The sequence below is a fragment of the Homo sapiens genome, chromosome X (assembly GCF_000001405.40).
Source record: "Homo sapiens chromosome X, GRCh38.p14 Primary Assembly".
Lineage (NCBI taxonomy): Eukaryota > Metazoa > Chordata > Mammalia > Primates > Hominidae > Homo > Homo sapiens.
In genome coordinates this window covers 131,657,094-131,945,451 of record NC_000023.11, presented here as the reverse complement: position 1 = coordinate 131,945,451, position 288,358 = coordinate 131,657,094, and the positions used below count along the sequence as shown (strand labels likewise).

The window sequence follows — 288,358 nt, the reverse complement described above, 5'->3', positions numbered from 1 at the left end:
AAAAACCTAACTTTGATTTCTTTGTATACAGAGAAGAGTGGAAAGGATTAATTTCTGAATGAGTTTCAGCACAGTGTTGAAATGATGATGCAAGAATGTTAGAAGTCCGTGGGACTGCCTTAGGGCTAGCAATATATGTGCATTGCTGACCTAGAAGTTACTTGGTTAAAAGTAAGAACTCCTTCAGTTTTAGAAAAACCAACACAAACAGGCTTATGGGAAAGGGGGAATTTATTGACTTACAAAATGGAGAGGTTAAGAGGTCGTCTAATTACAGCCACAGCTGGATTCAGGGTAAAGCAATGTGATAAGAACTTGATTCTTTGCAATCTCTCAGCTTTACCATGAACTTTGTTGATTTCATTCTCAGGCTCTCACCTCAAGGTCTAAAGATAACTTCCCCAGCTTCTGACTTTAAATCCTTTTTGTTTCAGTCCAATGGGGAAGAACAAGAGTTTCTTTCCTACGATACTAATCAGTTGAACCCGTATCATTCTTAAGCCATTTACTGTAACCAAGAGAATGCAAGTCCAGGTCACAAGTGTTATCCCTGAATAAGAGGTGAAATTCTGAAACTGGAAGCACATAGACGGAAAGTGGGTACTGTCGTGGTTTTGCAGAAAGAAATTGGGGTATGATTACCAGAATAAGGTAACAATATGCTGGCGTCAACTAGCAAAAATATCTCCAATATAGATGGTGAATGAAATGCCAGTTTTCTTTATTCAGGCCTCTGAGAAGGGCAACCATTTTTGGGTAGCTTGAAATTTAAATGATGCAAAGCAGTTTTACCTGACAGTTAATCATATGACACAAGAGCCCATTCAAACTGGGTTTGTTAGACACTTGTGAGGTAAAAATCACTTACATTAAGTAAGTAATTAGTATCAAGGCCACCACATGTGCTTCTCTGAGATTTGAGACTGGTAGCTCAAAGAGTACAGATCAATATTGGGAAGAAGAGAAACAGTAAAATAATTAGAGAATTTACAATCAAATTTTCAGGGTTACATTGAATAGGCATGCCAAACTCTCACAACTGTTGCCAATTTTATGGACTATAAAGTAGGTAGTGATCTTTAGTTTCCCCTCTCCCCAGGAAAGTAGATAATGCCAGGATACTGGCTAAGTGTTTCTTAGAACTGAAAGTCATGAGACATATCTTGAATTATTTACATGTATAGCCCAGGTTTTCCAGGCCACACTAGCCTAGCGATAAGAATCGGATTGTGCAAAAGCTACAAAAACAGCATTTCTATCACTTTTCTTCTATTCACTCTGGAGAAACCCAGTATCATTTAAATTTATGGAGTACCAGTTATTTCAGGGAGTTTCTAAGAATCTCATTTATGCCCAGAGAATGAGCCATCTTGGTTGTCATGTATGCATGTAATTTCCCATCTTTTCTGCTTTGCTTCATGTGGTAATGTTGCAAACAGTTGGCAGTGCTAAACATTGAAAACTATGCCATCAGTGCCCCCTGAAGACACCAATGCTGTTATTTTGTTGACATATACACTAAGACTCTAGGATATAAGGCTAAGACGACTGAAGTTTACTCAAAATGTACCAATGTCCAGTATTGAACACAATGAAAGGGTTGCCAGTGCCTTTGTCATTGCCAGTACTTCTTTTGCTGGTATTTTAGAGCTACTTACACTGAGAATGCCTGGTCTCATAGAGTCAAGCATTACGTATAGCTGAATATTAGCCTTAAAGCACTGGGGCTGTGATGGAAGACATCCTGAGTGACAGATGCTCCACTACGATTAGAATCTCTCTCTTCTACTTTTCACAATTTTTTCTCCTTTTCTTCAACACTGAGGCGTTTTCTTTGGATCAATAATTTAGGCCTTGACTCTCTGTTCCCATATGGCAATGTCAGATTTTTAATGCTGGAAATAGTAGACAAGCTTATATCAGATCAACCCTCCCAAGGAAGGCAACCAGAAAAATTTAAATTATATACACACACATATATACATTAAGCCAAGACTTAAGGGAAGCTCAGAGAGGTGAGCTTTACTTTCAGCACCTCCTTTTTCTTCAGTGCATTTGCTGACTCTCAATTAGAAGCTGGAAAGCCTGAGAACCAGAGCAGAGATATTTTGAGAGCCTCATAGGGCTAGGGAAACAAAAATTGGAGTTTGGTGTCTGTCAGAGTATAGCAGGACCCACCTGGACTTTCAGTTGTGGCCTTTAGAGGACTACACCCCAGGAGTAAGAGTAAACCAGATAGAGTAGCCCAGATAAAGACTGAAACCTATCCTTGAATCAACTCAAACTTTACCCCTAGCCTAAGTATCAGCAAAGAGACTGAGAAGCTGAGCAAAATGTTTTGCCCACTTACATGGCCGGGGAGATGTAAACTGAAGTTTAGGAAGGGCCTTGCAACCACTTCAGGCTTTCACTTGGTGCCCTGGAAGAACTACATTTTTAAGAGAAAGTGTGAGTAAGAGATAAATTATTCTTCAGAAAAGGTAGAAACACAGTCTGAAATAAACGGAATCACTAATTGAATTAAGGTAATTCAGCCTTAACGTCACCTTACCTGCCATTAGTAAAAGCAAATCTTTTTTACAGGAAAATTACATGGTCCAGACACTCAAATTATCTCTAGTTTTTGATGCATTATGTCAAGCATTCAATAAAATATACTAATCATACCATAAGACAAGACAAAGTGATCAAAACCAGGCAACTGGACACTTTAAACAGATCAAAAGGAGATATAGATACTGGACCTAAAATAACTGTGATTAAAGTATGTAAGAAATTACACAATAAAACAGAAGATATCACATTCTAACTAGAATGTATAAAATGAAACAAATAGAAAATTGAAACTGAAAAATGCAATAACTAAAATAAAGAAGAAAAAAAGAGCCAGAAGAAAGGAGCCAGACTGAAGCAGAAAGTGAAGAAACGATTGAAAATGCAGGAAAAAAAAGAGGATATGATTTTTTAAACGTACAGTATTATGTATAACTGATGTTCCAGAAAAAGGAGAGTGGGGAAGAGTCAATATTTAAATAAATAATGGCCTAAAATTGTACAAGATTGATTAATACAATCATCTTAAAGACTAAAGAAGCAATAAAAGCTCTCAATCAGGATAAATACAAAGGAAACATATGGTCATACCATGATAAATGCTGAAAACGAAAGACTAAGAGAGAATCATAGAAACATCTGGGATGGGGAGGGAGACATTATCTTTTAAGAAGCAACAGTATCACTAACAGCTGCCTTGTCAATAGAACCATGGAAGCCAGAAATTAGTGGACTGATATTCTCAACAGACTGAAAGAACGTTAACTGCCAACCAAGATTTCAAGAGCCAAGGAAATTATTTTGCTGGTAGGAAGGAAAAATAAAGTCATTTTATGACAAACAAAAACTGGCAGAGTTCAATGTTTGAAGGCCCATGCTAAAAAAAAATGCTAAAGAAAATTATTCAGGTAGAAGGAAAATTATAGCTGATTGAAGCAAAGGAATGCAGGAAAGAATAAAGAGCAATGGAAAGGGTATATATGTAGGTACTCCTACATAAATATTGACTTGTTAAAAGTAAATATAATTACTTGTGGAGTTTAAACCATATATATAATAAAAATATTTGATCTTCCTTTTTAAAAGGAGTAAGGCAGAACCATGAGAGAAAGGAGGGGCATAAATGGAATTAAAATGTTCTAAGGTCCTTATATTGTCCAGGAACTGGTAAAAGTACTTTATAAAACCAATTTATATAAAACTTTAATATGTCATGAATGCATCTTGCAATCTCCCAGGCAGCAGTTCTTAGTTACTTTTGGTTTCAGAAAAACTTCACATTTGAAAAAAATTGAGGATATCAAAGAGCTTTTTTTCAGATTATATATATGTATATATATACATATATATATATTTATATTATTAGACATTAAAACAAAGAAATGTTCAAAAGATTTATTAAGTCATTTAAAAATAATTGTGAACTCATGTCAACAGAAATAAAATTTCTACAAAAACTAACTGTATTTTCTAAAATTAAAAAAATGTTTTGAAGAGTGGCATTGTGTTACAGTGTTACAAGTCTCTTTAATATTGGGCTTAACAGAAGACAGCTGGATTCTCATATTTGCTTTTGCATTCAGTCTCTTGCTATATATTGACCTTGTAGAAGAATATGAAAAAGATCTGACTTCATGTAGAGATGTAGTTTTAACAAGGGAATGTTCTAATAGGCTTATCTGATAACTGTTGCTAGTTTCCTTAGATATGACACCAAAATGCAAAAGGTGATTTTTTTTAACATTTATTTTAAGTTCAGGGGTACATGTGCAGGTTTTTTATACAGGTAAAATTGTGTCATGGCGGTTTGTTGTAAAGATTATTTTGTCCCCCAGGTATAAAGCCTAGTACCCAGTAATTATTTTTCCTGATCCTTTTTCTCCTCCCACCCTCCACCCTGAAGTAGGACCCAGTGTGTTTTGTTCCTCTCTATGTGTCCATGTGTTCTCATCATTTAGCTCCCACTTATAAGTGAGAACATGTGGTATTTGATTTCCTGTTCCTGTTAGTTTGCTAAGGACAATGGCGTCCAGCTCCATCCATGTCACTGCAAAGGACGTGATCTTGTTCTTTTTTATGGTTGCATAGTATTCCATGGTGTATATGCACCACATTTTCTTTATCCAGTCTATCATTGATGGGCATTTATGTTGATTCCATATCTTTGCTATTATCAGTATTGCTGCAGTGAACATATGCGTGCATGTGACTTTATAACAGAACAATTTATATTCCTTTGGGTATATACCCAGTAATGGGATTGCTGGGTCGAATGGTATTTCTGCTTTTAGGTCATTGAGGAATTGCCATGCTGTCTTCCACAATGGTTGAACTAGTTTACACTCCCATCAACAGTGTATAAGCATTCGTTTTTCTTCACAACCTCACCAGCATCTGCTTTTCTTTTGAGTTTTTCATTAGAGCCATTCTGACTGGTGTGAGATGATATCTCATTGTGGTGTTGATTTGCATTTCTCTAATGATCAGTGATGTTGAGCTTTTTTCATATGACTGTTGGTTGCCTGTATATTGTAAAGTTTCTTTGCAACATGGAATCTGAAACCATATCTATAAACTTTCCACACTGTGTTACATTAAAATCCATTAATCTATCTTGCCCTTTAAATATGTTTTTTTAACCCATGTATGATTTTGTAACATCACACACTGGTCTTATGAAAAATATTGGTTCCTCACCCAGGCTGGAGTGCAGTGGTGTGATCTCGGCTCACTGCAAACTCCACCTTTGGGGTTGGGGTGATTCTCCTGCCTCAGCCTTCTGAGTGGCTGGGATTGCAGGCATGCGCCACCACGCTGATTTTTGTATTTTTAGGTGAGAGGGGGGTTCACCGTGTTCTTCAGGTTGGTCTCTCTCAAACTCCTGACCTCAGGTGATCCACCCGCCTTGGCCTCCCAGAGTATTGGGATTGCAGGTGTGAGCCACCATGCCCGGCTGTCATGTAAAACTAATACATTTGTTATGCTTTTAGGCTGGGCATGGTGGCTCATGCTGTGGTCCCAGCATTTTGGGAGGCTGAGGCAGAAGGATCACTTGAGACCAGGAGTTCAAGACCAGCCCGGGCAACACAGCGAGACCCTCGTCTCTACCAAAAATACAAAAACTTAGCCAGACGTGGTAGTGCATGCCTGTAATCCCAGCTACCCAGGAGGCTGAGGTGGGAGGATTGACTGAGCTTGGGAGGTTGAGGCTGCAGTGAGCTGTGATCCCACCAATGCCCTCTAGCCTGGGAGACAGAGTGAGACCTTGCCTCAAATAATTAAGTAAATTTGTTAATGCTTAAAAAAAAAGAAAAGGAAAGAAAAATATTGGTTCCTGGGGTTATGCAGATCTTCCAAATGATGACACATTTTAGGATACAATATCAAAAAAAGCAAATTAGCTGATATTTCCAGTAATCTCATCACAAATCTTTAAGTATTAGGAAGCTCTAATGCTCACTGTGGTGAATACAAGTTTTACAGAAATCCAATATTTGCTTGAAAGCTTGAATTTTATCATTGGCAATGAATGCTGTCAGATGTTTCCTTTGAAGTGATAGGCTCACTTTGTTCATTTTTGAGAAATATCTGCATAATACTCAAGTCTGAATAAACCATAGTTTGTCTCTCATTCTTTCAATTAAAAATGGCATTCTATGGAAAACAAGACTATTCAGTTTGCAACTCAAACAAATGTACGATACTTTTCCTCCATTCAATTATCATACTTAGAAATACATCAGAAGTGCTTGATGTGGACTTCTCAGTTTTGGTAAGATACTATTAAGATGTGTATTCGAAAACTAATATTTGGTAAAAATTAACTGCTTCATCGAGTACACCATTGCTTTTGTAGCATCCGTGCAAATGTCAACACAGTTAAAAATACAACTTACTTTTTACTGTTATTAGGAAAATAGTTTTGACTTTGTGAGTCCCCTTATCTATGGCCATACTACCCTGAACGTGCCTGAACTTGGAAGTTAAGCAGGGTCGGGCCTGGTTAGTACTTGGATGGGAGACCTTGTGGGACCCCTTATAGAGTCTCAGGAACCGGCAGAGATCTGTATACTATACTTTGAGTACCACTACTCTCCAAAAACTATTGAAAGAATAATAAATGAATGTATAACTAATCCAGGCGCGGTGATTCATGCCTGCAAACCCAGCATTTTGAGAGGTTGAGGCAGGCAGATCACTTGAGGCCAGGAGTTTGAGACCAGCCTGGGCAACATGGCAAAACCCTGTCTCTACTAAAAATACAAAAATTAGCTGGACATGGTGCGCATGCCTTTAGTAATCCCAGCTACTTGGGAGGCTGCAGCAGAAGAATCGCTCGAACCCGGGAGGTGGAAGTTGTGGTGAGCTGAGATCATGCCACAGCACTCCAGCCTGAGCGACAGAGTGAGACTCTGTCTCAAAAAAAAACAATGTATAACTAATAATCTGATACAGGGATAAAGAGGAATTTAAAATAATAAGGCAAGAAAGGAGAGAAAAAGTGTATGTGCATAGGTAGAACACAGAGTAAAAGGATAGATTTAAGCCCTTAAGATAAGTTCATTCCTTGGTTTTCAATGCAAGTAGATCCTGACATGTACTCCTAATGATTCTATGTTCCCAGACAGACTAGTCTGAGCAGAATTTATCTTTAATCTTAGATTCCTGCTTCAAATAAGAATGCATGGCAGAAACTAAGACCATTGCTTAAAATTATTTGAACAACAGGTTTAGAAAGGAATGTTATGAGGAAATAACAACCCTTATTTTGCTAAATGGAGAAGGCAACTCAAAACAATTTACTTGAGAATGGATATTCAACCCTGTAGATGGAGATTAAAGATGCACACAGAATAAGTCCAAGACAGGAAAATCTTTTGGGTACATAGCCTCTCAAGTTTCAGGAGAAACTTGAGATTGGCATATTCATTTGCTTTATATTCTAAAGCAAATTCAAGGACAAACAGGGGGAGGAAAGGTAGCATCCTCTTAATTCCCTTTCCCCAAAGACCAACTGTCTAGTTCACTGGCCTAGGCACTGCTAGAATTCATCAACAGTATCTCTACCATCCATCTCCATTGCACAGGTATGTCTATCTCATTGACTGGTTATCCATCAAATCTGAATCTAATCTATCTCATTGACAGACTATGTCTCTCAAAATATGCCTTCATTAGTTTACTGAGAGGTGTTTGTCAATTTATTTTGAGTTGAATCACAGATCCATCATAGAATTATAACATAGTAGAGTTGGAAGTGACCTTTGCAGTCTTTTCTTCTAACCTCCTACCTAACAGATAAATCTCCTCTGTAGTCTCCAAGCCTAAGGGTCATTCAGTGAGTCCTTAGATATGTCTGGGAGCTCACTAACATGTAAAACAGGCTGTTTTGATTATAGTCTGCTCCATTTCTTTGTAAGTTCTCCTTATATTGAGCCAGGACTCCTTAGAATTTTCATCTTACTCTAAGTTCCCCTTCTAATTTTCTACATCTTAACAGAATAAGCTTACTTTTTTTGCAGATGGACAGCTACTTTGGGATTAATGTAATAATTCTCTATTTTTCACCCTGTATTCAAATTTTCATTAGAAAAATGGTTACAGATGCCTCTGATAGGTGACCTTGAAGTCTCTGGTTGGGGGTGAGGAATAGAGAAACACATGCATATTTTAAACATTATGGTAGTGGACATAGTTTAATGGGGACCTAACACCCTTTATCTCCATTTCTACTTTGTAACACATCCCTGATTTTATTCAGATGTCCGTCATCCACTCCCCAGTCACACTAACCCAGGTGACCCAGAGGAAAGTGGTCTTCTCTTCAGCACTAGGAGTGAATCTTGATTACCTAAGCCAGTCAAGGTAATTCAAACTTCTTTGACAGTGACCAGTTCAGACAGAAAAATTAAGCTAATGAATGCATGCCATACACCTAGCAACTATTACTGATACAGTGGAATGTGACTTTGAACTAATTGGACTGAAGGGAAGTACTTTTTGTTTTATGGCTGAGAGAAACATTTTTCTCTCTCTGTCACTGAAAATGAACAGGAAGGATATTTCCTCAGTGGCTTTAGGAAGTCATCTTCAATGAAGGAAGCCAGTCTGGGACCTGTGTACACACACAGAGAAGGACTGAGCTGAGAGAAGTGGAGAAAAATAGAACTGGGAACTTGATTGTACCATGCTCAGAATCCAAACTATTTGGGGGCTTCTAGACATGTGAAATTAAAATTATTATTTAACTCAGTTTATGTTGGCTTTTCTGTTTCTTGCAAGCCAAGATATACTAATACAACCGTCTACTCCCTTAAGGTGAAGCTTCTGACACTTACGGAGAATTTCAGGGCTCATTTTATTTGGTTGGTGCAAGTGGACTAGAAATTGAGATAAACGGATAAACAAAGGTTTACAGAGGCAGAGAATCAATTATAAACACGGACTTTGGTTATAACTCTAGATAATTTTCATTGGCCCAATGTTAGGGAAGGAAACTAGCATTAGTTGAATGCCTATTATGTGCCAGGCACTTTCCAATATTTGAAGACACTTAATCCTCACAGTAACCCTGTGAAGGAGGTGTAAGTTTGTCTGTAGAAAGTGAGGCTTACTGAGGTTAAATGCATAGCCCAAGGTCACACAGCTCATAAGTGGTAGAGTTAAAATCCAATCTTAATCAAGTTAGCTACACATCCAGTGCTGTTTCTGTTACATCCTTGACAGACAATTCTTTCCAGATAATTAGAGTCTCTACACCAGAGAAAGCTATCCAAAGCTTTAGACCAATCCTCTTCTATAATGGTGGTATTATGTAGTGGTTAAAAGCATGGACTCACACCAACATTGGCTTAAATTTTGGTACCAATTATTCAGGTCCATTTCTTATAAAGTTCTTCTTTGCACTGAGGCAAGCTGGCACCATTCAATATCTTTTTGACCTTCAATGAGTTACCCTCTCTGAGTTTCAATTTTTCTCCTTTGCAAAGTAAAGATAATATCTTCATTGTTGTTGTGAAGATTAATGAGATAACGTCTTTAAAGTTCCTGGAATATAAGTGCAGCAGTGAATCAACAGTCAGATGGTATGAGTTGTCTGCCATGGAGGGGAGGAGTATTTTATCATTGATTTTTTTTTTAGAATGTTAAAGTCATTGTAATAATAGTCAATGTTATTTGTTTCAAATCCTCTATAGGCACTTTATCACATTATTGCCAGCACTCGGGGCAGACAAATGTTAAAATGTTGCATTTGGCAGGTATCTCTGTGAGTACCTACTATCTATTTATATTCTTCAAAAATAAGAAGAATTTTACAGTGGGGACAGGAAATTTAAACAAACTTGGTATTTACAACTCAGCTTAAAAGGCATTCATTCCATTGGGCATAGCCTCTGGATTAGATTATTAGTTGAATTTTTCAAAATAAAAATTATATAGCTGATATAGTAGAAAGAAAGCACTGTATATCAGAAAGGACGTTATTTTCCCTCCCAACCATGAGATCCTAGAGATGAGATTTGTTCAACATTTCGTAATGCTTACAGAGGTGAGCAGGGTGAGCTTAATCTCAGTGAATCTTCCTGACAATCTGTGAAGTAATGGTGGAAGGTAAGGTTATATGATCAATTTTTCTGAGGAACAAACAGATTTGTAATTTGACTTTTCTATTCTCTCACTCTTCAAGGTATGTGAGGGCTACTAGCTTGCTTGGAACTCAGACGTGTTTAAATTATATCCTGATTGGACTCAGTATGTATGTGATCCAGATTGGCTGAGCCAACTAGGCCTATAAATCAAGAGTGGATACTCAGAAGCTGGTTTGAATAATTTCCCACTCCCAGTTCTTAGCTATATGTCCAGCCACCTCCACTAGAGAGTAAGGTCCCTGAGAGCCAGGGACTACAATATTCATCCCTGTATTCCAATTATTTAGCAAGATTTTCTTGAGTGTTCATGGAAATATTCATCTTTAAGTGGAGAGGGTACTGGATAGGAGAGCAGAAATCTTCAGGTCATTCTTCAGTCCCACATTCTTTCCAGTCTCTCAGATACTGGAGTTTCTCTCAACATCAGTAAGTGTCTGTTGCAGCCTGAAAATATATATACACATCCATATATGTGTATATGCACATATGTGTGTGTGTGTGACTGTGTGTATGGAAGCGGAATATTCAACTTCCATATCTAGTACTGTGAAGACAAGAGTTCATAAAGGAATTAGATAGAGACCAGAGGGAAGAAGACTGATAAAGTATTGGGCGCGCAGTCATGAAAGGTTGGATCTAGAGATAGAAGGTCTCATGGTTAATGCTTAGGCCTTTCTCCTGTAACTCATCGGGCCTTTTCTCACACCACACCATTGGCTTCATAAAAAAACAGGCTTCTGATGCCCACACAGTTTTCCACTCTATAGTGAACTACCTGCTCGAAACTGCCTCGGCCTCTGCTTGCCAATTTATTCCTGATCTTCCCAGTTTCTGACTTTGAGATCTATGTTCCCCAATAAAGTGTCATCAACTCCTACATTCAGCACTACTTCCTCAACTCTTAAGTACAAGAGAAGAAGCTATGGATCATGAAGGCCATCTTTGAAATGTAAAGATTAGACCTCATGTGATTATGAAATGAAAGTTATTGGAGGCCTCTGGAAACCTAGAAATACCATGGGATCTGTTCTTCTGAAGTTTGATTTCAAAATCACATATACAACATCATATCATGCATGAACAGTGATAGTTTTACTTCTTCCTTTCCAGTCTGAATTAATTTCCCCCCACCCTTTTCCTTGCCTAATTGTCATGGCTAGAATCTCCAATATAATGTTGAATAGAAGTGGAAAAGCCAGACATTTCTTGTCCTGTTCCTGATCTTACAGGGAAAGTTTTCAGTCTTTCATTCTTTAAGTATGATGTTCGATGGGTTTTTTGTAGATGCAGTTTCCACATTGAGAAAGTACCCTAGTTTGTTGAGATGATTCTTTAAATCATGCAAGTATGCTGAATTTGGTCAAAGCTTTTCTGGGACCACTGAGGTGATCATGATTTTTTTTCTTCACTGTTTAGTTAATATAGTATTTTACATGGATTGATTTTTGTGTATATAACCAATCTTGTATTCCTGGGTTAAATCCCACATGATCATTATCTATAATCCATTTATATGTTACTTTACTCAGTTTGCTAGAATTTTGTTAAGTATTCTGCATCTGCACTAATAAAGATATTATTCTGTAGTTTTCGTCAGATGTCTTCGTCTAGTTTTGGTATCAAGGTAATGCTGGCCTCACAGAATGAATTGAAAAGTGTTTCATCTTCTTCTATTTATTGGAAGAGTTTGTAAAGTATTGGTGTCAACTCTTTTTTAATGTTTGGCATAATTGTCTAATGAGGGCATCTGGGTATGGAATTTTTAGTAAAAAAGTTTTTTTTTAAATATGAATTCAATCTCTTTAGTTGTTATTGTTCTATTCAGCTTTTCTGCTTCTTGAGTCACTTTCAGTAATTTGCGTCTTCTAAGAACTTGTCTATCGCATCTAAATTATGTAACTTGTTGGTAGGCAGTTGTTCACGGTATTCCCTATAATTATCTTTAATTTCCTAGGTCATTAGTAATGTCCCCTCATTTATTCCTGATATTAGTGATTTGAGTCCTATATCTTTTTCTTTCTTGGTCATTGCAGCTAACGTTTTGTCAAATTTGTTGATTTTTTTTTCAAAAACTTTTGGTTTCATTGACCTTTATCTATTTTTTTCTGTCCTCTATTCTATTTATGTCTGCTCTACTCTTCATTCTTTTTGTATTATTTAGATTTACTTTGCTCTTTCCTAGTTTCTTAGAAAAGAGGAAGTTTACTCTTTTCACATGGCTTTCTAATTATGCCTGAAAGACCCACTCCTTTGTTGCAGAGAGATTCTAGCCAAAGCAGGGGCCATTATACACCTGAACATAAGAGAAGGAACACAAGTTTGTTGTCCTCTGCTTGAGGAAGGAATTAATCCTGAAGTCTGGGCAACAGAAGGACAATATGGACGAGCGAAGAATGCCCATCCCATTCAAGTTAAACTACAGGATTCTGCCTCCTTTCCCTACCAAAGGCAGTACTCCCTTAGACCCGAGGCCGATCAAGGACTCCAAAAGATTGTTAAGGACCTAAAAGCCCAAGGCCTAGTAAAACCATGCAATAGCCCCTGCAGTACTCCAATTTTAGGAGTACAGAAACCCAACGGACAGTGGAGGTTAGTGCAAGATCTCAGGATTATCGATGAGGTTGTTGTCCCTGTATACCCAGCTGTGCCTAACGCTTATACTCTGCTTTCCCAAATACCAGAGGAAGCAGAGTGATTTACACTTCTGGACCTTAAGGATGCCTTTTTCTTCATCCCTGTACATCCTGACTCTCAATTATTGTTTGCCTTTGAAGATCCTTCGAACCCAACGTCTCAACTCACCTAGACTGTTTTACCCCAAGGGTTCAGGGATAGCCCCCATCTATTTGGCCAGTCATTAGCCCAAGACTGAGCCAGTTCTCATACTTGGACTGTCTTGTCCTTCAATATGTGGATGATTTACTTTTAGCTGCCCGTTCAAAAACCTTGTGCCATCAAGCCACCCAAGCACTCTTAAACTTCCTCATCACCTGTGACTACAAGGTTTCCAAACCAAAGGCTCAGCTCTGCTCACAGAAGGTTAAATACTTAGGGCTAAAATTATCCAAAGGCACCAGGGTCCTCAGTGAGGAACGTATTCAGCCTATACCAGCTTATCCTCATCCCAAAACCCCAAAGCAATTAAGAGGGTTCCTTGGCATAACAGGCTTCTGCCGAATATGGATTCCCAGGTACAGCGAAATAGCCAGGCCATTATACACACTAATTAAGAAAACTCAGAAAGCTGATACCCATTTAGTAGAATGGACACCTGAAGCAGAAGTGGCTTTCCAGGCTCTAAAGGAGGCCCTAACCCAAGCCCCAGTGTTAAGCTTGCCAATGGGACAAGACGTTCCTTTATATGTCACAGAAAAAACAGGAATAGCTCTAGGAGTCCTAGGAGTCCTGACACAGGTCCGAGGGCCAGCTTGCAACCCATGGCATACCTCAGTAAGGAAATGGATGTAGTGGCAAAGGGTTGGCCTCACTGTTTACGGGTAGTGGCAGCAGTAGCAGTCTTAGTCTCTGAAGCAGTTAAAATGATACAGGGAAGAGATCTTACTGTGTGGAAATCTCATGATGTGAACAGCGTACTCACTGCTAAAGGAGACTTGTGGCTGTCAGACAATCATTTGCTTAAATATCAGCCTCTTTTACTTGAAGGGCCACTGCTGTGACTGTGCACTTGTGCAACTCTTAATCCAGCCACATTTCTTCCAGACAATGAAGAAAAGATAGAACATAACTGTCAAGTGATTGCTCCAACCTACACCACTTGAGGAGACCTTCTAAAGGTTCCCTTGACTGATCCCGACCACAGCTTGTATACTGATGGAAGTTCCTTTGTAGAAAAAAGACTTTGAAAGGCGGGGTTTGCAGTGGTCCGTGATAATGGAATACTTGAAAGTAATCCCCTCACTCCAGGAACTAGCTCTCAGCTGGCAGAACCAATAGCTCTCACTCGGACACTAGAATTAGGAGAAGGAAAAAGGGTAAATATAAATACAGACTCTTAAGTATGCTTACCTAGTCCTCCATGCCCATGCAGCAATATGGAGAGAAAGGGAATTCCTAACTTCCAAGGGAACACCTATCAAACATCAGGAAGCCATTAGGAGATTATTGTTGGCTGTATAGAAACCTAAAGAGGTGGCAGTCTTACCCTGCCTGGGTCATCAGAAAAGAAAGGAAAGGGAAATAGAAGGGAACTGCCAAGCGGATATTGAAGCCAAAAGAGCCGCAAGGTGGGACCCTCCATTACAAATGCTTATAGAAGGACTCCTAGTATGGGGTAATCCCCTCCAGGAGACCAAGCCCCAGTACTCAGCAGAAGAAATAGAATGGGGAACCTCACGAAGACATAGTTTCCTCCCCTCAGGATGGCTAGCCACTGAAGAAGGAAAAATAATTTTGCCTGCAGCTAACCAATGGAAATTACTTAAAACCCTTCACCAGACCTTTCACTTGGGCATTGATAGCACCCATCAGATGGCCAAATCATTATTTACTGGACGAGGCCTTTTCAAAACTATCAAGCAGATAGTCAGGGCCTGTGAAGTGTGCCAAATAAATAATCCCCTGCCTTATCACCAAGCTCCTCCAGGAGAGCAAAGAACAGGCCATTACTCAGGAGAAGACTGGCAACTAGATTTTACCCACATGCCCAAATCTCAGGGATTTCAGTATCTACTAGTCTGGGTAGATATTTTCACTGGTTGGGCAGAGGCCTTCCCTTGTAGGACAGAAAAGGACCAAGATGTAATAAAGGCACTAATTCATGAAATAATTCCCAGATTCGGACTTCCCCGAGGCTTACAGAGTGACAATGGCCCCGTTTTCAAGGCTACAGTAACCCAGGGAGTATCCCAGGCATTAGGCATACAATATCACTTACACTGCGCCTGGAGGCCACAATCCTCAGGAAAAGTCAAGAAAATGAATGAAGCACTCAAACGACATTTAAAAAAGCTAACCCAAGAAACCCACCTTGCATGGCCTGCTCTGTTGCCTACAGCCTTACTAAGAATCCAAAACTCTCCCCAAAAAGCAGGACTTAGCCCATACAAAATGCTGTATGGATGGCCCTTCCTAACCAAGGACCTTGTGCTTGACCGAGAGATGGCCAGCTTAGTTGCAGACATCACCTCCTTGGCCAAATATCAACAAGTTCTTAAAACATTACAGGGAACCTGTTCCCGAGAAGAGGGAAAGTAATTATTGCACCCTGGTGACATGGTATTAGTCAAGTCCCTTCCTTCTAAGTCCCCATCCTTAGATACATCCTGGGAAGGACCCTACCCAGTCATTTTATCTACCCCAACTGCGGTTAAAGTGGCTGGAGTGGAGTCTTGAATACATCACACTCGAGTCAAACTCTGTATACTGCCAAAGGAACCCGAAAATCCAGGAGACAACGCTAGCTATTCCTGTGAACCTCTAGAGGATCTGCACCTGCTCTTCAAGCGACAACCGTGAGGAAAGTAACTAGAATCGTAGATCCTCATGGCCCTCCTTGTCATATTTTTTTCTTTACTGTTCTCTTACCCCCTTTCACTCTCACTGAACCCCCTCCATGCCACTGTACTACCAGTAGCTCCCATTACCAAGAGCTTCTATGGAGAATGCGGCTTCCTGGAAATATTGATGACCCATCGTATAGGAGTTTTTCTAAAGGAAACCCCATTTTCACCACCCACACCTATATGACCCTGCACTTCAGGCCATACATTTCAATCCCTGTATCTTTAACCTCCTTGTTAAGCTTGTCTCTTGCAGAATCGAAGCTGTAAAACTACAAATGCTTCTTAAAATAGAGCCCCAGATGCAGTCCATGGCTAAGATCTACCACGGACCCCTGGACCGGCCTGCTAGCCCATGCTCTGATGTTGATGACATTGAAGGCACGGCTTCCGAGGAAATCTCAACTGCACGACCCCTACTACACCCCAATTTAGCGGGAAGCAATTAGAGCAGTCATTGGCCAACCTCCCCAACAGCACTTACTCTAAGCGATGTAACTCAGGAATGGAAAGCCAAACATCGTATGTTCTTACTGATATGTGGGAGCTAAGCTATGAGGACACAAAGGCATAAGAATGATACAATGGACTTTGGCAACTTGGGGGAAAGAGTGGGAGGGGGCGAGGGATAAAAGACTACAAATATGGTGCAGTGTATACTGCTTGGGTAATAGGTGCACCAAAATCTCACAAATCACCACTAAACAACTTATTCATGTAACCAAATACCACCTGTATCCCAATAACTTACAGAAAAATAAAGTAACTAAAAGAGAATAGGCCATGTGCATTGGCTCATGCCTGTAATCCCAGAACTTTGTGAGGCTGAGATGGGTGGTTCATTTGAGGTCAGGAGTTTGAGACCAACCTGGTCAACATGGTGAAACCCTGTCTCTACTAAAAATACAAAAATTAGCCAGGCATGGTGGCACATGCCTGTAATTCCAGCTACTCAGGATGCTGAGGCAGGAGAATCGCTTGAACCCAGGAGTTGGAGGTTGCAGTGAGCCAAGATCATGTCATTACCCTCCAGCCTGGCAAGAGAACGAGAATCTGTCTCAAAAATTTTTTTAAAAAAGAATAAATAAAAGAATATAATTGGATTGTTTGTAATACGAAGGATAAATGCTTGAGGTGATGGATACCCCATTTACCCTTATGTGATTTTTACACACTGCATGTCTGTATCAAAATATTCCATATACCCCATAAATATACATGTAATATGTACCCACAGAAATTAAAACTTAAAAAACGACATAAGAGTTCAAAACCTATGGAATGCATCTAATGAAGTGGTTGGAGAATAATGTATAGCTTTAAATGTCTATATTACAAAAGAAGAAAAGTCTCAAATTAATAACCTAAACTTTCTCTTTTTTTGTTGAAAAGGGTGTCCTTTCCTTACTTTATGTTTTAGTTTGCTTTGTCAAAGATCAGTTGGCTGTAAGTATTCAGCTTTATTTCTGGGTTCTCTATTCTGTTCCATCGGTCTATGTGCCTATTTTTATACCAGTACCACGCTGTTTTGGTGACTATGGCCTTATAGTATAGTTTGAAATCAGGTAGTGTGATGCATCCAGATTTGTTCTTTTTGCTTAGTGTTGCTTTGGCTATGCGTGTTTTTCTTTTTCTTTTTTGGTTCCATATGAATTTTAGAATCATTTTTTCTAATTCTGTGAAGAATGGTGGTGGTATTCTGATGGGGATTGCATTGAATTTGTTGACTGCTTTAGTCAGGATGATCATTTTCACAATATTGATTCTACCCATACATGAACATGGGATGTGTTTCCATTTGTTTGTGTCATCTATGATTTCTTTCAGCAGTGTTTCATAGTTTTCCTTGTAGAGGACTTTCAACTCCTTTGTTAGGTATATTCCTAAGTATTTTATTGTTTTGCAGCTATTGTAAAAGGGGTTGAGTTCTTGATTCGACTCTCTGCTTGGTGGCTGTTGGTGTATAGAAGAGCTACTGATCTGTGTAGATTAATCTTGTATCCATAAACTTTGCTGAATTATTTTATCAGTTCTAGGAGCTTTCTAGAGGAGTCCTTAGGGTTTTCAAGGTAAACGATCATATCATCAGCAAATAGTGACAGTTTGACTTCCTCTTTACCGATTTGGATGCCCTTTATTTCTTTCTCTTGTCTGATTGCTCTGGCTAGGACTTCCAGTACTATGGTGAAGAGGAGTGGTGAGAGCGGGCATCCTTGTCTTGTTCCAGTTCTCAGAAGGAATGCTTTCAACTTTTCCCCATTCAGTATTATGTTGGCTGTGGGTTTGTTATAGATGGCTTTTATTACATTGAGGTATGTCCTTTTTATGCCAATTATGCTGAGAGTTTTAATCATAAAGGGATACTGGATTTTTTCAAATGTTTTCTCTGCATCTGTTGAGATGATCATGTGATTCTTCTTTTTTATTCTGTTTATGTGGTGTATCACATTTATTGACTTGCGTATGTTAAACCATACCTGCATCCCTGGTATGAAACCCACTTGATCATGGTGGATTATCTTTTTGATATGTTTTTGAATTCTGTTAGCTAGTATTTTGTTAAGGATTTTAGCATCTATGTTCATCAAGGATATCAGTCTATAGTTTTCTGTTTTGGTTATGCCCTTTCCTGGTTTTGGTATTAGGGTGATGCTGGCTTCATAGAATGAATTAGGGAGGGTTCCTTCTTTCTCTGTCTTGTATAATAGTGTCAAAAGGATAGGTACCAATTCTTCTTTGAATGTCTGGTAAAATTCTGCTGTGAATCCATCTGGTCCTGGATTTTTTTTGTTGGTAATTTTTTAATTACCATTTCAATCTCACTCCTTGTTATTGGTCTGTTCAGGATATCTAATTCTTCCTGATTTAAGCTAGGAGGATTTTATTTTTTCAGGAATTTATACATCTCTTCTAGGTTTCCTATTTTATGTGCATAAAGGTGTTCATAGTAGCCTTGAATGATCTTTTGTATTTCAGTGGTGTCAGTTGTAATATCTCCTGTTTTGTTTCTTAGTGACATTATTTGGATTTTCTCTCTTCTTTTCTTGTTTAATCTTGCTAATGGTCTTTCCTTTTTATTTATCTTTTCAAAGAACCAGCTTTTTGTTTCATTTATCTTTTGTATTTTTTTGGTTTTGAATTTCATTTAGTTCTGCTCTGATCTTGGTTATTTCCTTTCTTCTGCTGGGTTTGGGTTTTGTTTGTTCTTGTTTGTCTGGTTCCTTGAGGTGTAACCTTAGATTGTCTGTTTATGCTCTTTCACACTTTTTGATATGGGCGTTTATGGCTATGAACTTTCCTCTTAGCACTGCCTTTGCTGTATCCTAGAGGTTATCATAGGCTGTGTCACTATTGTCATTCAGTTCGGAGAATTGTTTAATTTCCATCTTGATTTTGTTTTTGACCCAGTGCTCTTTCAGGAGCAGGTTATTTAATTTCCATGTATTTGCATGGTTTTGAAGGTTCTTTTTGGAGTTGATTTCCAGTTTTATTCTACCATGGTCTGAGAGAGTGCTTGATATAATTTCAATTTTCTTAAATTTATAGAGACTCATTTTATGGCCTATCATATTGTCTATCTTGGAGAAAGTTCCATGTGCTCTTGAGTAGAATGTGTATTCTGCGGTTGTTGGATGAAATGTTATGTATATATCTGTTAAGTCCATTTGTTCCAAGGTATAGTTTAAACCCATTGTTTCTTTGGTGACTTTCTTTCTTGATGACTTGTCTAGTGCTGTCAGTGGAGTATTGAAATCCCCTACTATTATTGTGTTACTGTCTATCTCATTTCTTAGGTCTGTTAGTAATTGTTTTATAAATTTTGGAGCTCCATTTGTTAGGTGCATATATGTTTAAGATTGTGATATTTTCCTGTTGAACAAGGCCTTTTACCATTATGTATTGTCCCTCTTTGTCCCTCTTTTACCATTATATACTGTCCCTCTTTTCACCGCTGTTGCTTTTTGTTTTGTCTGATATATGAATAGCTACCCCTGCTCGCTTTTGGTGTGCATTTGCATGAAATGCCTTTTTTCCACTCCTTTATTTTAAGTTTATGTGAGTCCTTATGTGTTAGGTGAGTCTCCTGAAGGCAGCAGATAGTTGTTTGGTGAGTTCTTATCCATTCTGCTGTTCTGAATCTTTTAAGTGGGACATTTACAGCATTTACATTCAATGTTATTATTGAAATATGAGGTATAGTTGCTTTCATCATGCTCTTTGTTGCCTGTGTAGTTTGAGGTTTTTGTTTTGTTTTGTTTTGTTTTGCTTTTTAACTTGTATTTTTGTTTTATAGATCCTCTGTGATTTATGCTTTAATGAGGTTCTGTTTTGGTGTGTTTCCAAGATTTGTTTCAAGAGTTAGAGCTCCTTTTAGCAGTTCTTGTAGTGGTGGTTTGGTAATGGCGAATTCTCTCAGCTTTGTTTGTCTGAAGACGACTGTATCTTTCCTTCATATATGATGCTTTGTTTCATTGGATACAAAATTCTTGGCAGTTAATTGTTTTGTTTGAGGAGGCTGAAGATAAATCCCCAATCCCTTCTAGCTTGTAGGGCTTCTGCTGAGAAATCTGCTGTCAATCTGATAGGTTTTCCTGTATAGATTACCTGGTGCTTCTGTCTCACAGCTCTTAAGATTCTTTCCTTCTTCTTAACTTTGGATAACCTGATGACAATGTGCATAGGCGAACATCTTTTTGCGAGGAATTTTCCAGGCGTTCTTTGTGCTTCTTGTATTTGGCTGTCTAGGTCTCTTGCAAGGCTGGGGCAGTTTTCCTCAATTATTCCCCCAAATATGTTTTCCAGGCTTTTAGAATTCTCTTCTCCCTTAGGTACACTGATTTTTCTTAGGTTTGGTCGTTTAACATAATTCCAGAATTTTTGGAGGGTTTATTCATATTTTCTTACTCTTTTTTCTTTGTCTTTGTTGGATTGGGTTAATTTGAAGACCTTGTCCTTGAGCTCTGAATTTCTTTCTTATACTTGCTCAATTCTGTTGCTGAGACTTTCTAAAGTCTTTTGCATTTCTGAAAGTGTGTCCAAAGTTTCCTGAATTTTTTGTTGTTTGTTCTTTAAGCTATCTATGTCCATGAATATTTCTCCCTTCACTTCTTGTATCATTTTTTGGACTACCTTTCTCTGGTCCCTCCCTGATTAGCTTAATAACTAACCTTCTGAATTCTTTTTCAGGTAAATCAGGGATTTCTTCTTGGTTTGGATCATTGCTGGTGAAGTAGTATAATTTTGAGGGGGTGTTGAAGAGCCTCCTTTTTTCATATTACCAGGGTTGATTTATTTGTTCCTTCTCATTTGGGTAGGCTCAATCAGAGGAAATGTCTAGGGCTGAAGGCTGTAGTTCAGATTCTTTTGTCCCACGTGGTGTTCCCTTCATATAGTACTCTCCCCCTTTTCCAATGGATGTGGCTTCCTGTGAGCAGACTGCTGTGATTGTTGTGTCTCTTCTGGGGTCTAGCCGCTCAGCGAGTCTACCTGGCTCTGGGCTGGTACTGGGGGTTGTCTGCACAGAGTCCTGTGATGTGAACCATCTATGGGTCTCTCAGCCAGCAATACCAGCGCCTGTTTCAGTGGCGATATCGGAGGGTGCAATGGACTCTGTGAAGGTCCTTAGCTTTGGTGGTTTAATGTTCTTTGTGCTGATTGGCCTCTTGCCAGGAGGTGGAGCTTTCCAGAAAGCATCAGCTGTAGTAGTGTGGAGAGGAATTGGTGGTGGGCAGGGTCCTAGAACTCCCTTGTCTTCCACTACCAGGGTGGATAGGAAAGGACCACCAGGTGGGGGTGGGGCTAGGAGTGTCTGAGCTCAGATGCTCCTTGGGTGGGTCTTGCTGAGGCTGCTGTGGAGGATAGGGGTGAGATTCCCAGATCACTGGAGTTTTGTACATAGGAAGATTATGGTTGCATCTGCTGAGTCATGCAGGGTGTCAGGGAGGTGGGGGAAAGCTGGCAGTCAGAGGCCTCACCCAACTCACAAGTAAACTGAAGGGCCGGTCTCACTCCCACCGTGCCCCCTTCCCCAACAACTCTGAGTCTGTTCCCAGATGGAGGGCAAAATGGGCTTGAAAACTTGCCCAAGGCAATCCACCTCTCAGCTGCAAGAGAAAAGGGATTTAGTTCTTCCCCTACCTGTGATATTTGTGCCCTCCCCTGAGTTCTGGCCAGGAGGCTTCTTTCCCTGTTCAAATTGTTACAAAGTTCAGCTAAAGAATTCCTTCTCCCTGTTTATCCCCTACTCCTCTGACCACCCTCCCAATGGATGCCTGTGGTGCCAAGCAGGAATGGGCTGCTTGGGGACCCAGTGAGCCCCCAGGGCCTTTCTGCTGCTTCCTTTACCCCTGCATTTCACTCAGCTCTCTAACTTGACTCAGCTCCAGGTAAAGTCAGAAACTTCTCCCACAAACAGACCTTCAGCTTCCCCGGTGGGGGATGTGTTTGGGAGAGGATGGTCTCCCTTTCCCACTTCCACAGTTGGGGCACTCACAGTGTTTGGGGTGTCTCCTGGGTCCTGCAGGAGCAGTCCGCTTCCTTCAGAGCGTCTGTGGGTCATCTCGGGATTGCTGGTTTGTTATTGCAGTTAATCTGTGGCTAAAATTCACAGTGCAAGCCTCCACATGGTGCTCTGTCCAGAGCTGCAATCTAGTCCTGCCTCCAGTCTGCCATGATCTCCTGAATCTAGTTATTTTTAAACGTACAATTAAATTATTATTGACTGTAGTCACCCTGTTGTGCTATCAAATAATCGATCTTACTTAATCTAACTATTTTTTGTACCCATTAAACATTCCTACTTGGGCTGTTCTGCCCCCCACCCAACCCTTCGCAGTCTCTAGGGACCATCGTTCTACCCTTTCCATGAGTCCAATTGTTTTCATTTTTAGCTCCCAGAAATAAATGAGAACATGCAAAGTTTGTCATTCTGTGCCTGGCTTATTTCACTTAACATAAAGACCTTCAGTTCCATCCATATTGTTGCAAATGACAGGATCTCATTATTTTGTGGTGGAATAGTACTCTATTGTGTATATGCGCCACATTTTCTTTAACCATTCATCTGTTGTTGGCCACTTAGGTGGCTTCCAAATCTTGGTTATTGTGAACAGTGCTGCAGCAAACATGGGAGGGCAGATATCTTTTTGATATACTGATTTACTTCATTTTGGGCATATGCCCAGCAGTGGGATGGCTAGATCATATGGTAGCTCTATATTGAGTTTTTTGAAGAACCTCCAAACTTTTCTCCAAAGTGGTTGTACTAATTTACATTCCAACCAACAGTGTACTAGGTAGGGTTTCCTTTTCTCCGCATCCTTGCCAGCATTTGTTATTACCTGTGTTTTGGATAAAAGCTTTTTTTTACTGGGGTGAGATGATATCTCATTGTAGTTTTGATTTCCATTTCTCTGATGATCAATGATGTTGAGCACATTTTCATATACCTGTTTGCCATTTGTATGCCTTTTGAGAATTGTCTATTCAGATCTTTTTGTCCATTTTAAAATTGGATTACAGATTATTTTCTTATAGAGTTGCTTGAGCTCCCTATATATCCTAGCTATCAATCCCTTTTCAGATGGTGTATTAGTCCGTTTTCATACTGCTATAAAGAACTGCCTGAGACTGGGTAATTTATAAAGAAAGAGGTTTAATTGAATCATAGTTCAGCATGGCTGGGGAGCCCTCAGGGAACTTAGAATCACGGTGGAAGGTGAAGGGAAAGTAAGGCACCTTCTTCACAAGGTGGCAGGAAGGAGAAGTGCTGAGTGAAGTCGGAAGAGCCCCTTAGAAAACCATCAGATCTCGTGGGAACTCACTCACTATCATGAGAACAGCATGGGGAAACTACCCCCATGATCCAGTTACCTCCACCTGGTCTCTCCCTTGACACTTGGGGATTATGTGGATTATGGGAATTACAATTCAATATGAGATTTGGGTGGGGACACAAAGCCTAACCATGTCAAATGGCTAGTCTGCAAATATTTTCTCCCATTCTGTGGGTTGTCTCTTTAGTTTGTTGATTGTTTCCTTTGCTGTGCAAATGCTTTTTAGCTTGATATGATCCCATTTGTTCATTTTTGCTTTGGTTGCCTGTGTTTATGGGGTATTACTCAAGAAATCTTTGCCCAGTTCAATGTCCTGGAAAGTTTCACCAATGTTTTCTTGTAAAAGTTTCACCAATGTTTTCTTGTAAAAGTTTCATAGTTTGAGGACTTAGATTGAAGTCTTTAATCCATTTTAATTTGATTTTTGTATATGGCAAGAGATGGAGTCTAGTTTCCTTCTTCTGCATATGTATATCCAGTTTTCCCAGCACCATTTACTGAAGAGACTGTCCTTTCCCCCAGTGTATGTTTTTGGCATATTTGTAAAAAAATGAGTTCACTGTAGATGTACAAATTTCTTTCTGGGCTCTGTTCCATTGTTCTGTATGTCTGTTGTTTCTATGCATATCTTATTGTACTGTCTGTCTTGAAAAGTTGTGGTAGTTATTTTTTTATTGGTTTATCTTTTCATCTTTCTAGTTAAGATATCAGTAGTTTACACACCACAATTACGGTGTTGTAATATTCTGTGTTTTTTCCGTGTACTTAATATTACCAGTGAGTTTCACACCTTCAGATGTTTTCTTATTGCATAATAACATCCTTTACTTTCAAATTGGAGAACTCCTTTCTGCATTTCTTGTAGGACAGGTCTGATGAAATCTCTCAGATTTTGTTTCTCTGGGAAAGTGTTTATTTCTCCTTAATGTTTGAAGGGTGTTATCACTGCACAAACTCATCTAGGGTAAAAGTTTCTTTCCTTCAGCACTTTAAATATGCCACTCTCTCCTGGCCTGTAAGGTTTCTACTGGAAAGTCTGCTGCCAAAGGTATCCGAGCTCTATTGTATGTTGTTTGTTTCTTTTCTCTTGCTGCTTTTAGGATCCTTTCTTTATCGTTGACCTTTGGGAGTTTGATTATTAGCTGCCTTGAGGTAGTCTTCTTTGGGTTAATCTGCCTGGTGTTCTATAAATTTATTGTACTTGGATATTGATATCTTTCTCTAAGTTTGGGAAGTTCTCTGTTGTTATCCCTTTGAATACACTTTCTACCCCTGATGCTCTCTCTACCTCTTCTTTAATGCAAATAACACTTAGATTTGCCCTTTTGAGGCTATTTTCTAGGTCTTGTCGGTATGCCTCAATGTTTTTATTCTTTTTTTCCTCTCACCGTGTATTTTCAAATAACCTGTCTTCAAGCTCACTAATTCTTTTTTCTGCTTGATCAATTCTGCTGTTAAGAGACTGTGATGCATTCTTCAGTATTTCAATTGCATTATTCATCTCCAGAATTTCTGCTTGATTATTTTTAATTACTTCAATTCCTTTGTTAAATTTGTCTGATAGAATTCTGAATTCCTTCTCTGTGATATCTTGAATTTCTTTGAGTTTTCTCAAAACAGCTATTTTCAATTCTCTGTCTGAAATGTCACATATCTCTATCTCTCTGGGATTGGCCCCTGGTGCTTCATTTAGTTAATTTGTGAGACCATATTTCCCTGCATGGTCTTGATGATCGTGGATGTTTGTCGGTGTTGTGGCATTGAAGAGTTAGGTATGTATTGTGGTCTTTGCCATCTGGGCTTGTTTGTACCTATCCTTCTTGGAAAGGATTTCCAGGTATTCAAAAGGACCTGGGTGTTGTGATCTAAGCCATGCCTGCCTTAGGGGGCACCCTAAGCCTAGTAACACTGTAGTTCTTGCAGACTTGTAGATACCACCTTGGTGGTCTTGGATTAGATCTGGAAGAATGCTCTGGATTGCCAGGCAGAGACTCTTTCTCTTCCCTTACTTTCTCCCAAACAAACAGAGTCTCTCTTTCTCTCTCTCTCTCTCTCTCTCTCTCTCTGTTCTGATCCTCCTGGAGCTGGGGTAGAGTGACACAAGCACTTCTGTGGCCACCACCACTCGTATTACACTGTGTCAGACCTGAAGCCAGCACAGCACTGGGTCTTGCTCAAGGCCTGCTGTGACCACTACCTGGCTACCGCCTATGTTTGTTCAAGGCCCTAGGTCTCTATAATCAGCAGGTGGTCAAGCCAGCCCATCTTGTGTCTTTTCCTTCAGGGTAGTGAGATCTCCCAGGCCCTGGGCAGGTCCAAAGATGCTGGAGTTGGAAATGTTAGAAATCTGCCTAGTGCTCTACTCTACTGCAGCTAAACTGGCACCAAAACCACAAGACAAAGTCCTTCCCACTCTTTCCTCCCTGTTCTGGAGAAGAAGGAGGAGTCTCTCCCCATGTCCATCACAACCACAGTCCCACGGTGGGTACTGCCAGGGTACCACTGATGTTCACTTAATGCCCAATGGCTCTTCAGTCATCTTGTGGTGAATGCTGCCAGGCCTGGGACTCATATTTCAGAGCAGCGAGCTCTCCTCTGACCAGGGTAGGTCCAGAAAAGCTGTCTAAGAGCCAAGGATTGGAATCAGGGACCACAAGAGCCTGCTTGGTGCTCTTCCCCCAACTGCAGCTGAGTTGATACCTAAACTACAAGAAAAAGTCCCCTTTATTCATCCCTCTCCTTTTCTCAAGCAGAAGGAGTCTCTCCCCATAGTCACCACAGCTGGGAATGTGCTGGGTCATAACTGAAGCCAGCATGTCTCAGTATCACCCAAGGCCCACGATGTGTACTACCTGGTTACCACTGCTGATTATTCAGGGCCCAGGGGCTCTTTAGTAGGTGATGAATCATGCCAGGACTGAGTTTTTCTCTTCAAGGCAGCAGGTTCCCTTCTGGCCCCGGGTGTGTCTAGAAATATTGTCTGGGAGCTATGTCCTGTAATGGGGCCTTCAGGACTCTGCCCAGTGCCCTATCCTACTATGGCTGAGCTAGTATCTAAGTTGAAAAACAAAATCCTCTTTACTCCTTCCTCTCCTCTTCTCAAGTGGAAGGAATGGGTCTCTTTTAGAGCTGTGATCTGTGCTGCCTGGGGTTAGGGGAGGGGTGATGCCAGCACTCCCTTAGCCACCCCAGCTGACATCTCCCTAGATCACATGCCCCCCACGTCCACTGGCTCTAAGCCCAGCACAGCAGTAGGACCTGCCTAGGTGTTGCATTCCTTGTGGCCTAGACAGCCTTTGAAGTTTATTTAGGACCTCCAAGCACTTTAGCCTATAGTGATGAGGCTTGCTAAAACTCACATTCTTACCATTTGGATGAGTGATTTCCTTCTGGCTAGGGCTGGTCTAAATGCTCCCTCAGTAGGCATGGACTGTTTTGCCCAGTGCTGGCAGCACTGACTTCCAATGCAAAGTCCCACAGTTGCTGCACTCTCCCTTCCCAAGTGCACAGATTCTCTTTCTACACCACAGAGCCACTTCTGGGGAGTGGGGGAGGGGTGGTGTTGACAAATCAAAACTGTCTTTCTTACCTTCTTCAGTGCTTCTTTCAGCAATATGAAGTTAAAAACAGGTACTGTGGTTGCTCACCTGATTTTTGGTTCTTATGAAGGTGCTCTTTTGTGTAGATAGTTGTCAAGTTTGGTGTTCCTATGGGGAGGATGATCAGTGGAGGCTTCTATTGTGCCATCTTGCTACAACTCCCTCTTGCTGTGTCTTCATTTTCATTCATCTGAAAGCATTTTCTAAATTCCTATGATTTCTTCTTTGACCCATTGGTTGTTTAGTAGTGTGCTGTTGAATCTCCACATACTCGTGAATTTTCCAAACCTAGTTGTCTTATTTATTTCTAATTTCATTCTATTTTGGTTGGAGAATATACATTGTATAATTTCAATGTACAATGTATTGTCACAGAGTGACACTCCTTCTGTGTATGGTGGACACTGGAGGGCGGTGGCAGCTGCTGGTCTTCTCGGCTTATCCTTCCCTGCAGAAAAAACTGGTGCTATGAGCAAGCTAGGGAAGAGGTGATTGGGGCCAGTATTATCAGTCTCCTACACCTGGAGTAGTGTTTATATCATATGAGTGGAGCTGGGTGGGAGAAGAGAGATGCAGTCCTTTCTGTTACACCTTTCTGGAATATAGCTTTTTCAACACAGTGCTGAGGGGAATGAGAAACACCAGCAGCCTGCTCCTCCTGGGTGAAACTGTATCCTGGGTGAGACTGGAAACTGGAAGAGAAAGAGCCCTGTCTTCTTGATTACACATGTCCAGGGTAGACCTTCCATAACACGGAGCTGGGAGAAAGGGGAAAAGGTACTGGAGTGAGTTGTGGCTCAAATGCCATAGACTCTCACTGTTCCTACTGTTGTTTAGTAGATTCTTTTGAATTCTTTTGAATGACATTTCTTTCCCTTTTCTACATGTCCTTAGAAAAATTTTCGGAGACTTTGAATGATTGCTTTTTTAAAAAAATTTATTTTATTTTATTTTATTTTATTTTTTGAGACGGAGTCTTGCTCTGTCGCCCAGGCTGGAATGCAGTGGCGCGATCTCCGCTCACTGCAAGCTCCGCCTCCTGGGTTCACGCCATTTTCCTGCCTCAGCCTCCGAGTAGCTGGGACTACAGGCACCTGCCAGCATGCCCGGCTAATTTTTTGTATTTTTAGTACAGAAGGGGTTTCACCATGTTAGCCAGGATGGTCTCGATCTCCTGACCTCGTGATCCGCCCGCCTCGACCTCCCAAAGTGCTGGGATTACAGGCGTGAGCCACCATGCCCTGTCGAATGATTGCTTTTAAAGTAATTTTCATCAGATAAACTGTTGTTTGGCTGGGGCGAGGGTATGCTGGACCCCTTATTACATCATCCCTGTAGTCCTGCTTCCCCAGTAGTATTTTTATACGGAGAAACTTCTCCAGAAAGCCATCTTCTATCTGTCACCTTTCCTGATTTAACCATGATCAAATGTATTCAAGAGGTGTCAAAAGACCCAAGATCCCTAGTAATAGCCCGGAAGTTCAGTGATGAGGTAGTATAGATGGACAGTAACCTTAAAAACTGCCTGTGTTCAGCGAATGGTAGTTTTTGCATATTCCATTCTGTTTTTGTTCTTGACAAATTTCACCATAGCACTCCTATGAGAGATGGGGACCTGATAATTTCTAATGACAATTGGTGTCTACATGATCATGAAAGACTTGGAAGGTGAATATCATTCTTTCACAAGAATGAACGCCTTGGGTACCTGGCCTACCTTAAAGTTGCATCTACGTTTACATTTACATTTTAGCATTTACCACCTAGTGTTGCCTCACATGGCCCCTGAGTCTAGAATTCCAAAAAAAAAAAAAAATGTTGTGTTGGATTTGGAAGTGGTTTGGACATGATGGAAAGAAAATTCTCCTGTATGATGAATAGAGCAAATTGATATGATGCCCGATGTCTGTTTTCCTGTCAAGTTTAGTGTGCCTTCAGGGCTCAAAACCTTTTGCTAGTTTATTGAACCCAGCTCATGGAGTGCTTCTCTTTCCCGCTAAACAAAAATGGACATTTCACCTCTGATGAAAATATCATAGTCTCTACACAATATCTGTCTTAAAATTATACTTATTCCTATTAATCTTCATGGATAAACTTTATGGAGCAAGGATCTTTGAAACTTTAAATATTTAAGGCCTTTATAATATTGCTTCTGTGGGTTAACAAAAAAACCCGTACTAAAAAAGATAAAATAATGATTGAATAAACTCCAGTGAAATTTCTTACCTATGTTATCTCCAGCCAAAGATGTCTTATGATTCTGGACAAAGTGACCCAGAGGGTCTACAGTGGGAAACTCTCATGTAAATCAGAAATGTTCATCACTCTCTGAGATTCATTATACAGTATTATAAACAGAACACTTCCTCACCATTCCCCAGGCCATGGAAGACAGAGCATCTATCAACTCTTCTACCTTTCAAAGATAGTGTTGAGGACAGAAATTCTGCCCCTCTCTCCATCCGTTACTTGCTTTTGCCCAATGAAAGAAGAGTAATTAACATGATTGGAGGTTGCCTGACATCCATAAGCCATACTCAGCAAATGGGTGGAGTAACAGTGATTCCAAATAAAATTAGCATTTTTCTTTCTCCTTTTCACTGCCTTACTCATATACTGGTAAATGTGTGAGCAGTTGTCTGCTCCTATGTGTAAGCACTTATGTGTAGTAAGCATACTTGGGGCGGGGCCTGTAGCATGCCCTCCATATAGAGACTTGGTCAGTCTCTCTCTCTCTCTCACACACACAAACACACACACACACACACACACACGTACACACATATACACTTTTGTTCCTTTTATTCTTGCTCTTGCTGGTGACTGTGTGTGTAAGGAAGACCTGTGACCCTTGGAGATGGCTTTGTAAGCCAGTGTATACTCAATAGACACAACTTTCTGCACAGGCATGCCCTAAAATCTCATTTTAGTAAGGAAATAGGAAGATGCTATTTTAGACTCAATATACAGCCACATTTCTCTAATCCAGCTTTAGCAAGAGAAACATATGTTTTGGGATCACTGAGCCCTTGTCTTGTTCACTAATTAAGCTGATACTCTGATCCTCATTTAGCTATTAGTTCACCATATCTATTTTTTGCATGAGACGGAAACCAGAATGGAGGAGTGAATCATACTTCCTCCCTCCAATTTACAAAAGCTTCAACAATTCATTCCATAATTCTCTGTGTTGACAGTCCCAGTAAAAAACTTACTAAAAAGAATGAAAGAATATATGGGCCCTTAAAATAGCAAGTCAAGTTCCTTAATGTCTTTACATCTGTTCAGATTCCCAACCTTGATCTGTGGTTTTGAATCCAATCCCAAAAAGAAATCTGACCTCGTGATAGTGGCTCTTGTTGTCCCAAGATGGCTCTGACTCCAGCTACCTTCACGCCAGAGCTTTGATTCAATCAAATCTTATATGTCTGGTAAACAAACGTGTGAAAGAGATAATCTCATCTGGAAAGTACTAAATAATGATAAAGATGATTCTATACAGCTTTACTCCCAACAGGGAACACCTATACCCATGGGCTTATGGCATAAAAGCAGCACTGTGACTCTTTCAATATACAGACTAAGGTCATCAAGACTTTTAGCAGCCCCATATTTTATTTTTACTTAAATTTTTATTTTTAATTGACAAATAATAATTGTGTGTATTTAGGGGGTACAATTTGATGTTTTGATAAATATGTACACGTTGTAAATGATTATATCAAGTTAATTAACATATCCATCATTTCACATACTTATAATTTTTCGTGGTGAGAATATTTAAAATCTACCCTTTTGATGTGAAGGACCTCTTCAAGGAGAACTACAAACCACTGCTCAACGAAATCAAAGAGGACACAAACAAATGGAAGAACATTCCATGCTCATGGATAGGAAGAATCAATATCGTGAAAATGGCCATACTGCCCAAGGTAATTTATAGATTCAATGCCATCCCCATCAAGCTACCAATGACTTTCTTCACAGAATTGGGAAAAAAAACTACTTTAAAGTTCATATGGAACCAAAAAAGAGCCCGCATTGCCAAGACAATCCTAAGCAAAAAGAACAAAGCTGGAAGCATCACGCTACCTGACTTCAAACTATATTACAAGGCTACAGTAACCAAAACAGCATGGTACTGGTACCAAAACAGAGATATAGACCAATGGAACAGAACAGAACCCTCAGAAATAATACCACACATCTACAACCATCTGATCTTTGACAAACCTGACAAAAACAAGCAATGGGGAAAGGATTCCCTATTTAATAAATGGTGCTGGGAAAACTGGCTAGTCATATGTAGAAAGCTGAAACTGGATCCCTTCCTTACACCTTATACAAAAATTAATTCAAGATGGATTAGAGACTTAAATGTTAGACCTAAGACCATAAAAACCCTAGAAGAAAACCTAGGCAATACCATTCAGGACATAGGCATGGGCAAGGACTTCATGCCTAAAACACCAAAAGCAATGGCAACAAAAGACAAAATAGACAAATGGGATCTAATTAAACTAAAGAGCTTCTGCACAGCAAAAGAAACCACCATCAGAGTGAACAGGCAACCTACAGAATGGGAGAACATTTTTACAATCTACCCATCTGGCAAAGGGCTAATATCCAGAATCTACGAAGAACTTAAACACATTTACAAGAAAAAATCAAACAACCCCATTAAAAAGTGGGAAAAGGATATGAACAGACACTTCTCAAAAGAAGACATTTATTCTGCCAAAAGACACATGAAAAAAATGCTCATGATCACTGGCCATCAGAGAAATGCAAATCAAAACCACAATGAGACACCATCTCACACCAGTTAGAATGGCAATCATTAAAAAGTCAGGAAACAACAGGTGCTGGAAAGGATGTGGAGAAATAGGAACGCTTTTACAGTGTTGATGGGACTGTAAACTAGTTCAACCATTGTGGAAGACAGAGTGGCGATTCCTCAAGGATCTAGAACTAGAAATACCATTTGACCCAGCCATCCCATTATTGGGTATATACCCAAAGGATTATAAATCATGCTGCTATAAAGGCACATGCACACATATGTTTATGGTGGCACTATTCACAATAGTAAAGACTTGGAACCAACCCAAATGTCCATCAATGATAGAGTGGATTAAGAAAATGTGGCACATATACACCATGGAACACTATGCAGCCATAAAAAAGGATGAGTTCATGTCCTTTGCAGGGACATGGATGAAGCTGGAAACCATCATTCCAAGCAAACTATCACAAGGACAGAAAATCAAACACAGCATGTTCTCACTCATAGGTGGGAAGTGAACAATGAGAACACTTGGACACAGGGTGGGGAACATCACACACCCGGGCCTGTCGTGGGGTGGGGGCAGAGGTGTGGGATAGCTTTAGGAGATATACCTAATGTAAATGACGAGTTAACGGGTGCAGCACACCAACATGGCACATGTATACATATGTAACAAACCTGTGCGTTGTGCACATGTACCCTAGAACTTAAAGTGTAATTTAAAAATCTACCCTTTTTGCAATTTTTAAATCTACAATACATTATTATTCACTATGGTTACCATGCTGTGCAATAGATCTTGAAAACGTATTTCTCTCTAACTGAAGCTTTGTACTTTTTGATCAACATCTCCCTGTCCCCAAACCCCACCCCACCCCAGCCTCTGGTAACCCCCATTCTACTTTCTACTTCTATTAAGTTTGGCTTTTTGAGATTCTATGTATAACTGATATCATGCAGTATTTGTCTTTCTATGTCTGGCTTATTTCACTTAACAAATGTCCTGCAAGTTCATTCATATTGTCACAAGTGACAGAATTTCCTATTTTAATCCTGAATAATATTCCCATGTGTATATGTACCACATTTTCTTTATCCATTCATCTGTTGATGGACATTTAGGTTGATTCCATATCTTGCCTATTGTGAATAATGCTACAATAAACACAGGAATGCAGATATATCTTCAACAAACTGATTTCATATCCTTTGGATATATACTCTGCAAAGTTCTCATGGCTTTTCATTGGTTCAGATCTAGTCACATGCCAATCCATAAGATCATCACTATAGCCAGGGAGTGCTGACTTGCTTGGACCAAATAAGGTCTATTCCTAGAGCTGAGGGTGGAGGCCAATTCCAACCAAACCAAATGAGTTGAGAATAGGGCAAAAGTGGGTCATCAAGCAAAAGATGAAGTGATATTGCTGGAATACTTGAGAATGAATATTCAAGAGATATATCAGTGTCATCTATAGCTTCTCTCTTAATCATGACTAGAACTCTCCCTTAGGCTAAACTATCATTTGCAGCCCTGGATAAATACAATATTTCAATCCATAACTTTATGGTGTCTTAAAGAAGCTGAGCCCTAAGATTTACCTAGGCTTTCTTCCAGAAGCACTGCCTATGTTCTACATAGTCAGTATGTCCTGCTTAGTGCCCAAAATATCAGACAAATATAAAGAGGATAACTGGTAGAAAAACTTTTCTGCTGTCCTGTCTTCAATAGGATATCTAAAACACCCTCTAGCTTGGTTAACAGTAAGGATTGACTGGATGTTCAGTGCTAGTCTTCTCTCCAGCAATGTGTCATCTGGTTTTCTGGCTACAGATGTGTTTCTGGAACAAGAGTTAAAGCAGGAAATTTTCCTTCTGAGTTAGAATGGGATTCTAAAAGCCAAAAGATGAGCCAACTCAAAATCCTTTTTGAGAGAACAGAGACTCAAAAATCAAATTCCATAATTATAGTCATGAGGTAAGATGGTTCCTCCAGACTTTTAATACTACCTTAAGTGGTGTGATTAATTTCTGCCTTCATCTACAACAACCATAGTTTCCATGATAAACATGCATTTGGGCCAGATATTTTGCTCAGGGATTCTCATACACCGAAAGATGGCTCACTGTGTTGTGTTAGAAGAATCCGTCCCTATTTAGTAAAGGCAAATTAGATTAGGGTGATCCAGGGTGATTGAAGAGTTTGTTGAAGAGCATCTGGAGATACTGAAATGCCTCAATTACTGCGGAGTCCAAAAGATAGCTACATCTCCTTACTTGATTAGGTGGGTGAGTGGTCAAATAAATTAGTGCAATAAAATAACAATTACTATTTATTGACTAATGACTATGATAGGCACTATGCTAAATATTTTACATACATCACCCCATTTAATTTGTATAGCAAGCCTATGAGGTAGTTATGATTACTATCTGCTACCTTAGTAAGAGACTAAAATAGGACAAAATTAAGTAAGAATGACCCTGAGGCAGAGCAAGGGAGTGTAGAATGATTTCCCAGAATGTAGGAATAAAACAGGACTTGAGTAAGCATTATGTGTCTAAAAAGTTGTGAGTTTCAGATAACACCATAGTTTTCTATTGATCATGGGAGCAACAAAATAATTATCAGGCACTGGAGAGGAAAAAAGAAGCAACAGTGACAGTTGCCAGACCTAGAGGGTTTTTCAGACAGGCAGGCAGCCAATTCAGCAAAACTTGAATGACAAATGGCAAAGGACCAGATGCAATAGTTAACATGTCAGTGATGCCAGATAATACAGAGACAGATAATACTGAAGACAAGATTCCCATTGTACCCCTGACCTTTATGCCCTTGTACCTTGTACACTCCTCCGAACTTAGATATAACCTTTTAGAAAAGGCAAAGAGCACTAAAAATTAGTTCAGATTATTTTCCCTACATGGAATATCTTGAATGAAGGTTGCATTGTGCTTCAGAGCATGCATAGGAGGAATACACATGAAATCCCACACCCCATTTATATTATAGTTCTTTGTATAGTTGGCCTAGAAAGTGGTGAGAAACAAAGATATTGTACCATAAACACTTCAGTTCATTGTCTCTGATTATTCAGATGGAATGTAAATGAATGGGACATGAGTGAGCTAAAGAAAGGGTAAATATAAGAAGTTGGGGGCTGAATGTAAAGAAATGAGAAGCTGGAAGTGGAAGTAATAGGTTTTGCAACCTTCTTAACTTGGAATTGGCCTGGGGTTGGTACTTGAGTTTTCCAGAGGATCAAGTGAAGTGGATGTGACAGAAGAAGCAGATTGGGTCTCTCACTCAGTGGTTTACCTTGGTGAGAAGCACTTGGAATGATCCTTGCTCCAATTCAAGGTCCTCCTATAAATGATGTAGTTCCTCCAGATATAGACTAATGCCTAATGTCAAAAGTGTGCTGGCTGGTGCAGAAAACACAGGGGTGAAACTTGTAATTGCCCTAAAAGAGAGCCTGCTTGTGGACAAGTGCAGAGAAATTTCTTTGCTCTTCAAATACTATATTTATTTCACATCCTTTCCTGGGGCATTGGTTTGAGAATGTTGATGTCACTGATATGTAGATTGGAATTTGGAGTGCCTTAAAAGCGTATCCTTCAAGCCAAGATAATTTTATGTGATTCAACTGAGTGCCAGCCCTGATCCAGAGAGAAATAGCCTAAATATCAAAGGAATTACAAGACCTAAGGAAATGACAGAATATAAGTCTGAAAAAAGAATTTATTGTTATGGGAAAATTCACCTATGCATCAGAACATTTTTAAACTTTTGTTTTGAATTAAGTAAAAACTTAGGAAAAGTTTCAAAAATGGTACAAAGAGTCTTCAGATTCCCCAAATGTTAATGCTTCTATATTTGCTTTGTCAATCTCCTTCCCCCAACTCCCTTCCTCCCTCTCTCTTCCTCTTCCTCACCCTATTATCTTCCTCAGCACATAATACATATTAACTATTTGAGAATAAGTTGGAGATGTCATGCCCTTTAATCCTAAATAATTCAATGTATGTTTCCTAAAATCAAGGACATTCTCTTACAATGACAATACAGTTATCAAATTGAAGAAATTGGCATTAACGCAATATTTTTACTCATCTATCAAACTTATTCAAAGTCCACCAATTGTCCTAATAATGTACTTTATAAGGACATGAAATTGCAGCTCACAAGTGGCATGCAGTTGCCACATTCCTTTAGTATACTTTATGTGTGAATTTGAATTTAATGATCTGGCAAGGCTACCTAGAGATGATCTTAATATTTATTTGAGGGGCTCCTTGAATCCCAATCATGTTGATGCGTTATAGTAACCAAGGTCGAGCCATCTGAACTTTCTTGGCATAGTATCTACTAAGAAAGTAACCTCAGAGGGTTAAAATAGATTTATAATGTAAGACTTGAAAACCCACCAATTGAGTCTGCACCACAGAAGAACCAGAAGTGACTCCTTTTACAAGGCATGCACTAGTGATGGAAACAATAGTATCTTTGAGCTCACTGATGGCTGTTATCTGTAGGCTATGGTTGACACTGTGAGATTCTGCCATGGAAATTGGCTCTCTAATACTGTTACGGGATTTCTGGGATGTCGATTTTTCTGGCTGGAAACCTCTGTGGCCGCACCTTTGCCCTAGTTCTTGCCTTGCATCCAGGAAGAATGAGGTTCTCAGACAAATGAAGGGTGAAGAAGTAGAAGAGTTTTATTTAGTGTTAGAACAGTTGCAGTGAGCCGACACGGTGCCACTGCACTCCAGCCTGAGCAACAGAGTAAGACTCCGTCTCAAAAAACAAACAAACAAACAAACAAACAACAACGACAACAAAAAAAACAGCTCAGAGGAGTGAGTAGCTCCTCTCTGTAAGCAAGTCATCCCTTTGACTGTTCAGCTATCAGCAAAGAGGAGGCCCTGGAGAGAGTAACTCCTCTCTGCAGACAAGCCATTCGGACCTCTCTGCCCGTCTCTGAAGCTCTCAGCAGAGAGCGTAGCTTCTGTCTGCCAGCAGGTCATCTCTGCAGCATTCAGCGGAAGGGTACTTCCCCCTCTGTAGCTGGTCGTCCTGTCCCATTGCATCTCTGCCCTCTTCGTCCTCTGGCCGTCCTCTCTCCTACTCTGGCTGATACCAGGGCTTTTATGGGCCTCACAGGGGAGGAAATGCATGCCCAATGGTCCATGGGCGGCCATGGCAGGCTGGAAGAGGCACCACGAGCTGCATCCCGCTGCCATTCATGTCCCCCCCGGGCTCCGCCCCAACCCTCGCTCGGAGATCGGAGCAGGCGCAGGGAGTGGAGAGAGGCCAGGCAGCATGAGAAGACATCCCCTAGCCTGCAGGGACGGGGTGGGGAGGTCCTTCCTGGGGCACCCGAGGTTACAGGCTGCAGAGACACCCAGCTCCTGCACCTGGTTGGGAGTCACAGCCTCGCCTGGGATGGCAGATCCCGCCTGCTCCCAGCCCTCTCCAAATAGCACAGGGAGGCTCGGATCCACAGCCGCAATTTAGGTGGCTGTAGCCCGGCCCAGCAGGATGGGGTTCCTTTGTGCTCCGTGGAGCAGGAGGCCTGGGTCTGCAGCTGCGGTTTGGGCAGCTGCAGCAACAAACGGGGAGTTCCCGTCCCAACTCACAAGGGGCGGGGCTCCCACCGGCTCCACGGAGTGTGCAGCATTAGCCGCACCTCCCTGCTGCAGCCGGAATGATGACCGCAGCTACTGCCATCAATACCAACATGGGCGAAGAGATTCCGGAATTACAGAGGCCACAAGGTAACTCTCAGCCACCAACCCTTATTAACATGGCAGGTAGCAAGGACTGACTGTTGACTGCTATGCCATGATTCATAGAAACAGCAACTGAAATAGACGATGGTGTTTCTAGATGGGGATTCAACTAGGCTGTTTCTCTATTTTGTTATAATAAAGAAATAGAAAGCTGGTGATTAGAAGGTTGGTGTCAGACGCCATAAATGGAAAATTGCACTTCTCACGCAGTTTCCAGATCTATGTCATTCACAGACCCATTGATTCAAGATCATGCTGATTCACCTCAAGTATAAAAAGTGAATATTTCTTTAGTGTTTCTTTTTTCAGCCTTTGTCCAGGATACTTTTAGACTGGGGAAAAGAAATTATTCAGACTCTAATACTGTTATATATACGGTTTGAGGTGGCATTGATCACAGAGGTCCTAAAACACCATCATGTTCATCTGATTAATATGGAGGCTTTAAGGTTCAGGTAAGAAATGGAGTTTTGGCTGAAGCCCATCTTATATTGGGTCAAATGGGTCCACACACCCACATTGTGGCTTTTTCTCTGGTCTCTGAGTGTATAATTTGGAGATGCATTCTTAGACGCCAAGAATGAAAGACTTCTCCTATTGTTTCAATGACCTGTGGATGAAAACCATTATAATACAAAAAAAAAAAAACAAGTGAAACCACTCCAACCTTCTGGCAAACATTCAAATCACAAAAAAATTATATTTCTAGAGTCACCGCAAAAATTAGTGTCACCATCAAAGATTTAAAAGATATATTCTGTTTTCTCAATTTTCTCATCTGAACTCTGTAAAACCAGATGGTTCATGACAGATGACAGTGATTACTGTAAACTTAACCAACTGGAAGTTCTGATTGCAGTTGCTGTGCTAGATATAGTGAGGATTGAAAGCAATTCACAATTACTTTGTTAATATGGCAGCTTGCAAACACTCACTTGTGTCAGTGCTGTTAAGTCATGCTCTTTGATGTAATATAGTCCATAGGAACCCTAAACATCTCAACATTTCTGAGAAGTTGTTTTTCTCACATCATATTAACTGAGTCTGCTGAGCTGGATGTAGCAATGCCCCTAAATTCCACAATAAGATACTTGTATGCCAAAAGGTGGAAGATAAGCTCCATAAACATTCATCGCCCTGCCATATTGATGAAGTTAAAGGAGGGTCTGGAACCTGCTGGTATATTTTCCCAAGTAAAAGACAGATTGTTGCACCTACTGCCACCAAGAGACAGGGACAGCATTTAATTTGGCCCCAATAGAAGTATAACAGTACAAAAGTTCAGGGCTCTAGAGGGAGGCCATGCCATTTATAGCAAAAACATGTTCTCTGTTTGAAAATCGTCATCTGATATGCTACTGGGCCCTAGTTGAGACTGGGCACAAGATACCAAGATAATTTGCAAGCTAGATTCTCATTGTGATCTGTTTATTATTGGATCCACCACATCGTAACTTTAAGTAGACATAGCAGCTATCTATTTAATCCCCTGTACAATGAAGTAATCAATTTAGAATTGGCTCAAGCAGGTCTAGAAGGCATGAATCAACTATACGAATAGTGGCCCAGATGCCCATGTAACCTGACTTTGTTGCATTTTTGCCTCTTCTTCAACTTACACCAAGCAATGCTAAACATGAAATTCAGGATAAAGAATTCAGAGCTACCAAAGAGAAGTAGAGTTTCAAAGTTTATTCCTTGCATAAAAGCATCGCACCTAAGGGGAGACCATTTATATCTTAAACATCTTATATGTTTGATGTTTTTCTTATGTTTATTATAAAATTGTTGACTCCAAAGACAGGTAATTTGAATCTTTATTTCAGCAATTGTCCACACATTGTGGTAAACACTTGTTTTTAACAAAATCAATATCTGCAGAAACATTGCTTGACATTCTGTTGGAAGCAAAGTGCCTTCTTCCAAATATGATGGATACATATTATTCCATTGAAAGCAACAATTGAGAGTCAAGTTTGATAATTGAAAGACTTTGTTGATTCTAATAACATCTAAAATAACTGCTTTTATCTAATGATCAGTGATGTTGAGCCTTTTTTGTTGTTGTTCATATGATTGTTGGGCACATGTATGTCTTCTTTTGAAAGTATCTGTTCATGTCCTTTGCCCACTTTTTAACGGGGTTGTTTGTTTTTTTCTTGTAAATTTGTTTAAGTTCCTTATAGATGCTGGATATTAGACCTTTGTCAGATGCACAGATTGCAAAAATTTTCTCCCATTCTATAGGCTGTCTGTTTACTCTGTTGATAGTTTCTATTGCTGTGCAGAAGTTCTTTAGTCTAATTAGATTCCATTAGTCAATTTTTGCTTTTGTTGCAATTGCTTTTGTCATCTTCATCATGAAATCTTTGCCCATGCCTGTGTCCTGAATGGTATTGCCTAAGTTGTCTTTCCAGGGTTTTTAGTTTTGGGTTTTATGAGATATCATCTAACAGCTGTCAGAATAGCTATTATTAAAAAGTCACAAAACAACAGATGCTGGCGAGGTGGCAGAGAAAAAGAAACAGTTATATCCTGCTGGTGGGAGTGTAGATTAGTTCAGCCTTTGTGGAAGACAGCGTGGCAATTCCTCAGAGACCTAAAGACAAAAGTACCATTTGACCCAGCAATCCCGTTACAAGGTATATACCCAAAGGAATACAAATCATTCTATTATAAAGACAGATGCATGTGTGTATTCATTGCAGCACCATTCACAATAGCAAAGATATGGAATCAACTTAAATACCCATCAAAGATAGACTGGATAAAGAAAATACACCATGGAATACTGTGCAACCATAAACAAGAATGAGATAAATTTGTATAATTTATACCGAATGAGTATGATGTTTATATTTTTGATAGATAAATAAATAATATGCTAACTAAAATATTTACCAGGTGACTGGGCATCTTTTTCTAATTTGCATAAAATCTCTGCTGTTTGGGCTAGTGGTAACACTGAGTGATGACCTTTGACGAGGCAGATGGAGGATGGGATACAAAAGAAGAATGCAGGTAGATGGAAATTACTGTTAATATTCTAGTTCTTGTTTGGGTGGTAGGTTTATTTGTGTTCAGTTATAATTAGATAGCTAGCTAGATAGATAGAAAAAATACATACATGGAGTAATGATGATGAAGTACCATGAAATAAAAGTTATAATTAATTAATTTCTATTTGCTGGAGGTCCATCAAAAATGTGTTTGTAGGGGGCTAGATTAAAAGAAAATGTGATTCATGTCTAGGAAGAGAAATGATCTGGTGCACTGGGACTTGCTGTATAAATCCTAAAAGATTAGACTGCTTCTTCCCTCCTTTCGCCCCAGTAGGGATGGATCCAAATGCAGAACAGTTTACAAGAAGCCTACCGTGAAGCCTGGGTAGAATATTTATGGAATATGGGTAGCTCATGGGCCTATGCCTGTTAAGCAGGGGGAGGGATGTTAAAGGAGCATCAAACTGGCACTTTGGGAGGCCGAGGCGGGCGGATCACGAGGTCAGGAGATCAAGACCATCCTGGTTAACACAGTGAAACACCGTCTCTACTAAAATAACAAAAAAAATTAGCCGGGCTTGGTGGCGGGTGCTTGTAGTCCCAGCTACTCCGGAGGCTGAGGCAGGAGAATGGCGTGAACCCAGGAGGTGGAGCTTGCAGTGAGCTGAGATCGCGCCACTGCACTCCAGCCTGGAAGACAGAGCGAGACTCCATCTCAAAAAATAAAAATAAAAAATAAAAAATAAAAAAATAAAAGGAGCATCAAACTGGAGAGGTGAATTGTGAAAGGAGCCAAAGAGAGTAAGGATTGATGGATTGGTATGAAGACGAATAGACATAGAAGCGAGCTAATCTATTTCAGAGATGACAATATATGGCATATATCTGCTATGTCCATGGCACACATCACTAATCAATTATTGCATTCTATCCCACTGAGCTTGACCATGGCCTCCGAATTCTTTTCAACATAACACTACAGGCAGTTATTAGTGATTGATCAGAGTTAATCAACGAAATGTAACCTATTTGCCATGTTTAGTCTATACAAACCATAAGACTACCACTCAGAAGAAATGATTAATTAATAAGCAGAACATTAGCCAAAATTTAGGATATAGGAAAGTAAAGGAAGTTACACAGGGCATCAATCTGGAGTAGTGTAGCAGAAGAGGGGCCAGGGAGCAAGGATTGATTTCAAGTTGGCTAAAAAAAGAACTGGGAGAAATAGAAGTTTAGATATTAATTTGGACAAATTTAACTTAGCTCCCAAGACTTTGAATCACATTTAAGACCCTAGTACCCATGGTGAGTTCGTGTGTGTGTGTGTGTGTGTGTGTGTATGTGTGTGTTGTAAGAAGTTTTGAAATACAGAGACAATGTGCAGGAATGAGAAGGGACCTGAAGATGGAAGGACTCTTTTCAGTGTGATTACATTGTAAACTCCTAAATAAGCCAAGTAATCATCACTTGAGGAATATCTTTTTGTATGTGTGTGAAGATTATATAAAATTTGTGGCCACACTGAGGGGAAAGTATGACCCTAGCATTAATATATTTTTCTTCCTCCATCAAGAAAAGAAAACCATCAACATCTGTAACTACTCTTTGGAGTTTTATTGTTCATCAACGATTGGCCTTATAAGGACACCACATAACAAGTACAGTTACAGGAATTCTCTGGAACAGAGAATTACAGATTAGTCTATAGAAGGAGATAACATCAGTCAGGTGGGATTGGGGGTGATGGAGGGGACATTTTAGGGTAAAAGTGGCCAACGGTGCAGAGCCTAAGGAGGAGAAAAAATATATATATATATTACATATACATATAAAAATAGACACAAATATGTATATATATTTTAGATACATATATATTATGGAATATATATGTATCCTATATATGTAAGCTGAAATTCTGTAGCAGTGTTGTTCAATATAACTTCATGAGGTTATAGAAAGGTTCTAAATCTATATTCTCCAATGTCCTATATGATACTCACTAACGTGTGACTGTTGAGTACTTCAATTGTAGCCAGTGTGATTGAGAAGCTGGTTTTTATTTTGCTTAATGCTAATTTAAATTTACATAGCCACCTGTGGCTAATGGCTACCACACTGGACAACACAGAACTGTAGAGTGTCATATGTAGTATCCCGAGTCATTCTCACTTTGTTCTCCCTTATCCCCTTTTCTTAAAAGGATGCTGATGGGATCTCCAGGATCACTAAGATTCTGGTAAATGCATTATAAAATCACTTATGTACATAAATACATAGTACAGTGTAATTATTTTGATGATTTACTTTTTTTATCCCATGTTTTCAAAATGGTAGCAACCCTCCTAACCATCACCACCCTCAAGCATTCATAAATTCATGTTTTATTTAACCATTCTGATATTTCATGTAACAAAACTCCCAAAGAATGGTAAAACGTTTGCATGGCCAAAACATTCCAATAACTGTAGACTGCTTACCTTCTCAAACCTAGCTCACCATGACCTGTCTTTGTCAACATAGACAGATGTCTCCAACAGGGAAGTGTTGGTAATCTTTTTGTAAGATGATCTCTAGAGACTTTGGCCCATATATGCACATCTTGAAAAAGCAGTTTCCAGCTGTAACCAACCACGTTGCATACGAATGAGAATTGGTGGTTCTAAAGATTAGAGGAACCAGGTCCAGGAGGTTTAGCACTGGTGATCATGAAATCAGAAGACAGCAGCCTGGAAAACTTCCAGATAATTTGGAAGTCCAGCCAGTGCCAGATGTGGTAGACTCTATGTTTGGGAATCCCACAGCTGCTTTTATTCTGTTCAGCATGCTTTCCCTTCCTTTTGGTAGACCACCAGCTGTCTTATGTGCCTCAACTCAAGTTACAACAGCAAAGTTCACTTTAGCTCCGGGAAACTGATCCCCCTTAGCAACTCCATAGCAAATTCCTGAGGAGATGACCTCAACTGCAAACTGTCTCAGTTAAAGTAGACTTATTGGGCCTACTTAGAACAAAACTGTAAAAGGCTTCCATTGCATCTGTAAATGGTGTAACTTGAGGAGGGACTTTTCATAGTTGATTTCTGGGACTCTGGTTCACAGGGTGTAATTGGATGCACAGCCACCTACCCAGGGTTATTTGGAGGACAGTCCCTGCAGGCAGCTAAGTGGCAGGTGTGATCTCAGTGACAGCTGCCTCTAAAATATGCAATGTCCACAAGTCTATATGCATGCTATTTAGAAATTAGCTCAATACTCCTCTTTGTTCTCCATAAAAATCTTATAATTTTCCCATGTTACCCTGGACATCTTATTCCATGTTAATAATTGGAAATCATTCAAGCAATTCCCCAGAGATGTTCTTAGTTCTTCAATTATTGTTACTGACTAATCTTACACATAGAAATACTGTATATAACCATTCTATACATATTGAAGTTTGAAGGGCCTTGACTGCTAAGGTTTTGCTTATGGGAGAGTTGCTTTAGTGATGAAATTTGAGGGGCTTTTGCTACTAGGACATGAGGCATAAGTGAGATTAGTGGGATGGGAGAGGGGTTTTATCTTTAGATATATAGGAAATAGCCATACCCCACACCCTGTGCATTAAATGTGGTTTGTGCTCAGTCCAGCAGCACCAGTGTTAAAATTGGAACACTATAGAGACTAGCATGTTCCCTGTATCTGAAGTACAATGTGATTTCGGGAGCAAGTGCTGCCATGGTCTGGGTTCAGGTTAACAAAACATATAATATATTCTCTCTATATAAGAATGTGGCATATCCTCATATGACATGTAGAGAGATATGAGATGCATTTGTGCATAAAACATAACAACAGTTGAACAAGTGATCTGACAAGCGATCTCCATGCAGTTTTGTTTCACTGGCTATACAAATACTGTCTGGTTTGAGATACAGCCTTTGACTTTGGTGTGAACCTAAAGAGAGCTCATGTAATAGTGGGATTAGAATCAGAGGCGATCCCCTATACCAGATGACTTCAGTGTTCGCAGGTGAGGCAAATGGAAATGGGATGTGATTCCTGCGTTTGACGACATAGGACATAGCATATACATAATAAAACCATGAAGCAACAACCTTTAGTTAACATTAGACAGGTACAAGTAAGGGGCTTGGGGCATTCAGAAGGCAACAGTTGCCCATTTAGTTTAATATGGAAGCTTTTATGCATTGGTGGAGTGACCTGAAACACTATGACTTATATGCAATATTTGAAGAGTCACCTGTCTAAGGTGACATTTGGGGGCCTGCCTGGTATGACTGCAGTGAAAAATACAGGGGCAGATGGCATCACTATGAAGCTAGTCCTGCTGAGGGCAGCAGAATCTGGCAAAAGCTATTGCATGGGCATAGAAAAACAGCTACCATTTATTGAGCACCAACTAAGTGCCTCCCAGGCTGACATTTTATTTAATCTGCTTTTAATTTGCGTTTAATTTAATTTGCTTGCTCTTCATCTTTGCAGATCAGAACACTCCCAGCAACCCAACCAGCTACCTTCTCTGACTCTCTATACCCAGGTTGCTGATAGCTACTTGAAAAAAATTTCAAAAACTTGTTGGCTAGCATTCAACTTCAGCTGAACCTTCTTTACACTTACTGGCAATTGCTCTCTATCTCCTTTGGCTAGTGGTTCTCAAGATGTGATCCCCTGAACCAACTGCCTTAGCATCACCTGGTAACTTGCTAGAAATGTACATTTCAGGGCCCCACCGAGACCTGTTGAATCAAAAACTCTGGAGGTAGGACTCAGTATTCTGTGTGTGTGTGTGTTTTTTTTTACATTATTAAATACTTTGGTGTGTATTTCCTAAAAACAAGGACATTCTCTTATGTAACCAATACAGTTATGAAGACCAGGACATGAACACCATTTCAATACTGTTATCAAACCCACAGATTTTATGCAGATTTCACCAATTGTCCCAATAATGTCATTTATAGCAGAAGAAAATCCTGGGTCAGGCTTTGCATTATGTCGTTGTGCCTCTTCGGTCTCCTTTGCCTGGAACAGTTCGTCTGTCATTCTTAGAGTTTTGTGACTTCAACACTTTTGAAGAGTACAGACCAGTTATTTTGTAGAATGTCTCTCAATGCATCCTGTCCTTTCTATTCTGTGTTTTAATGAGCGCCTCATACAATTATGATGTAAGCTCAAGTTTGGAGATCACTGCAGGTCTAGCCTTGTCAACACCTTTCCTCCATTTTCTCAAAACGTATTTCAAACTTTTGTCAGTCTTTTCAAACCCCCTACATTGCATACTCCTTCATTTTCACAAAAAATCTAGACCTTAGAGCAGAGGTTTCTAGTCTTTCTATTGCCATTACCAAAAAACTTTTGTGCCATACTATATCCTTTCTACCCACTTTTTTCAATTGAAGAAGGCACCTTTCAGCTACTCAATGAAAAGCCATCTCTCTCAATCGATAGATAGATGATAGATAGATAGATAGATAGATAGATAGATAGATAGATAGATAAATAGATAGATAGATAGATATTCTGGGTTGCAACTCCTCTGTTCAGTGACTTTCTCCATCAATCAACTATATTCTGAATAAGCTTTGAATCTATTGATTTTTGGTCCCTACCCCATAAATTTCTCCATTCTCTCCTATCTTTAAAAGTCCCCCATATCACCCTCTAACAGATCCTGTAACTTCTTCTGTTTTATATCCAAGAGAACTACATTAGCTATTTGTTCTTCTTCGCCAGTATTTGATTCACACCTCACAGAAATCTATTTTACCCCATACATCTTTGAAACCATCTTTCCAAATCACCAATGACAAGAATGCCAGGGAGAGAGTTACAAATTTTAAATAAGTCATCAGGAAAGGCCTTACTGAAAAGGCAAAATCTTTCCTCCTATGTCTCTAACCACCTTTATTCATACTGCTTTCTGAAGTAGGTCTTCCGCCTGTCCCATAAATGTTGATGTTTACCAAGATTCTGTGGTTCCATCCTCTTCTCTTTCCTTCCAAATTTATATGAGCAGCTTAGGCCTCTCTCCAGAACTCCAGGCAAACATGTTGGCTAAATCAGAACACATTTGAGTAAGTATTCCATGCCTCATTATGGCATCACTCTCCTTATCTTTATCACCTGGGAATTATTCTTCATGCTTCCCCCTGTATACCCAAAACCCAAAAAGAGGAGATTTTGCAAAGTAGAGCTGAGAAAGGCATGAAAATCTACAAAGGGGAATCAAGATAAGGATTGAAAAGTTTTGATCAAGAGAGACAGCATCGACTCAAGAAAACACTGGATTAGTGTAGGAGAAAGAAGGATAGGACAGAAGAGGAAGAGACCTAGTTACAGGTACCCTATAAACGTGCTGTGTTAGAAGACTTTGGGAACTAGTTGGCCAAGACGGCAATGAGAAGGATTAGATAAGTTACATAATGTATATGGGGTCTCATGGGGAAGAAGGAGAAAAACAATCACAATCTTGGCCATGATTTTCAGGGAGAACACATATGCTAAGCTCAAAAATGTGTGTAAGGATTGGGAGTAAAAATGGCCAGATGGGTTGTTAAAGTACACCATGGAAGACAAAGCAATGAAACAGGAGATGGGAAAGAATAATAATTTATTCTTTTTCCAGTTTATCCTTTTTATGAGAAATTGATGTGACGGAAATCCAATACTTACAGAAATGATGTTGAAAAAACATTTATTATGATACATAAAACGCTTTAAAAGAAGAAATTATGAGTATAAGGAATAATAATTTATGCAATAATACTTCTAAAATGATAAAGTATTTTCCATATGAAAGAGAATTTTTATCATGAGATGGAATCACCTTAACATGGAATTTGAGGGTCTGTTGCACATTAGTTCAAAGAAGGTGTTTGCCTGTAAAATGAGATCTGAGGAGGAATTCTTAGATGATAGTTGCATAAACCCTATCTTGTGTATTAATTCCATTCATCTTGTGTGACAAGTACCAACAAAGCGTAGGTCACAAAAAAATTGCTGTTGTTACCCTAAAAAAGAACCTCTCCCAAGGAGCTGCTATGGTGGTTCTAGTTAGTACTACTCTCTTTGTATACTTATTTTTGAACACACTTGTGTTTTTAGAGCTTAAAGTGGTTCCCAAAATGCTTATATTCTATAATTAATCAAGATAAATGCTAAAGAAATCCTTGTTCAACTCTAGCCATGACTTTGTAGAGTTTGTACAAATGTATTAGACTCTACCGTACATTTGTACAACTGCTTAAATATGAGCCTTCTTCTCTTTTTATTTAGGACCTATAAAGGCAAAGGAAGGCTGATAAAGTTGTGTAGCCTACTGGATCCTGAAGAAAGGTGCTTATATTAGGTTATATTACGTCAATGATTCTGGTCCATTTCTGGTCAATAGTCAAACTTATAATTAAATAGTCTATTAATCTCATAAATAACGTAACTGGGTGATTGACTGAAGCTTTGACAGAAAGAAGTAGTGGCTTATTTTTGCATTTATGCTGTATCTCCTCATAAATAATTTTTGCCAGTTTTTAAGCAAATTGGCTAGACACTTTGTACTTTTTTGATAAATTTAAAATCAAACAGTTATGATGCCATGTGAATGGCCATAAATTTATTTTGCTTTTTAACGGGCTGTTCCATCTGTCATTTTAGATACAACCTAATATGCTAAATTAGACTATATGATGCTAAAACAACCAGGCAATTCGATGAAAACCAAACTAGTAAAAGTGGCATGAAGTAAAGCCAACATCTAGTGGATTTACTGAAATCTCACTCGTTGCTCGACTGTTCTGTCATTGTTCTTCAATTGACAGATACTTAACAGGTTTAGGTCCTCCACCTCCATATAGGCCCAAACAAAATCTGATTAATCAAAATGGTTCCACAAAGTCAAAGCTTACCAGAAATTATGAAGTAATACTAGTCGAGTTTCAGGATGCATGTTCCCTGGAGCCCTTAGAAAAAAGTATGACAAACCCAATAACTGTTGCATGATTGAGGTAGATAAAATAATAGGTGAACCATTGAGGACTCTTTCAGCTTTAGAATTTTCTTTTTCAAACATAACATCAAATCTTTATAAGTGGTAGATAAATAAAACACGATATATACATACAATGAAATGTTATTCAGCCATAGAAAAGAATGAAGTATTAATATATGCCATAGAGTAGCAATGGATGAACTTTGAAAACATGCTAAGAGGCCAGCCATGAAAGATGCATATTGTATGATTTCGTTTATATGAATTGTCCTTATAAGAGGCAAATCTATAGGGACAGTAATTAGATTAGTGGTATCTGAGGGCTAGTGGGGGATATGGTGATATGCAGGTAATAGCTAAAGTGCACAGGGCTTCTTTTTGAGGTGATGAAAATCTAAAATTTACTGTGGTAATAGTTGCACAACTGTGAAAATACAAAAAGCCATTAAATTGTACAATTTTAAAGGGTGAATTGTATGGTATGTGAATTATTTCCTAGTAAAGCTGTTACTTTAAAATCTCTCTAACTTGTATATTCATAACAAAATGTATTGTTTAACTGTATTCCAGGACACTAGAGGCTATATAGCCAAATGGAGAAAAAAACACATAAGAGATTTAGAGTTATTTGTGTCTGAGTTTTTGTTGTCATTGTTGTTTTGGGTTTTGTTTTGTTTTGTTTTGTTTTTTGAGACAGGATCTCCCTCTGCTGTCCAGGCTGGAGTGCAGTGACGTGATCACAGCTCACTACAGCCTTGACTTCCCAGGCTCAAGTGAGCCTTTCATCTCCCAAGTAGCTAGGACTACAGGCCATGCCATCATGCCTGGCTAATGTTAATGTTTTTTTTGTAGAGAGGAGGGTCTCACCATGTTGCCCGGGCTGGTCTCAAACTCCTGGGCTCAAACGATCCTCCCACCTTGACCTGCTAAAGTACTGAGAATATAGATGTGAGCTGCTGCACTTGACTGAGTCTGGGTTCTTTTATCTGCTCACCTTCTAATAAGCTGCACAATCATAGAAAGCCAATTTTCTCAGATGTGAAACAGGAATATCACCTTAGCCTCTTGCAGGACTGCTCCAAGATGAGATAATTTCAACAGAGAGCCTAGCACAGTGCTTGGCACATTTATAGCCACCCAAGAAATGTTTGCTCCCTTCCCGTTTTCACACTCCATGGATAATTTCTCTTTTGCCCAGATTTCATCTTTGTGAACATAGGTCAAAATGTCATTTCATCCCATCCTTCCTTGAAAGGTAACCACATTACCATCAAACCAGGCAACCTGGAGTTTTAAGTCTGAATAACAACTAAAGAAAACTTGACTGTGTAAGTCATTAAAATTTGTCTGTATGTAAAAGAGAAAGACCCAAAAAGGGGGTGAAAAATTAGGGCTGAAGCACAGCAACAGAGAAGTGCACCTCATTCAAAACAGAAGTATTTTGCAGTTGGTGACACCCCCACAAATGACTAATCCCAAAGAAGAAATTTGATTCCTTCAACTGCAAGGAAAAGAAGTTTAACACAGGCAGCTGTGGTGATAAATCTTCCTATCAGTTGTGGTTGTAAGTCTGGAAAATCTTGAGTTAACTGTGCTGGTGAATCATGCACATTTATTTCTACTTGTTTAAATATGTTTTTCCTTTATTTACACAGAGATGGCTTATAATAAAGCTACCGTTAAACACTGGTGTCAGAAAACCACCAAAGGGAATTCATTTTCTAACATCCATGATGATAATATAGATGCCCAATTCATGACATGCAGTTTTCCTTTCTCTGTACAAATATTAAAATAATATTTCTGCTTGCAGTGGTAAAGATATTGTTGCCTTGATCCCAGCCACAGAAAAATAAATTAAGGAAAGGACTATTTGATTATATGTAGAAATTTTAAATATATTTGCCTTTGCCAAAAATGTATAGTTTACTGACCGACCCAAAATATTTAACCAGATTAAAAAGAATCCACAATTCAAATGCAACTATGGAAAATCTTGTGGTGATTTAAATATTTATAACCCCAGTCTCAAAGTACTGTTTCCACTTTAGGAACATAAAGGAACATGTCCCTGATTTGCAATTGAGTTGCCTAAAAAAATAGGGATTTGTGTTAGGGCGGGGGCGGGAGGCAGAGAGAAGAATACAATTCTAATGGAAAAGTAGACAGTTTTTATATTTGGCTAATGAAAAGTAATGTTCATTTTCATGTCAATGTATTTGATAAGGATTTCCAAGAATTGTTACTTCAGCAATGACTCTGGGGAAACAAGATCTGATCTAAGAGAATTTTTTTTCCATGTGGGCAATTTTTCTTTTCTTCAACTTTTATTTCAAGTTCCAGGGTTCATGTGCAGGGTGTGAAGGTTTGTTACATAGGTAAACGTGTGCCATGGTGGTTTGCTGCACAGATCATCCCATCATCTAGGTATTAAGCCCAACATCCATTAGCTATATTTCCTTATGCTCTCCCACCCCATGTCCCACCCCCGACAGGCCCGAGAGTGTGTTCATCCCCACCCCCACCGTTTCCATGTGTTCTCCTTGTTCAGTTCCCACTTATAAATGAGAACATGTGGTGTTTGGTTTTCTGTTCCTGCATTAGTTTGCTTAGGATAATGGCTCCCAACCCCATCCATGTTCCTGTAAAGGACATGATCTCATTCCTTTTTATGGCTGCATAGTATTCCATGGTGTATATGTACCACATTTTCTTTATCCAGTCTGTCATTGATGGCCATTTGGATTGATTCCATGTCTTTGCTATTGTGGATAGTGCTGCAATGAACATATGCATGCATGTGTCTTTATAATAGAATGATTTATATTCCTTTGGGTGTATACCCAGTAATGAGATTGCTGGGTCAGATGGTATTTCTGCTTCTAGGTCTTTGAGGAATCACCACACTGTCTTCCACAATGTTTGAACTAATTTACATTCTGAACAGCAGTGTACAGATATTTCTATTTCTCCGCAACCTCACCAGCATCTGTTGTTTCTTGACTTTTTAATAATTGCCATTCTGACTAGTGTGAGATCATATCTCATTATGGTTTTGATCTGCATTTTTCTAATGATCAGTGATGATGAGCTTTTTTTCTTTCATGTTTGTTGGCCTCATGAATGTCTTCTTTTGAGAAGCATCTATCTGTTCATGTCCTCTCCATGTGGGCAATTTTTCATTTATTCTCTCCTCTGGGAGATAGTTAAGTGTTTAAAGTAGTGATATGAGGACCTGAATTAATAATTTTATTTTTTCCAGCTTCATTGAGCTATAATTGACCAATAAAAATTGTACACAAGGTGTGCAATGCCATGTTTTTATATACATAGACATTGTGAAATGATTATTATGGTCAAACTAATTAATATGCCCATCACTTCCCATAGTTACCTTTTATTTGTTGTGAGAATATTTAAGATATACCCTGAACATATTTCAAGCATGCAGCACAGTATTATTAATTATAACCACCATGTTGTACATTAGATCTACAGAACTTATTTATCTCACAAAACTTAAACTTTATAAATTTTGACCAACATCTCCCCATTTCCCATATCTTCTGTCCTTTAGCAACCTTCATTCTACTCTCTGCTTCTATGAGTTTCACTATTTTAGATTCCACATGTAACTGAGATCATACAATATTTGTCCTTTTTTGCCTGGATTATTTCGCTTAGCATAATGTCCACCAGGTTCATCCATCTTGTCTCAAATAACAGAACTTTCTCCTTTATTGAAGCTGAAGGCTATTTCATTGTACATGTATACCATGTTTTCTTTATCAATCCATCCATTGATAGACACTTAAGTTGATTCCATATCTTGGCTATTGTGAATAGTATTGCAATAAACATGGGAGTGCAGTTATCTCTTTGACATACTGATTTCATTTCCTTTGGACATATACCCAGAAGTGGGATTGCTGGATAATATTGTAATTTTACTTTTAGGTTTTTGAGAAACCTCCATACTGTTTTCCATAATGGCTGTACCAATTTACGTTCCTGCCAACAGTGTACAAAGTTTCTCTTTTCTCCACATAACTGTCAATGCTTGCTATCTTGATTTTTTGCCATTCTAACAGGTGAGAGATAATATCTTATTATGGTCTTGATTTGCATTTCCCTGATGATTAGTGATGCTAAGAATTTATATGTCTTCTTTTGAGAAATGTCTGTTCAAGTCCTTTGCCCATTTTAAAAATTGGGTTGTTGGTTTTCTTGCTCTTGAGTTATTTGAATTCCTTATATATTTTGGATGTTAGCCTCTCATCAAATCTACGATTTGCAAATATTTTCTCCCACTTCTTGGGTTGTCTGTTCTCTCCATTGATTGTTTTCTTTGCTGTGTAGAAGCTCTTTAGTTTGATGTAACCCCATTTGTCTGTTTTCGCTTTTGTTGTCTGTGCTTTTGGGGTTCTATCCAAAAGATCATTGCCCAGACCAATGTCATTGAGCTTTCCACCTTTGTTTTCTTCTAGTAGATTTACAGTGTCAGGTCTAACCTATAAGTATTTAATCCATTTCGAGTTGACTTTTGCATTTGGTATTATATAAGGGTCTAATTTCGTCCCCTGCATGTGGATATCCAGTTTCCCAGCACCATTTATCGAAGAGACTATCCTTTCCATATTGTGTATTCCTAAATCCATTTTGGTCCCAGTTTTCTACAAAGCCTTGGCATTGATGTTGCTGCTATTATGCCCTGCATTGAGACAGGCCTGACAAGAGTTACAAGAGTCCGAATATTCTCAAAGAACACAGAAGAGAAAGTAATTTATGATCCTTGTAGCCTTGCATTTGGTGTCTGCTCATTTGAAGTAGGCACCTCATCCAGTTATACAGACTGATGTTGACAGGGAAAGCCCATCCAGAGATTCTCGGTGGGCTGATTGATAGGGTCCTCAGGTGGTCTGATGTTGTGCCTGGGTCCACAGGGGCTGGTGTGGAGCTTGGGGCCACTGGGGTGGGCCTAGAATTTGGGTCCAATCACTGGGGTTCATAGATTCAGGCCTGCAGCCTGAGTCCATGGGGGCTGGTCTGGCACCAGAGTTCACTGGGGTGGGTCTGGTGCTGGGATCTGCAGTAAAATCTGGTGCACACTTCACTCTGCTTCGCTAACACACAGAGTATCTTGCACTGCATATTGCTGTGTGGGCTTGGAAGAAAGGCAATGCAAGTAAAATGAAACTATCTTTTCTAGCCTATTCAATACATCTTTTGTTATTTTTGTGCTCCACTGAGGTGCAGCAATCTCTCACCTGGATTCCTTAGCTCTTGTGATGGTATTTTCGTGCGTGGATGGTTATTTGAATTGATGTTTCTGTGAGTGGATAAGCATTGGAAATTTCTGTTCCGCCTTCTTGTTGACATCACCTCTCTTGGTGTCTCCTGAATTAAGGATTTTAAAAGATCTAGAGGCCCACCATAATATGCTGGCCTAAACTTGCTCAACTTGTAAAGCTTCTGAATCCCTAGAATGTAGTATTATATTAATCAATCAGATTTTCCCCAAAGTATGATTGTGTTAGCTCAACTGTTAGAATATTTATCTTTTTTTAATGAGGGATTTTAGACCCTGTGTAATGAAAACTAATTTGGACTCTATATGTTTTATACATTTTGAATTTCATGCAACTTGAATTTACAGACCTAATTAATTTTCATTCTCTTTTTAAGAGACTCAAGTTTAGCTTCCATAATATATATAGGGTTTTAAGTCCCTTGTGTTAAAAAAAACTATCTATCTATACATATATATGTGTATTTATAGTGTGTGTGTGTGTGTGTGTGTGTGTGTGTGTATTCCAATCTTTCTGCCTTGCACAGAGAAGATGTGTAAATTTTCTGAGGAAAGATCACATAGAGCCTGGCTATGGCAATGAGTTAGGATGGTAAAGAGTAAGACCAGCCCAGAAGTTCTTACAGTAGTTCAATAAAGAGACAGTGGTGGTTTGGCATATGGTGATAGTAATAGAGATAGTGAGAAAATTAAGCTAGAGCCATAGGATGTTTTGACAGATGGATGTGAGCAGAGGAGGAAGAGGAAAGATGGAAGGGAGTTTTGGCTACAGCAACAGAGTGTTTAGGAGGGACCATGTTTTAGTACTAGTAATTTGGGACTGAGGCTTGCTTCGTTCATTCATTCATTCATTCATTCATTCAAATAAAAGATTTATTGAGTACCCCACTATGTGCCATGTGCTGTGCTAGGTGCAAGGTATGCACTGATTAACAATATAGACATAATTATTGCTCTCATGAAGATTGTGGTCCAATGAAAAAGACTGAGCCTGAGTCTGACAAGTTGATATTTACAAAAGAGTACAGTGAGTAGTATGGTAGTGGCAAGCACAGCATGCTGTTGGGAATTAGAGGAGGGACAGCTAACCCAGATTTGGGATGTGTTGAGTAATTAAAAGCTCCCAACAAGAGTGACATCTAGCCTGAAACCTACAAGATGAATGGGAGTCAAACAAGTTAAGAAGGGGAGGGGGAAATGATCCAGGTAGAAAGAAGAACTTGATAAATAGTCCTGGACAGGGGAAAACCATGTTGAACTCCTGGAACTGAAAAAACACATTCAGAGTGACTGAGTGAGAGAGAGGAAATGGCAAATGATGAAGCTAGACAAGTAGGCAGAGGTCAGAAAATGCAGGACATTACAGGGCAGGCTACTGTATTAGTCTTTCCCTTAGGAGCAAAAGGGAAAAAACAGTGAACTTAAAAAAAAATAGTATTTTAAAATTTAATTTCTATTTTGATATAAATGTAGGCTCACATGCAGTTATAAGAGATAATACAGAGAGACCTTCTATGCCTTTTACCCAGTTTCCCCAAAGGTAAAATCTTACAAAACTTTAATACGTTACCACAATCAAGATATTGACCTTGATAAAGTAAAGACAAAGAACCTTTCATCACCACATGGATCCCGCATTTTGCCCTTTTATAGCCGCCTCCACATCCCTCTTTCTCCCCAGCTCCTCAAACCCTAGCCACCACTAATATATTCTCCATTTCTACAATTTTGTCTTTTTGGTTTTTTATATAAATGAAATCGAACGGTATGTAACCTTTTGGAACTGCTTTATGTTGGATATTTAGCTTAGAAATATTTTCTCCCATTTTATAGTTTCTTTTTTCATCCTCTTAACAGACTCTTTCAAAAACCAAAATTTTAAATTTTGATGTAGTTCTATTTATCAATTTTTCCTGTCATAGCTCTTGCTTTTCAAGTCAAGTCTAGAAAGTCTGTATTTATCTCTTGATCTTGGTGATTTTCTATTTTTTAATAATAAGGGTTTTAGTTTTATATTTTATGTTTATGTCCATTATCCATCTTCAGTTAGTTTTTTAATAAGGTGAGGGAATTATGTTAAAGTTCATTTTGTTGCACATGGATGTCCCCAAATTATCCAGAATCCTTTTGTGAAAAGGCTATCTTTCCTATATTGAATTCCTTTTGCATCTTTATCAAAAATCAACTGGGTATATACATGTGGTTCTATTTCTGGATTGCCTGTTCTATTTTGTTGATCTCTGTGTCTTAACCTTGGCTAAGACCACACAGTCATGGTTACTGTAGGTATATAAGTTTTGAAATTAGTAGACTGGTTCCTCTACCTTTTCTCTTCTTTTAAAATATTGTTTAAGCGATTGTAATTCCTTTCCCTTTCCATGTAGATTTTATAATAATCTTGTGTATATCTACAAAAAAATCTTGCTGGGATTTTGATAGGAATTGTGTTAAATAAGTTTGGAAAAAACTGACATCTTTTCTATGTTAACTTTTCCAATCCATGAACATATATGCATCTCCATTTATTTACATCTTATTTTATTTCTTTTGTTGACATTATGTACATTCCTTTCTGTATTTTGTTAAGTTTATGCCTATGTATTTCACTTTTTGAATGATTACAAATAGTATTAAATTTTAATCTTAAATGTCCACATTTTGATGCTGAAATCACTTATTTGTTCTAGAAATTTGTTCATTTGTTGTTGTTTTATTGTCATTTTATAGTTTCCTTGTAATTTTCTATTTAGATAATCATATCTTCAAATAAAAATAGTTTTATTTATTCCTTTCTGATCTACATGTCTTTTATTTTCTTTTCTAGCTGTATTGCACTGGCAGGAATTTCCAGAACTATGTTGAATAAGGATGGTGAGAATAGGCATCCTTGCCTTTTTCCCAGTTTTAAGGTGAGAGGATTCAGTCTTTCACCGTTAAGTATAATGTTAATAGTTCATTTTTCATAGATTTTTTTACTGAGTTGAGGAAATCCCTTTCAAATTCTATTTTTGTGAGTTTTAAAAATCATAAATTAGTGTTGAATTTCATCAAATATCTTTTCTGCATCGACTGATGAGGTCATATCATTTTTTTCTTTCATTTGTTAATATGATGGATAGACATAACATTGATAGAATTTTAAATATTGAACCAGCCTTGTATTCTTGAAATAAACTGTACTTGGTCATGGTGTATAATTCTTTTATATTCTACTGAATTCTCTTTGTTAATATTTTGCTAATGATGTTTGCATCTATTGGTGTGTAGGGTTTCTTACTCTCTTTATGTGATTTATGGTATTAGAGTAATATTAGATTCATAAAATGAATATAAAAGTGTTCCCTACTCTTCTATTTTCTGTAAGAGAATGTGGAAATTTGATGTAAATATTTCTTTAAACTTTGGCAGAGTTCTCCAGTGAAACCATCTGGGAGTGCAGATTTCTTGATTGGGAACTTAATTTTAAAATTATAAAATCAATTATTTTAATAATTATAGGTCTATTCAAATGAGTGATTTCATATTGGATGAATTAGAATAGCTTGCGAGGTTATTTTGAAGAATTGGTCCATTTCATCTAACTTGTTAAATATATTAGTATGGAGTTGTTCATAAGTTATCCCTTATTTTGATGTCTGAGGATTTTTAGTGATAAGTGACTGTTTACTTCCTGCAGTTGGTAATCTGTATCTTTTCTCTTATTTGTTTGTCATCTTTGGTAGAAGATGGTTCTTTACAAAGAACCAGTTCTTTGTCTCATTGATTTGTTGATTTTTTTCTGTTATTTTCTTTCTTTCTTTCTTTCTTTTTTTTTTTTTTTTTTTTACAGGGTATCACTCTGTCACCCAGGCTGGAGTGCAGTGGCACGATCATAGCTCACTGCAGCACAACCTCCTCAACTTGAGGGATTCTCCCTCCTCAGCGTTCTAAGTAGCTGGAACAACAAGCACATGCCATCATGCCTGGCTATTTTTTTTTTAATTTTGTGGACATGGAGTTTCACTATGCCGCCCAGGCTGGTCTTGAAATCCTTATGCGATCCTCCTGCCCCGGCTTCCCAAAGTACTCGAATTACAGGCTCAAGTCACTGCACCCAGCTTTCTACTGTTTTCTGATTCCAACTTTACTAATCTGTGTTTTTATCTTTTTTGTTTTCTTCCTGGTGCTTACACTGAGTTTGTTGCTCCTCTTTTTCTAGATTCTGGAAATATGAGCCTATAGAATTGATTTCAGACTTTTCCTCCTTTCTTATATCTGTGCTTCATTTCATAAATTTCACTCTCAGCACTGCTTTAGCTGCTTCCTACAAATTTTGATATGTTGCATTTTCATTTGCATTGGCGCAATTATATTTTTATTTCCTTTAAGATTTCCTCTTTAACTCGTGGATTATTTAAACTGTGTTCAAAATAAATAAGTAAAATACCTAGGAATACAGCTAACCAGGGGGGTGAAAGATCTCTACAAGAATTACAAAACACTGCTGAACAAAATCATAGATGACACAAATAGAAATACATCCCATGCTCATGCATATGAAGAACCGATATTGTTAAAATGACAATACTGCCCAAAGCAATTTACAGATTCAATGCTATTCCTGTCAAACTACCAGTGACATTCTTCACAGAATTAGAAAAACTGTTCTAAAATTCATACGAAACCAAAAAATAGCCTGATATAGTTTGACTCTGTGTCCACACCCAAATCTCATCTCAAATTTTAATCCCCACGTGTCGAGAGAGGGAACTAGTAGGAGGTCATTAGATTATGGGGGCAGTGTCCCCCATGCTGTTCTTGTGAGAGTGAGTGAGTTCTTACAAGATCTGATGGTTTAAAAATGTGGCACTTCTGCTTCACTTGCTCTCTCTCTGTCCTGCTGCCATGTGAAGAAGGTCCTTGCTTTCCCTTTCATCTTCTGCCATGATTGTAAGATTCCTGAGGCCTCCTCAGGCATGTGGAACTGTGAGTTAAATAAACCTCTTTTCTTTACAAAATACCCAGTCTCAGATATTCTTTATAGTAGTGTGAAAATACAGAGCCCAAATAGCCAAAGCAATCCTAAGCAAAAGAAAACAAAGCTGCAGGTATCACATTACCCAACTTCAAACTATACTACAAGGCTACAGTAACCAAAACAGCATGGTACTGGTACAAAAACAGACACATGGACCAATGGAACAGAATAGACAGCCCAGAAATAAAGCTGCTCACCTACAACTATCTGATTTTTTAATGAAGTTGACAAAAACAAGCAATGGGGAAAGGATTCCCTCTTTAGTAAATGTTGCTGGGATAACTGGCTAGCCATATGCAGAAGATTGAAACTGGACCCCTTCCTTTTATCATACACAAAAATCAACTCAAGATGGATTGAAGGCTTAAGCATAAAACCTAAAGCTATAAAAAACCCTTGAAGGAAACCTAGAAGATACCATTATGGACATAGGCCCTGACAAAGATTTCATGACAAAGATGCCCAAGGCAATTATAACAAAAACGAAAATTGACAAATGGGAACTAATTAAACTAAAGAGCATCTGCAAAGCAAAAAAAACTAACAAAGTCAACAGACAACCTACAGAATGGGAGAAAATATTTGCAAACTATGCACCTAACAAACAGCTAATCTCCAGAATCTATAAGGAACTTAAACAAATTTACAACCAAAAAGCAAACAACCCTATAACAAAGTGGACAAAGGACATAAGCAGTTTTCAAAAGAAGATATATACATGGCCAGTAAGCATATGAAAGTACACTCAGCATCACTAATCATTAGAGAAATACAACTCAAAACCACAATGACATACCATCTTATACCAGTTAGTATGGCCATTATTAAAAAGTAAAAAGAAAAAATAACAGATGCTGGCAAAGTTGCAGAGAAAGGAATACTTATACACTGCTGGTGGGAATGTAAATTACTTCAGCCACTGTGGAAAGCAGTTTGGAGATTACTCAAAGAACTTAGAGCAGAGCTAATATTTTACCCAGCAATCCATTGGGTATATACCCAAAGGAATATGAATTGTTCTACCATAAAGTCATATGTTTGCATATGTTCATCACAGCACTATTCACAATAGCAAAGACATGGAATCATCCTAAATACCCAGCGATGGTAGAATGGATAAAGAAAATACACATGTACACCATGGAATACTATGCAGCCATAAAAAAGAATGAGATCATGTCTTTTGCAGCAACATGGATAGCACTGGAGGCCATTATGCTAAGCAAACTAATGCAGAACAGAAAACCAAATACTGCATGTTCTCATTTATAAGTGGGAGCTAAACATTGAGTATACATGGACACAAAAAAAGAGTACAATAGACACCAGGGCCTCCTTGGGGGTGGAGCATGGGAGGAGGGTGAGTATCAAAAAAACTACCTATCAGATACTATGCTTATTACCTAGGTGATGAAATAATCTGTACATTAAACCCCTGCAAGACTCAATTTACCTATATAACAAACCTGCACATGTACCCCTAAAACTAAACTAAAAGATTGAAAAATAACAAAAGGAAAAAATAAAGTGTGTTGTTTAGTTTTCAAGTGTTTGGTGATTTTCCTATTGTTTTTCTGTTGTTGATTTCTATTTTGATTTTATTTTGGTTGGAGAACCACTTGTATGATTTCAATTTTTTAAGAATTTGTTGAAACTTATATTATGGGTTTGGGTATGGTGTATCTTGGTATATGTTCAGTGGGCACTTGTAAGAAATGTGTATTCTGTTTTTGTTTGGTGAAGTGGTTTTATAAATTTTGATTAGATCCTCTTGGTTGACGGGGTTGTTGAGTTCTTTTATATTCTTGGTGATTTTTGTGTGTGCGCATAGTTGTTCTATCAATTGCTGAGAGAAGGATATTGAAGTCTCCAACAATCATTGTGGAATTCTCTGTTGGTCTCGAGTATATCAGTTTTTGTTTCACATACTTTACAATTCTCTTTGGTGCATTTAGAATTGCTATATCTTCTTGGTGAACTTGCCCTTTTTATAACATTCTTCTCTATCTCTGGTAATTTTCTTTGCTCTAATATCTAATATGAATATACCCACTCTACCATATTTTGTTTAACATTTTCCTGATATGTATTTTCCTTCAATTTGCCTATATCCTTTTACCTTCAATTTGTCTATATCCTTGTTTAAAGTAAGTGTCTTTTAGACAATGTATAGTTTAGGTCATATTTTTGTATCCACTTCACCAATCTCTGTCTTTAATTGGTGTGTTTAGATCACTTACATTCGATGCAAATATTGATCTATTGGAACTTAAGTTTGGTATTTTAAAAAGTATTATTGTCATTATCTTTGTTTGTACCCTCTGTTTTTTGTGTTCCTGTTTTCCTTTTCTGCTTTCCTGAGTGTACTTAGTTTTTTTAATATCATTTTGATTTACCTCTAGCAATTTTGAATATTATCTCTTTCCATAGCTTTTAAAGAGGTTCTAGGCATTACATTACATATATATAACTTGTCACAGTCTATTGCTGTTATTTAAGAATTTGAGTGAAGTGTAGAAATCTTACCTCTCTTTACATTTGTTTACCCTTCTACTTTTATAAATTAATTGTCTTAAATAGTTCCCCAACATACATTTGTAACCAGTCAATGTCATAATTTCTGCTTCAACCGTTAGACTTAACTTAGAGGACTCAAGAGGAGAAAAGCCTATTGTGTTTATCCATATATTTTGCTTACCATGTTCTTTCTTCCTAGTGTTCCCAGATTCCTTTTTTTTTTTTATTGTTTCCTTTTAGTTTAGAGAACTTCCTTTAGCCATTGTTTTAGGATAGCTCTGCTGGTGACAAGTTTTCTTAGATTTCCTTCACCCAAGAATATGTTGATTTTCCTCTTAATTCATTAAGGATATTTTCACTGGATATAGGATTCTCATTTGGCATTATTATCTTTCAGCAATCAAAAAATATACTACTTCCTTTTGGCCTTTATGGTTTCTGATGAGAAATCTGCTGCTATTGAAATTATTGTTTCCCTGTAATATGTTGTTTTTCTTTAGCTCCTTTCAAGAATTTTTGCCGTTAGTTTTCAGAAGTTTGAATATGATGTGTCTTTTTTTTTTTTTTTTTTTTTTTTTTTTTTTGAGACGGAGTCTCGCTCTGTCGCCCAGGCTGGAGTGCAGTGGCGGGATCTCGGCTCACTGCAAGCTCCGCCTCCCGGGTTCACGCCATTCTCCTGCCTCAGCCTCCCAAGTAGCTGGGACTACAGGCGCCCGCCACTACGCCCGGCTAATTTTTTTTGTATTTTTAGTGGAGACGGGGTTTCACCGTTTTAGCCGGGATGGTCTCGATCTCCTGACCTCGTGATCCGCCCGCCTCGGCCTCCCAAAGTGCTGGGATTACAGGCGTGAGCCACCGCGCCCGGCCTATGATGTGTCTTTGTATGGCTTTCTTTGTGTTTATCCTGTTTGAGGTTTGCCCAGCTTCTTAAATCTGTAGATTCATGGCTGCCAAATTTAGGAAATTTTTAGCTATTATTGTTTTGAGTACTTTTTTGTCCCCGCCCTCCTTCTCTACTTCCAGAACTCTGATTATAAGAATGTTAGATTGGCCAGGTGCAGCAGCTCACACCAGTAATCTCAGCACTTTGGGAAACCAAGGCAGGTGGCCTACTTGAGCCCAGGAGCTCAAGGCCAGCCTGGGCAACATAGTGAATCTGTCTCTATAAAAAATACAAAAATTAGCCTGGTGTGGTGGCACACACCTGTAGTTCCAGCCACTTAGGAGGCCGAGGTTGGAGGATATCTTGAGCCCAGGAGGAATAGGTTGCAGTGAGCCAAGATTGTGCCACTGCACTCCAGCCTGGGCGACAGAGTGATACCCTATCTCAAAAGAAGAAGTATAAGGAGAAGGAGAAGGAGAAAAGAAGGAGAAGAATGTTAGATCTTTTGTTATAATTCCAGAGATCCCTCAGTCTATTCATTTTTTAGTCTATTTTTCCTTATATTATTATTTTTAATTGATACATAATAATTGTACATATTTATGGGGTACGCATGATATTTTCATACATGTATACAATGTACAATGATAAAATCAGGGTAACTGGTGTCAGGAACATTCAAAATTTGCTCTTCTAGCTATTTGAAAATATCCAATAAATTGTTAATTATAATTACCCTGCAGTGTTATAGAATGCTAGAACTTATTCCTCCCATCTAGCTGTGATTTTGTATCCATTAACCCACCTTACCTCTGGCTATCCTCCCCACACCTTCCCAGTCTCTAGTAACCACTATTCTACTCTCTCTGTCTATGAGACCAACTTTTTAAGCCTCCACATATGTATGAATGTGTGGTATTCATCTTTCTGTGCCTGATTTATTTGGTATTTTTATTGCTGTTCAGATTAGATAATTTCTATTGTCCTATCTTCAAACTCACTGATCCTTTTGCCCTCTCCATTCTTCTGTTGAGCTCATCCTTTCAGTGTTTTTGTTGTTGTTGTTGTTGTTGTTATATTTTCCAGTTCTAGAATTTCGATTTAGTTCTTCTCTACATTTTATGTTTCTTTGCTGAAATTCTATTTTTTCACTGGTTTCCAGCATATTTGTGATTGCTCATTGAAGCATCTTATGATAGTTGCTTTAAAATCATTGTCATATATATCTAACATCTTTTTTATCTCTGTATTGGCAGCTATTGATTATCTCTTTTCATTCTGTTTGAGACCTTTCTAGCTCCTGGTATGCAGAGTGATTTTTTTATTTAAACTTATGCAGTTTGACTATTATGATGAGACTGTGGATCTTTTCTAAATCTTGTGTTTAACTGGTTTTTTATTTTTTTACACTGCTCTGGAGGCAGACGGGAGGGAGTACATCATCTTTACTGACAGGTGGAGGTAGAAGTCTAGTTTCCCCATTTAACCTTCTACAATACCCAAGGGGGCCTTTTCACTACTGCTGGGCAGAGGTGGAATTTCTATCTGTCCTCTAGGCTTCCACTGAAAAGTCCCTGAATGGGAGGAGTAGGGTGTTTCATTACTGCTCCTCACATGACCTCCACTGACACTTTGTGGAGAGGAAAGGAAGTTCGCATTGTTATCACTGAGTGATGGGGAGAGACCCGACTCTTGGCTGGGCGAAGTGGCTCACGCCTGTAATCCCAACACTTTGGGAGGCTGAGGTGAGCAGATTGCTTGAGCCCAGGAGTTTGAGAGACCAGCCTGGGCAACATGGCAAAACCCCATCTCTACAAAAAATACAAAAATTAACCTGGTGTGGTGGTGTGCATCTGTAGTCCCAGCTACTCGGGAGGCTGAGGTGGGAGGATGACTTGAGCCCTAGAGGTGGAGGTTGCAGTGAGCCGTGATTCCACCACTGCACTCCAGCAGCCTGGGTAGCAGAGCGAGACCCTGTCTCAATTTAAAAAAAAAATCCTGTCTCTCTCTCTCTCTCCACTAAGCCTCCTCTGACACCATTCCAGCAGTGGTGGGGATGTGTGGATTTGGGGCACCTCATGACAGCATGGTGTGGGTGGAAGTCTTAGATCCCCATGTGGCTTCTGCTGGCATGATTTGGGATTGGAGCCATGGTTTTAAATGTGGTGTTTGGCTGCAGTAAAGCAGTTATTTTCTAAAAGCTTTCTCTCTTGCTAACCCGTCCCTTTCCTGGGTTTTTGATTAGAGAGAACAGGCTTTTGTTACGGCTTTTTTTTTTTCTGTCTGCATCCCATTAGTGTTTCCTAGTTACCAGCTTCTCCATAATCAGACTTGTATATATGAAGCAAAAAGAAAACTCAGAGAAGTCACCACCTTGTCATTCTTTGCATGTCAAGGTCCCTAGCTGATCTGCCTTCTTCTCTTCGCCTTTGAGCATCTTTGTACGTTTATTTTATACATATTGCCCAGGGCTTTTCATTGTACTTAGTAGGGGGAATAGAGAAAAATGCAACTATTACATCTTTAAGATATTGAAAGCTTTTACACAAAGAGATGGCCTGAATGGAGAGGTAAATCTGACTACAGCATGATGGATAGATGAAAGCACAGATGACTAAAGTTAGAGAGACCAGTTAAGAAGGCATTGTGGTAAGTCAGGTGAGAAGTAATGGTAACCTGAAGTAGAATAGTAGCAAAGAAAATGAGGAGAAAAGTGCATACTCATTCATTTGTTCAATTATGGATTGATTCATTAATACAGCAATATTTATCAGCAACCTACTACATGCCACATGGTGATGAAACAGTAGAGAAAAATATACTCTTCCTACCTTCCTGGAGGTTTTTTTTGTCTAGAATGTAGTTTTTTGTAAAATTTTAGGACATACAGTTTACAATAATTATTGATAAGTTGGATGTGGGTGGTCATGATTGAGAGTGAGAAATTGGAAGCGATATCAAAGATTTTGCCATTGTCAACTGTGTGGGTTGCAGTGCCATTCACTGAAATAAGAAACATAAGGGGAAGAGCAAATATTAAAGGAGTAATGGTTACATTTTGTACATGTAGATTTTGAGGTGCCTACAGACATCAAATGATCATTGAAACTACTGGAAATGGATACTTTCTCAAAGAGAGAGAATACAATGTGAAGAGGAGAGGGCCCAGTAGCAAGTCTTGAGTAACTCCAATGTTTAATGACTATATTGAGGAGGAAAGCATCTGAAGGAGAACATGAATGAGTGTTCAGAGAAGTAGGACGAAAAGATAAACCTAATACCTTAAATTCTCAAATCAAAGCAGAGAATGGAGAATCAGAGTCTCTGGCAGTCTTAACTAGAATCCCTTCATTAACCTACCTATATTAAGGGCAGACATGGCTGAGAAGCAGGACAAAGGCCTGATTGTAAGAATTCAAAAGTTGTAGCACTGTCACAACCTCACCAAGTTATGCTAGGTTAAGGGCAATAGTAGGAAAAGTGTGGGACCATAAGCTGTGGGATGAGGACATTTGGGCAGATCCAGAAGCAGTAGCAATCCACCCCAACCCATTAATGTGAGGGTGCCATTCTTCCTTTGCATGAAGTCTTTTCAATGTCTTCACCTGAGGAAGTTGCCTCACAAAAAATATTTATTCTTCTCAGAATCTATTGTCAGTATCCTTTATTGAATGTAGGATTTAAAATTAGGTCCCAATATACCACAGAAGAAATGCAAGATGTGATCAGGGAGGAGATAATGTATGTGTTAAAAGAGTTGCAAGGTTTGCTAATTTATGTCAGCAGGAATTTGAAGGGCAGATATGGAAATGTATACAAAGAGTATTAGACCAACAAGGAAAAACATGAAATTGTATTTGGTTGAATTTATTGATATGGGTGTATTTATCTGAAATTCTGGATTTAATTTGTTAACTTGAGCACTTGGGAGTATTGCTAACTGTCTTTTGACTTGGTTATTTAAAATCAATTGTAGCATACAGTCAACTGGGTTAAGGTATCAGACTTTCTTAGTATAGTTTTAAGAAAGGAACACAAAGATTTAAGAAGAAAGATGGGAAAGTCACAGATCTGTTTCACGTAACTTGCTCAGTCACGCCTTAACTACAGCCTTTGGGAGAGACCAGAAGACAGTGTCTTCACGAAGGCATTACAAAATCCGTGCTAAGAAAGATCTATGGTGGTTTCCCTCCATATCCCAAGGTTATTGTGGTAGTTATCAACATGGAATTGGGAGCCCAGCTTTGAACAATAATAATTATATCCCAGAGAAGTGTGGCCAGGTGGTGTGCTTAACCATCATTGACAAGATGGCCAAATTACCACAATAAGGCACATATAGAATGTTTTCTGGCCTGCAGTGATCGGTGTGGTAGCTAATTAATCACAAGATTCAGAGAAATGAATGAGATAGGTAGCCTACTAAGGTGCAATTAATCTGTGCAAGAGGAAACATTTTAGTAGAAACCTGACTCAAGTTGCCATAGTAAGAAATCATAATGGTCTCTTATTTGGTTCCCAGCCTATTCCTTTTTACAGGCCTAGAGATCCTTGATTGTAGGGGAGGCAATGCCTCTTTTTGGAAGAATCTTACAATGCAACCACAAGTCTATACAGGTATATGCCGGAGACAGGGCGTGTACAGTTCCAGAACACTATAAAACAGTTAATATATCAATGTGGCAAGTCACACATACTTTTTGGCTTCCCAGTGCATATAAAAGTTATGTTTAAAGTATACTTTAGTCTATTAAGTGTGTAATAACATTATGTCTTTAAAAATCAATGTACATACCTTAATTTAAAAATACTCTATTGCTAAAAATGCTAATGATCATCTGAGCCTTCAGCAAGTCGTCATCTTCATGTTGGCAGAGGGTCTTGCCTCAATGTGGATGGCTGCTAACTGATCAGGGTAGGGTGGCTGTGGCAATTTCTCAAAATAAGACAACAATGAAGTTTGCCACATCGATTGACCCTTCCTTTCATGAAAGATTTCTCTATAGCATGTGATGCTGTTTAATAGCATGTTACACACAGTAGAACTTCCTTCAAGACTGGAGTCAATCCTCTCAAACCCTGCTGCTGTTTTGGCACAAGAGGCCCAGCTCCCAGCCTGTCTCAGCTTTTGACCTGCTTTCCTCACTAAGCTTAATCATTTCTAGCTTTTGATTTAAAGTGAAAGATGTGCAACTCTTCCTTTTACTTGAACATTTAGAAGCCATTGCAGGGTTATTAATTGGACTAATTCCAATATTGTTTTATCTCAGGGAATAAGGGGGCCAGAGGAGAGAAAGAGAGATGGGGGAATGGCCGGTTGGTGGAGCCGTCAGAATAAGCACAATATTTACTGATTAACTTCAGTGTCTTATATGGGCATGCCTGGCACCCCAAAACAATTATAATAGTAACAAGAAAGATCTCTGATGACAGATTACCATAAAAGATATAACAATCATGAAACAGTTTGAAATATTGTGAGAATGACCAAAATGTGACACAGAGACACAAAGTGAGCACATTCTGTAGGAAAAATGACACCAGTAAACTTAACCAATGCAGGGTTGCCACAAATCTTCTATTTGTAGCAAACATAGTATCTGCAAAGTGCAGTAAAGCAAAGCGCCACTAAACAAGATGTGCCTGTACAGTGAATCTTCCTTTAAATCTCACCCGGAAAGAAATGCAACCCTTTACCAGGGCTACTATGCACTGTGAAAAGAGAAATTTCCAGCTCTTCCAAGAATCATCAGGTACCGTTTATTAACTTGGAGATCCCAAATACCATCATGGCCTACTGATCAGAATGGTAGTTTCTGAAATTCAGGGGATAGACCGAGCACTGGCCCAAGTTTATTTAACGTTGGATCCATTGGTCCCACAGATGCACTCTGTAATGATTTTCCCAGTCCTTTGATATATAGCAGGAATAAGTATACTTAGAAACTGTCAGAATCACCATGGAATGAGGGCTCTTGCAGTAGAAAGGGCCGAGTGAAGATCCTATTAACTTGTTTCTCCCCTCAATATCCTCACCCAAATAATAAATCCAAATCAATACCTTATCTTTGGGGGGAGCTACAGAGATCAGTGCCACTACCAAGGCCTCAAAAAATGCATGGATGTTGATTCTTATAACAACTTCATTTAATTTACCTGTTTGTCAAGTGCAAAAGTCATGTGGGTATTATAAAAGACTGTGGATTATTATAAACAAAAGGGTGATGCAATTCACCACTGCAGTTTCAGACATGGTATCTTCAGATTGTAGCAAACTGAAACAGCTCTGCCACTTTGTTTTGCAGCCACTGACCAAGCAAATGCATCCTTTTAAATTCCCATCAGAAAAAATCATCAGAAACAGTATATCTTTACCTGTTAATGTCAACAGCACACCTTCTCAGTCTTACATTGACCAAAATCTATTTTCCTGCTCTGTCATAATACAATCAGTCCAAGGGAGTCTTGATTATCTCAACATTCTAGAAAATATTACACTGGTCTATTACACTGACGTAATTATGCTAATTGAACTGATACGGAAGTAATAATTACCTTAGATACCCTTACTAAGGCACAGATGTCAAAATGTGGGAGATAAACTCCGCGAAAGTTCAGCTGTCTGGGACCCTGGTGATTTTTTTTATATACTTTACGTTCTAGGGTACATGTGCACAACGTGCAGGTTTGTTACATATGTATACATGTACCATGTTGGTGTGCTGCACCCATTAACTCATCATGTACATTAGGTATATCTCCTAATGCTATCCCTCTCCCCTCCCCCCACCCCACAACAGGCCCTGGTGTGTGATGTTCCCCTTCCTGTGTCCAAGTGTTCTCATTGGTCAATTCCCACCTATGAGTGAGAACATGCGGTGTTTGGTTTTTTGTCCTTGCAATAGTTTGCTGAGAATGATGGTTTCCAGCTTTATCCATGTCCCTACAAAGGACATCAACTCATCCTTTTTTATGGCTGCATAGTATTCCATGGTGTATATGTGCCACATTTTCTTAATCCAGTCTATCATTGATGGACATTTGGGTTGGTTCCAAATCTTTGCTATTGTGAATAGTGCCACCATAAACATACATGTGCATGTGCCTTTATATCAGCATGATTTATAATCCTTTGGGTATATACCCAATAATGGGATGGCTGGGTCAAATAGTATTTCTAGTTCTAGATCCTTGAGGAATCACCACACTGTCTTCCACAGTGGTTGAACTAGTTTACAGTCCCACCAACAGTGTAAAAGTGTTCCTATTTCTCCACATCCTCCCCAGCACCTGTTGTTTCCTGACTTTTTAATGATCGCCATTCTAACTGGTGTGAGATGGTATCTCATTGTGGTTTTGATTTGAATTTCTCTGATGGCCAGTGATGATGAGCATTTTTTCATGTGTCTGTTGACTACATAAATGTCTTCTTTTGAGAAGTGTCTGTTCATATCTTTGCCCACTTTTTGATGGGGTTGTTTGTTTTTTTCTTGTAAGTTTGTTTGAGTTCTTTGTAGATTCTGGATATTAGCCCTTTGTCAGATGAGTAGATTGCAAAAATTTTCTCCCATTCTGTAGGTTGCCTGTTCACTCTGATGGTTTTTTTTTTTTAATTTATAAAGAAAAAAGTTTCATTGGCTCACTGTGCTGCAGGCTCTACAGGAAGCATGCGTGGGGAATCCTCAGTAAACTTAAAATCATGGCGGAAGGCAAAGGGGAAGCAGGCACTTTCTACATGGCTGCAGCAGGAGGGAGAGATAGAACAGGGAGGTGCTACACACTGTTAAACAACTTGGCGATGTTTTTAAGAGTATGGTGATCTGGGCATGTAGGGTTATACCCTATAAAGTGAGAGGCAAAAATTTGCTGTCACATTACATACTCATGATATATCCATCATAAAGAAAGAGTCACAAGATAAAATAGTCCTCTTTGGATTTTGGAAGAGGCAAAATATATCACACTTAATTGTGATACTCTAATCCATTTACCAGATAACCTAGTAGGATACCTTTTCTTTTTTTCTTTCTTTTTTTTTTTTTTTTTGAGATGGAGTCTCGCTCTGTTGCCCAGGCTGGAGTGCAGTGCAGTGGCGCTATCTCGGCTTACTGCAAGCTCCACCTCCCGGGTTCATGCCATTCTCCTGCCTCAGCCTCTGGAGTAGCTGGGAATACAGGCACCCGCTGCCACGCCCGGCTAATTTTTTGTATTTTTAGTAGAGACCGGGTTTCACCATGTTAGCCAGGATGGTCTTAATCTCCTGACCTCGTGATCCACCCACCTCAGCCTCCCAAAGTGCTAGGATTACAGGCGTGAGCCATCACGCCTGGCCTAGGATACCAATTTTAAGTAGGATTTAGAGTAGGGGGAAGAAAGCTTTGCAGCAAATCCAAGCTGCAGTGCAAGCTTCCCTGCCACTTGGGCCTATGACTCAATAGACCCAATGATGTTAGAGGTAGCTGTGGCAAACACAGAAGTTTATGGAGTCCTAGTAGTTGAATCACAATAGAGGCTTCTGTAGTTTGGAGTTGGGCTATACCTTCTTCTGTCTGCAAAGTAATCTCCATTTGAAAAGCAGCTTCCGATTTGTTACTGGGCCTGGTAGAAACAAATACCTGACTATGGGGCAACAAATGACTACATGACTCCAGCTCACCATTCTGTGTTGGGTATTATAGAGTCCACTGAACTAAGAAATTGAATGTGCACAGGACCATTTCACTATAAAATATAAATGCAGTACATAAAACAGGTGAGAGTAGTTCCAGAAGGTGTAAGGAAACCATACAAGCAGGTGGCTAGACCCCTCTAGTATTTACCCGTGCTGCTTGGCTGCCTCTTTCTCTACCAAAACCTGTGGCATCATGAGGAGTACCCTATAAGCAGGTACAATAACAAGAAATTCATGGGCCTAAGCGTTAGGCACTTAGCAGAGCCACTCCAGAACCAGGCCCATGAATTTGTGTATACAGGCACCAGCAATGCACTATAGCCCCATGCAGTGTCAGGCCTAAAAAGCAAGAGTTATTCACAATAGCAAAGACATGGAATCAACCTATATGCCCATCAATGGTGGATTGGATAAAGAAAATGTGGTACATATATAGTATGAAATACTACATAGCAGTGGCCAGGGGCGGTGGCTCACGCCTGTAATCCCAGCACTTTGGGAGGCCGAGGCAGGCGGATCACAAGGTCAGGAGTTCAAGACCAGCCTGACCAACATGGTGAAAACCCGTCTCTACTACAAATACAAAAATTAGCTGGGCATGGTGGCATGCACCTGTAATCCCAGCTACTCAGGAGACTGAGACAGGAGAATCGCTTGAACCCAGGAGGCAGAGGTTGCAGTGACCCAAGATTGCGCCACTGCACTCCAGCCTGGGCAACAGAGTGAGGCTCCATCTCAAAAAAAAAAAAAAAAGAAAGAAAGAAAGAAATACTACATAGCCATAAAAAAACAGAATCACGTCCTTTGCAACAACATGGATATAGCTGAAGGACATTATCCTAAGTGAATTAACACAAGAACAGAAAACCATATACCACATGTTCTCACTTATAAGTGGAAGCTAAACATTGAATACACGTATACACAAAGATGATAACAATACACCCTGGGGACCACTAGATGGGGCGAGGGGAGGAGACCATGGTCTGAAAAACCACCTATTGACACTATGGTCACTGTCTGGGTGATGGGATCATTTGTACACCAAACCTCAGCAACACGCAATATACCCATGTGACAAACCTGCACATATACCTTTTAATCTATAATAAATATTGAAATTATTTTTTAAAAATATAAAACAGTAGTAAATAGAAATCCTCCCAGTGAGTAGAAGTGTGGGTAGTATATTTGCTTCTCCACATTGTTTGGAAGGACAAATGGCCAGAGACATGAATCTATACTGCTTCATGAGAAATGGCTAACAAATTAGATGGCTGGAAAAGGATTTGAAAAAAATAACATTAAAAATTTTGGGAAAAAAGAGGTTTCTAGGAAAGGTAAATGAATGAACTTCTCTGAATGGGGACAGGATGTGATGATCCTAGTGCCCCATCTAATTGCCAACCAGAGGGCATGCACTGCAATATCAATAATCAGGTAGACAAGATGACATGATCTGTGACTATCAGTCAGCTTCTTTACCTGTGCCATCCTGAAGCTTGCCCAATGACCCATTGTATAAAGCAGCAATGACAGTAGTGAAGAAGGCCATATTTTTGGTCAAAACCAAAGACTTCCTCTTATCAAGGTTCATCTTGCTACGAACACTGTTGAGCTCCTAATATTATATGAGCAGGGACAAATATTGCTCCCTAGTTTGGCACCATTCCCTTTGGAGACTAGCCAGTCATCTGGAGAAGGTTGACTCTATCATATAGAGGGAGTGATATGTCCTCACAAAAATAGATACATATTCTGGATATGTATCTTCATTGACCTTCATTGACCTTCAATTGACCACAAATCTTTGGCTTTCACCACCAGTTGTGAACTTAAAAATGCCATATTTGTTGCCATGGCATTTCACACAATGTTACCTCTGATCAAAGAACTCATTTTATAGTGAGAGTAGTGTGGCAATGGACATACACCACCAGAATTCACTGATCTTACGATTTGCTCCATTACCCAAATGATAGAGTAGAGAAATGACTTTTTGAAGGCCTAGTTGCAGTTTATGGTGAAATAACCTGCAAGGTTAGGGTGCTATCTTACAAGATGCAGTATATGCCTTAAGTCAGGGTCTAATAAATGTTGCCATTTCTTCCATCTTTAGACTACAGGCATCTAGGATGGAAGTAAGAGTGGCCATCTCACTATTACACCTAATAATTGGTTTATAATTTTTTGCTTCTTGTGCCAGCAACCTTGGTCTCAGTGGTTGGAGATCCTAGCAAAGGAATTATGCTTCAATGAGAGATCAAGATCATTATTATGTTCAACTGGAAACTGATACTACCCTCTGAGGATTTTGATCACCTCATGCTGCTAAACCAACAGGCAAAGAAGGGGAGGTTACACTGCTGGTCAAGGTGATTGGTCTCAATTACTAAGAAAGAAATTAGGTTGCTACTATAGATTAGGGTCAAGAGTACTATGTCTGGAACCCTAGGGATTTAATAACATGGAACCCTAGAGATTTAATAAGATGCCTCTTAGTACTCCCATATCCAAATATATGTTTGCTGAGAAACTGTGACAACTCTGTAAAAATGGGACCACTGAGGTCTTAGATTGAGTGAGAATTAAATTTTGGATCACTCCAACACACAAAAGCAGAAATCAATGAGCCAAGATTTTGGCAGAGTGTAAGAGGAACATCAGATAGGTAGTGAAGGAAGAAAGCTATAATTAGGCCTTGTGACCAGCAACAAAAGATGGGATTGTATCAATTATGCTTTATGCTAATTGTTTCTTACTTTTTTTTTTTTTTTTGACACGGAGTCTCGCTCTTGTTGCCCATGCTGGAGTGCAATGGTGCAATATCAGCTAACTGCAACCTCCACCTCCCAAGTTCAAGTGATTCTCCTGCCTCAGCCTCCCGAGTAGATGGGATTACAGGCATGCGCCACCAGGCCCAGCTAATTTTGTATTTGTAGTAGAGATGGGGTTTCTCCATGTTGGTCAGGCTAGTCTCGAACTCCTGACCTAAGGTGATCCACCCGCCTCGGCCTACCAAAGTGCCGGGATTACAAGCATGAGCCACCGCGCCCAGCCTGTTTCTTTCTTTTAAGGAATAGCTTTGTTGTGCTGTAATTGCACATATTTAAAAGTGTCCAGTTTGATAAGTTGACATATATGCAGACCCATGCAATTATCTCCACAATCAAAACAAAGAATATATCCATCACTTCTCCAAAGTTTCCACGAGCCTCTTAATATTCTCTTTCCCATTCTTCCCCTTCCCCTCCTAACCCCAGAAAATCAAATATCTGCTTTCCGTTAATATACATTAGCTTGAATTTCCTAAAATTTTACATAAAGGAAATGGGACAGTGAGTATGTTTTTTTTCCTGGCTTCTTTCACATAATATAACTACCTTGAAATTTATTCACATTGTAGCATGTATTGATTGTTTACTCCTTTTCATTCCTGAGTAGCATTCCACTGTATAAATGGAACAGTTTATACATGTGCATGTGGATAGACATTTGAACTGTTTACAAATTTGGGCTATTATAAATAAAGCTGCTACAAACATTCATATACAAGTCATTGTACAAACATGTGTTTTTGCTTTTCATAGGTAAATATCTAAGTGTGGAATGGCTAGATCTTATGGCAAGTGTATGATTAAATTTTAAGACTGTCAGTTTTCCAACGTTGTAATATTTTACATTTCCACAAACAGTGTATAAGGGTTCCAGTTCACCACGTTCTTGCCAATATTTGATATGGTCAATCTTTTCATTTTCTCCATTCAAATAGGTGTGTAGTGGAACACACACTGTATTTATAGTTTGCGTTTCCTTGATGAATAACGTGGTTGAACATATTTTTAGGTGCTTAATGCCATTCATTTGTCTTTGTGGGTGAAATGCCTCTTCAAATATTTTCTTACTTTTAAAAATTGGGTAATTTTAATCCAATTTATGTATTCTGGGTATAAATATATCAGGAATGTAAGCCTTTATATATTCTGGAATAAATCTTTATCAGATTACTCTTTTTTCTGTCTGTGGCTTATGTTTTCTTTATCTTAACTGTGTCTTTCAAAGAGAGAAGTTTATAATGTTGGTGAAATCCAATTAATTAGTTTGTTATAAGGATTATGCTTTTGGTGTTGTATCTAAGAAAGTTTTCCCTAATTCAAGGTCACAGAGGTTTTCTCCTGTATTTATATATAGAAGATTAATAGTTTTAGGTGATACATTTAGGTCTATAACATATTTTCTGTTAATTATTTGTATATGGTGCAAGATATGGATTGATGCTCTTTTGTTGCATATGAATATCTAATTGTTCTACCACTATTTCTTGAAAAGGCTATCATTAATCCACTGAATTGCATCTGTGCCCTTGTCCAAAATAGGTTGTCAATATAAGTATGTGGATCTACTTCTGGATTTGCTTCTCTTTCATGGATTGATTTGCTTTTTATACCATTAATACACATCTTGTTTACTGGAGATATAAAATAAATATTAAAATCAGGGAGTGTTAGTCTCAAACATTTTTCTTTTTCAAAGTTCTGTTGGCTATTTTAGGTACTTTGAATTTCCATTGAACTTTACAATCAGTTAGTCATCTCTTACCAAAAAGTCTGCTGAAATTTTGTTTGGGGTGGCATCTAATTTATAGATCAAATTTGAAAAAATTGTTTGAAAATGAATGAAGGAAGGAAAAATGAAATATTTTATTTGGCTTAATCTTTTAAAATTTTTTTCAAACTTTTAATGGAAAAACACACATAAAATTTATGATCTTAATTGTACACTTAACTTCAAGTGTACAATTCACTAGTGTTAGGTACACTCATATTGTTGTGCAACCAATCTACAAAACTTTTTTCATCTTGCAAAACTGAAACTCTATACCCATTAAACAATAGTTCCCTGTTCCTCCCTCCCCCCAGCCCCTGCCAATCATCATTATACTTCTTTCTTCATGAATTTGAATACTCTGGGTAGCTCTATAAGAGAAATTATACAGTATTTGTCTTTTTGTGACTAGCTTATTTCATTTAACATAATGTCCTCAAGGATTATCCATGTTGTAGCATGTGTCAGAATTTCCTTCCTTTTAAAGGCTGAATGATATTCCATTTTATGTGCACACCACATTTTGTTTATCCATTCATCTGTCAATAGGGACTTGAGTTGTTCCTACCTTTTGGCTGTTTTAAATAATGCTGCTATCTACCTTGGTGTACAGATATCTCTTCAAGACCCTGCTTTCAATTATTTTGGGCAAACACCAGTGGTAGAACTGCTGGATATATATGGCTATTACATTTTCAGTTTTTTGAGGAACTGCCATATCATTTTCCCATAGTAGCTGCATGATTTTTCCTTCCTACCAAAAGTGCACAAGGGTTTCAATTTCTTCACATTCTATTCAACACTTGTTGAATAGAAACTTAATGAGCATGTGTTGTTATTTTATTCATTCTTAACTGATCTAACAGATAATAGCTTATTCAAAATAATAAGAACAACAATATGGTAGATTATAGCTTATAGATATGTGAAATGTATGAGAGCAATGTTATGAAGAGTGGGAGAGAATAATTGGGAATACTCTGTTAAAGGTATCTGCCTTATCTGTGAATGGTATAGTGTTATTTGAAACTGGACTTAGATTAGTCATAAATGTTTGTTTCAAGTTCTATGGTATTCATTAAAAAATTAAAAATAGATAAAAGTGAAATACTAATATAGGAGAGAAAATGAAAACATTTAAAATGCTCAATTAAAACCAGAGTAGATCATTTAGAAAAAAACAGAGTAAACAAAGCAAAAAGAGTGGAATATAAAATAAGAAACAAAGAACAAGGGCAATAAATAGAAAACAGTTACAAAAATGATAAATATTTATCCCACAATATCAATATGCACCTTTAATATGAATGGTCTAAATTCACCAATTAAAAGATACAGACTATCAGAATGGATTAAACATGCAACCCAACTATATGTTATCTACAAAATCTCACTTTAAATATAAAGACACAGATTAAAAGTAATGAGATGAAGAAAGATACACTATGCTAACAATAATCAAAAGAAAGCTAGAGTAGCTATATTAATTTTGCTTGAAGCAGACTACAGAACCAGAAAAAGTATCAGGTATAAAAAAGAGTATTACCTAGTGATAAAGCAATCAATTTTCCAAGAAGACATAATGTTGCTCAATACGCATGCACCTAACAATAGAGCATGAAAATCATGTGTGGCAAAACCAATAGACCTGTAAGAAAAAAATGGACAAATTCACTATTATAGTGAAGACTTTAATGCCCCTCTATCAGTAACTGACAGATGCAGCAGGCAAAAATATCCATAGGGATATACTAGAACTGAGCCGCACCATCAATCAACTCAATCTATTTGACATTTATAGAATATTTCATCCAACAACAGGAGGATACACGTTCTTCTCAAGTTCACATGGTACATTCCCCAAGATAGAAAACACAACTTATCAAATTTAAAAGAATAGAAATTGTACAAAGTATGATGTCATAACACAATGGAATTTAACCAGAAATCAATAACAGAAAAATGGCTAGAAAATTCCAAAATATTTAGAGATTAAACAACACACTTCTAAATAGTACATGAGTCAAAGAACACTCAAAAGAAATTTTAGAAATATTTTGAACTAACTAGAAATGAAAATACAACTTATCAAAATGTGTGGAATGGAGTAAAGGCAGTATTTAGATGAAAATTTACAGTGTTGATGAATATACCAGAAAAGTGAGATCTAAAATCAATAATCTAACTTTTCATCCTAGGACACTCAAAAAAGAATAACAAATTAAACTCAAGTAAGCAAAATAAAAGAAACTATAAAAATTAAAGTAGAAATCAATTAAATTGAAAACAATAAATTAATAGAGAAATTCAACAAACCAAAAACTGGTTTTTTGAACAGATCAACAGGATTGATAAACCTCAACCCTGGCTAACCAAGAAAATCAGAAAGAAGAGGTGTATTACTAATATCGTAAATAAAAGAGGTGCCATCACAACTTATACTATGGACATTAAAAGGATAATAAAGGAATATTATAAACATCCCTGTGCCTACAAATTTGATAATTTAGATGAAATGGGCCAATTCCTTGAAAGACTCAGAGATCTATGAAAACTCACGCCAGGATAAATACATAATCTGAATAGCCTTATGTCTATTAAATAGATTAAATAAACAATTAGTAACCACCTCAAATAGAAAGCATCATTCCCAGATTAATTCTATCAAACATTTAAAGAAGAAATGATACAAATTTTCTATAATCTCTTGCAGAAAATAGAAGCAAAGATAATACTTCTTAACTCACTCTATAAGGACAGAATTACCCTAATACTAAGCCAAAGACATCGCAAGAAAGAGAAACTACAGACAAATATCTTCCATGAGTATAGACACCAAAATCCTCAACAAAATATTGAGTTATATATAGAGTTATATATCACAAATGAATGAAAAAATTATATATCACAACCATGTGGAATTTATTCCAAGTAAGGAAGGTTGGTTCGTCAATTAATATAATTGCTCACTTCAAAAGGTAAAGAAGAAAAAAATCATATGATCATATCAGTAGATTGAAAAAAAGCATTTGATAAAATACAGCATTTATTGATGATAAAAATTCTCAGAAAACAAGGAAAAGAAGGGAAGTTTCCCAACTTGATAAACAATATCTACAAAAAAACCCTTACGGATAACATCACAATTGATGGTGAGAAACTAGATGTTTTCTTTCTGGGATTAGGAACAAGACATGTATGTCCCATCTCATCCCTGCTACTCGACTTTGTGCTGAGACAAGAAAATAAAATGAAAGATACAGAGATCTGGAAAAAAGAAATAAAACTGTCTTGTTCCACAGGTGATATGTTTGCCTATTTAGGACCCCCTCCAAAAAAATCCCCAAATCTCTTAAACTAATAAGCAATTATAGCAAGTTTAGAGGATAATAAATTAATTTACAAGAGTCAATTGTTTTTCTACATACCAGCAATAAACATTTGGAGTCTGAAATTAGGAACACAGCACCATTTACTATAGCACCAAAAAAAAGACAGAAATGCTTAAGTAAATTTTATAAAATATGTATAAGAAACATACATTTGAACAAAACTGTAAAACTTAAGTAAATAAATAAATATTTCATGTTCGTGGATAGGAAGACAATATTATTAAGATGTCAATTCTTACAACTTGATCTATAGGTTTAATACAATCCTAACCAAAATACAAGCATATTATTTTGTGGATGTTAATAAACTGATTCTAACTTTGTATATGAAGGCAAAAGACCCAGAATAGCCCACATAATACTGAAGAAGAACAAAGGAAGGACTGATATATGACATCAAGATTTATTATAAAACTATAGTGATAAAGACAGTGTGGTATTGGCAAAAGAATGGACAAAGAAATCAATGGAATAAAACAGAGCACAGAAGTGAATTTACACAAATATGGTCAACTTATCTTTGACAAAAGAGCAAAGGTAACTCAGTGGAGAAAGGATAGTCTTTTCAATGAATGGTGCTCAAGCTACTGGATATCCACATGCAAAAAAAATGAATCTAGATACAGACATGATACCTTTTATAAAAATTAACTCAAAATGGATCATAGACCTAAATTTTTAAACTGCAATTTCAAGAAGGTAACATAGGATAAAATTTAGGTGGCCTTTGGTTTGGAGATGACTTTTTAGATACAACAGCAAAAACACGATCTATGAAAGATAAATTTGATAAATCACACTTCGTTAAAATGAAAATGTCTGCTCTGCAAAAGATGCAGTTTAGAGGATGAAATGACAATCCACAGACCACGAGAATTCTTTCAAAAGACATATCTCATAAAAGACTTGTATCCAAAATATACAGACAATGCTTAAAACAGCATTCTTTTAGAGTCCTTTGTGCCCTCTAAATCTCTCTTTGGAACTGAGACGTGGAAACATCCTGTTGATCTTAGTCTCCAGTCTCAATGTCCTCAGAGAAGTCTGCATTTAAGCCTTCCAGTTTTTGTAGTCCTTGAACATGGTGTGAAACTTCTGCCAATCTAATTTTGAGGTGTTAATAATTAGCAGAAATAACACTCATCATGTAAAAAATTCAGGTTTCCTTTAGTGAAACCAACTCATACCCAGACACGTTGACAGCCATTTGCGAAAACAATCAAATCTCCTTTTGCACCAGAGGTTGTGAGCATCCCTGGACAGCTGAAGCTGCTATTGGCAATGGGCACTTGGGAAGAGCAGATAACTGACAGAAGACATTAGGGAGTAGGGCAAGAGATATTTCCACAAGCTGATGAGTCTAAATGGCTACTCCATCTGAAAGAAAGAGGAAACCTGGTAAACATATTCCTTATTCATGTACAACCATGTTTTCCCACTTTAAAATGTGTGCCTGCTCTTAAATTTTACAGAATTTTTATTTCACCCAAATTTTTGGATGAATTGACAAATGAAATTATAAATCTCTGTCTTTCTTAAATCAGAATTCAAAGTATAATTTAATTTTAAATTCCTGAGGCCAGATCTCTTGAGGTGGTTTTCTCAAAACACCTGGACTTTAATTTTCTCATTTGTAAAGCAAAATGATCTCATTACACAATTACTATTTCTAATAAACGTTTTGTCAAAAGAGAAAATGTGGGAACTACAACAAACTATAGGCAATTGGACAAAACCACCCAGATTCATACTGTTTAGCCATGACCACTATCATCATATGGCCTCTTTCCCCATTCTTATGTCTAAATATTTTCATAGCCATTATGTCACACTATAGAAAATATATGATCTGCTTTCCCACTCAACCATTCCCACATGGCATTATACAATCATTAAGAACTCTTTTAGCTCTATGATTTTCAGGTACATTTGATTTCTTATTTTTTTTGTTTCTTAGTGTTATGGATAAAGAAAAACAATAGTGAATGATATTTGATTGTTAATCTATAAAGTTTTCATGGAAACTAAATGTAACAACTGTACAAAAAATTATTATAGACTGAAAAGAAATTAATACAATCCTTTATTAACATTTATTGTTCCTTTATTGGATTATACTCAAAAGAAAAGTCCAGCATGGTGAATTGAAGGGCTGATTTTGCCATTTCTCTTTCTCCTAGGAGAAGCATATGGTCTGTAAGTCCAGAAGTCAGCTTTCATGACAAATTATTGGAGATAAACAAATATAAAGATTTAAAAATCTAAAAGATCCTCAGAGTGAATTGTTTAGAATATACCTTTTTAGCACCCGGTAAATTAATAAAACAATATTGGTGCCATGTGGAAAGGAATGAAGATGGCTGCCTTTGAAGATGAATTATGGCAGGCTTTATGTGCTAATGAAACAGTATTAAGAACTCAATAAAACAATGTTGCAAGTTTGGACATTGGCCAAATTTTGAAAGAGCACCTACCACATATAAGGCATTGGCCTTAGGCAAGTGGCATCTCAGGAAGCCCAAGACACTGTTGTTGCCTGCAGAAACATACAGTAGTAGGATAGGAGTGGTGAGGATGACACAGATTCAAGTGTCTATAAAATGAGGTGCAAACGGCCAAGATTTATAGCAGATGGGTATCTGAGGTGGGACAGAAATTTCTTCTGTTGACCAGGAGCAATGTTGCAACAGGTCATGCCATGCAAGAAAGGAGTCCTTTCTCTAAGGAGTGTCAAATATCAACACAGAAAACACAGTAGGCTTTTTCATTCTGCTTAGTAAAGACCTGGAGTGAAATTCAAATGTAACTCAAAAGGGGCACCTCCTTTACCAAATGGCGAGAGGAATATTCTCAAAGGCTGTTTTGTAAAATAATAATATAATAACAGTAAAAACACACACACACAGAGGAAGGAAGTGGAATCACACTTACTAGGGGACACAGTATCAATGGTTGCAATATTGCAAAGGAAAATCATTTCAAAGCCTCCAGATGTAGAAGCTGTGGTGCATAAGGGAACAGCGGTTGTCCCCAAGGCACAAGCTAGCAGAGCAGACTTTCACGCTCTTTCATCAACAATCCACTGCCTCTCCTAAGAGCTCTGGAACTCAATAGACCAGGGTTTCAATGGCAGCTCCACGAAAGAAGTGTCCGTGCAGCCTTAGTAGGCAACTTCCTCCTTTTTAAACCCCATTTCCCTGTTGGGTAAGTTGGCCTTATAACATGTGACCCCAGGGATGTTAGCCTCAGAGGAAACAGTCCACGCAAAGTGCCCAGAGAGGGCCAGGAACAACTGATTCCCAAACCTTAACTCCTTTCCCCTCCTCCCAGGCACGTGAGGCCACTGGAGACAAGCAAGCTGAACAGAGCATCCTCAGTGGTTGGCAAGGGCCAGCTGACGGGAGGGGCCAGATCCTCAGATCATCTCATCCCTCAGGAGGCGAGTTCAGAGCTTGACCCTGCACCAACATGGTCTTGCTCTGAAGAGACTCTCCTCTGCTCCCTCCTAACATCCCCCAAGGAAATGCAGCCTTCAAAACCCAGGCTTTCCAATTTACTTAGTAAAATGAATGAAAGAACCTTTTGGGGAATAAAGTGATTTCTTTTTAGCTGCATTCGTTTACTTTTCCATAAACTCCCAAGATGGCTTACATGTTAGCTGTTAATCACACCATCTGTTCAAACAGTACTTCAGTAAATGATTCGATTCATACTTTTCTTCTAAAAGAATCTTTTTAAGGACAGTGTTTATGTCTCTGTTATCCTTCATTTGGCAACATTGCATGAGATGAGCTATTTTAACTTTGCTGTCATTGTAAACACATATTGAATTTTCCATTTCTGAACTGTGGAGAAAACAGGACCACTTCTCTGCATTTATTCCACTTCACTCTAGGCTTAGGCTGGGGGTGGGAGTGTAACTGGACAGAGATCGTATTTTCATATGGAAAAAAAGACAGAAACAAGAAGTTCCAGACAATATTTCCTTTGACATCTTGAATTTAGTGACAGTGAGTAGATTCTAGCTACATAAGTATTCAGACCAAGCAATGGTGAACAGTGTCCTTAGTGATTGAGAAGGGTCAGTTATGGTGAGAGGCCTGGCTGCTCAAATGCATCTTATCACTTAGGAGACAAAGTCACTGGTTTAGAGGGACTTCTGGGAAGAAGAGCCTGGGTCCCCTAGCAAGTACAGGCACAAAGCTTGGGTCATACCAGGCCTGGAGAGGAGACAAAATTGCTGTTGGGGCTTTTAGGGAAGAGGGATAGTAGAGTAGAGGTGGCCTTTTTATTGTTCCAGGCTGCTCTGTGAACCTCTGATGACCCTGTATTTATGTGAATGTCTGGGGAAATTCAGACATCAGCATGAGTATACTCTAGTGCTGGCCCAGAGGGATGCCACTCTCCCCTGCTTCCCAAGACCTTTAGCCACACGAAAAGTGCTGCATTGTACAGTCATGTACAAAGTGTAAGCGATGTGCAAAGGAGGCACATGAAAGTGTGTGTGTGTGTGTCTACCGATGAAGGAGGGGCTGACTCTCCAGGCCTTCTTAGGGCCATTCCAAGATATAAACCCAGCCTATGTGCATGCCCTAACTCTTACTGATCCATCTACATAAACTTATTACTGTTCCCATAGACACCTCATTCCTTTCCAATTCTGTGCACAGGATTGACGCAGTGCCTGTAAGATGCACGTGGTTCTCAACTAGTGAACTCCTCTCTAATCCTGGAAACCCAGCGAGAATGTCTCTTTCAGTATGATCTTTCTTCACCACACTTTATCTCTGGGCCTGGAAAGTCAATGTCTCCTTCATCACTCTGTGGATACTGACCTAGCAAATGCTTTGCCTCCCATCCCTATCAAGGTAATAAGGAGTCTGCCTTTTAAAGAACTGGAGAAACTGCTTCGCTTTCTTTCTTTCTTACATCAGTACTATGTCAATTATCTTGCTCTTTCACAAGATAGTCAGAGGAGTCATAATCATCCTGATGTCACACAAATCATTGCATAATCCACTTACAATGATGATATCATGCTTAATGGAGCTGACGAACAGAAAGTAGAAGCCACTCTAGATACCTTAGTAAGATACTTGCGTGCCAGAGCATGAGAGATAAACCTCATCAAATTCTGTGGCCTGACTCATTAGAGAAGTTATTAGGAGTCCAGTAGTCTGGAAATCAAATTGCTACACATTGGCATCACTCACAACTAAGAAAAGAGTACAATATTTGGTAGGCTTCTTTGGATATTGGAGAGAGCAGACACCACATTCAATTGTGCCTGCTCCAACTCATTTACCAGGTCATATATAATATTGCCATTTTTGAGTAAAGCCATGTTATGAATGTTTCCTCTTTGTTTTGTTAATGAATATATTAGTGTGTATATACATATAGTAAGCAAATATCTTTCTTTTTTCCTCTCTTATTCCCTAATCATGTAACACAAGATGTATTGACTTTACATTGGTATTTAAGTACTGTGAATTTTACATCATAATATTTGAGTTATGGGCTATCAGGAGAAGACTAATCATCACTCAGAGCTTTACCTCCTCTACTGAGGAAGGGATTAGTGTGTTTGCTGCTTTATGTAGGATAGTTGTATCATGTTAGGGGGAATTAAATCCCCATTGTTTCCATTATTTGGATATTAAGTACGGTTGAGGGAGATGTGTATGGGTACCAAGTTGATAAAGGGTGGACTTATTATGTTTAATTTTATGCGTCAACTTGTTGGGGCTAAGGGATGCTCAGATAGCTGGTAAAACATTATTTTGGGGTGTGCCTCTGAGGGTGTTTACAGAAGAGATTAACATTTGAATCAGTAGATTGAATAAGGAAGATTCACCCTCACCAATGTAGGCAGGCATCATCAAATCTGTTTAGGGCCAGAATAGAATGAAAAAGAGGAAGAATGGTGAATTCTCTCTTGCATCTTAAACTGGGACATCCATCTTCTCCTACTGTTAGACATTAGAGCTCATGGTTCTTGGGCCTTCAGACTCTGGAATTTATATCAATGTTCCCCCCACAACCTACCCCACAGGTTCTCAGACCTTTGACCTTGGACTGAGTTACACTTTTGGCTCTCCTGGTTCATAGGCCTTCAAATTCAAACTGACTTACTCCACTGCTTTTCCTGAGTCTCTAACTTGCCAATGATACATTGTGGAACTTCTCGACCTCCATAATCATGTGACCCAATTCCCATAGTAAATCTCCTCTTATATATCTACATATCTTATTCGTTCTGTTTCTCTGGAGAACCCTAACTAATATGGGCTAGAAGGAAGAAAAGGTTCTGCAGCAGTTACAGGCTGTGATAAAAACTGCCCTACTGTTTGACTCTTATGCTTCAACAGATCCAAGGATATTAGAAGTGTCAAAGTGTCTATGGCACACAGAAATGTTCTATGTAGTCTCTGGCAAGATTCAATTGGAGAACTACCGCACAGACTCCAAGGGTTTTTGAGTGAGGCATGCCCTCTTTTGCTAACAACTATTAGAAAAGCAACTCCTGGCTGGGTGAGGTGGCTCATGCCTGCAATCCCAACACTTTGGAAGGCCAAGGTGGGAGGATCCCTTGAGCCCAGAAGTTTGAGACCAGCCTGGGCAACATAGGGAGACCCTGTCTCTACAGTAAGTAAATAAAATTAGCTTGGCATGGTGGAACATGCCTGTGGTCCCAGCTTCTGTGGAGGCTAAAGTGGGAGGATCGCTTAAGCCTGGAGTTTGAGGCTGCTGTGAGTCGTGATCATGCCACTGCACTTCGGCCTGAGCAAAAAAGGAAGACCTTTTGTCAAAAAAAAAAAAGAAAGAAAGAAAGAAAAGAAAAGAAACTCCTACCGTGCCCCAGTAGAGACTGAATATCAGATTATGGAACACCAAATAACTAGTTAACCTGAATTTCTTATCATGAAGTGAGTGTTGTTAATCCACCAAATCATAACATTGGATACATGTGGCAGTATTGGATTGTAAAATGAAAATGATATAGAGGAACAAAGCTGAATAAATATGAAAGACATTAGTAAACTGCCTAAGAAGATGGCTCAGACTTCCACTGTACATGCTTCACTGCTTTTTCCTCAGCCCTCAGGGAAAGTTTCCTGTGACTAGTTAACACGGGAAGAAATAAATGGAACTGGTTTACATGTAGATCATCATGGTATGCTGGAGCTACCAGATGTGGATGGATGGTGCACTGCAGCCTCGCATAAGGTTATCTTAGAAAGGCAGTAATAAAATAGTATGACTGGTCAGAATTCAAGTGTCCACTTGATGAAGAAATGGCCTAGAATATGGATCTATTCATGGACATTAGCATGGCTTGATCAACTGGTTAGAAACTTGAAGAGAGCAATATTAGAAGACTGGTGACTAGGAAGTATGGAGAAAAGGTGTGTAAATGGACCCCTCTCAGTGGGCAGTGAATATAATTATGTTCCGCGTAAATGGTAAATGTCCACCAGAATATATCCACTTTAAAGAAGGCTCTCAATACTTAGGTAGACAAGATGTGATAGATTGCAAAATGGCCACAAATTTTTCCCATTCCTAAATGTATGTCCCTTAGCAACATGACTTTCCCACTCTCCTCATCAAGTGGCAGAGTCTGTTACTCCATTCCTTGGACTAGGGTTTGACCATGTGACTTGCTTTGGCTACCAGTGCTTTAACAAATATGATGTATTCAAAATTCTTATGCATTGGCACTTTCTCTTGTTGAGTTTGCAATTCTGAAGCCATTTTTATGTGAATGATTCTTAAATAGTCTACTAAAGAGGTCATGTAGAGGAGAACTGAGGTCCTTCAAAAGGCATCCTAGATCACTAGATATGTGAGTGAGGCCTTCCCAAACCATCCAGAACTCAGAGATCAGCTGAGGTACTCCTAACCAGAAAAATCAGCCAGCCAGTCCACAAAATTGTTAAAAATTAATAAATATTTATTGTTTTAAGCCAGAAAAAAGAAACTGTTTTGGACAACTCTATGCAAATAAAGTTGAAAATGTGGATAATTTTTAGAACAATTCAACTTGCCCTGCTGACTCCAGTAGAGACAGAAAGTCTAGTAGGCAAAATGAAAAACAAAAAAAACCCTCCGGGTTGCTTGAACCCAGGAGGCGGAGGTTGCAGTCAGTCGAGATTGCACCACTGCACTCCAGCACGGGCGACAGAGCAAGACTCCATCTCAAAAAAAAAAAAAAGTTTTGATAAAGATTTCCCTCCAATAAATGGCACCAAACTAAAAAGATTTCATAGAATTCTGCGAAACCTTCAAAAATAATATTATTCCAATGCTACTTAATCTGAGAGCTTAGAAAAAGAAACAACATTTTCAGATTAATTTATACACTTTCTATTCTAAAATCATGGCACCAGAAATGTTGCAAGAAGAGTACAAAAAATTTATTTTCTGGGGTCATGCATTGCTTTTAGTAGTCATATCTCTTTATCCACTGAGTTCCTCAGACTGTGTCTTTCATGACTTTCACTGTTTTTTTGTTTTGTTTTGTTTTGTTTTGTTTTGTTTTGTTTTGTTTGAGATGGAGTCTCACTCTGTAGCCCAGGCTGGAGTGCCGTGCCATGATCTAGGCTCATTGCAACCTCCCCCTCCTGGGTTCAAGCAATTCTCAAGCCTCAGCCTCCCTACGTAGCTGGGATTACAGGCATGTGCCACCACACCCAGCTAATTTTTGTAATTTTGGTAGAGATGGGGTTTCGCCACGTTGGCCAGGCTGGTCTCAAACTCCTGACCTCAAGTGATCCACCCGCCTCGTCCTCCCAAAGTGCTGGGATTACAGGTGTGACCCACCAAGCCTGACCGTCTTTCACCTTTTTAAAGAATAGAGGTCAGTTATTTTTCAGAATGGCCTCTCAATTTGAGTTCCCATGATACTGTCTCATAATTAGACTCAGGTTTTCATACTGACACCACAGAAGTTATTTTGCCCTTATTGCATGATATCAGGAGGTACATGACACTCTTGTGTTCCACTGTTAATGACGTGAACATTGAACATTCGGTTATATATTGGTGCATGCCCAGTTTCTCAACTGTAAGGTTATTACTGTATTTTCTCCTTGGTATTATTTCTCCTTTGTGTGATAGCTATTTTATGAGGAGAAATTTTGGCACTGTATAAATATCTTGTCTCTCATGAAATTTTCACCTAAGAGTTCTAATAATACTTTCATTTTGTTAAGCATGATGAATTTTTTAAAATTATATTCTTTTTAGAGACAGGGTCTCACTCTGTTGTCCAGGCAGGAGTGCAGAGGTGAAAACTTTTTTCGTTTGTTTGTTTGTTTGTTTGTTTTTTGAGACAGAGTCTTGTTCTGTCTCCCAGGCTGGAGTGTAGTGGCACGATCTCGGCTCACTGCAACCTCCACCTCCTGGGTTCAAGCAATTGTGCCTCAGCCTCCCGAGTAGCTGGGATTACAAACGCCCGCCACCACACCCAGCTCATTTTTTTGTATTTTTAGTAGAGGTGGTGTTTCACCATGTTGGTCAGGCTGGTATCGAACTCCTGACCTCAGGTGATCCGCCTGCCTCAGCCTCCCGAAGTGCTAGGACTATAGGCATGAGCCACTGTGCCTGGCTGTAGAAACTTTTTAAACCTAATTTCAGACCTACTAAAGAGTTGAAAGCACAGTACAAAAAATTTCCTCACTCCCTTCAACAAGTTTACCAAAAAGTTATTTTATTATATTTGCTTATCATTCTCTGTGTGTATTTATATATGTATTCATCTGCATATAGGTATAATAGTTTTCTGACCCACTGAAAGTAAGTTGCAAACACGGTAGTTTGTATTTCCTAAAAACATGATTATTCTCTTTCATAACCAAAGCACAATTACAAAAACCAAGAAATTAACATTAACATAGTACTATTAGCTTGTCTACAGACTTTATTCAAATCTTAATAGTTATCTCAATAATGTCTTCTATAGAAAAAGAAAATTCTGGCTCATGAGTCATATTCAATTGCCATGTCTCTTTAGTTTCTTTTAACCTGAAAAAAAATCATTCATTTTTCTTTATCTTTCGTGACCTTCACATTTATGAGGAGTGCATAACAGTTATTTTGCAGAATGTCCCTCAATTGGGGTTTGTCAGACATTTCCTCATGATTATTTTCAGGTTATGTGTTTTTGACGAGAATATCACAGAAATGACAAGTTCTTCACAATGCATTATATCAAGAGACAAAAAAAATGTCAATTTGTCCCTTTACCAGTGCTGTTAGCATTTGATGTGATCCTTTTGTTAAGATGGTGTCTGCCAGGTTTCCTCACTGTGAAGTTAAAGTTTTCCCCTTTGTAAATAATAAATATCTTGTGGTAGATACTTTGAGACTATGTAATTAATTGGTTACTCATCAAATGTTTATCCCCAGTTTTAGCATCTATTGTTAATTATTGCCTGAATCAATTATTGCCATGATGGCTGGAAATGGTGATTTTTTTATGTTCATTATTCTTTCTACATTCTTAGTTCATAGACCACTATAAGGAAGACTTTTTTCTCCTTTAAAATTTCTTCTTTATTTCAGTATAGTGCTTTCTTTTTTTCTATGAGTTATAATGTTACTGTCATAATTTATACTGATGTTCTAATTGTCCCTCGTTTGGTCATTGGTACACACTATAATCTGGTTTCTCTGTCCTTTTGACATGTATATACCATTCATTGGCCACTTTCTTATTTTCTGAACAACATGGTGTTCACAGTTCATCATGTACTTGTCTAGTCTCAGCTTTTTGATCAGCCATTTCTCCAAAGAATTGATTCCTCTTAGTGGAGAATACTTGATCTCAACTAAGAGCCGAGCACTAAACATGATTATTGCTACTGTGGTGTCACTGCTTCTAGGATCTCTGAGTAGACAGAATTAGAAAATATGTGCATGTATATACATGTATGCACATCAATATGTGTATATGTAAATGTATATATAAATGTATATGCATAATATATACATATACTTATCTCTTTCCATATCTATAATTGTGTCATTTTATCTGTGCATCTATCTGTTCATCTTAATCTATCACACCATGACTTCATACTAATACCTCTAACACCAATCTAACAAAACATGGTGCTAGTTAGTGTTCCCCCTTTAATATCTGATACACTTCGAAAATGGAAGAAAGGACAATGAATGCAGTCAGCCTCTAGAAGCTAGAAACAACAAGGAAATGGATTCTCTTCTAGAACCTTCAGAATGACTACCAAAACCTCAATTTTACCCATAAGATCCATTTCAGATTTCTGACCTCCAAAACTGTAAGATAATATATTTGCATTATTTTAAACCAACAAACAACTTGTGTTAGTAAGCTAGAGGTGATTTGTTACAACAACATAAGAAACTTACATAGGAGTATTATTTTAATTTTCTTCACCATCATAGCTTTTGGGGGTGGAGATTTCATCAGCAGAGTTTCTCTCTTTTTCTTTTTTTTCTTATAATAGCTTTATTTTTGCTTAATCATTTCATGAATTTGCAGTAGTTTATAACATTTGTAGTTCAAGGGCACCCTCTTCTGTTTGGTTGGCAGAGTAGAGTTTTATTTTTCAATGTTTTGCTTGGCATCTTTTTTTTTTTAACTTTTTGGTGGTAATAGGAGGGATTGTGTGTTCTGCATATTTGGGTTTTCTTTGTTTTGCAAAGTCCTATATTTTGCCCTTTTGCTTCCTTTCCTCTTCACTACCCAGTCTTCAAAGGGTACTTCTCCCATCTTTTTCACCTTCTTCTCTACCAGAAGTGACGACTTTTGGTCTTAGGGCACTTTTAAATTCTCTTCTTGTAGTAAAATGTTTGGTCTTCTAGGACATTTTCGGTACTTTCACACTTAGTATGACTTAGTCTTTGTGACAAATACTTTAGATTCATCTTGGGTGTGATGCTTCCCCACTTCTTTCTCCATGTAGTTTTTCCCAGATTGTCCTTGTTCTCTGTGAAGGAATGTGACAGGAGTGCTTGAGAGGTAGCTCACTGGGATTTGTTGAATTTTCTATTTACTGGTAACTTAAATAATAAATAACTTAAATTTACTCTATTTACTGGTAACTTAAATAAAGTTTGGGCATTGTCCATCTTCTAATTAAGTTGTGGATGTTGATTTTTGTCATTTTATCTGTCCTTTAAGCCCCTTCCTTGTCATAAGAACTCCAATCTACTAGCACTCTTATAGTAGATTTGCACTTAGGATAAATTTCTCTATCTAGTGGTGGTTTTAGATCAATTTTAGGCCTACTGCTGGCTCCTCTATTCTCTCTTCCAATCAGATTTCCCAGACTGTTTTCCATGAAGAAATGTGATAGGAGTCCTTACAAGAAAGTTCACGAGATTTGAAGCTTACTTTTCCAAGTACGGATTTCAAAGTTTGGATATTTTCTATGTTTTTAGTTATGCTATGGATGTGGATTTCTGTATATTCATTCGTTTTTCTTTTGTTATGTTTGAATTTTTAGAGGATATGTTGAGAGATTCAGATTTATGGCACTGTCGTTAACTGAGATACCCGTATAAAATTTAATTTTAGAGTAATTGCAACACTGATCCTACAACAACAAAAACAAATGCCAAAACAAACAAACTAACCCAAATCCTATAGACAAAACTCACTTATATTGACACAAAAAATTAAATGTTATTTTAAAAAACCGGTGGCAAAATAAAAGTATTTCATGATTAATCATATTATTCTAGGAATGCAAGGGTTTTTAATATTAGGAAAGCCTTTAAAATGATTTGTCATTTTAATAGAACCTCGTAAAAATTTATGATCCTTCTCATAAATGTAGAAGAAGAAAAAAAGCATTTGACATACCCAATGCCTATTTGTGTTAAGACACTCAATCATCAGAAATTGATAATAAAAACCCTTAACATAATTTTATCAATCATGTTCATATCTGAATGTTAAAGCCAGTACTAAAGTTAGAAAAAGCCTAAGATAATACATCAGGAATAATGGAGTTTACCCCAGGGATACAATATTTAGTATTTTCTCAGCTTTACTTACATATAATTGACAAATAACAAATTGTATATATTTGTTATTATACGATAATGAGAGAGAGAGAGAGAGAGACTTCTTTGTCACTCAGGCAGATGTGCAGTGGCGCAATCATGGCTCACTGCAGCCTGGACCACCCAGGTTCAGGTGTTCCTCCTGCCTCAGCCTCTGTAGATGGGACTACAGGCATGCACCACCACCACACCCGCCAATTTTTAAAAATTTTTTGTGGAGATGGGGTTCCACTAGGTTGCCCAGGCTGCTCTTGAACTCCTAGGCTCAAGCAATCCTCTTGCCTCAGCCTCCCAAAGTGCTGAGATTACAAGCATGAGCTCCTGCGCCTGGCCCAAACTGTGTATTTTTAAGGTATGAAGATTGACGTATTGATATTGAAATACATTGTGAAATGATCACAACAATCAAGCTAATTAATATGTCTGCCACCTCACATAGTCACCATTTTCTTTTCTATTTTATGGTGAGAACACTTCAGCTCTACCTTCTTAGGAAATATCAAGTATACAATACAGTGTTGTTAACTATAGTCACCATGCTGTACATCAGATCTCTAGAACTTATTCATCTTGTATAAATAAAATTTAATTTGGCATTTGAAAATGAATTATTGTAATTCACCACGTTAATAGACTTAATGAGAAAAACCATTTGTTCTCAATAGATGCAAAAAAAGCATTTGTCAAAATTTGGCAACAGTTCCCCCAACTCATGAGAAAACAAAAAAAACTCTCAGAAAACTCCCAAAAGGAAATATGAAAATCTTGTGCCTACCCTCCACGCAACACCAAAACCACCCTCTTTTTATAGTCCCTTTGAAATCATGTATTGCCGAACTTTTGTTTTAGGGCCTACACCCTTAGCAGACTCTGAGCCACTCGGGAGTTACCTCCCCTCCTTAATCCAGACACGGTATTTTATTCGTGAAGCAGTAAATGAGGCCATGCCTCTCCCTGTCGACACCTCCTTGTCCTCTCAACATAACTGTCTTGCAGGCACAGATGTGTTTATCTGCCAGCCCGACCCTCAATAAAAGCTACAACCGAAGTGGACAGGCCCGTACACTGTGATACTCAGCATGCCAACTGCAGTGAAAGCCCAAAGACTCCCGCACGGGGTCCATCACACCAGGGTCAAGCTCACCCCCAAGCCTACTCCTTCCTCCAAAACATTAACAGCGGGCAACACCCTCGGAGTCCCTGTGTATGAACTTAAACAGAGAAAAACAATCCTTAAAGGTAGGAGGAAGCCAAAGATGGCAAGAGGACAGATGGCCTCCACAACATATCATCGAATATTACGGACCTGCCACTTGAGCTGAGGATGGTTCATGGGGTTATCACATTCCCATATATATGCTAAGTAGAATAATTACACTACAGGTGGTTCTAGAGATAATCACTAACCAAACCGCCTCAGCCCTGGAAATGCTCGCGCAACAACAAAACCAAATGCTTGTGGCAATTTATCAAAACAGGCTAGCACTAGACTACTTATTAGCAGAAGAGGGTGGGGTCTGTGGTAAGTTTAATATCTCTAATTGCTGTCTTAACATAGACGATAACGGAAAAGCAGTTCTAGAAATCGCTTCAAATATAAGAAAAGTAGCCCATGTGCCAGTCCAAACCTGGAAAGAATGGGACCGGGCAAACCTTCTAGGAGGGTGGTTCTCTAATTTAAGAGGATTAAAACGCTGGTAAGGACAGTAATCTTCATCACTGGGCTCCTCCTGTTTCTCCCCTGTGTTATCCCACTGATAATAAAAGCCATTAAAACTCTTGTTGAAACTACAGTTAACTGCCAGACAATCCAGACAATGCTCCTGCTACAACGACACAATGCATACCAACCCATCTCTCAAGAATACGCCCAAAATTAAGGTTTTCTTTTTCCAAGGTGCCCATGCCACCCACTATGTCACGTCTGAAGTAGTTATTGAGAAAGTCGCCCCTTTTCCCTTTTTTCTATAACCAAATAAGAATTAAAGATTCTCCCTGGGGCCTGCAAGCTTGAAGGGATGAGTAACTCCTCCCTTCTCAGGCCCAGTCCCAAGGCACAAGGCCACTTGCATCAGCAGAGTGCATCAGCAAGATAGCAGAAGCAGGAAGAGAGCGGGCCGGAAGACACCTACCCTGACCGGAAGACACGTATCCCTGAAGATTGAGAAAGAGGCCGTCCGGGTGCTACGTAACAGTCACATCAGACTGGGACACTTCCTGTTTACAGGAGACTATAAAACCCCTGCCCTGTCCTCATTTGGTGCTGATGCCATTTTAGGCCTCAGCCGGCCTGCACCCAGGCTCTCATTGAAACAGCATGTTGCTCCAAAAAAAAAAAAAAATCTTGTGTCTACCATTCTACCATCATACTTAGTTGTGAAAGACTGAAAAGTTTCCATGAACACAGTATATTTCTTCGTTTATTTAGGTCTTTTTTAATCTTTCCAAGCAATATTTTATGGTTTATAGGTCTTGGACATCATCTGTCAACTTCGTGCATAAGTATTTCATATATTTTGATGATACTATAACTGATATTCCATTTTTTATTTCAATTTTTGTGAGTATATGGAAAGAAAATAGTTTTTAAAAGTATATTGATTTTGTTTTACTGCTACCTCACTAAACTCACGTATTAGTCCACGTGGGGCTTTTAAAATAGATTCCATCAGAATTTCTACAAAATCATTTCCTCTGTGAATAAAGAGAATTTTATTTTTTCCTTTTCTATCTGAATGCCTCTGTTGATTTTTTGCCTTGTCTCACTGGTTAAAATCTACAGAACACTAGAATATAAATGGTAGAAATAGAAATCATTGTTTTCCTCCAGATGTTAGGGAGAAAGCATTCATTTGTTCACCATTAAGTATGATAAGTTTTACATAAAAGCCTTGATCAGGTTGAAGAAGCTCCTTTTCATTCCTTTGTTGAGAGGTTTCATCAAGAATGAATGCTGGTAGGGAAAACCCTTCAGGACATTGATCTAGGCAAGGATTTTATAGCGAAGAACTCAAAAGCAGAGGCAACAAAAACAAAGCTAGACAAATGGGACTATATTAAACTAAAAAGCTTCTGAACAGCAAAGGAATCAATCAAGAGTGAAGGGATAACCTGTTGAGTGGGAGAAAATATTTGTAAACTGTTCATCTAACAATGGACTAATATTCAGAATATAAAAGGAATGCAAACAACTCAACAATTTTTTAAAATCTCATTAAAAAGTGGGCAAATGACATGAATAGACGTTTCTCATAAGAAGAAATACAAATGGCTAACAGTTATGTGAAAAATGCTCAAAATCAAAATCATGAATTATCAGGGAAATGCAAATCACAATCACAATGAGATATCGTCTTACCCTAATTAGAATGGCTATTATTAAAAGGACAAAATAGCAGATGCTGTTGAGGATGCAGAAAAAACGAAACTCTTAGAAACTATTAATGGAAATGTAAATCAGTACGACCACTGCGGAAAACAGTATGGAGATTTCTCAAAAACTAAACATGGAAATACCATACAGTCTAACAATTCCACTACTGGGTATTTATTCAAAGGAAAAGAAGTGAGTATGTCAAACGGATACCTGCGCTCACTTGTTTATTGCAGCACTATTCACAATAGCTAAGATATGGAACCAACTGGTATCCATCAATGGACGAATGGATAAACAAAAGGTAGTATATATACACACAATGAAATACTCTTCAGCCATAAAAAAGAATGAAATCATGTTATTTGCAGCAGCATGGATGGAATTGGAAGTCATTATGTTAAATGAAATAAACTAGACACAGAAAAATTTTGCATTGTCTCACTTACATACTGGAGCTTAACAAGTTGACCTCATAGAGATAGAGAGTAGAATGGTAGATACCAGAGGCTGGGAAGATTATGTAGGTAGGAGGGTGGATGAAGAGAGGTTGGTCAATAGAATAAAACATATTAGATAGAAAGTATTAGTTTTAATGTTAGATAGCAGAGTAGGCTTACTATAGTTAGCAACAAAATATTATATATATATATATATTTAGCAACAAAATATTATATATATATTATAAATATATATATATATATATTTTTTTTTTGAGACAGAGTGCCGATCTGGTTGCCCAGGCTGGAGTGCAATGGCGCAATCTCAGCTCACCGCAACCTCTGCCTCCAGGGTTCAAGCAATTCTTCTGCCTCAGCCTCCTGAGTAGCTGGGATTACACGCATGTGCCAAGATGCCCTGCTAATTTTGTATTTTTAGTGGAGATGGGATTTCTCCATCTTGGTCAGTCTGGTCTTGAACTCCCGACCTCAGGTGACACGCCTGCCTCGGCCTCACAAAGTGCTGGGATTACAGGCATAAGACACCGCACCCGGACATATATTTCAAAGTATCTAGAAGAGAGAACTGGAAATGTTCCCAACACAAAGAAATGATAAATACTCAAAGTGATGGATATCCCAAATACCCTGACTTGATCATTACATATTCAATACGTGCAACAAAGTATCATATGTGCACCATAAATATGTACAATTATCATTTATCAATACAACTTTTTAAAAAGAATGAATGCTGGATTTCTTCAAATACATTCTCTGCATTAGAAATGATAATATGATTTTAATTATTCAGATTGTTAACATAGTGAATTACATTGACTGCTCTTTTGAATTGTAACTTAACCTTGCTTTCTTGAGATAAACATTACATGGTCAAGAAGTATTGTCCTTTGCATATTTTGTTGGATTAGATTTCCTAAAAAGAAGTTTAGAATTTTTGCATCTATGTTCATGAGCAATATTGATCTTTAATTTTCTTGTCCTGTAATAGTATGTCTTATAATAATACCACATATATTTTAGTTTCAAGGTGATGCTGCCCATATAGAATCAGTTGGGAATTATCCTCTTCACTTGACTTATTTGGAATTGGTATTATTTATTCCTGAAATGTTTGGTAGGGTTCAACAGTGAAGTTATTTGGGTCTGGAGTCTTCTTTGTGGGAACACTTTAAACTACAAATTCAACTTCTTGAACAAATATAAGACTATGCATGGCTGAGCATGGTGGCTCACGCCTGTAATCCCAGCACTTTGGGAGGGTAAGGTGGGTGGATCACCTGAGGTCAGGAGTTCGAGACCAGCCTGGACAACATGGTGAAACCCCGTCTCTACTAAAAATACAAAAATTAGCCCGGCAATAGTGGCAAGCACCTGTAATCCCAGCTACTCCGGAGGCTGAGGCAAGAAAATCGCTTGAGCCTGGGAGGTGGAGGTTGCGGTGAGCCGAGATCGCACCACTGCACTCCAGTCTGGGCGACAGAGTGAGAGCCTGACTCAAAAAAAATAATAAAAATAAAAATAAAAATAAATAAGATACAGGACTATGCATTCTTGGGAGAGTTTTCCTTGTTTGTGGTGCTTGTGTCTTTCAAAGAATTTATCGATTTCATTTAAATTTTTAACTATATGATATGAAATAAAGTTGTTAATAATATTAATTTTTTTTTATGGAGTCTCACTCTTGTTGCCCAGGCTGGAGTGCAGTGGCACGATCTCGGCTCACTGCAACCTCAGCCTCCCGGGTTCAAGCAATTCTCTTGCCTCAGACTCCCAAATAGCTGGTATTACAGGCGTCCGCCACCACACCCGGCTAATTTTTGTATGTTTAGTACAGGCAGGGTTTCACCACGTTGGACAGGCTGGTCTAGAACCCCTAACCTCAGGTGATCCACCAGCCTCAGCCTCCCAAAATGTTGGGATTACAGGCGTGAGCCACCGCACCAGGCCTCTTATTTTTTAATAAACATAATCTGTGGTGATGACTTTTCTTTCATTCCTAATATAGGTTTTTGGGGGCCTTCACTCTTTTATTTCTAATTATTTTGATTGGAGGTTTTAAAATTTTATTAATTTTCTTAAAGAATCAATTTTTTGTTTTACTGGTTTTTCTCTATTGTTTTTCTCTTTTTATTTCACTTTAACTCCACTTTTATTACTTCCTTCCTTCTGCTTACCTTTAGTTTAATTTGCTCATCTTTTTCATTCTTAAGTTAGAAGCTGAGGTCATGGATTTGAGGCCTGTAGTCTTTAGTAACATAGGTGGTTTAGTGCTATAAATTTACCCTTACGTACTGATTTGGTCACATTCCACAAATTTGGACATGTTAATTTATTTTCATTTCATTGAAAATATTTTCTAATTTCCCTTTGAGTTTCTACCTTGATTTCTATGTTATTTCAAAGTTTGTAATTTTGGCCAGGTGTGGTGGTTCATGCCTGTAATCCCAGCACTTTGGGAGGCAGAGGCAGGTGGATCACTTGAGGTCAGGAGTTCAAGACCAGCCTGTCCAATATGGTGAAACCCCATCTTTACTAAAAAAAAAATAATAATAATACAAAAATTAGCTGGGCGTGGTGGCACGCACCGGTAATCCCAGCTACTCAGGAGGCTGAGACAGGAGAATCAGTTGAACTCAGGAGGCGGAGGTTGCAATGAGCCAAGATGGTGCCACTGCACTCCAGCCTGGGCAACAGAGCGAGACTCTGTCTCAAAAAAAAAAAAAAAAAAAATGAAGTGGAAGTTCTTTTAAATACTACATTTTGAAGTCTGGGGTCATGGAAAATGGGTCTTATATTCTTAACCTCACCTTTTTGGAAACTAGTTAGAATTGTTATTTTATTTATTTATTTTTTATTTTTAGTTCAGGAGTACATGTGCAGGATGTGCAGGTTTGTTACATAGGTAAATGTGTGCCATGGTGGTTTGCTGCACAGATCATCCCATCACCTAGGTATTAAGCCAAGCAAGCATTAACTATTTTTCCTAATGCTCTCCCTCTCCCCACCCCACCTGCCCATAGGCCCCAGTGTATGTTGTTCCTCTCCCTATGTCCATGTGTTCTCATTGGAAACCTAGAAACTATTTTAAGTCAGTAAGCTGACATATTTGTTGGTATTACATTATCTGCTGCCCATATCCAAGGGTTATTATCCCTTGTAACCTGATATCCAGGAACTCAATAACTGTTGTTTCATATATTTGTAGTTTTTGGTTATTTCAAGCATGAGGGCAAATTGGTCTCTTTCTCCAGAGTGACTAGAAGTGGGATTGCCTTTTTCATGTTTTTAAACATTGTAAGCATAGTTGTTTTATGGTCTGTGTCTTAATAATTCCATTAACTGAAATTTTGTGCCTTTTTTTGCCTATTATTCTGCCTGTTCTTGCCCATTGTGTCTTGTTTGTTTATGGACCTGGTTATTTTTGTCATCATACTTTGTTATCTGTAGCAATGACTTTAGGATAGGATGAAGTCACTTTCCTCCAGAGAAGATTTCCATTTGCCTCTGCCAAGTTATTGGGGTTATTCTCAGTTGAGGACGATCTTAAATTTTAAGGCTTGGGATTCCCTGGATTATTAGGTAAATAGAACAAAAGATGAAATTATGTGTGAGAGCTCAACCAAATCCTATTCATCTATTCTCTGTGGTGTAGCCTTTTTGGGGGCCACCTTATTGAAGAAAGGCTCTACTTTGTATATATTGTGGCTTTTAGTTTAATATTTATCTTGCCCTAAGAGGCTATCAGAACAAAAGTTACAATTTTCTGATTTGGCAAATATTCACATGGCAAAAGTAGCTTCCAGTTCTCATTTATCTCCCTACGTCTTCATTTTCCATTTATTTTGGCCAGGTAACATCTTACCCCCCTCTCAGCTCTTCAATTGTTTAAAGAAGGCACTGTTTACATATTATTTAGGTTTTTAAAAGTTGTTTCCAGAGGCAGGGTTGGTATGAATAACTTCGCCTATCTTTACATAAATCTGGAAGTGCGTCATGGTTTTTTGTAGGATGAGCTCAGACACTGGCAGAGAGGGAAATGTTAATGAAGCTGTCCAGCTGGATTATACACTATCTGGATAGTCTTATCCTTGCAAGCACCTTCCTTGGTAATGGGCCTTGTTCTTCCATTCACTGAAATTATTCTTGTGATGCACTCATTAGGAACACTTGGTTCTATTTTTGGAATTTAGACCTCATTTATTAGCAAAAGAGTTACTGTATGGACACATCTGCTTTATCATGTAATACAGTTGACAATTTATAGTTTAGTAAGCTCTCCAAAGGGGCTGCAGGCTGGCTTTTGGAGAACGATGCCTAATTCCACATCGGAGACTCTGCCATATGGGACTGCCTCCATTTCCCATTTTTTAAGCTGTGGTTCCACTAGGACACTGAAAAAGTCAGCATAGTCAACATATGGAGACATTCCTGAATTTGGGGGTAGATAGGTAGTAGAATGAGGGAACTTGGCAGCTGTGTAACTTCTTCATCAAACAGAACTTGTTCTTGAGTAGGTAGGGCACAGGACCTGCTAGATGAAAGTTCAATTAGTGTCCCCAGAGCAGCATTTTCTTCATGGTCCCTGAAGCTCTGCTCCCCAACTCAAATATTTATATCAGCGGGGAAGGATTTCGACCTGTAGGTGGAGAGAGAAATTTCTATTTTTCTCGAGTGTTCTCAGAGAACAGTGGGACTCTAGTAACATAATGTCAGGCCTCTCTCTACGCAGTAACAGCAACACCAAAGCTCTGTAGAAGAAAAAAAAAACACAACAAAAAACTAGGACCAGAGAAAGACACAGTGGCTCACACCTGTAATCTGAATGCTTTGGGAGGTCAAGGCAGGAGGATCGCTTGAGCCCAGGAATTCAAGACCAGCCTGAGCAACATAGCAGGATCCTGACTCTAGGAAAAAAATGTTTAAAAATTAGCTGGGCATGGTGGCACAAGCCTATAGTCCTAGCTACTCAGGAGGCTGAGTTGAGAGAATCGCTTGAGCACAGGAGTTAAAGGCTGCAGTGAGTTGTGATTGTACCACTGCACTTCAGTCTGAGTGATGGTGTGAGACCCTGTCTCTAAAAAAATCAAAATAAAAACACAAAAAACTGAGATCAAAAAGGAGTTATGCACACACAATGGGGAAAGGACAGTCTGTTTAATAAACAATGCTGGGAGAACTAGATATCCACATCCAGAGAATGAAACTAGACCCTTATCTCACACCACATGCAAAAATCAACTGAAAATGAATGAGGGATTAAAGACTTAAAGATAAGACCTGGAAATGTAAAACTACTAGAGGAAAACATAAAGGAAAAAGCTCCATGACATTAGTTTGGACAATTATTTATTTGATATGACCTCAAAAGCACAGGCAACAAAAGCAAAAATAAACAAATGAGATTACATCAAACTAAAAAGCTTCTGCACAGCAAAGGAAACAATCAACAGAGTGAAGAGACACCTATGGAATGAGAGAAAATATTTCCAAACCATAAATCTCATAAAAGATTAATATCAAAAGTATATAAGGAACTGAACTCAATAGCAAGAAAACAAATAGCTCAACTTAAAAAATGAATAAAGGATGAAAGGATGTGAATGGATTTTTTTTTTTTTTTTTTTTTGGAGACGGAGTTTCACTCTTGTCACCCAGGCTGGAGTGCAATGGCGCGATCTTGGATCACTGCAACTTCTGCCTCCCAGGTTCAAGCAATTCTCCTGCCTCAGCCTCCCGAGTAGCTGGGACTACAGGCGCACACTGCCATGCCCAACTAATTTTCTGTATTTTAGTAGAGACGGGTTTTCACCATGTTGCCCAGGCTAGTCTTGAACTCCTGAGCTCAGGCAATACGTCTGCCTCAGCTTCCCAAAGTGCTAGGATTATAGGCGTCAGCCACCGTGCCTGGAAACATTCCTTAAAAGATGTACAAATGGTCAACAAGTATATGAAAAGATGCTCAACATAATTAATCATCAGGGAAATACAAATTAAAACCATAATGAGACATCACCTCACACTTGTTAGTATAGCTATTATCAAAAAGTCATAAGTGTTGCTGAAGAGATGGAGAAAAAGGAACCGTTGCACACTGTTTGTGGGAATGTAAATTAGTACATCCATTACAGAAAATTATATGGCTGTTTCTCAAAAAGCTAAAATTAGAATTACCATATAATTCAACAATCATGCTTCTAGGTATATATCAAAGGAAATGAAATCAGTATGTCGAAAAGGTATCTGCACTCCCATGTACATAGCACCATTATTCACAATAGCCAAGATATGGAATCAACTTAAGTTTCCATCAAAGGCTAAATGTGTAAAGAAAATATGGCATACACACACAATGGAATTCCACCTTTAAAAAGAAGGAAATCCTGTCATTTGTGACAACATGGATGAACCTGGACAATTATACTAAGTTAAATGAGCCAGACGCAGACAGACAAATACCACATGATCTCACTCAAACGTGCAGTCGAAAAAAGTTGTATTCATAGAAGCACAGAGTAGAAAGGTGGTTACTATGGGTGAGGGTGGGGGAGTTGGGGAGATGCTAGTCAAAGGATGCAAACTTTCAATTAAACAGGAGAAAATAAGTTCAAGAGATCTATTGTACAACATGGTAATTATAGTTAGTAACAATGTATTACATTCTTTAAAATCGTTGAGAGTAGATTTTAAGTATTCTCATTTTTAAAAATCATGTGAGATAATGTATATATTAATTAGTTCTATTTAAGCATTTCACAATGTATGCGTTTTCAAAACAACATGCTGTACCTAATAAATACATACAGTGTTTTATCCTTAAATTGAAAAAATTAATTATTATTATTATTTTTTTTTTGAGATGGAGTCTCGCTGTGTCTCCCAGGTTGAAGTGCAGTGGCGCGATCTCGGCTCACGGCAAGCTCCACCTCCTGGGTTCACGCCATTCTCCTGCCTCAGCCTCCCGAGTAGCTGGGACTACAGGCGCCCGCCAACACGCCCGGCTAATTTTTTGTATTTTTAGTAGAAACGGGGTTTCACCGTGTTAGCCAAGATGGTCTCGATCTCCTGACCTCGTGATCCGCCCGTCTCGGCCTCCCAAAGTGCTAGGATTACAGGCGTGAGCCACCGCTCCCGGCCAAAATTAATTAGTTTTTAAAAAGCAGTTCCCAACTGCCAGACATAGTTGGTGACGCCAGAGACAGAGTCCATAGTCGAAACCTAGGAGCTCAAGATAGGAAATGCCAAGAAAAACAAATAATGACTGAGGCCTTACTCTGCAGGGCAAGATGGCAATTAGAATAGCTAGCACATATTGGATGTGCAGTTATGTGCCAAACATTTTCATAAGTGTTTTAGAAATGTTCATTTATTTCAGCCTCACAGTAACTTTATGACATAGGTACACGATTACAATCTTCATTGCATACGCGAGAAAACCCGAGCACAGAGAGGTTAATTAACTAGCTCAAAGTCACACAGCCACTAAGACGGGACCCCAGTCCTCAGACAAGCCTACAGTATTGTTAGTTGTTGGCGTCAATTGTGCTGAGCCGAGGGAGGCAGCAGGCACAAGGAACACGGGAACAGCCAAAGACAGCGCCATCCCCAGCGCCTATCCTACCCACGTTGTTTGTGGAGATGAACATTCACACTGTGGGATCTGAGAGGGGAGAGGGCGGTAAGGGGAGGAGTATCCCAGGCGGCAGCAGAACGTGGTTTTTAGCCTTCATTCCCTCAAATATGTGTGTGAGAAGTATGGGGGCGCTGGTTGGTCCTGAGCTCTAATTTCACCCATTGGAACAGGAAAAACTGGACCTGTGAAAACGTTGCCCTCATCCCTGAAGAGGTGAGACGTCCTGCCAAGGTCTCTTTCGCCATCTAGTGGCCAATAGGATGTATGACACACAACGCAGAAACATGTGGGGAGCAGGGGCTCCTAACCCGGGGCTTGGCGAGGCGAGGGGTGGGGAGGTTCTGAGAAAGCAAAACTCCTAGAATCCTCTGTATCAGCAATTCTGCTGCATTTTCCCACAGCTGCCATGATATCCGCAGTGGGTTTTGGGACACACACAATGTAAGGGCCACAGCTGGAAGGTGGGGAAAGGGTGGCCAGAGAGGCCTGCTCCAGTTGCGGGTGGCTCCGGCTGGGGGAACTGCAACCACGGGAAATTCTTGGTGGAGTTTAGGCCGTCTTGGCATGGAGAGGACAGGGGCGGCCCCTTCCCTGAGAGAGCCCTGTTGGGCCCCTCACGTTTTCTCGGCCATCAGGGCCTGGACTGGAGCCCCCGGAGTCTCTTCTGCCAGGCAGCCTGGGCTCCCTCCTAGGCCAGACCGAGCCCTTCATGCTTTCCTTCTCGCCCTCTGGAGTAAGGCCCGGGGACCCTACCTGCTCCCCTCTCCATAGCTGCCACCTCCTACTCCACCCTGTGGGTTCAGCTGTCCCTTCGGAACGTGGCTGCCGAGGGGTCCGCAGCCGGCCCAGCTCCTCCCTTGCCCGGGACCCAAATGGCCGGCCCTGACCCTTCCTGATCATAAAGGCTTCACTGCGCTCCTGCTCTGGCAGGGAGGCATTCAGGGCACACACAGCCGACTGACACATTCAGGGGCCACAAACAGCAAAGACACTTCCAGAGGGTTCACAGTCACCACCACTGGCCTACAGGTTCCTCCCGCCTTTTGACTCAGAGATGCCATGTGTAATCTCTCTATATGTCAGAATAGCAGCCCCCCACTTTGTTCCTGACCCCAATCCATCCTACTATGCACTGCTTATCTGAAGCAATATGTATTCCTTCTCGGCACAACCCTTATCCTCACACTTGCTTCCACCTCTCCTTCCACCCCTAACTTGACCTCTATCCCTGATTCCAACCTAATCCCTTACCCTATGTAAAATCGGTGCTTCCTATTATCAAGGAAATGAAAAACAGACATCTTCAACCCTCACAAAATTCCCAATCCATCCCGTCCCTAACTATGATCCTAACACTCAGAATAATTGCAAAAATCCTGCATTGTGGACACACCTGACCTTCACTAACCCCATCTTCACTTGATCCCTGACTGCTACCAAGACCCCTTTCACCTATAGATCACTCTTTTTCAATGTCCATATGATCGCCAAAGCACACACCTTTGGTTTCATCCTGTCACTAGTCCTGATGCCATCTTTAAGTGTCACCAACTATTAGACACACACACCTGATCCTTTATCCCCTCACCTTACTGTCTTTTAAGAAATCAAGACTGGAAGATACACAGTAGTGAGAAGATGTCCAGGAGGTGCCCCCTTGATTCTGTGGTCTGGGAGGTCCTCCAGAAAGGGTGAACCTTCATGCCCACCCACGCACCCCGGCTCCAACCCCATTTCCTAGGCCTCTGCCTTTCACTGAGGAATGATTTCCACTGGTTTCCTGTAAGGCCATGTCGCAGATACGGTTAGAACTTGTGTCTGGATCTCATTCTACTCTGCTTCTGGGGCCTGGCCTGACATGAAATGCTAATCTGGTCCGGCTTATGTTTATGTCAGTGAAGCCATCCTCATGAAGAGGACGTGCACATTAGACCACAGTGGGGTTTCTAGAACATGTCCTGTCCCTACATAGGAGAAACTATGGGTCAAGGTATCTTTGGTCCTAGATGCAGAGAATAGCAGACTCTTTCTGTAAAAGGCCTGATGGTGAATGATTTAAGCTATGCAAGCCACAGGTGGCCTCGGTCACATAGCCTCCATTTTTTCAAGCAAAGCTTTAAAAATGTAAAAATCACTCTTAGCTTTCAGGCCTTACAAATACAAGTCACTGGCCACATCTGTTCTGTGAGTTAGCTTGCCAACCCCTGGCTAGACATTCATTCTCACCTCTCAAATCCATCAAAGCCCTCCCTCCTCTCCTGGGCTTTCCATAGCACAAGTGCAGGTTTATAATGAATTTCCTCACCATGAGTACCTGAAAAGAGACTATGGAATTGAGTTTTGTGTACACTGTGAGGGAGAAGTAAAGTTTCATTTGCACGCACGGATGCCCAGTAATCCCAAGACCACTCATTGAAAACTCAGTCATTTCCCCCACAGAACTGAAGCGCTGCAGCTGTCATATATCACATGTTTTATTTTAAAAGCTATGGCTTTCTCATCAGTGACTATGGAGGCTACAAGACAGTGTCACGTCCTCTTGAAAGTGCTGATGGGAAAAAAAAAATCAACCCAGAGTTCTCCATCCTTGAAAATATCTTCACAGATGAAGGTGAAATAGATGTTTTCAGACAAAAGACAACTAAGATTCTTTGTCACTGGTAGGCATGCAATAAAATAAATGCTATAGGACATTCTTCAGGTTGAAGAAAACTACATCAGGGGAAAATACAGATCTTCCAGAGCCAGAACATGTTCCAGAGTAAAGAACATCAGAAATGTTCAGTGTCTGAGAATGTACAAAAAAAATTTTCACTTAGTTCCTTTAAAATATACTTGAATGCTTAAAGCAAAAGTTCTAACATCATTTTGCTGTGTTTATAATGTATGTACATAAATTACATATGACAATAATAGTATAAAGGACACCGAGGAATAGTAAAAGTATGTATATTGTTATAAGGATTTTACATTCTGTATGAGGCGGTAAAATATCAACTCTGAGAAGATTATAAAAAGTTAAGGATGCATATTGCAATCGCAAGAATAACCACTAAAAAATAACACAAAGTGGTATAGCCAAAAGGCCAACAGACATATTATAATAGAATTCTAAAAGATAAAGTGTTCTAATACTTGAAAGGAAGGAAAGGGGAAATGGAAGAATACAAATTAATGAGGACAAACAATGTAAACTATAAAATTGTAGCCCAAAATTAAAACCTATCAGTAAATACATTAGCTGTTAATGGTTAAACATTCCACATAAAAGACACAGTTTTTTTGAATAGATACAAAAGCAACACCAATCATACCTTGTCTGTAAGATATGGACTTTAGCAGCTTTAGAAGTGTTTTTGAAGAATCATTCTATGTAAACAATACTGTCATCTGTGAAAGCACTTTTACTTCTTTCTTTCCAAACTGTAATCTTTTTTTCTTTTTTTTTTTTTTTTTTTTTTTTGCCTAATTGCACTTCTTAGAAAATCTGGTATGACGTTGAATAGAAGAGGTGAGAGACGAATTCCTCACGTTGCTCTAGGTCTTAAAAACAGTGTTGACTTTTTCAGTGTTAAGTATGACATTAGTTGTATATTTTTACCATATTGAAGATATATTTTCTTCAATTTCTAGTTTGGTGAGAGTTTTTTAAAATCAGGATTGGTGTTTATGTTTGTCAAATACTTTTTCTACACAATTTCAGATGATTATATGCTTTTTCTTATTAATTTTATAAATGTGAATTAACCTGTTAATTTTTGAAACTTTTAAAAACAGCTTTATTGAGATAGAATTCACACACTATAAATTCCACCAATTTAAAATGTACAATGTGGTGGTTTTCAATATATTCACAGAATTGTGCAATCATTACCATAATCAATTTTAGAATATTTTCATCACTCCAAAAAGAAATATGCCTACTAGCAGTTCTCATTCTCAGCTTCCTCTAGTCCCTGGCAAACACTAATCTACTTTCTGTGTCTATGGATTTGCCTATTCTGGAAACTATATATAATTGTAATCCTACAAGATATGGTCTTTTGTGTCTGGTTTTTTTCACTTAGCATGTTTTGAGGGATTTTTCATGTTGTACAATGTATCAATAATTCATTCTTCAATATGGTTGAATAACAGTCCATTGTATGGATATACCACATTTTTATATATATTCATCAGTTGATGGACATTTAAGTTGTTTCTACTTTTTGTGTGAACATGTTTTCATTTCTCTTGTGTAGATAAATAGGTTTGGAATTGATTAGTCATATGATGATAGAATCTTCAAACTTTTGGGGAACTGCCAGACTACTTCTAAAGTGACTGTACCATGTGATATTTCCACAAGCCATATATGAAGCTTGCAGCTTATGCATATCCTTACTGACACTTGTTATTATCTGTCTTTTTAAAATATAGACAACCTAGGGGCTGTGAAGTAGTACCTCACTGTGTTTTTCATTTGCATTTCTCTAATAGCTAATGAGGTTGACCATCTTTTCACATGCTGTTAGCCATATACATATCTTCTTTGGATAAATATCTATTCAGATCATTTGTCCATTTTTAAAAGAGTTATATTTTTATGACTGAGTGGTAAGAGTTTTTTATATTCTGGATACAAGTCCCTTACCAAATATATGATTGGAAAACATTATCTCCCATTCTGTGAGTTTTTTCTTTCTTTCTTGATGGTATCATTTGTGAAACAACTTTTTTAAAACTTGATGAAATCTGGTTTGTCGAGTTTTTTCTTTGGTTGGCTATGCTTTTGGTATCCCTAAGAAACTAATGTGTAAAACAAAATCATGAGGATTACTCTTATGAAAGACTGTTTTTCTCTACTGTTACACAGAACCATAAACATATACGGATTCTAGAGGGTGAATATGTACTAAGTACAGTTTCTGGAAGGCTTCTAATCAAACACTAGTATAGTTTGTATCTCAAAAATACAAGTTAGAGTCTACAGGTTTTAACTATTTATGTCTTAAAAATTGAAATGTTGAAAACGAGCAAGGGTTGATTCTGAAATTTACAGAAAACCCAAAAAAGGTCCTAGTATACATTTAATAAAGGTACAAGTTATACAATATTGTTTTATTTCAGATTCTATTTTCCATAAGAATAGGCACACTTCTATATATACATTGAAATGATTAATGTCCTACTTTTAATGGTCATGGAAAGAAAAGCTTTTGGCAAATAATTACTTAACATAAAATCCAGTCTTCTTTGGCATGCTTAATGGCATTGTAAGTGGCCTCGCTATAAAAGACCTGAGTAAAGCATAAAAAAGAAAAATAAATTAAAAAGAGAATTCCATATATAGGTCATGTCCATTTAAATTCATACCAAAAAACCCCTGTACACTCCCATGCAAAAGTGTATATAGAAGAAAAGGTGGAATGTACTAGATTGAAATATCAATTGAGTTTGTGTGATTCAGAGTATCCTCTCTTTCCTGTTTTACGATTACTCATTTGTCATTTCTTTGCCAGATGCATCTATTATCCTTAAGAACTTAACAACAAAGCAATCGTATGAGATTAAAAATAAAGTACTATCATGAAGAGATATGCTATTCAGTATCCATTATTCAATGTTGAATGAAGAAACAATGACACAAAACTCCACCTACATTTTAACTAGAATGTAATTGAAGAAAATAAATGGTATATTCCTCCCTGGATGAATGTATGTATGCTCCAAGCATCTTGTCAGCAAATAGGGGAGTTTATTGATGTGCAGTAGGATATATTTATTTAGTTAAATAATGTCAGCTCTCATGAGTGGTTGTACACCTTATTTACAACATTTGAATACATGTACCCATTAAGCTGCTAATAGTGGTTCCCTTGGGATAGATTGATTTGGGATAAAGTATTTCCTTAGGTCTTTCATTGATTCGTGCACTCTATGAAATTTTTCATAATGCTTCTATTATCTTTGTAATTCAATAACAAATCCAGAATAAATATGTGCAGAAGGCTGTGTGCAGTGGCTCACGACTGTAATCCTAGCACTTTGGGAGGCCGAGGTGGGCGGATCACCCGAGATCAGGGGTTTGAGGCCAGCCTGGCCAACATGACAAAACCCTTTCTCTACTAAAAATACAAAAATTAGCCGGACGTGGTGGCACATGCCTGTAATCCCAGCTACTCGGGAGACTGAGGCAGGAGAATCACTTGAACCTGGGAGGCGGAGGTTGCAGTGAGCTGACATCGCGCCATTGCACTCCAGCCTGGGCAACAGAGTGAGACTCTGTCTCAAAAAAAAAAAAAAAAAAAAGTGCAAAAGAAATTATTGGTGAAAACTTGCTGTGTTGAACACATGAGAGAGTCCTAAGGAATCTATATCTCTGAATGTATACAACATATATCTGTGAAATATGGTTGAAAATACAACCATATTTTGCAGGTCCTTGTCCTCTTGAGGTGGCATTACCTATGATTTTGCTATGCTTCTTTAAAAATGGATGTTGTACCTGAACACATTATTTAGAAATACATCTGATTTGTGAAATCCCAAAAGTAAGAGGCTACTCTCTAAAATATAATCAGTATTTCAAAGAATATTTAATGAAGTTTGGAAAGTACTCTAGCTACAATATGTACAGAAAATGTATCTGAACACTGAAGGTACAAAGGAATTTGAATATGATTTTTAATGTTATTATATGTACATAAGAGATGAGAATGACATTTTGTTTATTTATTTATTTATTTATTATTTATTTTTGAGACAGAGTCTTGCTCTGTCACCCAGGCTGGAGTGCAATGGCGCGATCTTGGCGCACTGCAACCTCTGCCTCCCGGGTTCAAGCGATTCTCCTGCCTCAGCCTTCTGAGTAGCTGGGATTACAGGCATGTGCCACCACGTCCAGCTAATTTTTGAATTTTTAGTAGAGACAGGGTTTCACCATGTTGGTGAGGCTGGTCTTCAACTCCTGACCTCATGATCCGCCCGCCTCGGCCTTCCAAATTGCTGGGATTACAGGCGTGAGCCACCATGCCCGGCCTCTTTTATTTATTTTGGAGACAGAGTCCCGCTCTGTCACCCTGGCTGGAGTGCTATGGCACGATCTTGGCTCAGTGAAGTCTCCACCTCCCTGGGCTCAGGTGATCTTCGCACCTCAGTTTCCCAAGTAGCTGGGACTACAGACACACTCCACCTTGCCAGGATAATTTTTGTATTTTTTTGTAGAGACAGGTTTCACCATGTTGCCCAGTCTGGGTGAATGACATTTTAAAAGTCTTTATTCTTGTTGGGATTGAACTATCATTTATTTTTGGCTTCATGATTTCTCAATATCTGAACAGTTTGCCAACAGCAACTATTGCTTTTTAAATTTTCTGGATAATAAGGCTCTTTCCAGGGTAGAATAAAAAGATTTCAAGTTCTCCAAGTACATATATGTATATGGGAACATGGAAATTGTATGAGATAATGATGATGTTTCTGTTCAAAACTACCTTCGGTATTCATTCAATTATGTTTAAAGATAGATAAACTACACATTAGTATACAGTCATGCCCTGTATAATGATCTTTAGGTCAATGACTGACTGCATATATGATGGTTATGTCATACATAATATTATAATATCGTATTTTTATTGTACCTTTTCTATGTTTAGATACACAAATACTTACCATTGTTACTATTGCCTACAGTATTCAGTATAACAACATGCTATACCACTTTGTAGCCTAGGAGCAATGGGCTATATTCTGCAACCTAGGAGTGTAGTAGGCTATACTATCTAGATTTGTGTAAGTACACTATGATGTTTGCACAATGATGAAATCAACTAACAATGCACTTCTCAGAATGTATCCCTGTCATTAAATTAGGCATGACTCCATATCCATCTATATGTGTACTTATGTTTAAAAAGTATATATATTTTTTGAGACGGAGTCTCACTCTGTCTCCAGGGCTAGCGTGCAGTGGTGTGATCTTGGCTCACTGCAACCTCTGCCTCCCAGGTTCAAACGATTCTCCTGCCTCAGCCTCCCTAAAAAGTGTATATTTTTAATTATGATTATTATAGTAACAATGCACTTAAATTTCACTCTCTTTGTCCGTATATTAATGTGTGTTTGTATATGTATGTATATGTGTACATGTGTATATGTATACACATAGAAACTTTGATATTTAGCTTCATATATAATAATAAGTTTACATTCATATGGGATTTATTCATATATCATGATTTGGATAATATTTTCACTTCTATTTCCTTGGCAATTTGTCATTACGAAAAATTTGCAAGACCTAATTTTTAGGAAATAAATAAATTTAAAGGGAAACATTAAGAAAAGATTATAGATGAATATAAAAATATGTCAATGCATTCACCTTGAACCTTTGATGGAGTACGTGTTTGGGTCACAGTCACAGTGCTAAAGAGATGAGGACACAGACTTTATTTATACAGTAATGCAATCTGTTGTTAATTTTTTTTAGTAATAAAATAAGATTAGGCCAGGTGCAGTGGCTCATGCCTATAATCCCAGCACTTTGGGAGGCTGAATTGGGAAGATCGCTTGAGCCTACAAGTTAGAGATCAGTCTGGGTAACATAAGGAGACCCCTTCTCTACAAAAAAATATAAAAAAGAAAAAAATAGCTGGGTGTGGTGGTGTGTGCCTGTGGTCCTAGCTACTCCAGAGGCTGAGGTGGGAGGATTGCTTGAGCCTGGAGGTCAAGGCTACAGTGAGCCATGATTGCATAGACTTGCCAGACCCAGTCTCTAAAAATATAATAATAAATAAATAAAATAAGATGAAATTTTAGATTTAATTGTAGGTTAAAATTTTGAGAAGGAAGGAATATCCTATATTTTCTGATGCACGCATGTTATACTTGTGATTCAATATTTGTTTTAGAGTATACACATGTTAGCATAATAAAGATTAGAAGCTCTTCAAATCATGATACCTGAGAGGAGACATCATAGGAATTAAATTTCCAGTTGTTAAATAAGTGTTTTATGAAGTGAACATGTCTTCAGAGACCATATTGTTATTGAATGTAGCAATCAAGAAGCTCTTGGTTAATGTTTCATTTACTAAAAATTCAGGTCTTGCAAATTTTTCATGATAATGACAAACTGCCCAGGAAACAGAAGTGAAAGTATACTCCAAACCATAACATACAAATAAACCTCATTTTAATGTAAACTTACTATTGTGTATGACACGAAATATAAATGTTTATGTGTATATATTGAAATGAGTGCATGAGTATATGAGTTTGCATGTGTATGTTGAAACTGTGAAAGGAAAATAAATCTCAGGGCCCCAAAATCACTAAGCCAAAGGGAAACGTCAAGCTGGGAACTGCGTCAGGCAAACCTGCCTCCCATTTTATTCCTAAATAAGATGGCTACAATGATTGAACAAAGCAAAAACAAAAAGCTACATATCTCCCTCACAATTTGCCCACTAGGAAATTCCTTGTGAGCCCCAAGATTTTTACCCTGAAACAGTTCTGTTGAATTTCACCCTGACAATGTAAATTTTGGCTTATCCTCACAGGTATGGAACAAAAGACAGAACTCAAAGTCTTCCCTCCGCTCACTTGAGACAAATGCATGTCTGATTGCTTCCTCTGCCCTGTGTTTATTTTATCCTATGTAAAAAATGCAGATTCACTGAGCTAGATGAATGTGTACGTGACTATTCCTCTACCCTCATCTCGCCTATGAAGGGCTGATCAAAGACTCAAAAGAATGCTACCCTTTGCCTCTTATCTACCCACATCTTTTCAAAATTTCTTCCCCTTTCCCCAGTATCTGCCCTTTCCCCTTTAAATATTGAAGCCCTCAAAATCATCTTTGAAGAAAGGCATGGACCTATCTCCCAGGCATGCGTGTACTTAAACTTGCAAAATAAATTTCTGAAACTATTGAGACCTGTCTCAGACACTTTTTAGTTCACAAAACATAATCCAGATGTTTATCAGTATTACTAATAGGTACTGTTTATGACAGTGCTTTACTCTTGGTCAGCACATGGTTCTTTTCTGAATCCTTTGCAAATCCTTTGCAAGCACCATGTCTTAATTACGTAAGATAAAATACCATAAGATTGACCCCTAAGTGATAAGCATATACACACTAAAGTCACAGGAAACCATTGACAGTCATATAAGAACATAGGAACATGCCTGTGTTCCGATTTTAAATTATTTTGACTATGAGACTGTATCAGTCTCCTCTGACTGGAATTTATACATATTTGAGTTTGTGTACCCTTCCAAATGGGCACTGTATAGCACGCAGTCTTGAGAACCATCTAGACACTTAGCTTAGGGTTCCAGACAACTGCTTCTCCCTCAACACACAGGCCTAGTGCCTAGGCCAGAAATTGAGTAGGACTCCCGGGAAACCTGGGAAGTGAGTCAGGCAAGAACAACATGGATTTGCTCTTCTCCAAGCCCTTAGATGCAACCATTTGCTTTTCCCTCTAGGCCTGGATCCCTGAGGTTTGACCCCTGATACACCAAGACAATTTAGTACCATGAGAAAAAGTTAGGTGAAGAAAAAGCAGAACTGTGAAGACTAGGTAAGTGGAAATTGAGTTCTTGAACTGAAAAGACCCCTGATGAGAGTGTAGGTTTAGGCGCCAGTTTGATTTCAGATGAAAAACCAAAAGCAAAATCACAATAGTATGAGCGAGTTTCTCAAGTCAGCCATATTTCCTGGTGCCTTAATCTGTTGGTCACATTTTTTTTTCATACCAGACGGGCGGGAGAAGAGGGCTTGGGGGCAGTATTGGATAGAATTCCAGGAGCAACACTGCCATCGTGAGGAAATTTCTGGAAAAAGCCCCATCCCTTAGAGGGCTTATATTGGAAAGTTCCATTCTGTTAGAGGCTGAGCAGGCTCGGACCATGAGCTGGATCTTAGTTCCACCTCCTGAGGCCTACCTGAAGCTCTGGACAGAGTGAGGTCCAGGTGTAGGAACTGGCCCGTGGGGAGGGAAGACTAAGTCGGCCTCTGGCAGGAAGTCCAGGCCCAGGAAGTTGTAGGGTGGGGTCTTGGTATTCTCCCAGTATGGGCGGGACTGGAGGAAGCCACCAACCAACGAAGTACTGGGCCTGTGGGTATTCGTCTCTCTCCCCGCCCCTGAGAGTCTGGGAAAGGCTGACACGTGGTGCCTTCAGGCTCTGGGGCCTAGGACCTTTGTGGTAGCAGAGTCACTGCAGAGAACCAGACAATACCAGGTTGCTTATAAAAGGATGCCATGTGCTTGCTGGAGGTCCCAGGTGCAACCAAATTGCTTGCAGCTAGGAGGACCTTGAAGAGAAATGGGATCAGCCCGCCAAACCAAGAAGGGTTAGCACTTTTGCTAGGAGAGCTGACCACGCACAAACAGATGAGAACCAAAACCGAGTGAAGAGGATTGAAGATGAACCCACATTTTAAAAGTTCTTGTCTGCTGGAGGTGGCATTACCTGTGACCTCGCTTCACTTCTCCATACATGGCTGTTATAGCAGGTACATTGTAAAGAAGCATGATTATTTCTAGAAATGCAAAAACATGTGGCAAGATTTTAAAACCTGTCATTATTCTAAAGAATACTTAATGAGATTTGAAGAGCATTCAAGTTACAAATGAGGAAAACTTGTTTTAGCATTCAAAGTACAAGAGAATTTGAACATTTTTTAAGTGTATATTATTTGTGCAAAGTGAAGATATAAGAATGTATGGCAAGGATATTTTTAAGTGGCTATTTCTTGTTGTGATTGAAGTACCGTTTACTTTCTACTTATAATTTCTTAAAATCTAAACGGTGCCAACAGTGGGTGTAACTTTTGTAATTTCTTGAAATAGAAAGGTCTTCTAGAGTAAGATACAAAAAAAATCCAAGCACTCAAATATACATTGTCATTCATGTATGCAAATGGTATAAGGTGGTGTTGAAGAATTTGTGCAAAACTGTATCCAGTTTGCATTCAATTGTCTTTAAAGAAAAGGATAGTCCATGCTCCCAGAGGCTGAATAAAAATAAATAAATAAAGAGAAGTAAATATATATATAATAGGTGCAATCATTTTCTTTTCCCTCTAGGCCTGTAACCAGGTAACTTGGACCTATCTATCTAATGCTTATACATATATATGCATTATGCATATCATGCATAATCATGGTCAGTGTTAGAGTGAGTATGCGTTTCAACTTTATAGATTTTACATAAAATTTTAAGATAAAATTTTGGTATAAGTTTTGAAAAATATAAACAAAAGAAACCCTAATGTTCTGAGGCATAAGCACATAGTGCCTGTTCCAATGTTAGCATGTATATATATATATATATATAGTCAGCATACTAATGATTAGGTAAGGCAGGTATCAAAATTAAGATACTTGAGTGGTGGCATTATAGGTATTATGTCCTGTGTATAAATTTTTTAAAAATTGAGAACCTAACATTCTTTAATGAATTAGTCAATCAAGAAGCTCATTGCAAATATTTTATTATCTAAAATCCAGGTCTTGCAAATATTTCATGACAATTTCAGTTACCCAGGAATGAGCAGTGAAAAGTTTGCATCTAAAACATGATGCATATATAAATTTAATTTAAATATGCTTATTGTAGTGTATTACCGTAAATATAGACCTCTGTGCATGTTGAAATAATGGGAGTAAATATGCAAAAGGCTATTAGTGTTTAATACAAGATTTTATGACAGTGCTTTTGTTCTTGATCAGCACATGGTTATTTTCTAAATTCTTTACAAGCACCATGTCTTAATTACTTATGAGGAAACACCATAAGACTGATTCCTAAGCTTAAGCAGTGGCACACACATATATAATAAAGCCATAGGAAGCCATTAAAAGTCAAATAATGATGTGCATGGGAACTTGCTTGTGTTTTAATGTTGAATGATGGAACCATAAGACAAAATCATGTTCCTTTCTACTGGAATTTTGTAAGTTTGGAGTGTGTGTGTCACCCCAAGAGGGATATTGTATGGAATTCAGCCTTGAGATCTATCTGGACCCTCCTATTAGGGTTCTGACATGGCTGCCCCCAACTCAATACACAAGACCTAGTGCCCAGGTCAGAAAATGGAGGACTCCCAGGGAACCTGGCAGTGAAACAAGTCACATGGCCTGGTGCCTAGATTTGTTCTTCTCTAGGCTGTTATTTCCATTATTTTCTTCACTTTCTTAGCCCTAGGTCCCTAAGAATTTCCCACTGAAGCAGATAACTTGGGAAATTGTTGGGGATCAAGGTTGAATGAAGAAGAGCAGACCTACAAAGCTATGGTAGAGTGGAAATGGGCATTTTTTTGTTTTTTTAAATTTTATTATTATTATACTTTAAGTTTTAGGGTACATGTGCACAATGAGCAGGTTAGTTACATATGTATACATGTGCCATGCTGGTGTGCTGCACCCATTAACTCGTCATTTAGCATTAGGTATATCTCCTAATGCTATCGGAAATGGGATTCTTTAAACAAAGTATGGCTGATGAAACTGGGTGGTATAGGCTTCAGTCTGAGTTCAGAGGGAAACCAGGAGCAAAAGTAAATTCGAAAGAGCAGATTTTCCCCAAACAGGGCCAATAGCAAGGCAGCTTTGTTTCCTGTCTCCTTTGTCTTGGTAGCTTTTTTCAGATTGAATGGGTGAGAGGAGAAGGGCTCTGGGGGTGGGGTGCCCAGGCAAGGCTAATCAGCTTTTCCAGAGCAATACTGCCATCAAGAGGATGTAGTTTGACAAAACACAAACCCAAAGTTGTTAGAGCCCCCCCAAGTTTTAGCAACTGAGAAATGTTGGGCCTTTTGTGAGGTTGAGTGGACCCTAGCCCTAAGTAGGTCCCCTTCACTTTAAATCTGAAGCCTTCCAGGAGCTCTGGACAAAGGCAGGATCCTGGGGGAGAAGCTGATAAGTGGGGGGTCAGGGGGAGGACTGAAGGGACAGCTACTAGGCAGGTGGAGTATAGGAAGTATTGGGGCTTAGATATCTACCCAGTGAGGGTGGGGCTAAAACAAATGGCTCAGATCCTATTTGGGGGGACTTCTGGCCACATATCCTCTGGCCATGCCCTTTGAACAATGAGGTAGGGGGTTGGCACAAGGTGTAAGCAATGTTAGGGTGCAGATGAAACATCTCATTCCAGATGATATCTAACAGCAGCCAGCGTGCTTTCTGGGGGTCTCAAGGATACCTAAAAGTCTGGTGCCCCCATTGCCTAGAGCAAGGAAGACCTGAGGAGAAGGCAGTGTGTGTCACTTGGCCAAGCCAATAAATCCTTGAACATCAATAGGAGTGCAGATATACACAACCAGAAGACCTGGAAGTATTTTCTGAAGCCAGGAGGTAACAGCTACCATGGCTTTGCAGCACTTTTTCTAGGGCCCAGTGTGAAGGCCTACCTATTTAGAGAAACCTACTCTTAGCTCTATTAAAGGAACAGAAATGAGTTCTTTAGCTATTGGCCTTCCCCTAAGGAAGATGAGGCCATTGAGACTTGGGACCTAACTGTTCATTCAGATTAGCAAGTATTGTTCTCTGTGCCTGCTTCTTAGCCTTTTTCTAATGAAGATTCCTTGTAAGCCCTCTAAAAGCTGAGCACATCAGGACCCTCAGGACACTTGCCCATAGCATAGCAAGAAAAGGCAAAAATTTTGTAAGATTGACTGCATGTGAGAGTTTTCTCGTGTATCAGTGATGGATTCAGTGGCTGACCACTTACAGAAGAGAAAGGAATGTTATTCTCATGCACTGCTGTAACATATGGTCACCACCTGAATTCTACTTGCCCAGGGTGGAGCTATAACATCTACTAGGAAGTTTTTAGCAACTACTACAAAGACCATAGGGTCCCTGGGGAAATTGACTTTCCTGCTATTCATGCCTTGGTCTAGCTGTCCTTGAGGATGTTATAGGTTGACATGAGCCAAGAAGGGTTTGAAAACATTTGAGAAAGCATGTCTCAATGGTCTCAAATACCTTATGAAAGTGTAAGGTGACCTCTGACCTTTTCAGCCTACTTCAGCTAAGCAGGTGACTGAGAGAAACCCTGCATCAGATGGGTTAGGCTGCCTGCTGTTGAGTCACAGTTTGACTTGACCATATGCTAGACTAGGAAAGCCAGATGTGTGGAGACAGTGCACCATAACTTAACTTAGAATTGTGAGTGACAGAGAGGTAGCCCCAGCCCTAGAATTCCTCAGGGTCAGGAATTTTGTATTCCCACACATTTTGGTTTACATTAAGAGACTATCTGGTCAGAGAGTGGATAGAGGCCTAAAGCAGCAGCAACTTGCTGAGTCCCAGGAATTCAAACGTGACACCGTGACCAGGAATGGGAGATTATAACTATTGCCAACTCTCAATACCACTCAATCATTGACAGTCAGCTCAGATCAAAAGCTGTTTCAAAATGTAGTTAAAAAGAAAACCACTCAGCAGGAAAGATGGCAAAGGAATAAGGCACCTCTATTATCACAGTCTCAAATTCACCAGTACTGAAGTAAATTGCAGTTCACTGTATTCTTCCATAATGCCCTTAAATCTTCATCATAACCCCGAGCAAGCCTTTGAAAAGGAATCCATTGATGTCAGTGTTTGTGTAATGATTTGTAGAATTGGACAAGGTCCTACCAGGTGAGAAGCACTGTTAATTGGTACACCTCTTTGAAGGTCAACAGGCCAAATCATTTAACCTTTCACATGAGCATACCCTTTGTCCAGAGACTACCTCTTGAAAGTGATCGCACAGCCAAACTCCCACAGGAAAGTAGAAAGGAGAGGACAAAGAGGATCGCTGAGATTTCTTTTGCAAGGATGGCGGTGGGGAGGGGGCAAAACATCCATTGTCCAAGTTCAACTACAGTAAGTTCAGCTATAGTAGGTAGTCTTTTTAAGCCTTTGGAAAGATTGAAATCCATTCGCCAAGTCCTCAATAGGGGAGATGACCACACCTCTGATTTAGGGAAGAAAATGTGAAATGTTGTAACGGGAATCAAACCATTCTGGTTGGCTAATAGCAAGGAAATAGAAATGAAAGATGAAGTCTTTCTTTCTCTCTTAATTACATATGTTATTAATTCAAGTTGAACACATAAACCTATTGGTTCAGAAAAGCAAATAGGCAGAAAGGAAGTTATCTGGAAAGTTCCCCAGTCAAGCAACTAACAGTGTGTAATTTTCTACAGTGATGTTTCTAATGACTTGCCTTCACGTTTTAACTTACACTTGTCCAAAGCCTTGAAATGTTGAAAATGAGAAAAGCTTACATTTGCAAGTTTTTTAAAAATCAAGAAACCAGCATCATCTCAATATATAATTAGGAAAACAACATATTACAAGATGTATTTTTCTTTAAAACATACACACTTCTACACACATGCAAGATTTAAAGGCTCTATTCTGAAATTCTATTTCCAAATTTTACTTAACAGAAAATCCAGCTTTCTGAAGCATATTTCACGACATATGATGAGACTTATGTGATGTGAGACCTGAGAAAACTATGATAGAAAGAAGCAACTCAAGTTGCAAGGATATTCCTCATGTATCATGCAAGGATATTCCTCATATATCATGTAAGTAAAAAGTCACCAAATCCTGACAACCTGTCCACATGTGCCCACACATGTACAATTATATAATAAAAAGAGCAGAATGCAATATAACAAACATCAATGGAATATCTATTAAACTTCTTAAGAGTATCATTTCTTTACTGCTATATATTTGTTCCACTTACTGATTTTTTTCCAGATGCATATAATTCTTACGGTTTGATCAACAGTAAAAGAATGCTATGAGATTTAACCATAAAAAACTATCTTGTTCCTCAAGAAAAGTTAATGATATTGGAGAGTACTCATTTTCTAGTGTTGAATTGAGAATTCAGGGCACCAAATTCTATGTGTAGTGGGACCAATGAGGATGGATTTGAAGAAAAGAAATGGAAGTGTGTGTGTGTGTGTGTGTGTGTGTGTGTGTGTGTGTGTGTGCGCGCGCGCGCGCGCCTAGCATTGTGCTGAGGAATGTGGGGAGTATATTAATGAGATATAGATTAAATTTATTTCACTGAATAACATCAGTTCTTATTGAACAGTTATATATCATTTTTTTAATGTTTAAACCAATATACTCATCAAGCTGCTAATAGTGGATGCCTCAAAAAAGTGGGATTTGTGATAAAGTGTTTCCATTTGTTCTTCATAGATTGTGTATTCTAAGAGATTTTTCAAGAAGCTGATAAGATATTTGTAATTTGAGAGTCAACCCAGAACAAATATGTGCAGAAGAAATTGTTGGTGAAAACTTGATTTGTTGGCTATTTGAGACCTAATATATTTATATATTTAACTGATCACAGAAAACAGGTGTATTCAAGACACCCACATTTTAAAAATCCTTATCTGCTTCAGTGGGCATTACTTGTGGCCTCACTGCACTTCTTTGTACAAGGCTAATGTGTCTGGTTATTTTGTAAACAGGTATGCTTAATTTTAGGAAATGCAAAAATATGAGAAGCAACCTTAAAAATATTGCATATTCCAAGGAGTAGTTAATGATGTTTCCAAAGACCTCAAACTGTCCTGAGAAAAGCATGTCTGACATACAAGGTAACTGGGATTTTAGGTTAAAAAATGTACATTATATATGGATAGGGAAGATAAGAGAATGTATGGCAAAGACATTTTAAAAGTTATTTCTTCTAGTTTTCATTGAGATACCATTTATTTTTGGCTTTGTAATTTCTTAAAATATGAGCAGATTTCCAACAGCAGATGTTACCTTTATAATTCCTTCGAAGAGAAACCTCCTTGTACAATCAAGTATAAAGAAATTTCCAGCTAGGGAAAATAGATGTTGATATATGGAAACATGCAATTTATGTAAGTTGGTGCAGAAGACTTTGTATAAAACTATGCCCAGTATAAGTCAAGTTATAATTAAGGTGAAATAAATGTGCACATATATGTATAGCAATATTATATATTATATATGCCATATTTAAACTATAATAAATGGAGCAATAAGAAACATTTTTGTTTGTTTGTTTGTTTGTTTTTTGAGACGAAGTCTCGTTCTGTAGCCCAGGCTGGAGTGCAGTGGCGTGATCTCAGCTCACGGCAACTTCCGGCCTCCTGGGTTCAAGTGGTTCTTCTGCCTCAGCCTCCAGAGTAGCTGGGATTACAGGCGCGCGCCACTGCACCGGGCTAATTTTTTGTATTTTTAGTAGAGACGGGATTTCACCATGTTGGCCAGGCTGGTCTTGAACTCCCGACCTCAGGTAATCAGCCCGCCTCGGCCTCCCAAAGTGCTAGGATTACAGGCGTGAGCCACTGCGCCCAGCCAAGAAACATTTTTTTGCAGTGTTTTGATTACTAAACATGAAGACAAAAATTTTATGTAATGTGGCCAAACTGTCTGAGAATCAGGAGTGGCAATCTCCTAGGCAAACCATCATGTACAAACAACCAATTTTAATATAAATTCATTGTCACATATGAACATAAATATAAAACTCTGTGTGTATTGAAAGGAGTAAGAGGACATGATCCAAAAAGTTATCAGTGGTCTTAATCAATTTTATGACAGCGCTTTACTCTTTATCAGTGCATGGTTATTTCTGAATCCTTGGCAAACATCATGTCTTAATTACTAATGAGGAAGTGGTTTTAAGGCTTATCTCTAAGAGATAAATGGTAAATACAGATATAAAGATAAATACACACACACACACACACACACACACACACATGTCCCTACATATCCAATAAAGTGGTAGGAAGCAATTGGAGACCACTTAATGGCATCGGAAAGTGTCTTCAAATGGTAAATGAAATCACAAGACAAAACTCTTGGAATGGGAGCTACTTGGGCGCTTCTCTTAAGACTCCAGCCAAATGGCTGCCAACAAGTCAACACATAAGACTTAGATCTCTATCCTGAAAATATAGAATTCCTTGGGAGCCTTACAGATGGATGAGCCAGGCAAGGACATGTGGTTTGGTACTTAGAGATAACCTCCCGGCCTTGAGTTTGTAGCATTTTCTTTTTCTGCTTAGGCCTGGATTCTTGAGTCTTGAATCCAGAAGCAGACAACGTGATAACTTGGGAAAATACTGGAGATGTATGCTGAGTGAGCGAGAACACAACTGTGAAAGCTAAACCTATTGGAAATGCAGTTCTTAAAAAGAGAAGGCCTCAGTTTCGTTTCAAATGGAAACCAAAAGCAACAGTGCAGCAGCGTGATAAGATTGTCCCAAACTGGGCAAAAGTAAGGCTGCCATGTTTCCTGGCGCCTTTTTCTTGCTGGTGTTTTTTTGGACAGAAAGGGCGGGAGAAGGACTAGGGAGCGGTACTTGTTGGCATATCTGGAGCACGACTGCCATCGTGAGGAAATAGTTTTAAAATACCCTACGCCATTACAGCGTCCGTCCCGTGAGGTCTTTCGGTTTAGAAACGCCCGTTCAGCGGAGAGATTGAACAGGCCCTGACCCGAAATTGGGCTTCCCTGACTTCTCTGAATTATTCCGGGAGCTCTGGGCAAAGACTTGATGCTAATATGACAAAGGTGATATCCAAGTGTAAAAACCTGTTGTTGGCGAGGCCGGACAGAGCCAACAGCTGCCAGAAGTCCGGGCACAGGAAGTTGTCGGGTGGGGCTTCCGTTGAGGAAAACTTTCAGGGCCCAGTGCAGGGCTTGTGCCCATTGTCTCCTGTTCCTGCCCCTGTCCCTCAGAAGATGGTTCAGGCCAATTCACCTTGTTCTGGAGCCATAGAACCTGAGCTCCTTGTGATAGCAGCATCACAGCTCATAAAATAGGCTAATTTGAGGAGATAACTTATAACAGCATTTGTGCTTGCTGGGGGATCTCATACACAGCAAAAGTCTGGACCCCATTGCCTTAGAGCAAGGAGGGAAATGAAGAAGCATTGGGAGCCATCCCGCCGAGCCAAAAAAGGCCAAATCTCCTGCTTAGAGAGCAGAGGCATACACTAAGAGGCCAAAAAATGTTACACCTATAGCCAAGGCCTGTCCCCTAATAGAGTTTTGCCGTCATCTCAGGTCTCTTGGTGGGGTTGGTGGGGAAGAAGGAAGGAGTGCTCATCTCTTTATTTGTTCTCCCAGAGGATGCTGAACTCCTTGAAGTCTAGTGATTCTCCTCATACATAACAATTGTTCTTCTCTGTTACTTCTTCATAAAAAGCTCCAGATGAGGATACCTGGTAAGCCTGACAACCCATACTTCTTGTTCCCAAGTTGGTGGAGAATGTCTAGAATTACTTGGGATTCATTGCATAATGGAGAAACATTCTGGCGCCCTCTTCTACTTTCCTCACTCAGTTAGCATTTGACCTCATAGAGTAGTTGAAGATGATTTTTTGTATGTGTGTTTGCGCGTAAGCGTCCTGTGACTAAAAAATTTAAAACTTTCTGTTTCTGTCGTATTTAAACCAACGGCAAAATTGGTAAAGGAATTAAACAGGCAATTTACAAAAGAAGAACTCCAGCTGTTTATTAAATAAATGAAAAGATACTCAATTTTACTAGTGTTTACGACGTTCCAATTACCTACACACATTGTGTTTATGTATATACTGTGTTAGTTTATAAATATATGCACCAATATTTGCACATATTCCTATATCTATGCACACATACCTGTTATATATATATATTTATATGTACTATGTATATATGCATGCACATTAAGTTATATACAATTTTACAAATATAGAGATATATATAAAGACATGTATGTGTAAATGTGTGTGTGTGCACAATTAAAATAATTCTATTCACTTAAATATTATATTCAATTACATATTAATTATTTCAGTTAAATATTATAACTGATATTATAGTAAATAAATATAACTGAATTATATTAAGTTAAATATTAAATAATTCTATTCAGTTAAATGATTCTATTCAATTAAATATCCTATTTAGTATTCTTTTATCCCCAAGGCTTAGAACAGTGCCCGGAACTTGGCAGCAACTAGATAAATATTGGTTAAAGGAATGTATGATTTCCTCTACATATTGAGAGATCTGAGATGATAAACACCAAAGTGCAAATAGTAGTTACTGTACTACCACATACTGTTTATGAATGGGTGCTCATGCCTCTTTTTTAAAAAACATTTTTCACATGAAAGGATGCTTTATAAAAGATAAGAAACATCTATTGTTTTAATATATTTAAAAATACAATTCCAGATTATTAAGTATCATCAATAGTAAGAGTCTTTTTTTTTTTTTGAGACAGAGTCTTGCTCTCTCGCCCAGGCTGGAGTGCAGTGGTGTGATCTTGGCCCACTGCAACGTCTGCCTCCCAGGTTCAAGCAATCCTCCCACCTCAGCTTCCCAAGTAGCTGGGATTACAGACATGTGCCACCATGCCTGGCTTATTTTATTTTATTTTATTTTATTTTTTGAGATGGAGTCTCGCTCTGTCGCCAGGCTGGAGTGCAGTGGTGCAATCTCGGCTCACTGCAACCTCCACCTCCCAGGGGTTCAAGCGATTCTGCTGCCTCAGCCTCCAGAGTAGCTGGGACTACAGGCGCGTGCCACCACACCCAGCTAATTTTTGTATTTTTAGGAGAGACAGGGTTTCACCATGTTGGCCAAGCTGGTTTGAACTCCTGGCCTCAAGTGATCCACCCGCCTTGGCCTCCCAAAGTGCTGGGGCACCAGGCATAGGGGAAACTGGACACATTGGAGGAGGTCAGAAAATTTTGAGATAAATTTTGCGAGGAAAATTAAATTGATCAAGATCCGTAATATGAATGAGACTCCTGAGAGATATTTTAGTCAACTTGAATATGTGTGTGTTTGAATGAACTATGAGTACACAGACCATCAAATGAAATGACTAGTAAATTATTCTAGGGGACAGAGACTAGAGGAAAGATGTCCAGAAAAAGAAAAGCAAACACAATTTAGTACATGGATCATCTCAAGATATTTACATTGTCATAGTATTGTATGCATTAAACATTGACACAAGCAATTATAGCTACATTGGGAGGATGGGAAGAAAGGATGGATGTTAAGTGAAGTAGTAATATTGATATTAGTGAAGTGTAGTGAGGGCAAAGAAAGTGAAATATTCTTCTAGAAGGAAGAGTATATATTATGAATGTATGGGTTAGTTTATAAATTGGTAATATGGGCATTCTATTTAGGGATACATAAGCTAGTAAAAACTTATTCGCTAAGAGTGTTAAAAGTGTTTCAATCAGCCGGGCGCGGTGGCTCACGCCTGTAATCCCAGCACTTTAGGAGGCCGAGGCAGGCAGATCACGAGGTCAGAAGATCGAAACCATCCTGTCTAACACGGTGAAACCCCGTCTGTACTAAAAATACAAAAAATTAGCCAGGTGTGGTGGTGGGTGCCTGTAGTCCCAGCTACTCAGGAGGCTGAGGCAGAAGAATGGCGTGAATCCGGGAGGCGGAGCTTGCAGTGAGCCGAGATAGCACCACTGCACTCCAGCCTGGGTGATAGAGTGAGACTCCGTCTTAAAAAAAAAAAAAAGTGTTTCAATATCGGAGGAATGTCAGAGATGGCATAATGTTGTTTGTAAAGTATTGTACAAATAACTGATGTTGAAAAATGTGTTCATGTATAATTTTGACTTAAAATCTTTAAAAACTGTATCTATCTATCTCTCTATCCATCCATCCATCCTTGTGGTATATAGGCAGAATACTAAGATGATTCCATCTCCCTGTATAATTCCTTAAGTATGAGTGGGACCTGTGAATATGATAGATTATCACTTCTCTGATTCCTTTATATTATATGGCAAAAATGATAGGGTCTCAAAAGGGAGATTACCCTGGGGGGGCCTGATCTAATCAGGACAGGAAAAGAGGGCCTGGTGGTCTGAGATCTTCTCTTTTGCTAGCCTCAAAGAAGTAAGCAATTATGAGTTCTATAGCTGCAACAAAATGAATTCTGCCAACAACCACATGAGCTTCCCAGAGGATCTTGAGCCTCAGATGAGTCCCCAGCCCTAACCGACACCTTGATCGCAGCCTTGAGCTGAGTACCTACCTGAACTATGCCCAGACTCCTGACTCACAGAAACTGAGATAAAAAAAATGTATGTCGTTTTAAGCTATTAAGTTTGAAGTAATTTGTTACATAGCAAGAGATAATAAATACAATGCTTACACACAGGGAAGAAAAAAAAAAAAGAAAACCTAGTAAGGACTGAAAGTTTGTGTTACCTCGAAATTCATATGTGAAAGTCTTAACCCACAGTGCGATGGTATTTGGAAATGAGACTTTTGGGAAGTAGTTAGGTTTAGATGAGGTCATAAGGGTGGAGCCTGCATTATGATTAGTGCCCCTATAAGGAGATGAAGGGACAGAGGTTTCTCACTTTGCCTTGTGAGCAACAGGAAGATGTCCATCTGCACACCTGGAAGAGGACCCTAGCCAGGAACTGAATTGGCTGCCACCATGATCTTGGGCTTCCCAGCCTCCAGAACTGTAAGAAATACATATAGTTTGTTTAAAAATCTATGATGCTTTTATGGCAGCCCTCCCTGACTAAAACATCTAGAATCAAGTATGGAGAAATATTAAAACTGGTTTCCTCTAAGAAAATAATGTAGGAGATTCAGTTTACAAACTTTAAAGAACGTATATTGACTATTGTTTTGTTAAGGAAAATAAAATAGTAAAATGCAAACCTGTGAATTCAGTGTAATGACATAAGTGAAAAAGGAGTGTGTGTGTGTTTGTGTGTGTGTGTGTGTGTTTGGACTTCCACATTTAGCATTGTAAGAAGTGTATTGATAATTACAAAGACAAATTGGTCACATGACAGATGTACTGAATAACTATATGTTTTTAAGTGTATGAAAAAATAGATACACCAAAGTGCAAAGAAAAGTTACATCTGAAAACTGGTTTTAGATAAGAACTCACCTTTTTGTTTAATACATTTCTTCATTAAGAGTTTCCTAAGAACAGGCTAGGCCCAGTGGTTCATGCCTGTAAATCCAGCACTTTGGGAGGCTGAGGTGGGAGGATCACTTGAGGTCAGGAGTTCAAGACCAGCCTGGCCAACATGGTAAAACCCCATCTCTACTAAAAACACAAAAATTAGTCAGGCGTGGTGGCGGGTTCCTGTAGTCACAGCTACTTGGGAGGCTGAAGCATGAGAATCGCTTGGACCCAGGAAGTGGAGTTTGCAGTGAGCCGAGATTGCACCACTGCACTGCAGCCTGGGAGACAGAGTGAAAGACTCCGTCTCGAAAATAAATAAATAAATATAAAGGTACATTTGGTATGTCACATATGACATGTCAAACCAATGAGAGCTATATAGGCTATAAGAAAATAATCTCAGGAATTCGGCCAAATAACAGCCTTCCACCAAACAAAAAGATTAGTGTCTGCTACAAAATGGAGGAAGATTCCCTGGTAACCTAGAAAGCTGCGTCAAGGACCATGATGCCAGGTGACTAGAGATGACCTTTTCCAGGCCTGGAACTTACGGCGTTTTCTTCTCCCATTTCATCCTGGAATCCTGAGTCTTGTTCAACTTTAAGAAGTCAACTTAATAAATTGAGAAAATGCTGAAGAACTAATGTTGAGAGAAGAAGAGCTGAACTGTGAAGCCAAAGATCTGGTGGAAATTTAATGCTGGAAAACGGAAGAGCCTGACCAGGGCGGGGTGGTTAAGGACTCATTTTGATTTAAGATGGAAATAGAAAGCAAAAGCACAGTGGTGTGAACAAGTTTCCTCAAACTGGGCAAGAATTGAAACAGTTTTGTTTCCATGTGCTTTTGTCTTTTGTTGGCGTTTTTTCATACTCGATGGGCGGGAGAAGAGGCCCTGGGGACAGGGCTGGTTGACATTTCTGGAGCACTACTGCCATCGTGAGGAAATCAGTTGATGAAAATCCAAGCCATGAACAATTCCTCCCAAAAAACCAGGATGTCAAGGAAGGTTGCACCTGTGGGGAAGTTGGGACGGCTTCTGGCCTCAAGCGTGATGTCCTTGCCTTCATCTCTCAGACCTTCTAGAATCTGTGGACAAAGGTGTGATATAGTTGTAGAAGTGGCCAGAACTGACCGGGGAGTAGGCAGGAAATTCATGCATAGGAAGTCCTGGAGGTGGGGCTTTTGTGTCCTCCCAGTACAGGAAGAACTAGAGGAAGCAGTTTACTGCTAAGTGCAGGGCTTCTGATCATTTGCCTCCTGCCCCTGCTCCTTGTTGTAGAGGCAGACAGTCTGGGACACAGTCCTCTAGCACACTGGGGCCTGGGATATGAGCCCCATTTGGCAGTAGTGTTGGAGCTCAGAGTACAGGGGGAAAATTCCCACTATTTATTGTAGAGCATATATTGAAGAATGCATTCAGAGCTGAGAGGCAATAGATAACTGACAAGAAGGGTCAATAACTCTCAGGAGTGTCTTGGAGACATGTGGTAAAGCATCCCTTAATGATCCCAGATGTCTTGTGAAGGTGAGAGGTCATTGCTGATCTCCTGATCTCACTTAAAACAGCCGAAAGAGAAGGCCTGAACTAGATGGGTTAGCGTGCCTGCCTTGGAGCTGCATTTTGACTAGGTCGTATGTTTGAAGTAGGGTAGACAAATGTGTTGAGACAGAACTGTGGATGGCACTAGCAGTGGCCTCAGCTCAGGAATTCCTCAGGCTCAAGAATGTTGTGCTCACCTCACCTGGCTATACTTAATAGAGGCTAACAGGCCTGATTGCCGATGGAAACAATTTCATTGTTTCAGGCATAATAAAAATAACAGCAAAAACAGGAAACTACAAGCAATTGTTTGTCAGTATTTACTGCCCTTCAACCATTGACATCCATTACAGATCATTAGCTATTCCAAGATGAAAAGTTAAAGAGAAACAATTCAGCAAGGAAAGAGAAAAGGAACCAGGCACAAACTTCGCAGAAGAAAAAGGCCATGGAACAACAAAGTCCATTGGCAGAGGTTCTCAAATTCACCAATACTCAAGTAAATTACAGTATGACAAAGTCTCAACCATTCCCCACCTCTTCAAAATATCCCTAAGTAAGTTACTGAACATGAAACCACTGATAACACCTAGTTTGTGTGAACATTTGTAGAATTGGACAAGTTCCCGTGAGGTGGGAAGCATTGTCAATTGGTTTAACTATTTGGTGGGCAATATGTGTGCATCACTTAACCTTTCACATGAGCACACTCTTTGTCCAGAGTCAAGGTCACATTCCCATAGGAGACAGGAGTGCAGAGATGAGTAGGTTCATTCAGCTTTCCTCTGCAATGTCAGAGAGTGGGGAGGAGCAAAGGGCCTATTCTCTAGTAGATTGACTCCACATGTTTCAGCTATACCAGGTAGTCCTCTTAAGTCCTTGAAAAGACTGAATTCCATTCTCAGTGTCCACATCAGTAAAGATATTCCACCTCTTTGATTAGGGGTTAAAGCAAATTATTGACTCTTTGGGATCAAACCATCCTAGTTTACTAATACAAGAAAACAAGCCAAGTGCGGTGGCTCACACCTGTAATCCCAGCACTTTGGGAGGCTGAGGCAGGCAGATCACGAGTTCAGGAGACCGAGACTATCCTGGCTAACATGGTGAAACCCCGTCTCTACTAAAAATACAAAAAATTAGCTGTGCATGGTGGCGGGTGCCTGTAGTCCCAGCTACTCGGGAGGCTGAGGCAGAAGAATGGCGTGAACCTGGAAGGCGGAGCTTGCAGTGAGTCGAGATCCCGCCGCTGCACTCCAGCCTGGGCGACAAAGCAAGACTCCGTCTCAAAAAAAAAAAAAAAAAAAAAGAGAAAACAAAGGAAAAAATAAAGTCTATCTCTCTCTACTTATTCCATGTATGACTACTGTAAGTTGAGTGCATATATATGAATTCTAAAGAATGAATTTGCAGTCTTCTAACGAAGATACTCATTGTGTCTACCTTCCTGGAGTAATTATTTTAAGGCCATGCCCTCAAGTATTAACGTTATACATGTCTCCACGTTTGAAATAGTAACAAGCAAAGTTTACATTGGAAATCAAGAAACAAAGGTATACCTTTCAGGTTTTAAAATAGCCTTCAGTGTAAGAATCAGTTTCTCTGAAAATTATACATTGCTCTGTTTACATATGGAAATTTTAAAAAATCACTTTTTATGGTGAAGAAAACAAAAATCTTTGGGCAAATTTATAAGTAACACAAAATCCAACCATCCGAAGGATATTTAATGACCCATGCGGTGGCCTTATAATAAAAGGGAAAAGGAAAAGGAAAAATTTCAAAACCCAAGGAGATCTGCAAACTATGGGGAAGCCTAAAGTCATACCAACAAACCCATGAGTGTCACACATACACGTACTCATGCAAATATTCAAATGGAATAGATTTAGAAGAGAGCAGAAGAAAGAATATCAAAATACTCATGCTTGTTTTCATGGACTGCTCAGCATTTTCTCTAAAGGATCATGTACAGAGATCATCCCTGGTACGAAAGAGTGGTACTAAAGAGGCAAGTTTTCTGGGGGTCCTGATGTACTCAACTCCCTGAAGGATATCTTGTCAGGCCTACAAGGAATCTTCATCAGAAAAAGGCTAAGGAGCAGGCACAGAGAACAATACTTGCTAATCTTAATGAACAGTTAGATCCTGAGCCTTAAAAGCCTCATCTTCCTTAGAAGAAAGCTAAAGAAACCATTTCTGTCCCATTAAGAGAGATGAAATGAGAGCAGATCCCTCCACGTGGGTATGCCTTCACAATGGACCCTAGAAAAAAATGCTGCAAAGCCACTACAGCTGTTAACTCCTGGGCTCAGAGAATACCTCCAGGCCTTCTGGTTGTGTATATCTGCACTCTTATTGATGTTCTGGAATTTATTGACTTGGCACAGTGACACATGCTCCTTTTCCTCAGATCCTTCTTGCTCTAGGCAACAGAGGCACCAGACTTTTGGTGTCCCTGAGACCTCCAGCTGCTGTTAGATGCCACCTCGAATGAGATTCATTTCCCCCTCCTCACATTCTAACGTTGCTAACATTGGGGCCCATACCCCAAAGTACAGGGATATCTTGTGCCAGCCCAAATGTCTCATGGTCTAAGGGGCAGGGTCAGGAGACCAATGCCCAGAAGCTGTGTGTAGACTGTAGTTTTTCCATAGTCCTGCCCACAGTGAGAGGAAACCAAAGCCCTGCATCAGTCCTGGTACCTTACTTAGCAGCTTCTTCACTGAGATTTTGCCTTTGTCCAGACTGAACTCCTGGAAAGCCTAAGAGTTGAAGTTGAGAAGGCCCATCTTGGGGTCAGGCCCTGTTGAACCTTTGAATTTGCTACATCTTTCTTAACTGCTAGATAGGAGGGAAGTTCAAACCCGAAGCTTTTGCTTTTGTCAAACTACTTCCTCGCGATGGCAGTATGGGCCCAGAAAAGCCAACTAACCCTGCCCCCAGGCCTTCTTCTCCCTCCCATTCCATCTGAAAAAAACCACCACTAACAGGCAAAGCCACCAGGAAATATGGCTACCTTGTGTCTTGCCCAGTTTGAAGAAACTTGCTCACACCGCTGCGCTTTTGCTTTTGCTTTCCATATACAATCAAACTGAAGCCTAAAACCACCCACTCTCATTAGGCATCTTTTCTTTTCAGTAATTCAGTTTCCTCTACTACAGCTTCATAGATCTCCTCATCGGTCACCATTAGATATGCAGGATTTTCCCCATTTTCAAGTTTTCTGATACAAGGTTCAAGTCCCAAGGAGTCCGTGCATGAGGAAAAGATATTGCTGGAACTCCAAAGCTTGTATGAGGCTTGGCTATCTGTCTCCATCAGACGTTGTGGTCTTTGACCTGGCTCATTTCCCAGGCTCTTATGGCGTACTCCATTTTCTGGCTCACATATTTTAGAAAGTAACCAAAATGGCATCCTTCTTTTTAAATGTCTTTCCAGATGGAGAACTCACTAATAAATATTTCAGTTGCTCAAACTTGATGTTCAAAATAAATACTCATATTTAGCTATTATCATTTAAAGACATCAGAGTTAAGCTGTTCCATAGGTTTTGAACTAATATGTTAAAACATTATCAACTTTATCGTATGACCTTTTCTTACACTTTTATATTTTTATGCCTCATATATTCATGTTTTAATTTTCACATACACGATGCTTTGAATGAATAAAGAAACAACACATTTTAAATAATTAATTGGGCAGTTAGGTAGAGAATGTACATTGTGTATCCTCCTTAGATAATTGTATAATTTATTGTCCAAGTTGGACAACTGTGTGAACCGTGACTTCCTAAGGCACACTGAAAGGAATGTTCACCCTATTTATCATTCCACAGTCTTGAGACAAACACTGATCACATCTTTATGCTTTATTTACCTAAATATATTGATAATTTTTTTTTTTTGAGATGGAGTTTCGCTCTTGTTGCCCAGGCTGGAGTGCAATGGCACAATCTCAGCTCACCGCAACCTCCGCCTCCCAGGTTCAAGCGATTCTCCTGCCTCAGCCTCCCTAGTAGCTGGGATTACAGGCATGTGCCACCACACTCGGCTAATTTCGTATTTTTTTTTAGTAGAGATGGGGTTTCCCCATGTTGGTCAGGCTGGTCTCAAACTCCCGACCTTAGATGATCTGCCCGTCTCGGCCTCCCAAAGTGCTGGGATTACAGGCATGAGCCACCGTGCCCGGCCTTTTTTTTCTATTTTTGAGACAGAGCCTTGCTCTGCCACCCAGGCTAGAGAGCAGTGACGCAATTTCGGCTCACTGCAACCTCTTGCTTCCTGGGTTCAAGTGATTCTCCTGCCTCAGCCTCCCAAGTAGCTGGGATTACAGGCGTGTGCCACCGTGACCAGCTAATTTTTATATTTTTAGTAGAGACGGAGTTTCGCCATGCTGGCCAGGCTGATCTCGAACTCCTGACCTCAGGTGATTGGCCCGCCTTGGCCTCCCAAAGTGCTGGGAGTACAGGTGTGAGCCAGTGCGCCTGGCCGATAAATTTTAATTTGTATATACACATACATGTTTACAAAAATTGGGCATTGTCCTGCATATTTTTTCTTTTATACTTTTTCTCTTGGTTATAGTATGAGCATTTTGACAGTTGTACTTTAGTTATCCAAAAGTATAATTTAAAAATATGAAAATAGCTATTTATTTATAAGAAATAGAAATATTTTTATTTATATAAATATTTATAAGTAGAAATATTTAAAATTAAAAGTAATAGACTCAATACAGAATATTTAGAAAATATGGAATTCAGATAAGTGAACACAAAATGACCTATCGTATTACTATAATCTGTATGTATTTTTTCTTTAAACACCAATTGCATAATAGCGTATGTTGGATTTTTTTCCCTGATATTTCTATTTTCTCCTCTTTAATCCACTCTTCATTTTTCTCTACTTCTCTGTGTATCAAATGGCTAATCTGTATGGACTATGTAATCTGGCTGTTTTGCTCTATGTCCTGGTTATGTTCTCCTATAAAGGATTCTGGCAGGATTTCAGGAGTAGGTTAGGTATTTATTTAATCAGATCTATGGTTTTGACTCCATCCCTTAGCCAAATACCACTATCTTAACAGTATCTAGGAGGAGTAATTGAAATATTTGGCAAACAGCCTTAACGAATACCCATATACCCATAAATATAGTTAAACAACGTCGGCATTTTTAAAAATTAAAACATTAGAACCTGAATGTGACTGTATATTTCTACATTCCCAACTCTAATTTATCTTTTTTTTTCTGAGCCAAAGGGGTCCTTGGGCCTATAGGTAGCTAGGGATAAGTGGGGTCTTTATGGGAATTTCTCCCTTGAGCTGCTCGCCAGGCTGGAGTGCAGTGACGCTATCTCAGCTCACTGCAACCTCTGCCTCCTGGGTTCAAGCAATTCTTCTGCCTCAGCCTCCTGAGTAGCTGGGACTACAGGCGCATGCCACCAAGCCCAGCTAATTTTTGTATTTGTTTTAGTAGAGAAGGGGTTTCACCACATTGGCAGGATGGTCTTGATCTCTTGACCTCGTGATCCTCCCGCCTCACCCTCCCAAAGTGCTGGGATTACAGGCGCGAGCCACCACACCTGGCCAGAATTTTTAAAGCTTGCAATGAAAAGGAACAGATTGTGGAAAGGGCTTGGCCTGATAAACAGGTGGACTAATAATTGGAAGGTCAACTGAGTCGGACTTATTTTTGCCAGTTGTTCCCCTATGCCAAGAATACAAGATAGAACTGAATTTGTTACCTGAGTCCTCCCTGGACCTGAGACTTGGAGAATGCAAGAAAACCAATAAAAGTTGGGAGGCTTCCTCAAAGTGCCTTGGAAGTGAGCTGACAGTTTGCCTAATCTAGATCTTAAGAATGTGAATTCTGAAGCCTGACTAATCCGATTTTAAAATTTGTTTCTAACTATTCTTCTGTGACTTTGCATAAGGTATTTAAACTTTCTTTGCAGCTGGGCACGATGGCTCATGCCTGTAATCCCAGCGCTTTGGGAGGCTGAGGCGGGCGGATCACAAAGTCAGGAGTTCGAGACCAGCCTGACCAACAAGGTGAAACTCCGTCTCTACTAAAAACACAAAAGAAAATTAGCTGGGCATGGTGGCAGTTGCCTGTAACCTCAGCTACTCAGGAGGCTAAGGAAGGAGAATCGCTTGAACCCAAGGAGAATCGCTTGAACCCAGGAGGCGGAGGTTGCAGTGAGCAGAGACCACACCACTGCACTCCAGCCTGGGCAACAGATCAAGACTGTGTCGCAAAAAAACAAAACAAAACAAAACAAAAAAAAACAAATACAAAAAAAACTTTATTTGCTATCTGTCCTCGTTAAGTAAGTGGCTAGAATCATACTACTTACATTAGAAGGATGTTGTAAAGAATAAATATATGAATTTGTATTCAGATCCTTAGAATATTCCCTGGTATGTGGTTAAGTGTTCGATATTTGTTAGCTATTGTCCTTGATGGTGGTATTCCAGTAGCTGACAGGAGTAAAGAACACTTTATACTCTACCACTTGTGGAATTTCAGCTACTTGTTACTTAATAACTCCAACAAAATAAATTGTAGCCCACTTAAGAGGCATAAGCAGCCTTAGGCCCCTAACAGCCTCTGAACAAGCCAACCTTTGAATCAGCAAATACAGTAGCTAGATGAGAAAAATGACAACTTGAATTAAAAAACAAATATGAAATTATTAAGATTCAGATGCCTCCCAAAAGCCTTTATTTAGGAAAATGCTAAACCATTAGGAAAAGTTTTGAAAGGGAGATCAACTGACATTGAATGACAGGCTAGAAGGATCAACTGCATAACATATCTCAAAACAAAGGAAAAAATAAAGCAATGGGAAAAATAAGGAAAAGTTAATAACCTTAAAGATCTAAGGTTTTAACATATTACTAAAAGATGTTACAATAGGGAAAAAACAGAATAAACAAGGCAAAATTTAAGGCAACAAGTAGAAGAAAACTTCCCACAATTGAAGAAGGCCCAGATTGTAGAGTCTCACTGTGGTATAGAACGGAATAAAGATATGCACTAAGCATATGTTGGTAAAATACTAGAATTATTAAAAAGTCACCTTATAATCTTCCCAGGTAAAAATTAAAACTTACAAAAGAAATATTGGAATGAGACTCCATTCTGACTTCTCTGCAACACTGGCAAACAAGTATCAATGGAATAACATCTATAGACTATTAGGAGAGAGAGAATACAACATAACCGTTGTGTGTCTCCAGCCAAGAAATTATTCATCAGTCAGGCTGAACAGAAGTTCCTTGTGCATATGGAAACCTTCAGATAATATATCATCCACATATCCTGTATAAGGATAATACTTGAATAAATATCTAGCCATGGCCGGGCGCGGTGGCTCACGCCTGTAATCCCAGCACTTTGGGAGGCTGAGGCAGGTGGGCCACCTGAGGTCAGGAGTTCGAGAGCAGCCTGGCCAACATGGTGAAACCCCGTCTCTACTAAAACTACAAAAATTAGCCTGGCATGGTGGTGGGCGCCTGTAATCCCAGCTACTCGGGAGGCTGAGGCAGGAGAATCGCTTGAAACTGGAAGGCAGAGGTGGCAGTGAGCCGAGATCTCGCCATTGCACTCCAGCCCAGGTGACAGAACAACATTCTGCCTCAAAAAAAAAGAAAAAAAAGAAATCTAGCCAAATGAATATTCCAGAAAAGAGAACTGAAGTGGATGAAGAAGGAGAAACAGGAATAAAGACCTTACACTCTTCATAAATGGAAGACATAAGCACTCTAAATAGTCATAATTGAGGGACTATACTGCAAAGGACATAACATGAGTACAGAATAAAAATATTAAAGAATTTTAACAAATCTTTTAAGTGGGGAAAATATAAAAGGACGAATTGGAATACATATTTTAATGGACACAACATCTTGGGTTAGTTTTGAGGAAGAATATTAGGTACCTTGAGCTAAGAAATAGTGTGCTTTGGGGGACTTTATAGTACTTTGTTTCGGGCAACATTAGAAAAATATGTGGCTATTGGTAGACATGGAGAAATGAAGGTAACTATTAATGGAAATTAACAATTGGTAAAAAGATATAATCAACAACTCAAACATCAGAAATGAAGTGGAAAAAAAAGTAATAAACATAATGTAGGAAGGCAGGAATAAAGTTAAGTGTTTTCTTCATTACAGTAAACGTGAGTGGACACAATTATCTCCTCAAAAGACAGAAGTCATTATATTGGGCTAAAATACAAAACGCAAAACAATAACAAAAACAACCCTATACAGTGCTTTTAAAAATTAAGTCACTTAAAGCCAAGAATTATAGGAAGTTTTGAAAATTAAGGTTGGGGCAAATAAATATCATACCAAAGGAAAGTAGCAGTACCAATATTAATATCAGAGAAATGCGCTTTTGAAGTGAAAAGCACTAAAACATAAAAAGACGGACATTTTGCAATGATAAATAGAGTAGTACTGAACCAATAAATCAATTGTCATAGAACTGATACCTTTATGATACTGCATTTTCCTATGTTTGATCATGGTGTCTGCATTTATTTCAATCTTCTTTACTATTACTTAGTAATTTTTTTTTTTTTGAGACAGGGTTTCGCTCTTGTTGCCCAGGCTAGAGTGCAATGCCATGATCTCGGCTCACCGCAACCTCCACCTCCCGGGTTCAAGCGATTCTCCTGCCTCAGCCTCCCGAGTAGATGGGATTACAGGCATGTGCCACCACGCCTGGCTAATTTTGTATTTTTAGTAGAGATGGGGTTTCTCCATGTTGGTCAGGCTAGTCTCGAACTCCCGACCTCAGGTGATCTGCCTGCCTAGTCCTCCCAAAGTGCTGGGATTACAGGAATGAGCGACTGTGCCCGGCCTACTTAGCAATTTTATATGATTTTCAAATGAAAAGTCTTACACATCTTTTATTCCTAGTTAATTTATTTTTGTTTGTTTTTTTGAGACGGAGTTTCATTCTTGTTGCCCCAGTGCAATGGCGCGATCTCAGCTCACTGCAACCTCCGCCTCCCGGATTCAAGTGATTCTCTTGCCTCAGCCTCCCAAGTAACTGGGATAACAGATGCCTGCCACCACACCTGGCCAATTTTTTTGTATTTTTAGTAGAGACAGGGTTTCCCCATGTTGACCAGGCTGATCTCGAACTCCTGACCTCAGGTCATCCACCCACCTCGGCCTCTCAAAGTGCTGGGATTACAGGCGTGAGCCACCGAGCCCGGCCTATCCCTAGTTCGTTTATAGTTATTGATGCTATTGCACATGGTGTCTTCTTTAAATTTATGTTTTCTAATGCCCTTTGCTATATAGAAATACAGTTTACTTTTATATATTGATCTTATGCCCAGTTTGATGTATTCTCTTATTTTACACATGTATAAAATTATACAATATATATCACATTTTACTTTTCTTCTTTTCTAATCCTGTTTTCATTTCATTTTTCTTTTTTCATTGCCTTCAGGACTCTTTTTGGTAGAATTGCTATAATTGAGTAGCCTTCTATTATTCATGGCTGTGAAAGGAATTCTTTAGCTATTTTCCCATTAAGCATTATGTTAGATGTAGGTTTTTGTAGATATCTCTACTAAATTGAACATGAAAACGTCCTAAATTCTCCTCCTAGGGTGAATGTGAATTTTCAGTTCCTTTTCCAGGAAAAAGGTGGACTCTTTTTCCCTATTTCTTGAATCTGGGCTGTCTTTGTGACTTGATTTAGTTAATAAAATTCTGAAGTCATGGTGTGTCAGCTCTGAGTCTCACAAGACTTGTGTGCTTCCACTTTTCCTTGCAAACCTGCTACCAGTGTATGAATATGCTCAGGCTGGCCTGTTGCAGGATGGGGAGGAGAGACCAGCAGTCTCTACAGTGAATTTACCCCCAAACATGTAAGAGATAGCATTAGCAGAGCTGCCAACCTGACCCAGTGCTGATGCCAGATGCTTGACAATCCAGGCAAGACCATGATAACAACAACACAGTATATTTGTAGATTCTTTTTTTTTTTTTTTTTTTTTTTGAGACAGAGTGTTGCTCTGTCGCCCAGGCTGGAGTGCAGTGGCATGATCTTGGCTCACTGCAATCTGTGCTTCCCAGTTTCAAGCAAATCTCCTGCCTCAGCCTCCCGAGTAGCTGGGACTACAGGAGCATGCCACCACGCCCAGCTAATTTTTGTAATTTTAGTAGTGACAGGGTTTCACCACGTTGGCCAGGCTGTCTCGAACTCCTGACCTCAGGTGATCTGCCTACCTCAGCCTCCCAAAGTGCTGGAATTACAGGCGTGAGCCACCGCACTTGGCCTTACTTGTAGATTTTTTAGTTATGATAAGTGCTTGTTTTTTAAGCCACTGAGTTAAAAAATAGTTTTTCACAGAGCAATGATTAAATGATATAATAACCAGATTATGGAAGTTCCTTTATATTCGTGGCTTCCTAAAAGTTTATATTGTAAGTGCTGTTGAATTTACCAAATATTTTTATTTTTCTGCATCGAGATGACCATATACTTTTCTCCTTTATTTGGAAAAGTGGTGTATGACATTTAGTCCTTTTGCACTGTTTTAACTCCCTTTCAGTCATGAGATAAATCCAAGTTGATCATAGTTTATTGTCTTTTACAGAACTATGGATTAAATATGCTCATATCTTTCAATTTTTAAGTCTTCACTTATAATTGAAGTGAGTTTGTATTTTTCTCTTCAGTCACAATCTATGTTTGATTTAGGTACCAATGTTATAAAAGTTGCTCAGAATATGTTGGGAAGTAATTCATCTCTATTTCCCCTCTAAAATATTTTGAATAAGATTGGAATCATCTTTTGCTTAAAAATTTATAAAACCGGACGGCATGGTGGCTCCTGCCTGTAATCCCAGCACTTTGGGAGGCCCAGGCGGGCGGATCACCTGAAGTCAGGAGTTCGAGACCAGCCTGGCCAACATGGCGAAACCCCATCTCTACTAAAAACACAAAAATTAGCTAGGCATGGTGGCATGCACCTGTAATCCAGCTACTTGGGAGGCTGAGGCAGGAGAATCACTTGAACCCAGGAGGTGGAGGTTGCAGTGAGCCGGGATCGCACCATTGCACTCCAGCCTGGGCACAAAGAGTGAAACTCCATCTTAAAAAAAAGAAAAAGAATTCATAGAACCAACCTGTAACCATGTGGGATAAGTGCTTGTGTTAAAGGAAAATCCCTAAGTGTGTTTTATTTTTTAATCGTTATACTTCCCTTCAGGCTTTTTCTATCTTCTGCTCTTTGCCACCTGTGAGGTCCCTGAAAATGAAGGCCAATACTACCCAGGTAAGCAAATACCCAAAAGGCCAAAAAGACTGGGTAATCTGGTGTTCCCGTTAATTCTCTCTATTAGAGTTTTAATCTGAGACTTTCTCTTTTGTGAATTCTTTGACACTTTTAAGGAGAATTTTGTATTTCGTCCTATATATTTTGTTTCCATTGGAGAGATATGGAGGAGAAATGGTCCAAATATTATAGCCAACCATAAACAAAAACTGAATTACTCCTAAATCTATTTAACAAGTTGAAATATGACTAAGCTGTTCAGTAATATTTGTCATTTATTTCAATGAATATTTTCCTTAACTTTCTGAGGAAACTAAGTAACTAATTTCAAATGAGAAGAAATACAATGACAACAAACAAAAATAAAGTGAAATAAATTAATGATATGAGAAAGTGCTTGTGTTCCCAGGTTAAAAGATGAAATCATGAGACAACCTTTTAGTAACTTCTGATAGGGGTTTATACGTATTTATATATGTATACTACTCAAAGTGGGCATTTATGGCATGAAGTGATGAGCGGTATCTAAGCCTTCCTCTTAGGGCTCCAAGCAAACAGTTGCCTCTCATTTTACAGAGTCTAACCCCGTAAATGGAGAAAGACTCCTTGAGGGCATGAATATTGACAAAGGCTATCTCCTTGACCAAATTGTAGATAGGCTCCTCTGAGCCCTCTTTTTAACAGCTCATTCTTGAGTCCTGTCTTTGGCTTGCCTAGTCCAGTTTTAATAAGAATCTTAACTCAGTTTGGCAAGAATTCCCCTACCCTTGATGTCTCCTCTCTGTGATGTTCCATGCACTGACCCCCCTCACTCTGCTCCTTGACTATAAATCTCCAGCTGTCTTTGCTATGCTCAGAATGGAGACTGATCTATTTCTCACCTATTGCAATGTCCCTATTGCAGTAGTCTTGAATAGTCTTCCTTATCACTTTAACAGGTGCTGGAATAATTTTCTCTTTAACAATAGCAAGCCAAGTTAAGGAACATGTGGCCTGCTGCCTAGAAATGCCCCAATCCTGCCCTTAATTTTTCAAAATTGTCGTCTTCCTCCTAGGCCTAGCTCCTTGAGACTTGCCCCTAGACGTAAACAATTTGATCATGTAGGGAAAATGCTTGAGATGTAAAACTGAGTTAAGAGCAGAACTGCAAAGACTAGGTTAAGTGGAAATTGAGTTCTTGAAAGATAATATTGCCTGATAAAAGTGGGTGGTTTAGGGTGGGATCTGAACATGGCGGTGGTGGTAGCTGCTAAGGCGCTGAAGGGCCGGGGGGATGGAGGGCAAGAAATGCCCGCGTCCTCCGGGGGATTCTCGCAGGAGCCACAGCTAACAAGGCTTCCCATAACAGGACCCAGGCACTGCAAACCCACAGCTCCCAAGAAGGCAGGGAGGAACCTGAACTCCTATCCCCCGAGATGTAATACATTCCCAGAAAGAGGGGCAAGAACCCCATGAAAGCTGTGGGACTGGCCTGGGCCATCGGCTTCCCTTGTGGTATCCTTCTCTTCATCCTCACCAAGCAGGAAGTGGACAAGGACCGTGTGAAACAGATGAGGGCTCGGCAGAACATGCGGGTGTCCAACACTGGCGAGTATGAGAGCCAGAGGTTCAGGGCCTCCTCCCAACGTGCCCCGTCCACTGTTGTTGGGTCTGGACTGCAGACCTGAGGAACCATGCAACTCTCCTAAACTATTGACTGTGAAGTCCTCAGGTTTGGCCGGGATTCCAGTTCTTGCCTCTGAGGTCCACCAGAGGGCGCACGAAGCCCGGGCTGCTGCCAACCCCTACCCCGCCCCAAACCCAGGAGCCAACCAAAGGCAAATAAAGTTATTGAGTGTTTAGTGGGGGGTGGGGGGGGAAAGTGGGTAGTTTAGGCCCTGGTTTGATTTAAGATGGAAACAAAGGCAAAATTCCAGCAGTATGAGCAGGTCGCCCCAAACTGGGCAAAATGCAAGGCAGCCATGTTTGGTGGCGCCTTTATCTCTGAGTGGCGTTTTTTCACACAGGAAGGGCGGGAGAAGAGTGCCCCAAGGCAGGTTTCCTTGAAAATATGCAGCACTACTGCCCCTGTGAGGAAATCATTTAAAGACAGAATACGCCATTACAGCGTTCTTCCCTTGAGGCCCAGCTGTTGGGGAAGGTCTGGTCTGTGGGTAGGTGGAAGAGGCTGGGGCTTCATGCTGAGCCTCCTTGCCTTCTCCTCTAAGGCCTTAACAGAGAGACCTGGACATTGGTGGTATCTTGGTATAAAACCTGGAGAGTGAGGGGCTTGGAGTGAACCATCAGCTGCCAGGCGGTACTGGCACAGAAGTCGTGGGGCGGGGCCTCACTTCCTCCTGGTGTGGTCAGGACTTGAGGGACCCACTCAAACACAAATGCAAGCTCTTTGGGCATCTGTCTCCTATTCCTGCCCCTTGGAGCAAGAGTTAGCAGGCTTTCACGTGGTACCACCATCCTATGATGAAGGCCTTATTATATACAAGGACTCCTCAAAGAAGCTATGGGACGTTGGTTTCTTGTGGCAGCTGTGTCAGAACACAAAGAACAGGCCAATTCCAGATGACATTGCAGAGGCAAGTGTGCTTGCTGAAGATCTCAGGTCAAACATCTAGATTCACTGCCTGCAGCCAGGAGGAATTGAGGAGAAGTGGGGCCACGTAGTCAAACCAAGAAGTAATGAAACGTCTAAAGGAGTAGATATGAAAAAACAGATGGAGAAGAAGTAATCCAAATATGTTAGCCAAGCATAAACAAAAACTGAAGTATAATTCAATCTAATTTAGATGTTTTACATATGACTAAGCTATTTCAACACAGACAGTGAAAAGGATTGAAAATGAACACATATTTCCAAGTCCTTGCCTGCCAGAGGTGTCATTCCTTGTGATATCACTCTATGACTTCATACATGCCTGTTGTAGAAGGAACATTGCAAAGAAATGTGATTATTTCTAGAAGTGCAAAAATCAGGTGGCAAAAATGATGTCACTGAAGATCATGAAGGAGGACACGTTGGCACATCATCCCTCCACAAAAGCAGCAAGAGCCAGGCATGAACTAGAAAGAAGTGTCGGCCCCGCGCCGTGGCTCACGCCTGTAATCCCAGCACTTTGGGAGGCCGAGGCGGGTGGATCACGAGGTCAGGAGATCGAGACCATCCTGGCTAACACGGTGAAACCCTGTCTCTACTAAAAATACAAAAAATTAGCTGGGCCTGGTGGCGGGCGCCTGTACTCCCAGGTACTCGGGAGGCTGAGACAGGAGAATGGCGTGAACCTGGGAGGCGGAGCTTGCAGTGAGCCGAGATCGCTCCACTGCACTCCAGCCTGGGCGACAGAGCGAGACTCCGTCTCAAAAAAAGAAAGAAAGAAAGAAAGAAGTGTCAGAATCCACTTTTACAGAACTCTAGAGCTTGTCAAAAACTTACAACACCCAGGGAAGCCTTGGTGAAGAAATAAGTGACTGCTTTGTGGTGAGAGAGCAAGAGAGCTGCGGCATTTTAAATTACCTGTCTACCATCCCCCAGCCTCCACAGTGCCTTCAGTATAGCTCCTACCCTCGTGCATAGGTATAATACAGAACTTATTCTCAAAGAATTGTTGCATTCCAGTTTGATCTGTCTTTTGGCTCCCTAAAGGATTGGTGTAAGAGCTTGCTTTTTGTTTTGCCTCACTTGGAGTGTTTCCAAGTTTGGAACAACTCCTGAGGGGCATGTGTTGAAAAAACTTAAAGACACAAGTACTGGCTATAAGAATCTGAGGCAAGGGACAACAGTTAAAATAAACAATAAGCAGATGGAAAAGCATGGGAAGGAAGAGGCTATGAAAGGAAATACTTGGGGGAATAAGAACTTTAAAATGTTCTTGTATACACTAGAGAAATAAGAAAGCCATGCACATGGGCAGGGCTGGACAATTATGCAGAAAATGCCTGAGAAGAGCTTAAGGTCTCAGATCTCACTAGCTTTCAGGCCCCTTGCAAGCTAGAAGTGAAGACTACAGCCTGGCTAGTTGAAAGAGTGCCCCAACACACAGAGCCAGTTTTCAAGGACTTAGAGAATACTTATCTTTCTTTCTTTCTTTCTTTCTTTCTTTCTTTCTTTTTTTTTTTTTGAGACGGAGTTTCGCTCTTGTAGCCCAGGCTGGAGTACAATGGCACGATCTCGGCTCACTGAACCTCCGCCTCCCGGGTTCAAGCGATTCTCCTGCCTCAGCCTCCAGAGTAGCTGGGATTACAGGCTTGCGCCACCATGCCTAGCTAATTTTTGTATTTTTAGTAGAGACAGGGTTTCACCATGTTGACCAGGCTAGCCTCGAACTCCTGACCTCAGGTGATCCACCTGCCTCAGCCTCCCAAAGTGCTGGGATTACAGGCATGAGCCACCGCACCCAGCTACTTTTCTTTCTTTCTTAGGCTCCACGTGTTTAAGGAAACTGTCAGAGTACTAGGTGACCACTAAGCTATCAGAACACTGACTCCAGTGGCTACAAATGATAAAAATACAGACTTTACAAAAATATTTAAGAAAAGTTACTAAAAAAGCAAATAACAAACAACAACACACAACTGCTATCAACTAACCCCATGGGGTGGGGAGGCAAGTGTGTTTAGAAATCTAATTTCCAGAGTTGATACAGTATGATATCAAAACATCTAATTTTTATTTTTATTTATTTATTTATTTATTTATTGAGATGGAGTCTTGCTCTGTCACCAGGCTGGAGTGCAGTGGCGTGGTCTCGGGTCACTGCAACCTCTGCCTCCTGGGTTCAAGTCATTCTCCTGCCTCAGCCTCCCGAGTAGCCGAGACTACAGGCACGCGCCACCACACCCAGCTAATTTTTGTATTTTTAGTAGAGACGGGTTTCACCATGTTGGCCAGGATGGTCTTGATCTCCTGACCTCGTGATCCGCCCACCTTGGCCTCCCAAAGTGCTGGGATTACAGGCGTGAGCCACCGCACCCGGCCCAAAACATTTAATTTTTAATGATAAACAAAACATAAGACATGCAAAGAAAACAAGAAGGTATGGCCTACTCACAGGGAAAAGAGAAATTCATAGAAACTGTGCAGAAGGAAGCCCAGGCATTGGGCTTACTAGAAAAGAGTTATGTCAACTCTCTTAAATATGCTCAAAGTGTTACCATAAATGAAACACAAAGAACTAAAAGAAACCAAGAGAATAATGTCTCACCAAGTAGAGAACATCAATAAAGAGAGAGAAATTATTTTTTAAAAAAACAAATATAACTTTTGGAACTGAAAAGTACAGAAACTGAAATGAAAAAAAAAAGATCACTGGAAGTTTCCAACAGCAGATTAGAACAGTTAGAAAAAAGTCAGTGAATGTGAAGCTAGAGCAATTGAAACACATGAATATAAACATGCAAGAAGCTCAACAAACTCTATGTAAGATAAACCCGAAGAAATCTACAATGAGAAAGCTTATAATCCTGCTGTCATAAGACAAAGACAAAGCAAGAATCTTGAAAGCATCATAAGAGAAAGGGCTTAATTATATACAAGGACTCCTCAATAAGATTAGCAGCCAGTTTTTCTTCAGAAACCATGGAAGCCAAAAGGCAGTGGGATAACATATTTGAAGTTCTAAAGCAAACAAACTTGTCAATAATTCCATATCCCCCAAGACTAACTTTCAGAAATGAAGGAGAAATTAAGACATTCCTAGATAGAAAAAAACTTACAGATTCCACCAGTAATAGACCTCCCATAACAGAAATGCAAAAAGGAGTCTCTCAGGATGAAATGAAAATACGCTAGATAGTAACTCAAAACCATATGAAGAAATAAGGAACAAAGAAAAGGGTAGCTACATAGATACATAAAAAAGCCAGAAGAATTATATTTTTGGTTTATAATTCCCTTTCCTTCCCATATGATTTTAAAAACAAATGAATGAAACAATAATTATAAGTCTGCATTAATAGGTACACAATGTTTAATGATGTCGTTTGTAAAAATAACACAAAAGGGATTAGAGCTTTAAAGGAGTAGGTTTTATGTACTATATAAACTACTTTGTAGTTTAATAAAAATTGATTACTCTAAAATTAAGATATTAATTGTATTCTGCAGGATAACATAAAGAAAAAAATTAGTATATAGAGAAAAAGAAATAGAAAGGAATAAAAATGGTGCACTAGAAAAGATCAATTAATCACAAAAGAAGGTAGGAATTATGGAATTGAGAAAAAAGCTATAAGACATACAGAAAATACATAACAAAATAGCAGGAATAAGTCCCTCTTTACCAGTAATTACTTTAAATGGATTAAACTCCAAGGCAAAGATTGGCAGAATGGATTTTTTAGAACATCCAACTCTAGCTGTCTAAAAGAGTTGGCTTTAGATCCAATTCACAAATGGTTAACAGTAATAGCATGAAAAAAATATTTCATGTAAAAAGTAACCAAAAGAAAATTGGTCTGACTGTACTGATACCAGACAAAATATACCTTAAGACAATAATTGTTTCAAGAGACAAAGATGGACATTATATAATGATAAGGTCAGTCTGTCAAGATGTACTAATTAAACATACATATTTATTTTACAAGAGTCCCCAAATACATGAGGCAAAAACTGAACAGAACTAAAGGAAAAAATAGAGTTCTAAAAAGTAAGTTAGTGACTTCAATACCCCACTTTATGTATTTATTTATTTATTTATTTAGAGACAGAGTCTCTCACTCTGTCACCCAGGCTGGAGTGTAGTGGCACCATCTTGGCTGCAATCTCCGCCTCCTGGGTTCAAGCAATACCTATGTCTCAGCCTCCCGAGTAGCTGGGATTACAAGCGTGCGCCAATGTGCCCAGCTAATTTGTTTATTTTTCGCAGAGAAGGGGTTTCACCATTTTGGCCATGCTGGTCTTGAACTCTTGGCCTTGAGTGGTCTGCCCGCCTCAGCCTCCCAAAGTGCTAGGATTACAGGCGTGAGCCACGTCACCCAGCCCAATACCCCACCTTAAGTAATGAATGAAACAACTAAACTGAAGATCATTAAGGAATTAGAGGATGTGAACAAAGTTATGAGTCAACTAGACCTAAAAGATATAAAAATATATCTTACCTTGAAAGGTAAGATTCCATCACCTACCATGTAGACCATGCTGTACCAGGAGAAGGGAACTGGCTTTTGTGACATCCTGGCCTGTGCCTCTCTCTTTTTGACTTATCATGGTTGATTTCAAGGATGGCCTATGGACATAGGTGTACTGACACACAGCAGTGCCTTGCAGAGGCTCTGGGAAGCAAAGCACGAGGTCTTCCAGGTATTTTGTGAAAGAGAAAAATGACCTCTAACCTTCCCTTCAAATATCATCTAAAGAACACTCACAGAAAGCCTTGACTAGATGAGTTAGGCTCCTTAGGTAATCCCTTCAGCCTTCACAAAGTCTGAATTCCATTCTCTGTGGCCTGATTGGCAGAGACATTCCCTGCCTCTGATTTAGGGAGAAAAGCAAACAGTTGGACCTTGGGGATCAAACCATGTAAGTTTGCTAACACTAGGTAAGAGAAATGGCAAAGTCAAGGGCATTTTACTTCTAACATGTGATAACCTTGAACCAAACGTCTAAACATGTATGTATTCTAGAAAGCCAATATGCACATTGTAATGTATCTGTAAATTGAAAAAATTCAAACAAAACAACTAACAGTGTCTACTTCTCTAAAGCTGAGTTTTTGAGAGCACATTTTCCAGTTTTACTTTTATTTATAATGAAGGCTTGACACATTGACAAATAAGGCTTAGTACTGATAACATTCTGAGTAATACCATGTTTTTATTTAAAAATAAACAGCACTGTTTACATGCTGGGATGATTAAATGTCTTGCTCTTACTAGTCAAGAAAATTAAAAAGTTCTAACAAATTATTATTTAACACAAAATCCAATTAGCTGAAGTATGTTTAGTGACATTTTAAGTAGGCTTTCTATATAAAACCTGAGAAAAATGATAGAAGGAAAAATATTAAATTAGAAGGAAATTTCACATAAAGGGTGTTATTTGATGTTTATAACAAAAAAAAATTCCTGCACATGTACATTCCCTCTACCCCCCCCAATAAAATGCAAATAGAAGAACGAGCTAAATGCAGTTGAGAAAAACAGTAATTGAATTTTGATTGAGTTTATGTGATAGAGAATATGTCTCATTAACTTCTGCTATAATTGTTCAATTTTTCATTTTTTTGCTAAGTGTTTATATCATCCTTAGGATTTGAGCACTAGTTGATTCATTGTTATTTTTGAACAATAAAGAAATGTTATGAGAGTTAGCAATAAAGTACTATTAGTTACTCCATGCCATTGGAAATTTCCCATTACCTAATATTGTGTGAAATATTCAAGGCATTAAATACTACCTATAGTTTGATGAGGATGGAATTGAAGGGAGTAATTAATGTGATTGTGTGTGTATGTTGAACACTTTGTTGTGCAAATAAGGGAGTATATTAATAAGCCTCTATCGCTTTAGTTAAATAGTATCACCTCTCATGAACAATCATAGAATCCATTTATAATATTTGAATGCATGTAGCCATCAAGCTGCTGATGGTGGTTGCTTCATGAAAATGGGATTTACGATGAAGTGTTTTTGCTTGTCCTTCACAGATTTGAATATTCTAAGAGATTTCTCAAAAAGCTGATATTCATAATTTGAGAAGCAATCAAGAACAAACGTGTACTGAAACAGTTGGTGCAAAATCCTTATTGACCACAGATGGAATTCAGTAATTTATATTTCTTCGAAACATAGAAAAACGGAATACTGAGATCTGGTGGGGGGCCGGCGGCAGTCTGGGAGCGGCGCGCCATGTACACCATCATCAACGGGCCCAGCAAGTTGGTCGCGCAGCGCCGCACAGGTCTCACGCAGCAGCAGGTGAAGGGCCAGCTCCAGGAGCTCCTGAAAAGCCGGCAGCCCGCGCCGCCGACCTTGCAGCCCCAGCGGGCGCAGCCCTTCGCGCAGCCGCTGGGACCCTGGCCCCTGTCGAGTGCAGGGCCAAGGCTTGTGTTCAATCGTGTGAATCGCCGGCGGGACCCCTCCAAGTCCCCATCCCTCCAGGGGACCCAGGAGACCTACACACTGGCCCACAAGGAGAATGTCCGCTTTGTGTCCGAAGCCTGGCAGCAGGTGCGGCAGCAGCTGGATGGTGGCCCAGCCGGTGAGGGCGGGACAAGGCCTGTGCAGTGGAGAGGATCCCCAATCCCCGGCTGCAGAACTTCGTGCCCATTGACTTGGACGAGTGGTGGGCGCAGCACTTCCTGGCTAGAATCACCAGCTGTTCCTAGCGGCTGCTGGGAGGGAGCGCTGCTATGGTCTACCTATCGCCAGGAGAGGAGCATGGCGTCCTGCCCATCCACTGTTGCGCCTGGCTGGGTGCCGGCCACACCTGAAGTGCCAGCATTTGGACTTTTGCACCTGTTGTTCCCTTGGCCCAGCTGTCCCAAGCTGCTATGGCCAGGGGCTGAACCCGTCTGACCTCAGTCCTGCTCACTGTGCCCAGGGACCAGAGACCAGCCCCTGGGGATGTCGGAGAGGAGCTCCAGGCTAATAAAGTCGAGAAACTGCCAAAAAAAAAAAAAGAAAAGAAAAGAAAAGAAAGAAAGAAAGAGAAAGGGAATGCTGATAATAGATCCGCATTTTGAAATTACTTGTTTCTTGGTGGTGGCATTAACTGTGACCTACCTGCTTTTCTTTAAACAGGGCTACTGTATCTGAAAATATTGTAAATAAGCAGATCTAATTTCGAGAAATGCCAAAAACAGGAAGGCACTCTTAAAAACAACCTGGCATCCCACAAAATATTTAAGAATAATCTTTAAGAATATTTAACAAGTTTGCAAATGTTTAAGCTACAATAAATGTAGAGAACATATTTGAACACTGGACATACAAATATATGGGAACTTTAAATAGAGAAGTTCTTATATGACCAATAGAAGACGTGAATGTGTGATAAAACCATTTTAAAAGTCATTTCCTATTGGGATTGAGAGACCACTTATTTATGATATTTATACACCTATCTGTGTACACATGTTTACTAACCATAGTAGTGATTAGTCATGGTAGTGATTAGTCATGGTAATCATTTCAGTTACCATGATCTGTGCCTATATCCGTATGTATGTGTGTATGTACTTATTTATACAAAACAAGATGTTAAGGAGAATTTGTACATGCATTTAATGCAAGCAAATACTTTCCCTTCAAAACTTTGTCAGAATACACATCTGGTCTGATCCAAACCACAATGTACAGATTAATCCAATTTTAATATAGATTTATTTTTTGTGTGAACAAAATATAGTAGGCGTATGTATCTATACATTGAAAAGTATGGAAGAAAATAACCCAAAATGTTATCAGTTGTCTTAACAGATTTTATGATGGTGTTATTCTTCTTGATGTACACAAGATTATTTTTGAACTATATGGCAAACATCATTCTTTTTTAATTTTTTTTTTTTAGAGACTAAGGTGTCAGTATGTTCTTCAAGCTGCTCTGCTCCTGGGCCCAAGCTATTCTCCTGCCTCAGCCTTCCAAGAAGCTGAAACTACAAGAACACAAGACTGTACCTGGCTTGCAAACACCATTGCTAATAAGAAGATATTGTAAGACTGATACCTAAGAGATAAGAGGTAACACACACACACACACATGCAGGCACACACACACACACACACTCAAGTCACAAGAAGAAGCTGAAAAATATTTAATGGCATAGGAACATGTGGAAATATAAATTATTCACTGTTAAACAGAGGACAATTTTTAAAACTGTGTAACTATCTTTTTTTTTTTTTTTTTTTTTTGAGACAGAGTCTCACTCATTCTGTCGCCCAGGCTGGAGTGCAGTGGCGTGATCTCAGCTCACTGCAACCTCCACCTCCCGGATTCAAGCGATTCTCCTGCCTCAGCCTCCTGAGTAGCTGGGACTACAGGTATGGGCCACCACACCTGGCTCATCTTTGTATTTTTAGTAGAGACAGGGTTTCACCATGTTGGCCGGGCTGGTCTCAAACTCCTGATCTCAAGTGATCCACCGGCCTCGGCCTCCCAAAGTGTTGGGATTACAGGCGTGAGCCACTGCATCTGCCCCAAAACTGTGTAACTTCTAATGGGAGTTTATACAGATGTAAGTATATGTATCATGCCCTGTGGAACAATGTATTACATACAATGATGTGCGCTGTCTTGGCCTTCTCTTCCTACTTCTACCAAACACTTTCTGACAATTCATCACATAAACTGAGAAAATGGAGGAGGACTCCCTGGTTGTCTGGGGAGGGGAATAGGTCAAAGATCACCTAGACTTGTGAATTGGTGGCTCATGATGATCTCCAGGCTTCTGACCATTTATTATCGCTTTTCTTCTCTGATCGGTCTAATTTCCGGCCTGAGACAGACATTTTGATACCATGTGAAAGTACTGAGCCAACCCACATAGACTAAGTCTGGAAAACATTTAATTTCTTGAAAGAACAAGATTCCTGATGAGGATGGGTCGTTTAGGCTTTGACTTGATTTCACATGGAAAAGAAAAGCAAAAGTACAGGAATTTGCACAGGTTGCCCCAAACTGTGCAAAATGCAAGGCAGCCATGTCTCCTGGCGCATTTGTCTCTGGGTGGCGTTTTTTCAGACAGGAAGGGCGGGAGAAGACTGCTCCAAGACAGGGCGTCCTTGAAAATCTGAAGCACTACTGCCACCGTGAGGAAATCGTTTAAAGACAGAATAGGCTATTACAGCGTCCTTCCCGGGAAGCCTCGCTGTGGGGGAAAGTCTGGTCTGTGAGGAGGTGGAAGAGGATTGGGCTCCAGACTAGGTCTTGTTGCCTTCTCCTCTAAGGCCTGAAGAGAGAACTGGAATTTGGCGGTATCTTGGTGTAGAACCTGGAGATTGAGGGGCTTGGAGTGAAGCAGCAGCTGCCAGGAGGTCCTGGTACAGGAAGTCGTGGGTCGGGGCCTCAGTTCCTCCTGGTGTGGGCAGGACAGCAGAAACCCTCTCAAAGACACATGTAGGCTCTTATGGGCATCTCTTTGCTGTTCCTGCCCCTTGGAGCAAGAGTCAGAAGTTTTCCACGAGCTGTCATCTTGCTATGGATCTTTGGGTCTCTGGTAGCATGAGTGTTGCGCACAATTAACAGGGTTATTCCAAGGGAAGTTTACAGGATTTGCTATTAGAACCTTCACACTCCAGGTTCTATAGCAAGATACCGCCAATGTCCAGGTCTTTTTTAAAGCCTTAGAGGAGTAGGCGAGGCCTCCCAGCATAGAGGCCAAGCCTCTTCCACCTCTTACCAGACCAGACCTGTCCCAACAGGTAGCCCACACTAGAACTCTGTAATGGCGTAGGGTTTCGTTAAACGACATCCTCACGATGGCAGTAGTGCTCCAAATATGCTAAGTAGTCTGGTCTTGGCGCCCTCTACTCCCGCCCTTCCTGTATGAAAAAACGCCACGCATCCACAAAGGCGCCACCAAACATGGCTGCCTTGCATTTAGCCCAGTTTGGGGCCAGCTGGTCTTACCGCTGCACTTTTGCTTTTGTTTTCCACTTGAAATCAAACAAGGCCCGCCTTCATTAAGAATCTTGTGCTTTCAGAAATTAAATATCCTCCTGTCCAAGACTTTGAGGGTGCGATTTATTTCACAGAGTTAAGGGGCCAGTACACTTCATGGTATAAAATTATCTTTTTCAGGGGATGAAGGCACAAGGAGAAAATTACTTGAAACTTGGAGATCTTCTCTGGCAAGCAATTTACAAATTCTGGTGTTCTTTGATCTGGCTCCCCGCCCAGACAACCAGGGAGTTCTTCATGTTCTAGCCTCATGTGTTGCACTATAGGCAGTAATTTGGCATCAGCCATAGAGGAGGGATCCGATAGTTGTCATTGCTGCCCGCCACATATACTCCACATGGAATGATACTCATAATGCATATGTTCAATTCCTGTCGAGGTTACACAGAGTTATATCTCATGGTCGCATCATTTAACACCAAAATAACAACATTCCCATGTGTTACATATACTTCAAGTATTTCCTGAGACTTTACACGGTGCCTACGTGGGGAATGGATGGGTGCGTTATGTTTCTCCCTTGGAGCAAGAGTTAGCAGGCTTTCAGGCAGTGTCACTCTGCTGTGAGGCATGAGTCATTTGTTGCAGCAATGTGAGAACACCAAGGACAGACCAATTCCAGGTGGGATGTAGCAGGAGCAAGTAAGTTTTCTGAGGGTCTCAAGGGCACCCAATTGTCTGAAGACTAGAAGGGCATAAAGAGAAATTGAACCACTGAGCTAATCAAGGAAGAGTTACATCTTCTTCTAGTGGACTGTTGTACATAAACACATAAACCAAAAACAGTGAAAGGGACTGAAAATCAATCTACATTTTAATAGTATTTGTTGGAGATGGCATTACCCGTGATCTCACTTCACGTTATCATGTATGACTATTGTGGCAGGTATGTTTTCAAGAAGCATGATTGTTTCTACGAATTCAAAAACAGGTGGCGAAAGTGACATCAATGAAAAGTATGCATTAGGGAACTTCTGTAGTCCCTCTCTCTGGAAAGGCAACTCAAAACAATCAAGAATCTATCATTAGAAGATCATTTTCTCAACACGATATATGGGGCATTTATAAAAAATCTACAGGTAGTATTATACTCAAGAGTGAAAGACTGAAAGCTTTCCTCCCAAGATCATGAACAAGGCAAGAATGCACACTTTTGCCCTTTTCTTGTACACTTAAAATTCTAGTCAGGGTCATCAGACAATGAAGATATATAAAAGGCATCCAAGTTGAAAAGAAAAAAAAGAAAAAAAAAATGGAAATTATCTCTCTTCATAAAGATGATGATATTATAAAAATGCTTTAAACTGCAGAAAAACCATATTAGAGCTAATGAACAATATTCAGCAAGCCCCACAGGATAGAACATTAAATCGTAAAAATCAGTTATAGTTGTGTACACTAGCAATGAACAATCTGAAAATTGAATTAAGAAAGCAATTCCATTTATAATAGCATCAAAATAAATCATATTTTAAGGAGAATATTTCACTAAACAGATGAAAGACTTGTACATTGAAAAATCACAAAATATTGGAGAAGAACTTAAAGATTACCTGGATTTTTAAAAAGGACATCCTGTGGGTAATGAGTTAGAAGACTAAATATTTATAATATGGCAATACTAGCCATAGAGATCTACAGATTTAATGTAATCCTAATTATTATTCCCATGAGCATTTATTTTTGGGAAAAAGAAAGAGCAAATTCTAAAGATCCTATTAAATTGCAAGAGATCTGAGTAACCAAACTTTGAGTAAGAAAAACCAAGGTGGAAGACACACTTCTAGATTTCAAAATTTACTAGAAAATCTAGAGTAATCAAAGCAGGCTGATGATCAAATAAGAATACACACAGTGATTAATGGAAGAGATGAAGAGTCTGAAAATAAACCCAGACATTGTGGTCAATTGACTTTTCACAAAGTTATCAAGTTCATTTAATGAGACGTGAATAGACTCCTTAAGAAATAGTGCTTAGACAACTGGTTATCCACATGCAAAAGGATGAAGTTAGACCTCTACCTCACATCATGTGCAAAAATTAACTTGAAATGTATCAAATGTCTAAAGGTAAGAGCTAAAGCTATAAAACCTTCAGGGAAACTATAGGAATAAGTCTTCAAAACTTTAGATTTGGCAATGATTTTTTAGCTATACCGCCAAAAGCACCAATAACAAAAGAAAAAATAAATTGGACTTCCCTGGAATTAAAAAATTTTGCATCAAAGTGCACAATTCAGAACTTGAAAAGCCAACTTACGGAGTGGGAGGAAATATTTCCAAATCAATTATCTAAAAACTGCTAATATCCAATACATATAAAGGACTCTTAAAAACAACAAAAGACAACCCAATTTTTAAAAAATAGGCCAAGGGAGAGTGACATCACCAAAATGGTAGAGTGGAAGCAATCTGACTTTACCCCAAAGAAAACTAAAAATAGCTGTCTAGTGCCAAGATTGTCACAAGCAATATTGCAGAACTGAAAATTGAGACTATGACGATCTGTGGGTCCACAAGAAAGTGAATACATATGAGCAGCTGGAAAGATTAATAGACTTCTGTCTCTGTGATTCCCCAACTCAAAGCTGCTAGGCACCATGTAGAAAATTCCCCCTGGACTCACGGTTTCCTCTGTAAAATGTGAGATCCAGGCAGGCAGCTAGCTTCTCTACCATTTTGGTGTCCTTTGCAGGAATGCTGTTCTTGCCTCACTCCCTAGAAAGCATCCTGACTGCCTGTAGGAAGAAAAATCTCTGAGGGCAGCTAGAGACAAAAAGTGGAGTCGAAGCTAGCAACCCCAGTGCATTAAATTTGGGGACTCGTCTTTTGCTGAGACAAAGAAGACCTCAAATCAGAGAGGGCATCAGCAGCAACATGAAAATGAACAGGAATGAAAAAAGAACCGGAAAGGCTATACTCTGGCCCAGCATGGTGGCTCACGCCTGTAATCCTAGCACTTTGGGAGGCCAAGGCAGGCGGATGACCTGAGGTCAGGAGTTCAAGACTAGCCTGGCCAACATGGTGAAACCCTGTCTCTACTAAAAATACAAAAATTAGCTGGGCGTGGTGGCACACGCCTGTAATCCCAGCTACTTGGGAGGCTGAGGCAGGAGAATCCCTTGAATCCAGGAGGCAGAGATTGCAGTGAGCCGAGATCATGCCATTGCACTCCAGCCTGAGCCACAGAGCGAGACTCCATCTCAAAAAAAAAAAAAGAAAGAAAGAGAGAGAAAGAAAGAAAGAGAGAGAGAGAGAGAGAGAGAAAGGTCATACTTAGATACAATAGATTAAAAGTCAAAAACTGTAAAGAGAGGCAAAGAAGGTCACTGTATAACAATGAAAATGCCAATACAGCAAGAGGATATAACAATTGTATATATGTATGTACCCAACACTGGAACACAGAAATATATAAGGCAAACATTTGAAGATCTAAACAGAGTGATAGAATGGCGTACAACAACACTGGGAGACTTCAGTACTCCACTTTCAGTAATGGACAGCTTAATTAGACAAAGAAACATTGAAATTAAACTGTTCTCTAGACCAAATGAACTTAACTGACCTTTACAAAATATTTCATCCAATTGCTATAGAATATACATTCTTGTCATCAGCATATGGAACATTCTCCAGTATAGAGCATATGTTAGGCCACAGAACAAGGCTAAACAAATTTAAGAAAAGACCCGAAAATATGAAATTACTAGAATAAGAGCCTGGGGAAATGCTTTAAGACATTGTTCTGGGGAAAGATTTTTTGTATAAGATCTGAAAAGCACTGGCAATCAAAGCGAAAATAGACAAATGAGAGTAAATCAAGCTAGAAAGCTTCTGCACAGCAAAGAAAACAACAAAGTGAGGAGACAACCTACAGAAAGAGAGAATATCTTAGCAAACTATTGATCTAACAATGGAATAACAAATCACAATGTAAAACAAACTCAGCTCAATAACCAAAAACCAAATTATCTGATTTACAAATGGGCAAATGATCTGAATAGGCATTTCTGAAACAAAGACACAAATGGCCAACAGATATATGAAAATACGTTAAACATCACTAACCGTCAGGGAAACGCAAATCAAAACCATGTGAGATACCATATTACCCCAGTTCAAATGGCTCTTACTAAAAAGACAGAGAATAACAGTTGCTGGCTAGGAAGCAAAGAGGAATGCTTGTATACTGTTGCTGTAAATGTATATTAATACAGCCACTATGGGACATAGGATGGAGTTTCCCCAAAAAGCTAAAAATAGAGTTACCGTATGATGCAGCAATCCCGCTGCTGAGTATATATTCAAAAGAAAGGAAACCAGTACAGCAAAGAGATATATGCATTGCCATGTTTATTGCATCATTATTCACAATAGCAAAGATATAGAATCAACCTAAGTGTTCACTGACGGATGAATGGATTAAGAAAATGTGACATACATATAAAAAGGAAGATTATTGAGCCAGAAAAAGGAATAAAATCCTGTCATCTGCAGCAACATGAATGGAACTGTAGGACACTACGTTAAGTGAAATAAGCCAGATGCAGAAAGACAAATTATCACATGTCCTTACTCATGTGCAGGAGCTGAAAGAATCCATCTCATGGAACTATAGAGTAGAATGGTGGATACCAGAAGTTAGGAAAGGAGGGGAATGAAGAGAGGTTGGTTAATGGCTACAAAAATACAGTTGGACAGAAGGAGTAAGTTCTAGTGTTCAATAGCATACTTAGGGCGACCATAGTTAGCAATAATTTAATGCTTATTTCCAAATACCTAAAAGAACATTTGAAATGTTTCCAACACAAACAAATAATAAATGCATTAGGTGATGAGTATCCCAGTTATCCTTTTTTGGTTATCACACATTTTGTGGATGCATGAAAATATATGTACTACATAAATATGTACAATTATATGCAAATTTTAAAAATAGGCAAAGCTCTTAAATATACAATTCTCCAAAGAAGATATACAAATAGCCAACAGTTCTATGAAAGATGCTTCCATTATTAGTCTTTTCAGAAACGTAAATCAAAACCACCTGATGGTACCAATTAACACCCACTAGAATGGGAATTACTTAAAAAGAACAAATATCAGTGGAGAGGTGGAGAAGTTAGAACTCTTCTAGAGTGTTGGTGGAAATGCTAAATTGTGCACCTGCTACAGAAAGCAGTTTATCAGTACTTCAAAAATTTAAACATAGAAGGAACCATATGAGCTAGCAACTCTACTCCTATGTATACACCACATATGATTGAAAACAAATACTCAAACAAGTACTTTTATATACTCACTGTATATATTTATTAACAATACCCAAAAGGTGAACATAAGCAAACATCCATCACTTGATGAATGGATAAACAAAATGTGATATATACATATGGATATTATTCAGCTACAAAATGAAATGAAGTACTGACATATATTACAACATGGATGAAATTTGAAAACATGCTAAGTGAAAGAAGAAAGAAAAAAGGCTACTTATTGTGATGATCAGTAGTGAGGGAAAGTAGATTAGTGTTTGCTAGGAGCTGGGCAGAGAGTGGAATGGGGAATGACTGCTTAATGAGTTCACGGTTTTCTTTTGTGGTAATGAAAATTATTTGCCACTACACAGAGGTAGTGCTTGCACTGCATTGTGAATGTACTAAATGCCACCAAATTTGAACATTTTAATGGTTATTTTTATGTTACATGAATTTTACCAACACAGTTTCAAAAAGTGCCAATATTTTTAAACCTATCATTATTTCCAAGAATAATTAATTACATTTGAAAAGTACTCAAGTTATCAGTGAAGAAAACTTGTTTCAATGATTATACTACAGGGGAATTTGAACATTAGTTTATAAATGTACATATTATATGTGCATAGGAAAGAGATCATAATACATAGCATAGATATTTTAAAAGTGATTACTTCTCACTAGGTTTGACCTACCATATGTTTTCTGCTTGTAATTTCTTAAAGTTTTTCTAGAGTAAAATATAAAAAAACTCAAGCACTCAAAAGTATATATTGATATGGATATATTCAAAGATTATAAGGTGATGCCGAAGATTTTGTACAAAATTGCAAACAGTATGAATCCAATTATATTGAATGTAAAATGTGTGTGGGACTGTGTGTATTCATATCTGTTTATATGCATATACAGATTTAAAAATGCCATATATATATTTTTTTAGACAGGGTCTCGCCCTGTCATCCAGGCTGGAGTGCAGTGGCATGATCGTGGCTCACAGCAGCCACGACCTCCCTGGGCTCCGGTGATCCTCTCACCTCCACCTCCTGTGTAGCTGGGCCCACAGGTGCATGCCACCACGCACAGGTATATTTTGTATTTTTTGTAGAGACAGGGTCTCACTAAATTGCCCGAGATGGTCTCAAACTCCCGGGCTCAAGCAATCCTCCTGCCTTAGCCTCTCAAAATGTTGGGATTACAGTCGCGAGCCACCACACCCAGCCAATGGCATATATTTCAAATCATGGTCAGTGTTATAGTGAGTATATGTTTGAATATGATATTTTTGGCCAACAAATTCATATCTTTAATTCATAGTTATATAAACAGACATTAATGAAACATTGTAGCTGCATGTGAGTGGTGTGAATACATCCATCTTACAGTTTTCTTAGGGTTCACATCTAAGTGACTGAATGTGAGAGATGCCTAATTCAATTATCATGTATTGGATGTTGTTTTGCTTCTTTTGAGTTTTTAAAGATAAAATTTGAAGGTAAGAATTAGAGCTAAAATCTCAAGAATAATCTTAAAATCCTAATTTTCAGAGGTATAAGTATGTATAATATACATATTTATATGATATGTAAATATTTATGTGTTTATATACATATAAACACATTTTTAGATTAAAAAGAGCAAACAACTTATTTTTTAATGACTAGTATAATCACGAAGTTCTTTGCAAATAATTTATTGTCTAAAATATAGAAATTGCAAATTTTATATGACAATGTCAAAAATTGGTCAGGAACCAAATTTTAGAATGAAAATTTTTACTTTACAATACATAGCTAAATCCAATTTTTTTTTTTTTTTTTTTTCTGAGACAGGCCCTCCCTCCGTTGCCCAGGTGGGAGTGCAGTGGTGTGATGTCAGTTCACTGCAACCTTGGCCTCCCGGATTCAAGCGATTCTCCTGCCTTAACCTTCCGAGTAGGTGTGATTATAGGTACTCGCCACCACACCTGGCTTATTTTTGTATTTTCAGTAGACACGGCATTTCAACATGGTGCCCAGGCTGGTCTCAAACTCCTGACCTCAAGTGATCCGCCCGACTCGGCCTCCCAAAATGTTGGGATTACAGGCATGAGCCACTGCTCCTGGCCTGAATCCAATTTAAATGTAAATTTACTGTGGTGTTTGACTGTTTGACTGTATATATAGAACTTTTATCTATGTATTGAAAGTGGGAGCAAATACGAAAAAGGGTATCAGTGTTTTTTATTTTTATTTTTTGAGACGGATTCTCGCTCTTGTTGCCCAGCCTGGAGTGCAATGGTGCGATCTTTGCTCACTGCAACCTCCACCTCCCGGTTCAAGCGATTCTCCTGTCTCAGCCTCCCGAGTAGCTGAGATTATAGGCATGTGACACCACGCCCAGCTAATTTTTATATTTTTAGTAAAGGCGAGGTTTCGCCATGTTGGTCAGGCTGGTCTCGATCTCCTGACCTCAAGTGATCCGCCTGCCTTGGCCTCCCAAAGTGCTGGGATTATTGGCGTGAACCACCGCGCCCAGCCTTCAGTGTTTAATACACAGTTGTATGGCATTGCTTTTCTCTTGATCACCACATTTTTTTTAGCTTCTTTGCGAATCCCACCTCTTTGTTACTAATGTGAAAATACAGGACTGATTCCTAACTGATAAACAGTAACACACATACACAGCAAACTCATAGGACATAGTTGTAAGCCATTGCAGTTTAATGACCCAGGAAAATGTTTGTGTTACACTGTTATATAATGAAACTGTAAGACAAAATCCTGGGATCCATCTGATTAGCATTTATAGTCATTCCTGTATTTATGTACATTCAAGTAGGGTTGTGTGTGTCTGTCAAGCTTGAGAGCTATCTGGACTCTTATGTTAGAGCCCCACTAAATAGCGACCTCCCTCTCAACATACAAGGCCTACTGACTAGGTCTGAACATGGAGTAAACCTCCCAGGGAACCTGGGTAGGGAGTCAGGAGAAGAAACACGTGGCCTGGTGCCCAGATTTGCTGTCCTCCAAGACCTCAGATGTCAACATGTTTTTTTTCCTTTCTCTTTAGACATGGATCCCTGAGGTCGGTCCCCAATACGACAAGACAATTTGATATCATAATAGAACACTGCAGAAACAATGCTGAGTGAAGAAGAGTAGAAATGGGAAGACTTGGTTGAGCGGAAACTGAGTTCTTGAAAAGAGGAGATGCTTGATGAGGGTGAGTGGATTACACCTCAGTTTAATATCCAGCAGAAGCCAAAAGTGGAATACCATTACGCAAATGTAGCAAAATGTTAGGTAGCCATAGTTTCTGGTGTCTTTGTCTCTTCTTGGCCTTTTTTTTGAAACGTGATGGGCGGGAGAAGAGCTCCTGGAGCAAAGTTAGTTGGCTTTTCTCGTACAATACTGCCATCGTGCGGAAATAGTTTCATAGCGTCCAAAGCCGTGAGCGTTTCCTGCATGTAAGCCCTAGCAGTTGCGGAAGGAAAAGCCACCCAAGACACAAGTTGGCATTCCTACCCTTTTCTCTGAGGCCTAGCATAAGCAATAGACAAATGCAAAGTCTTAGTGAAGTATCTGCTGAGTGAGGGACCAGGACTAAGCCAACTGTTTCCAGGAACTCCTGGTACAGGAAATAGAGGACAGGGCCTCAGTTTCCTCATAGTGGGGACAAGACTAGAAGATGACAGAGCCAAGTGCAGACCCCTGGGGCATTTATGTTATGAATATGCCCTTGGGAGTTTTAGGCAATCTGGCTGTCCCTGTGTTATGCAGCTGTGACATTTATAGCAGCATCGTTAGATTGCAATGGACAGGACAGTTCCAGGGACAATCTATCTGAAGCCAGTGTCATTCACATGGTCCTCGATACACAAAAATTCTAAACACCATTGCCTACAACTAGAGGGACCTCTATAGAGGAGTGAGGATACACTGACATGCCTATGTGGGCCAGATCATCTTTTAGCAGAGCCGATTTGCTGAAGTGGATGAAGGCCAAGAATGTGATGGAAGGCCTAAGCAATTATCTGAGCGCACAAGCCAGCAGCTTCTGTGACTTTATAAGTTCAGGAGAAAGTCTTTTGTCATAATGGGACCCCGATGACATCTCATTTCTGTCAAGGAGGCCACATAGGTAGCTCTCTTCTGTTGGATGTCCCTGAGAAGGATGGCATTGTTTAGGCCTGAGCAAATCATTATTTACCTCATCCTAGCTAGTATTTTCTGTATCAGCTTCAAAGCTATTTCCTGATGAAGACATACAACCTTTGGTGTGGAGACCTCCAGAAACTCTATGACTCATAATTGAGGAATCAATAAGAGTGGCTAAAATTGTATGGGTGACTTATTCCTCATGACATTCTTCCTCAGAATTTATTATTTCAGTATCTGAATTCTTAATGAAAGGAATTAATGTTAGTCTGGTTCTGCACTGTGACATTACAGTGCTTCAAGAGCTTGTTCAGGTATGACCTCTCCTGGCCTCTGAGGATTCAGGCAGGCATTCCAGGGTAAGGCATTCTAGGGTAGCCTGGCTTTTTTGACATCTTTGACTGTGTCTAGCTCTCTCTCTAGCTGGTTTTGTTGAGTTGAATGATGATCTGCAGACATAGATACTATTGGCATGCATGAATGCCTTGGAGACGCTAGGGGAAGCATTTCTCCATGATCCTTGTTCCTGGAAAGGACAAAAAGGATATCTTACCTCCCCAGAGTATTTCACCTAAAATAGACTTAGACATCTGCTAAACTGCCTCCTATGGAGGAATAGTTTGACTCGACCATTTTCATGGAAGAATACAGACCTACCTATGGAACAGTACCTCATATCTGAAGGTAGAAAGGCTGGTGGTGCCAATCCTAGAATTCTTTAGGCTAAGTGGTCTTTTATTCACCCCTTGCTAACTATCTTTAATAAAGAGGCTATGTGCCTGGGCAGTGGATGGAAGCCTGGAAAGGAAATCACACCTAGCCAAGTTCCAGTGGTAGTGACAAGGAGGTTGATTGGTTTATTCTGCAATGAAAGGTAGTGTGGAGGGGCAATGAGCCTATCATTCCCATTTAGGTTGGGTACATGTCATTCATCTACACCAGATAGTCCCTTTATCCTTCACATTTTTTTTTTTGAGGCGGAGTCACCTTCTGTCACCCAGGCTGGAGTGCACTGGCATGATCTCAGCTCACTGCAACCTCCGCCTCCCGGGTTCAACCAACTCTCCTGCCTCTGCCTCCCAAGTAGCTGGGATTACAGGCATGCGCCACCACACACAGCTAATTTTTGTATTTTCAGTAGAGACGGGGTTTTCACCATATTGGCCAGGCTGGTCTCGAACTCCTGTCCTTGTGATCCACCTGCCTTGGCCTCGCAAAGCGCTGGGATTACAGGCATGAGCCACCGTGCCTGGCCCATCACAAGATCTTAATTGCATTCTCTGTGGCCTCATAAACAGCCATTCCCTGCCTCTGATTTAGGGAGAAAAGAAAAATTATAGAACCTTGAGGATTAAACTTACCACACGGTAAGATAAATGACAAAGTAAAGTGTATGTTACTCTACTTCTAACATGTCAGAACCTTAAACCAAACATGTAGTCAAATATGTATTCTAGAGAGCCAAAATGCACATTGTGATGCATCTGTTATAATTTAAACAAAAAATTGGCCAGGTGCAGTGGCTCACGCCTCTAATCCCAGCACTTAGGGAGGCCAGGGTGGGCAGATCACCTGAGGTCAGGAGTTTGAGACCAGCCTGACCAACATGGAGAAACCCCATCTCTAATAAAAATACAAATTTAGCCGGGCCTGGTGGCGCATGCCTGTAATCCCAGCTACTTGGGAGGCTGAGGCAGGAGAATCGCTTGAACCTGGGAGGCAGAAGTTGCGGTGAGCCGAGATCAAGCCATTGCACTCCAGCCTGGGCAACAAGAGCGAAACTCCATCTCAAAAAAAAAAAATTATAAATAAATAAATACTGTCTACTTTTCTAAAGGAATGTTTTTGAACATATATTTTTCAGATTTTCCTTCATTTACATTGAAGGCTTGAAATGTTGAAAACAACACTTAGTATTGATGATATTTAAATGAATTCATGCTCCTGAAAGCTTTGTTAAAATATACATGTGATCTGCTCCAAACTACAATGTAAAGTGTAACCCAATTTCAATACAGATTTATTATTTGCATGAAATTAGGAATGTATCTATAGCTGGGTGCAGTGGGTCACACTTGTAATCCCAGGACTTTGGGAGGCTAAGGATTTTGGATGCCTTGAGGTCAGGAGTTCGAGACCAGCCTGGCCAACATGGCGAAACCCCATGTCTACTAAAAATGCAGAACAATTAATCAGGTCTGGTGGCCTGCGCTTGTAATCCCAGCTACTAAGGAGACTGAGGCAGGAGATTTGCTTGAACCTGGAGGTTGCAATGAGCCGAGACTGCGCCGTTGCACTGTAGCCTGGGTGACAGAAAAAGTTTCGCTCCCCCCAAAGAGAAAAAGTGTATGTGTGTATATATATATATATATATATATATGTATATATTTCTCTATGTGTATATATATATGTATATATTTCTATATATATATATATGGAAATACTCCATATATATATTATATATATATGGAAATACTCCATATATATTTTATATATATGGAAATACTCCATATATATATTTTATATATATGGAAATACTCCATATATATATTTTATATATATGGAAATACTCCATATATATATTTTATATATATGGAAATACTCCATATATATATTATATATATGGAAATAATCCAAATGGTTATTTTTTGCCTTGACAAATTGTATCGTAGTGCTTTTCATCTTTATTAGTACATTGATTTTTCTCAATCTTTGTCAAGCATTATTCTTTAATTAACCAGTAGGAGAATACTGTAAGACTTATATCTAAAATACAAATTATTTAAAAATAGACACACACACACACACACACACACACACACACAAACAGACACACCACTTAAAGTCTCAGGAAATACCTGAAGAATATGTAGTGTCATGGGATCATGCCGTGTTTTGATGTTAAATGATGAGACCATGAGATGAAACTCTGAGTAACCTCGACAGGAACTGAACATATGTAGTATGAGTATCATGCCATGTGGAGCACATATGGCATGTAGCAATGACAGCTTTCTGGTTCCTCCTCTATGGTTCTTGCCAAATTGTTGCCTACAATGCAACACATGCGGTAGAACATGAAGAACTTCCTGGTTGTCGGGAAGGGGAGCCAGGTCAGAGACCACCAAGGTCTGTAACTTGTTTGCTGGAAAAGATCTCCTCTGAGGTTCAAGCAGTTTTATCCTTGTGCCCTCATCCCCAAATTTATCCCCTGAGGAGGCAGTTTGATGCCATGGAGACTACTGGACCTGTAAGTCTGAGGTAATTCATAATCATATAGACTAGGTTAGGAAGATTTTAAGTTTCTGAAGGAGTAAGATTCCCGATGAGGGTGGGTGGTTTAGGCCTTGGTTTGATTTCAGATGGGAAACAAAAGTGACACAGTAAGACCAGATGACTCCAAACTGGGCAAAAAACAAGGCAGCCATATTTTCTTGTGCCTTTGTGTCTGGGTGGCGTTTTTTCAGACAGGGAGGGCGGGAGAAGAGGGAATCCAAGACACATCTTGGCACATCTAGAGCACTAGTCCCATCGTAAGGTGATAGTTTAAAGACACCCTACGCCACGTCAACGTCCTTCCCCTGAGGGCTACCTGTTGGAGAAGGTCTGGTCTGTGGGGAGGTAGAAAAGGCCTGGGATCCATGCTGATCCTCCTTGCCTTCTCGTCTAACGCCTTAAAAGAGATTTGGACTTTGGCGGTGTCTTGGTATAGAACCTGGATAGTGAAGGAAAGCAAATCCTGTAAATTTCCCTTGGAGGAACCCTGTCAATTGTGGGCGGATACTGATGCCGCAAGAGACCCAAAGACCTGTAGCAAGATGACACCATGGGAAAGCCCGCCAGCTCTTGCTCTAAGGGGCAGGAACAGGAGACAGATTCCCACAAGAGCAAGAATTCGACTTTGAGTGGGTTCCTGCTGTCCTGCCCAAACCAGGAGGAACCGAGGCCCCGCTCCCGACTTCCTGTGCCGGGGCCGCCTGGCAGCCGCTGCCTCACTCCAAGCCCCTTACTGTCCAGTTTCTACACCAAGATACCGTCAATGTCCAGAGCTCTCTTAAGACCTGAGAGGAGAAGGCAACAAGACCTAGTCTGGAGCCCAATCCTCTTCCACCTCGGCCCAATTGAGACCTTCCCCCATAGCTTCCTGGGAAGGAGTGTGTGATGGCGGATTCTGTCTTTAAACAATTTCCTCACGGTGGCAGTAGTGATTCACATTTTTCATGGAAGCCCTATCTTGGCGCACTCTTCCCCCGCCTTTTATGTCTGAAAAAACGCCACTCAGAGGAAAAAGGCGCCACCAAATCTGGCTGCATGGAGATTTGTCCTGTTTGGTGCAACCTTGTCTTACTGTTGAATTTTTGCTATTTTTCTGTCCATCTGAAAACAAAATGAGGCCTGAACTACCCATGCTCCTCAGGAATCTTGTTCTTTCAGAAATTAAATATACTCCTCACTGTGTCTATCTGGATAGGATTTACTTCACACAGTTACAGTCCAGCAAGTTCCATCTGGATAGGATTTACTTCACACAGTTACAGTCCAGCAAGTTCCATGGCATCAAATTGTCTCCTTCAGGTGATAAACTTGGTGGATAAAAGTGCAATAAGGAAAAAATTATTTGAAACTAGGAAGAGATCTTTGGCAAACAATTTACAAATCCTGATGGTCTTTGACCTGGTTTCCCTCCCAGAAAACTAGGAGTTCTTCATGTTCTAGCCTCAAGTGTTGTTTGTAGTCAACAATTTGGCATGAGCCACAGAGTAAGGACCAGATAGCAGTCATAACTCCCTGGCCTATATGCTCCACATGGCGTGATCCTCATAGTCCCTATGTTCAGTTCCTATCGAGATCACTCAGTTTCATCTCATGGTCTCAACATTTAACACCAGAACACAGCATGTTCCCATGCATTACATACTCTTCAGGGATTTCCTGAGACATTAGATGCTGTGTGTGGGGGGGATGGGTGTGTGTGTTCTGTCCTGTCCCTTGGAGCAAGAGTTAGCAGGCTTTCAGGCAGTGTTACTGTATCACAGTCCTTTGTTGCAGCAGTATGAGAACACCAAAGACAGGCCTGTTCCAGGTGTGATAAAGCAGGAGCCAGTATGTTTGCTGATAGTCTCAAGGGCATCTAGTTGTCTAAAGACTGAAAGGACCTAAAGTTTTACATCTTCTAGTAGAGTTGTTTTTTGGTTTTGTTTTTTTAGATGGAGTCTTGCTCTGTCGCCCAGCCTGGAGTGCAGCAGCACGATCTCAGCTCACTGCATCCTCCGTCTCCCAGGTTGAAGGGATTCTCTTGTCTCAGCCTCCCGAACAACTGGGACTAAAGGTGGGTTCCACCAAGTTCGGCTAATTTTTGTATTTTTAGTAGAGACGGGGTTTCACCATGTGGGCCAAGCTGGTCTTGAACTCCTGACCTCAGGTGATCATCCCGTTTTGGCCTCCCAATGTGCTGGATTACAGGCGTAAGCCACTGTGCCCGGCCATTCTATTTATTTATTTATTTATTTAGTGGAGTTGTTACACATAAAGGGATGGGAAACAAAAGGAGTGAAAAGGATTGAAAATTAATCCACATTTTAAAAGTGCTTGTCTGTGGGAGGTAGCATTACCCATGATCTCACTTTGTTAGCGGTGGCAGTGAACCGAGTTACCCCGAGTAACAGGCGGCATATCCATATAGGTCCAGAGGAACTTCAGTCCTGGCGCCTCAGAAGAAAGAACTTCACTGAGGAGCATAAAGCAGGAAAAGAGACTGAGGCAAGATTCAGAGCAGGAGTGGAAGTTTATTTAACAGGCTTTAGAACAGGAAAGAAAGGAAAGAAAGAACCCTTGGAAGAGATCCAAGTGGGTGCCTGAATGGCCAAGAGAACAAAAAGACCTTTTAACCTTGATCATGGGACCTTATAGGCTTACCTCTTGCTCATGATTCTTCCTTTAGGGTGAGCTTTCCGCATGCGCAGTGCCCTCCTTACCCTTTGGAATTGAGCACTGTGCAGTGTGTTTAGGGAGTTATACACATGCCCATCTGAGGCTTTTTTCTTTTTTCTGGTGGCATGTACCCGGAACATCATATTTCGCCATTTTGTGTCTTAATACGCATGCCCAAGAAGCTGCTTCTCCCTGTGGCCTGCATTCAATTCGTACTTTTAATATTAACAGATGTGGATCATCAGGAGATTGTCTCTCCCAGGCTACCAAATTATCATTTTTAGAGGGGCAATGTGATCATTGCCGAACCATCATGTGACATTCCTACTGGGTCAGGGAGAGCCCTTTCCTGCCGTGCTCATTGCCTATCTATCTGTAACTACTTTTTCATATGTGACTATTTTGTCAGGCACATTTTGAAGAAGGATGAGTGTTCCTACAAATTCAAAAACAGGTAGCAAAAGTGACATCAATGACAATGGTGCAGTAGACACTTTCTGTAGTCCATCTCTCCAGAAAAGCAACTCAAAACAATCTATAATATGTAATTAGAAGATCATTTTCTCAGCACGATATATGGGGCATTTATTAAAACCTACAGCTAATAATATAGTCAAGAGGTAGACTGAAAACTTTGCTCCTAAAATCATGAACAGGAGAAAAATGCCCACTTTTGCCGCTTCTCTTAAACATTATACTTAAAATCTAGCTGGGGTCATCAGGCAATGAAGATATATAAAAAATATCCCAGTTGAAAAGAAAAAATGGAAATTATTTCTCTTCACAAATACAGTGATCTTATAAAAAATGCTGCCAGGCGCAGTGACTCGCACCTGTAATCCCAGCACTTCGGGAGGCTGAGGCATGTGAATCACCTAAGATCAGGAGTTCAAGACCAGCCTGGCCAACATGGTGAAACCCCGTCTCTACAAAAATACAAAAATTACCCGGGCATGATGGCGGGTGCCTGTAATTCCAGCTACTCGGGAGGCTGAGGTGGGAGAATCGTTTGAACCCAGGAGGCAGAGGTTGCAGTGAGCCGGAATCGTGCCATTGTACTCCAGTCTGGGCGACAGAGCAAGACTCCAGTCAAAAAAAAAAAAAAAAGCTCAAAAACCCAGAAAAACAGTATTAGAGGTAGTGAACAAGATCCAGCAAGCAACTGCAGGACAGAACATTAACTTGGAAAAATCAGTAGTAGTTGTGTACACTAGCAATGAATAATCTGAAAATTCAATTAAGAAAGCAATTCCATTTACAATAGCATCAAAATGAATCATAATTTCAGGACAATAATTAACTAAATAGATGAAAGTCTTGTACACTGAAAATCACAAAATAATGGAGAAGTTAAAGATAACCTAAATTTTAATAAAGAACATCCTGTGGTAATGGGTCTGAAGACTAAATATTTTTAACGTGGCAATACTACCCATAGAGATCTATAGATTTAATGTAATCCTTATTGTTATCCAATGAGCATTTTTTTTGTAAAAAAGGAACACAAATCCTAAAGATCCTATTGAATTGCAAGAGATCTGAATAACCAATGTAAACTCTGAATAAGAAAAACCAAGGTGGAAGACTCACACTTCTGGATTTCAAAACTTATTAGGAAAGCTGGAGTAATCAAAGCAGTGTGATAATCAAATAAGAATACACACAGTGATTAATGGAAAAGATGGAGAGCCTGGAAATAAACTCAGACACTGTGGTCAATTCATTTGTGACAAAGTTATTAAGGTCATTTTATGAGTAGTTAATAGAGTCTTTAACAAATAGTACTTAGACAACTGGTTATCTACATGCAAAAGGATGAATTTAGACCTCTACCTCACATTATATGCAAAAATTAACTCAAAATATATCAAATTTCTAAATATAAGAGCTAAAGCTATAAAACCTTCAGGGAAACTATAGGGATACATCTTCACAACTTTAGATTTGGCAATGATTTATTAGCTATACCACCAAAAGCAGCAATGACAAAAGAAAAAATAAATTGGACTTCCCTGAAATTAAAAACTTTTTGCATCAAAGTACACAATTCAGAACTTGAAAAGCCAACTTACAGAATGGGAGGAAATATTTCCAAATCAATTATCTAAAAACTTCTAATATCCAATAAAAACAAATAACTCTTAAAACTCAACAATAAACAGACAAATAACCCAATTTTTAAAAAATAGGCAAAGGGAGAGTGATATCACCAACATGGTATAGCAGAAGTGATCTGACTTTACCTCAAAGAAAAGTAAAAACAGCTGTGTAGAGACAAGATTACTAGAAGCAATATTCCAGAACTGAACATTGAGACTGTGACTATCCATGGGGCTATAAGGAAGTGAAAAAGTATGAGCAGCTAGAAAGACTAATGGACTTCTCTCTCCATGACTCCCCAACCCAAGGCTGCTAGGCACCATGTAGAAAAGTCCCCCTTGACTGGGCGCGGTGGCTCACGCCTATAATCCCAGCACTTTGGTAGGCCGAGGCAGGTGGATCACCTGAGGTCAGGAGTTTGAGACCAGACTGACCAATATGGTGAAACCCCGTCTCTACTAAAAATACAAAAATTAGCCGGGCGTGGTGGTGTGCCCCTATAATCCCAGCAACTCGGGAAGCTGAGACAGGAGAATTACTTGAACCTGGGAGGCAGATGTTGCAGTGAGCCCAGATTGCGCCACTGCACTCCAGCCTGGGTGACAGAGTGAGATTCCATCCCCCTGCTCCCCCCCCCACCAAAAAAAAGGAAGAAAAGAAAAAAAGAAAAGTACCCCTTGGTTCACAGTTTCCTCTGTAAAATGTGAGATCAAGGCAGAGAGCTAGCTTCTCTCCCATTTTGGTGTCCTTTGCAGGGATCCTATTCTTGCCTCAATCCCTAGGAGGCATCCTGACTGCCTGTAGGAGGAAAAATCCCTGAGGGGGTAGTCTGAGACTGAAAGTGGAGTTGAAGCTAGCAACCCCAGTGCATTAAATCTGGGGACTTCTCTTTTACTCAGGCAAAGAAGATCTCAAACCAGAGCGGGACATCAGCAACAACATGAAAATGAACAGGAATGGAAAAAGAACAGGAAAGGCTAGACTTATATAAATTAGATTAAAGTCAAAAACTGTAGAGAGAGACAAAGAAGGTCACTGTATAACAATAAAGATGCCGGCCGGGCGCGGTGGCTCACGCCTGTAATCCCAACACTTTGGGAGGCCGAGGCGGACGGATCATGAGGCTAGCAGATCGAGACCTTCCTGGCCAACACGGTGAAATCCCGTCTCTACTAAAAATACAAAAATTAGCCGGGCGTGGTGGCAGGCGCCCGTAGTCCCAGCTGCTCCAGAGGCTGAGGCAGGAGAATGGCATAACCTGGGAGGGGGAGCTTGCAGTGAGCGGAGATCGCGCCACTGCACTCCAGCCTGGGCGACAGAGCCAGACTCAAAAAACAAACAAACAAAAAAAACAAAACAAAACAAAAAATGAAGATGCCAATTCAGTAAGAGGATATAACAATTTAAAATATGTACGTACCCAACACTGGAACACACAAATAGATAAGGCAAACATTTGGAGATCTAAACGGAGAGATAGACAGGTGTACAACAATAGTGGGAGACTTCAGTACCCCACTTTCAGTAATGGACAGCTTATCCAGACAAAGAAACATTGGAATTAAACTGTACTCTAGACCAAATGAACTTAACTGACATTTACAAAATGTTTCATCCAATTGCTGTAGAATATACATTCTTGTCATCAGTCAGCACATGGAACACGCTCCAGTATAGAGCATGTGTTAGGCCACAGAACAAGGCTCAACAAATATAAGAAAAGACCCGAAAATATGAAAGTACCAGAAGAAGAGACTGCGGAAATGCTTTAAGACATCATTTTGGGCAATGATTTTTTTGTGGGAGACCTCAAAAAGCACTGGCAATCAAAGCAAAAATGGACAAATGAGAGTAAATCAAGCTAGAACGCTTCTGCCCAGCAAAGAAAACAATAAAGTGAGGAGACAACCTACAGTAAGAGAGAATATATTTGCAAACTTAAAAAAGCTCAGCTCAATAGAAAAAAAACAAATATATCTGATTTACAAATGGGCAAATGATCTGAATAGACATTTCTGAAAGAAAGGCACACAAATGGCTAACGGATACATGAAAAAATGCTCAACATCACTAATCATCAGGGAAATGTAAATCAAAACTACAGTGGGGTACCGTATTTCCCCAGCTCAAATGACTCTTACAAAAAAGACAGAGAGTAACAGGTGTTGGCTAGTAAGCAGAGAAAGAGGAATGCTTGTATAATGTTGCCTGCAATGTACATTAATACAGCCTCTATGAGACACAGGATGGAGTTTCCCAAAAATACTAAAAATAGAATTACCATATGATGTAGCAATCCCACTGCTGGGAAATCAGTACTATATATATATATATATGCATTCTCATGTTTATTGCAGCATTATTCACAGTAGTCAAGATATGGAATCAACCTAACTGTTCATTAATGGATGAATGGATTAAGAAACTGTGGCATACATATAAAATGGAAGATTATTTAGCCAGAAAAAAGAATGGAATTCTGTCATCTGCAGCAACATGAATGGAACTTTAGGACACTATGTTAAGTGAAATAAGCCAGATACAGAAAGACAAATTATCACATGTCCTCACTCATATGTAGGAGCTAAAGGAATCCATCTCATGGTATGTATAGAGTAGAATGGTGGGTACCAGAAGTTAGGAAGAGAGGGGAATGAAGACAGGTTTGTTAATGGCTACAAAAATACAGTTAGACAGAAGGAGTAAGTTCTAGTGTTCAACAGCACAGTTAGGACATCTATAGTTGACAATAATTTAATGGTTATTTCCAAATAGATAAAACACATTTGAAATGTTCCCGAACACAAATAATAAATGCAGTAGGGAATGAGTATCCCAGTTTTCCTTTTTTGGTTATCACACATTTTATGCATACATCAAAATACCATGTGTACCCCATAAATATGTACAACTATAATGCATCAATTTTAAGAATAGGCAAAGGTCTTAAATAGACAATTCTCCAAAGAAGATACACAAATGACCAACAATTACATGAAAACATACTTCCATTATTAGTGTTTTCAGAAATGTAAATCAGAACCACTTCATGATACCACTTAACACCCACTAGAATGGATATTACTTAAAAAGAACAAATATGGGTGGGGAGGCGGAGAAATTGGAACCCTTCTGCAGTGAAGGTGGGTATGCTAAATTGCGCATCTGCTATGGAAAAGTTTATCAGTCCTTCAAAAATTTAAACATAGAAATAACCGTATGACCTAGCAGCTCTACTCCTAAGTATACTCCGCAAACAATTGAAAACAAATACTCAAAAAAGTACATGTATATACTCACTGTATATATTTATTAACAATACCCAAAAGGTGAACACAAGCAAACATCAATCACTTGATGAATGGATAAACAAAATGTGATATATACATATGGATATTATTCAGCTACAAAAAGAAATGAAGTACTGACATATATTACAACATGGATGAAATCTGAAAACATGCTAAGTGAAAAAAGCAAAATGAAAAAGGCCCCTTATTGTGATGATCAGTAGTGAGGGAAAGCAGATGAGTGTTTGCCAGGGGCTCGGCATAGAGTGGCATGGGGAATGACTGCTTCATGGGTCCAGGGTTTTCTTTTGTGGTAATGAAAATTATTTGCCACTACACAGAGTTAGTGCTTGCACTGCATTGTGAATGTACTAAATGCCGCTGAATTTCACACATTTTAATGGTTAATTATATGTTACATGAATTATACCAACACAGTTTTAAAAAGTGCCAATATTTTTAAACCTATCATTATTTCCAGGAATAACTAATTATATTTGAAAAGTACTCAAGTTATCAGTTACAACATGGATGAAATCTGAAAACATGCTAAGTGAAAAAAGCAAAATGAAAAAGGCCCCTTATTGTCATGATCAGTAGTGAGGGAAAGCAGATGAGTGTTTGCCAGGGGCTCGGCATAGAGTGGCATGGGGAATGACTGCTTCATGGGTCCAGGGTTTTAACAACTTGTTTTAACAATTATACTACAGGGGAATTTGAACATTAGTTTATAAATGTACATATTATATGTGCAAAGGAACAAATCATAATACGTAGCCCAAACATTTTAAAAGTGATTATTTCTTCTCACTGTGTTTGACCTACCATATGTTTTCTGCTTATAATTCTTAAAATTCTTCTAGAGTAAAATATAAAAAAACTCAAGCACTCAGAAGTATATATTGATATGGATATATTCAAAGATTATAAGGTGATGCTGAGGATTTTGGACCAAATTTCAAATAGTATGAATCCAGTTATATTGAAAGTAAAATGTGTGCGGTACTCTGTGTGTATTCATATCTGTTCATATGCATATACAAATGTTTAAATACCATATATATGTTTTTTTTACACAGGATCAGACTCTGTTGCCCAGACTGGAGTGCAGTGGCAGGATCATGGCTCAGTGCAGCCTCAACCTCCCTGGACTCAGGTGATCCTTTCACCTCCACTTCCTGAGTAGCTGGGACTACAGGTGCATGACACCATGCCTGGCTATTTTTTTTTTTTTTTTTTTTTTTTAGAGACAGGGACTCGCTACATTGCCAAAATTGCTAATTACTAAATTGGTCTTGAACTCTCAGGCTCAAGTGATCCTCCTGCCTCAGCCTCCAAGAGTGCCAGGATTAGAGTTGTGAGCCACCACGCCTGGCCAATGCCATATATTTTATATCATGGTCAGTGTTATACTGAGCATGCATTTGAATATGATATTTTTGACCAATAAATTCATATCTTTAATTCATAGTTACATAAACAGAGACATTAATGAAACATTATAGCTTCATGTGAGTGGTGTGAATACATCCATCTTAAAGTTTTACTGGGGTTCACATCTAAGTGACTGAATATGAGATGTGCCTATTTCAATTATCATTTATTGAATTTTGTTTTCTTTCTTTTGAGATTTTAAAGATAAAATTTGAAGGTAAGAATTAGAGATAAAAATTCAAGAATAATTTTAAAATCCTAATTTTCAGAGGCATAACTATGTAAAATATATATATTTATATATGTGTTTATGTATGTATAAATAGATTTTATAGATTAAAAAAGCAAGGTGAGATCTTAATTCTTAATGACTAGTCCAATCACATAGTTCTTTGCAAATATTTTATTGTCCAAAATTCAGAAATTGCAAATTTTATATGACAATGTCAAAAACTGGTCAGAAATCAAATTTTAGAATGAAAATCTTCATTCATACTATGGAATATTCATACTAAAATGCAGTGCATAGCTAAATCCAATTTAAATGTAAATTCATTGTGTTGACTATATATAGAACTTTTTATCTATGTATTGAAAAATGGAATAAATATGGAAAAGGGTATCAGTGTTTAATATACAGTTTTATGAGACTGCTTTTCTCTTGATCAGCACATGGGTTTTTTTTTTTTACTTCTTTGCAAATTCCACCTTTTTGTTACTAATGAGAAAATATAGGACTGAATCCTAACTGGAAAACAGTAACACATATACACAGCAAAGTTATAGGGCAGTCTTAAGCCATGGCCATTTAATGACACAGGAAAATGTTTGTGTTCCAACGTTAAATAATGAAACCATGAGACAAAATCCTGTGATCCATCTGATTAAAATTTATAGTCATTCCTGTGTTTGTGTCCATTCGAATCGGGTTCTGTGTCTCTGTCAAGCTTGAGAACTACCTGGTCCCTTATCTTAGAGCTCCACTAAATGGCAGCCTCCCACTCAACATATAAGGCCCAATGCCTGGATCAGAACATGAAATGGAACTCCTAGGGAACCTGGGTAGGGAGTCAGGACAAGAACCACATGGCCTGGCCGGGCTCGGTGGTTCACGCCTGTAATCCTAGCACTTTGGGAGGCCGAGGCAGTCGGATCAGGAGGTCAGGAGATCCAGACCATCCTGGCTAATGCGGTGAAACCCCGTCTCTACTAAAAAAAAAAAAAAAAAAAAAAAAAAAAAAAAAAAAAAAATTAGCCGGTCGTGGTGGCGGGCGCCTGTAGTCCCTGCTACTCAGGAGGCTGAGGCAGGAGAATGGCGTGAACCCGGGAGGCGGAGCTTACAGTGAGCCGAGATAGCGCCACTGCACTCCAGCCTGGGCAACAGAGCAAGACTCTGTCTCAAAAAAAAAAACAAATGAACCACATGGCCTGGTGCCTAGATTTGCTCTTCTCCAAGACCTTAGGTGTTAACATTTCTTTGTTTGTTTGTTGTTTCCTTAGGCATGGATCCCTGAGGTCTGCCCCAGTACTATAAGACAATTTGATGTAAGAAAACACAGCAGATATAATACTGAGTGAAGAAGAGTATAAATGAGAAGATTGGTTGTGCAGATACTGAGTTCATGAAAAGAGGAGATGATTGATGAGGGTGAGTGGATCACACCTCGGTTTAATATCCAATGGAAAACAAAAGCAAAATGCTAAGAGTGGAATAAGTTTACACAAATTGAGCAAACTGCTAAGTAGTTCTAGTTTCTGGTGTCTTTGTCTCTTCTTGGCCTTTTTTTGAAATGTGATGGGCGGGAGAATAGCGCCTAGAGCAAAGTCAGTTGGCTTCTCCCGTACAATACTGCCATCGTGCGGAAACAGTTTCGTAGCATCCAAAGCCGTGAGCGTTTCCTCCATGTGAGCCCTAGCAATTGAAGGAAAAGCCAGTGAAGGCTGAACAGACCCGAGACACAAGTTGATCTTCCTATCCTTTTCTCTGAGGCCTGGCAGAAGCAATGAACAAATGCAAAGTCTCCGTGAAGTATCTGCTGAGTGAGGGAGCAGGACTGAGCCAGCTGCTTCCAGGAAGTTTTGGCACAGGAAGTAGAGGACAGGGCCTGTTTTCTCATAGTGGGGACAAGGCTAGAAAATGATACAGCCAAGTACAGACCCTTGGGGCATTTATGTTATGAATATGCCCTTGGGAGCTTTAGGCAACCTGGTTGTCCTTGTGTTGTGGGGCTGTGACATTTATAGCAGCAGTGTTGGCTGGCAATGACAGGCCAATTCCAGGAACCATCTATCTGAAGTCAGCGTCACTCACATGGTCCTCAATACACTAAAATTCTAACCACCATTGCCTATAGCTAGAAGGACCTCTGTAGAGCAGTAAGGATACACTGAGATGCCTATGTGGGCCAGATCATCTTTTAGGAGAGCTGATATGCTAAAGAGGATGAAGGCCAAAAATGCAATGGAAGGCCTAAGCAATTATCTGAGCGCACAAGCCAGCAGCTTCTGTGACGTTATAGGTTCAGGAGAAAGTCTTTTGTCATAATAGGACGCCGATGTCATCTCAGTTCTCTCAAGGAGGGCAGATAGGTGGCTCTTTTCTGTTCGATGTCCTTGGTAAGTATGGCATTGTTTAGGCCTGAGCAAATCATTATCTACTGCATCCTAGCTAGTATTTTCTGTAGCAGCTTCAAATCTATTTCCTAATGAAGATATCCAACCTTTGGTGTGGAGACCTCTAGATACTTTATGACTCATAATTGAGAATCAAAATGGTGACTAAAAGTGTATGGGTGACTTGATCCTCATGACATTCTTCCTCAGAATTTATTATTTTAGTATCTGAATTCTTAATGAAAGGAATTAATGTTAGTCTGGTTCTGCACTGTGACATTACAGTGCTTCAAGAGCTTGTTCAGGTATGACCTCTCCTGGCCTCTGAGGATTCAGGCAGGCATTCCAGGGTAAGGCATTCTAGGGTAACCTAGCTTTTTTGACATCTTTGACTTTGTCTAGTTGAATGATGATCTGCATACATAAATGCTATTGGCATGCACAAGTGTCTTGGAGACTCTCTGGGAAGCATTTCTCCATGACCCTTGATATCTTACCTCCCCAGAGTATTTCACCTAAAGTAGACTTAGACATCTGCTAAACTACCTCCTATGGAGGAATAGTTTGACCTGACCATTTTCATGGAAGAATACAGACCTACCTATGGGACAGTGTCTCATATCTGAAGGTAGAAATGCTGGTGTCCCCAAACCTAGAATTCTTTAGGCTAAGTGATCTTTTATTCACCCCTTGCTAACTATCTTTAATAGAGGCTGTGTGCCTGGGCAGTGGATAGAAGCCTGGCAAGGAAATCACACCTAGCCAAGTACCAGTGGTAGTGACAAGGAGGTTGATTGGTTTATTCTGCAATGGAAGATAGTGTGGAGGGGCAATGAGCCTATCATTCCCATTTAGGTTGGATACATGTCATTCATTTGCACCAGGTAGTCCCTTTAGCCATCATAAAATCTTAATTGCATTCTCTGTATCCTCGTAAACAGCCATTCCTTGCCTCTGATTTAGGGAGAATAGCAAATTGTTGAACCTTGTGGATTAAACCTACCACACCATAAGATAAATAATAAATAACAAAGTAAAGTGTATTTTACTCTACTCTTTTTTTTTTTTTTTTTTTTGAGGTGGAGTCTCGCTCTTTCACCCAGGCTGGAGTGCAGTGGCGCAATCTCGGCTCACTGCAAGCCCTGCTTCCTGGGTTCACACCATTCTCCTGCCTCAGCCTCCTGAGTAGCTGGGACTACAGACGCCAGCCACCACGTCTGGCTAATTTTTTGTATTTTTAGTAGAGACGAGGTTTCACCGTGTTAGCCAGGAAGGTCTCGATCTCCTGACCTCATGATCCGCCCGCCTCGGCCTCTCAAAGTGCTGGGATTACAGGCATGAGCCACCGCGCCCAGTGCATTTTACTCTACTTCTAACATGTCATAACCTTAAACCAAACATATAGTCATGTATGTATTCTAGAGAGCCAATACGCACGTTGTGATGCATCTGTAAAAATTTAAACAAAAAATGAATGGTGTCTACATTTCTAAAGGAATGTTTCTGAGCATATATTTTTCAGAGTTACCTTCATTTACACTGAAGGCTTGCAATGTTGAAAACATTTACCATTTATGATATTCAAATGAATTCATCCTCCTGAAAGCTTTGTTAAAATACACACTTGATCTGCTCCAAACCACAGTGTAGAGTGTGACCCAATTTCAATACAGATTTGTTATTTGCATGAAATTAGGAATGTATATATAGCCGGGCGTGGTGGCTCACACCTGTAATCCCAGCACTTTGGGAGGCCAGGGTGATTGGATCACTTGCGGTGAGGAGTTGGAGAACAGCCTGGCCAACATGGTGAAATCCTGTGTCTACTAAAAATACAAAACAATTGGGGATGGTCCAGGTGGCTCACGCCTGTAATCCCAGCACTTTGGGAGGCCTAGGCGGGCAGATCACGAGGTTGGGAGATGGAGACCATTCTGGCTAACATGGTGAAACTCTGTCTCTACTAAAAACACAAAAATTAGCCGGGCAGGTGGCATATGCTTTTAGTCCCAGCTACTCAGAAGGCTGAGGGAGGAGAATCACTTGAACCTGGGAGACGGAGGTTGCACTGAGCAGAGATCACATCACTGCACTCCAGCTTGGGTGACAGAGCGAGACTCCGTCTCAAAAAAAAAAAAAAACAAAACCAACAAACAAAAAAAACCAAGTAACCAGGCCTAGTGGCATGCACTTGTAATCCCAGCTATTCAGGAGGCTGAGGCAGGAGAATCGCTTGAACTGGAGGTTGCAATGAGCCGAGATCTCGCCATTTCACTCCTGCTGGGAGACAGAGAGAGTTTTAGTCTCAAAAAAGAAAAAAAATGATGTGTATATATCGGGGAACCAGCCCCGATATTCACGTAGGTTCTTTTCTATTTTCCTTAAGCGTCGGCCAGCTTGAGAAATAAAGGGACAGAGTACAAAAGAGAGAAATTTTAAAGCTGGGCTTCTGGGGAAGACATCACATGTCGGTAGGTTCTGAGATGCCCCACAGGCTGCAAAAACCAGCAAGTTTTTATTAGGGATTTTCAAAAGGGGAGGGAGTGTGCGAATAGGTGTGGGTCACAGACATCAAGTACTTTACAAGGTAGTAGAATATCACAAGGCAAGTGGAGGCAGGGAGAGATCACAGGACCGAGGGGAAATTAAAATTGCTAATGAAGTTTCAGGCACCATTGTCATTGATAACATCTTATCAGGAGACAGGGTTTTTGAGATCAACCAGTCTGACCAAAATTTATTAGGCGGGAATATATGCATGGAAATATATTCTTTTATTAGGCGGGAATTTCCTCTTCCTAATAAGCCTGGGAGTGCATGGAAATAATCCAAATTTATTTATTTATTGCCTAGACAAATTGTATTGTAGTGCTTTCCATCTTTATTAGTACATTGATTTTTCTCAATCTTTGTCAAGCATTATTCTTTAATTAACTAGTGGGAGAATACTGTAAGACTTATATCTAAAAGACAAATTATAAAATACACATGCACACACACACACACACAAACAGACACACCCCATAAAGTCTCAGGAAATACTTGAAGACTATGTAGTGTCATGGGAACATGCCGAGTTTTGATGTTAAATGACGAGACCATGAGATGAAACTGTGAATAACCTTGATAGGAACTGAAGATATGTAGTATGAGTATCATGCCATGTGGAGCGCATATGGCATGCAGTAATGACAGCTATCTGGTCCCTCCTCTATGGTTCATGCCAAATTGTTGTCTGCAATGCAACACATGAGCTAAAACATGAAGAACTCCCTGGTTGTCTGGAAGGGGAGCCAGAATAGAGACCACCAGGATTTGTAAATCCTGGTGGTCTCGGAGCCTCAAGCAATTTTATCGCTGTGCTTTCATCCCCAAATTTATCCCCCGAGGGAGACAGTTTGATGCCATGGAAAGTACTGGACCTATAAATCTGAGGTAAATCGTAATCATATAGACTAGGTTAGGAGGATTTTAAATGTCTGAACAAATAAGATTTCTGATGAGGGTGGGTGGTTTCGGCCTTGGTTTGATTTCAGATGGAAAACAAAAGCAAAATTGCCACAGTAAGACCAGATGACTCCAAACTGGGCAAAAAGCAAGGCAGCCATGTTTCCTTGTGCCTTTGTCTTTGGGTGGCGTTTTTTCAGACAAGAAGGGCGGGAGAAGAAGGCTCCACGACACCTGTTAGCACATCTAGAGCACTACTGCCACCGTTAGGACATAGTTAAGCAACGCCCTACGCCCTATGCCTAAGCCATGTCAATGTCCTTCCCCTGAAGACAGTCCTTCCACCTGTTGGAGAAGGTCTGGCCTGTGGGGAGGGGGAAGAGGCTTGAGCTCCATGCTGCTCATCCTTGCCCTATCCTCAAAGACCACACTTTGGGAGGCTGAGGCGGGCGGATCGTCTGAGGTCGGGAGTTTAGGACCAGCCTGGCCAGCATGGTAAAACCCCATCTCTACTAAAAATACAAAAATTAGTCGGATGTGGTGGCAGGCGCCTGTAATCCCAGCTACTCAGGAAGCTGAGAATCGCTTGAACCCGGGAGGGGGAGGTTGCAGTGAGCCGAGATCTCGCCATTGCACTCCAGCCTAGGCAACACAGTGAGACTCCGTCAAAAAAAAAAAAAGACCTGGACATTGGTAGTGTCTTGGTATAGAACCTGGAGAGTGAAGGAAAGTAAATACTGTGAATGTCGCTTGGTAAAATCCTGTTCCTTGTACACGGTACTGATGCTACCAGAGACCCAAAGACCTGTAGCAAGATGCAAGCACATGAAAGCCTGCCAACTCTTGCTCCAAGGGGCAGGAACAGGAGACAGATGCCCACAAGAGCCTGCATGTGTGTTTGAGTGGGTTCCTGTTGTCCAGCAAACAACTGGGGAAATAGAGGCCCTGCCCCGGAAATTCCTGTGCCAGGACTGCCTGGCAGCTGCTGCTTCACTCCAAGCCCCTCACTCTCCAGGTTCTACACCAAGATACCGCCAATGTCCAGGCCTCTCTTAAGACCTTAGAGGAGAAGGCAACAAGACCTAGCCTGGAGCCCAATCCTCTTCCACCTCAGCATAGATTAGACCTTCCCCCACAGCGAGGCTTCCAGGGAAGAATACTGTAATGGCGGATTCTGTCTTCAAACTATTTCCTCACGGTGGCAGTAGTGCTTCATATTTTCTTGGAAGCTCTGTCTAGGAGCTTTCTTCTCCCGCCTTTTCTGTCTGAAAAAATGCTACCCAGAGACAAAGGCCCCACGGATCATGGCCACCAGGAGATTTGTCCAGTTTGGTACGACCTTGTCTTACTGTTGAATTTTTGCTATTTTCTTTCCATCTGAAAACAAAATGAGGCCTAAACCACCCATGCTCCTCACGAATCTTGTTCTTTCAGAAATTAAATATACTCCTCACTGAGACTATCTGGGTATGATTTACTTCACACTGTTACAGGTCCAGCAAGTTCCATGGCATCAAATTGTCTCCTTCAGGTGATAAACTGGGTGGATGAAGGTACAATTAGGAAAAATTTATTTGAAACTTGGGGAAGATCTTTGGCAAACAGTTTACAAATCCTGGTGGTCTTTGACCTGGTTCCCCTCTCGGACAACCAGAGAGTTCATGTTCTAGCCTCATGTGTTGCATTGTAGGCAAAAATTTGGTTTAAGTCATAGAGTAAGGACCATCTGGTCATTACTCCTTGGCCTATATGCTCCACATGGCGTGATCCTCATAGTCCCTATGTTCAGTCCCTATCGAGATCACTCAGTTTCATCTCATGGTCTCAACATTTAACACCAGAACACAGCATGTTCCCATGCATTACATATTCTTCAGGGATTTCCTGAGACATTAGATGCTGTGTGTGGGGGGGATGGGTGTGTGTGTTCTGTTCTGTCCCTTGGAGCAAGAGTTAGTAAGCTTTCAGGCAGTGTTACTGTATCACAGTCCTTTGTTGCAGCAGTATGAGAACACCAAAGACAGGCCTGTTCCAGGTGTGATAAAGCAGGAGCCAGTATGTTTGCTGATAGTCTCAAGGGCATCTAGTTGTCTAAAGACTGAAAGGACCTAAAGTTTTACATTTTCTAGTAGAGTTGTTTTTTGGTTTTGTTTTTTTAGATGGAGTCTTGCTCTGTCGCCCAGCCTGGAGTGCAGCAGCACGATCTCAGCTCACTGCATCCTCCGTCTCCCAGGTTGATGGGATTCTCTTGTCTCAGCCCCCCGAACAGCTGAGACTACAGATGGGCTCCACCACGTTTGGCTAATTTTTGTATTTTTAGTAGAGACGGGGTTTCACCATGTGGGTCAGGGTGGTCTCGAACTCCTGACTTCATGTGATCAGCCCGTCTCGGCCCCCCAGTGTGCTGGATTACAGGCTTAAGCAACTGTGCCCGGCCGTTCCTTTTTATTTTTTGTTTATTTACTTTCTTAGTGGAGTTGTTACACATAAAGGGATGGGAAACAAAAGGAGTGAAAAGGATTGAAAATTAATCCACATTTTAAAAGTGCTTGTCTGTGGGAGGTAGCATTACCCATGATCTCACTTTGTTAGCGGTGGCAGTGAACCGAGTTACCCCGAGTAACAGGCGGCATATCTATATAGGTCGACAGCAACTTCAGTCCTTGCCTCCTCCAAAGAAATAACTCGACTGAGGGTCATAAAGCAGAAAAAGAGACTGAGGCAAGATTCAGAGCAGGAGTGGAAGTTTATTTAACAGGCTTTAGAACAGGAAAGAAAGGAAAGAAAGAACCCTTGGAAGAGATCCAAGTGGGTGCCTGAGTGGCCAAGAGAACAAAAAGACCTTTTAACCTTGATCATGGGACCTTATAGGCTTACCTCTTGCTCATGATTCTTCCTTTAGGGTGAGCTTTCCGCATGCGCAGTGCCCTCCTTACCCTTTGGAATTGAGCACTGTGCAGTGTGTTTAGGGAGTTATACACATGCCCATCTGAGGCTTTTTTCCTTTTTCTGGTGGCATGTACCCGGAACATCATATTTCGCCATTTTGTGTCTTAATACGCATGCCCAAGAAGCTGCTTCTCCCTGGGGCCTGCATTCAGTTCACACTTTTAATATTATCAGGTGTGGGCCATCAGGAGATTGCCTCTCCCTTGCTACCAAATTATCATTTTTAGGGAGACAATGTGATCATTGCTGAACCATCATGTGACATTTCTATTGGGTGGGGGAGAGTCCTTTCCTGCCCTGCTTATTGCCTATGTAACTAACTGTAACAACTTTACTTTTTCATGTATGACTATTGTGTCAGGCACATTTTGAAGAAGCATGAGTGTTTCAGTAAATTCAAAAACAGATGGCAAAAGTGACATCAATGACAATGGTGCAGTAGACACTTTCTGTAGTCCATCTCTCCAGAAAAGCAACTCAAAACAGTTAATAATGTATAATTAGAAGATCATTTTCTCAGCACGATATATGGGGCATTAATTAAAAACCTACAGCTAATAATATAGTCAAGAGGGAACGACTGAAAGCTTTGCTTCTAAAATCAGGAACAGGAGAAGAACACCTACTTTTGCCACTTGTATTGAACATTATACTTAAAATTTTAGCCCAGGGCGTCAGGCAATGAAGATATATAAAATACATCCCAATTGAAAAGAAAAAATGGAAATTATTTCTCTTCACAAATACGATGATCTTGTAAAAAATGCTTAAAAATCCAGAAAACAACAATATTAGAGCTAGTGAACAGTATCTAGCAAGCACAGCAGGATAGAACATTAACTCGGAAAAATCAGTTGTAGTTTTATTTGTGTACACTAGCAATGAATAATCTGAAAATTAAATTAAGAAAGCAATTCCCTTTACAATAGCATCAAAATGAATCATATTTTTAGGACAATAGTTAATAGATGAAAGTCTTATACATTGAAAATCACAAAATATTGGAGAAGAAGTTAAAGATAACCTTGATTTTAAAAAAGGACATCCTGTGGTAGTGGGTTGGAAGACAAAATATTTTTAACATACCAATACTACCCACTGAGATCTATAAATTTAATGCAATCATTATTATCCCAATGAGCATTGTTTGTTTTTGTAAAAAAGGAGCACAAATTCTAAAGATCCTATTAAATTGCCAGAGATCTGATAACCAATGTAAAGTTTGAATAAGAAAAACCAAGGTAGAAGACTCACACTTCTATATTTCAAAACTTACTAGAAAAGCTAGAGTAATCAAAGCAGTGTGATAATTAAATAAGAATACACACAGTGATTAATGGAAGAGATGGAGAGTCTGGAAATAAACCCAGACGTTGTGGTCAATTCATTTTTGACAAAGTTATTCAGGTCATTTTATGAGTAATTAATAGAGTCTTTAACAAATAGTACATAGACAACTGGTTATGCATATGCAAAAGGATGAATTTAGGCCGGGCGCTGTGGCTCACGCCAGTAATCCAGCACTTTGGGAGGCTGAGGTGGGCGGATCACAAGGTCAGGAGATCCAGACCATCCTGACTAACGCGGCGAAACCCTGTCTCTACTAAACAATACAAAAAAAAAAAATAGCCGGGCGTGGTGGCGGGCGCCTGTAGTCCCAGCTACTCAGGAAGCTGAGGCAGGAGAATGGCGTGAACCCGGGAGGCGGAGCTTGCAGTCAGCGGAGATTGTGCCACTGCACTACAGCCTGGGTGACAGAGAGAGACTCCGTCTCAAAAAAAGAAAAGAAAGAAAAAATTTAAGGATCCTGGGTGACAGAGTGAGACTCCGTCTCAAAAAAAAAAAAAAAAAAAAGGATGAATTTAGTCCTCTGCCTCACATTATATCCAAAAATAAGTCAAAATGTATCAAATTTCTAAATGTAAGAGCTAAAGCTATGAAACCTTCAGGGACACTATAGGGATAAATCGTCACGACTTTAGATTTGGCAATGATTTTTTAGCTATACCACCAAAAGCACCAATTAACAAAAGAAAATATAAATTGGACTTTCCTGAAATTAAAAACTTTTTGCATCAATATACACTATCAAGAACTTGAAAAGCCAATTGACACAATGTGAGGAAACATTTGTATATCAATTATCTAGAAACTTCTAATACCCAGTACATATAAAGAACTCTTAAAACCTAGAAACAAAAAGATAGATAACCCAATTTATATCGAAGAGATAAGATATCATGGTCGGGCGCGATGGCTCATGCCTGTAATGTCAGCACTTTGGGAAGCCGAGGTGGATGGATCATGAGGTCAGGAGTTCCAGACCAGCCTGGCCAACATGGTGAAACCCCGTCTCTACTAAAAAACACAAAAATTATCGGGCATAGTGGCATGCGCCTGTAATCCCAGCTACTGGGGAGGCTGAGGCAGGAGAATCGCTTGAACCCAGGAGGCGGAGGTTGCAGTGAGCCGAGATTGCACCACTGCACTCAAGCCTGGGCAACAGAGCAAGACTCCATCTAAACAACAACAACAAAAAAAAACAGAGAGAGAGAATGGAAGAAATTTGAAAACAGCTTAAGTGAAGGAAACAAGACTAAAAAGACCACTTATTGAGATGATCAGTAGTGAGGGAAAGTAGATGAATGTTTGTCAGGGGCTGGGCAGAGAGTGGAATGGGGAATGACTGCTTAATGGGTCCAGGGTTTTCTTTTGTGGTAATGAAAATGCTTTGCCAATAGAGATAGTACTTGCACTGCATTGTGAATGTACTAAATACCACTGAATTTCACACATTTTAATGGTTAATTTTATGTTATGTGAACTTTACAAACTCAGTTTTAAAAAGTGCCAATACTTTTAAAGCTGTCATTATTTCCATGAATAATTAATTCTATTTGAGAAGTACTCAAGTTATCAGTGAAGAAAACTTATTTTAACTGTTATACTACAAGGTGGCCGGGCACGGTGCCTCATGCCTCTAATCCTAGCACTTTGGGAGGCTGAGATGGGAGCATCACTCTAGGCCAGGAGATCAAGATCAACCTGATCAACATAGCGAAGCCCCATATCTAAAATTTTTTTTAAAAATATAAATAAAAAACAGTTATACTACAGGGGAATTTGAACATTAGTTTATAAAAGTCCATATTATATGTGCATAGGCAAAAGTGATTATTTCTTCCATTATGTTTGACCTACCATATGTTTTCTACTTTATAATTTCATAAAGTTCTCCTAGAGTAAAATATGAAAAAATTACAAGCATTCAAACGTATATATTGATGTAGATATATTCAATGAGTATAAGGTGATACTGAAGATTTTGTACAAAATTTCAAACATTATGCATCCAATTATATTTAAACTGTGTCGAGTGTGTGTGTATTTATATCTGTCTAGGTATATTACAAAATTTTTAATGCTGTATATGTATGATTTTTTAGACAGTGTCTCACTCTGTTGCCCAGGCTGGAGTGCAGTGGTATGATTATGGCTTACTACAGCATCAACCTCCCTGGGCTCAGGTGGTCCTCCCACCTCTGCCTTCTATGTAGCTGGGGCTTCCATTGCATACCACCATGCTCAGCTATTTTTTGTATTTTTTGTATAGACGAGGTCTCACTACATTGCCAGAGCTGACCTTGAACTCCTGGGCTCAAGCTGTCCACCTGCCTTGGCCTCCCAAAGTGCTGGGATTACAGTTGTGAACCACTATGCCCAGCCAATGCTATACATTTTTAATCATGGTACATGTTATACTGAGTATATGTTTGAAGATGGCATTTTTGGCCAACAAATTCATATCTTCAATTCATCATTATATAAACAGAGACACTAATGAAGCATTCTAGCTGCATGTGAGTGGTGTGAATGCATCCATCTTACAGTTTTCTTTTTGTTTTTGTTTTTGTTTTTTGTTTTTTGTTTTTGTGAGACAGAGTCTCGCTCTGTAGCCCAGGCTGGAGTTCAGTGGCGTGATCTCGGCTCACTGCAACCTCCACCTCCTGCGTCCCGGTTCAAGCAATTCCCCAGCCTCAGCCTCCCAAGTAGCTGGGATTACAGGCATGCGTCACCATGCCCAGTTAATTTTTGTATTTTTAGTGGAGACGGGGTTTCACCATGTTGGTCAGGCTGGTCTTGAACTCCTGACCTCGTGATCCGCTCACCTTGGCCTCCTAAAGTGCTGGGATTACAGGCATGAGCAACCGCACCTGGCCGTACAGTTTTCTTAGGTTACACATCTAGGTGACTAAATGTGTGAGATGCCTATTTCAACTACAATTTGTTGAATTTTGTTATCTTTCTTTGAAGATTTTAAAGATAAAGTTTTAAGGTAAGAATTAGGAATAAGAATTCTAGAAGAATTAAAAATTCTAATTTTCAGAGGTATAAGTATGTATTATACATCTGTTTATATTGTATATAAATATGTATTTATATGTTTATGTATGTTTAAATATATATATATTTTTTAGCCAGGTGCGGTGACTCATGCCTGTAATCCCTGCACTTTGGGAGGCTGCGGCGGGCGGATCACCTGAGGTCAGGAGTTCGAGACCAGCCTGGGAGACAGAGTGAGACTCCATCTAAAAAAAATTAATATATGTATATATATTTATATATGTATCTGTATTTTTTAGATTTAAAAGTGAAAATTGAGAACTTATGTTTTGATGAATAGTCCAATCAAGAAGTTCTTTGCAAATATTTTATTGTCCAAAATTCAGATATTACAAATGTTTTATGAGAATATCAAAAACTCCTCAACAATCAGATGTGAAACTTTTAATTCTTCAACCTTAAGTATAGCTAAATTCAGCTAAAATGTAAATTTATTGTGTGTTTGACTGTATACATAGAACTTTTTATCTGTGTATTGAAAAAAAGGGAGTGAATATGGAAATGGTTATCAGTGTTTAATATATAGTTTTATGACATTGCTTTTCTCTTCATCAGCATATGGTTACTGTTTTACTTTGCAAGTTCTATGTCTTGTCACTAATGAGAAAATATAGGACTTATTCCTAATGAAAAAGAGTAAGACACATGTACAACAAAGTTATAGGACAGTCTTAAGTCATAGCCATTTAATGACACTGGAAAAAATTTCTGTTCCAATGTTAAATAATGAAACCATGAGACAAAATTCTGTGATCCATCTGATTAGAATTTATAGTCATTCCTGTATTTGTGTCCATTCAAGTAGGGCTGTGTGTGTTTTCTCAGGCTGGAGAGCTGTCCGAACCCTTATGTTAGAGCCCCACTAAATATCAGCCTCCCTCTCAACATATAAGGCCTAATGACTAGGTCAGATCGTGCAGTAAAACTCCTAGGGAACCTGGGTAGGGAGTCAGGACAAGAACCACATAGCCTGGTGCCTAGATTTGCTCTTCTGAAAGACCTTAGGGGTAAAACTTTTTTTTTTCTTCTCTCCTTAGGCATGGAAACCTAAGGTCTGTACCCAAAACTACAGGACTATTTGACATCATAATAAAACACTGCAGATATGATGCTGAGTAAGAGTAGAAATGGGAAGACTTGGTTGTGCAGTAACTGAGTTCTTGAAAAGAGGAGATGCTTGATGAGGGTGAGTGGATTACATCACTGTTTAATATCCAATGGAAACCAAAAGCAAATGGCTAAGAGTGGAATATGTTTACACGAATTGAGCAAAATATTGGGTAGCCATAGTTTCTGGTGTCTTTGTTTCTTCATGGCCTTCTTTTTGAAACGTGTAGTCATGTATGTGTACACATTCATACAAAAAGCTGATAGTGTCTACTTTACTAAAGTAATATTCTTGAGGTCAAATTTTAAGATTTATCTTTATTTGCCAGGTGCAGTGGCTCATGCCTGCAATCCCAGTGCTTTGGGAGGCCAAGGTGGGCCGATCACGAGGTCAGGAGATTGAGACCAGCCTGGCCAACATAGTGAAACCCCGTCTCTACTGAAAATACAAAAATTAGCAGGGTGTGGTGGCACACACCTGTAATCCCAGCTACTCGGGAGGCTGAGGCAGGAGAATCACTTGAAACCAGAAGGCAGAGGTTGCAGTGAGCCGAGATCGTGCCTCTGCACTCCAGCCTGGGCGAAAGAGCAAAACTCTGTCTCAAAAAAAAAAAAAAAGATTTACCTTTATTTACAGTGAAGGCATGAAATGTTGAAAAATAAGACTTAGTACTGTGGACATTCAAATGAATTCACGCTCCTCAAAGGTTTCTTAAAATACACACTTGGTCTGATCCAAATCACAGTGTACACAGTAATCCACTTTTAATACAGATTTATTTTTTGCTGAAATTAACAATGTACTTATTGAAAGATATGCATGGAAATAATCCAAATGAGTTGCCTTGACAAGTTGTATTGTAGCGGTTTTCTTCATTATTAATACATGGACTATTCTTAATATTTGTCAAGCATTATTCTTTAATTTACTATTTGGAGAATACTGTAATCCTTACACCTAAAAGACAAATTATAAAACTCTCAGAGAAACATATAATTATAAACACACACAGTCCATAAAGTCTCAGGAAATACTTGAAGAATATTTAATGGCATGGGCACATGTTGTGTTTTGATGTTAAACGATGAGACCATTAGACGAAACTCGGAGTAACCGTGACAGGAATTAAACATATGTACTTTGAATATCATGCCATGTGGAGTATATATGGCATGCAGTAATGAGCATCACCTGGTTTCTCCTCTAGTGGCTCATGCCAAATTGTTGCCTACAATGCACCACAGAAGGCTCAGAAGGCTCTCAGAATAGGGAGAACTCCCTGGATGTCTCACAGGGGAGCCAGGTCAAAGACCTCTGGGATTTTTTGTTTTGTTTTGTTTTGTTTTTTTGAGACGGAGTCTCGCTGTGTCCCCAGGCTGGAGTACAGTGGTGCGATCTCGGCTCACTGCAACCTCCACCTCCCGGTTTCAAGCGATTCTACTGCCTCAGCCTCCCGAGTAGCTGGGACTACAGCCCACCACCACGCCCGGCTAATTTTTGTATTTTTAGTAGAGATGGGGTTTCACCATGTTGGCCAGGATAGTCTCGATCTCTTGAACTCGTGATCCGCCCGCCTTGGCCTCTCAAAGTGCTAGGATTACAGTCGTGAGCCACCACGCCCGGCCGACCTCTGGGATTTTTAAATTGTTTGCCGGAGAAGATCTTTTCTGCTTTCAGCCCTTTTCTCCTTTTTGTGTTTTCACCCACCGAATTTATCCGCTGAAAGAGACGGTTTGATGCCACGGAAATTACTGGACCTGTAACTCTGAAGCAAATCAAACTAACACAGACTAGTTCAGGAGAATATGTAATTTTTGATAGAACAAGGGCAGGTGGTTTAGGCCTTGGTTTGATTTGTTTTCTTTTCTTTCTTTCTTCTTTTTTTTTTTTTATTTGAGACGGAGTTTCTCTCTTGTTGCCCAGGCTGGAGTGCAGTGGCGCGATCCCTCAACCTCTGCCTCCTGGGTTCAAGCGATTCTCCTATCTCAGCCTCCCGAGTAGCAGGGATTACAGGCATGCGTCACCACACCCGGCTAATTTTGTATTTTTAATACAGACGGGGTTTCTCCATGTTGGTCAGGCTGGTCTCGAATTCCCGACCTCAGGTGATCTGCCCTCCTTGGCCTCCCAAAGTGCTGGGATTACAGGCGTGAGCCACCGCGCCCGGCCTTTAGTTTGATTTCAAGTTGAAAATAAAAAGAAAAAGTGCAGCAGTAAGACCGGCAAGCTCCAAACTGCAAGATATAAAGCATCCAGGTTTGGAACGCTTGTCTATGGGTGGCTTTTTTTTGAGGCAGGAAGGGCGGGAGAAGAGGACTTTGAACCGGGGCTTCTTCCTGTATGTGGAGCAATACTGCCATCGCGCGGATATCGTTTAAAAAAAAACCCTTCCACCATTACAGTGTTCTTCCCCGTGAGGACTACCTGTTGGCCAAGGTCTGGTCTGTGGGGAGGTGGAAGAGGCTTGGGCTCCATGCTAGGTAGGAGTCCTTGTCTTCTCCTCTAAGGCCTTAAAAGAGACCTGGATATGGGCGGTATCTTGGTATAGAACATGGAGATTGAACGTTCTGAAAGCAAATCCTATAAACTTCCCCTGGAATAACCCTGTTCTATGTGCGCGGTACTGATGCTACCAGAGACCCAAAGACCCATAGCCAGCACGAGAACGTTGGCTGACTCTTGCTCCAAGGGACAGGAATAAGAGATAGATGCCCGCAAGAGCCTCCATGTGTGTTTGAGTGGGTTCCTGCAGTCCTGCCCACACCAGGAGGAACTGGGGCCCGGCCCCACGATTTCCTGTGCCGGGACCTCCTGGCAGCTGCTGGTTGACTTCGAGCCCATCGCACTCCAGGTTCTACACCAAGATACCGCCAATGTTAAGGCCTCTCTTCAGGCCTTAGAGGAGAAAGCAAGAAGACCTAGCCTGGAGCCCAAGCGTCTGCCACCTCCCACTGTTCAGACTTTTCCCCACAGCGAATCTTTCCAGGAAGGACGCTGTAATGGCGTATTGTGTCTTTAAACGATTTCCTCACGGTGGCAGTCGTGCTTCACATTTTCAAGGAATCCCTATCTTGGCGCCCTTTTCTCCCACCCTTCCCGTCTGAAAAAACGCCACTCAGAGACAAAGGCGCCACCCAATATGGCTGCCTGGAGATTTGTCCAGTTTGGTGCAACCTGGTCTTACTGTTGAATTTTCGCTTTTTTTTTTTCCATCTCTAAACAAAATGAGGCCTAAACCACCCATGCTCATCAAGAATCTTGTTCTTTCAGAAATTAAATATACTGCTCACTGAGTCTATCTGGGTATGATTTACCTCACACAGTTACAGGTCCAGCAAGTTGAATGTAATGAAAATGATTTGCCACTAGATAGTGGTAATGCTTGCACTGCATTGTGAATATACTAAATGCCACTAAATTTCACACATTTTAATGGTTAATTTTATGTTTTATGAATTATACAAACTCAGTTTTTAAAAGTGCCAGTACTTTTAAACCTATCATTATTTCCATGAATAATTAATTATATTTGAAAAGTACTCAAGTTTTCAGTGAAGAAAACTTGTTTTAACAGATATACTACAAGGCAGCCAGGCTTGGTGCCTCATGCCTCTAATACTAGCACTTTGGGAGGCAGAGTTGGGTGGATCGCTTGAGGCCAGGAGTTCGAGATCGGTCTGGTCAACATAGCGAAACCCCATATCTAAAATTTAAAAAAAGAAAGAAAGAAAGAAAAAGAACCAGTTGCACTACAGGGGAATTTGAACATTAGTTTATAAAGTCCATATTATATGTGCATAGGGAAAATTGATTATTTCTTTTCACTGTGGTTGACCTATCATATGTTTTCGGCTTTATAATTTCTTAAAGTTCTAGAGTAAAATATGAAAAAAATTCAAACACTCAAAAGTAAATACTGATGTAGATACATTCAAAGAGTATAAGGTGATGCTGAAGATTTTGTAGAAAATTTCAAACAATATGAATCCAATTATATTTAGAGTAAACTGTGTTGTGTCTGTATTTATATCTGTAGGTATATTACAAAATTTTAAATGCCATATATATATATATATATATATATATATATATATATATATATATTTTTTTTTTTTTTTAGACAGCGTCTCACTCTGTTGCCCAGGCTGGAGTGCAATGGCATGATCATGGTTCACCGCAGTATCAACCTCCCTGGGCTCCTGTGGTCCTCCTACCTCCACTACCTAAGTAGCTGGGGTTTCCATTGCAAGCCACCATGCCTGGCTATTTTTTGGATTTTTTGTAGACACGGGGTCTCACTACATTGCCAGGACTAGTCTTGAACTCCTGGGCTCAAGCTATCCACCTCCTTGGCCTCCCAAAGTGCTGGGATTACAGTTGTGAGCCACTGTGTCTGGCCAATGCTATATATTTTTAATCCTGATAGGTGTTATAGTGAGTATATGTTTGAAGATGGTATTTTTGGCCAACAAATCGTGTCTTTAATTCATCATTATATAAACAGAGACACTAATGAAGCATTCTAGTGGCATGTGAGTTGTGTGAATGCATCCATCTTACAGTTTTCTTAGGTCACACATCAAGGTGACTGAATGTGAGAGATGCCTATTTCAACTATCATTTATTGAGTTTTGTTATCTTTCCTTTGAGATTTCAAAGATCAATTTTTAAGGAAAGAATTAGGAATAAAAATTCAAGGAGAATTAAAAATTTCAGTTTTCAGCGGTATAAGTGTGTATAATACATATGTTCATATTGCATATAAATATGTATTTATATGTTTATATGTGTATAAATATATATATTATACTTAAAAGTACAAATTGAGTACTTATTTTTTGTTTGTTTGTTTTGAGATGGAGTCTCACTCTGTCGCAGAGGCTAGAGTACAGAGGCACAATCTCTGCTCACTACAACCTCCGCCTCCCGTGTTCAAGTGATTCTACTGCCTCAGCCTCCTGAGTAGCTGGGATTACAGGTGCCTGCCACCAAGCCCAGCTAATTTTTGTATTTTTAGTAGAGTCAGGTTTCACCATATTGGCCAGGCTGGTCTCGAACTCTTGACCTTGTGATCCACCCGCCTCGGCCTCCCAAAGTGCTAGGATTATTGGCGTGAGCCACCGCGACCGGCCGAGTACTTATGTTTTCATGAATAGTCCAATCAAGAAGTTCTCTGCAAATATTTTATTGTCTTAAATTTAGATATTGCAAATTTTTTATGAGAATATGAAAAACTCAGGAATCATATGTGAAACTTTCTTCAACCTTATGTATAGCTAAATTCAACTAAAATGTAAATTTATTGTCGTGTTTAACTGTATAGATAGAACTTTTTCTCTGTGTTGAAAAAATGGGAGTAAATATGGAACTGTTCGTTTGTTTGGTTTTGAAACAGAGTCTCGCTCTGTCGCCCAGGCTGGAATGCAATGGCGTGATCTCGGCTCACTACAGCCTCCGCCTGCTGGGTTCAAGCAATTCTGCCTCAGCCTTCTGAGTAGCTGGGACTACAGGCATGCGCCACCATGCCCGGCTAATTTTTTGTATTTTTAGTAGAGATGGGGTTTCACCATGCTGGCCAGGCTGGTCTCAAACTCCTGACCTCGTGTTCTGCCCGTCTCGGCCTCCCAAACTGCTGGGATTACAGGTGTGAGCCACCACGTCCGGCCCATAATATGGAACTGTTTATCAGTGTTTAATACACAATTTTATGGCATCGATTTTCTCCTGATCAGCACATGGTTATTTTTATCTTCTTTGCAAGTTCCATGGCTTTGTTAATAATGAGAAAATACAGGACTGATTCCTAACTGAAAAACAATAAGACACATACAAAACAAAGTCACAGGACACAGTCGTAAGTCACAGCCTTTTAAAGACACTGGAAAATATTTCTGTTCCAATGTTAAATAATGAAACCATGAGACAAAATCCTGTTATCTATCTGATTAGCATTTATAGTCATTTGTGTATTTGTGTCCATTCAAATAGGGCTGTGTGGGTCTTGTCAGGCTGGAGAGCTATCCGTACCCTTATGTTAGAGCTCCACTACATATCGGCCTCCCCCTCAACATGTAAGGCCTACTGCCTAGGTCAGATATGGAGTAGAACTGCTAGGGAACCTGGGTAGGCAGTCAGGACAAGAACCACATGGCCTGGTGCCTAGATTTGCTCTTCTCCAAGACCTTAAGGGTAAGCTTTTTTTCTCTTCTCTCCTTAGGCATGGATCACTAAGGTCTGTTCCCAATACAAGAAGACTCTTTGACATCATAATAAAATACTGCAGATACGATGCTGAGTGAAAAAGAGTAGAAATGGGAAGACTTGGTTGTGCAGAAACTGAGTTCTTAAAGAGAGGAGATACTTTATGAGGGTGAGTGGATAACCTCTCAGTTTAATATCCAATGGAAACCAAAAGCAAATGGCTAAGAGTGGAATATGTTTACACAAATTGAGCGAAATGTTAGGTAGTCATAGTTTCTGGTGTCTTTGTCTCTTCATGGCCTTTTTATTGAAACATGTAGGGATGTATCTGTAAACATTCAGACAAAAAGCTGATAGTGTCTACTTTTCTTTCTTTCTTTCTTTCTTTTTTTTTTTTTTTGAGGCAGTGTCTCGCTCTGTCGCCCAGGCTGGAGTGCAGTGGTACAATCTCGGCTCACTGCAAGCTCCCTCCCGGGTTCACGCCATTCTCCTGCCTCAGCCTCCCAAGTAGCTGGGACTACAGGCGCCCGCCACCATGCCCCACTAATTTTTTTTTTTTTTTGTATTTTTAGTAGAGACAGGGTTTCACCGTGTTAGCCAGAATGGTCTTGATCTCCTGACCTTGTGATCTACCCGCCTCGGCCTCCCAAAGTGCTGGGATTACAGGCGTGAGCCACTACGCCCGGCGATAGTGTCTACTTTTCTAAGGCAATATTCCTGAGGCCCTATTTTAAGATTTACCTTTATTTATATTGAAGGCGTGACATGTTGACATATAAACTTAGTACGGTTGACATTCAAATGAATTCACACATCTGAAAGATTCGGTAAAATACACACTTGGTCTTATCCACACCACAGTGTGCACAGTAATCCACTTTTAACACATTTATTTTTTGCATGAAATTAACAGTGTATGTACATATTGAAAGATATGCATGGAAATAATCCAAAAGTTCATGAGTTGCCTTGACAAGTTGTATGGTAGCAGTTTTCTTCATTATTAATACATGGATTTTTCTTAATCTTTGTCAAGCATTATGCTTCAATTTACTAGTTGGAGAGTACTGTAATCCTTATACCTAAAAGACAAATTATAAAACTTTCAGAGACACACACAAACACAAACACGAACACACACACCCCATAAATTCTCAGGAAATATTTGAAGAATATGTAATGGCATGGTGACATGCTGTGTTTTGATGTTAAATGATGAGACCATGAGATGAAACTCTGAGCCACCTTGACAGGAATTAAACATATGTACTATGAGTATCATGTCATTTGGAATATATATGGCATGTGGTAATGTGCGTAACCTGGTTTCTCCTCTAATGGCTCATGCGAAATTGTTGCCTACAATGCACTACAGAAGGCTCTTAGAATACGAAGAACTCCCTGGATGTCTGATCAGGGAGCCAGGTCCAAGATCCCTGGGATTTTTTTTTTTTTTTTTTTTTTTGAGACCGAGTCTTGCTCTGTCGCCCAGGCTGGAGCGCAGTGGCACAATCTCGGCTCACTGCAACCTCTGTCTCCTGGGTTCAAACAATTCTCCTACCTGAGACTCTTGAGTAGCTGAGATTACAGACGCCCGCCACCACCCCCAGCTAATTTTTGCATTTTTAGTAGAAACGGAGTTTCACCACGTAGGCCAGGCTGGTCTCCAACTCCTGACCTCAGTCAATCTGCCCGCTTTGGCCTCCTAAAGTGCCGTAATTACAGGCGTGAGCCACCGCACCCTTCCCCCTGGGATTTTTTAATTGTTTACTGGAAAGATCTTTTCCAAGCTTTAAGCCCTTTTCTTTTTGTATGTCCATCCACCGAATTTATCCCCTGAAAGAGACAGTTTGATGCCACGGAAATTACTGGTCCTGTAACTCTGAAGTAAATCAAACCTACACAGACTAGGTCAGGAGGAGATTTCATTTTTGAAAGATCAAGATTCCTGATGGAGGCAGGTGGTTTAGGCCTTGGTTTGATTTCAAGCGCAAAACAAAAAGAAAAAGTGCAGCAGTAAGACCAGCTGACTACCAACTGGGCAAAATAGAAGGCATCCACGTTTGGTTGTGATTTGTCTATAGGTGGCGTTTTCTCAGACAGGAAGGGCGGAAGACCTTGGCTCAAAGACAGGGCTTCTTGGCATATCTGGAGCACTACTGCCATCGCGAGGAAGTCGTTTAGTGAATCCCTACGCCATTATTACAGCGTTCTCTGAGGACTACCTGTTGGGGAAGGACTGGTCTGTGGGGAAGTGGAAGAGGCTTGGGCTCCAGGCTGGGAGTCCTTGCCTTCTTGTCTAAGGCCTTAAAAGAGACATGGACATTGGCGATATTTTGGTATAGAACCTGGAGAGTGAAGGTTCTAATAGCAAATCCTGTAAACTTCCCTTTGAATACCTTTGTTGATTTTGCGCGGTACTTATGCTACCAGAGACCCAAAGACCCATAGCAAGATGACAGCACATGAAAGCCAGCTGACTCTTGCTCCAAGGGGCAATTACATGAGACAGATGCCCCCAAGAGCCTCCATTTGTGTTTGAGTGGGTTCCTGCAGTCCTGCCCACACTAGGAACCGAGACCCCGCCCCACGACTTCCTGTGCCAGGACCGCTGGGCAGCTGCTGCTTCATTGCAAGCCCCTCACTCTCCAGGTTCTACACCAAGATATCGCCAATGTACAGGTTTCTCTTCAGGAGTTCCAGGAGAAGCCAAGAAGACCTAGCCTGGAGCCCAAACCTCTTCCACCACCGCACAGATCAGACCTTCCCCCACAGCCAGGCTTCCCGGAAAGAAGCTATAATGGCGTATTGCGTTATTAAACGATTTCCTCACGGTGGCAGTAGTACTCCATATTTTCAAGAAAGCCCTCTCTTGGCGCCCTTTTCTCCCGCCCTTCCTGGCTGAAAAAAACGCCACCCAGAGACAAAGGCACCACCCAACATGGCTTCCTGGAGATTTGTCCAGTTTGGTGCAACCTGGTCTTACTGTTGAATTTTTCCTTTTTTTACTCCGTGTGAAAACAAAATGAGGCCTAAACCACCCAGGTTCATCAGGAATCTTGTTCTTTCAGAAATTAAATACACTCCTCACTGAGTCTATCTGGGTATGATTTACTTCACACAGTTACAGGTCCAGCAAGTTTCATGGCATAAAATTGTCTCCTTAAGGTGATAAATTGTGTGGATGCAGGTACAACAACAAAGGTAGATATCAAAGAGATAGATAACCAATACATGAAATTTGAAACAAGCTAAGTGAAAGAAGGAAGTTGAAAACGGCCACTTGTTATGATCAGTAGTGAGGGAAAGCAGATGAGTGTTTGTCAGGGACTGGGCAGAGAGAGAGCCCAATGCGGAATGACTGCTTAATGGGTCCGGGGTTTTGTTTTGTGGTAATGAAAATGATTTGCCACTATGTAGTGGTAATGCTTGCACGGCATCTTGAATGTACTAAATGCCACTCAATTTCACACATTTTAATGGCTAATTTTATGTTATATGAATTTTACAAACTCAGTTCTAAAAAGTGCCAATACTTTTAAACCTATCATTATTTCTATGGATAATTAATTATATTAGAAAAGTGCTCAAATTATCAGTGAAGAAAACTTGTTTATAACAGTTATACTACTGGGTGGCCGGGCATGACACCTCATGCCTATAATCCTAGCACTTTGGGAGTCTGAGATAGGAGGATGGCTTGAGGTCAGGAGTTCGAGGTCAGCCTGGTCAACATAGCGAAACCCCATATCTTTTTTTTTTTTTTGAGACAGAATCCCGCTTTGTCGCCCAGGCTGGAGTGCAGTGGCGCGATCTGGGCTCACTGCAACCTCCGCCTCCTGGGTTCAAGCAATTCTCCTGCCTCAGCCTCCCAAGTAGGTGGGACTACAGGCGTGTGCCGCCACACCCGGCTAATTTTTTGTATTTTTAGTAGAGACGGGTTTCACCATTTTAGCCAGGATGGTCTCAATCTCCTTACCTTGTGATCCGCCCGCCTCAGCCTCCCAAAGTGCTGGGATTACAGGCGTGAGCTAACCTGCCCGGCAACGAAAACCCATATCTAAAATAAAAAGTAAAAAACCTGTTATACTACAGAGGAAATTGAACATTAGTTTTAAAAAGTCCATATTATATGTGCATAGGGAAAAGTGATTATTTCTTCTCACTATGTTTGACCTACCATATGTTTTCTGCTTTATAATTTCTTAAAGTTCTTGTAGAATAAAATACAAAAAAATTAAAGCACTCAAAAGTATATATTGATGTAGATATATTCAAAGAGCATAAAGTGATGCTGCAGATTTTGTACAAATTTCAAACATTATGCATCCAATTATATTTAAACTGTATCAAGTGTGTGTGTATTTATATCTGTCTGGAGATATATTACAAAATTTTAAATGCCATATATATATATGAGACTGTCTCACTGTTGCCTAGGCTGGAGTGCAGTGGCATGATGATCATGGATCAATGCAGCATCAATCTCCCTGGGATCAGGTGATCTTGCCACCTCTGCCTCCTATACGTACCTGGGGCTTCTGTTGTACCCCACCATGCCCAGCTATAGTTTGTATTTTTTGTAGACACAGGTTCTACCTACATTGCCAGGGCTGGTATTGAACTCGTGGGCTCAAGCTGTCTACCTGCCTCGGCCTCCCAAAGTGCTGCAATTACAGTTGTAAGCCACCGCGCCCAGCCAATGCTATAAATTTTTAATCGTGGTAGATGTTATACTGAGTATATGTTTGAAGATGGCATTTTTGGTGAACAAATTCACATTTTTAATGCATCGTTATATAAACAGAGACACTAATGAAGCATTCTAGCTGCATGTAAGCTGTGTGAATGCATCCATCTTACAGTTTTCTTAGGTTACACATCTAGCTGACTGAAAGTGAGAGATGCCTATTTCAATTACCATTTATTAAATTTTTTATCCTTTTGAGATTTTAGAGATAAAATTTTAAGGTAAGAATTAGCAATAAAATTTGAAGAAGAATTAAAAATCCTTATTTTCATAGGTATAAGTATGTAACATACATATGTTTATATTGTATATAAATATGGATTTATATGTTTATGTATGTATAAATATATATATTAAATTTAAAAGTGCAAGTTCAGAACTTATGTTTTGATGAATAGTCCAAACAAGAAGTTCTTTGCAAATATTTTATTGTAAAAAATTCAGATATTGCAAATTTTTATGAGAATATCAAGAACTCCTTAAGAATCAGATGTGGAAATCTTAATCTTCATCATTATGTATGGATAAATTCAAGTAAAATGTAAATTTATTGTGGTGTTTGACTGTATATATAGAACTTTTTTATCTGTGTATTGAAAAAATAGGAGTAGGCCAGGCACAGTGGCTCATGCCTGTAATCCCAGCACTTTGGGAGACCGAGGTGGGTGGATCATGAGGTCAGGAGATCGAGACCATCCTGGCCAACATGGTGAAACCCCGTCTCTACTAAAAATACAAAAAATTAGCGGGGCGTGTTGGCAGGCGCCTGTAGTCCCAGGTACTTGGGAGGCTGAGGCAGGAGAATGGCGTGAACTCGGGAGGTAGAGCTTGCAGTAAGCCAAGATAGCGCCAATGCACTCCAACCTAGGCAACAGAGCGAGACTCCCTCTCAAAAAAAAAAAAAAAAAAGAAAAGAAAAAAATATGAGTAAATATGGAAACGGTTATCAGTGTTTAATACACAGTTTTATGACGTCGCATTTCTCTTCATCAGCAGTTGGTTACTTTTCACTTTGCAAATTCCATGTCTTTGTTACTAATAAGAAAATATAGGACTGATTCCTAACTGAAAAACAGTAAGACACATACACAACAAAGTCATAGAACACAGTTGTAAGTCATAGCCTTGTAATGACACTGGAAAATATTTCTGTTCCAATGTTAAATAATGAAACTATGAGACAAAATCCCGTGACCCATCTGATTAGGACTTATAGTCATTCCTGTATTTGTGTCCATTCAAGTAGGGTTGTGTGTGTCTTGTCAGAATTGAGAGCTATCTGAGCCCTTATGTTAGAGCCCCACTAAATAGCCGCCCCTCCCTCAACATATAAGGCCTAATGACTAGGTCAGAATATGGAGTAAAACTCCCAGGGAACCTGGGGAGGAAGTCAGGACAAGAAACACGTGGCCTTGTGCCTAGATTTGCTCTTCTCCAAGACCTTAGGGGTAAGCTTTTTTTTTCTTCTCTCCTTAGGCATGGAAAGCTAAGGTCTTTCCAGAATACTACAAGAGTACTTGATATCATAATAAAACACTATAGATATGATGCTGAGTGAGTAAGAGTAGAAATGGGAAGACTTGGTTGTGCAGAAACTAAGTTATTAAAAGGAGGAGATGCTTGATGAGGGTGAGTGGATTACATCTCAGTTTAATATCCAATGGAAACTAAAAGCAAATTGCTGAGTGTAATATGTTTACAAAAATTGAGCAAAATGTTGGGGAGCCATAGTTTCTGGTGTCTTTGTCTCTTCATGGCCTTTTTTTAGAAACATGTAGTGATGTATCTGTAAAAATTCCACAAAAAACTGATAGTGTCTACTTTACTAAAGTAATATTCCTGAGGCCCTATGTTAAGATTTACCTTTATTTATATTGAAGGTGTGAAATGTTGAGATATAAGACTTAGTACTGGGCCGGGTGGGGTGGCTCACACCTGTAATCCCAGCACTTTGGGAGGCTGAGGCCAGCGGATCACGAGGTCGGGATTTCGAGACCAGCCTGACCAACATGGTGAAACTCCATGGGCGTGGTGGTGCACGCCTGTAATCCCAGCTGCTCAGGAGGCTGAGGCAGGAGAATCCCTTGAACCCGGGATGCAGACCTTGCAGTGAGCGGAGATCCCACCACTGCACGCCAGCCTGGGCGACAGAGCGAGACTCTATCTCAAAAAAAAAAAAAAAAAAAAAAAAAAAAGAGTTAGTACTGGTGACATTCTAATAAAATCACGATCCTCAAATGTTTGTTAAAATACACACTCGGGGTGGGTGGGCGCGGTGGCTCACACCTGTAATCCCAGCACTTTGGGAGACCAAGGCGGGCGGATCACGAGGTCAAGAGATCGAGACCTTCCTGGCTAACACGGTGAAACGCCGTCTCTACTAAAAAGTACAAAAAATTAGCAGGGCGTGGTGGCGGGCGCCTGTAGACCCAGCTAGGCGGGAGGCTGAGGCAGGAGAATGGCGTGAACCCGGGAGGCGGAGCTTGCAGTGAGCAGAGATACACCACTGCACTCCAGCCTGGGCGACAGAGCGGAGACTCCGTCTCAAAAAAAAAAAAAAAAATACACTTGGTGTGATCCAAATCACAGTGTACACAGTAATCCACTTTTAACACAGATCAAGATTCCTGATGAGGGCGGGTGGTTTAGGCCTTGGTTTCATTTGAACTGGAAACCAAAAGAAAAAGCTCAGCAGTAAGACTAGCTGGCTGCAAACTGGGCTAAATGTAAGGCACCCATTCTGCAGGGCCTTTGTCTATAGGTGGCGTTTTTTCAGACAGGAGGGGCGGGAAAAGAGGGCTCTGGAACAGTGCTTCGTCCCATACCTGAAGCACTACTGCCATCGCGAGGATGTTGTTTAACAAATCCCTACGCCATTACGGTGTTCTCCTGAGGACTACTTGTTGGGGAAGTTCTCTGTGGGGAGGTGGAAAAGGCTTGCTCCATGCTGGGAGTCCTAGCCTTCTCGTCTAAGGCCTTAAAGGACACCAGGACTTTGGCGGTGTCTTGGTATAGAACCTGGAGTGTGAAGGTTCTAATACCAAATCCTGTAAACTTCCCTGGAATAAACCTGTTGTTTGTGCGCGGTACTGGTGCTACCAGAGACCCAAAGACCCGTAGCAAGATGCTAGTTCGAGAAAGCCTGCTGACTCTTGCTCCAAGGGACAGGAAGAAGAGACAGATGCCCACAAGAGCCTCCATGTGTGTTTGAATGGGTGCCTTCAGTCCTGCCCACACTTGGAGGAACCGAGGCCCCGCCCTACGTCTTCCTGTGCCAGGATCGCCTGGCAGCTGCTGGTTCACTACAAGCCCCTCACTCTCCTGGTTCTACACCAAGCTACTACCAATGTTAAGGCCTCTCTTCAGGTCTTAGAGGAGAAAGCTAGAAGACCTAGCCTGGAGCCCAAGCGTCTGCCACCTCCCACAGTTCAGACTTCCCCCCACAGCAAGTCTTTCTGGGAAGGACGCTGTAATGGCGTATTGTGTCTTCAAAGGATTTCCTCACGGTGGCAGTCGTGCTTCACATTATTAAGGAATCCCTATCTTGGAGCCCTTTACTCCCGCCCTTCCCGTCTGAAAAAACGCCACCCAGAGACAAAGATGCCACCCAATATGGCTACCTGGAGATTTGTCCAGTTTGGTGCAACCTGGTCTTACTGTTGAATTTTTACTTTTTTTTTTTTTCCATCTGAAAGCAAAATGAGGCCTAAACCACCCATGCTTCTCAAGAATCCTGTTGTTTCAGAAATTAAATATACTCCTCACTGAAGCTATCTGGGTATGATTTACCTCACACAGTTACAAGGCCTGGAAGTTCCATGGTATCAAATTGTCTCCTTCAGGTGATACATTGGATGGATGAAGGTACAAAAACAAAGAAAGATATCTAAGAGATAGATATCTAAGAGACAGATATCAAAGAGATAGAAAACCAATTCATGAAGTTTGAAGCGCTAAGTGAAAGAAGCAGTACTGAAGCAGGAGATGTAAAAGAAAAAAAAAAGGGAGAGAAAAGCTGGTTCTCTGTGCTGGGCTGACTCACTCCAAGGCCCAGCGATAAGTAGGGCTCTGTCAGGACTTTGATAGCACTATCAGCAGAGTGGGGGCCGAGAAGGAGTGGGCTCTAGAAGCAGGGATAAGAAAAACAAGTTATTTGGCCAGGCACGGTGGCTCACACCTGTAACCCCAGCACTTTGGGAGGCCGAGGTGGGAGGATCACCTGAGATCAGGAGTTCAAGACCAGCCTGGCCAACATGGTGAAACCCCGTCTCTACTAAAAATACAAAAATTAGCCAGGCATGTTGGCAGGCAGCTGTAATCCCAGCTACTTGGAAGGCTGAGACAGGAGAATCACTTGAACCCGGGAGGAGGAGGTTGCAGTGAACCGAGATCACACCATTGCACTCCAGCCTGGGGGACAAGAGCAAGACTTCATCTAAAAAAAAAAAAGAAAGAAAAACAAGTTCTTTTTATCAGTTTCCCCTTTGAAATTCTTTCCCCATACCATTATTCTTTGTTCTGCTCTCACAACTATTTTTGTAACTGTTTCTGCAAGCTTGTAAGGATTTTGTAAGTTCCTGTTTTCCAGCTGTGCAGTTATGGCAAAGGTCACAAGACATGCCTGAACTGTAAAACCTGTCACTGTTTGATAAACTGCCTTTGTTCTGCTGTAAGCTTGCTTACCGGCCTTACAGGTTTTGGGCCCTTTTCAGATATATGTATAAAAGTCAAGCCCTCTCTTGGTTTGGGGCTCAGCCTTTGGATGTTAATCTGCTGAGTCGGTGACCACCTAGTAAAATCCTCCTGTTCCACCCATTGGTCTCTCTGGTCTCCTGGTTCCCACAACAAGATGAACAAGGCCACTTGTTGTGATGATCAGTAGTGAGGGAAATCAGATGAGTGTTTGCCAGGGGCTGGGCAGAGAGTGGAATGGGGAATGACTAACTAATGGGTCCAGGATTTTCTTTTGTGGTAGTGAAAATGATTTGCCACTACATAGTGGTAATGCTTGCACTGCATTGTGAGTGTCCTAAATGCCATTGAAATTAATACATTTTAATGGTTAATTTTATGTTATATGAAGTTTACAAACTCAGTTTTTAAAAGTGCCAATACTTTTAAAGCTATCATTATTTCCATGAATTATTAATTATATTTGAAAAGTACTCCAGTTATCAGTGAAACAAACTTGTTTTAACAGCTATAGTACATGGTGGCCAGTCAAGGTGCCTCGTGCCTGTAATCCTAGCACTTTGGGAGTCCAAGATGGGAGGATCGCTTGAGACCAGTGGTTCGAGATCAGCCTGGTCAACAGAGTGAAACCCCATATCTAAAATGAAAAATACAAAAAAAAAAAAATAAACAACAACAAGAAGTTATACTACAGGGGAATTTGAACATTAGTTTATAAAAGTCCATATTATGTATATATAGGGAACAGATCATAGTACCTAGCACAGACCTTTAAAAAGTGATTATTTCTTCTTACTATGTTTGACCTACCACAAGTTTTCTACTTTATAATTTCTTACAGTTCTTCTAGAGTAAAATATAAAAAATTTCAAGCACTCAAAAGTATGTATTGATGTAGATATATTCAAAGAATATAAGGTGATGCTGAATATGTATATGTATATATACACACATATATATATACACATATATGTATATACACACACATATGTATATACACACACACACACACACATATATATATATATATATACACACAGATATGCATATATATATATTTTAGACAGCATCTTACTCTGTTGCCCAGGGTGGAGTGTAGAGGCATGATCATGGCTCACTGCAACATCAGCCTCCCTGGGCTGAGGTGATCCTCCCATTTCCGCCTCCTACGTAGCTAGGGCTTCCATTGTAGGTCACCATGCCTGGCTATTTTTTGTATTTTTTGAAGAGACGGGGTCTCTCTACATTGTCAGGGCTGGACTTGAACTCCTAGGCTCAAGCTATGCACCTGCCTAGGCCTCCCAAAGTGCTAGAATTACAGTTGTGAGCCACCATGCCCGGCCAATGCCATATCTTTTTAATCGTGGTAGGTGTTATAGTGAGTATATGTTTGAAGATGATATTTTTGACCAGTAAATTCATATCTTTAATTCATCGTTATATAAACAGAGACACTAATGAAGCACTCTAGCTCCATGTGAGTTGTGTGAATGCATCCATCTTACAGTTTTCTTAGGTTACACATCTAGGTGACTGGAATGTGAGAGATGCCTATTTCAACTACCATTTATTGAATTTTGTTATCCTTCTTTTGAAATTTCTTTTTTGTGTGTGTGAGATGGAGTCTCGCTCTGTCACCAGGCTAGAGTGCAGTGGCTCAATCTCAGCTCACTGCAACCTCTGCCTCCTGGATTCAAGTGATTCTCCTGCCTCAGCCCCCCGAGTAGATGGGACTATAGGCATGCACCACCATGCCTGGCTAATTTTTTTGTATTTTTAGTAGAGACGGGGTTTCACCATGTTGGCCAGGTTGGTCTCAATCTCTTGACCTCGTGATCTGCCCACCTCAGCCTCCCAAAGTCCTGGGATTACAGGCTTGAGCCACTGCGCCCAGCCTGAAATTTTAAAGATAATGTTTTGTGGTAAGAACTAGGAGTAAAAATTTGAGAAGTATTAAAAATCCTAATTTTCAGGGGTATAAATATGTATAATACATATGTTTATGTTGTATATAAATATGTATTTATATGTTTATGTATGTGTAAATACATACATATTTTCGATTTAAAAGTGCAAGTTGAGATCTTATGTTTTTATGAATAGGCCAATCACAAGTTCTCTGCAAGTATTTTATTGTCTAAAGTTCAGATATTGCAAATTTTTTATGAGAATATCAAAAACTCCTAAGGAATCAGTGGTGAAACTTTTAGTTCTTTAACCTTATATATAGCTAAATTGAAGTAAAATGTAAATTTATTGTCGTGTTTGACTGTATATATAGAACTTTTGATCTGTGTGTAAAAAATTGGAGTAAATATGGAAACGGTTAATATTGTTTAATACAGTTTTATTACATTGGTTTTCTCTGGATCAGCACATGGTTATTTTTATTTTTATTTCTTTCCTTTTTTTTTTTTTTTTGAGACGTAGTTTTGCTCTTGTTGCCCAGGCTGGAGTGCAATGGCATGATCTCGGCTCACCGCAACCTCTGCCTCCCAGGTTCAAGTGATTCTCTTGCCTCAGCCTCCCAAGTAGCTGAGATTACAGGCATGTGCCACCACACCTGGCTAATTTTGTATTTTTAGTAGAGACGGGGTTTCACCATGTTGGTCAGTCTGGTCTTGAACTCCCGACATCAGGTGATCTGCCCTCCTAGGTCTCCCACAGTGCTGAGATTACAGGCATGAGCCACCGCCCCCCTCCCCCCGCCCCCTTTCTTTTCCTTGAGAGGGAGTCTTACTCTGTCGCCAGGCTGGAGTGCAGTGGGGTGATCTCGGCTCACTGCAACCTCTGCCTCCCAGGTTCAAGTGATTCTCCTGCCTCCGCCTCCCGAGTAGCTGGGACTACAGGTGCGCACCACCAGACTCAGCTAATTTTTGTGTTTTTAGTAGAGATGGGGTTTCACCATGTTGGCAGGATGGTCTCAATCTCTTGACCTTGTGATCCACCTGCCCCCACCTCCCAAAGGGTTTTTTTTAACTTCATTGCAAATTCCATGTCTTCCTTACTAATAAGAAAGTATAGGACTGATTCCTAGGTGAAAAACAGTAAGACACATACACAACAAAGTCATAAGAGGCAGTCCTAAGTCATAGCCTTTTTGTTTGTTTTGAGACGGATGGAGTCTCACTTTGTTACCCATGGTGGAGTGCATCGGCACGACCTTAGCTCACTGCAACCTCTGCCTTGGGTTCAAGCAATTCTCCTGCCTCAGCTTCCCAAGTAGCTGGGATTATGGGCATGCACCACCATACCTGGCTAATTTTTTTGTATTTTAGTAGAGGCAGGGTTTCACCATGTTGGCCAGGTTTATCTCGACCTCCTGACCTCAAGTGATCTGCCCACCTCGGCCTCCCAAACTGCTGGGATTACAGGTGTGAGCCAGCACACCCAGCCAGTCATAGCCTTTTAATGACATTGGAAAATATTTCTGTTCCAATGTTGAATAATGAAACCATGAGACAAAATCCTGTGATCCATCTGATTAGCATTTATAGTCATTCGTTTGTGTCCATTCAAACAGGGCTGTGTGTGTCTTGTCAGGTTTAAGAGTTACATGGGCACTTATGTTATAGCCCCTCTAAATAGTGGCCTCCCGCTCAACATATAAGGCCTAATGACTAGGTCAGAACATGGAGTAAAACTCCCAGGGAACCTGGGGAGGGAGTAAGGACAACAACCACGTGGCCCAGTGCCTAGATTTGCTCTTCTCCAAGACCTTGGGGGTAAGCTTTATTTTTAATTCTTTCTTAGGCATGGATCCTTAAGGTCTGTTCCCAATACAACAAGACTATTTGTTATCATAATAAAACACTGCTGATAGGATGCTGAATGAAAAAGAGTAGAAGTGGGGAGATTTGGTTGTGCAGAAACTGAGTTCTTAAAAAGAGGAGATGCTTGTTGAGGGTGAGTGGATCTCATCTCAGTTCAATATCCAATGGAAGCCAAAAGCAAATGGTTAAGAGTGGAAAATGGTTACACATATTGAGCAAAATATTAGGTATCCGTAGTTTCTGTTGTCTTTGTCTCTTCATGGCGTTTTGTTTTGAAACGTATAGTAATGCATCTTTAAAAATTCAAACAAAAAGATGATAAGTGTCTACTTTTCTAAAGTAATATTCGTGAGGCCCTATTTTAAGGTTTACCTTTACTCATATTGAAGGCATGAAATGTTGACATATAAGACTTCGTACTGGTGACATTCAAATGAATTCACCCTCCTCAAAGGTTTGTTAAAATGCACACTTGATCTGATCCAAACCACAGTGTACACAGTAATCCACTTTCAATACAGATTTATTTTTTCATGAAATTAACAATGTATGTACATATTTAAAGATATTCCTGGAAATAATCCAAAAGTTCTTAAGTTGCCTTGACTAGTTGTATGGTAGTGGTTTTCTTCATTATTAATACATGGATTTTTCTTAATCTTTGTCAAGCATTATTCTTTAATTTACTAGTTAATTCTTATACCTAAAAGACATTATAAAACTCTCAGAGACACACACAAACACAACCACACACAGCCCATAAAGTCTCAGGGAATACTTGAAGAATATGTAGTGGCATGGGCACATGCTGTGTTTTGATGTTAAATGATGAGACCATGAGTTGAAACTCTGAGTCACCTTGACAGGAATTGAGCATATGTACTATGAGTATCATGCCATGTGGAGTATACATGGCATGCAATAAAGAGCGTCACCTGGTTTCTCCTCTAATGGCTCATGCCAAATTGTTGCCTACGATGTACCACATAAGGCTCTTAGAATAGGAAGAATTCCCTGGATGCCTGACAGGGGAGCCAGGGCCAAGATCTCTGGGATTTTTAAATTGTTGCTGGAGTTCCTTTCCAAGCTTTCAGCCCTTTTCTCCTTTTTGTGCGTTCATACACTGAAGCTATCCCCTGAAAAAGACAGTTTGATGCCACGGAAATTATTGGACCTGTAACTCTGAAGTAAATGAAACCCACACAGACTAGGTCAGTAGAATAATTTCTTAAAGAACAAAATTCCTGATGAGGGTGGTTGGTTTAGGCCTTGGTTTGATTTCAAGTGGAAAACAAAAAGAAAAAGCACAGCAGTAAGACCAGCTGGCTCCAAACTGGGCAAAATAGAAGACATCCATGTTTGGTGGCTCTTTGTCTATGTGTGGCGTTTTTTCAGACAGGAAGGGCGGGAGAAGAGGGCTACGTAACAGGACTTCTTGGCATATCTGGAGCACTACTGCCATCACGAGGAAGACGTTTAACGAATTATAGTCGTTTAACGCCATTACAGAGTTCTCTGAGCACTACCTGTTGGGGTAGGTGTGGTCTGGTAAGAGGTGAAAGAGGCTTGGCCTCCATGCTGGGCGTCCTTGCCTACTTGTCTAAGGCCTTAAAAGAGACCTGGACATTGGCAATATCTTGCTATAGAACCTGGAGTGTGAAGCTTCTAATAACAAATCCTGTAAACTTCCCTTTGAATAAACCTGTTGTTTGGTCACAGAGACCCAAAGACCCATAGCAAGATGCCAACATCAGAAAGCTTGCTGACTCTTGCTCCAAGGGACAGGAAGAAGAGACAGATGCCTACAAAAGCCTCAATGTGTGTTTGAGTGGGTTCCTGCAGTCCTGCCCACACCAGGAGGAACTGAGGCCCCGACCCACGACTTCCTGTGCCAGGACCGCCTGGCAGCTGCTGGTTCACTCCAAGCCCCTCACTCTCCGGGTTCTACACCAAGATACCACCAATGTCTATGTCACTCTTCAGGCGTTAGAGGAGAAGGCAAGAAGACCTCGCCTGGAGGCCAAGCCTCTCCCACCTCCCAACAGATCAGCCTTTCCCCACAGCGAGGCTTCCTGGGAAGGAGGCTCTAGTGGAGTATTATGTCTTTAAGCGATTTCCTCACGGTAGTAGTAGTGTTGCACATTTTCAGGGAAGCCCTATGTTTGAGGCCTTTCTCTTGCCCTTCGTCTATGAAATAAGCAAACCAGAGATAAAGGCGCCACCAAACATAGCTGCCTGGAGATTTGTCCAGTTTGGTGCAACCTGGTCTTAACTGTTGATTTTTTTTTGGTTTTGTTTTGTTTTTCCAACTAAAAACAAAATTCAGCTTAAACCACCCGTGCTTATCAGGAATTTTGTTCTTTCAGAAATTAAATATACTCCTCACTGAGTCTATCTGGGTATGATTTACTTCACACAGTTGCAGGTCCAGCAAGTTCCATGGCATCAAATTGTCTCCTTCAGGTGATAAATTGGGTGGATGAAGGTACAATAGCGAAGATCCATATCCAAGAGGTAGATGTCAATAAGATAGATAACCAATGCATGAAATTTGAAACGCGCTAAGTGAAAAAAGCAAGACTTTGGAAAAGACCACTTATTGTGATGATCAGTAGTGAGGGAAAGTAGATGAGTGTTTGCCAGGGGCTGGGCAGAGAGTGGAATGGGGAATGCTTAATGGGTCCAGGGTTTTCTTTTGTGGTAATGAAAGTGCTTTGCCAATAGATAGAGATAGTGCTTGCACTGCATTGTGAAAGTACTAAATGCCACTGAATTTCACACATTTTAATGGTTAATTTTATGTTATATGAATTTTACCAACTCAGTTTTAAAAAGTGCCAATAATTTTAAACCTGTCATTATTTCCATGAATAATTATATTTGAAAAGTACTCAAGTTATCAGTGAAGAAATCTTGTTTTAACAGTTATACTACGAGGTGGCTGGGCTTGGTGCCTCATGCCTGTAATCCTAGCACTTTGGGAGGCTGACATGGGAGGATTGCTTGAGGCCAGGATTTCGAGATCAAACTGGTCAACATAGGGAAACCCCATATCCAACATTAAAAAACAAAAACAGTTGTACTATAGGGGAATTTGAACATTAGGTTATAAAAGTCCATATTATATGTGCAGAGTGAACAGATGATAATACCTAGCACAGACATTTTAAAAGTCATTATTTCTTCTCACTATATGAGACCCAGCATGTTTTCTGCTTTGTAATATCTTAAAGTTCTTCTAGAGTAAAATATAAAAAAATTCCAAGCACTCAAAAGTACATATGGATGTAGATATATTCAAGGCATATAAGACAATGCTGAAGATTTTGTACAAATTTCAAACAGTATACATCCAATTATATTTAAACTGTGTTGAGTGTGTGTGTATTTATATCTGTCTGTAGGTATATAACAATATTAAAAAAAAAAAAATATATATATATATATATATATATATATATATATATATGACAGTGTCTCATTGTTGCCCAGGTGAGAGTGCAATGGCATGATCATGGGTCACTGCAGAATCAACCTCCCTGGACTCAGGTGGTCGTCCCATCTCCGCCTCCTACATAGCTGGGGCTTCTGTTGCACGCCACCATGCCTGGTTATTTGTTGTATTTTTTGTAGATACGGGGTCTCACTACATTGCCAGGAATGGTCTTGAACTCCTGGGCTCAAGCTATCCTCCTGCCTTGGCCTCCCATAGTGTTGGGATTACAGTAGTGAGCCACTGGGCCCGGCCAATGCTATATATATTTAATCATGGTAGGTGTTATAATGAGTATACGTTTGAAGATGGTATTTTTGGCCAACAAATTCAAAACTTTAATTTGTCATTATATAAACAGAGACAGTAATAAAGCATTCTAGCTGCATGTGAGTTGTGTGAATGCATCCATCTTACAGTTTTCTTAGGTTACACCTCCAGGTGACTGAATGTGAGAGATGCCTATTTCAACTATCATTTATTGAATTTTGCTATCTTTCTTTTGAGGTTTCAAAGATAAAATTTTAAGGAAAGAATTAAGAATAAAAATTTGAGAAGAATTAAACATCCTAATTTTCTAGGTATAAGTATGTATAATACATATGTTTCTATTGTATATAAACGTGTTTCTATTTTATGTGTGTATAAATATACATATATTTTAGATATAAAAGTGAAAATGGAGAACTTATGTTTTGATGAATAGTCCAATCAAGAAGTTTTTGCAAATATTTTATTGTCTAAAATTCAGATATTGCAACTTTCTTATGAGAATAAAAAAACCTCAGGAATCAGATGTGAAACTTTTAATTCTTCAACTTTATTTATATATCTAAATTCAAGTAAAATGTAAATTTATTGTGGTGTTTGACTGTATATATAGAACTTTTTATCTGAGTGTTGAAAAAATGAGAGGAAATATGGAAACAATGATCATTGTTTAATACAGTTTTATGACATTGCTTTTCTCTTGATCAGCACATGGTTATTTTTAACTTCTTTGCAAATTCCATGTCTTTGTTACTAATGAGAAAATATAGGACTGATTCCCAACTGAAAAACAATAAGACACATACACAAGAAAGTCATAGGGCACAGTCCTAAGTGACAGCCATTTAATGACACTGGAAAATATTTCTAATTCAGTGTTAAATAATGAAACTATGAGACAAAATCCTGTGATCAATCTGATTAGTATTTACAGTCATTCCTGTGTTTGTGTCTATTCAAGTAGGGCTGTGTGTGTCTTGTCAGGCTTGAGAGCTATCCGTACCCTTATGTTAGTGCCCCACTAAATAGCATCCTCCCCCTCAATGTATAAGGCCTACTGACTAGATTAGAACATGGAGTAAAATTCCCGGGGAACCTGAGTAGGGAATCAGGACAAGAACCACGTGGCCTGGTGCCTAGATTTGCTCTTCTCCAAGCCTTTAGAGGTGAGCTTTTTTTTTTCTTCTCTCCTTAGGCATGGAAACCTAAGGTCTCTCCCCATTACTACAAGACTATTTGATATCACAATAAAATACTGCAGATATGATGCAGAGTGAAAAAGAGTAGAAATGGGAAGATTTGGTTGTGCAGAAACTGAGTTCTTAAAAAGATGAGATGCTTGATGAGGGTGCATGGATTACATCTCAGGTTAATATCCAATGGAAACCAAAAGCAAATGGTTAAGAGTGGAAATTGTTTACACAAATTGAGCAAAATGTTAGGTAGCCATAATTTCTGATGTCTTTGTCTCTTCATGAACTTTTTTTTAGAAATGTGTAGTGATGTAGCTGTAAAAAATCAAAGAGCTGATATTGTCTACTTTACTAAAGTAATTTTCCTGAGGCTGTATGTTAAGATTTACCTTTATTTATATTGAAGGCATGAAATGTTGACATATAAGACTTAGTACTGGTGACATTTGAATTAATTCATGCATCTGAAAGTTTCATTAAAATACACATTTGGTCTGATCCAAACCACTATGTACACAGTAATCCACTTTTTACACAGATTTATTTTTTTGCATGAAGTTAATGTATGCACATTTTGAAAGATGCATGGAAATAATCCATAAGTTCATGAGTTACCTTGACAAGTTGTATGGTAGCGGTTTTCTGTGTTAATACATGGATTTTTCTTAATCTTTGTCAAGCATTATTCTTTAATTTACTAGTTGGAGAATACTGTAATCCTTATACTTAAAAGACCAATTATAAAACTCTCAGAGACACACACAAACACGAACACAAACACACACCCCATAAAGTCTCAGGGAATACTTGAAGAATATGTAATGGCACGGGCACATGCTGTGTTTTGATGTTAAATGATGAGACCATGAGATGAAACCCTGAGCCACCTTGATATGAATTGAACATATGTTCTATGAGTATCATGGCATTTGGAGTATATATGGCATGCAGTAAGGAGCGTCACCTGGTTTCTCCTCTAATGGCTCATGCCAAATTGTTGCCTATGATGTACCACATAAGGCTCTTAGAATAGGAAGAATTCCCTGGATGCCTGACAGGGGAGCCAGGGCGAAGACCTCTGGGATTTTTAAATTTTTTGCTGGAGTTCTTTTCCAAGCTTTCAAGCTTTTAGCCCTTTTCTCTCTCTCTCTCTTTTTTTTTTTTTGAGACACTCTCACTCTGTTGCCCAGGCTGGAGTGCAATAGTGCGCTCTCCGCTTACTGCAACCTTCCCCTCCCAGGTTCAAGTGATTCTCCTGCCTCCTCCTCTGGAGTAGCTGGGATTACAGGCCTGTGCCACCACGCCCGGCTAATTTTTGTATTTTTAGTAGAGACAGGGTTTTGCCATGCTGGCCATAATGGTCTCGAACTCCTGACCTCGGGTGATCCGCCAGCTTCGGCCTCCCAAAGTGCTGGGATTAAAGGCGTGAGCCACCGCGCCCGGCTCCTTTTCTCTTTTTTGTGAGTTCATCCACTGAATGTATTCCCTGAAGGAGACAGTTTGATGCCTCGGAAATTACTGGACCTGTAACTCTGAAGTAAATCAAACCCACACAGAGTAGGTCAGGAGGATATTTAATTTCTGGAAGAACTGGATTCCTGATGAGGACCGGTGCTTTAGGCCTCGGTTTGATTTCAAGTGGAAAACAAAATGAAAAAGTGCAGCAGTAAGACTAGCAGGCTCCACACTGGGCAAATAGAAGGCATCCATGTTTGGTTGCGCCTTTGTCTATGAGTCGCGTTTTTTCAGACAGGAAGGGCAGGAGAAGGGGGCGGTGCTCCAAGACAGGGCTTTCTGGCATATCTGATGCACTACCGCCATCGCGAGGATGTCATTTAACGGATCCCTACGCCATTACATGGGTCGTCTTGTGAGGACTACCTGTTGGGGAAGGTCTGGTCTGTGGGGAGGTGGAAGAGGCTTGGGCTCCATGCTCAGAGTCCCTGCCTTCTCGTCTAAGGCCTTAAAAGAGACGTGGACATTGGCGGTACCTTGCTGTAGAACCTGGAGAGTGAAGGTTCTAACAGCAAATCCTGTAAACTTCCCTTGGAATAACTGTGTTCCTTGTGAGCGATATTGATGCTACCAGAAACCCCAAGACCCATAGCAAGATGCTAGCAAGTGAAAGCCTGCTGACTCTTGCTCCAAAGGGCAGGTAGAAGAGACAGATGCCCACAAGAGCCTCTATGTGTGTTTGACTGGTTCCCTACTGTCCTCCCCACACCGGAGGAACCAAGTTTCCGCTCCACGACTTCCTGTGCCAGTACCTCCTGGCAGCTGCTGGTTCACTCCAAACCCCGCACTCTCCAGATTCTACACCAAGATACCGCCAATGTCCCTGTCTCTTTTCAGGCCTTAGAGGAAAAGGCAGGAAGACATAGCCTGGGGGCCTACAGATCAGCCTTTCCCCCACAGGGAGGCTTTCCGAGAAGGACGCCATGATGGCGTATTCCGTCTTTAAACGATTTCCTCACGGTGGCAGTAGGGTTCCACATTTTCAATCAAGCCCTGTCTTGGAGCCCTTTTCTCCCGCCCTTTCTGTTTGAAAAAACGCCTTCCAGAGATAAAGGCGCCACTGAACATGGATTACTGGAGATTTGTCCAGTTGGGTGCAACTTGGGTTTGTGACCCGTAGAGGGTCAGGATTGCAAGTTGTCCAGGTTCTTGGCGTTTTGAACAAATAATTGCATAAAATGCCCAGCAAAGCAAAGCAAGAATGAAGTAACAAAAGAATGAAAGCAAGGGTTTACTGAAAACGAAAGTACACTCCACACTGTGGGAGATGGCCTCAGCAGAGGCTCAAGGGCCTGGATACAGAATCTTCTTTGGTTCAAATACCCCCTAGAAGTTTCCCATTGGCCACCTCATGTAAGTGGAGTGGTCGCCCGAAATAAATCTGATTGGTTGCAGAAAGGAGACAACCAGAGGCTAAACTGAAGTTACAAAGGTCACACTCCTGTGCAAATATCTGATTGGTTGCAAAAAGCAACCAATCAGAGGCTAGGGTGAAGTTAACAAAGTTATACTTGTATGCAAACGAAGACTAGGCCAGAAGTCAGCCTAATTTGTTGCCACAGCCAATTTTCCATCTGTAGTGCAGAAAAGGTCAAAGGGAGTAGCCTCTGGTCCTTTTGTTACTTAGGCGTTGAAAGTGAGGGTTTTCCTTTCAATTTAGTTCTAGGAAGTCAGCGTAAAACAGCCTTAGGTCCCCTGCCTCCAGGCCCTATTCTCCTGCCTCATCTCCCCGCTGAGAGACTTGATCCCCATAAATCTTTATGTGAGGCAGAGGGACTGAAGAGCTTTCTTCTGTAACTGCTTCATGCCGACCTGGGGCATAGTCCCTACCTATTGGAAATCACGGAACTCTCGCCATGCTCTATCTCGTGGAGGCAGGGTAGCTTCTTGATGGCCAGGGGTGGTGTCTTCACCTGGAACTGGCTGGAACCGTGGTTGCATGATCATCTGAAGCTTGATGATTATCTAGGCGAGAGGAAATGAATTTGGCTAAAAGATTTAATGGGAACTTCAGGGGGTTGATACCTATGCTGTCAGAAATGTTTTTTATAGAGATATGCAGGAGAAAAAAAACAAAACCTGGTCTCTTGTAGAATCTATGCGTTTCCCTAAAGTTTTAGCACGAGCGACTCCATTTTGGTTTGGTTTGGTTTGGTTTGTAGGGGCCTAGTGCATGAGCTCAGTCCAAAACAATGGCCTCCCATAATTTTCTTTAAAAAATTCCCCTTTATTCAGGTTTTCACTTGAGTGAGAGTGGGACCAAAACTTAGGGCCTTAGTGCCACTCTTGGTTACTATTATTTTGGGTTTTCATTCTCAGCACGTCAGGTATAGGTTACGGTGTCCTCATGGTTGCAGATTCTTTTGGCTCTTGTTATTCCAGTTGAAAAGAAACTATATTTCATTTTAGAGATGGCTGCATGCAAGCATTTAAAACCTTTGAGAGAACGCAGCACACCAGGGAGACTATTATTAGAGGATATACCAAGAATTTGGAGTATGCCCCTTACCCAAGATCTCCATAAACCAAACCTCCTAAAACCAAACAGATCAAAGAATGAGCTAGATAAAGAGTTTACTCACTTAATGAAGCAATTTCTTCATCAATTCCCGATCACTGAATTTTTTTTTTTTTTTTTTTTTTTTGAGATGGAGTCTCGCTCTGTCACCCAGGCTGGAGTGCAGCGGCGCGATCTCGGCTCACTGAAAGCTACGCCTCCCGGGTTCACGCCATTTTCCTGCCTCAGCCTCCCAAGTAGCTGGGCCTACAGGCGCCCGCCACCACACCCAGCTAATTTTTTGTATTTTTAGTAGAAACAGGGTTTCACCGTGTTAGCCAGGATGGTCTCAATCTCCTGATGTCATGATCTGCCTGCCTCGTCCTCCCAAAGTGCTGGGATTACAGGCGTGAGCCACCTATGCCTGGCCACTACTGAATTTTTATAATCCTCATTTGATGTATTTCCCCATAGGCCACAAGTGCCAGCAGCTGCACAGATACTTTTTCTGTTTAGCCATTTCTATCCCAACTTTCACAAGAGAATTTAGAATCACTGTGCAACTGCAGCCTTTACAGTAGAATTTGCTATAGAACCTATCATGAGGGATATATTTCCAATCATTGCTTCTTTTACTCCAAATCATGGAAAAAGGACTTAACAAATGATGCCCTTTGAGAAGAGTGAAGGCCCTCTGGCAGTGTTCTCTTCAACCAATGAAATGGGCCAAGAGGAATGAACCAATGTTCTGCTTTTGACTGATTATGAGGCAATGCATGTACCATTAAAGTTTCTTACATACATTGGCCTTTATCCTTTATCTACCAAAGTATAAGCTTATCCATGTAACCTTACACTTGCAGGCTGGCTGGAAGCTCCTTCACAAATAAAAGTACACCCTATTAGTGCACATAACAGACACTTTTCCACTTCTATTGTTCACAGAGACATAAGCAAGAAAAAAACTTTCAAAGAGAAGAGTTTCATGTCACTAGAAGTCTTAATCTGTGACCTTGGGAAAGATATTCACATCAAGGATGCCATCTTCTTCTTGGGAGAAATTTCCCTGGTTAGCTTTACCTCAAGGGTTACAATGGGTGCACAGTTCCAAAAGTGTGGAGGAACCCTTCTTAGTTGCAAGACCATGAACCCAAAGCTCAAGGTCCCTAAGTTTTGTTGTAGTGTGGATGGCAAGGACAGTCTTTTTCTGATGTTCTCAGAAGATCCAAACCATAAAAAGCCTTTTTTTTAACCTGGTGAAAATACACTGTAGCATAATAATCTACTATTAGAACATCAGCTCTGTTGCATAGGAAAGCTTTTATACAACCAGAAAACATGCATTGAAATGACAATTGAATGATATCCCTTTATAAAATGTTTAAATGGCCAACCAGGTGGCCAAATGTACCTGAAACTTTAATTGTTTTCCTAGGAATATGGGATCAAGCATTGGTTATAAACTATTTTAAACAATTTTAGTATTAGCTGGTTTAACACTGTTTTCTTTATATTTAATTATTTGATTTACTTGGGTTAGTAGCTTTATACAAGGAAATTTGGTTATTTCTGTAATTTACAATAACAGCATAATAACTATAATTGTGATTGGTAGCATATATTTAGACATTAGAATTTTAGAAATCCCATACAATTTTGGAATATATATTAGTATTATTCACAAAAATATAACCTAAAGAAGATTAAGCATCATTTTGGCAATCCCATTGTTAGAAATAAATTTTCAGTGCCACAAAAGAAATAGCACTTGAACATGAGTTTTCTCAGCAAGGCAATTTTTCTTCTATAGAAGGGTGCGTCTCACAGATGGAGCAATGGCGAGAGCACACCTGAACAGGGGAGGGGAAGGGGTTCTTATCCCTGATGCAGGTAGCCCCTACTGCTGTGTCGTTGCCCTATAGGCTAGGGTTGGACTGCACAGTCTAAGCTAATTCTGATTGGCTATTTTAAAGAGAGCAGGGGTATGACCAGAATGGCGGGGTGAGCAGTTTTGGTGGGAAGGATGGTTACGGAACACATGACTAAATGTGACAGATCAGAGCGGGTAACCAGGGGTGACTCAGGATGGAGCAGGTGACCAGGGGAACAGGTGTGAACTACTGATTAGAACTGATGGAAAAGGTCATTTACTGAAACCAGGGGCAAGGAGACGAGGAGAATGAGGAAGTTAAACTTTAAAATGGGGAACAAAGAACTGAACATACTGACATACTGATTCTTTGAAGAAAAATTTAGAACTCACTGTATTTAATACCATGTACCTAATCCTGTTTACCTCTCTTTTCTGGACACTTCAGGGACCCTCTGAAGTATTCCAAAAGGCAGGTGCCAGGGAAGACAATTTTGAAACTGAAGTTTGATTTTGGGAATTCCAGATTACTACAAGTTATTTATTTTGCCAAAATGATAGCTCAGAAATTTTAAAGAAGCAAAAACCTTTTATAACCCTTTTGAATTTAGTCAACATGTTCACACAGAGAACCTCTTCAGCAAGACTAATTTCCACAATTCTTCCACCACTTCTTTGAACCTTCAGCTTTTTCCTAATTTAACTCAAAACAATCCTTTAACCCTAGGCAAAACTTGACATTTCCATGCCTTCATTTAACCTTTTACTATAAAAATACATTTTACTGTTTTTACACACCTTGCATGTAAATCTATTTCTAGTAGTTTCAATTAATTCCTAGCAATTTTACCCTTAAGGTAAAACACGGTAAGTTGCTTTACTTGTATGCTAAGTGCAGTCAAGCCTTGCCTTCTTAGTTAAGGGTGTGGTTAGTTTCATATGTCCCCAGGTGTCACCAAGTGTGAAGCAGGCAAGACAGACAGTTCTCAAAACCCAAAAAGCAGTTTGTAACATTAAAACACTTAGCAAACCTTGCATCTGACCAACAGTTTTTTTTTTTTTTTTGAGACAGAGTTTCCCTCTTGTTGCCCAGGCTGGAGTGCAATGGCACAATCTCGGCTCACCACAACCTCTGCCTCCTGGGTTCAAGCAATTCTCCTGTCTCAGCCTCCTGAGTAGTTGGGATTACGGGCTCCCGCCACCACACCCTGCTAATTTTTGTATTTTTAGTAGAGACGGGGTTTCACCATGTTGGCCAGGCTGCTCTCGAACTCCTGACCTCAGGTGATCCGCCTGCCTCGGGCTCCCAAAGCGATGGGATTACAGGCATGAGCCACCACACCTCTCCTACCAATAATCTATAAAACCATCTTTATATCCCAAAGATTGCTAAAGTTATGTGAACTAAAAGGCATTACACTCTACTTTTCTGACAAAATATTTGATTTAAGTTCTTTTTATTATTAAACAAAGTAATTTAAAATTTCAGAGGAGATTAACGAGTTTGCACACAGAGATAGAGGCCAGAGACTGACTGGTAAAAAATTCTTACCCTTTTGGCTGCATGCCAGGTTTCTGGATTGTCTCTCCCTGAGTGGCCCTGGTGACCATGCTTGACTGTATGCAAGGAAACACATTGCCATGAATTAAGAATATTCATAGTTTACAAATTTGGAGAAATTAGCCAGAGAGAGAGAAATATGACTCAAATTCTATTTGTGAGAGTATACTCAACACATTTAGAGTATCAGGAAGCCTAAAATCCAAAAAGTTAGTTTATGGATAAAAAGCTGGTGTGCTCCATTAATTCCTGATACACAATTCAATACCCTTAAGTTCACCAATATCATTATATATTCTGTACAATTAAGAAATTTACTTTAGGCACATGACCAATATGTACTCCAACAGTATCCATGTCAAATGGCGTGGTGGCTCACGCCTGTAATCTCACACTTTGGGAGGCCAAGGCAGGTGGATCACCTGAGGTGGGGAGTTCAAGACCAGCCTGACCAACATGGAGAAACCCCGTCTCTACCAAAAATACAAAATTAGCCTGGCATGGTGGCAGATGCCACCTCAACATAGTGTGAAGCAATGCAAGCATATATGTGAAATTGGCTCCACACTAATTCCAGCTTCATGCTTACCTATATTTTAAAAAAAATTGTCAAACTGCTGATACTTTTTTTTTTTTTTTTTTTTTTGAGACGGAGTTTCACTCTTGTTGGCCAGGCTGGAGTGCAATGGCACGATCTTGGCTCACCGAAACCTCTGCCTCCCGGGTGCAAGTGATTCCCCTGCCTTAGCCTCCCGAGTAGCTGGGATTACAGGCATGCACCACCATGCCCGGCTAATTTTGTATTTTTGGTAGAGATGGGATTTCTCCATGTTGGTCAGGCTGGTCTTGAACTCCCGACCTCAGGTAATCCACCCGCCTTGGCCTCCCAAAGGGCTGAGATTAAAGGCGTGAGCCACTGCTCCAGGTTGCTGATACATTTGTATAATACTTCTTATTTTACTTTAATCAAGACTAAGAACTTTAACTATGAGAATGTTCATTAGCCAAATGTCTCCAATTCTCTCAGGTTTTAAAGAATATTTTATTAATTAAACTTTTCCACAACTTTCTTCCCTACTTATAATGATTCCTTACTACATTGTTTCATAAATAATCTTTTCAAAACTGTAATTTGAACAAAATTTAGATAACTTCTGAATTAGACAAAATTATTATTTTTCCACTAATAACGTAACCCTTTCTGGCCCATTTTGCATACAAAATTACTTGTTAACTAAAATTTTTATCCTTAGTAACGTAAAATGTCAGTGAAACCCTAAACAGCAATAAATTCTGAACTATCAGATATAGGCATTTATAGATAAGAACAATTCCACAATTTTAGAAACATGTTTCCCCGTATCACAACCCTGTCTTAATTGGAAATGACCCAGATATTAAATGAGGATCAAAAATAACTTTAAGATTTTAATTTACACAAAAATTTATCTAAAACATTTACCTCATTCACCGTACTTATTTTTCCTTTTAATAAGGGAGACATGAGACATCAATCAACATATGTAAAACAAACAAGACAGGACAACTGGAGAGGAGGCGGCTTGGGAGATTTTAGATCACAGGTGGGAGACAAAGGGTTGCATCCTTTGAGTTTGTGATTACCTTTTCCAAAGGAAGCAATCAGATATGCATTTATCTCAGTGAGACTTTGAATGGAATGGGAGGCAGGCTCAGCCCAAGCCCCCAGCTTGAATTAACACTGACATTTTAAAATATCCAGCAAAGACAGTGGGAGGCCAAGGCCACAGATCACCTGAGGTCGCAAGTTCCAGACCAGCCTGGCCAACATGGTGAAACCCCATCTCTACTAAAAATACAAAAATAACTAAGCGTGGTAGCAGGCACCTGTAATCCCAGCTACTTGGGAGGATGAGACAGGAGAATTGCTTGAACCTGGGAGGCAGAGGTTGCAGTGAGCAGAGATCGCACCATTGCGTTGCAGCCTGGGCAATAGAGAACGCCATCTCAATAAATAAATAAATAAATAAATAAATAAATAAATAAATAAATAAAATATCTGGCAAAGACAAACAAAATTCAGACAAAATGTATGTCAACAATTCTGAAGGCTTTTCTATTTTTATTCCACCAATATACTTTTTTTAATTTTTATTTCACCTTTAGTGATTATCCAAGACCCCACTATAACAATTAACCCAGTGGCTGAGCACGGTGGCTCATGCCTGTAATCCCAGCACTTTGGGAGGCTGAGGCGGGTGGATCATGAGGTCAGGAGTTCAAGACCAGCCTGGCCAAGATGGTGAAACCCCATCTCTACTGAAAATACAAAAAATTAGCTGGGCTTGGTGGCAGGTGCCTGTAATCCCAGGTACTCAAGAGGCTGAGGCCAGAGAATTGCTTGAACCTGGGAGGTGGAGATAGCAGTGAGCCGAGATCGTGCCACTGCACTCTAGTCTGGGTGACAGAGTGAGACTCCCTCTCAAAAAAAGGAAAAAAAACCAAACCAATTAACCCAGCAGATTTTGTTCACGTGAATGGCCAGAGTACAACCCTTTAAATCTTTGAATTGAGAAAAAGGCTTTCAGATTTTAAGTTCTGAGGGTTTTTTCTGCTTGATCTAGTCTATCATTGAAGCTTTTGAGTGTACTTTGTATTTCATCCTATGATTTCTTCAGTTCCACATTTGCTGTGTGCCCTGGAAAACTCCGTATCTGGTTGGTAATTACCTCAACCATATCCAGAATTGCTTCTGTCATTTCGCTCCTTTCTTTTTCAGAAGTCTCTTGTATCCCCTAATCTTGGTTAAAATCAGTATGCACAATTCTCTATCTGACATTTCTTGAATTTCTTTTGGATAGGGATCTGTTGCTGGAGAATTACTGGGTTCCTTTGGAAGTATCCCGTTTCCTTGCTTTTGATGTTTCCGGTGTCCTTCCGTTGAGATCTGCACATCCTGTGTAAATTGCTTCTTTCAAGTTTGTGAATTCGCTTTGTAGGGGAGGACTTCCTCCTCTTCCCCTTGCGTGGGAGCTGCAGGCTCCAATAGCTTGCAACTTTAGCCATGAGATAGCAATACAAGCTTGCCAGTTTTACTTTGCCCCAACAGATAATCCAATGAAGGCTGTGAACCAAAATTTCGGGTAAGCAGTCTCCATGGCAGTTTGATTTTTAAAGTCTAAACCTCCCCAGACTCCAATAAGGATCACTGGGGCCAAACTAACAAAGGAAGGCATCACACGTTAACGAGGCCCCCTACTTAGAACAGCAGCACAAAAGCCCGGTTACATGCAACACCATCCGGCTTTCCCATTAGACAATAAACTTCAGATTCTAAACAATTTTGGGGCCAAGGAACATTACAACTCTGAGAGAAAATTCCAAGGAGGGCTTAATACTAGACCTTAGAACCTCTGCAGAAAGCATCCTCTTTGGAGAATTTGAGGCACGGAGGATCTTCCAGAGCATCCTCCTGTGGGGTCCAAACTTAGAGTTCCAGACGTCTCTGGCGTTACTTAGGTGGGCACCGGTGCCGCTTTACATGCGTTCCCTCTAGAGCCTTCTATGAACTTTATAAGAATAGCCATGAACTGTATAACTGGAGGCCGGGTGAGCCTTTTTGTTCCTTAGCCAGTAGAGTACAATAAGGAAAGAATTTAGCATAACTCAGTTCTAAAAAGTGCCAATATTTTAAAACCTATTATTATTTCCAAGAATAATTAATTATTATATTTGAAAAGTACTTAATTTGTAAGTGAAGATAACTTGTTTTAATAGTTACACTACAGGATAATTTGAACATTGGCTTATAAGTTCATATTATATGTGCATCGTCAACAGATGATAATATATGGCCCAGACATTTTAAATTACTTCGTCTCACTATGTTTGACCTACCATATACTTTTTGAATTATAATTTCTTAAAGTTCTTCTAGAGTAAAATCCAAAAATCTCAAGCCCTCAAAAGTATATATTGATATGGATTCATGCAGATATTATAAGGTGTTCTAAAGATTTTGTACAAAATTGCAAACAGTATGCATTGAATTATATTGAAAGTAAAATGTGTGTGGGACTGTGTATCTGCATCATATCTGTCTGTATGTATACACAGTTTTAAAATGACATATATATATATTTTTTAGACAGGCTCTCACCCTATCACCCAGACTGGAGTACAGTGGCATGATCGTGGCTCACTGCATCATCGACCTCCCTGCGCTGACGTAATCCTCCCAACTCAGACTTCCAAGTAACTTGAACTACAGATACACACCACCGTGCCTGGCTATTTTTTGTAGAGCCAGGGTCTCACTACATTGCCTGGGCTGGTCTCGAACTCTTGGGCTCAAGTGATCCACCTGCCTCAGTCTCCCAAACTGCTGGGATTACAGTTGTGAGCCACCGCACCTGGCCAATGCCATATATTTTTATTTCATTTTTTATTATTTTTTTTGAGACAGTCTCACTCTGTTGCCCAGGCTGGAGTGCAGTGTTGCTATCTCGGCTCACTGCAACCTCCACCTCCCAGGATCAAGCGATTCTCCTGCCTCAGCCTCCCAAGTAGCTGGGACTACAGGCACCTGCCACCACGCCCAGCTAATTTTTGAATTTTTAGTAAAGACAGGGTTTCACCACGTTGGCCAGGCTGGTCTTGAACTCTTGACCTCATGTGATCTGCCCACCTCGGCCTCCCAAAGTGCTGGGATTACAGTTGTGAGCCATCATGCCTGGCCTAATGCCATATATTTTAAATCATGGTCAGTGTTATAGTGAGTACATGTTTGAATATGATAGTATTGGCCAACAAATTTATATCATTCATATTTATATTAAGACACACATTAATGAAACATTGTAGCTGCATGTGAGTGGTGTGAATACTTCCATCTTAAAGTTTTCTTAGGTTACACATCTAGGTGACTGAATGTGAGAGATGCCTATCTCAACTATCATTTATGGAATTTTGTTATATTTCTTTTGAGATTTTAAAGATAAAATTTAAGATAAGAATTAGGGATAAAAATTTGAGAAGAATTAAAAGCTAATTCTGAGGTATAAGTATGTATAATATATATTTATATTATATGTAATATGTATTTATATATGTGTTCATGTATGTATAGGTAGATTTTTAGATTTTCATTTTGTTGCACAGGCTGGAGTGCAGTGGCACAGTCCTGGCTCACCGCAACCTCTGCCTCCTGGGTTAAAGCAATTCTTGTGCCTCAGCCTCCCGCGTAGCTGGGATTACAGGCGCCCGCACCACTCCTGGCTGGGTTTTTTTTTGTATTTTAGTAGAGACGGCGTCTCACCATGTTGCCCAGGCTGGTCTTGAACTCCTGAGCTCAGGCAATCCGCCCATCTCGGCCTCCCAAAGTGCTAGGATTACAGGTGTGAGTCACTGTACTTGGCCAAGAACTTCTTAACGACTTGTTCAATCAAGTAATTCTTTGCAAATATTTTATTGTTTAAAATCCAGATATTGCAAATTTTTTTATAACAATGTCAAAAACTGTTCAAGAATCACATGTGAAAATGTTCACTCTAAAACATGACGTATAGCTAAATCCAATTTAAATGTAAATTTATTGTAGTGTTTGCATACATATATGTAGAACTTTTATCTATGTATTGAAAGTGGGACAAAATATGGAAAAAGTTATCAGTATTTAATACACAGTTTTATGACATTGCTTTTCTTTTGATCAGCACATAGTTTCTTTTTACTTCTTTGCAAATTCCACGTCTTTTCTACTAATGAGAAAATATAGGATTGAATCCTAACGGAAAAACAATAAGACACATACACAGCAAAGTCATAGGACACGGTCTTAAGCCATTGCCATTTCATGACACTGGAAAATATTTCTGTACCAATATTAAATAATGAAACCATGAGACAAAATCCTGCGATCCATCTGATTAGCATTTATAGTCATTCCTGTATTTGTGTACATTCAAGAAGGGTTGTGTCTGTCAAGTTTAAGAGTTATGTGGACCCTTATCTTAGAGCTCCACTAATTAGCAATAGCGGCCTTCCCCTCAACACGTAAGACCTAATGTCTAGGTCAGAACATAGAGTAGAACTCCCAGGGAACCTGGGTAGAGAGTTTCATGCACGTCCGTGTGAAGAGACCACCAAACAGGCTTTGTGTGAGCAACATGGCTGTTTATTTCACCTGGGTGCAGGCGGGCTGAGTCCGAAAATAGTCAGGGAAGGGAGACAAGGGTGGGGCCGTTTTATAGGATTTGGGTAGATAAAGGAAAATTATAGTCAAAGGGGAGTTGTTCTCTGGCGGGCAGAGTGGGGATCATAAGGTGCTCAGTAGGGAAGCTTTTTGAGCCAGGATGAGCCAGGAAAAGGAATTTCACAAGACAATGTCATCAGTTAAGGCAGGAACAGGCCATTTTCACTTCTTTTGTGGTGGAATGTCATCAGTTAAGGCAGGAACTGGCCATCTGTGTGTGTACGTGCAGGTCACAGGGGATATGATGGCTTAGTTTGGGCTCAGAGGCCTGACATTCCTGTCTTCTTATATTAATAAGAAAAATAAAATGAAATAGTGGTAAAGTCTTGGGACAGCGAAAATTTTGGGGGATGGTATGGAGAGACAATGGGCAATGTTTCTCAGGGCTCCTTTGAGCGGGATTAGGGGCGGCGTGGGAACCTAGAGTGGGAGAGATTAAGCTGAAGGAAGATTTTGTGGTAAGGGGTGATATTGTGGGGTTGTTAGAAGAAACATTTGTCGTGTAGAATTATTGGTGATGGCCTGGATACGGTTTTGTATGAATTGAAAAACTAAATGGAATAAGAGAAGGAGAAAAACAGGTATAAAAGGTCTAAGAATTGGGAGGACCCAGGACATCTGATTAGAGAGTGCCTAAGGAGATTCAGCATAGTCCTGCCAGCAAAGATTATTTATTTACTTCAAGAGTTTAGAGTGGCAGTTTGGGGATAGCACCAGGAGATATCAGCTGCGATGGCTTGGAGAAACAGCAGTGTAAACAAGATCAGGGCATGTATGAGTAGTTGAGAACGGTGAATAGGAGTATGACTAGACAGAAGATAGTAGGGATGACAAGTTTTTTGGGGGCACAGTCTAAGTTGGTCTGGTGTCTGGATGAGACTGGGGCCTAATAAAAAGGAGTGTCTATACAGGAGCTCAAATGGGCTGTACCTTGTAGCATTCTGAGGACAGGTCTGACTTCTGAGAAGGGAAAGTGGTAAAAGTATTGTCCAGTCCTTTTTAAGTTGGTGGCTGAGCTTGGTGAGGTGTGTTTTTAAAAGATCATTAGTCTGTTCTACTTTTCCTGAAGACTGAGGACTGTAAGGGATATAAAGGTTTCACTGAATACTAAGAGCCTGAAAAAATGCTTGGCTGATTTGATTAATAAAGGCCGGTCTGCTATCGGACTGTATAGAGGTGGGAAGGCCAAACTGAGGAATTATGTCTGACAGAAGGGAAGAAATGACTACGGTGGCCTTCTCAGACCCTGTAGGAAAGGCCTTTACTTATTCAGTGAAAGTGTCTACTTAGACTAAGAGGTATTTTAGTTTCCTGCCTCGGGCATATTGAGTAAAGCTAATTTGCCAGTCCTGGGCAGGGGCAAATCCTGGAGCTTGATGTGTAGGGAAGGCAGGGGGCCTGAATAATCCCTGAGGAGTAGTAGAATAGCAGATGGAACACTGAGAAGTTATTTCCTTGAGGATAGATTTCCACGATGGAAAGAAAATGAGAGGTTCTAGGAGGCGGGCTAGTGGCTTGTACTATAGCATAGCCTGCCTTTGCTGGTGTGTGGTGATTAGGCCTGGTGGAACTGCCATCAGTAAATCAAGCGTGATCAGGGTGAGGAACAGGAAAGAAGGAAATATGGGGAAATGGGGTGAATGTCAGGTGGATCAGAGAGATACAGTCATGGGGGTCAGGTGTGGTATCAGGAATAATGTGGGAGGCCGGATTGAAGTCCGGGCCAGGAACAATGGTAATTGTGGGACCTAACAAAGAGTGAGTACAGCTGAAGGAGCCGGGGAGCAGAAAGTATATGCGTCAGATAGAGGAAGAAAATAGATTTTGGAAGTTATGAGAAATGTAGAGAGTGAGTTGAGCATAGCTTGTGATTTTTAGGGCCTCTAAAAGTATTAAAGCAGCGGCAGCCGCAGCACGCAGACATGAGGGCTAGGCTAAAACAGTAAGGTCAAGTTGTTTGGACAGAAAGGCTACAGGGTGCGGTCCTGGCTCTTGTGTAAGAATTCTGACCGCACTAACCAAGCCTAGGAAGGAAAGGAATTGTTGTTTTGTAAGGGATCGAGGTTTGGGAGATTAATCGGATACGATCAGCAGGGAGAGCAGGTGTGTTTTCATGAGAATTATGCTGAGATAGGTAACAGATGAGGATGAAATTTGGGCTTGACTGAAGTAATGGGGGCTGTCTGTGAAGCCTTGCAGCAGTACAGCCCAGGTAATTTGCTGAGCCTAATGGGTGTCAGGGTCAGTCTAAGTGAAGGCAAAGAGAGGCTGGGACGAGGGGTGCAGGGGAACAGTAAAGAAAGCATGTTTGAGATCTAGAACAGAATAATGGGTTGTAGAGGGAGGTACTGAGGATAGGAGAGTATATGGATTTGGCACCACGGGGTGGATAGGCAAAACAATTTGGTTGATAAGGCGCAGATCCTGAACTAACCTGTAAGACTTGTCCGGTTTTTGGACAGGTAAAATGGGGGAATTGTAAGGAGAGTTTATAGGTTTTAGAAGCCCATGCTGTAGCAGGCGAGTGATAACAGGCTTTAATCCTTTTAAAACGTGCTGTGGGATGGGATATTGGCGATGAGCAGGGTAAGGGTGATTAGGTTTTAATGGGATGGTAAGGGGTGCGTGATCGGTTGCTAAGGAGGGAGTAGAGGTGTCTTATACTTGTGGGTTAAGGTGGGGAGATACAAGGGGAGGATGTGAAGGAGGCTTTGAACTGGGGGAAAAGGCAGCAATGAGGTGTGGCTGTAGCCTAGGAATAGTCAGGGAAGCAGATAATTTAGTTAAAGTGTCTCGGCCTAATAAGGGAACTGGGCAGGTGGGGATAACTAAAAAGGAGTGCTTAAAAGAGTATTGTTTAAGTTGGCACCAGAGTTGGGGAGTTTTAAGAGGTTTAGAAGCCTGGCCATCAATACCCACAACAATTATGGAGGTAAGGGAAACAGGCCCTTGAAAAGAAGATAATGTGGAGTGGGTAGCCTCCATATTGATTAAGAAGGGGACAGACTTACCCTCCACTGTGAGAGTTACCTAGAGCGTCTGTGATGGTCCTGTAGGCTTCCGAGGCGATTGGGCAGTGTCAGTCTTCAGCTGCTAAGTGGAGAAGATCTGGGAAGGAGTCAGTCACAGAGCCTTGGGCCAGAGTTCCAGGGGCTCTGGGAGTGGTTGCCAAGTGAGTTGAACAGTCCAATTTTCAGTGGGGTCCCACACAGATGGGATGCGGCTTAGGAGGAATCCCGGGCTGTGGGCATTCCTTGGCCCAGTGGCCAGATTTCCGGCACTTGTAGCAAGCTCCTGGGGGAGGAGGTTCTGGAGGAACCCCTGGCAGCTGCGGTTCGGGCATTTGGAGTTCTTGTGTGCTGGAGATGTGGCTGGGGTTTGTCTCACAGTGGAGGCAAGGAATTGCAACTCAGAAATACGTCGCTACTTGGCTGCCTCTATTGTATTATTGTACACCTTGAAGGTGAGGTTAATTAACTCCTGTTGTGGGGTTTGAGGGCCGGAATTTAATTTTTGGAGTTTTATTTAATGTCAGGAGTGGATTGGGTAATAAAACGTATATTGAGAATAAGATGGCCTTTTGACCTTTTAGGGTCTAGGGCTGTAAAGCGTCTCAGGGTTGCTGCCGAACGAGCCATGAACTGGGCTGGGTTTTTCAGATTTGATGAAAGAGCCTAAACGCTAACTGATTTGGGAGAGGTTGGATAAAGAAAAAGGAGCATTAACTTTGACTATGCTTTTAGCTTCAGCCACCTTTTTAAGAGGAAATTGTTGGGCAGGTGGGGAAGAACTAGTCGCGGAACTAAACTGTAAGCTGGACCGGGTGTGAGGAGGGGAGGTGGTAGAAGGATTATAGGGTGGAAGAGCGGAGGCAGAGGAAGAATTGGGACCTAGCTCGGCCTGGCGAGGAGGGGAGAGGTCAGATGGGTCTGTAGAAAAGGAAGATTAGAAAGACTCAGTGACGCTTGGGGTTGGGACTGAGGGAACAGGTGGGAGGGAAAGAAGGAAGATTTGGGACTAGTTACACTGGGAACAGAGACTAGGAAGGGACCGATGTGTAAAAGAATGCCTGGACGTCAGGCACCTCAGACCGTTTGCCTATTTTACGGCAAGAATTATTTAGATCTTGTAGGATGGAGAAATCGAAAGTGCCGTTTTCTGGCCATTTAGAACCACTGTCGAGTTTGTATTGGGGTCAAGCGGCATTGTGGAAGAAAATAAGGCATTTAGGTTTTAGGTCAGGCAAGAGTTGAAGAGGTTTTATGTTCTTAAGAACACAGGCTAAGGGAGAAGAAGGAGGAATGGAGGGTGGAAGGTTGCCTATAGTGAAGGAGGCAAGTTTAAAGAAAAGGGAGAGTAGAGACACGTAGGGAAGTGGTTCGGGGGTTCTTAACCTCCAGAAAAGCGGGAAAGGGGTTGAGGCGCAGAGATATGAGGTCGGGGCATGGAAATAAGGGATCAGGGCACAGAGATATAAGAGGTTGGGGTGCAGAAATAAGGGATCGGGGTGCAGAGATATAAGAGGTCGGAGCATGGAAAGAAGGGATCGGGGCACAGAGATACAAGGTTGGGGTACTTGCCCCTCCCCCAGAAAAGTGGGACTTGCTGCTAAGAGTGAAGGAGAAGGGGTTGGAGGTTTCTTGCCACCCAGAAAGGCGGAGAAGGGGTAGAGACACGGAGAGAAGGGGTTGGGGTACTTGCCCCTCCCCTAGAAAAGCGGGACTTGCCGCTAAGGGTGAAAGACCAAGGCAGGTGTCCTTGAGTGGTCTGACACCTCTGAAACCTGGGTGAATAATCAGAGAGGTGTCCCTGCAATGATTAAACACTAATGGAAGGCTGCCTTCCCTAGTCCATGACCGGCGCTGGAGTTTTGGGTCCATGGATAAAACGTGTCTCCTTTGTCTCTACCAGAAAATGAAAGGAATTGAAATTAAGAGAAGGGAGAGATTAAAGTGTGGCACCAAGATTGAAAGGAGAAAGAGGTTGAGGGATAGTGAGGGAGGTTGGAGAAGTGAGTAAAAAGAGGCCGCTTACCCGATTTAAAATTGGTGAGATGTTCCTTGGGCTAGTTGGTCTGAGGACCTGAGGTTGTAAGTGGATCTTTTTCATGGAGCAAAGAGCAGGAGGACAAGGGATTGATATCCCAAGGGAGGTCCCCTGATCCGAGTCATGGCACAAAATTTCATGCACGTCCGTGTGAAGAGACCACTAAACAGGCTTTGTGTGAGCAACATGGCTGTTTATTTCACCTGGGCGCAGGCGGGCTGAGTCTGAAAAGAGAGTCAGGGAAGGGAGATAAAGGTGGGGCTGTTTTATAGGATTTGGGTAGATAAAGGAAAATTATAGTCAAAGGGGAGTTGTTCTCTGGCGGGCAGAGTCGGGGTCACAAGGTGCTCCAAGGTGCTCAGTAGGGGAGCTTTTTGAGCCAGGATGAGCCAAGAAAAGGAATTTCACAAGACAATGTCATCAGTTAAGGCAGGAACAGGCCATTTTCACTTCTTTTGTGGTGGAATGTCATCAGTTAAGGCAGGAACCGGCCATCTGGATGTGTACGTGCAGGTCACAGGGGATATGATGGCTTAGCTTGGGCTCAGAGGCCTGACAGAGGGTCAGGACAAGAACCACATGGCCTGGTGCTTAGCTTTGCTATTCTCCAAGACCTTAGGGGTAAACATTTGTTGTTGCTTTTTTGTTTGTTTGTTTCCGTAGGCATGGATCCCTGAGGTCTGTCCCTAATATTACAAGACAATTCGATATCACAATAAAACCCTTCAGATATGATGCTGAGTGAAAAAGCAGAAAGGGAAAGACTTGGTTGTGCGGATACTGAGTTCTTTTTCTTTTCTTTTCTTTTTTTCTTTCTTTTTCTTTTCTTTTTTTTGAGCCCGACTCTTATTCTGTCACCCAGGCTGGAGTGCACTGGAGCAATCCTGGCTGGCCAATACTGAGTTCTTGAAAACAGGAGATGCTTGATGAGGGTGAGTGGATTAGATCTCAGTTTAATATCCGATGGGGCCAGACGCGGTGGCTCACACCTGTAATCCCAGAACTTTGGGAGGCCGAAGTGGGTGGATCACCTGAGGTCAGGAGTTCACGACCATCCTGGTCAACATGGTGAAACCCGTCTCTACTAAAAATACAAAAACTAGCCGGGCGTGGTGGTGCGTCCCTGTAATCCCAGCTACTTGGGAGGCTGAGGCAGGAGAGTTACTTGAACCCGGGCGGCGGAAGTTTCCGTGAGCCAAGACTGAGCCACTGCACTTCAGCCTGGGCAACAAGTGCGAAACTCCGTCTGTGAAAAGAAAAAACAAAAACAAAAAAAACAATGGAAGCCAAAAGCAAAATGCCAAGAGTGGAATACATTTATGCAAGTTGAGCAAAAATGTTAGATAGTTTTAGTTTCTGTTGTCTTTGTCCCTTCATGGCATTTTTTTCAAACGTGATGGGCGGGAGAGGAGCGCCTAGCGCTACTTGGCTTTTCTGGGACAATACTGCCATCATGCGGAAGTAGTTTCATAGCATCCGAAGCCGTGAGCATTTCCTCCACGTAAACCCTAGCCGTCGCGGAAGGAAAAGCCAGTGGAGGCTGAACAGGCCCAAGACACAAGTTGGCATTCCTACCCTTTTCTCTGAGGCCTGGCACAATCAATGGACAAATGCAAAGTCTTAGTGAAGTATCTGGTGAGTGAGGGACCAGGACTGAGCTAGCTGCTTCCAGGAAGCAAGAATGTAATGGAAAGCCTAAGCAATTATCTAAGCCCACAAGCCAGGATTATCTGTGACTTTATAAGTTCATGGGAATGTCTTTTCTCATACTAGGACACTGATGGTAATCTCAGTTCTCTCAAGGAGGGCAGATAGGTGGCTCTTTTCCGTTGGACATTCCCTGAGAATGATGGCATTTTTTAGTCCTGAGGAAACCAGTATTTATCTCATTCTAGCGAGCGTTCTGTGTACCAGCTTCAAAGCTAGTTCTTCATGAAGATATCCACCCTTAGGTGTGGAGACCTCCAGATACTCCATGACTCATAATTGAAAAATCAACAAGGGTGGCTAAAATTGTATGGGTGACTTGTTCCCCATGACATTCTTTTTCATTGTTTGTTATCTCAGTATCTGAATCTTTTAAAAAAGGATGTAATATTAGTCTGGTACTGTAGTGTGACCTTCCAGTGCTTCAAGATCTTCTTCAGGTAGGACTTCTCCTGGCCTCTGAAGATTCAGGCAGGCATTCCAGGGTAAGGGACCTGGCTTTTGTGACATCCTTGACTGTACCTAGCTCTCCCTCAAGCTGGTTAGAGTTGATTGATGGTCTGTAGACATAGATGCTATTGGCATTCAGGAATGTTTTAAAGATTCGGCCAGGCCCGGTGGCTCATGCCTGCAATCCTAGCAGTTTGGGAGGCTGAGGCAGGTGGATTGCTTGAGCTCAGGAGTTTGAGACCAGCTTGGGTAACATGGTGAAGCTCTGTCTGTATAAAAATCCCCACAAAATTAGCTGGGCACGGTAGTGCCTGCCCATAATCCCAGCTACTTAGGAGGCTAAGCTGGGGGGATTGCTTGAGCCCTGCAGGTCAAGGTTGCAGTGGGCAACAGTGCACTTCTTCCTGGGAGACAAAGTGAAACCCTGTCTCAAAACAAAACAAAACAAAACAAAAATAGAAGTGTCTTAACGACCCTCTGGGAAGCATTTCTCAATGACCCCCATTCCTGGAAATGACAAAATGACATCTAGACTCCCCACGCTGTTTCACCTAACGTAGACTTAGATATCTGCTAGATCAAGGGTCTCCAGTTCCTGGGCCACGGACCTGTACTGTTCTGTGGTCTCTTAGGAACTGGGCTGCATAGCAGGAGGTGAGCGTGGAGCAGGCAAAGTTTCACTGATATTTAAAGCCACTCCCCATCGTTTGCATTACCGCCTGAGTTCCACCTCTTGTCAGCATTGGCAACATTAGAGTCTCATAGGAGCATGAATCCTATTGTGAACTGTTCATGCAAGGATCTAGGTTGGGCTATCCTTATGAAAATCTAATGCCTGATGATCTGTCACTGTCTCTCATGACCCCCAGATGGGATCATCTAGTTGCAGGAAAACAAGGCTCAGGGTGCCTACTGATTCTACATTATGGTGAGTTGTATAATTATTTCATTATATATTACAGTGTAATAACAATAGAAATAAAGTGCATGATTAATGTAGTGAGCTTGAATCTAACTGAAACCATCCCCAACCTTGGACTGTGCAAAATTTATCTTCCACAAAACCGATCCCTGATGCTAAAAAGGCTGGGGACTGCTAAACTACCTCCTGGAGAAATAGCTTGGTCTGACCATTTTTGTGGAAGAGAGCAGCCCTACATATGAGACAGTGTCCCATATCTGAAGCAGTTATAGTAGGTCGCTAGTCAGATATGAGCAGGGCAGGAGAGGGCTCTTGCCGACCCACTGGGAATGTCAGCTGACCATCAGGCGGTAGTCAAACAGTTGTCACACTGCCTCTCTAAAATAATAATGTTTTAAGTTAGGTAGAAAAATCTGAAGGTTTGAACACTTATGGAAGGCTTGTGACAAATTAATTGTAAATGAAATTCTGTGTGTGAACATATTAGCTAAAGTTAAAGGGGTACTATTTAATTTTTCCATAAATTGAACATTGGAATAAAAGTACAACAGAGTTGGCTGGGCATGGTGGCTCACACCTGTAATCCTAGCACTTTGGGAGGCTGAGGCAGGTGGATCACGAGGTCAGGGGTTCGAGACCAGCCTGACCAACATGGTGAAACCCCATCTCTATTAAAAATACAAAAATTAGCTGGGTGTGGTGGCGGGCGCCTGTAATCCCAGCTACTCAGGAGGCTGAGGCAGGAGAATTGCTTGAACCTGGAAAGTGGAGGTTGCAGTGAGCCGAGATAGCACCATTACACTCCAGCCTGGGCGACAGAGCAAGACTCCGTCTCAAAAAAAAAAAAAAAAAGTACAACAGAGTTTTCTTACAGCACTAATTTGCTCTTTAACAAAAATTGGCAAAGAATTATAAAAGATTTATAAGAATCTTACCTTATGGTCAGACATTAAAATTGGATAGATTTGTCCATAAGGTTTCATTAAGATTTGGGTTTGACATCAATAGTGCACTAATACAATGGTGAAATTTGGCTTTCTCTCTTGAACAAGATTTTCATGTGATATTAAGAAATGATGAAAGATTTTTGTTTGCCTTTTGAATAAACTGTAGGAAGAAGAAGGGAAAGAAAAAAAGACAGATTGTTTGGAGAGCTAAGTCTCCCTCTTAATGAGTAAAGGTTTTTTCCGTTTTAAAACATTTTGAGTTATTGTTTTGGCTAATTAAATGACTCATGGTGACCTGGGATTTGATTTTATAATATCAAGTGTTTTAAACCATTGATATTTGACAAAGCTTCCAAAATTAAATTATAAATTATATTTTTTTCTGACATAATTACTAGTTTAGATATTAAGTCCTCTGAAGTCCAAACATGATATATTTGGCCTATTTGGTATAACAATCATACAGTAAACACTGTCAACTATGAAATGGTGTTTGGCTTTCTTTGGGTTGTGTTTGTATAAATATATTAGCGGTTGAAGTTATCTGTGCTACCAGCGTTGAATCCAAACAGGTCTGGAGCAACCTCGATTCCTGCCTTCTGAGAAGAAAGAATCCGACTGAGGGGCATAAGGCAGAAGAAGAGACCAAGGAAAGTTTTAGAGCAGGAGTGATGTTTATTCAAAAGCTTTAGAGCAGAAATGAAAAGAAAGTAAAGTACACTTGGAAGAGGGCCAAGCAGACATCTTGGTCAAGTGCTCCGTTTGACCTTGGACCTAGGATTTTATATGGTGGCCTACTTCCGGCATCTTGTGTCCCTTTTCTTTTGATTCTTCCATTGCGGCAGGCTGCCTGCATGCGCAGTGTATTTACTGAAGCTGTACACGTGCTCAGGTGAGGCATTCTTCCCTTTACCGTGCAATATCCCTGGAAGGCCATATACCAGTTAAATTCCACCATTTTGCCTCTTAATGTGAAGCCCACTTGACCAATTCCTGAGATCTTACTGGAAGCTGCTGATTACCAATTTCAGGTGTTTTTATCTATTGGGAAACTGCTTCTTGGTGCAGGGTGCACCCAGTTATTATTTTAGAGAGGCAGTGTGACAACTGCTTGACTATCACCTGATGGTCGCCTGACATTCCTGGTGGGTGGGGAGAGCCTCACCTGCTCTGCTTATACCTGACTAGCTACTTAGTGTAACAAAGCTAGAAAAGTTGCTGGTCTCAGACCTAGAATTCCTTAGGCTAAAGAATTGTTTATTCATTCCTTGCTAACTATCTTTAATAGAGGCTGTGTGCCTAGGCAGTGGATAGAAGCCTGGTAAGGAAATCACACCTAGCTGAATCCCAGTGGTAGTGACAGGAGGTTGATTGGTTTCTTCTGCAAGGGAGGATAGTGTGGAGGGGCAATGAGCCTATCATTCCCATTTAGGTTGGATACATGTCATTCATCTGCACCAGGTAATCCCTTTAGTCCTCACAAAATCTTAATTGCATTCTATGTCCTCATAAGCAGCCATTCCCTGTGTCTGATTTAGTGAGAAAAGTAAATTATTGAACCTTGAGGATTAAACCCTTCCACACGGTAAATGACAAAGTAAAGTATATTTTACTCTACTTCTAAAATGTGATAACCTTAAACCAAATATATAATCATGTATGTGTTCTAGAGAGCCAATATGCACATTGTGATGTATCTGTAAAAATTCAAACAAAAAATAGTGTCTACTTTTCTAAAGCAATGTTTTCGAGGGCATAGTTTAAGATTTACCTTTGTTTATAATGAAGGCTTAAAATGTTGACATATAATATTGATGACATTCAAATTAATTCATGCTCCTCAAACCTTTGTTAACATACATACTTGGTCTGATTCAATCCACAATGTACAATGTAATCCAGTTTTTTTGTTTTGTTTTGTTTTGTTTTTGAGACAAAGTTTCCCTCTGTCGCCCAGGCTGGAGTGCAGTGGCATGATCTTGGCTCACTGCACCCTCTGCCTCCCAGGTTCAAGTGATTGTCCTGCCCCAGCCTCCTGAGTAGCTGGGATTACAGGTGCCCGCTAAGTTTTGTATTTTTAGTAGAGATGAAGTTTCACTGTGTTGGCCGGGTTGATCACGAACTCCTGACCTCAGGTGATCCGCCCACCTTGGCCTCCCAAAGTGCTGGGATTACAGGTGTGAGCCACCGTGCCCAGCCTATAATCCAGTTTTAATACAGATTTATTTTTTACATGAAATCAAGAATGTATATATATATTGAAAGATATACACAGAAATGATCCAAAAGGTTAGTTGCCTTGACACGTTGTATGGTAGTGTTTTTCTTCTTTAGTAGTATGTGGATTTTTCCGAATCTTTGGCAGCCATTATTTTTTAATTAATTAGTGGGAGAATACTGTAAACATTATACCTAAAAGACAAATTATAAAATGCAGACAGACACACACACACACATACACACACACACACCATAAAGTCTCAGGAAATACCTGAAGAATATGTAATGGCATGGGAACATGCTGTGTTTTGATGTTAGATGATGAGACCCCGAGATGAAACACTGAGTAACCTGGACAGGAATTGAACATATGTACTATGAGTATCTTGCCATGCGGAACATATTTGACATGCAGTAATGACAGCTATCTGGTCCCTTCTCTATGATTCATGCATGCCACATTGTTGCCTACAATGCAACACATGAGCTACAACATGAAGAACTCCCTGGTTGTCTGGGAGGGGAGCCAGAACAGAGACCACCAGGATTTGTAAATTGTTTGCCAGCGAAAATCTCTAAGCTTCTAGCAACTTTCTCCTTTTTGTGCCCTCATCCATTGAATTTATCCCCTGAAGGAGACAGTTTGATGCCTTGGAAAGTACTGGACATATAATTCTGTAACGTAAATCATACCCATATAGACTAGATCAAGAAGACATTTAATTTCTGAAATAATAAGATTCTTGACGAGGGTGCATGGTTTAGAGTTTGGTTTGATTTCAAACGGAAGACAAAAGCAAGGCCAGGTGGGGTGGCTCACGTCTGTAATCACAGCACTTTGGGAGGCCGAGGCAGGCGGATCACCTGAGGTCAGGAGTTCGTGATCAACCTGGCTAACATGGTGAAACCTCGTCTCTACTACAAATACAAAAATTAGCTCGACTTGGGTGCGGTGCCTGTAATCACAGTTACTTGGGAGGCTGAGGCAGGAGGATTGCTTGAACCCGGGAGGCAGAGGTTGCAGTGAGCTGAGATCGTGCCACTGCACTCCACCCTGGGCGACAGAGCGAGACTCCGTCTCAAAAGAAAAACAAAAACAAAAGCAAAAACAAAACAAAAGCAAAAGTGCAGCAGTAAGACCAGGTGGACCCAAAGAAGGCAAAATACAAGGCACCCATGTTTGGTGGCGCCTTTGTCTATGGGTGGCGTTTTTTCACACAAGAAGAGCGGGAGTAGAGTCCTCCAAGGTGAGGTTTATTGGCATATCTGGAGCTCTACTGCCATCGTGAGGATATCGTTTAACGAAACCCTACGCCATTAAAGAGTTCTAGTGAGGACTACCTGTTGGGGCAGGTGTGGTCTGGTAAAAGGTGGAAGAGGGTTCGCCTCCATGCTGGGAGTCCTTGCTTAGTCTCGTTTGAGGCTTTAAAAGAGACCTGGACATTGGCGGTACCTTGGTATAGAACCTGGAGAGTGAAGGTTCTAAGAGCAAATCCTGTAAACCTCCCCTGGAAGAACGTTGTTTATTGTGCGCGGATACTGATGCCACAAGAGAGCCAAAGACCCGTAGTAAGATAATACCATGTGAAAACCTACTGACTTTTGCTCCAAGGGGCAGGAACAGGAGACAGATGCCCACAAGAGCCTGCATTTGTCTTTGAGCGGGTTCCTGCAGTCCTGCCCAGAGGAGGAACCGAGGCCCCGCCCCACGACTTTCTGTGCCAGGACCGCCCGGCAGGGGCTGGTTCATTCTAAGTCCTCACTCTCCAGGTTCTACACCAAGATACCGCCAATGTCCAGGTCTATCTTAAGGTCTTAGAGGAGAAGGCAAGAAGACCTAGCTTGGAGCCCCACGCCTCTTCCTCCTTCCCACAGATCAGAATTTCCCCAACAGAGAGAAAAATACTGTTCTCCAGAATTCGAGAACAGTGTAATGGCGTAGGGTTTCATGAAACTTCATCCTCACGATGGCAGTAGTGCTCCAGAAACGCCAAGAAGCCGTGTCTAGATCCCTCTTCTCCCGCCCCTCGTGTCTGAAAAAACTCCGGCAAACATGGCTGCCTTATGTTTTGTCCAGTTTGGGGGCAACCTTGCCTTACTACTCAACTTCCGCTTTTGTTTTCCATGTGAATCAAACTGAGACCTAAAACCACTCACCCTCATCAGGAATATTGTTATTTCAGAAATTTAATTGACACCTGACTTTGTCTATGGAGTTCTGCTTTCATTATATGCAATCTGTGCAGTTCTGCTCAACATTCTATATCCAGTACTTTCCCATAGTATCAGATTTTCTACCTGAAAGGATAAGTGTGAAGTCTCCAAGCTTAAGAGAGAGAATAAAATGCTAGAAGTTCAAGACTTAGAGAAAGGCCTCTCTAGCCACCCTATTTTCCTTTGAGACTCTCAAGATAGTCTGCATTTATTTTCAGTCCTACACTAATACTTGTTTGGGAGTTACTCCTGTTCCAGGAACGAAGCCCGGCCCGCTGCATTTTCTAGAGGCCTAGTACGGAAAAGCAGGCAAACTAGGAAACACAGGAATTTATTGCTGTAACTGGATACAGGAAGAACGCTGGAGATAATTCCACCAGACCAACTCAAAGTGTTACAATTTTCTTAGTGCTTATATAGGTTGGGGTTATGTGCCTACTGCAATATAGCATTCGCCTATGTCTATTGGTAACTAAATTTGCTTCAACTAGAATGTCAGAGGCAAAAAAAATGCTTGCTAAGTCCAATTAAAAGGGCCCCAGTACCTTCAAAGCCTGTCTACTGTGGTACCGGAATGATTATTTCTATCTTATCTCCTTTACAGCTTGGTCCGGAGAGCTGCCTTGGACTCTCCAATGCAGCTGCCTCTGTTACCTTGACTCGTCTCAGATTTCATTGACCCAAGATGGGTCCTGGCACTAGGAATGTAAGACTGTCTCCATTCTTTTGGCTTGTTCCAGAGAAGCCCATGCAAGGTTCCTACTGACCATATGTTTCTTTCTTTTCTTTTGTTTTTTGAGACGGAGTTTCGCTGTTGTTGCCCAGGCTGGAGTGCAATGGCGCGATCTCCGCTCACTGCAACATCCGCCTCCCGGACTCAAGCGATTCTCCTGCCTCAGCCTCCCGAGTAGCTGGGATTACAGGCATGCGCCACCACGCCCGGCTAATTTTGTATTTCTAGTAGAGTTAGAGTTTCTCCATATTGGTCAGGCTGGTTTCGAACTCCTGGCCTCAGGTGATCTGCCCTCCTTGGCCTCCCAAAGCGCTGGGATTATAGGCGTGAGCCACCGCCCCCGGCCTTGACCATATGTTTTATTTCTAGCTTTGATGTCTGGGCATCGATTTCCCTCGGTTAAACTATTTGCTCAATGTTAAGGCCACTCTGTAGAAATTTGTCTGTGTAACTGAGGTGCTATGCAGGCCTGCCTGTGTGACTGTCATGCAGGCCTGTCTGTGTGATTGTCAGGGAGAATTGGTCTGCCACAATCCTTTTCTAAGCATAGCCAATAGAGGTAGTTAGGCATAATTTGTATATTACAGAAATTGCCTTACAGAGAGTAACACATTTCTATACTCTCCTTCCATAACAGACACTTAAAAAAACAAAAAAAGTAATGTATGCTTGCTGTGGACCTCATTTAAGATTGCAACAGAAGCACTTTTCAATACTATTAAACAGCTTTTTACTTTCCATATTTTAAGCTTTTTAATTTATTATTTATTTTCTTAATTTTCTATTTTTAATTTTTTGATACATTATATTTGTATATATTTAAGGGTACATGTGAAATTTTGTTACATGCATACAATGTGTAATAATCAATTCATGATATTTAAGTTACCTATCAACAAAGTATTTATCATTTCTATGTGTTGGGTACATTTCAAGTCCTTTCTTCCAGCTATTTTAAAACTACAGAAAAGTGTTGATTATAGTCACCTTACTCTTCTATCAAAGTTTAGAACTTATTTTTTCTAACTGTATGTTTCTACGCATTAACCAACTCTCTTCAGCCCCACTGCCCTCCCGCAAATACACCCTTTCCTGTCTCTGGTATCTATCATTCCACGCTCCACCTCCATGCCAACAAGTATTTTAGCTCCTACAGATGAATGAGAGCTATATTTTCCTTTCTGTGCCTGGCTTATTTCACTTAACATAATGATCTTCAGTTCCATCCAAGTTGCTGCAAATACATCATTTCATTTTTTTAATGGCTGAAGAGTATTCCATTTTGTATATATAGACTGCATATTCTAGGTTTTCCAGTTCGTTAGTGTATAGTCGTTCATAATACTCTCTGATGATCTTTTGTATTTCTGTGGTATCAGTGGTAATCTCTCCTTTGCCATTTCTGATTTTGTTTATTTGGGTCTGTTCTTTTCTTGGTTAGTCTAGCTAGTGGTTTATCAGGTTCATATGTGTGTGTGTGTGTGTATATATATATATAAATATAAAACTGTCACCCAGGCTGGAGTGCAGTGGTGTGATCTTGGCTCACTGCAACCTCCATCTCCTGGGTTCAAGCGATTCTTGTGCCTCAGCCTCCCTAGTAGCTGAGTTTACAGGCGTGCGCCACCATGCCTGGCTACTTTTTTTATTTCTAGTAGAGATGAGATTTCACCATTTTGGCCACGCTGATCTCGAACTCCTGACCTCAAGTGATTCACCCGTCTTGGCCTCCCGAAGTGCTGGGATTACAGGAGTGAGCCATCGCGCCCAGCAGTTTTGTTTATATTTTCAAAGAACCAATTTTTCATTTTGTTGATCCTTTGTGTTGGTTTTTCATCTCTATTTTGTTTAGTTCTGCTTTGATCTGTATTATTTATTGATCCATGTTACCATGGTTTTTTTTTAGTAGAAAATAGCTTTTATTTATACATGGATTCAGAAAATAAGGAAATACTCTCAAAAAGAAAAACACTGATATAAATGGACCATGCCATAATAAGCACTGATTAAATTTAATACTTCTGATTCTCTTGTTTTATGCATAAATCAGTCTTTAAATTCCTGTAAAAGACATAAAGAACTGAATTATTCAATCAATAAACACAATTTACGTATTAAATATAACACTTTACATCTCACAATTAGAGAATGAGTTTTGTTTTTTTTTTTTTTTTTTTGAGATGGACTTCTGGCTCTGTCGCCCAGGCTGGAGTATAGTGGCCTGATCTTGGCTCACCGCAACCTCCAACCTCCCAGGTTCAAGTGATTCTCCTGCCTCAGCCCCCTGAGTAGGTGAGATTACAGGTGCCTGCCACCACGCCGGCCTATTTTTGTATTTTTTAGTAGAGACGGGGTTTCCCCATGTTGGCCAGGCTAGTCTCAAACTCCTGACCTCAAGTGATCCGCCCACCTTGGCCTCCTAAAGTGCTGGGATTACAGGTGTGAGCCACTGTGCCCGGCAAGAATGAGAATTTTTAATAGGTTTATCAGTCTTTTGGCTTAAAATCATTTAATGTATTAAAATAGTAAGCATTTATCCATCCATATCATTTGTCTATTCAATAAATTTGGAAGTAAAGAAACATTACCAAAATCTTATCCAATCTGAAATTAATAAACACGTTTAAGATTCTCTTTTACTCAAATAGGAAATAAAAAGGGAACTTACATAATATCCAGAGAATAATTAAAGGCAAAATACATCAAGTCAAATCCTATTATGCCTGCAGATGCTTTTCTCAGAGGAAAGCCTTTATCCATTAATGACTTTATTAAAATGTTTATTTATTTATTTATTATCATAAGCTCAACCAAGTGTTATATAAAACAGTTTTGAAAATTAAGGTAATAAGACCGAAAAGAATGAACTAATCTTACCAAATGTTAATAAACAAATAATTAATCCAAGCAAATGAGAAGAATTGATTCAATCATTTTGAAAGTGAAATCACAGGAATAGAAAGCCAAAAATTAATAATCAATGAATTTTAAACAGATTCTTTGAAATTATCAGTAAAATATATCAGCCTTATTTTAGTCCATTCAGGCTGCTGTAGCAAAATACCATAGCTAGGTGATTTATAATCTTTTATAAATAATAAAACTTACTGCTCACAGTTGTGGTGTCTGGGAAGTCCAAGATCAAGGCCCCAGCACATTCATTATCTGTTGAAGGCTCACTCTCTGCTTCAAAGATGGCACCTTCTATCTATATGCTCACATGGCAGAAGAGGTGACAAGCTCTCTCACGTCTGTTTTATTAGGGAACTAATCCCATTCAGTATGACTGACCCTCCATTATCTAATCAGCTTCCAAAGGCTACATCTCTTAATAATATCACCTTGGGGGTTAGGTTTCAACATATAAATTTTGGGGGATACAGACTTTTAGAACATACCTTCCCACCCTTGGGCCCCCCAAATTTGTGTCTTTCCCACATGCAAAATATATTCATCCTATCCTAATAGCCCCCAAATTCTTTTTTTTTTTTTTTTTTTTTTTCCTGAGACGGAGTCTCACTCTGTTACCCAGGCTGGAGTGCAGTGGTGCAATCTTGGCTCGCTGCAACCTCCACCTCCCAGGCTCAAGTGATTCTCGTGCCTCAGCCTCCTGAGTAGCTGGGACTACAGGCGTGTGCCACTATGCCTGGGTAATTTTTGTATTTTTAGTATAGACGGGGTTTCAATATGTTGGCCAGGCTGGTCTTGAACTCCTGACCTCGTGATCCACCCACCTTGGCTTCCCAAAGTGTTGGGATTACAGGCGTGAGCCACCGTGCCCGTCAATAGCCCCCAAATTCTTAACCTGTTTTTGCATCAACTCAAAAGTTTAAAGTTCAAAGTCTCATCTAAATATCATCTACGTTAGATTTGGGTGAGACTCAAGGTATCATTCATTCTGAGCCAAATTCCCCTTCTACTCTGAGCTTTTGAAGTTAAACAAGTTTTATGTTTCCAAAATACAGTGGTGGGACAGGCATAAGTTAGAAATTCCCATTCCATAAGGGAGAGAGAAGAAAGGAAAAGGGGTAATATGTTTCAAGGAAGTCTAAAACCCAAGAGCACAAACAATATTAAAACTTAAGGCTGGAGAATAATCTTCTTTGACTCAGTGTTGTGCCTTTCACACACACTTGGATGAGGATTGGGCCCCCAAGGCTTTAACTGGTCCCATTCCCAATGACTTTTCTGTGCATAGCCCGTGCCACAGTGCTCATGTGTTGGAGTCTTGTGTTTGTGGTTGTCCTAGGCTGGAGTTGCACACTGGTGGCTTTACCAATCTGAGGTCTCTGGGATGGCCCTGCCCTCATGGTTTTACCAGACTTTGCCTTTATGGTGGTCCCTCCATGGCTTTAATAGACATTGCCCCAATGGTGACTCTTTATTGTAGTCCTATTCCTGTGGGACATCTTTGTCCATGCCCTGCAGCTCTCTGGGAGTACCCTTAGTAATATAGGTGGAGGTAGCCATGTCTCTACAGCTCATTTTGCTCTGTGCTCCTGTGGAGATGGCACTGTGTTGATGCTGCCAAGATTTTTACTGCCTGTGCACTTTAGAGTGGTGGCCTGAACCACATCTGGGCCCATTTGAGACACATCTGATGAGAGAGGGAGCTGAAAAATGCTGTGCCAGAATGTAGGGAGCAGAGACTTGAGGTAGTTCAGGGCAGCAAGCACTGAGGTTCCTTGGATGCCCAAGGTCCCTCTTTTGACCTCATTTTACGCCCCAGGTTTGGTATTCTGAGCCTGTGATGTGAGTGGCAGGCTGGATGGTCTCTGAAATGCCTTTAGGGTCATTCTCTTATTGTCATGCAGAATAGCATCTGCCTTCCTTCTATCCCTACTAATCTTCTTATCAAATGGTGGCTTGGTCATACCTTTAGTATTCTCTTCTGAATATGCTTTTTCATTAACTCTTCACAACATAGCCACACTGAAAATTTTTCAGATCTTTACATTCTGCTTCCCTTTTGATTATAAATTCTTTTTAATTTGTTTCTATCTTCTTGTATTTTACTACAAGCATTCAAGAGAGGCCATAACACACCCTCAACACTTTGCTTAGATATTTATTTCACTAACTATACTATCATTGCTCAGAAGTTCTACCTTCTGCAAAGCCCTAGGATACATACACAGTTCAGCCAGGTTATTTGCCACTTTATAAGAGGGATGGCTTTTCCTCCAGTTTCTGATAACATTTCTCATTTTCACCTGAGACTTCATCAGAATGGCCTTTACCATCCAGATTTATACCAAAATTCTGTTCATGACCTCTTAGGAAATCTCTAAGAAGATTAGGCATTGTTTACAGCTCTCCTCTTCTGAGCCATAACCAGATCACTCTTAACACTCTGCTCACAGAAATGTAGGCTTTTTCTAGCCTGATCCTTTGCATTCTTACGGCCTCTACCCATTACCTAGTTCCCAAGCTGCATCCGCATTTGTAGGTATTTGTTAGAGCAGCACACCACTTCTTGCTATCAATTTATACCTTGATTCTTTCAGGGTGCTATAACAATGTAACTTGGACTGGGTAGTTTTTAAAAACGTAATTTACTGAGAGTCCTGGAGTCAGGGATTTCGAACATTAAGGTGCCAGAAAATGTGGTGAACAATGAGGGCTCAATCTCTGCTTCAAAGATGGCACCTTCTAGCTATGTCCTCATATGGTAGTAGAAGTAAAAGAGCTCCCTCAGGCCACATTTTTAAGGATACTAATCCCATTCATGGGGGTAGAGCCTCATGACCAAATCACCTCCCATAGGCCTTACCTCTTAATACCATTACCATCAGGATTAGGTATTTGGGGCCATCATTAAAAAGTCATTAGGTATTTGGCAATCATTAAAAAGTCAGGAAACAACAGATGCTGGAGATAATGTGGAGAAATAGGAAAGCTTTTACATTGTTGGTGGGAGTGTAAGTTAGTTCAACCATTGTGGAAGAGTGTGTCGATTCCTTAAGGATCTAGAATCAGAAATTCCATTTGACCCAGTAATCCCATTACTGGGTATATACCCAAAGGATGATCAATCATTCTACTACAAAGACACATGCACACGTATACATATGTTTATTGCGGCAATGTTCACAATAGCAAAGACTTGGAACCAACCTAAATGCCCATTGATGATAGACTGGATACAGAAAATGTGGCACATATACACCATGGAATACTATGCAGCCACAAAAAAGGATGAGTTCATGTCTTTTGCAGGGACATGAATGAAGCTGGAAACCATCATTCTCAGCAAACTAACACAGGAACAGAAAACCAAACACTGAATGTTATCACTCATAAGTGGGAGTTGATCAATGAGAACACGTGGACACAGGGAGGGGAACATCACACATTGGGGCCTGTCAGTGGTGGGGGACTAGGGGAGGGATAGCATTAGAAGAAATACCTAATGTAGACGGCAGGTTGATGAGTGCCACAAACCACCATGGCATGTGTATACCTATGTAACAAACCTGCATATTCTGCACATGTATCCCAAAACTTAAAGTATAATAATAAAAAAAAGAAAATGGTTCATATTCATAAAATAACTTTCAAGGTCAAGTTTCATGACCAAAAATGCAATTCTAACCCCCCAATTGACTGAATGGATCCCACACTTCTGCCAAAGAGATTCCAAAGAAACCTGAAAAACTAGTTAAGGCCATAAAGGGAAGGAAGTAGGTGGTCAGACATGCCTCATTATACCCTCTCCCATTTGGATTTCAGGCATAACTGACCAGCATGAACATTAAAACAGATCTTGGCCTGGTGAGGTGGCTCATGCCTATAATGTCAACACTTTGGGAGGCTGAGGTGGGCGTATCCCTTGAAGTCAGGAGTTCAAGAATAGCCTGGGCAACATGGTGAAATCCTGTCTCTGCAAAAATACAAAAATTAGCTAGGCATGGTGACATACACCTTAGTCCTAGCAACTTGGGAGGCTGAGGCAGGAGAATCGCTTGAGCCTGGGAGGCAGAGGTTGCAGTGAGCTGAGATTGTGCCACTGCATTTCAGCCTGGGTGACAAAGTGAGACCACTTCTCAAAACAAACAAACAAAAACAAAGAAAAAAAACAGATCTTAACACTGACAAAACAGATTCTTTGTAGCAATAAGATACCAAAGTCCAACCTGACTCTAGTATAACTTCACATGATAAAAATGGAAATAAAAATATTTTACCCCAAAGTATGTTTTTTGGCCCTATTTTGAAATGGACCTGCAGAGCCATTGAGAAACATTTGCATCTGTAAAGCATCTCATTAACATAACTAGATCTTTCCTCTTCCAGGCCTTCCGAAACCTGAAGAGATTAACTGAGAATCTAGCACCTTTTAAAAGTCTAAATAGAAAACATTTGCTATCTATTATCTCTAAGGGCAGCCACTTATGAGACTTCATCTATGTAATAAAAACCTTGGTCTCCACAACCCCTTATGTTAACCCAGTCATTCTTTTCTATTGATTCCAGGTCTTTAGAAAATAACTTAACTCTTTCAAGCAATTGCCAATCAGAAAATCTTGGAATCCTCCTATGACCTGTAAGCACCCACTTTCCCCTGCTTTAAGTCGTCCTGCCCTTCTAGACCAAACCAATGGATACCTCACATGTATTGATTGATGTCTTATGTCTCTCTAAAACATAGAAAAGAAAGCTGTAGCCCAACCACCTTGAGCACATGTTCTCAGGACCTCTTGAGACCATGCCTTGGGCCATGGCTACTCATATTTGGCTTAGAATAAACCTCTTCACATATGTTACAGTTTGGCTTTTTTAGTCAATATTAATTGGCACCCTACATATGGGGCCTCAGAGAAGACTCAGAACCCTGAAAGAGTCACCCAAACCCAGAGCTAAGGTACCAGCAGGGGCCCATTGAAAGCCCCCCAACTCCAAGCTTCTTCTTGAGTGAAACTGGTAAGTCCTCCTCAGCCCTGAACCTCCTGCTCAGTTGACAGTCTTCTGCTTTATTCTGAGCTGGTTCTTTTCCTAGGAAGTTGTTGTTCAGGATCCTAATTTTGATTCAGAAAGCATTCTGAAGGATCTTTTCCATTGCCTCTTTCTCCCCAAATTAATCTCACTTGGCTTGTTTGTGCATTTGCTTGAGAAACTGAACTGTCCCTTGTGTGAATCAACGAGAGACTGAACTTCTCAGCTCCACTCCATTGAAACGCAGACTACAGTTTGGTTCCTCCCTTAAAGAAAATTAAAAAAAGGGAAACAAATAATCAAAGAATGAGGAGATACAAAGATAACAACCCCCTTTTGGGCACGTTGTTTGGTTTTATGATGCCTCTACTTGCAAGCATTTGTGTAAATGGAAAAGTTTGAAGGCATGCCAGGTTTTCTAATACTCCAGCTGGTTACATATTATGGTCTATTCTTGGGCACATTTTAAACTTGTGGCTAAATTACATCAAGAAAAATTCAGAGGTCAAAAGTCAACCTGCGAATATAGAGTCTTTAAAGTTTTATGTGTATTTCTCTATTTTCTTTTCTGCCTGCTTTAAATCTGTTGTTACTTTTCTACTGGAGTTGAGATAAAAACCACTGTCTGCATCCAACCATTTCTTTTTCTTTCTTTTTTTTTTTCAAACTGGTGAGTTTGTATTTATCTCATGGTTAGAGTTCTGAAATAAAAGCTATAAGATCTTTGTTTGTATGTGTGTGTATGTGTTTAGATGTGTTTGTATGTACGTACATCCATTTTTTTTAATGTGTTGTGACCACAAAGTACCAAATTGGCTTTACAATAAAGGAGTACTCATAAATTAAGTAAATAAGCCCAGTGCTTTTCTAGTTCATGTGACTTAAGTAAATCTTTAACAAATAAGCTGACTTTAAAATTATTGGTAAAATAAAATTAGAAATGTCTTCAGAATTGTCAGCACACATTTTGTCTAGATTTACTGGTCAGGTGGTTTTGTGTTTATCTCTTATAGATATTTTATAAGGTGTTAAAGTTTGGCACAAAGGATATAGAAGTATAAACTCAGCCCCAAATCTATGATCTTTGTGTAATTTTTGATAAATAAGGCATTTAATATTGTTGGTCTAATGAAAACAGATAAATCCTGAGTTATCAGCAAAAAAAAAAAAACATTTATTTAACTGTAAATTTCATACTTAGTTAAACACCTGATATTCACATGCTGTAAAATTGGTTAACAGAGAAATAACTTTAAATAATGACTAGCTTTGTCTAACATCACAGTTTTCATAAGTACTCTAGGTAAAATATTAAAAATAAATAAATAGTCAAATAAATGCAATGGAATAAATGTTTATAAATAAACTTGTCCTGTAATTTTAAATTCTTAAAGTTATGTTAAGTTAAATAAGAGATAATTATTAAATATGTGGGTCATATCCAATTGTTTTAAAAGATTATATATACAAAAACATTTTCAAACAAATTAATTATAAAATGGTTTTCATCTATAAAATGCTCATGTGATAAACAATTTAAGATTTCCTATTTACTAGGTCTTCACAAAAAAGTAAGGTTACTAAAAATAAAAATTGAATTTAATATATAATTCTACATGTAAAACATGCCAAAAAAAGATATATTCTGATGAAAATAAGAAAAATTATAAGACATAAAAATGTGTTCTTAATAAAAGTAAATAATTTTTGTCTAATTCAAGGGTTACTTTGAAACAGGGTAAAATGAGCTGATAGTAAGTAAAAGAAATGTAAAGAAAGCTATAGCTATAAAAGCAGTATTTTTTGGTAATAGAGTTTAAAAGGAAAATAATTTTGTGTGAAAAAGAATCTTGTATGATAAATTTTTGTCCTAGAATAAAACAGAAAGTTCAAGCATGTCATAAATAGTATGTGAAAGTCATAATAGGGTTTGTAAAAAACAGAATTTATAAAAGAAATTTTGTGTGTGATTAAGTTGGCTATACTGGAAAGGAAATTATTTAATCATCTTCTAGAAATTGTGCTTTGATACTAAAAATACACTAATATAAAACTAAAGTTTTGGTAGACTAGATTTTCTTAAAATATTGATTTATTCAATGAAATTGCAAGAAATTTTTAAATTTTAATTATGTAATTCTTTTTTAAACTTGAAATTTCTGAGATTATCTTAGAAGTTCAAATTCTGCTGTACTCTGCTGTTTTTAGCCTTTCTGTCTTTGAGAAGTCCTGGGATGCAGGTTTGACTTTCAGGTTATTCAAATAAGCTTCCCATAAGGAAAAATAATTGCTACCATAGGTCTTTTTTGTTGTTGTTGTTTTACTTTTTTGGTGATTAGCGTAAGGAACAGTGATTTTACATTTTATCAAAATAATTCCTGTGTTGTTTTAATTAGGTTTTAAAAAATACTTAAAAAACAAACTTTGAAAGGGTTAATGTTTTTATATTTGTGTAACTTCCTATATTGTTGTTGAAGTCTTTTGATTGTGACTCTTGTTAAATGATTAACTATTATTTTATAATGTTGTATGGTTCTGTTTTAATAAAATATTTTGAGACTTTTAACATTTTTGACAAATATCCTCAAAATCAAATCCCAAATTAAGTCTCTGACTTGACTTATTGCTGGAGGCTTATTAAAACTATAAAAATTAATCACTATAAGGATATAGAATCTTTCCACAGCTGCCAACAAGTCATAAACTCCAGTATCACCACCACCAGCCTGATGATTAGACATCAGTTGAGAGACTCCCTCTAGCCCCACTTAAAAAAGGTCTTTATGAAATGTTATTAACTAACCCTTGTGCTGTTAAGTTGCAGGGCTTTGACTCCTGGGTACATGTATCTCATCTGAAAGGGAATCCTGACGCCTACTGAATCTTAATAGTCAATATTGATATCTGGCATCAAATTCAAGTTGACCAAAGTTCCATCTTCAGACCTGGGAGAAGATGACAGTCAAAATGAACTGCTTTCATGTGACACTGGACCAGGCCTATATACAAAGGCATAAGTAATCATTGAATAATGTTTCATCTATCTATCTTAATATAATTTGTTCTATGCCTTACTAGATAAATGTTTAGTTACCTGTGAGTTTTCTTTTCCTGCCATTGTCAGAGCTAGGCAGGGCTTAAGTCCCTTTCGTTTAAACATTACTAACTCTATACATAGCTTGCAAAATTGGATAAAACAACAAAGGTTACTTTTTCACTCTCTCTCTGCTTAATATCTCTGAAATTTAAAACTATTCAGAATCCCACTGGGCCCGATCTATTTTCAATGCTAATGCTCCACTGCTAAAACTATATAAGCATCTTCCCTCTAGGCTCAGGCACTATCTTGGAAGAGGTAAATGTGTAAGATTGTAAAGGTTGATTTTTGAGCAACAAAATTAATTTAGATCTTCCAAATAAAAAATGGGCACACAGATGCCCAAACAGTTGGCAAAATAAGATACTTTACCTCCTGGACCAGTATGTGGACCTTTTTCATCCATCCCAACCATAATTTCCTCTTTCCTGTAGAATTAAAAGAAAATTGCAAAGAGGATATGAACTTTTCTGGTAAGAAAACCTCCTGGGTATAGTGCTCCCAGTTATGAGATTTATGCAGATTGTTATATAAAGTTTTTTTAAATCAAGCACCTTAGGACAAACTATTAAAAAGACTGCTAAAAGCGTTGTGACACAACAAAAGTCTCTAAATTCTGTAGCTTAAAAAGTTTTAACAAAGTACTTATCTTTTGCAAGCTAATTGCTACAAGTCTATAACTAAAACATGTATTGACTGATGTCTTAGGTCTCCCTAAAATATATAAAACCAAGTTGTAAACCAATCACCTTGGACACATGTTCTCAGGACCTCTGGAGACTGTGCCTTGGGCCATGGTCACTCATATTTGGCTGAGAATAAAATTTTAAAAATATTTTACAGAGTTGGGTTTTTCTTGTTGGCTTTTTCATAAAATGTAAAATGTTTGAGAAAGACACTTCTCAAGTGGCCAAGTGAGGATATTCTAGCTTAATGCGTAGAATTTATAGCTAAGTCAATTTTGTAACCTTGCCTTTTGACTTTTGGTTCTTGATGCTTACATTACAAAATTTTAAGGTTTGATAAATGCCTGCTCCACTTCCATTCCCATCTGGCCTAGGATATTTAAATTGGCTATAAGTCTTTTGGCTCTACATCTGTTGGCCGTGAGTCCCCACCAAGGGATAGGATAGACCCAGGGCACATAGCCACACCACCCCAGCAATGGTATGCAACAAAATGATAGTTTGGCCATTGATGTTGCCTCTGGGAAATTTTTTTTTTTTTTTTGACGAAGTCTTGCTCTGTTGCCCAAGCTGGAGTGCAGTGGTGTGTTCTAGGCTGACTGCAACCTTTGCTTCCTGGGTTCAAGTGATTCTCTTGCTTCAGCCTCCCAAATGGCTGGTATTACAGACGTGCACCACCACACCTGGCTAATTTTTTTTTTTTTTTTTTGAGACAGAGTCTCACTCTGTCATTCAGGCTGGAGTGCAGTGGCACAATCTCGGTTCACTGCAACCTCCATTTCCCGGGTTCAAGTGATTCTCCTGCCTCAGCCTCCTGAGTAGCTGGGATTATAGGCATGCACCACCAGGCCCAGCTAATTTTTGTATTTTTTTGTAGAGATGGGGTTTCGCCATGTTAGTCAGGCTAGTCTCGAACTCCTGACCTCGTGATCCACCTGCCTCGGCCTCCCAAAGTGATGGGATTATAGGCGTGAGCCACTGTGCCTGGCCTAATTTTAGTATTTTTAGTAGAGATGGGGTTTCGCAATGTTGGCCAGGCTAGTCTCGAACTCCTGACTTCAGGTGATCTGCCTGCCTTGGCCTCCCAAAGTGCTGGGATTACAGGTGTGAGCCACCACGCTTGGCCTCCTCTGCTCAATCCTGACCAGAAAAATCAAATTCTAACTCCCCCAATCAACTGAATTCCCCTCCATTCATCTGCCAAGGGGATTCTAAAGAATCCTGAAAACTAGTTCAGGCCATGACAATTGACATTAAAACAGATCTTAAAACTGACAAAACAGATTCTTTGTAGCAATAAGATACCAAATTTCAACCTGACTCAGGTATAACTTCACATGATAAAAAAGGAAATAAAAATATTTTACCCCCAAAATAGATTTCTTTGACATATTTTGAAATGGCCCTGCAAGGCAGTTGGGGAAATTTTGCATCTGTAAAGCATCTCCTTAACATAACTAGATCTTTCCCCTTCCAGGCCCTCCTAAACCTGAAGAGATTAACTGAGATTCTAGCACCTTTTAAAGTCTACATAGGAAACATTCACCATTTATTATCTCTAAGGGCAGCCACTTATGAGACTTCATCTATGTAATAAAAACCTTGGTCTCCACAACCCCTTATGTTAACCCAGACACTCCTTTCTATTGATTCCAGGTCTTTAGAAAATAACTTAACTCCTCCAAGCAATTGCCAAACAGAAAACCTTGGCATCTTCCTATGACCTGTAAGCACCCACTTTCCCCTGCTTTAAGTTGTCCTACCCTTCTGCACCAAACCAATGTATACCTCACATGTATTGATTGATGTCTTCTGTCTCTCTAAAACATAGAAAAGAAAGCTGTAACCCAACCACCTTGGTCAGGACGTCTTGAGACTGTGCCTTGCGCCATGGTCAGTCGTATTTTGTGCAGAATAAACATTTTTCAATATTTTACAGAGTTTGGCTTTTTTGTTGACTTTTTTCATAAAACATGAAAGATTATGTTTGAGAAAGGCGTTTCTCAAGTGACCATGTGAAGATGTTGGGAAATCCTCTCGCCAAAGAACAACTATGAAATGGACAAAACCAACCATTTCTGTGCTCTGGAAATTAAATGTGCACAACAATGTTAAACTTTGGGCAAGAAAGTTTGAACTCTGATACGGTTTTGATTTGTGTCACTGCTGAAATCTCTTGTGCAATTGTGACCCTCAGTGTTGGAGGAGGGGCCTGGTGGGAAGTGATTGGATCATGGGGGTGGATTTCCCCCTTGCTGTTCTCATGTAGTGAGTGAGTTCTCGTGAGATCTGGTTGTTTAAAAGTGTGTAGCATCTCCCCCTGCTCTCTTCCTCCTTCTCTGGCCATGTAAAACCTGCCTGCTTCCCCTTTGCCTTCTACCATGATTGTAAGTTTCCTGAGGCCTCCACAGCCATGCTTCCTGTACAGACTGTGGAAGTGTAAGTCAATTAAACGTCTTTAGTCTTTAAACCTATAAATATCTTTGTAACAACTTCCTTAGCTACAATCTATAAGTTATTTATAGATTACACAGTCTCAGGTAGTTCTTAATAGCAATGCAAAAATGCACTAATACAAACCCTGTTTTGGTCTGGCCTGTGGCTGCTTCCGTATTTCTCTTTCCTAGGTCCATCTATAGGGACATTCTGCCAAGGTGAAATAAAGACTGATAAAATTCCTTACTAGCAAACTTGTATTACAAGAAATAACTAAAAACAGTCCTTCAGTCTAAAAGGAAATGACTCTATATGGTGACTTGAATCCACAAGAATAAATGAAGGGCACAGGAAATGGTAAATAGCTGGGTTAATATAAAAAAGACTCTATGTATTGTTTTTTCATTTTTTCTATATTATCTAAATGACCTAAGATTATGTGAAGTAATAATTATTACATTGTACTGTTGGTTTTAAAATATATAACTGTAATTTATATGATAACAGACCAATGTTGGAGGGGTTTGGAAATAAATATGAGCAAAGTTTCTATGTTTTACTTGAAGTAAGTTAGTATTAAGCTGATGTATATTCTGATAGGTTAAAATGTATATTGTAACCCTTAGAACAACTATTAAAATAAATCAAAAGCATAATTAAAAATTCAAAGAGAAGTTAAAGTGGTACATAAAAATATTTAGTGAATATATAGTGAAAAGTTAAAAATATTTACTGAACACAAAAGAATGCAGTCAATCTGGAACAGAGGAACAAATCCAGACGGGAGATATATAGAAACCAAATACCCAAATGGCAAATTTAGATTCAACTATATCAAAAACTACATTAAATTTTAGTAATTTAAACACCAAAATTAAAAGATGGAGATCATTAGGTGGATAAAAAAGCAAGATCTGAGTTTATACTACCTACAGGAGATGAGTCTTAAATCAACACCCAAATAGGTTGAAAGTAAAAGGATGGAAAAAAGATATATGGTGTCAATGGTAATCATAAGAAAGCTGGAGTGGCTACATTAATATCTGAAGAAATAGATTTATGGCAAGGCTTCATGATAAGAATATTATGGAATACACAGATAAAAATTACATAATAGTGTCAGAGTTAATATATCCAGAAGCTAGATCAATTATAAATGTATACATGCTTGCAACAAAGCTTCAAAATACATAAAGCAAGAAGTGCCATAAATAAAAGAAGGACCACACAATTCAGCAATAATAATGGGGCATTTTGCTGGGTGCAGTGGCTCACACCTGTAATCTTAACATTTTGGGAGGCAGAGACGGGTGGATCACCTGAGGTCAGGAGTTCAGGACCAGCCTGGCCAACATGGTGAAACCCCATCTCCACTAAAAATTCAAAAATTAGCTAGGCATGGTGGCAGGCACCTGTAATCCAAGCTACTCAGGAGGCTGAGGCAGGAGAATCACTTGAACCCAGGAGGTGGAGGTTGTAGTGAGCCAAGTTTGTGCCATTGCACTCCAGCCTGGGCAACAGAGCGAGACTCCATCCGGAAAAAAAAAAAAAAAAAGGGACGGGGGGCATTTTTATTCCTCATTCTCAATAACTGGTAGAGCAAGTGGACAGAAAACCAGCAAAAATATATAACACTTGAAAAGACAACATCAACTAGCTTCACCTAACTGATGTATAAAATCACTTCACACAAGCCTGTGGTATACACCCGCTTTTCATGTACACATGGATCATTATGACAGAACATGTGATGGACCATAAAACAAGCCTCAGGAAATTTAAAGATTCCTGTCTTACAAAGTATGAATGGAAGTAAATTAGAAAATAATAAAAGAATAAAATCTGGATATCCATAAATTCCACGGAATTATACATCATAGTTCTGAATAACAAATGGGATGGGTCAAGGAAGAAATCATAAAGTAAATTAGGAGATATTTTTAGTAGAATGAAATTTAAAACAACATATCAAAATTTATTGACTGCAGCTAAGTCAATAACAAAGATATTTATAGGTTTAAACTCTATATCAGAAAAGAATGATTTCAAACCTCATTTGCCCTTTTAGAAGCTAGAAAAAGAAAAGCAAACTAGGTCCAAAACAAGCAGAAGAAAGTAAATCAGTAAGACTAGAATAGAAATGAAAGAAATAGAAAACAGTAAAACAAGAGAAGAAAGTCAATAACATCAAAATTCATTCTATGAAAAAAATACAAAAATTGAAAAATATTTATTTATTTATTTTGAGATGGAGTCTCGCTCTGTCACCCAGGCTGGAGTACAATGGCATGATCTCAGCTAACTGCAACCTCCACCTCCCGGGTTCAAGAGATTCTCCTGCCTCAGCCTCCTGAATAGCTGGGACTACCAGTGCGTGCCACCACACCTGGCTAATTTTTGGATTTTTAGTAGAGACGGGGTTTCACCGTGTTGGCCAGGCTGGTCTCAAACTCCTGACCTCAAGAGATCTGCCCCCCTTGGCCTCCCAAAGTGCTGGGATTACAGGTGCGAGCCATCACGCCCTGCCAAAAAAATATTTATTTAAAAGTCCAAGGGAAAAAACACACTTTTGGAGGCTAAGGCAGCAGGATCACTTGAAGCCAGGAGTTCGAGACCAGCCTGGGTAACAAATGAAGACCCTGTCTCTACAAAAAATTTAAAAATTAGCCAGGCATGGTGGCACGTGCCTGTAGTCCCAGCTATGTGGTAGGCTGAGGCAAAGAATTACTTGGGCCCAGGAGTCTGAGACTTTAGTGAGCTACAATCACCTCACTGCATTCCAGTCTGAGCAACAGGGTGAGACCCCCCTCCGCAATCTCTTTAAAAGAAATTTAAAAAAGAGAACAGGCACAAATTATCAAAATCAGTGATGAAAATGGGACATTGGGATACTACTGATCCCACATAAATTAAAAGGATTGTAAGGGAATATTATGAACATGACAGAAAATTACACAACTTAGATGACGTGGTCAGATTTCTCAAAGGACACAAATTATTAAAACTTATTTAAGAATAAATTAAAAATCTGGCTGGGTGCAGTGGCTCACACCTGTAATTCCAGCACTTTGGGAGGCCAAGGTGGGCGGATCACCTGAGGTTGGGAGTTGGAGACCAGCCTGGCCAACATGCTGAAACCCCATCTCTACTAAAAATACAAAAAAAGAAAAAAAAAAAATTTGCCAGGTGTGGTGGCAGGTGCCTGTAATCCCAGCTACTCGGGAGGCTGAAGCAAGAGAATCACTTAAACCCAGGAGGCAGAGGTTGCAGTGAGCCGAAACCGTGCCATTGCACTCCAGCCTGGGCGACAAGAGCAGGGCGCCATCTCAGAAAAAACAAACAAACAAACAAACAAACAAACAAAAAACCGTAAAAAATCTGACTAGACCTACGACAGAAGTAAATATATTAATAATCAAAAATACTTACACTAAGAAAAATCCCAACCCAGTTGGCTTCGCTGGTGAATTCTATTAAATATTTTTAAAAGAAATAATGCCAGTGCTTCACAACTGTTTCAGAAATAGAGGCTGAGAAAACACTTCTGATTCATCCTGTGAAGCCAGTATTATTCTGACACCAAAACCAGAAAAAGACATCAGAATAACAGAAGACTATAGACCCTTTATATCCTTCATGGTCATGGATATAACACTTAAAATATTAGTAAACTTAATCCAACAACATATAAATAGGATTATATGTCATGACCAAGTGGGATTAATCCCATGAAAACCAGGTTGGTTTAATATTCAAAAGTCAACTAAGTACTGCACAATGTTAGTAGAACATAGGATTAAAATCACATAATTTTCTCAGTAGATGCATAAAAGTATTTATAAAAATGGAACACACATTTATGATAAATAGCCTCAACAAACTAGGAGCAGAAGACTTCCTCAAATTGATAAAGGGCATCCATGAGAAACCCAGGGCTAACATCATATGTAATGTTGAAGAAATGTATTGTTTCCTCCCTCCTAAGATTACTAACAAGGCACAGATGTTCACTTTTGCCACTTCTCTTTTAACGTTTTACTGGATTTTTTAGCCAGTGCAATCAAGTTCAAAAAGAGACATTAAATGCATCTGGATTAGAAAGGAAGTATTAAAACTGCCTTTTTTTTTTCTAGAAAACATCAAGGAATGCATGAAAACTACTAGAACTAGTAATTGAGTTTTATAAATTTACATCACACAATATCAATATACAAAATTGATATTTCTATATACTAGCAATTAATCAGAAAATTGAATTAAAAATACAATGCCATTCACCACAGCATCAACAAGAAAAAAATACTTAGGGTTAAAATTGACAAAAGAGCCGGGTGCAGTGGCAGGTGCCTGTAATCCCAGCTACTGGGGAGGCTGAGGCAGGAGAATAGCTTGAACCAGTGCAGCAGAGGTTTCAGTGAGCCAAGATCATGCCACTGCACTCTAGCCTGGGAGACAGAGTGAGACTCTGTCTCAAAATAAAAAAAAAATTGACAAAAGAAGCACAAGACTTGTCCATGAACTATAGTTGAGAGAACACTGTTGATGGAAGCCAAAGAAGGCAATGAACAGAGACACATTCTATGTTTATAAATCGAAATGCTCATTATTGTCAAGATGGCAATTGTACCTAAATTTATTTATAAATTCAAATCAATCCCCATCAAAATTCCAATAGAAATTGATAGGATGATTTTCAAATTTATATGGAAATGCAAATAACCTAGAATAGCCAAAACAATTTTTGCAAAAGTACAAAGTTGAAAGATATGCTAACTGATTGCAAAACTTACCATAAGACCATAGTAATCAGGACAGTAGAGAATTGGCAAAAGTATAGGCATATACATAAATGGAACAGAATGGAGAGTACAGAAATAAATCCTTGCATCTGTATTCATTTGATTTTTGGCAAAGATATTAGCACAAATCATTAAGAAAAAAGAGGATCTCAGGGAATGGTGCTGGAACATCTGGCTATCCGTATGCAACAAGTGAACTTAAACCGTTACCTCACATAATCACACATAAAGGTTACCTCAGAACGGATCACAGACCTTAACTTTTTTTTTTTTTTTTTGAGACAGTCTCGCTCTGTCACCCAGGCTGGAGTGCAGTGGTGTGATCTCAGCTCACTGCAACCTCTGCCTCCCGGGTTTAAGTGATTCTCCTGCCTCAGCCTCCCAAGTAGCTGGGATTACAAGCATGTGCCACCACGCCCAGCTAATTTTTGTATTATTAGTAGAGACGAGGTTTCACCATTTTGGCCAGGCTGGTCTCGAACTCCTGACCTCAGGTGATCCACCCGCCTAGGCGTCCCAAAGCGCTGGGATTACAGGTGTGAGTCACCACACCTGGCCACACAGACCCTAGTATATGAGCAAAAACTAGAAAACTTCTAGAAGGAAATGGGGGAAAATCTTTGTTTTTGGATTAGGCTAATCCATAAACAAAAGATTGACAAATTGGATTGGACATAGTTAAAATTATAAAATTCTGCTTTTCAAAAGACACTGTTAATAGAATGAAAATGTAAGCCATGGCTTATACAAATATTTCTAAAACATATTTGTTAGAGGACTTGTATGCAAGTTCTTCTATAAAGAACTTTCAAAACTCAATAATAATTAAAAAAATTAAAATAGGTAGATTTGCTGTAACAAAAATACCATAGACTGGGTGGCTTAAACAACATGCATTCATTCCTCACCGTTCTGGAGGCTGAGAAGTCTAAGATCAAGGTGACAGCAAAACTGGTGTCTGGTGAGGGCCTGTTTCCTGACTTAGAGACAGTTTCCATCTTACTATATTCTCACATGGCTAAGAGAGAGATAATCTTTGTCATGTCTCGTCTCAGACACCAATCCCATTCCTGAGGGCTCTACCCTCATGAACTAACTCCCAGAGGCTCACCTCCAAATATCATCATATTGGGAATTAGGCTACAAGATTCAAATTTAGGAGGCATTCAGTTCATAACAATGAGCCAAATATTTAATAGATACTTTACTAAAGAAGATACATGCATGTATAAAAATACATGAAAATATGCCCAAACATCATTGGCCATTAAAAAAATGCAAATTGAAACCATAAGGTAATAAAACTACACTCATTACAATGGCTATAATAAGAAAACCAGACAATTTCACATTTTTGACGGTGTAGAGACACTGGAAATTTCAGACATGCCAGTGAGAATGTAAAATTTTTTCACCATTTTGGAAAAAAGCTTGACTATTTTTCTTTCTTTCTTTCTCTCTTTCTTTCTCTCTCTCTCTCTCTCTCCCTCTCCCTCTCTCTCTCTCTCTCTGTCTCTTCCTCCCTCTCTCTCTCTCTCTCTCTCTTTCCTTCCTTCCTTCCTTCCTTCCTTCCTTCCTTCCTTCCTTCCTTCCTTCCTTCCTTTCTTTCTTTCTTTTTCTTTCTTGAGACAGTACTGCTCTGTTGCCCAGGCTGGAGTGCAATGGCATGATCTTGGCTCACTGCAACTCTATCTCCCAGGTTTGAGCGATTCTCCTGTCTCAGCCTTCCAATTCTCCTGTCTCAGCCTCCCACGTAGCTGGGACTACAGGCGCCCGCCACCATGACTGGCTAGTTTTTGTATTTTTAGTAGAGACGGGGTTTTGCCATGTTGGCCAGGCTGGTCTCGAACTCCTGACCTCAAGTGATCTGCCTGCCTTGGCGTCCCAAAGTGCTGGGATTACAGGCATGAGCAATTTCTTTAAAAAGAAAACATAAACTCAAGATATGACCCAGCTAGTCTTCTTTAAGGTATTTACCTGTCCTAAGCCACTCACGCTTCTATAACAAAATACCACAGACTGGGTAATTTATAAGCAATAGAAATTTATTTCTCACAGTTTTGGAGGCTGGAAAGTTCCAGATCAAGATACTGGCAGGTTTGGTATCAGGCGAGGGTCCAGTCTCTCACCTTCCAAGCTGTTGCCTTGTTGCTGCATCTTCTGGAAGGGATAAATGCTGTGTCCTCACATGGTGGAAGCAACAGGAAGGGATGAACCCATTCCCTCAAATCATTTCATAAAGGCCCTAATTCTGTCCCTGGGGCTCTTCTTTTGTGACTTAATTATTTCCTAAAGGCCCCACCTCTCAATACTATCATACTATTGATTACGTTTCAACATATGAATTTTGGGGGACACATTCTAAATGTGACACTATCCAAGGGAAATGAAAATATATGTCTGCACAAAGACATACACAAATATTTGTAGTAGCATTATTTATTGCAGCCTCGATCTGGAAAAAAATCCAAACTTCCATTGCCAGGTGTGTGAATAAACAAAATGTGGCATATCTATTAGTCAGGGTTCTTTAGTGGGACAGAACTAACAGGATAGATGAATATATGAAGGGGAGTTTATTAAGAGAATTGGCTCACACGGTCACAAGGTGAAGTGCCACAATAGGCCATCTGCAAGCTGAGGAGCCAGGAAGCCATTCCGAGTCCCAAAACCTCATAAAGTAGGGAAGCTGGCCAGACCCGGTGGCTCACCCCTGTAATCCCAGGAATTTGGGCGGCCAAGGTGGGCATATCACAAGGTCAGGAGATCGAGACCATCCTGGCCAACATGGTGAAATGTGTCCTTAACTTTTTATAATGTACTTAGAGTTTTATTCTACCACCTCATACAGAATGTAAAATCTTTATAACAATATACATACTTTTACTATTCCTTAGTGTCCTTTATACTATTATTGTCATTTGTAATTTATGTACATACATTATAAACACAGCAAAATGATGTTAGAACTTTTGCTTTAAGCATTCAAGTATATTTTAAAGGAACTAAGTGAAAATTTTTTTTGTACATTCTCAGACACTGAACATTTCTGATGTTCTTTACTCTGGAACATGTTCTGGCTCTGGAAGATCTGTATTTTCCCCTGATGTAGTTTTCTTCAACCTGAAGAATGTCCTATAGCATTTATTTTATTGTATGCCTACCAGTGACAAAGAATCTTAGTTGTCTTTTGTCTGAAAACATTTATTTCACCTTCATCTGTGAAGATATTTTCAAGGATGGAGAACTCTGGGTTGATTTTTTTTCCCATCAGCACTTTCAAGAGGACGTGACACTGTCCTGTAGCCTCCATAGTCACTGATGAGAAAGCCATAGCTTTTAAAATAAAACATGTGATATATGACAGCTGCAGCATTTCAATTCTGTGGGGGAATGACTGAGTTTTCAATGAGTGGTCTTGGGATTACTGGGCATCCGTGCGTGCAAATGAAACTTTACTTCTCCCTCACAGTGTACACAAAACTCAATTCCATAGTCTCTTTTCAGGTACTCATGGTGAGGAAATTCATTATAAACCTGCACTTGTGCTATGGAAAGCCCAGGAGAGGAGGGAGGGCTTTGATGGATTTGAGAGGTGAGAATGAATGTCTAGCCAGGGGTTGGCAAGCTAACTCACAGAACAGATGTGGCCAGTGACTTGTATTTGTAAGGCCTGAAAGCTAAGAGTGATTTTTACATTTTTAAAGCTTTGCTTGAAAAAATGGAGGCTATGTGACCGAGGCCACCTGTGGCTTGCGTAGCTTAAATCATTCACCATCAGGCCTTTTACAGAAAGAGTCTGCTATTCTCTGCATCTAGGACCAAAGATACCTTGACCCATAGTTTCTCCTATGTAGGGACAGGACATGTTCTAGAAACCCCACTGTGGTCTAATGTGCACGTCCTCTTCATGAGGATGGCTTCACTGACATAAACATAAGCCGGACCAGATTAGCATTTCATGTCAGGCCAGGCCCCAGAAGCAGAGTAGAATGAGATCCAGACACAAGTTCTAACCGTATCTGCGACATGGCCTTACAGGAAACCAGTGGAAATCATTCCTCAGTGAAAGGCAGAGGCCTAGGAAATGGGGTTGGAGCCGGGGTGCGTGGGTGGGCACGAAGGTTCACCCTTTCTGGAGGACCTCCCAGACCGCAGAATCAAGGGGGCACCTCCTGGACATCTTCTCACTACTATGTATCTTCCAGTCTTGATTTCTTAAAAGACAGCAAGGTGAGAGGAGGGGAAATAGAGGAGCATGCGAGAGACCACTGGGATTTTGGGTCAGGACTATCCTGCCATCAAAATGAAGTTGGAAACTACGGAACCTATGACCCAAGATGTTGGTTTTGCGACCTCTGTTAGGTTCTTTTAAACCCTTTTTTCTGCATCTGATAGTGCTTTTATGCTCAGAATGTTGTCCTGCAGGGTCAATAGTCACATTCTCAAAATAAGAACTTTCTAGGTGCTGGCCATCTGGGGTCTCAAAGGGGGGCGGGAGTGGGGAGTGGCTATTGTACCTCCTCTGCAGCCAGACTTTGGAAGATGAGGGTGCTAAATGACAAAGGACAGTTAGAATTCGCAGAGAAGGTGAGGATGAGTTGGGCGGTAGAGAAAGGAGGAGAGAGGAAGAAAGCGGGAACTCCCCTACACATACTCTCTCTGTCTCTCTCATTCATTAAAATTTCTACTCTCGGCCGGGCATGGTGGCTCATGCCTGTAATTCCAGCACTTTGAGAGGCCCAGGCTGGCGGATCACCTGAGGTCAGGAGTTTCAGACCAGCCTGGCCAACATGGAGAAACCCTACCTCTACTAAAAATATAAAAATTAGCCGGGCGTGGTGGTGGGTGCCTATAATCCCACCTACTGGGGAGGCTGAGGCAGGAGAATTGCTTGAACCTGGGAGGGGAGGCGGAGGTCGCAGTGAGCCTAGATCACGCCATTGCACTCCAGCCTGGGCGACAGAGTGAAACTCCATCTCAAAAACAAACAAACAACCTCAACTCTCATCTCATTCTCCTAAAATGATGATTTTTTTCTTGTTTCCATTTATGGAACAAAGTTGTGTCCCCATAACTTAATAAAAAGAATAATTTTAAATAGGATGATGGTTAGGGACGGATTAAAGTTTGGGAATATTACTTATGTTACTTGATAAGCACATAATCATTGGCATTAAAAAGGATAAAGGATTAGGTGTGTGTCTACTAGTTGCTGACAGTTAAAGATGGTCAGGACCAATGACAGGATGAAACCAGGGATGTGTGCTTTGGCAATCACGTGAATGTAGAAAAAGAGTGATCTATAGGTGAAAGGGGTCTTGGTAGCAGTCAGGGATCAAGTGAGAGTCAGAGATGGGGTGAGCGAGGGTCAGGTGTGTCCACAATGCAGGATTTTTGCAATTATTCTGAGTGTTAGGATCATAGTTAGGGACGGGATGGATTGGGAATTTTGTGAGGGTTGAAGATGTCTGTTTTTCATTTCCTTGATAATAGGAAGCACCGATTTTACATAGGGTAAGGGATTAGGTTGGAATCAGGGATAGAGGTCAAGTTAGGGGTGGAAGGAGAGGTGGAAGCAAGTGTGAGGATAAGGGTTGTGCCGAGAAGGAATACATATTGCTTCAGATAAGCAGTGCATAGTAGGATGGATTGGGGTCAGGAACAAAGTGGGGGGGCTGCTATTCTGACATATAGAGAGATTACACATGGCATCTCTGAGTCAAAAGGCGGGAGGAACCTGTAGGCCAGTGGTGGTGACTGTGAGCCCTCTGGAAGGATTTTTGCTGTTTGTGACCCCGGAGGTGTCAGTTGGCTGTGTGTGCCCTGAATGCCTCCCTGCCAGAGCAGGAGCGCAGTGAAGCCTTTATGATCAGGAAGGGTCAGGGCCGGCCATCTGGGTCCCAGGCAAGGGAGGAGCTGGGCTGGCTGTGGCCCCCTTCGCAGCCATGTTCCTGAGGGACAGCTGAACCCACAGGGTGGAGTAGGAGGTGGCAGCTATGGAGAGGGGAGCAGGCAGGCTACCGGGGCCTTACTCCAGAGGGCAGAAAGGAGAGCATGATGGGCTGGGCCTGGTCTCAGAGGGAACCCAGGCTACTGGGCAGAAGGAGGACTCCGGGGGCCCCAGGCCAGGCCCTGATGGCCAACAAAAGGTAAGGGGCTCAACAGGATTCTCTCAGGGAAGGGGCCGCCCCTGTCCTCTCCATGCCAAGACGGCCTAAACTCCACCAAGAAGTTCTCGTGGGTGGAGTTCCCTCAGCCAGAGCCACCCGCAACAGGAGCAGGCTTCTCTTGCCACCACTTCCCAACCCTCCAGCTGTGGCCCTTACATTGTGTGTGTTCCAAAACCCACTGCGGATCTTATGGCAGCTGCGGGAAAATGCACTAGAATTGCTGATACAGAGGATTCTAGGAGTTTTGCTTTCTCAGAACCTCCCCTCCCCTCCCCTCCCCTACCAAGCCCCGGGTTAGGAGCCCCTGCTCCCCACATCTCTCAGCCTCCCACCTGGGAGTTTCCCCCCTGGCAGGTTCTGCGTCGGGTGTCATACGTCCCAGTGGCCACGAGATGGCGAAAGAGGTCTTGGCAGCACCCGTCACCTCTTCAGGGCTGTTTTTCCTGTTCAATGGGTGAAATTAGGGCCCAGGACCAACCAGCGCCCCCATATCTCTCACAGGAATGTGAGAAGGAATGAAGGCTGGAAACTACTTTCTGCTGCCACCTGGGATACTCCTCCCTTTACAGTCCTCTCCCTTTCCAGATCGCACAGTGTGACTGAGCATTTCCACTAATAACATGGATAGCATAGGCGCTGGGGATGTCGCTGTCTTTGGCTGTCCCCGTGTTTCTTGTACCTACTGCCTCCCTCCCCACGTGGTAGGGGACTGGGGGTTCAGCTGCTCTTTTGACCTCAGCATAATTGATGCCAACAACTAACAGTACTGTAGGCTTAGCTGAGGACTGGTGTCACATCTTAGTAGCGGTTTGACTTTGAGCTAGTTAGTTAACCTCTCTCTGCTCAGGTTTCCTTACGTACTCAATGAGGATTGTCATAGCGTACCTATGTCATGAGGTTATTGTGAGGCTGAAATAAATGAATATCTCTAAAACACTTATGACAATGCCTGGCACATAACCAAGCACCCAATGTATGTTAGCTATTCTAATTTGTCATCTTGGCCTGCAGAGTAAGGCCTCAATCATTATCTGTTTTTCTTGGCATTTCCCATCTTGAGCTCCTAGGTTTTGACTATGGACTGTATCTCTGGTGTCATCAACTATGTCTGGCAGTTGGTAACTGCTTTTTGGTCTGAGTTTTCTACAAAGTCTTAGTGTTGATTTTATTACTATGCACTGGTTGAGATAGGCCTTAACAGTATATTTCTGGAGTTGTAGTGTTCTCCTGGAACTGGGACAGTAGAAGCTAATCCCTCAATTCATGGTCAAAAACTTTCCCCTCTGGCATAAATCTTTGATCCTGGGAGCACAGAATCAGATACCACGCAGAAAATGCTGCCCAGGTGACACTAGCTAAGCTTTCCCTAGGAAATCTTGTGCCCACTCAAGTATATGATACTACTTGATAATGACTAGTGACAGGCTCCATGGTTTCCCAATGGCTCACCTGCCACAGAGAATTGTGCACAATATTCATGTTGCTCCGGAATTTCCTTCCTGTATCTGTCTTACATTTTCTTTTTTATCTTTTCCAAAAATTGACATCTAAATCACATATGATAATGTTCACCCTTTTAGACTGCACAATTTAGTGTTTTTTTTAGTATATTCACAAAGCTTTGCAACAATCACCATTATCTCATTCCAGAACATTTTCATCACCTCAAAAGAAAACTTCATACCCATCAAACAGTTATTGCTCATTCCCGACTCCTACTCCCAGCCCCTGACAACCACTATTTTCTGTGTTTATGAATTTACCTATTCTGTGTATTTCACTTAAATGGAATCATACAGTACGTAGCAGTTTGTTTCTAAGTTCTTCCACTTAGCATGATGTTTTCAAGGTCCACTTATGTAATCGCATGTATCAATATTTTTTCTTCCTTCCTTTTTATGGCTGATAAATGGATAAACAAAATGTAATATATCATCCCTGTCTTTTTGAGGTGTATGAATAGGTGGGGCAAATGTAACATTCCAGGATTGAGATAACAAGTCTTTATACAATATGTCCCTTTTGTTTCAGGACCAGGACCACATGTTCTCCTAATCTTGCCGTTTTCAGATCAGGAGCCTCCTTTTGTTTTCACACAGTTGTGATGTGGCACTCAATTTCTCACCTTCACCCCAGTTGCTTAGCTTTGCCATTGGGAAGACATGCCAGGAACTTTCCTGGACTGTGTTCTTCTAGTCCTGGGATGACCTAGATATCTCAGAATAAGTCACTTTTTCAGCCTACCTCCATCCCAGAGATGTGCCTTTGTAAACAGAGAATGGACTCCTAAGGCCCTTGCTTGTGGGTCAGTGTACCCACCAAATCTTGGGTAGATTCACCAAAGTGGGAGCCAGTCCTGCCCTTAGAGAACATTTCTGACCTTTTCTGCCCCCACACTATTACCAAACCTCTTTTCCCCTCTGTAATGTGGGGTTGGGTGTACTGTACAAGCATAAGATGCTGGTAGAGACCACAAGATGGTGATAGAGAGCTTGCCTGGACGTTTCCTCTTTGACTCCTGAGTTTGAGGGCAGCTATTTCATTTAACTCAATTTTCCTCACTCCACTATACATACAAAGCACCTACTATGTCATGGCCCTGTGCTAGGATCTCCCTCTGAGTGACAGAGTTCACAGAATGACTCAAACTACAAGATGCAAGATCTGAACTCTTCACAAATGAGCAGCTTCCACATCCCACAACCTGATTTTTTTTCTCAAAAGGGACAAACTAAAGAAATGAAATCCCGGGCTGGGCACGGTGGCTCATGCCTGTAATCCCTGCACTTTGTGAGGCCGAGGCGGGTGAATCTTTTGAGGTCAGGGGTTCAAGGCCCACCTGGCCAACATGGTGAAACCCAGTCTCTACTACAAATTCAAAAAAATTAGCTGGGTGTGGTGGAGGGTGCCTGTAATCCCAGCTACTGGGAGGCTGAGGCAGGAGAATCACTTGAACCCTGGAGGCAGAGGTTGCAGTGAGCCGAGATCGCACCATTGCACTCCAGCCTGGGCGAATGAGTGAGACTCCGTCAAAAACAAAACAAAACAAAACAAAAAAAACCCTTAAAAAGAACGTGTCCCTTAACATGTTCCATCATGACCGCATGCTCTCCACATCCCATTATACTAATTAGCTTTCCTGAGGTGGACTTGCAGCTCCACACATGCTCATGCACAACTGTGGAGCATGAGCTTGCCCATGGGCTCAAGATAGGTTCTCGTGTGTCTCAAATATTGTATACTGCAATATTTTCAAGGGCAGGGACAATGCATTTGTCATATTTTACTTATATATTCTGTCAGTATTTTTGAGTGTCTCCAACTTGCCAAGCATAGTGCTAATTTATGTGTAAACAATGGTGAGTTAAAGAGCATCCTCATGCACATGGAGTTTATTTTGTTTCCATCTGGATAGGCACAGTGCCTAGTACATATTAGAAGTTTAGTCAACGTTTGCACGACTGTTCGTTTATATGAAAGATGGTAATTTTCAGGATGTGACATTCACATTTTCAAGTTGTGACGATGATTTTAATTCTGGCCCATTCCATTAAGTTGCCTGAGTGAAAAATAATAACACTTTCAGTGAGCTTAAACAGTTCAACTAAAGGATATAGGTAATAGATTTAAATGTTAGTAAATCCTGCTAAGAGGATTACAAAGGGTAATTTCAAAAGCTTCTGCTCTAGGGTTACCGAGGGAGGTGAAGGATCTTTAACGTTAAAAGTAAGGACTTTTGCAATGCTTAGTACTATTCTCTTTAACTATTGGAGACCCAGTACATTTGTATATATTAGCCAGTACAACTCATAATTTTTCTTTACATTAGATGGCGTGTTTAATCTTATTTTCTGTTGCAATGTATCTACTCTGATAAAACATAATTTTGGGCCTATAAAATTCTGCCTAAGCCTGATTATCTGTCTAAAGAATTCCACAGATATAGGTGTTTTACCTAGCTTGTGGGACAGAAGATTGAGAAAATTTGTAATTGTTTCCAATGTGTCTCTTAATGTCACAGAGAGACCACCAGAGGAGCCAATACATACACTTAGGTAAAGCATAGGGATTTGTGTACAAATATTTTTATTCAATCCTTGCTAAGAATAAATGTCTTACCAAAATATAGAAAGGACAAAAGAAGATAACTCTTGGGAGAGTGTTTTGTAAAATGACAAACTTAGGTCTAAGTTCTGTCATTCTCAAGATTGTACCAGATTAATTAACATTTATTTATCCAACATTTATCAGATACCTTCTCTGCACTAGATCCTGTGCTCTGTGCTAGGCACACAGTAATGATATCAACATATTCAACTCTAGCAACTCAGTCTACTGAAGAGGCATACATATGAACAAAGAAGAGATGCAAACATGGTTAGTGCTCTGATGGAAGACCATAGAGACGGCAGCATGAGCGGCCAGGCTGACTAGTGTAATGGAGAGGCAAGAGAGGGTGATTAAGAAGAGCATAGATGTTCATTTAAATAGAGATAGTCCTCTATTTACGATGATTTCACTTAAGATTTTTTGACTTTATGGTGATGCAAAAGTGATACGTACTTAGTGGATTTAGCGGAAACCGTATTTTGAATTTTGACCTTTGCCCAGGCTAGTGATATGCGGTACCAGATTCTTGCCCTGCTGCGCAGAGCAGCAAGCTGCGGCTCTCAGGCAGCAATGTGATCATGAGGGTACACAACTCATACCCCTATATGAGATATTTAACATTTTATTATAAAACAGGCTTCATGTTAGATGATTTTTCCCAATGTTACATTAATGTCAATGTTCTGGGCATGCTATGGAGTTCGGTAGGTTAGATGTATTCAATGCATTTTGATTTCTGATATTTTCAACTTACAATGGTAAGAAAGTCCAGGAGCATCTGCACCAGAATACCTATGTGTTCTAAATCCTCTGCACCTCAGCTTCCTTATCTGTGAAATGCAGATAGTAATGGTACCAAATTTATGGGGTTGTGGTAACAACTAAGTAAGCACATTCCATGCAAAGCCCTCAGGACAGTACATGGCACAGAGTAAGGACTACTGTATAAGTGTTAGCTGTATTTTTTTATTTTATATATTTAGCAGGAGTGTTAGGTACAGCTTCATAGAGGATATGACCCATGAGCTCCATTTTGAGTGATGTGTAGCATTTTTTAATTTTTTTGAGATGGACTCCCGCTCTTGTTGCCAAGGCTGGAGTGCAATGTTGCGATCTCAGCTCACTGCAACCTCCGCCTCCTGGGTTCAAGCAATTCTCCTGCCTCAGCGCCCCCCCCCCCCCACTAGCTGGGATTACAGGCATGTGCCACCATGCCCGGCTAATTTTGTATTTTTAGTAGAGACTGGGTTTCACCATGTTGGTCAGGCTGGTCTCGAACTCCTGACCTCAGGTGATCTGTCCGCCTTGGCCTCCCAAAGTGCTGGGGTTACAGGTGTGAGCTACCCCACCCAGCTACATTTTTTTTTAACCAAATGAACATAGGGAACACCGAGGATGCTGTGAGCAGAGATGGGTGAATTTGGTATCATGAGGAAAAGGTATAGACGGAGGCATATAACATCCTGCAAGTAGATCACTGTAGCTGGAGATAACCACATAAGGAGGAAAACCCCAAGAGGAATGGTTGAAGAGATATAGAAGCTGCATCGCAGAGGCCATTGTGCATCATATTTCAGTGCTTAAACTTTGCTGGGTAGGTGATGGAGGTAGATATAAAAGTAGAAAGGAGAGGGATGCATCTAGGAACAATCTTCAGGCTTGTGACCTATGGAAATGTAATATGGTGTTGATGATCAAGAGACATAGTGTGACTTTGCCTGACTTTTTGAGAAAACAGAGATTGAAGCAAAGCTTTGTGCTAAGGGTTTATTGAGGGCTGCAATTACAGAGCAGTTTGGACAGAAAATGGCAATGTGGCAAGGGATGAGATAGAAAATATAAAGTAGCACATTACAGAGATTTCTACAGCTTCATGAGAAAACATAGTTGGCTGCTCCGTCGCCTTGGATATGTCTAGATAAGCACTGTGAAACCACCATACCTTGGTTCAGCTGATTAACTCTCTTGAACTTCCAGATTGTTTCACCTCACCATTTCCAGTAATCCACGGAAAGTCACATCCTGCAGTGTATGGAATGGCACTTCATTTGAGGCTGGAAGAAGTGGAAAAGCCAGACCTTGTGCTGAAGCTGCATAAAGAAGGATCTGCTGGAGGGAGTTTGGATCTCAGCCCAGGAGAGGCCATGAGCGTTGTTGATATTTGGAGACAAAGTGATAGTGGTGACAGCCAGACATCTCTTTTGAGCAAGCAGCCAAGGGTCTGGCAGGCCAAGGACTCCTCTTGTGTAAACAGAATAGGGGTATAAATTCAGGCTGACGCAGTCTACCCCTTGATACAATAATTTGGAGCCATCATTTTATGAGAACAACATGTCCTCATTTCTTTTCTTGGATGAAGAAGCAATCCTTCAAATTGGTGGCCAGTTACACTCTCCTAAAAAGGCTTATTGAATGAGGATTATTATGCCAACATAAAGTTCCTGTTACTATACTGTGTCCCAGAACCATATTGTTTACATATTTATATTTATTTTTTATTTTTATTTTTTAAAATTTACTTTAAGTTCTGGGATACATGTGCAGAATGTGCAGGTTTGTTACATAGGTATACATGTGCCATGGTGGTTTGCTGCACCCATCAACCTGTCATCTAGGTTTTAAGCCCCACATGCATTAGGTATTTGTCCTAATGCTCTCCCTCCTCTTGCCCCCCACCCCGCTACAGGCCCCGGTGTGTGATGTTCCCCTTCCTGTGTCCATGTGTTCTCATTGCAGCACCATAGTTTATATTACTCATCTCCCTCTACAACCACCATTTTTTTTTTTTTTGACGGAGTTTTGCTTTTGTTGCCCAGGCTGGAATGCAATGGCACGATCTCGGCTCACCGCAACCTCCGCCTCCCAGGTTCAAGCAATTCTCCTGCCTCAGTCTCGGTCATGTGCCACCATGCCTGGCTAATTTTTGTATTTTCAGTAGAGACAGGGTTTCTCCATGTTGGCCAGGCTGGTCTTGAACTCTTGACCTCAGGTGATCCGCCCGCCTCAGCCTCCCAAAGTGCTGGGATTACAGGCATGAGCCACCACGCCCGGCTACAACTACCATTTTTATGCTTTCCTCACAATTAGCTAACACCTTGGCTAATTTAGGTTACTTGTCTAGTGGGATCATCCCAGAAGGGTTTAAACATTCAGTTGCCTATCTCTTTTTGGGCCATGGTTGGTGAAATTGGATGTTCACAGTTATCACCGAAAATAGACGCACTAAGAAATGCTTCAGTGAATCCCCTGAGTTTCAAACATAATCCTCCCTATCTCTGTATGTAGCAGCAACTTTAACTGCTGACAGAAATGAGGGTGAGTACCTCTGTAAATATAGGAATTTTTCTTTGCTTGTTATTCCACAGGCATCAGGAGCTCAAAGTTGCAAGATAGTGATAGAGGCTTCTGGTTCATTGAAGCATTTACTGTGTCATCAGGTGGAAGTGCACCTCCCACTCTTCCTTTGTTTGTTTGTTTGAGACGGAGTCTTGTTCTTTTGCCCAGGCTGGAGTGCAGTGGTACGATCTCGGCTCATTGCAATCTCCACCTCCTGAGTTCAAGCGATTCTTCTGCTTCAGCCGCCCGAGTAGCTGGGATTACAGGTGGACACCACCACACCCGGCTAATTTTTGTATTTTTAGTAGAGACAGGGTTTCGCCATGTTGGCCAGGCTTGTCTTGAACTCCTGATCTCAGGTGATCTGCCCGCCTCAGCCTCCCAAAGTGCTGGGATTACAGGCATGAGCCACTGCGCCCGTCCTGGACCTCTCACTCTTAAAACCAGTATCTCAAATCCACCATAGCCTATGTTTGCAGGAATGAGGAAGCCCAAATTCCACAAGTGGGTCACTGCAGTGACAATCATTGGGGTTATACGGACCTCAATTTTTTAGCTATGCGGGAAAACACCATATATATGCTACAGTTTTGGTAATTATACTACATCACAAGATATTATGACTGAGCTGGTACCTTAACTAAGACTTCAACACATCAGTCCACCATTCTTTTTTTTTTTTTTTAAATGTACCCTTCCCCTAATGGCCTTTTTTTATTTGTTTATTTTAATGTATTTAATCTGTGCCAAGAGAAAGCTATAAAGCTTTTCTATTCTCTGAAATTTTTTTTTTCCATTTCTAGGGAGCCTAGAATAGGTATTGTTCCTTAAAATTTTTTTTAAATTATACTTTAAGTTTTAGGGTACATGTGCACATTGTGCAGGTTAGTTACATATGTATACATGTGCCATGCTGGTGTGCTGCACCCACTAACTCGTCATCTAGCATTAGGTATATCTCCCAATGCTATCCCTCCCCCCTCCCCCCACCCCACAACAGTCCCCAGAGTGTGATATTCCCCTTCCTGTGTCCATGTGATCTCATTGTTCAATTCCCAGCTATGAGTGAGAATATGCGGTGTTTGGTTTTTTGTTCTTGCGATAGTTTACTGAGAATGATGATTTCCAATTTCATCCATGTCCCTACAAAGGACATGAACTCATCATTTTTTATGGCTGCATAGTATTCCATGGTATATATGTGCCACATTTTCTTAATCCAGTCTATCATTGTTGGACATTTGGGTTGGTTCCAAGTCTTTGCTATTGTGAATAATGCCGCAATAAACATACGTGTGCATGTGTCTTTATAGCAGCATGATTTAGAGTCCTTTGGGTATATACCCAGTAATGGGATGGCTGGGTCAAATGGTATTTCTAGTTCTAGATCCCTGAGGAATCGCCACACTGACTTCCACAATGGTTGAACTAGTTTACAGTCCCACCAACAGTGTAAAATTGTTCCTATTTCTCCACAACCTCTCCAGCACCTGTTGTTTCCTGACTTTTTAATGATTGCCATTCTAACTGGTGTGAGATGGTATCTCATTGTGGTTTTGATTTGCATTTCTGTGATGGCCAGTGATGATGAGCATTTTTTCATGTGTTTTTTGGCTGCATAAATGTCTTCTTTTGAGAAGTGTCTGTTCATGTCCTTTGCCCACTTTTTCATGGGGTTGTTTGTTTTTTTCTTGTAAATTTGTTTGAGTTCATTGTAGATTCTGGATATTAGCCCTTTGTCAGATGAGTAGGTTGAAAAAATTTTCTCCCATTTTGTAGGTTGCCGGTTCACTCTGATGGTAGTTTCTTTTGCTGTGCAGAAGCTCTTTAGTTTAATTAGATCCCATTTGTCAATTTTGGCTTTTGTTGCCATTGCTTTTGGTGTTTTAGACATGAAGTCCTTGCCCATGCCTATGTCCTGAATGGTAATGCCTAGGTTTTCTTCTAGGGTTTTTATGGTTTCAGGTCTAACGTTTAAGTCTTTAATCCATCTTGAATTGATTTTTGTATAAGGTGTAAGGAAGGGATCCAGTTTCAGCTTTCTACATATGGCTAGCCAGTTTTCCCAGCACCATTTATTAAATAGGGAATCCTTTCCCCATTGATTGTTTTTCTCAGGTTTGTCAAAGATCAGATAGTTGTAGATATGCGGCATTATTTCTGAGGGCTCTGTTCTGTTCCATTGATCTATATCTCTGTTTTGGTACTGGTACCATGCTGTTTTGGTTACTGTAGCCTTGTAGTATAGTTTGAAGTCAGGTAGTGTGATGCCTCCAGCTTTGTTCTTTTGGCTTAGGATTGCCTTGGCGATGCGGGCTCTTTTTTGGTTCCATATGAACTTTAAAGTAGTTTTTTCCAATTCTGTGAAGAAAGTCATTGGTAGCTTGATGGGGATGGCATTGAATCTGTAAATTACCATGGGCAGTATGGCCATTTTCACGATATTGATTCTTCCTACCCATGAGCATGGAATGTTCTTCCATTTGTTTGTATCCTCTTTTATTTCCTTGAGCAGTGGTTTGTAGTTCTCCTTGAAGAGGTCCTTCATGTCCCTTGTAAGTTGGATTCCTAGGTATTTTATTCTCTTTGAAGCAATTGTGAATGGGAGTTCACTCATGATTTGGCTCTCTGTTTGTCTGTTGTTGGTGTACAAGAATGCTTGTGATTTTTGTACATTGATTTTGTATCCTGAGACTTTGCTGAAGTTGCTCATCAGCTTAAGGAGATTTTGGGCTGAGACAATGGGGTTTTCTAGATATACAATCATGTCATCTGCAAACAGGGACAATTTGACTTCCTCTTTTCCTAATTGAATACCCTTTATTTCCTTCTCCTGCCTAATTGCCCTGGCCAGCACTTCCAACACTATGTTGAATAGGAGTGGTGAGAGAGGGCATCCCTGTCTTGTGCCCGTTTTCAAAGGGAATGCTTCTCCAGTTTTTGCCCATTCATTATGATATTGGCTGTGGGTTTGTCATAGATAGCTCTTATTATTTTGAAATATGTCCCATCAATACCTAATTTATTGAGAGTTTTTAGCATGAAGGGTTGTTGAATTTTGTCAAAGGCTTTTTCTGCATCTATTGAGATAATCATGTGGTTTTTGTCTTTGGCTCTGTTTATATGCTGGATTACATTTATTGATTTGCGTATATTGAACCAGCCTTGCATCCCAGGTATGAAGCCCACTTGATCATGGTGGATAAGCTTTTGGATGTGCTGCTGGATTCGTTTTGCCAGTATTTTATTGAGGATTTTTGCATCAATGTTCATCAAGGATATTGGTCTAAAATTCTCTTTTTTGGTTGTGTCTCTGCCCAGCTTTGGTATCAGAATGATGCTGGCCTCATAAAATGAGTTAGGGAGGATTCCCTCTTTTTCTATTGATTGGAATAGTTTCAGAAGGAATGGTACTAGTTCCTCCTTGCACCTCTGATAGAATTCGGCTGTGAATCCATCTGGTCCTGGACTCTTTTTGGTTGGTAAGCTATTGATTATTGCCACAATTTCAGATCCTGTTATTGGTCTATTCAGAGATTCAACTTCTTCCTGGTTTAGTCTTGGGAGAGTGTATGTGTTGAGGAATTTATCCATTTCTTCTAGATTTTCTAGTTTATTTGCGTAGAGGTGTTTGTAGTATTCTCTGATGGTAGTTTGTATTTCTGTGGGATCGGTGGTGATATCCCCTTTATCATTTTTTATTGTGTCTATTTGATTCTTCTCTCTTTTTTTCTTTATTAGTCTTGCTAGCGGTCTATCAATTTTGTTGATCCTTTCAAAAAACCAGCTCCTGGATTCATTAATTTTTTGAAGGGTTTTTTTGTGTCTCTATTTCCTTCAGTTCTGCTCCGATTTTAGTTATTTCTTGCTTTCTGCTAGCTTTTGAATGTGTTTTCTCTTGCTTCTCTAGTTCTTTTAATTGTAATGTTAGGGTGTCAATTTTGGATCTTTCCTGCTTTCTCTTGTGGGCATTTAGTGCTATAAATTTCCCTCTACACACTGCTTTGAATGTGTCCCAGAGATTCTGGTATGTTGTGTCTTTGTTCTCATTGGTTTCAAAGAACATCTTTATTTCTGCCTTCATTTCGTTATGTACCCAGTAGTCACTGAGAAGCAGGTTGTTCAGTTTCCATGTAGTTGAGCGGTTTTGAGTGAGATTCTTAATCCTGAGTTCTAGTTTGATTGCACTGTGGTCTGAGAGATAGTTTGTTATAATCTCTGTTCTTTTACATTTGCTGAGGAGAGCTTTACTTCCAAGTATGTGGTCAATTTTGGAATAGGTGTGGTGTGGTGCTGAAAAAAATGTATATTCTGTTGATTTGAGGTGGAGAGTTCTCTAGATGTCTATTAGGTCCGCTTGGTGCAGAGCTGAGTTCAATTCCTGGGTATCCTTGTTGACTTTCTGTCTCGTGGATCTGTCTAATGTTGACAGTGGGGTGTTAAAGTCTCCCATTATTAATGTGTGGGAGTCTAAGTCTCTTTGTAGGTCACTCAGGACTTGTTTTATGAATCTGGGTGTTCCTGTATTGGGTGCATATATATTTAGGATAGTTAGCTCTTCTTGTTGAATTGATCCCTTTACCATTATGTAATGGCCTTCTTTGTCTCTTTTGATCTTTGTTGGTTTAAAGTCTGTTTTATCAGAGACTAGGATTGCAACCCCTGCCTTTTTTTGTTTTCCATTTGCTTGGTAGATCTTCCTCCATCCTTTTATTTTGAGCCTATGTGTGTCTCTGCACGTGAGATGGGTTTCCTGAATACAGCACACTGATGGGTCTTGACTCTTTATCCAATTTGCCAGTCTGTGTCTTTTAATTGGAGCATTTAGTCCATTTACATTTAAAGTTAATATTGTTATGTGTGAATTTGATCCTGTCATGATGATATTAGCTGGTTATTTTGCTCATTAGTTGATGCAGTTTCTTCCTAGTCTCGATGGTCTTTACATTTTGGCATGATTTTGCGGCGGCTGGTACCGGCTGTTCCTTTCCATATTTAGTGCTTCCTTCAGGAGCTCTTTTAGGGCAGGCCTGGTGGTGACAAAATCTCTCAGCATTTGCTTGTCTGTAAAGGATTTTATTTCTCCTTCACTTATGTAGCTTAGTTTGGCTGGATATGAAATTCTGGGTTGAAAATTCTTTTCTTTAAGAATGTTGAATATTGGCCCCCACTCTCTTCTGGCTTGTAGGGTTTCTGCCAAGAGATCCGCTGTTAGTCTGATGGGCTTCCCTTTGAGGGTAACCCGACCTTTCTCTCTGGCTGCCCTTAACATTTTTTCCTTCATTTCAACTTTGGTGAATCTGACAATTATGTGTCTTGGAGTTGCTCTTCTCGAGGAGTATCTTTGTGGCATTCTCTGTATTTCCTGAATCTGAATGTTGGCCTGCCTTGCTAGATTGGGGAAGTTCTCCTGGATAATATCCTGCAGAGTGTTTTCCAACTTGGTTCCATTCTCCCCATCACTTTCAGGTACACCAATCAGACGTAGATTTGGTCTTTTCACATAGCCCCATATTTCTTGGAGGCTTTGCTCATTTCTTTTTATTCTTTTTTCTCTAAACTTCCCTTCTCACTTCATTTCATTCATTTCATCTTCCATCGCTGATACCCTTTCTTCCAGTTGATCGCATCAGCTCCTGAGGCTTCTGCATTCTTCACGTAGTTCTCGAGCCTTGGTTTTCAGCTCCATCAGCTCCTTTAAGCACTTCTCTGTATTGGTTATTCTAGTTATACATTCTTCTAAATTCTTTTCAAAGTTTTCAACTTCTTTGCCTTTGGTTTGAATGTCCTCCTGTAGCTCAGAGTAATTTGATCGTCTGAAGCCTTCTTCTCTCAGCTCGTCAAAGTCATTCTCCATCCAGCTTTGTTCCGTTGCTGGTGAGGAACTGCGTTCCTTTGGAGGAGGAGAGGCGCTCTACTTTTTAGAGTTTCCAGTTTTTCTGTTCTGTTTTTTCCCCATCTTTGTGGTTTTATCTACTTTTGGTCTTTGATGATGGTGATGTACAGATGGGTTTTCGGTGTGGATGTCCTTTCTGTTTGTTAGTTTTCCTTCTAACAGACAGGACCCTCAGCTGCAGGTCTGTTGGAATACCCTGCCGTGTGAGGTGTCAGTGTGCCCCTGCTGGGGGGTGCCTCCCAGTTAGGCTGCTCGGGGGTCAGGGGTCAGGGACCCACTTGAGGAGGCAGTCTGCCCGTTCTCAGATCTCCAGCTGCGTGCTGGGAGAACCTCTGCTCTCTTCAAAGCTGTCAGACAGGGACTTTTCAGTCTGCAGAGGTTACTGCTGTCTTTTTGTTTGTCTGTGCCCTGCCCCCAGAGGTAGAGCCTACAGAGGCAGGCAGGCCTCCTTGAGCTGTGGTGGGCTCCACCCAGTTCGAGCTTCCCAGCTGCTTTGTTTACCTAAGCAAGCCTGGGCAATGGTGGGCGTCCCTCCCCCAGCCTCGCTGCCGCCTTGCAGTTTGATCTCAGACTGCTGTGCTAGCAATCAGCGAGACTCCGTGGGCGTAGGACCCTCCGAGCCAGGTGCGGGATATAATCTTGTGGTGCGCTGTTTTTTAAGCCGGTCGGAAAAGCGCAGTATTCGGGTGGGAGTGACCTGATTTTCCAGGTGCGTCCGTCACCCCTTTCTTTGACTCGGAAAGGGAACTCCCTGACCCCTTGCGCTTCCCAAGTGAGGCAATGCCTTGCCCGGCTTCGGCTCACACACGGTGTGTGCACCCACTGACCTGCGCCCACTGTCTGGCACTCCCTAGTGAGATGCACCCGGTACCTCAGATGGAAATGCAGAAATCACCCGTCTTCTGCGTCGCTCACGCTGGGAGCTGTAGACCGGAGCTGTTCCTATTCAGCCATCTTGGCTCCTCCTCCCAGTCCACCATTCTTTTCAGCTTGCTGATTCTGAGTGATATGGTAAGTCCAGGAATTCTCTTGTTCATGAGCCCATTGTTGCACCTCCTTTGCAATATAATGGGCCTTTTGGTACAGTAAATCATTGTGTACAATTTAATGTCAATAAGATTAGGCATTTTCTAAGCCCTTGTATTGTGGGGATGATGTGGGTTTTGCAGACAAAGAAGGCAAACACATATCTCAGTATGTATCAATTCAGATAAAGATGAGTTGCTGCTCTTCCAAAATTGAAAGGAGTCTGATGTAATTGAAATTCTACCAGGTGTCTGGCAAGTAAGGTTCCATGTTGGAGATTGATTGTCTGTCTCCACTACTGGAGGATTGGGACATTCAGCAATTGCAGAAGGATTAACCTTGTTGAAAAAGAATCCATGTTGTTATGGTCAGACAGACTCTTAAATTTATAACATATATAACATATATTTTGTTATATTATATTATATATATATTTTGAGACAGAGTCTTGCTCTGTTGCCCAGGCTGGAGTGCCTGGCAACAGGTGCGATCTCGGCAACAGGTGCGATCTTGGGAAGTGGTGGGATCTCGGCAAGTGGTGCGATCTTGGCTCACTGCAACCTCCACCTCCCGGGTTCAAGTGATTCTCCTACCTCAGCCTCCCGTGTAGCTGGGACTAGGATATATTAACAAAGCAGAAAATGTCTGCAAACAGAGTAATTCCCTACCAAGGAGGGCATGTTCTTTCTCCAGTCCTGGAGGTCTGTCTTGTGACTTTCCTTTTGAGGCCAAATAAATGTTCCTCTCTGTTGGTCGTGAGAGTGATAAGGAGCAACAACTTGTTCCTTACTTTAGAAAAATGTCACAGTATCATCCAAGACCATCCTGCCAAAACTTCACCAATATGTCAGACCCATGGATCTTTATGAAGTTTATTTACCTCCTTTTTGGCATACAAGCAAATCCCTAAAAATTTCAACAATATAGCAGATCGACAAATATAGAATTTATCTCCCATCTTTTGGTACACATGTATCTTACTCAGGCATCTAGGATATTTGTCACTTCTAGTTCAACAGGTTCAATTAACATGAAGCAGATCAGAATGATATTCTGAGGAATTTCAAAATATTCAATGTCCTAATGGATGATATTATGTCAAATAAAGAGTTAACATAGCATTCAGGCAAGAGAAGGTATATACTCTGCTATCTCTGACATGCAAAAGTGAATGGCTTTCAATGTTTCCTGCTGATGTGCATCAAGAAAAAAGTATTCTGCCAAATCAATAGCATTATATTAAGTGCCCACAATTTTGTTGAACTGCTTTCATCTTTCATAAAAATACTACAACCAGAATAGCAACTTCAATCAGGACTTCAATTTGTTAAGTTTATAGTAGTCCACTCTCATGAGGCATGAACTACCTGATTTTGTAGAGGGCACTCAGAAAGATGTGATCGGGTCCGCTAGCCTTACATCTTTTAAATTTTTGATGGTGAGACTAAGTTTTGCAGTGCCTCTAGCAATGTGATATTTTTCCTGATTTAGATTTCTGGAGGTTTGGGGAGCTTTCACGTGGTTGTTCCTATTATAATAGTCCTTAATTCACAGGTCAGGAAAATAATGAGAGAAGATTTCCAGCATTTGAGAATGTGCATTTCAATTATACACTCAAAGACCAGAGAAAGAGCCACAGTGCAGATGTGGGGATCCATTTGACCCCTTATGAGATGGGCTTGAGCCAAAACTCCATTTCTTACCTGGATTCCATGATCCTCCACACTAATCAAAGGAAAATGCTTTTCAGATTCTCTGTGATAGTGTCGGTTCAGATCTCATATATAATATTTCTAGGCTGGGTGCGGTGGCTCACTCCTGTAATCCCACCACTTTGGGAGGCTAAGATGGGTAGATTGCTTGAGCTCGGGGGTTTGAGACCAGCCTGGGCATCATGGTGAAACCTTGTCTCTACAAAAAATACAAACATTAGCTGGGCATAGTGGTGTGCACCACTATGTCCCAGACTCGAGGTGTGCACTATGTCCCAGACTCGAGGTGTGCAACTCGAGTCCCAGATACTTGAGGCTGAGGTGGGAGGACCATTTGATCCTGGGAGGCAGAGGTTGCAGTGAGCTGAGATAGCGCCACTGCATTCCAGACTGGGTGATGGAGCTAGACCTTGTCTCAAAAAAAAAAATGTATATATATATTTCTAGAGAAGTCTGAATATTCTTCCCTTTTTCACAGCATACAAAGCATACAGTTGACTTGGAAAATGGCTGAAGCCCTCACTGGGGGAAACATCAAAGGAATACTCACTGTTTATACTTGAAGTGAACCAACATCAACTTGAATCAATGGATTTTGGGTCTGTGGACTGACTCAGATCTAGAAACTGCACGAAGAAGAGCAATTTTGCATGTGGCATCTGATATCAACCTTCTGATAACCAAGAGCTAGTTTTTAATCATAATAAAATTGAAGAATAGCAAGTTGACTACCCATCTATCTTACCCCTGAGAACACCATGGCCTGTTTTCAGTTGTCATAGATTCCTGGGCAGTAAGACATTGTGATTTCCATTCCAGCCTTGCTGCACATCATATTAATTATGGTTAAGGGCTCAGTGTTGCCATGTGGCCTCTGGCATTCCAGAATCTCAACATCCACATTGATATTATACAGCCCAGTTCCATGGAAGAATAGAGCATTGACCCCAATCTACAGACAGCAGCCACTGCTAAGCCTCTCAAAGATACTAGTGTTTCCATCACTAGCACATTACTTAATAGAGTGCCTTTCGTTGCTCCTTGTATACATGGATGTACAGTCAGTTGATGGGTTTTCACGTCTTGCACTGTAATTCAATGCTAATCCCTTAAACTTACTTTTTTGTACTATGTCAAGACAGTTCGGGTATCTCTACCTGGGTTACAGTAGGCTATCAACCTTCACGGAGCCATCCCAAGCAAATATTAGCACTGGCTCTAGGTAGCCTTGCCAGAATGTTAAATTTCAGTTAAGTATGCTAAATGAATGTGATAACTTTATGCAACTTTTCATCCATGACTTTCTTTTAGTGTAAAGGAGCAATTGATTATTAGGACAACTGATTAACTCTGGTTAAGGTGAATAGATTTACTAAAAACATTGTATTAATGTTAATATTCTCATTTTGTTTTAATTGTGCTATAATTGTGTAAGAGAATGACTTTGATTTTAGGAAATATACACTGAAGTATTTAGGGTTAAATGGTATTATGTCTCCAACTTAATCTCAGGCAGTTAAGAAAAATTAATGTGCATGTGTGTGTGTAGGGAAAGAAAGAGGGAGGAAAGGAGGAATAGAGAGGAAGAGAGAGGGTAAATGATAAAGCAATGTGGTAAAAACATTAACATTCTAACATATTGGGAATCTGGAGATTCTCTGTACCATTTTCCAACCCATGTTAAGTGTGAAATTACGTCAAAGTAAAAGTTAAAAAATATTCCTATTCCTAGGTAAATTCTCCAATGGCAATGAATTCTTATATCTGGACTTACATTCTGCCATCTCCTGATCTTAACACTTTACTCTCACTCATATTGTCCTGGTTTCTGTTCATACATATTCACTAGATATTATAATTCTTTGATATTTAGTGTATTGCTTTCTGAACCAGGGTTTACATTAGGCTGAATCACATGGAAATTATTTTGGCTTGAGGGGTTCACTTTTAAGCCCTACAAATTAAAATCTAAATATCCATGACCTCAAACCCTCAAACCAATTTCCAGAGGAAGTGTATGAATTAAATATACTACTCAAAGAGCTTATAAATTTTCATTCACTTGTCCATACAGGGTCTCCTTTTTCAGAGTCATTATGAATTTCAACCCTGCATTTTCTATACCAGCCAATGCCATTTTGACATCAGGCATTGGTCTATACGAGGATGAACGTATATAATCTTCAGGAGGATCTTGAGTTGAATTTTCTGGTCCTTGGATCTTTCTGGTTAGCACTGCTAACCAGTGTAAATCATGGAGTACAAGATGCAAGCTGGTTCTTCTGACACATCCCTTAAAACTGGGGCTGCTGGAAACTCTAAAACCAATCCTACACCCTTTCTAAGTGAGGAAAGTTACAAAACCTATTACGTCCTACTGCCAGCTCTTCATTTCTTTATATATACTCCTAACTTCTTATAATCACTTTTCCCCAAGCCCATCAATTTCCCACACATTTACATTCCATCTGAATAATCAGAGACACTGAACTGGAGTATTTATTTCATAATACATGTTTCTTGCCACCTTCAAGACCCACTGGAGAAAGAACTAAAGCTTTCGTCTGAGGTACGTATTGTGTCATACTGCAATTTTACATCTCAATAGGAATCTCAATCTACATCTTGCTAAAACATACCTATTTATTGGCTGAGCACGGTGGCTCACACCTGTAATCACAGCATTTTTGGGAGGCCAAGGCCAGCAGATCACTTGAGGTCAGGAGTTTGAGAACAATGTGGCAACATGGCGAAATCCCATCTATATTAAAAATACAAAAATTAGCTGGGCGTGGTGGTGTGTGCCTGTAATTCCAGCTACTTGGGGGGCTGAGGCAAGAGAATTGCTTGAACCTGGGAGGCAGAGGATGCAGTGAGCCGAGATTGTGCCACCGTACTCCAGCCTGATGCAGAGCGAGACTTGGTCTCAAAAAAGAAAAGAGTGTGTGTGTGTGCGTGCGCGTGTGTGTGTGTGTGCGTGTGCGTATAACTATTTATTTAAAGAAATAAATCAACTTATTTATATTTCAATTCTCCATTTGTTCTCATTGGTTTCAAAGAACTTATTTATTTCTGCCTTAATTTTGTTATTTACCCAGTAATCATTCCGGAACAGGTTATTCATTTTTTATGTAGTTGTGCGGTTTTGAGTGAGTTTCTTAATCTTGGATTCTAATTTGATTGCACTGTGGTCTAAGAGACTGTTTGATATGATTTCTCTTCTTTTGCATTTGCTAAGGAGTGTTTTACTTCCAATTATGTGGTCAATTTTAGAATGAGTGCGATGTGGTGCTGAGAAGAATGTATATTCTGTTGATTTGGGGTGGAGAGTTGTGTAGATGTCTATTAGTTCTGCTTGGTCCAGAGCTGAGTTCAAGTCCTGACTATCCTTGTTAATTTTCTGTCTCATTGATCTGTCTAATATTGACAGTGGGTTGTTAAAGTCTCCCACTATTATTGTGTGGGAGTCTAAGTCTCTTTGTAGGTCTCTAAGAACTTGCTTTATGAGTCTGGGTGCTCCTGTATTGGGTGTATATATATTTAGGATAGTTAGCTCTTCTTGTTGCATTGATCCCTTTACCATTATGTAATGTCCTTCTTTGTCTTTTTTTTTTTTTTATCTTTGTTGGTTTATTGTGTGTTTAATCAGAGACTAGGATTGCAACCCCTGCTTTTTTCTGCTTTCCATCTTCTTGGTAAATATTCCTCCATCCCTTTATTTTGAGCCTATGTGAGTCTTTGCATGTGAGATGGGTCTCCTGAATACAACACACTAATGGGTCTTGACTCTTTATCCAATTTGCCAGTCTGTGTCTTTTAATTGGAGCATTTAGCCCATTTACATTTAAGGTTAATATTGTTATGTGGGAATTTGATCCTGTCATTAGGATGCTAGCTGGTTATTTTGCCTGTTAGTTGATGCAGTTTCTTCATAGTGTCGATGGTCTTTACAATTTGGTATGTTTTTGCAGTGGCTGGTACTTCTTTTTCCTTTCCATATTTAGTGCTTCCTTCAGGAGCTCTTGTAAGGCAGGCCTGGTGGTGATAAAATCTCTCAGCATTTGCTTGTCTGTAAAGGATTTTATTTCTCCTTCACTTTTGAAGCTTAATTTGACTGGATATGAAACTCTGGGTTGAAAATTTTTTTCTTTAAGAATGTTGAATATTGGCCCCCAGTCTCTTCTGGCTTGTAGGGTTTCTGCAGAGAGATCTGCTGTTAGTCTGATGGGCTTCCCTTTGTGGGTAACCCGACCTTTCTCTCTGGCTGCCCTTAATATTTTTTTCCTTCGTTTCAACCTTGATGATCTGACGATTATGTATCTTGGGGTTGTTCTTCTCGAGGAGTATCTTAGTGGTGTGTTCTATATTTCCTGAATTTCAGTGTTGGTCTGTCTTGCTAGGTTGGGAAAGTTCTCCTGGATAATATCCTGAAGAGTGTTTTCCAACTTGGTTCCAATCTCCCTGTCACTTTCGGGTACACCAATCAAATGTAGGTTTGGTTTTTTCACATAGTCCCGTATTTCTTGGAGGCTTTATTTGTTCCTTTTCATTCTGTTTTCTCTAATCTTGTCTTCATGCTTTATTTCATTAAGTTGATTTTCAATCTCTGATATCCTTTCTTCCTCTTGATCCATTCGGCTACTGATACTTGTATATGCTTCACGAAGTTCTTGTCCTGTGTTTTTCAGCTCCATCGGGTCATTTATGTTCTTCTCTAAACTGGTTATTCTAGTTAGTAATTCCTCTAACCTTTTTTCAAGGTTCTTAGCTTTCTTGCATTGGGTTAGAACATGGTCCTTTAGCTTGGAGGAATTTGTTATTACCCACCCTGAAGCCTACTTCTGTGAATTTGTCAAGCTCATTCTCCGTCCAGTTTTGTTTCCTTACTGGTGAGGAGTTGTGATCCTTTGGAGGAGAAGAGTTGTTCTGGTTTTAGGAATTTTCAGCCTTTTTGCACTGGTTTTTCCTCACCTTCGTGGATTTATCTATCTTTGATGTTGATGACCATCAGATGGGGTTTCTGTGTGGAGGTCCTTTTTGTTGATGTTGACACTATTCCTTTCTGTTTGTTAGTTTTCCTTCTAACAGTC

General features: G+C 40.0%; 1 long non-coding RNA gene and 3 pseudogenes across 2 annotated transcripts, besides 35 other annotated features; all 4 read left to right on the top strand.

The window, feature by feature from the left end:
• Window positions 6,496–6,606, top strand: RNA5SP514 (RNA, 5S ribosomal pseudogene 514; annotated as a pseudogene).
• Window positions 21,233–22,432: an enhancer, noted in NCBI's record as "MED14-independent group 3 enhancer chrX:131057048-131058247 (GRCh37/hg19 assembly coordinates)". NCBI's record gives its function as "activates an origin of replication core promoter dependent on BRD2, BRD4, P300/CBP and CDK7 cofactors, and independent of MED14, by STARR-seq in HCT116 cells {active_cell/tissue: HCT116}" and the evidence as "EXISTENCE:reporter gene assay evidence [ECO:0000049][PMID:35650434]".
• Window positions 21,454–21,953: an enhancer, noted in NCBI's record as "H3K27ac hESC enhancer chrX:131057527-131058026 (GRCh37/hg19 assembly coordinates)". NCBI's record gives its function as "activates a minimal SCP1, AML or CMV promoter by ChIP-STARR-seq in naive H9 embryonic stem cells {active_cell/tissue: H9 hESC(naive)}" and the evidence as "EXISTENCE:reporter gene assay evidence [ECO:0000049][PMID:30033119]".
• On the top strand, window positions 114,809–253,927 carry FIRRE (firre intergenic repeating RNA element). Of its 2 annotated transcripts, NR_026975.2 has the most exons (13): window positions 114,809–115,160; window positions 120,087–120,230; window positions 140,415–140,480; window positions 149,121–149,643; window positions 150,986–151,128; window positions 161,413–161,565; window positions 176,756–176,903; window positions 188,743–188,841; window positions 189,706–189,854; window positions 195,994–196,146; window positions 233,732–233,801; window positions 235,896–235,954; window positions 241,934–242,802. It is a non-coding gene; the product is annotated as a firre intergenic repeating RNA element (long non-coding RNA). The 2 variants fall into 2 exon arrangements; NR_152876.1 differs by lacking the exons at window positions 140,415–140,480; window positions 149,121–149,643; window positions 235,896–235,954; window positions 241,934–242,802 and adding an exon at window positions 252,816–253,927 and having other exon boundaries at window positions 150,986–151,155.
• Window positions 118,890–119,390: an enhancer, noted in NCBI's record as "H3K4me1 hESC enhancer chrX:130960090-130960590 (GRCh37/hg19 assembly coordinates)". NCBI's record gives its function as "activates a minimal SCP1, AML or CMV promoter by ChIP-STARR-seq in naive H9 embryonic stem cells {active_cell/tissue: H9 hESC(naive)}" and the evidence as "EXISTENCE:reporter gene assay evidence [ECO:0000049][PMID:30033119]".
• Window positions 123,094–123,333: an enhancer, noted in NCBI's record as "active region_29967". NCBI's record gives its function as "activates an Ori minimal core promoter by ATAC-STARR-seq in GM12878 lymphoblastoid cells {active_cell/tissue: GM12878}" and the evidence as "EXISTENCE:reporter gene assay evidence [ECO:0000049][PMID:35858748]".
• Window positions 123,494–123,583: an enhancer, noted in NCBI's record as "active region_29966". NCBI's record gives its function as "activates an Ori minimal core promoter by ATAC-STARR-seq in GM12878 lymphoblastoid cells {active_cell/tissue: GM12878}" and the evidence as "EXISTENCE:reporter gene assay evidence [ECO:0000049][PMID:35858748]".
• Window positions 127,818–127,877: a silencer, noted in NCBI's record as "silent region_21002". NCBI's record gives its function as "represses an Ori minimal core promoter by ATAC-STARR-seq in GM12878 lymphoblastoid cells {active_cell/tissue: GM12878}" and the evidence as "EXISTENCE:reporter gene assay evidence [ECO:0000049][PMID:35858748]".
• Window positions 128,317–128,611: an enhancer, noted in NCBI's record as "tiled region #13107; HepG2 Activating non-DNase unmatched - State 24:Quies, and K562 Activating DNase matched - State 9:DNaseU". NCBI's record gives its function as "activates a minimal TATA promoter and a strong SV40 promoter by Sharpr-MPRA in HepG2 and K562 cells {active_cell/tissue: HepG2 | K562}" and the evidence as "EXISTENCE:reporter gene assay evidence [ECO:0000049][PMID:27701403]".
• Window positions 132,122–132,391: an enhancer, noted in NCBI's record as "active region_29965". NCBI's record gives its function as "activates an Ori minimal core promoter by ATAC-STARR-seq in GM12878 lymphoblastoid cells {active_cell/tissue: GM12878}" and the evidence as "EXISTENCE:reporter gene assay evidence [ECO:0000049][PMID:35858748]".
• Window positions 141,383–141,883: an enhancer, noted in NCBI's record as "H3K4me1 hESC enhancer chrX:130937597-130938097 (GRCh37/hg19 assembly coordinates)". NCBI's record gives its function as "activates a minimal SCP1, AML or CMV promoter by ChIP-STARR-seq in primed H9 embryonic stem cells {active_cell/tissue: H9 hESC(primed)}" and the evidence as "EXISTENCE:reporter gene assay evidence [ECO:0000049][PMID:30033119]".
• On the top strand, window positions 141,696–142,323 carry PNKDP1 (PNKD pseudogene 1; annotated as a pseudogene).
• Window positions 141,884–142,384: an enhancer, noted in NCBI's record as "H3K4me1 hESC enhancer chrX:130937096-130937596 (GRCh37/hg19 assembly coordinates)". NCBI's record gives its function as "activates a minimal SCP1, AML or CMV promoter by ChIP-STARR-seq in primed H9 embryonic stem cells {active_cell/tissue: H9 hESC(primed)}" and the evidence as "EXISTENCE:reporter gene assay evidence [ECO:0000049][PMID:30033119]".
• Window positions 142,286–142,335: a silencer, noted in NCBI's record as "silent region_21001". NCBI's record gives its function as "represses an Ori minimal core promoter by ATAC-STARR-seq in GM12878 lymphoblastoid cells {active_cell/tissue: GM12878}" and the evidence as "EXISTENCE:reporter gene assay evidence [ECO:0000049][PMID:35858748]".
• MCRIP2P1 (MAPK regulated corepressor interacting protein 2 pseudogene 1) lies at window positions 149,282–150,080 on the top strand (annotated as a pseudogene).
• Window positions 152,077–152,371: an enhancer, noted in NCBI's record as "tiled region #4069; K562 Activating DNase matched - State 3:PromF, and HepG2 Activating non-DNase unmatched - State 15:Elon". NCBI's record gives its function as "activates a minimal TATA promoter and a strong SV40 promoter by Sharpr-MPRA in K562 cells, with weaker activation in HepG2 cells {active_cell/tissue: HepG2 | K562}" and the evidence as "EXISTENCE:reporter gene assay evidence [ECO:0000049][PMID:27701403]".
• Window positions 152,764–153,133: an enhancer, noted in NCBI's record as "active region_29964". NCBI's record gives its function as "activates an Ori minimal core promoter by ATAC-STARR-seq in GM12878 lymphoblastoid cells {active_cell/tissue: GM12878}" and the evidence as "EXISTENCE:reporter gene assay evidence [ECO:0000049][PMID:35858748]".
• Window positions 166,384–166,723: an enhancer, noted in NCBI's record as "active region_29963". NCBI's record gives its function as "activates an Ori minimal core promoter by ATAC-STARR-seq in GM12878 lymphoblastoid cells {active_cell/tissue: GM12878}" and the evidence as "EXISTENCE:reporter gene assay evidence [ECO:0000049][PMID:35858748]".
• Window positions 176,917–177,211: an enhancer, noted in NCBI's record as "tiled region #13451; K562 Activating DNase matched - State 12:CtcfO". NCBI's record gives its function as "activates a minimal TATA promoter and a strong SV40 promoter by Sharpr-MPRA in K562 cells {active_cell/tissue: K562}" and the evidence as "EXISTENCE:reporter gene assay evidence [ECO:0000049][PMID:27701403]".
• Window positions 181,075–181,124: an enhancer, noted in NCBI's record as "active region_29962". NCBI's record gives its function as "activates an Ori minimal core promoter by ATAC-STARR-seq in GM12878 lymphoblastoid cells {active_cell/tissue: GM12878}" and the evidence as "EXISTENCE:reporter gene assay evidence [ECO:0000049][PMID:35858748]".
• Window positions 182,177–182,456: an enhancer, noted in NCBI's record as "active region_29961". NCBI's record gives its function as "activates an Ori minimal core promoter by ATAC-STARR-seq in GM12878 lymphoblastoid cells {active_cell/tissue: GM12878}" and the evidence as "EXISTENCE:reporter gene assay evidence [ECO:0000049][PMID:35858748]".
• Window positions 192,048–192,207: an enhancer, noted in NCBI's record as "active region_29960". NCBI's record gives its function as "activates an Ori minimal core promoter by ATAC-STARR-seq in GM12878 lymphoblastoid cells {active_cell/tissue: GM12878}" and the evidence as "EXISTENCE:reporter gene assay evidence [ECO:0000049][PMID:35858748]".
• Window positions 192,598–192,777: an enhancer, noted in NCBI's record as "active region_29959". NCBI's record gives its function as "activates an Ori minimal core promoter by ATAC-STARR-seq in GM12878 lymphoblastoid cells {active_cell/tissue: GM12878}" and the evidence as "EXISTENCE:reporter gene assay evidence [ECO:0000049][PMID:35858748]".
• Window positions 198,058–198,247: an enhancer, noted in NCBI's record as "active region_29958". NCBI's record gives its function as "activates an Ori minimal core promoter by ATAC-STARR-seq in GM12878 lymphoblastoid cells {active_cell/tissue: GM12878}" and the evidence as "EXISTENCE:reporter gene assay evidence [ECO:0000049][PMID:35858748]".
• Window positions 198,358–198,417: an enhancer, noted in NCBI's record as "active region_29957". NCBI's record gives its function as "activates an Ori minimal core promoter by ATAC-STARR-seq in GM12878 lymphoblastoid cells {active_cell/tissue: GM12878}" and the evidence as "EXISTENCE:reporter gene assay evidence [ECO:0000049][PMID:35858748]".
• Window positions 198,478–198,827: an enhancer, noted in NCBI's record as "active region_29956". NCBI's record gives its function as "activates an Ori minimal core promoter by ATAC-STARR-seq in GM12878 lymphoblastoid cells {active_cell/tissue: GM12878}" and the evidence as "EXISTENCE:reporter gene assay evidence [ECO:0000049][PMID:35858748]".
• Window positions 198,998–199,057: an enhancer, noted in NCBI's record as "active region_29955". NCBI's record gives its function as "activates an Ori minimal core promoter by ATAC-STARR-seq in GM12878 lymphoblastoid cells {active_cell/tissue: GM12878}" and the evidence as "EXISTENCE:reporter gene assay evidence [ECO:0000049][PMID:35858748]".
• Window positions 204,146–204,395: an enhancer, noted in NCBI's record as "active region_29954". NCBI's record gives its function as "activates an Ori minimal core promoter by ATAC-STARR-seq in GM12878 lymphoblastoid cells {active_cell/tissue: GM12878}" and the evidence as "EXISTENCE:reporter gene assay evidence [ECO:0000049][PMID:35858748]".
• Window positions 210,881–211,000: an enhancer, noted in NCBI's record as "active region_29953". NCBI's record gives its function as "activates an Ori minimal core promoter by ATAC-STARR-seq in GM12878 lymphoblastoid cells {active_cell/tissue: GM12878}" and the evidence as "EXISTENCE:reporter gene assay evidence [ECO:0000049][PMID:35858748]".
• Window positions 216,186–216,245: an enhancer, noted in NCBI's record as "active region_29952". NCBI's record gives its function as "activates an Ori minimal core promoter by ATAC-STARR-seq in GM12878 lymphoblastoid cells {active_cell/tissue: GM12878}" and the evidence as "EXISTENCE:reporter gene assay evidence [ECO:0000049][PMID:35858748]".
• Window positions 216,346–216,495: an enhancer, noted in NCBI's record as "active region_29951". NCBI's record gives its function as "activates an Ori minimal core promoter by ATAC-STARR-seq in GM12878 lymphoblastoid cells {active_cell/tissue: GM12878}" and the evidence as "EXISTENCE:reporter gene assay evidence [ECO:0000049][PMID:35858748]".
• Window positions 216,686–216,975: an enhancer, noted in NCBI's record as "active region_29950". NCBI's record gives its function as "activates an Ori minimal core promoter by ATAC-STARR-seq in GM12878 lymphoblastoid cells {active_cell/tissue: GM12878}" and the evidence as "EXISTENCE:reporter gene assay evidence [ECO:0000049][PMID:35858748]".
• Window positions 224,471–225,004: an enhancer, noted in NCBI's record as "NANOG hESC enhancer chrX:130854476-130855009 (GRCh37/hg19 assembly coordinates)". NCBI's record gives its function as "activates a minimal SCP1, AML or CMV promoter by ChIP-STARR-seq in primed H9 embryonic stem cells {active_cell/tissue: H9 hESC(primed)}" and the evidence as "EXISTENCE:reporter gene assay evidence [ECO:0000049][PMID:30033119]".
• Window positions 227,505–227,705: a silencer, noted in NCBI's record as "peak7427 fragment used in MPRA reporter construct". NCBI's record gives its function as "represses an SCP1 promoter by STARR-seq MPRAs in K562 erythroleukemia cells {active_cell/tissue: K562}" and the evidence as "EXISTENCE:reporter gene assay evidence [ECO:0000049][PMID:32103011]".
• Window positions 227,712–228,238: an enhancer, noted in NCBI's record as "OCT4-NANOG-H3K27ac hESC enhancer chrX:130851242-130851768 (GRCh37/hg19 assembly coordinates)". NCBI's record gives its function as "activates a minimal SCP1, AML or CMV promoter by ChIP-STARR-seq in naive H9 embryonic stem cells {active_cell/tissue: H9 hESC(naive)}" and the evidence as "EXISTENCE:reporter gene assay evidence [ECO:0000049][PMID:30033119]".
• Window positions 234,197–234,491: an enhancer, noted in NCBI's record as "tiled region #5272; HepG2 Activating non-DNase unmatched - State 24:Quies, and K562 Activating DNase matched - State 9:DNaseU". NCBI's record gives its function as "activates a minimal TATA promoter and a strong SV40 promoter by Sharpr-MPRA in HepG2 and K562 cells {active_cell/tissue: HepG2 | K562}" and the evidence as "EXISTENCE:reporter gene assay evidence [ECO:0000049][PMID:27701403]".
• Window positions 241,004–241,243: an enhancer, noted in NCBI's record as "active region_29949". NCBI's record gives its function as "activates an Ori minimal core promoter by ATAC-STARR-seq in GM12878 lymphoblastoid cells {active_cell/tissue: GM12878}" and the evidence as "EXISTENCE:reporter gene assay evidence [ECO:0000049][PMID:35858748]".
• Window positions 269,586–269,635: a silencer, noted in NCBI's record as "silent region_21000". NCBI's record gives its function as "represses an Ori minimal core promoter by ATAC-STARR-seq in GM12878 lymphoblastoid cells {active_cell/tissue: GM12878}" and the evidence as "EXISTENCE:reporter gene assay evidence [ECO:0000049][PMID:35858748]".
• Window positions 280,564–281,202: an enhancer, noted in NCBI's record as "H3K27ac-H3K4me1 hESC enhancer chrX:130798263-130798901 (GRCh37/hg19 assembly coordinates)". NCBI's record gives its function as "activates a minimal SCP1, AML or CMV promoter by ChIP-STARR-seq in primed H9 embryonic stem cells {active_cell/tissue: H9 hESC(primed)}" and the evidence as "EXISTENCE:reporter gene assay evidence [ECO:0000049][PMID:30033119]".